Consider the following 274547-nt stretch of genomic DNA (forward strand, 5'->3'; position numbering starts at 1 on the left):
TTTCTATTGGTCCGTTCATCAAGAAATTTTGACACAGTGTAAGGGACAGTTTGTCTGTTCACATTATGTAGTAAACTAAAAACAGACAAAAATGGAGATACGTGGACAGCGACGATATGCATATGTGTATTAAATAGGTATGTACACATATACAGTACAGGCCAAAGGTTTGGACACACCTTCTCTTTTTCAATGCGTTTTCTTTATTTTCATGACTATTTACAATGTAGATTCTCACTGAAGGCATCAAAACTATGAATGAACACATGTAGAGTTTTATGTACTTAACAAAAAAAGGTGAAATAACTAAAAAAAAAAAAAAAAATAATAATAATAATAATTATTATTATAGTTTCTTCAAAATAGCCCCCCCTTTGCTCTGATCACTGCTTTGCACATTTTGGCATCATTCTCTCAATGAGCTTCAAGAGGTGGCCACCTGAAATGGTTTTCCAACAGTCTTGAAGGAAGGAGTTCCCAGAGGTGTTTAGCACTTGTTGCCCCTTTGCCCTCTTCACTCTGTGCTCCAGCTCACCCCAAACCATCTGGATTGGGTTCAGGTCCGGTGACTGTGGAGGCCAGCTAATTTTTTTATTAAGTACATAAAACTCTACATGTGTTCATTCATAGTTTTGATGCCTTCAGTGAGAATCTACAATGTAAATAGTCATGAAAACAAAGTAAACGCATTGAATGAGAAGCGGTGTCCAAACTTTTGGCCTGTACTGTGTACAGTATGTATAATAAAGCACTCCACACACTGCAGGTTCAGATTTCCCATGGCAGGCTTCTGATTTTAATGGCATTCTTTCGTTCACACGTCGCGCCAAAAACCTCAACCAAAGGTTCTGGAGCCGCCGGACCCCCGGCCGGAGATCGCTCGCCAACCGGAGATCAGCGGACGTACACAATTCACAGGGCTAACAGTGTTCACAACAGGAGAGTGGCATGGGCAGGGACACAAACACACACACTCACTCACACTCGCATACACTCGCAAAGCAGTGATAAAGGGCTACAGATGAGGAGACGAGTGAGGAAGAGGTTACAACCACGCGATTCGGCAAATAATGTGGAACAACTTCACTGTACGGCGCCACAGACACAAACTCACACGCCCCCAAACCCCGCCCCCATCAATTAGTGTTAATTAAAGAGTCCCTACAGAGATCCAGAGTCCTTTAGAGAGAACACACTAAGTAAATGTCACCTGGAGACCAGTAGGCTAATTATCAGCGACTCATCGAGGGGGAAGGGAACGAGGGGGAGGGAGGAGGGAGCAGGGAGGAGGATGGAGGGAGGATGGGAACAGCACACAGAAAACAGATCAGGGGGGAGGAGAGAAAGAGAGGAAAACAGAGAAAGAGAGTGAAAGACTGACATTGAGTCAAATTATATAAAAAAACAACAACAACAAAACAAAGAAAGGCTGCCAGGGTCCATAAGGCAATGGCAACCCTGGGTGTGGTGAAGAGAAGATTGGAGAATATTTGAGAAAAGAAGAGAGAAACAAAAAAAAAAGCAGAAACAAAAGATTTGAGAAGATTTGCAAAGATCTGAGATTAGAAGATTTGATCAAAAGGATCAAAGGAGAGAAAGGAGAAGATTCAAGAAGATTTGAGAAAAGAAGAGAAGATTTGAGAAGATTTGAAACAGATTCGAGAAGATTTGAGAAAATGTGAGAAGATTCGAGAGAAGAGAAGAAGGGGTAAGACTGGAGAAGATTTGAGAAGATTTAAGAAGGGAAGAGAAGAGAAGAAGAGATAAGATTGGAGAAGGTTTGAGAAGAAAAGATTTGAGCAGATTTGAGAGAAGAAGAGAGAATTAGAAAAAAAGAGAGAGAAGATTTAAGAAGATCCAAGAAGATCTGAGATTAGAAGAGAAGATTTGAGAAGATTTAAGAAGATTTGAGAAAATTTGAGAAGATTAAAAAAAAAGATAATTTGAGAAGATTTGAGAAAAAAGTGAAGATTTGAGAAAAGAAGAGAAGATCTGAGAAGATTCGAGAAGAGAAGATCTGAGAAAAGAAGAGAAGATTTGAGAAAAGAAGAGAAGATCTGAGAAGAGAAGATCTGAGAAAAGAAGAGAAGATCTGAGAAGATTCGAGAAGAGAAGATCTGAGAAAAGAAGAGAAGATTTGAGAAAAGAAGAGAAGACTTGAGAAAAGAAGAGAAGATCTGGGAAGAGAAGATCTGAGAAAAGAAGAGAAGATTTGAGAAAAGAAGAGAAGATCTGAGAAGAGAAGATCTGAGAAGAGAAGAGACTTATCAGGAGGACTATGGGGGGCTACTACAGCTAGCTAGATTGCAGGAGAGTAGAGTTAAGGGTTCAGTTATTGGGGTCTCCTCCTTCATTGTCCTGCTGGTCGCTGGTCCAGAGGGTCAGGTTGTCCCTCAGCAGCTGCATGATGAGCGTCGAGTCCTTGTAGGAATCCTCATTCAGATTGTCCAGGTGACCGATGGCCTCATCGAAGGCCTCCTTGGCCAGCTGGCAGGCCTGCTCCGGCGCGTTCTGGATCTCGTAGTAGAAGACGGAGAAGTTGAGCGCCAGGCCCAGGCGGATGGGGTGCGTGGCCGCCATGCTCTTGCTGATGTCGAAGGCCTCCTTGTAGGCCGCCTCCGAGGACTCCACGGCGGAGCCGCGCTTCTCTCCGGTCGCCACTTCGGCCAGGTAGCGGTAGTAGTCTCCCTTCATCTTCAGGTAGAAGACCTTGCTCTCCAGCTGGCTCTCGTCACAGTTTTTGATCAGGAACTGGTCGAGCAGGGTCAGCACGTCCTGGCACACAGACTCCAGCTCCTTCTCGATGGTCTCGCGGTACCCCCGCACCAGCTCCAGCTTCTTCTCGCTGCCGTCCGCCGCCGTCTTCTGCTCGATGCTGGAGGTCACGCGCCAGGAGGAGCGCCGCGCCCCCACCACGTTCTTGTAGGCCACGGACAGCAGGTTACGGTCTTCGTTGGAGAGCGGCTCGTTGAGTTCCGTCACCTGGAGAGAAAAAAGACATTGGAAAAGTTTGTCCATGGGTTCCATTTTGGTTCTACATATGGACGCCAATGATTGGCCCCATCAGGATCAGTGATGGGGCCATGAAGGGGTGAATATGGCCACATTGTCTGGGTTCTATACTACACTATATGAGGCCTAGAAGAGACCCATTTGAAATGAAGGTATTTTGGGATATCCAAATGGGTCCCAATGACAACACGTATAAACGCACTCAGATCTGATGTCTGGAACCCACCTAGCCCACGTTCCACCCATATGAGCTCCCATATGAGGTACAGCAAAATATGGAAAACTGAAAAAAATATGTTAATTATTAAGATTTATATAGAAATGTATGTATTTAATTAATGCTATTCAATTATGTTGTTGGTCCATTCACTCTAAAACACATAATTGCCAAAGTACATAACATTTACACAAGAGATGTTGCTATTTTTCTATTTTAAAATGGTCACAAAACAAAAGACAATAAAAACTGAGTTTTAAAAATAAAGCTTTTTAAGAATATTAAGCAATATGAAATATCTGAAACAAACATATCTAGATAGCACACTTGCCTTAGGCTAACACGCTGCTCACAAAAGAAATCAATAATACAATGCGATTCTATTAGAGCTGCTACAAGAATGAACTGAACAAGAAAGATAATTAAATGGTATTGGTAAAAACTGGATTTAACAAAAAAGTCACTAGTCACGCTCTAAAAAGAATTTATTTATTTAATCTAGATATTATTAGCAATAATATTATATTAGTATTTGTTCGGATAATATATCGTCACAAAAAACAATTATGATTTACAATTTTATTGCACACTTTTAAAGCATAATGAGTTTTTTTAGACTTTGTAATTAAAATTAAAACTATTTTTTTGTTAAATATTCTAACAAATAATACATTTTAAAAAGTCAATATATATACAGTATATATCATGCTAAAATAAACAATAGGCAAAATTTAATACTGAGGTCAGCAAAAATTATTATGATCATGTACATATCACTGGCCAGTCCAGTAAAAAACATGTATCTCCAGTTTTTGTCTTTTTTTTTTTTAGTTTTCTGCATCATCACTATTGTAATAATACATTGTTTAAATAATCCAATAATGTAACTATCATATCAGGCCTAGCAGCAGTCTTATAAAATTACATAATCAAGCAGAGCAACTGCTCAGAACATCTGCAGGACGTGCTGCCTGGGACGTCCTTCCTTCACTTGCTTCCGCTTTAACGTAGCTGTGCAGAACGACTGAACCCATAAATACATAATATATAAATAATATATAAAGCACCGCAGCATGCAGAGGATGCACACAGCAGAAAACCAAGATGCTCAACCACAATTTAATCTAATTTAATCTAATCTAACAGCGTCTGGTTCATCCTTCTCCCTCCTTCTCTCCGTCTGCTCCTCATTTTCTCCTGACCTTGCATACCTCTGTGCAATGTCAGTGGAGGGACAGCAGCGTGGTGCATCACTCAGTTACATCATCTACACGGACAAGACAATGTCAATCAAAGATCAAACATAGAATCTAGTAAATAAATACAAGATTATTATTAATAATATTAAAGCAGATCAGGCCGCTGCATGCAGAGGTCAGTCTGGACCTGACAGCCCTTTGTGCTCTACTGATGCTCATATGGATGGAAGTGATGCTGATGCTGCATTTGCATCTGCATTGCAGATAATCACATTTTCCCACCAGAAAAGCTTTAAAAATAAACTAAAGGTGGATTTCTATGGGTTTTAGAGCATCTAAAAACATCTGACTGCAGAATTTATCATTTAAAAGGGGGTTTTAGTGCACAATAGGTGGGCTTACTGTATAATGGCTGAGAGGGTCTATGTAAAAGATAGGCAGCAGCGCCCCTAGTGGAGGAAGGATGAAATGGAAGTGCAGCTATTCTTCTGTAATGTAAATCTGCATTACGAAGAAATATGGCGTTATGGTATATGATAAATGTATATATATATATATATATATATATATATATACATGACCTTCTCAATAATTGTTGCTGGTCACAATGTTGTTTATTTAAAGGGAATAATAAAAAAAGTGACAAAAATAGGTTTTACAGTGGTTTTTACCTTTTTTATGTTCCATTTATTTAAGATATTTTAAAAAAATGTTTAAATTCAGATAAAAATATATTAATAATTCTGCTAAATTATCGTTATATCGCAATGGTCGTAAAATGGTTTTAAAATGGCAATAATTTAGTTTATTGAAATAATTTCTGGGACAGTATATCGTCCTAATCAGAGCAGGCCTCATATCAGATACTGAAAAAATTCTGATATAGACTGATTCTTTTTTTATAGATTTAGAAGATTTATTTTCTGTCACAAAAGTGTATCATCCTCATTATCATTCTATTCATTCTCATCACCTCATCCTCACTATTAGAATCATTATCCTCGCCATCTTTATCTCCCTCATCATCCTCATTATCACCATAAACCTCATTTACATCATTCTCATCTTCATTCTCATCATTATTCTTATCACCCCATCCGCATTACCATTATCTTCATAACCATCACATTCATCCTTATCTTCTTTGTCATTACCATCTTCACCAGCTCATTCACTAGCTTCATGGCCGAGGCCATTATTACCTCACTGTTCTTCATCATCCTCATCTTCATTATCTGTCATCATCTTTCTCCTTATCACTCTCATCATTCTCATTATAATCCTTATTCTCATCATCTTTATCCTCATCATTGTCTCCATTACCATTATGTTCTACATTATCATCCTCATCCTCATCACTCACCAGCTTCCTGGCAGAGGCCATGTTATCAAAGAGCTCTATGCTGGACCATCCTAACCATCATCATCATCATCCTCAACCCCCATCATCATTTTAATAATCTTCATTATCATCATTATCCATTATCATACTCCTTATCTTCCTCATCCACATTGTAATCATCCTCATCCTCATCATCCTTAACACTCACCAGCTTCCTGGCAGATGCCATGTCATCAAAGATCTCTGCACTGGACCATCCTAGCCATCATTCTCATCATACTCTTCCTCACTTTTACCCTTATGCTCATTCTCATCGTCATTATCATACTCATCATTTTAATAATCTTCATTATCATTATTATCCATTATCATCCTCATCCTCATCATCCTCAACACTCACTAGCTTCCTGGCTGAGGCCATATCATCAAAGAGCTCTGTGCTGGACCATCCTAACCATCATCATCCTCATTATCATACTCATCATTTTAATAATCTTCATTATCATCATCCATTATCATACTTTGCATCTTCCTCATCCACATAGTAATCATCCTCATCACTTTTCCTGGCTGAGGCCATGTCATCAAAAAGCTCTGTGCTAGACCATCCTAACCATCATCATCATCATCCTCATTCTAAACCTCTTCATCCTCACTTTCACCCTCATGCTCATTCTTATCGTCATTATCATTATCATCATTATCCATTATCATACGGTCATCATCACGGTCACCCTTATGATAATACTCATCATTTTAATAATCTTCATTATCATAATTATCTATTATCATACTTCTCATCTTCCTCATCCACATAGTCTCAGCACTCACCAGCTTCATGGCTGAGGCCATGTCATCGTAGCGCTCCGCTTGCTCGGCCAGCCTGGCTCTCTGGATGAGCTGCTCCCTGTCCGCCATCCTCTTTCTCTCTCTCTCACCTCTTTCTCCTTCTATCTCTCCCTCGCTCTTCCTTTCTTTCTCCCCTCTCTCTTTCCTCTCTCCCGTGCGTTCAGCTGCTGGCGGTGGTTGATAGTGGTGTTCTTCTTCTTCCTCTTCTCCCTCCTCTTCCTCTCTGTGTGTGGGTGCAGCAGCTGGGTGCAGTGATGGAGGAGATGAAGGAAGGTGATGGTGGTGGTGGTTGGTGGTGCTGATGCTGCTGAGGATGATGTTGGGTGGAGGGGCTGAGGGAGGAAGAGGATGCGCAGGCGCGTGCGGTCAGAGGGTGGGTGCGGGGGTGGAGTAGGTGCAGTAGGTGAAGGATGGATAAGGGGGTCCTCCCCGGTTTAGGGGGTCCAGTAAAGGCAGGAGATAAAGAGCGAGATAAGAGCGGAGTGAAGATGGGCTCGGTGCTCGCGGTGCTCGCGCTCCTCGGCGTTCCAGCAGCGACCAGGGCGGAAGAAAGGCAGGACAGAAGGGGGAGGGGCGGTGGCGGGGGGCTGCGTTGTATTTAATGGTGACGTCACTTTCTAAAAATAGACCACTCCCCCCTCCATTGCACACATAGGCGAGCGCGCCTGCGCAATGCACACTGCTGCATTCCTCGTTGCAGCGGCTCCAGCGCGCATGCGCAGCCCTCGCTGGAGCAGCGGATTTCCTTTTTTTTGTTCATTTATTCACGTGTTTTTACGTGTTTAAGCGTTTTAAGCACTGAATTCTGTGTGTTAAACTGTAATAAAGAGCGGGGGAACATCATTCCTGCTGGGTTTAAGAGGTTAGATTGAGGCGGTTAGAACAGGAAAAATAAAAAAGAATAAAATGAAATAAAAAGGGCCTAAATAATTTAACACCCATTCATTCTGTAGGGTATCCCCTCTGAAAAGAGCTGCAGAGAACTACATCCTTTAAATAATTTTAAATGTCTTGAATCTTCTGCCTTTTGAATAGCCATTTTACATTTCATCAGTATAAAAAGAAAAAAATAACTGTTAGACGGAGGGATGAAAAAGTGTTTTTATTCCATTTGCAGTAACTGCTTTTAAATTTGGCACCAATTTTTAATCATACCTTTATTTATGTTCATGTTCTATTTGTTTTAGTGTTTTTGAGATCAGATGTTCAGTAATCAGATTGGTAGTGATGAGTAACATTCTTTATACTCAGATTTACTGCAGTGATGTAAGTTTACTGTTAACACTTTGTTAACCATAGGATTTTTTACTTTTGATGATCTATGGTTTATTAAAGGTTATACCAACCTTATCATTGTTGATTCACTTTTCAAAATCAAAACCAAAACCAACATTGATTTAACCATAACATGAAATGCCAGACTATGAAGCATTTAGGTGCTCCTACCTGAGGTGCTGTTAGCTTGTGTTTTTCTTCCTTTCCTGGGGCAATCCTGATGAGGGCCAGTTTCATCATAATGTTTTTGATGGTCTTTGCAGTAACTGCACTTGAGGACACTTTCAGAGTTTTTTGTAATATTTCAAATTGACCGACCTTCATTCCTTAAATTAATTTGAGTAATTGCCATTATATGAATTACAACACTACTCAAATAGCCATTACCCATATAATATAATATCTAGCGGGGATCTGTAAGTATGTGAAAATTCCATTTGAGTGTCGACTGCCCCTATAAACACTCCAAACACCAAAAAATCCATCCGTTTTCTGTGAATCAGCAAAAAAGACTTTGGTATCAGCAACCATTTGCATCTATGAGTCGTTTGGATGCTCATCTCTTATTGTGATGTCAAAATAAGGAAACCTGCATAGAATCACCCTGGCTCCACCCCTCATCCGTCAACCCCCCAACCAAAGCTCCACCCACTAGATCAGTAGAAGAAACAACATTTTGATCTGCTGGTTGAGAACTTCAGACAGTACACAGCAGGATTAGCCAGCAGACTTCGTCTGAGGGAGGGATCTGTACCTACTGTCTATGGCAAGTCAGCAGATAAGGGGGAGATGTAAATACTTTAAAATAATAAAGACTTTTGTGTTTCTATCGCAGTAAAGCATTTAGAACAAGCTAACACTAAAGTGTGGCAAACGCTCAGCATAAACATGGGGCGTGGCCAGCAACAGCTTATTTATTTGCATTAAAGTGTCAGAGCCCTTAAATGGATTGTTCTGAACGGGGCTGAAACTGGTAAGAATAGAATAGAGCTGGTGAGATCTCTTTATCTGTATGCGAGGATGAACTTCAAAAACACGTTTTGTATAGAACATAGACTTATTTCTAGACTTATGCGTATGGAAAAATAACATGATTCAATTATTAAGCTTTCAGGATTTATAGTAAACTTGTAATTTCTATATTTTTAATATTAACCAGTATTTCAAACAAACATATTTTAACCCTTTCAGACCTGAATTATCTCCAGTGATGTGAACAAATAAAACTAAAATATTTGAGTTTTTTTTCATTCAGTTGTGTGTAATATGTTATTTTTTATATTGACATTTTTTATTTCATCATTAAAAAAAAAAAAAAGGTATTCCTAATCACATTAAATTAGTAAAAATGAGCTGTTACTTTGCCTCAATGACTCTAGTACTACTGTTTTTCAGTGCAGTTAATGAGATCTAAAGCCGAAGCTACTGATCCAATAATGTTATGTGCCACAAAACAATTAAAAATAAAGAAAATACATGATGCTCATTGTAATGGACACAGGGCCTGAAAGGGTTAATGCGCACTGTCTCTATATATGACGTAATATACTGTACATTATGTAATAATAATGCACTGCAGATGCTTCTGCTGACACTGTGAGTCAGAAGACGTTGGTTTAGTCAGATTTATTATTTATTTCCTGTCTGCGTTCAGGCAGAACATTAGGTATTAGTCAGGCACAGATCAGGAATTGACGCAGGTCATATATTCCCAGCAGCAGTTCTCAGTCAGAGTCTCTCTTTCTCTCGGTCTCTCTGTCCCTCAGGGGGCGCTAGAGTTCATTTTGTCCACACAGCTGTCCCAGAAGGCCACCAGCCGGTTGTCCTTGTTGGAGCAGAAGTCGGTGAAGTCTCGGAGGAGACGGTCGGCGAGTTTCTCGTCCCCCAGCACGCCGGTTCTCCAGGCTTTGGTCAGCATGGTGTTGTACGCCCAGTTGTAACCGACTCGCTCCTCGCAGCCGAACAGACTCTGACTTGCCGAGGAGGCGGAGTTACGCCGCCGCCGCTGCTGACCGCATGAGTACTTCCTCTTAGAGTACGGCAGCTGCATGAACACTGTACCTGGATGGATAAACCAAAAAAGAAAGAGTTAAATAAGAAATGCTGTAATTCTCTAATATATCTAATATCATGATTAAATGTAGATAAAGGTGTTAAAATCATTTTGAGTGAGTTTGGTTCGAAATGGTCTCTTCGAGAAAAACTGTTTCTGACTTAAAATATATTTAAAATATATTAACATAAATGTAAGGAGGATGGACACATACTAAGGACTGCAACATAAAATGCGGAAAAATATACCGTATTTTTCACACTATAAAATGCAACAGATCATAAGGCAATCAAAAACCGTTGATTTTCGGGCCTATTTTTACCGGATTATAAGGTGCAGTATGCGACAGTAGCAAGGAACAGGGGTGTGGCCATGTTTTCCTTTTAATTCAACAGGTCTTTCCATTAGTTGGCGAATCCTGTAAAGCTAAGCTAAGCTAAGTAAACAAAACTGTAATTCTTAAAAAACGAAGAAACGTCTCAAACGAGCACTGGATGTTAATGTACACAGATTTCTTTCCTGAAAACTGTTTATTTGAGTGATTTAAGTGCTTCCGATTATTTACAGTAAGCTTAGATTTCCAAATTTCTCCCGCACTAAAGGCTGGAGCATTAGCATTAGCCATTAAACGCTAGCGATTAGCACTATACTGAGGAACCCTGAGTGTTTTACAGTAAGCCAGGGCGTTATTAGCAAGTGGTTCGCCCCACGTAGCTTTTTTAACACAGTAAACATGCAGACTACAGTCCGATATACTCGCCTCTGAACAGTAAAAAAACTAGCTCTGCGGTTAGCGGCTAATGCTAATACTGCTCCAGCAGTGCTAGCCGGGGTCAGCAGCAGGCTACAGACTGATATTACTCACCTCTGGATGGCCAAAGAGCCAGCGCTTAGCATGGTTAGCAGCTAATGCTAATACTACTGGAGAAACTTCACTGAAACCCCTGTATAACGCTGAACAGCGGAGTGGCTTTACTGTTGCTTAATACCTGACTGGTAACATTCAGCACTGATGATTTTTGGGAAAATTAAAGTATTTTAAGTGCGCCTTACAGTGCGAAAAATATGGTAGTCCTATGGTTGTAGTTTGAACTTTGGCCTTTACCATTTTACATAATAGATTTCCTGTAATGTAAAAATTCCCAGAAATGTACTGGGTCAATAACAGACTAATATTGACTGACAGTTAAAGCAGTAATATGTTACTAATAATGGAATAACTCTGTACATCATACAGGTGCTGTAAAGTCTACACTGTGATTAAACTAAATTATTAAATAACTGCATTAATGGTTAAAGTACACATTTGTATACACTGCTGAAATGTGCGTGTGTGTGTGTGTGTTTTATTATGACTTTACTGAAATTATTTCTTCAATGACAAAACCACAGCATCTACCCAGTAACTACCTGTGACGTGGATATACTGGGGCTTGTTTTCAGCAGGGAAGTTGAAAGCTGAGGCAGAAAATTTATCCTGAACAAATCCGAACCTGAGAAACAGAGGCAGAGATTTCTGATATATGTATAATACAGACGATTTTATACAACTATAAATCATGGTTTAAAGCCTGTAGATACCTGTAGAGAATGGCCTCCTGGAAGAGCTGCATCCTGTCCCAGTATGTTTCCGGCTCAAACCCTAAATACAGACGCAATATCACTTTTATTCAAGAAATAAGTACTGCCAATAGAATAGGACTTTTTGGAGCAGATATACAAAGTTAAACCTAATGGCACCATGAATAATAATATTAGACATTGGTTATATAGAAAGGTATAAAGGCCCCTTCAGGACTGAGCTGTGGAACAGGAAAAAAGTTTTTGACATAATGTGAATTATATTATTAATTATTATTAAATTGTGTTTTTTCATTATTTAAAATTTAAACAAACTGGTTAAACAAGCCAGAATATGATTCATACTTTAGATTCTTTAAAATAGCACCTCTTGCTTAGATATAGACAGATTTACACATCTCTGCTGGATTTTCTCAGTCAGCTTTATGAGGTAGAGTCATCTGGAATTCAGGCTTTCAGTTAACAGCTCTGTTAACCTCGTCAAGAGTTAATTACTTGAATTTCTTGACTGTTTTTGAGAGCATCAGTTGTAAAGTTGTAGAGTTGGTGTACAGTGAATATCTTTATTTGAGGTATGTTCTAATGTTCTACTCAACTAAGTCAAGAAAAAATAAAATTATCATCAAAAGCGTTATTATGATAGAACCGGCACTCATCAGGACCGGCCCAGGAAAGGAAGAGCAAGAGTGTCCCTCTGTTGTACATGATAAGTTCATCAGAGTTACCAGCCTCAGAAACCACAAGTTAACAAACAGCTCCCCGGATAAGAGAACCTACACTTGGTTTGTTTAACACTTTTAAGTTACTACATGATTCCTTATGTGTTCCTTCATTTAACTATTGAAAATCAATGTTAATGTAATAAAGTGATATAAGGGTAATTAGGTGTTATAATGTAATTAAGCATGTATAAAGTGTATAACTGCAGCGCTGGCTGTAGCTGACCGTCGAACAGGCTGTCGCTGGAGTCCCTCAGCAGGCTCTGGATGTTGAGGGGGATGAAGAGCTGGGCTCTGAGAGGATCTCCGTACAGATACGACGGCAGAGCGAACGGCACCTCCAGAACCGGAACCAGCAGGAACCCGCACGACGCCGCCTTCCTGTGCCAGCCCTGCACCTGCATCACAACCACACACCAACTGATTATTACAACTTCATTCCTGCATTAGAACCTCCCTCTTCGTCACACAGTTATTTCTATCTCAGAAATGCGTTAATGTAGTATTAGGAGTATAGGAGTAACACAGAAAACAGTTACCCAGACCAGGAATTGAACCCCAGTCTCCCACATGACATGGTAGCTCACTGACAATGTTATTAGTTCAGGATGTTCATCAACTTTGTCAATATATACATATATACTGACCATCTCGAACAGCACGGCGGCAGTGACGGCCATCCAGTGCAGCTTGATCTCGAAGGCGGAGTTTAGAGAGAAGTTTCCCTGATAGTAACAACTGCACCACTCAGCCCGATCACTGCGGTTATTCACATCCACATCCAGAGTCACCGTCTTCTGCTCCGGCACCGTCGCAGCTGAGAGAGAGAGAGAGAGAGAGAGAGAGATACAGAGAGAGAGAGAGAGAGATACAGAGAGAGATACAGAGAGAGAGAGAGAGAGAGAGATACAGAGAGAGAGATACAGAGAGAGATACAGAGAGAGATACAGAGAGAGAAAGAAAGAGAGATACAGAGAGAGAGATACAGAGAGAGAAAGAAAGAGAGATACAGAGAGAGAGATACAGAGAGAGAAAGAAAGAGAGATACAGAGAGAGATACAGAGAGAGATACAGAGAGAGAGAGAGAGATACAGAGAGAGGGAGAGAGAGAGAGAGAGATGCAGAGAGAGAGAGAGAGATGCAGAGAGAGAGATACAAAGAGAGAGACAGATACAGAGAGAGATACAGAGAGAGAGATACAGAGAGAGAGAGATGCAGAGAGAGATGCAGAGAGAGAAAGATACAGAGAGAGATACAGAGAGAGATACAGAGACAGAGAGAGAGAGAGAGCGAGAGAGAGAGAGATACAAAGAGAGATACAGAGAGAGAAAGATACAGAGAGAAAGATACAGAGAGAAAGATACAGAGAGAGATACAGAGAGATACAGAGAAAGAGAGAGTGAGAGATACAGAGACAGAGAGAGAGACAGATACAGAGAGAGAGAGATACAGAGATATACAGAGAGAGAGAAAGAGAGAGATACAGAGATATACAGAGAGAGAGTGATGGACGAGTGGATGGATGATCATAGAAATTAAATGATAAGGAAGAGATGGAGTGAATTAAAAAGATATGAATGTTGGAAAAATTATGACATAGATGATGATGGTGATGGTGTTTTTTTAGTTTTAGTTAGTATGTGAATCTTTCTCAGTGGAAAGTAAAGTTAGCTGAATTCCGAATTAAAACTGGTGTTAATTTTAGTTTCAGTTCACACTCAGGTTCATCATATATATATATATATATATATATATATATATATATATATATATATATATATCAAAGCACAACCAAAATGCTGGAAATCTAAAAATACACATCAGTGCAGTAAATACATACAAATACAAGCAGAAATTGCATTTACACAAAAATACAAAAAGCAAAAGCGAGGAAGACGCGGATGAAGCAGAGAAGCTGGTCAGTTTTGGTGGTCAGTTCTGGGCGCACTGAGGGAAAGTTAGGGCGAGAGCGACAAGCTGGAGGACACTGCCGGATCACAGCATGCTACACACCACACCACAGCCAAATGTATCACTTTCCACACAGTATACTGTACAATTATTATTTATTTATTTTTTTTGCTGTTTTAACACTAGAAGAGTATCTGTTATTTAGTGCTTCTTTTTCTTCTTTTGTTGTTGTTGTTTAATGGGTGATGATGGTCTGCTTTAACTTCATGTAATTGGTCTAAAAGTCTGAACCATCAAAAGAAGTGTTTTCACACTGCAAACAAACCAAACCATGATTCAGTTGATCTAAACCAAGACTACCTCTTTTGGTCAGATCAAATTTGGCTGCTTTGGTCCACTTTTGTCCACATTGTTGACTGAATTTAGCTTTTTATATGAAATTAGCTTTTTTTTACTGAACTTATTGTGTTAGGGATCGTGGTAAAGTTACCAGACTAAATCTGAACGTAAACTTATATTATATTTACCTATTTCTTTATATCTTTGTATTTAACTATTAGTTTGACACCATGAGTTCATTACAGATTCACTACGGATTCATGCATTATTCGTTTTGCTCGGTAATTTTGCTACGGTCCCTAACAGTGCAGTGAAAACTCTCATAACTGAGTGCTTTTACAGGTGCAGATAGTGTTTCATTATCAGTGCGTTCTGGTGAAAGTGGGTGGGGCCGGAGGCGGAGGGATATGAACTCAAGAAGAATGAAGGTGTGCTGCGCACTGCATGATAACGCCATTATTACAGCTTTATCACTTTATTACGTTACGTGATGATAATAAAAATAAAATCTTTGATACAAAATTTTGATACGAGTTCTGCCTACATGGTAAAACTCCTGTACCGAACTATTTCCATTCACAGACCACGCTACATGACAATGACCACGCTCTGCTCAGGACACACTAGCTTGGCCCACTTTCTGCTGGTGTGAGTTGGGCATCATCCTATGCTGGGAACAAATGCTTGGAAAAAACTACTTATTTGATCCTGCCCTGTAACAAATATTACAAATTTTAAGACTTTTAAGGCAGATTTAATTTTTTTTTTTTTTACATTTTATTAGTGCAAATAAAATTATTTCAGGTTTAACTAACATACATCAGCTAAATTGCACCCATTGCTGATTTACACAGATTGTCTAGACTCTAGAATAAGACTCTCTGGAGCAGATCTATTGGTACCATGCCTACCATGCCAGTTCTTGACTATACAGAGGGGCATGAATCCCCCAGTACTGAGACGACTGTGGAGCAGTGGAACTGTGATTTTTGGAATTATGGCGATGCTCTTTCAAACAAAATAATGATAAACTCTTTTTTAATACACGTGAATTCAGATCCATATAGTGTATTTACCTATAAATATTTATGAATTATGTTTTTAAAAGATATTAATATTACAGTACATATTATAGTGAATGTATTTTTTAAAATATAGGTAAGACAATACCCACAACATTTTAGAATGAAAATGAGTGATTTAGTAATATACTTTCGTACCAATTGAGAAACAAATCCATAATATACTACCATTTAGGGTTAGTGTTCGAAAATATTGATGTCGATAATGATACTGTATGGTATTGTGATATTTTGTTTTGCAATACTGCATCAATTTTTAATTATTAGCAATTGCCAATAGAATAGGATCCTCTGGAACAGATAAACTAGGTTAACCTATTGGCACCCCATTTCAGATCCATATAGTTTATTTAATTATTAATCTTTATTCATTCCTTATTTTAATATCTTGTCCTTTGATCTTCATGATCAAAGTCTTTACTGAAAGTAGTACAGTTTCTTTTTAATTTGATTTATTTATTATTTTTGGCTTTTTATATATTTTATGGCCTCAGCACCTCAGCTAAGTCTTGATACCAGGTGAGCTGTGGTATTTTTAAAAGAGATTTATATTTTTATTATATTATATTATATTATTTTATATATTAGAATTAATGAATTTTACAAATATGGACATGCCAATGCCCACAACATCTCAGAATAAAAATGAGTGATTCAGTAATATAATATAATTTAGTACTGGTAATATAATTCTTACCATTTGAGAAACAGATCTATTATATATTATTGATATTGATAATGATGCTGTATCATATCATGATGTTTTGTTTTTCAATACTGTATCGGTTTTTAATTATAAGTATTATAAAAAGAATAGGATCCTCTTGGGCAGATAAACTAGATTAACCAATTGGTAGCCCTTATTTTAGTTCCATATAGTTTATATAACTATGAATTATTAATTCCTTATTTTAATATCTTGTCCTTTAGTCAAACCACTTAACCAATAGTAGTACAGTGTGTTTAATTAATTGATTTATTTATTATAGGCTTCAGCACCTCAGTTAAGTCTTGATACCAGATCTTTTTAAAAAGATATTTATATTGTATATTTTATTATAATAAATGCATTTTAGAAAGATGGGTAAGCCAATACTCAACAATACTATAATAAAAAATATTGATTTTTGGATGCAACAGTATTATATAATTTTTACCAAATAAGAAATGTATTCATAATATACTACCATTTAGGGGTGTTCTAAAAATATTGATATCAATAATGATACTGTGTCGTGTTGTGATATTTTATTTTGCAATACTGTATTTATTTTTAATTATTAGTATTGCCAATAGAATAGGACCCCCTGGAGCAGATAAACAAGATAAACCATTAATTAATCTTTATTGATTCTTTATTTTAATATCTTGTAAATTAATCTTCATGACCAAAGCTTTCACTGAAATAGTACTGTTTCTTTTTTATTTAATTTATTTATTATTTTTTGACGTTTTTGGCTTCAGCACCTTAGCTGAGCTGTGTTTGAAGAAAAAAAAAATTGATAGATTTATCGATATTGATAATGATAATATTGATATTGATAATGACTGTATCGTGTCAAGATATTTTATTTTGCAATACTGTATATATTTTTAATTATTAGTATTGCCAATAGAATAGGACCCTCTGAAGCAGATAAACTAGATTAACCTATTGGTACCATGCCTAACATGCCAGTTCTGGACTATACACAGGAATATAAAGCCCCCAGGATTGAAACGACGTCAGATTTATTTAATATAATTTTTATATAATATATGATTTTTTTTTCTTTTAATATCCTGTCCTTTAATCTTCATGATCAAAACCCTGCACTGATAGTAGTACAGTGGTATGTTAATGTGATTAGATTTAAAGAGCTTAAATAGTTGATATTTGACAGAGTTGACATTTTAAATATTTCATATCAGATAAAACGCAGATAAAGAAAGATATCAGAAAAGAAGAGGTGATTTTTTTGGCTGTCACATAACTGTAGCACAAATCAGAGCGTAATTATGATTATGTAATATTATAAAAGGACCAGCGGTGTTCTTATTTTATCGAGTTTCTTGAAGGTCACAGTGTACGAGATGATGCCAATAAAGTCTGCTGCCAAATCCGGTACAGCACGATCGCTGCATGCAGATTTCATAACCCGAACTCCAACCAGAAGACTGCTCCAAACGTGGCTCAGAAGAGGAGTGGATAGGGTGAGGGGTCTTTAATTGATCATACAGGATCTCATCTGATCAGATATTTTCTCTTTGTGCTGATCAGAACCCTGAATTTGGGTTTATTACACAATATTATTACACAAGTATTCGCTTGTCTGCCCTTTACATCAATCATCATATGAAATTGTGTGGTATTTATTTATTAAAAGGTCTCATTTGTTTTAGTTTTTTATTCATTTTAAAATGTTGTGGTCTAGTTGTGGTCTCTAGTATGAATGAATACCATGTGAGCTGTTTTTTTGTGAGAAAAAAAAAAAAAAAAAAAGTGCTCCGGTGATCTGGTATAACACTGCTTTAGTCTCGTAGAGGAGTTGGGTAACAGGAGTTGGGTAACTCTGATTGGCTAACAGCACTGTGACCCCAACGAGACGGACAACAGTTAGAAACATTTTAAAATAAAGATATTTTTACACTAATAAGTCTTTGCAATATTATATGTTACTTTACAACATGTGTAATAATGCACTGCTAAGTGCAGTTCAGTCACTGATCTAGTCTTAGAGTCTCTGTAAAACGCCAAATCCACCAGAGATCCTATGTAAACCAAACATTACATTTGCCACAATTCAGTTAGACAAGAACATCCTGGGTTTCCTTGCAACCACTAAACACAGACTAGTCCACTGGATTTCCAGACAGAGAAGCGTGATTGGTGACTCCAGAGCATCCGATGTTTTGCAAAGTGTTTGGTGATAAGAATTGGATGCAGCTGCTCAATCACGAAAACACAGTTTTGTACAGTATATTAATACCAAAAACGTGATTTGTAGTTTTAAACTGAATTCTCCTGGAACTCTTTCTTTTTTAGGTGTTTTATCATTTAGCATTTACTAATGCTGATGTGCCAAAAGTCACGGGACATCCGCATGATGATAAAGCTCCCTCTCATAGGCTCTTACGGGTCTGAATGCAAATCAGTTGTGAGTTGTGAGTGAGGTTGAAAACTGAGCAGTTTGCTCATGCATTTTTTTTTCAAAATTTATAATACAGTACAAAAGGTCTTGGTTAATTTCTATCGAAATACTAAGACTAAGATTTTACACATTATCATGATTTTTTTTGTTATATTTAAATAAAAAATGTTTACCGCTAATACCACTCGATACTATACTTTCAGTGTAAGGTTATTAAAAGGTCACAGTGTACAAGATAATGACAGTAAAGTCTGCTGCCATTCTATTCTGTGGTGTCAGTGACAGATTATACAACCAAAACTGATCTGAATGTGGATCGGAGGAGGGGTCAGTGAGGGGCGGGGCTATTCTACAGACTACAGATACTACTGAACTACAGCTACTCACAGCATGCAGCCCTAGAGGACAGGAGGAGGAGGAGGAGAAGGCAGACCTATTACACAAAGTCCCAGTGATTATGATGAAGATGAGGATGATGATGAAGCAGATGTTAGCTTTAGTGAAAAAAGTTAAGTTTATCTATTGATAAAACCAAATAATTCTGCTTATAAACTCTGCTGGTATGATGAAACGAATTCCAATTTTCTTGTTCGTTCTGTTTTAAAGCCACAGCCAGATACTTCATACTAACAGAAATGTTGAATTCTATATACAGAATATAGCAAAAGTTGAGAGTTAAATATGACGTAGTGTATCAATATCACAATTGTTCAAAATCACCTCAAAAGATAAATTTTGGTAAAAAATAGTTTTTAGGCATATTTAAATGGTCAAGTTCAATCACATTTCATGAAAAAATAAGAATTTAAGGAACGGTCCAAAATCTTTCCAAAAGATAAAAAGGTAGCCTTATGTAATTTTTTCGATTTTGCTTAATTTAATGATTAATTATTCAATTAAATTAATGATTGATGGATTTAATTAACTACCCAGTGTCTTTAATAAAAGTGTAATTACACAATAACAATCCATTAATGTAATAACAGTGTAACTATTAGTAAAATACACATTGTTACACATTAATTACAGTTGTACAGATTATATAATTATAAATTACACACATATCAGCATACATTTTGACTTGTGTTTAATAAGGCATAGTGTGTGTGACACTATTCTCACATGTAATTGTGTAATAGTGTGTCTAGAATAAGCTGTGTATAAATTTATATTCCTAAAAAAGCTCTTGTCTGGTATGTTATTAGGGCTGAAATTGTTTTTTTGAATACTAAAAAATAATTATTCTGATTTCATTATGGTAAGATATAAAATAAAAAAATATTCTGCTATGTATAACTGACCTTTATACACATGTAATTAGAGAACCTGTACAACTGTAATTAATCTGTACCATTTGTGTACTTCACCATTAGTTATTGTTAGTATTATATAGATTGTTGATGTTTAATTATACAGTTATTAGAGACACTTATTATGTGAAATGTCAAATTTAGAATTTTGACTGTTGCTAAAAAAAAAAAAAGTAAAAAACTGCGATTTCACAAGATTACACCAGTTGGAGGTTTTGAATGTTAATTTTCTTTATTTTTCTTTATTGAATTTTATTTATCCGGCTTTTCTCCCCAATTTTATCTAGATGCCTGTGCTGGGAAAGAGCGCCATCTTCTGTACCCACCCAGAAAGAGCAAGACCAATTGTGCTCTCTCCGACTCCGGCTGCTGATGGCAAGGAGCATGACTGGGATTCGAACAAGCAATCTCCTGATCTCCTCTGAATGTTGATTTTCATTACATTTTATTAATTAAAAACAATTGTCCAGCCCTATCAGGAAGATATTTCTACTACGTTTAAATAATTTGTGGTAGTCTACTAATAATGTATACGTATATATAATATATATATATACGTGTTGGGACACCTACACATTACACCTACATGTATAAAGTATATCTGTTTTTATTTGAATAAAGGTAGGATCAATCATTATTATTATTAAAAAAACAGTATTGTGAGTCTCTGTATGTGGCTTTAATAACATTACACTCTTCCTGCAGTTAGAGATGGGTAATGGTATAGAGTGTTAAAGCAGTTATACTGCAGTAAAGACGGGTCTGTGTGTAACGGACAGTTTGGCTCCTCCTCTCCAGAACCTCCACAGCCTCTTTTCCACTGCTGCTCCGGATCTTTCTCTCCATCTGCTGCTGCTGCTAAATCAGGACTGGAGGAAGAACAGGAGAAACTACACAGAGGACTGGAAGTACCAAAGACACTGTTGATGTTGCTGCCCAGTCTGTTTTCTGACTGATCTTTAAGTGAAAGAGGAAAACGCATCAGAAAAGTGATGGAGATGTAATTCTAGGAACACTAAGACAGTTAACTATAATAATATACTTTATTATATTACTGTATAAATATAAATATAAGTATGGTATATAAGTACAGTGGTGTGAAAAAGTATTTGCCCCTTACAGATTTCTTTTTATTTTGCATTTTTGTCATACTTTCATTTTTCAGATTATCAAACAAACTTTAATATCACACAAACACTACCTGAGTAAATATAAAACACACTTTTTACATGATTATTCCATTTATTCTTCATTAACAGTGATTAATCACACTTTTTGGAAAGCTGAATTTAATTTAAATACTATCCACAACCAGATCTGATTACTGCCAGATCTGTAGAATCAAGAAATCACTTAAATAGAACCTGTCTGACAATATGAAGCAGCAAAAAGATCTCAAAAATCAGCCCCAGACCATCACAGTTATCAGTAAAGCTTGATGCTTGATTGCAGTTGTTGCCGCTAAGGGTGACAAAACCCAAGTTTTAGGGGGCAAACACTTTTTCACACATGGCTAGATTGGTTTGAATTGTTTTTTTCCTTTAATACATAAAATTATCATTTAAAAAGTGCTTTTTATATTTACTCAGATTATATTTGTCTGATATTAAAGTTTGCTTGACATTCAGAAAAATATTATTATCACGAAAAGCAAAAACAAAAGAAATGTGTAGGGGCAAATACTTTTTCACACCACTGTATGTAGATAAGTAAAATTATAGGTAATATATAAGTATGCAATATGCATACTTATTTTTTTTGTACAAGTATTTGTATGAACAATGTCCATGTACTATATGTCGGATCATGTTATTAGTTTTAATTAATTTATTTTACTGCCACTACTGGGATTTTATACAGTTTTTTGCTTGTTCTTGTGTTAGGAGCACATATAAATTACAGCTCTTTAAAAAAAATTATAACAATTAAAAAATATCAGATTTATTGATTCTACTAGGATTTTAAAGGTCTATGTTTGAGTAAAAAGAACATTAACTGCTGACCCCATTAAAACCCTTTTAAAAAACTCTGGAATATCTCCAGAATATAATCAAGTGGAAGATAGATGATCACAAGCCATCAAACAAACAAAGCTAAACTGCTTGAATTTTTGCACCAGGAGTAAAGGCATAAGGTCACCCAAAAGCAGTGTGTAAGACTGATGGAGAACATGATGCCAAGATGCATAAAAACTGTGATTAAAAACCAGGGTTATTCCACCAAATATTAATTTCAGAACTCTTTTAGTATTGTTTTTTATACAGTGCCCTCCATAATTATTGGCACCCCTGGTTAAGATGTGTTCTTTAGCTTCTCATAAATTGAGTTTTGTTCAAAATAATATAGGACCTTGATGGAAAAAAAAGTAAAATACAACCTTTAACTGTGGGAAAAAAATCCCACATTAAGAAATAATTATTTAACATCAAATCATGTGTGCCACAATTATTAGCACCCCTGATGTTAATACTTTGTACAACCCCCTTTTGCCAACAAAACAGCACCTAATCTTCTCCTGTAATGTTTCACAAGATGGGAGAGTACAGAAAGAGGGATCTTTGACCATTCCTCTTTGCACATTCTCTCTAAATCATCCAACGACCTGGGTCCTCTCCTCTGCACTCTCCTCTTCAGCTCACCCCACAGGTTTTCAATGGGGTTGAGGTCTGGGGACTGAGATGGCCATGGGAGGAGCTTGATTCTGTGTGGGGTGAACCATTTCTGTGTAGATTTGGCCACATGTTTAGGGTCATTATCTTGCTGAAAGACCCAGTGACGACCCATCTTCAGCTTTCGGGCAGAAGCCACCAGATTTTGTTTTAAAATGTCCTGGTATTTTAGAGCATTCATGATGCCATGCACCCTAACAAGGTTCCCAGGGCCTTTAGAAGAGAAACAGGCCCACAGCATCACTGATCCCCCGCCGTATTTCACAGTGGGCATGAGGTGCTTTTCTGCATACTCAGCTCTTGTGTTACGCCAGACCCACTTAGAGCATTTGTTGCCAAAAAGCTCTATCTTTGTTTCATCTGACCAAAGCACACAGTCCCAGTTGAAGTCCCAGTACCGCTTAGCAAACTCCAAACGTTTGCGTTTATGATTGTGAGTGAGAAATGGTTTCTTCCGTGCATGCCTCCCAAACAGCTTGTTGGCATGTAGATAGCGCCTGATGGTTATTTTGGAGACTTTGTGACCCCAAGAAGCTACCATTTGTTGCAATTCTGTAACAGTGAGCTTTGGAGAACTTTTTATTTCTCTTATCATCCTCCTCACTGTGCGTGGTGGCAAAATAAACTTGCATCCTCGTCCAGGCTTGTTTACCACTGTTCCAGTTGTTTTAAACTTGTTAATAATTCCTCTGACAGTAGATATGGACAGGTGTAGGCGAGTAGCGATTTTCTTGTAGCCATTGCCTGAATTGTGAAGGTCAACACATCTGCCTCACTTGAATGGTATGTTCCTTTGTCTTTCCCATGTTGAAGATAAATGGCCTCTGTGTCACGTCATATTTATACCCCAGGGAAACAGGAAGTTGTGAATTACTAATTAAATGTTCCTACATACTCTGATCAACTTCGTAAACTACTGTAGAAGTGACAGAAATACTTTTATTAAATTTATTTCCTAAGAATTGTTAGGGGTGCCAATAATTGTGGAACAGGTGATTTTATGAAGAATAATTATTTCTTAGTCAGGGATTTTATTTCCCCCTTAAAATTTACTTGAGTTAAAGGTTGGACTTTACTTTTTTTTCCCATCGTGGTCCTATATTATTTTGAACAAAACTCAATTTATGAGAAGCTAAAGAACACATGTTAACCAGGGGTGCCAATAATTATGGAGGGCACTGTAAATACATATGAACTGGTTCTCTTTGCGTTGTTTGAGCTCTTAAAGTCCCAGGTTTCGTGATAATAAGATAAAATGAAAGAAATATTATATACTGTAAAATGATTCTGTGATACATTTTTTGGCCATACTGCCCAGACCTACAGTATATAAACTGAATGCAGCTTATCTATTTTTTTTTAAATAGACAATTTATACACTAAAAAGGAAATATTATATACAAGTATAAAAATTTAAATATAATAAAATCTATGTATGATGCTTTTACAAATGTGCATTTTTACAGTATATCACTGTTGCCACACAAAAACCTTTTCAATACTATTTTTCACTCTTTGACATAATAAGAATATGATGCATAATAATATATTTATATATATATATATTTTTTTTTTTCTCATTTTTTTCCATTCATTAGAAAAATAAGTTAATAAGATAAATTGCAAAATGCCATTTTTGGAGATACAAGGTTGTGTTTTTATGTGAGAGTGACAATTGGTACTTCCAGTCATCTGTGTATTTCAGTGTATAAATGAAATTAAATGTAATTAAACTGTGGTGATCGTTCGTACTCGCAGTGGAAAAGAGCCTCATGACTCTAAAGGGGGCGTGTCATGCTGGCAGGCTAAGGGTGGGGCTTGTGCAGCTCTGTGGGCGGGGCAGGCTGTGTGTACCTAGCAGGGCGGCGGCCTGGCTGCGTCCTCCGAAGCTGCGGCTGAAGGAGCTGTGCCTACTTGCGTACGACGCCGGGCGGCTGGGCAGCCAGGGCAGCAGGAACGCGGGCAGGTCGCACGGCCGCCTCTCCTCCAGCACAAACGCCACCTCGAACCACTTCCTCTGAAACAGCGCAAAGTCCTCCACCGCCGCTGTCGACCACACGCCAGCCGGAGGCAGCTGATTGGTGGGTACTGGGGGAGGAGACATGGCCAGTGTTAGCGTGAGGAACGCTGTAATTGTTAAAAGTATTACTGCTTTAATGTTGTAGAAGATGCATCTCACCCTTATCGCTCTCCTTATCCACGATCTTGTAGAAGTAGAAGCCATAGATAAAGGTGCGCATTGCATCTCCAGATGCGTGAGCTACCAAACCATCATCCAGCATTTTCTAAACAAACACAGAAAGATGCTTTTAACTATAATACACAAACAAACACTCTAATGAAATCGTAAAGACTTTAAGGGAACACATAAGGAACCATGAAGTTACTTAAAAGTATTAAACAAACAAAATACTCTGTGAAGAAGCATTTAGATGCTCTTATCTGGGAAGCTGTTTGTTTGTTGAGGCTGGTAACTCTGATGAACTTATCCTGTACAACTCTTCTTTTGCTGGGGCAGTCCTGATGAGTGCCAGTTTCATTATCAAAGTTTTTGATGGTCTTTGCGGTGACTGCACTTAAGGACACTTTCAAAGTTCATTTTTCAGTTTTCTTAAAGTACAATAAAGAGGTTTATTGTACACCTCAGGCGACTCTGTTTGTGGCGTGCTTGCAGAAATGGCTTCTTTCGCATCACTCTCCCATACAGCTTCTCCTTGTGCAAAGTGCGCTGTATTGTTGACCGATGCACAGTGACACCATCTGCAGCAAGATGATGCTGCAGCTCTTTGGAGGTGGTCTGTGGATTGTCCTTGACTGTTCTCACCATTCTTCTTCTCTGCCTTTCTGATATTTTTCTTGGCCTGCCACTTCTGGGCTTAACAAAAACTGTCCCTGTGGTCGTCCATTTCCTTACTGTGTTCCTCACAGTGGAAACTGACAGGTTAAATCTCTGAGACAACTTTTTGTATCCTTCCCCTGAACAACTATGTTGAACAATCTTTGTTTTTAGATCATTTGAGAGTTGTTTTGATGAGCCCATGATGCCACTCTTCAGAGGAGATTCAAATAGGAGAACAACTTGCAATTGGCCACCTTAAATACATTTTCTCATGCATGATTGGATGCACCTGGCTATGAAGATCAAAGCTCAATGAGGTTACCAAACCAATTTCAGTAAAAAGTAGTTAGGAGTATTCAAATCAATAAAATGATAAGCCCATACTTTTGCACCAGTCAAATTTTGGTTTAATGCATATAGCACATTTTCTGTTAGTACAATAAACCTCATTTCAATCCTGAAATATTACTGTGTCCATCAGTCATATATCAAACTGAAATGGCTGTTGCAACATTTAAATATTTAGAACTAAAAATGATTAGGATTAATAGGGGTGCCCAAACTTTTTCATATGACTGTATATAATTAGGCCAGTACAGGATAAACTAGCAGACTATATTTTGTCAGCTGTGCTGTGATTGGCTGCTGCTGTTTACCTGCATGATCTCTACGGCGATGCCCTGAGTGGCCACGTTCTCCACCGTGTTCATCAGCCAATGAACCACCTCAGCACTGATGAAGCAGTTCGGAGGAAGGCCCTTCTGCTCCGGGAGCAGCTGCACACCAGTACTGAACACACACACACACAATTCTAGAATCTAGTATTAAAGAATTGTTATTTTCCTCTCCAGAGCTCCCCCTACTGGTGAAACTGTTATTTACTTTCACTCCACTGCAGTAAATACAAATCGCATAATAAACACCCTTTAAAACATGCTTTACACATTCATTTCTGGACAAGCTGAGAGACCCAGAAGCATGTGTGTGATTTTACCATAATATAACTTACAGGATTACACAATAAAAAGAAATGTGTTACAACCAAACTCAGCCTCTTACGTCGGGTGTTTGATAGCCTCCAGGATCTCCAGCAGTGTGGAGGAGGACGACAGACTCAGACTGCCCTGCTGACTCCTGCAGGACGATTATTAATAATGATCCATTACAACATATTACATATATATGTACACATAATTAAATAAACTATTATAATAACTAATTTGGAACCTATTAATATTTACAATAGAGGAAAGATTTGCTATTTTTTCAGCATTTTTACAATAATTGAATCAGAACATAGGAGACATACAGTGCAGATGGTGGAATATATTGTGGCTGCCATGCAAAAACCTTGTATCTCTGAAAAAGCAATAAATTTGATTTATTTTCATGATTTCATCTTAGAGTATTCCTACTGATCCTTATAATGTGAGGCTGAACTTATCCTGTGCAACAGAAATAACTCTTGCTCTTCCTTTCCTAGGGCGGTCCTGATGAGAGCCAGTTTCATCATAACATATTTGAGGATACTTTTAAAGTTTTCCTAAATTAAGTAGTCCTTGCCATAATATGGATTAGAACATTATATAAAGTGTCAAAAAAGTGAACAAACAGAAAGAAACAAGGTAATTGCACAACAGCTATAAGATGTAGCATCCCTGTGTAATAGTCCTCTATGTATATTACATGATAATAATGTGTCCATGTACATAACACTTAGATAAATATCAATATGTGTAATAATAGGTAATGTTTGGATTTTACAGCTCTGGAAAAAATTAAGAAAGTACTTCAGTTTCTGAATCAGTATCTCTGATTTCGCTATTTATAGGTTTATGTTTGAGTAAAATGAACATTGCTGTTTTATTCTATAAACTACAGACAACATTTCTCCCAAATTTCAAATAAAAATATTGTCATTGAGAGCATTTATTTGCAGAAATTGAGAAATGGCTGAAAAAACTGTCATAACAAATCAGATGCAGAGCATTCAGACCTCAAATAATGCAAAGAAAACAAGTTCATATTCATAAAGTTTTAAGAGTTCAGAAATCAATATTTGGTGGAATAACCCTGGTTTTTAATCACAGTTTTCATGCATCTTGGCATCATGTACTCCTCCACCAGTCTTACACACTGCTTTTGTATAACTTTATGCTCGGTTTGATGGCTTGTGATCATCCATCTTCCTCTTGATTATATTTTAGAGGTTTTCAATTTAGTAAAATCAAAGAAACGCATAATTTTATTTTTTCCCAGAGCTGTATATCTAATAAACAAACAACAACAAAACAAAACAACAAAAACTTGTATCTCCAAAACGACTACTTGAAAGGAGAATAAAAACAACCTTATCTTTCAATGGTAATGGAAATGGAAATTCTGATTCAATAAAAAGAACAACTGGCAGATTCACATTATGAGAAAAAGTAAAAATGGCAAAAATGGAGCTACAATGTTTGTGCATGTTTGTTAGCTACATTAGCATTATATTGGCTTCAGTGTAAAACTGAACTAGAGTTTTGGTGTTATTTGAAGCAGGATTGTGTTATAAGTCCTGTAATTTACCCAGAGTCAGAGGCAGTGCCCGAGGCTGGCTCTCCTGTGCCCGTAGCGCCCCCCGCTGGCCGATCACTCAGCTGACTTCCTCCTCGCTCTGATACTGCAGAGTCTGCAGGGACGGCTGCAGGAGGCTCAGCAGGAATCTTCAAACCCGGTTACAGAATTAATTCAGCATTTAATTTCATACAGCTGTGTTACTAAACACACACACTCATACAGAGCAGCGTTCTCTTATCACTACATTAGTGCACCATGCAGATAACTTGTTACAGAGATATACAAACACGAGGGTCAAAGGAAAACATGAGTACATTACTGATCATCTGCTGCATAACTGCTGTATAGCTGCTGTATACTGTGAACTACACATTTACACACCACCCTGCTGTGAGAATATAAATATGTGTGCTGTTTTAGTGCCTATGGTTTTAGAACATCTGCTCCCCTTTAGACAGTGTCTTTTTCAGGACAGGGTTCTTGCACCATTTTAAAAGTCAAATTTAATGCTTTTTAGGACTTTTTTCAGAACACAAAAAATATAATTTAATACCCAAAAATGTAGTCATATTTTCTTTGGTATAAAATAATTTGTTGTATTGGAAATCAAAACTTACTGTAGCTAACTCTTCGCTAACTTTACTTTGTTGGCAAGCTCTCCGCTAACCTTAATTCTCTCCCTAGTAATGTAGCTAACTCGCTGCTAATGTTATTATGATAGCATGTTAGCTAGCTTGCCGCTAATGTTACTACATTAGTATGTAGCTGCTAACCTTCATTCTCTCCACAATAATGTAGCTAACTCACTGCTAATGTTATTGTGTTAGCATATCAGCTAGCTTGCCACTAATATTACTATATTAGCTAGCTCTCTGCTCACCTTAGTTCTCTCTCCGGTAACGTAGCTAACTCGCTGCTAATGCTATTAGGTTAGCCTGTTAGCTAGCTTGCCGCTAATGTTATTATGTTAGCTAGGTCTCCACTAACCTTTGTTCTCTCCTCAGTAACGTAGCTAACTCGCCGCTATTGTTATTATGTTAGCTAGCTTGCGCTGACGTTACTATGTTAGTTAGCTCTCCGCTAACCTTAGTTCTCGCCCCAGTAATGTAGCTAATTTGCTGCTTATGTTGTAATGTTAACATGTTAGTCAACTCGCCGCTAACGTTACTATGTTAGCTAGCTCTCCACCAACTTTAGTTCTCTCCCCAGTAACATGGCTAACTCACTGCTAATGTTATGTTAGCTAGCTTGTGCTAATGTTACTAAGTAAGCTAGCTCTTCGCTAACCTTAGATCTCTCCCAGTAACATAGCTAACTCGTTGCTACTGTTATTGTGTTAGCATGTTAGCTAGCTTGCCGCTAAAGTTACTATGTTAGCTAGCTCCTTACTAACCTAAGTAATGTTATTATGTTAGCATTTTAGCAAGCTTGCCCCTAATGTTACTATGTTAGCTAGCTCTCTTCTAACCCTAGTTCTCTCCCCAGTAAAGTAGCTAACTCGCTGCTAATATTATTTTAGCATGTTAGCTAGCTTGCCTCTAATGTTACTATGTTAGCTAGCTCCCTGCTAACCTAAGTAATGTTATTATGTTAGCATTTTAGCTAGCTTGCCGCTAATGTTTCTATGTTAGCTAGCTCTCTACTAACCTTAGTTCTCTCCCCAGTAACGTAGCTAACTCGCTGCTAATATTATTATGTTAGCATTTTAGCTAGCTTGCCGCTAATGTTTCTATGTTAGCTAGCTCTCTACTAACCTTAGTTCTCTCCCCAGTAATGTAGCTAACGTAAGAGAACGGTATATCGTACACTTCAGTATTCCGTACAGTTGAGCATTTAAACAATAAAATACTTAATAATAAACTATTGTTATGTTTGAAATAATGTCTGGGGTCATTGTCAAGCCTTCCTCTTTCCATTAAAACAGGTCAGTGACCATCCACGTTGTGTTTTCTCTTGAAATCCCGGTAGGTAGGGAGGAACCGCCCTCGTCGCCGAAAACGGGTGGGTGGGGAAGGGTTAACAACACTGAGGCTAAGGGGTGTTAACAACGCAATTCACCCAAAATGCAACGTTAAGCATCCAACTAACAGCATTTGTTGTAATATTTGATTGAGGAATTAATAATCATAGTTTATAACTTACTTTAAAAACGAGCTAACTCCAGCTCCACTTCACCACTCATAGACAGCTGAGATTTTGTGCTGCAGCTTCAGCACAATTTATTTTCAATTCATAGACAACTTATCAAATCCATTTGACAAACACTTTACTAAGCTTCTATGTCAGTCTAAGATCATATGTTAAAGGTGGTGAAGTTTTGTAAAATACAGCCACCACGAGCGGAAATCTGAGGTGTACGGAACACCGTTGCCTGTTTGTTTGCAGGTGTACGGAATACTGATGCACACTGGTGACAGGACTGAGGTCAGTTTTTGGGGTTTTCTTTAAAACTATTGGTCCAAAAGTAACCAATCAAAATTTATTTTGGTTACTAGGCAGATATTCCATAGTTTAGCCAATCACTGCAGCCTATTTGAACTCGGGTATTTTCGTAATATCCACTCAAACGTGGAAAATACCGAAAATGTGTACGGAATACCGTTCTCTTACGTTAGATAAGTCGCTGTTAACAGTAGTATGTTATCTAGCTCCTGGCTAACATTAGCTATCTCTCCGCTAAACAAACTCGACAGCATGGCTTTACTAAACAAAAGTCTTATGGTGGTCTCAGGACTGTTTATAGACTGTTGGTTCGAATCCTGGTCATGCAGCTCGTCATCAGCTGCCGGAGCCCTGAGAGAGCACTGAAAGAGGTCTTGCTCTCTCTGGATGGGTACAGTAGATGGCACTCTTTCCCCTCATCACTCCTAGGGTGATGTTGATCAGGCACAAGGCTGCACCTGTGAGCTGATTTATCAGAACTAAGTTGCTGCGCCAAGTTGCTGCGCTTATTGGGGGTGTACACTCTAAAAAACAGAGGTACGATATGAGTACTTTTTTGTACTCGAAGGTACATTCTTTATAATTGTACCCTCAAAGGTACAATATTGGTCTTTATAGGGTCAGATTTGTTCCCTCTGAAGTACAAAGTCATTTCTAACAGCAATAAGTACAGATTTGTACCATTTAACCAGCCAAAAGGTACATTCAGTATTCTGCATCACTGTACTAATGAACAGTATATATTTAAATTGCACATTTTTTATTTGAAAGCCAGACAATTTTGTATCATCAAGTTTTTGAGCCATTTTTAGTTGATGACAATGTTTATAATCTTTATAATCTATACTGGCACAAAAACCATGGGTACAAAAAAGTACTTTCACTGAAAGGTACTTTTTTGAACCTTAATATAAGGTACAGCCCCAGCGACAAGCTTTGTACTCTTTTAAGTGCAAATCTGTACTTATATTTCTTAGAGTGTACAGACCAGAGTTCTTTAACAAGTTTACAGCACTACTAAGTGAGAGGACCAGATCATGCAGAAACACACACACATAGACAGAGACAAGACATGCACTAACACACATTACTACACTACATATAAACACTCCACACACACTACAAACTAGCAAGAGGGATGGTGAGAAGAAGGAAGGAAGAAAGAGAGAGAAAGAAAGATACTGACCTGAGAGTGAGAGAGATAGGAGGAGCGAGGGCTACGAATAAAATCCAACATGAAGCCAGCGTCCTGTCAGCATACAGAGAAACACCAGAGCAGAGAGAGAGAGAGAAAGAGAGAGAAAGAAAAAGAGACCCCAGAAAGTTGAACGTAGCTGCAGAGTACTGAAAAAGACGTCTCCTCACACATTCAGTGCTTTTTCACCAAATGAGCTCTGGTCCAGTTTCATTTGGGCTTATAAGAACCGCAGCACTTTTCAGCAAACCAGTCCCCATTTCCACCAGTTTTAGTAAAATTGTGAAAACACCACATTATGTCTATAATCATGCTAGCCAGTGTTTAACCTCACTCACAAGATATCACCTCACCACTTATACTTGTGTGGGCGTTCCCGAGCTTGTACAATAGCAATCGATGTAATCACTGTAATTACACAATCTCTTCTGGTAAATCAAATCAAGCTGTAACAAGGTTCTGTATATTCGAACGTATATATGCAGGGACAGTGCAGTTCAGGGGTGGGACAATATATCAAAATATCAATATTGCGATACATTGTTCGAATTTGTTGGCGATACATTATTATCGATATGTGGTGTCGATATGTGGTAGCTACGATATATTTATGAAAACATAAAAACCTAAGGTGAAGAACATTGGTTTTTAAATTGTGCATTTTATCCTCTTCAGTAACGCAGATGGCGTAACTTATCATAGAGAATTATATTGTGATATATCGGAGATCCCAGAATCACAATATCGTAATATAATATTGTATCATATTGTATTGTAATTTGCCTCTAGTGCAGTTTTGTGGTGGTTTGTAAGGTCCTCAACCAGAGAGTGAACACTCACACACACACAAAGCACTCCAACACACACACACACACACACACACACACACACACACACAAAAACACTCCAACACAGACATAATCGCCTCCAAAAGCAAGACTGCAGATAACAGAACACACAGAGACAAGGTATCAAATATTTAATACACACACACACACAGCCTCTCTCAACCTATTTTCTTTTTTTTTTTTTTCAAGGGTTCTCACCTTCCGGGGACTGTCTACGTAAGTGGTTGCCATGACAACAGAGGCAGCCTCACTGAAGGGCGCCGTTACTTTCCCCACAGCAGCAGCATGCTGAGATACAATCTGCTCATCCTGAGATCTTCAGAGAGACAGAGAGAGAGAGAGAAAGAGAGAAAGAGAGAGAGATGATTCATACGACTGTAGAATACTATCTCAGCAGGTATCACACAGCAACTCCCCCTCTTAGTCTAGTATACATCACATGGCAGTATATATATATACAGTGCCCTCCATAATTATTGGCACCCCTGGTTAAGATGTGTTCTTTAGCTTCTCATAAATTGAGTTTTGTTCAAAATAATATAGGACCACGATGGAAAAAAAGAGTAAAATACAACCTTTAACTCAAGTAAATTTATTCAGTAGGAAAAAAATCCCACATTAAGAAATAATTATTTAACATCAAATCATGTGTGCCACAATTATTAGCACCCCTGATGTTAATACTTTGTACAACCCCCTTTTGTCAACAAAACAGCACCTAATCTTCTCCTGTAATGTTTCACAAGATGGGAGAATACAGAAAGAGGGATCTTTGACCATTCCTCTTTGCACATTCTCTCTAAATCATCCAACGACCTGGGTCCTCTCCTCTGCACTCTCCTCTTCAGCTCACCCCACAGGTTTTCAATGGGGTTGAGGTCTGGGGACTGAGATGGCCATGGGAGGAGCTTGATTCTGTGTGCGGTGAACCATTTCTGTGTAGATTTGGCCACATGTTTAGGGTCATTATCTTGCTGAAAGACCCAGTGACGACCCATCTTCAGCTTTCGGGCAGAAGCCACCAGATTTTGTTTTAAAATGTCCTGGTATTTTAGAGCATTCATGATGCCATGCACCCTAACAAGGTTCCCAGGGCCTTTAGAAGAGAAACAGGCCCACAGCATCACTGATCCCCCGCCGTATTTCACAGTGGGCATGAGGTGCTTTTCTGCATACTCAGCTCTTGTGTTACGCCAGACCCACTTAGAGCATTTGTTGCCAAAAAGCTCTATCTTTGTTTCATCTGACCAAAGCACACGGTCCCAGTTGAAGTCATAGTACCGCTTAGCAAACTCCAAACGTTTGCGTTTATGATTGTGAGTGAGAAATGGTTTCTTCCATGCATGCCTCCCAAACAGCTTGTTGGCATGTAGATAGCGCCTGATGGTTGTTTTGGAGACTTTGTGACCCCAAGAAGCTACCATTTGTTGCAATTCTGTAACAGTGAGCTTTGGAGAACTTTTTATTTCTCTTATCATCCTCCTTACTGTGCGTGGTGGCAAAATAAACTTGCGTCCTCGTCCAGGCTTGTTTACCACTGTTCCAGTTGTTTTAAACTTCTTAATAATTCCTCTGACAGTAGATATGGACAGGTGTAGGCGAGTAGCGATTTTCTTGTAGCCATTACCTGACTTGTGAAGGTCAACACACATCTGCCTCACTTGAATGGTATGTTCCTTTGTCTTTCCCATGTTGAAGATAAATGGCCTCTGTGTCACGTCATATTTATACCCCAGGGAAACAGGAAGTTGTGAATTACTAATTAAATGTTCCTACATACTCTGATCAACTTTGTAAACTACTGTAGAAGTGACAGAAATACTTTTATTAAATTTATTTCCTAAGAATTGTTAGGGGTGCCAATAATTGTGGAACAGGTGATTTTATGAAGAATAATTATTTCTTAGTCAGGGATTTTATTTCCCCCTTAAAATTTACTTGAGTTAAAGGTTGGACTTTACTTTTTTTTCCCATCGTGGTCCTATATTATTTTGAACAAAACTCAATTTATGAGAAGCTAAAGAACACATCTTAACCAGGGGTGCCAATAATTATGGAGGGCACTGTATATATATATATATATAAAGCTCTGGAAAAACGTTAATTTCATTTTACCAAATTGAAAAGCTCTGGAATATAATCAAGAGGAAGATGGATGATCACAAGCCACCAAACTAAGCTGAACTGCTTGAATTTTTGCACTAGGAATGATAAAGTTATCCAAAAGCAGTGTGTAAGACTGGTGGATGAGAACATGATGCCAAGATGCATGAAAACTGTGATTAAAAACCAGGGTATTTATTTCTGAACTCCTAAAACTTTAAAATTATGAACTTGTTTTCTTTGCTATATTTGTGCTCTGACTTTGGCAGGTTGCTATTTTAATGGTGCAGCTACCTGGACATGTCCAACGCTTCCCAGTAGAGGAAACTGACCTGCTCATTCATGTTGTGAAGGAGCTCCAGCAGCTCATTTACGGAAAAAGCAATGCTATTTTTTTTTTATACTGTTTATTGTTGATGTAAAAGTAGGGTTAGTGCACTCCTGTGTGTTCATGTGTGTAATAAGTGGGGTGTATCCTCAGCATGCCTATGTTACCAAGATATCAATTAACGTCTGTCAATGATTGTTGAAGTCTCTCTAGGTTTTATTCAGTCAGTGGTGCACCTGTGTTTTCCATTGCCAAGATAGCAATACACAAAGAGCCTTGTGCAGGGTCTAAAATAGTGTAACGCTGCAATATCTTCACCTTAAGTCTAATTACAGGCCCTAACCTTTCTGAACACACACACTCTGTTGAACTATTTGAACACTTCAGGTGGAGTTTCAGGCTTACTTGTGTGTCTGGTCCAGCTCCAGAAGGGTGGAGAGGGCTGAAGCTCCTTTCTTGCCCAGAGGGGGCGCTATAGGCTCTGGAGTATAGGCAGACAGAGGGCTGGTCACTTGAAGACCCTTTATAGCAGCACCTTTCTAAAAAAAATACAAATAAAAACAGCAAAGAGGATTAGACTGAGGTAATTCTTGCTCTTCCTCTCTTGGGGAGACCCTGATGAGTGCCAGTTTTATCATTATAATGTTTTTGATGGTCTTTGTGGTGACTGCGATTGAGGACACTTTCACATCACTGGAAATTCTCACCAAGAATATCATTAGCGCAAAAAAATACTTTAAATATCGCGCTATTATTATTTTGGGGCGATATCATTCACTTCTAATATCAATGTATGTTTTTTTTTTGTTTGTTTGTTATGTTTCTTAATTTTTAAAGCAATAAACAATATTATTGTCATTTTATGATCATTCCATGCCACTGATGTAATCATGTTTATAGATTACTATTAATGTTTATACACAGAATTTGACATGTAAAAAATATTTTTAATTACTAAATAAATAAAACATTATAACATTTATTATAAAAAAATGTCCTATTAACACAATATGGGAGTAAGGTTTATTTAATTTCCATGCATTTCTCCATAAAAGAAACTAAAAGCTATTTCTATTATTATCTGCTCTAATAACAGAACGTAAAGAACTCCAACAACCAAGCTGAAATTGAATTCTAAATTAAACGAAAAAAAAGAAGTGAATTAACTGAAAGACACGTCTCCATCAAACCAAGCTGAACTACTTGAATTTTTGCAACAGGAGTAAAGCAGCATAAAGTTATCCAAAAGCAGTGTGTAAGACTGGTGGAGGAGAACATGATGCCAAGATGCATGAAAACTGTGATAAAAACCAGGGTTATTCCACCAAATATTGATTTCTGAACTCTTAAAACTTTATGAATATGAACTTGTTTTCTTTGCATTATTTAAGGTCTGAAATCCAGCCATTTCTCATTTTCTGCAAATGAATGCTCTAAATGACAGTATTTGTATTTGGATTTTGGGAGAAATGCTGTCTGTAGTTTATGGAATAAAACAACAATGTTCATTTTACTCAAACATAAACCTATAAATAGCAAAATCACGACTGTCTTACACACATCCCACACTCTGATCTCTGGAGGGTTCTACCGGATGTAGCCGGACTCACCCGGATGATGCGGTCGGATCGATGGCGGCGCCGGATCCTGTTCAGTCCCTCCAGGAAGCGGATAAATCCGTCCAACAGAGCCCAGTCCCCAGAGGCCCCGGAGCCGTCCCGCCCAGCCCCCGGCCCGTCCCCGTAAACGTCCCAGTGTCCCTCGCCGTCCGCCACGCGCCTGGCTCCCCCCGCAGGCAGCAGGAGGAAGCGCGTCCGCCAGAACTTCAGAGAGTCGATGAGGCTGCAGAGAGATGAGTAGATATGGTTAAACAGAGATAAAGTGTGTGAATGTATGTGGAACTGAACAACATCTACGAGTATATAATATGCACTAGTTTCTCTTTTACTGAGACTCTGCTGCCAAGTCCAATCATGTTAATCTGAGCTAAAGGCTAAAGCTGTTGTTTCCATGTGGGTCAGCCAGATGTCTTCCTGTAGCAGGTTTTTGAAGGTGTAGGAAACAGTACTCACCGCTCTTTGGCTTCATCTGTAATTTCTCTAAAGGAAAGACTTCTACTTTTAATAGTTACAGAGTTCTCTGTGTTTCTGTGTCTTTTTCTTGATGATTCTTATTATGATGATGAAAGTGTGAATGTGATGTATGTAAGTGTGTAAATGCTGCAGTAGAAAGTTTCCTTTTTATTTTTTTTTTTAAACAATATACCTTTGTATTGTTTAGTTCATTACTTTCCCTTAGGCTCTGGCAGTTTACTGCAGTGCAATGTTGTACACTGGATTTTGTATAATTTCAGGTTATTTACTGAACCTAAATATAAGGGAAATATGAGACTGTGTAGTGAGTGTAGTTTATATCGGGCAAGTCACAATGCTAGAAATTTTGATATCTGGTACACTGCAATTATTTGATTCTTAAAACCAATTTTGATGCTCTGACCAAAATGACTAAAACTTATACACCTGGTCTATATCTATACAGCTCTATAATAAAAGATCTTTTTTTTTAACCAAATTAAAAACCTCTGGAATATAATCAAGAGGAAGATGGATGATCACAAGCCATCAAACCAAGCTGAACTGCTTGAATTTTTGCACCAGGAGTAAAGGCATAAAGTTATCCAAAAGCAGTGTGTAAGACTGGTGGAGGAGAACATGCGCTGTATGTGTGCATGTTGCTGTCCTGTAGTGAACAATTCAGCAGATGTTTTGCAGTGGTCATAGACATGTCTGGCGTACCTGAAGTCCTCAGAGCCAGCAGAGCAGATGTACTGATCTAGATAGTTCCACTTATACTCCTCCAGCCGCTCGTGACCGAACTCCACCCAGCAGGGAACAAAATGACCCTCAGCATGAGGAGGACACAGACTGTAGCTGTACTGGATCTGTGTAGACTCGTACGGATACCTGCCATACACACACACACACACACACACACACAGATAAATCACAAATAAAATATCTCACCTACACACACACTGCACACAATACAGCCCAGAAACACAATATTGTGTTAATATTGTATCATGAGCTGCCATGTTATTCCCAAACCTAATTATGCAGTCATGCTAGAAACCATGGTAACATTAGAAGCAGTAAAAATCAGAAAGATGTTGTAGGACTGTTTAAATGGTTGAGTTTCTCTAAAGTGTACTGGTGCAGGTAGTGTGTTAGCAGTTGAAGTGTGCGAGACTGACTTGGGAAGGTAACGGGTGACAGTGATGATTTTGTCTTTCAGGCAGACTTTATGGAAGGTTCTGCCCATACTGAGCCAAAACAGGCTCTCCTCCTCCTCCGCCTTCCTCCGAGAGACCAGCCCTGAGAGACAGAATGAAAGAGAGAGAGAGAGAGAGAGAGAGAGAGAGAGAGAAAACACGTCAATACAATCTAAGGGCCCTATTTTAGGGATCTAGGGTCGTCAACTGTGCACCGTGCACGTGCTTGATTTAAGGCAGTGTTTCAGTGTGTCTTTGCTATCGTAATGACAAGAAAAGTACATCTTATGCGTCTCGAAACTCACAAAAGTCATGTACTAACTCTCTTAATGAATCATGGGTGTGGTTAATTTTAGGCGTAACGTGAAATAATCCAATTAGCTAACTAAATCAAGTAAAGCTAAGCTAAGCTAAGTAAACAAAACTGTGATTAAAAACGACTTTCTTTTAAATTTAAACAAGTGCTAGATGTTAATCTACACAGATTTCTCTCCTGAAAACTGTTTATTTGGGTGAGTAAAGCAGTTCCCTTTATTTACAGTAAGCTTAGATTCCCGAATTAGCATTAGCGGCTAACCCACATAGCCTGTTTTAACAAGGTAGACAAGAAGGCTGCAGTCCCATATACTCGTCTCTAAACTGCGAAAGAGTTAGCGCAGTTAGTGGCTAATGCTAATACTGCTCCAGCAGTGCTAGCCGGGGTTAGCAGCAGGCTACAGGACAATAATACTCACTTCTGAACAGGGAAATAGCGGTTAGCGGTTAATGCTAATGCTGCTCCAGCCACGGTACTGGAGGACTAAACTGATGATTTTTGGGAAAATTAAAGGATTTTAGTGCGCCTTATAGCGCAAAAAATACAGTAACATGTTAGTGGGTTTACCTCTGGAGTAGAGGGGGCTGCTGCTGAGGGGCGGGACCACAGTGGGCGGGGCTTTTCTGCTATTGGGCTGGACGATGATCTGGTAGCCCTGCATCAGTCTCTGACAGATAAACTCCTCAAACACACGAGGAGCCGTCATTATAGGAGCCTCGTCATCACGCCTAACACAAACACACACACACACACACACACAAACGTGCATTTTATCAGTTTACACTACATTTCATGAATATACTGAAAAACAAGGTTATACAATAAATTGATTTGTTAAGGTGCATTCAAAGCTAAAGACGGTCCAATCAAATATTAGAGTGTGATCTTTTTTTTGTCCAGGCAGAATGTATAATTAATCATACAAATGAAACATAAATGAATAAATACCCCTTCTGTTTTGTCTGTGAATAAACAGTAAAATCAGGGCAGCAGAAACAGAGAGAACACAGACAGTGGTGTGAGTGTTCAGAGCTGTGAGCTCGTGTTCAGCTGAGTCACAGTGAAACCCAGTAAATGGAACAGAAGGTCCTGTAAAGTCAATATGATGAAAGACTGGATTTTGGTGAATGTATTCTATTATATGCATGTGTGTGTGTGTGTCCAAAAAGTGGGTTTAAATACAGCTCAGTGCCAGGTTTTATCACAGAGTGAAATTTGAGAAACCAGTGTGTTTTTGGTGTGAGAGTGTGTGTGTGTGTGTGTGTGTGGGGGGGGGGGTTATCTCATTCATTTTTCTAGTCTGTCAGATCCTAGTTTGACCTGTTAATTGTAATTTCATTATAATGGATCCTGAATGGCTAAATGGTTGGATGAATGAGTGGATAGATGGTTGATTATGTATATGGATAAATCTTTGGATAGATGGATGTGTGCATGGATGGAATTAATATATGAATTGATTAATCTATGAATGGATGGGTATATGGATGGGTAACAGATTAATAGATTAATGACTGTACAGCTGGATGGACAGATGTATCTACGGTTTAGTGGATGGATTAATGCATGGATGGAAGGGTGAATAGTTTAGAAATAACTGAATGAATATATAGATGGATCTATGGGTGGCTGGGTGTTTGGACGGGTGGATTTGTTTGTTTGGGTTTTGTGCCATATCAGCAACATGTTGGCTATTTTATGGCATCAACAGTGTTCATAACTTGAGCATCAGAGACTTAAATCAGTGTCTTCAAATAAAGGACTTCTAGAAAATTAAGTATTTTAGTTGGTGGAATTTTTTCAAACTGTTCTTTCACATTTGTAACCCTATAAAGTTATTTCTGGTGGTTAAAAGCGCAGGGCAGTCTACTAAGATGTGTTTAATAGTTTGAGGAGTATCACAAAACTGGCAGGCTGGAGTCTCTTCACCAACCAGGAGGTGGCGGTGGGTAAGAGCAGTATGTCCAATTCGGCACCTAGTCATTATTGTCTGATCTTGTCTATTAATGAAGTCCATATTGCATTTAATATTAATGATTGGGGATATTTCATACAGTTTATTTTGTGGATTGCTGGACCATTCATCTTGCCATTTTCTTCTACAGTGAACTTCAACTAGATAGTAGGCATCCGTATTTGGGACACAGTTCCAAGTGAATACCTGGTGTCTTGCGTTCCTTGCTAAAATGTCCGCTTTTTCATTGCCCCCAATGCCACTATGTCCAGGAACCCAGCAATAGAGAATGTAAAATCCCTGGCTGTAGAGGTCTCTGTCTGAGGCTAGTAGTTCTTGGATGGACGGGTGGATTAACAGATGGATGAGGTGAATCACTGGAATGAATACAGGGATGGATAGACAAATCTATGGGTAGAGGAATGGGCCTATAAATGAATGGATCAATGGATGGATGAATGGATTAATAGGTTGGTTGTAGAGCTGGATAGCTGGATTTACGGACTAGATTGAGGCATGGATGAATTATTGTATGCAAACTTCACGCAGTGTGTGTACCTGTGTAGGTGTGTGTACCTGCGTAGGTGTGTGTGTACCTGTCGAGGTCGGTGTGGGGCAGCAGGTCGTAGCAGCCCTCGGTGTAGTCGTTCTGCAGGGTCTGGCGGTCGGGGAAGTAGTCGGTGGTCAGGGGGAGGCAGGCGGGCGTGGTCAAAGACTTCCAGTCCACCCCCACCGTACAGCAGAAACTAGGCACTGTCGGGGGTGCAGACAGCAGCAGGGCTTCAGGGGCACACACACACACACACACACACACATACACACACACACACACACACACACACACAGTACCCCAAAGCAAACATACACACACCCCACAACGGACCAGCACAAAAATCATACATTCACACACAATGCCCAATAGGAAGGCAGAGAGGAAGAAAAAGAAAAAGAAAGAGAGAAAGAAAGAGAGAGAAAGAGAGGAAGAGAGAGATAAATAGAAGGATACAGCGAAAGGGGGTGAGAAAGACAAAAAAAAAGAGAAATAAAAGAGAAAGAGAGTAACAGTAATAAAGAGAGTTACAGTAAAAGGGAGTACAGAAAAGAGAAAACAAGAGAGAGAGAGAGAGGGAGAGAGAGGGAGAGAGAGAGTGACAGTTAAATGGATTTACACCAAAGAGAGGAAGAAAGAGAAAGTGAAATACAGAAAGCAAGAGAGAGAGAAAAAGAAAGATGAAAGGGGGTGAAAAGGAGAGAAGGCCAAAAGAGAGCGAAAGAGAGTGACAGAAAGAGAAAGAGGGGAGAGACAGGTTCAAGAAAACAAAAGAAAGAAATAGAAAGAGAGATTAAAAGAGAAAGGGGGTGTGTGAGCGAAATACAGATAGAGAAAGGTGAGAGACCGAGAGAAGGAAAGAGAGAAAGACAGAGGGATAAGAGGGATCAGATATACACAGAAAAAGAGAAATTGAAGCATATACAAAGGTAAGACAGAAAAACACAAAGAAAAAAACGCAGAGAAAGGGGGGGGGGAGAATAAGTGACCGAGGCAAAAAGAGAGAGAGGGGAAGAGAGAGAGGAAGAGAGAGAGGAAGAGAGAGAGAGAGAAGAGAAAGAAGGTTACTGTCATTGTCTTCATTGTATCTGATGCTGCTGTTGATGTGAGTGCAGTGCAGAGCGTGCTCAATTAATCATGCAGTCCTTTAGGATTAGAGGAAATCTGTGAGTTACAGGGTGCAGAGTGAACAGGTGAATTACACTCTCGCGCACTCTCACACACACTCGCTCACACACACTCTCGTGCACTCTCTCACACACACACTCTTGCTCACACTCTTGCAAATACTCTTGCACACTCTCATGCACTCTCTCACACACACTCTCGCCCATTCACTCAGCAGAGATCAGAAATTCTGTCCATGTGTGGCATGCAGAGAAAACACCGATCTGTGACATTAACTACTAATTACTAGTGATTAACTGGTGATTAACTAGTAATTAACTGGTGATCAATAAGAAATATTGGGGAAGTGAGATTAAACATTAAAGAAAAGGATCAATCCTTACAAAATCACCAAAGATCTCCCGGCTGACCATCTCAGATTAGGCTTCATCCTTACAGATATAATGTCAGGTTAGCAACCCTATAACAACCAATCAGCATCTACATAGGAAATACCTGCGATACCACAACAACCAATTTGCAACACCATACTGAAAAATTATGGCAACCACTTATCCTCACTACATAGCAATCACATTGATGACAAACATTAAGCAATCACTTAGCAGCCACAACCACAACCACTGCAACCACCAAGAAACCACTTAGCAGCAGCATAGTAACCACCTATAATACCACAGAAACCACCAAGCAACCACTTAACATCAGAATGGCAAGCACCTATAACACCATAGCATAGAAACCACCAAGCAATCACCTAACACCACTGCAGCACATGCCTTGCAACCACCTTACTGGGATACCATATCAACCACTCAAAAACAGAATGGCAATTACCTGGGATACTATAGCAATCAGTTAACAACCCCTTGTAATACCATATCAACCACTTAGAAACAGAATGGCAATTACCTGAGATACCATAGAAACCAGTTAGCAATTACCTGTGAAAGCACAGGAACCATCTAGAAACTACCTAGCAACAGAATGGAAATCAGTTAGCAACCACCTGCGACATCATAGCAACCACTTAAAGACAGAATGACAATTGTCTGGGATACTACAGCAATCAGTTAACAACCACATGTAATACCATATCAACTACTTAAAACCATAATGGCAATTATGGTACAATAGATACAATAGAAATTAGTTAGCAACCACCTGTGATAGCATAAGAACTACCAGGCAACTAGCAATTACCTGGGATATAATAGCAACCGGTTAGCAACCACCACTGATAGTATAGTAACCATCTAGCAACCACTTAGCACCAAAATGGCAATGACCCTGGATACCACAGCAATGAGTTTAGCAACCACCTGTGATAACACAGCAACTTCTTAGCAACACAATTGCAATGATCTGGGAAACCATAGCAACCCACCTGTGTTACCATATTAACCACTCAAAAACAAAATGGCAATCACATGGGATTCCATAGCAACCAGTCAGCACCACCTGTGATAGCATAGGAACCACCTAGCAACCACTTAGCAACAGAATGGCAATGGCCCTGGACACCAAGCAATCAGTTAATAACCACCTGTGACAACATACCAAGGTCTTAGCAAACACCTGTGATAGCATAGGAACCACTTAGCAACTACTTAGCAACAGAATGGCAATTACCTGGGATACATTAGCAATCAATTAACAACCACTTGCAATACCATATCAACCACTCAGAAACAGAATGGCAACCAGTTAGCAACCACCTGTGATAGCATAGGAACCACCCAGCACCTACTTAGCGACAGAATGGCAATTACCTTGAATACCACCGCAATCAGTTAACAACCACCTGTGATACCATACTAACCACTTAGAAACAGAATGGCAATTAACTAGGATACCATTGCAACAACTCAGAAACAGAATGTCAATTACCTAAGATAACATAGCAACAAGTTAGCAACCAACTGTGATAGCATAGGGACCACCTAGCAACAACTTAGCAATAGAATGGCAATTACTTGGTATACTATATCAACCATTTAGAAACAGAATGGCAATTACTGGGGATACAATAGCAACCAGTTAGCAACCACCTGCGATAGCACAGGAACAATCTAGAAATCACCTAGCAACAGAATGGAAATCAGTTAACAACCACCTGTGATACCATAAGAACCACTTAGCAACACCATAGCTACCACCTCAGCTGCAAACTATTCTGAATTCTGAGCCACTGAAAACACAGAAGAACACCACAACACAAGCAGAATAAAAACTGTGAAGTAAAAAGTGCAGATATTAAATAATCCTAAAATATACAGTACACATTATATCTTCAAAGTATTCAGCAAATCTGAGATGGTCAGTCGTGAACTTGTTCTGAAGTCTGGTGATTTGAGGAGAAGTGTCCGGTGAGAAATCAGGGGAGCATGAGGAAGACTGAATCTGAAACGACCAGAAAGACAGAAAAATCCCAAAAGAAGACTAAAGCCAGACATAGAGTGAGAGCCAAACAGAGAGTGGCTGAATTTGAGGGTGAAAGTAACTTTTACTCAACAAGCTTTCACCCTAGACTCCACCAACAACACCAGGAGAACCTGCCAGAGGTTCCTGAAGAACCCTGCAAGAACCGTCTAGAACCTTCTGAACAGAAACAAAGAAGAGCTGTTTCCTTTCCAACAGCCCTGATTACAATCAGAAGCCTGAGAGAATGCTGAGGCTATACCAGACCACACACACACACACACACTTACACACTTACACACACACATACAAAGTTTCTGCTCCCCCAGGACAAGATACTCATGCATACACCCATCGAAGAGCATGTGATGTGTCACAGTGTGTGTGTGAAGACGTGAACATGTGTATACAAAAAAAGACACATATAATATCATCTGCAGTTGTGTGTATATATGTATATATGTGTATGTATGTATGTATCTATATATGTGTGTGTGCCAGCTTAACACTCACTTGGGTCTGGGCTGCTGGAATACTCTTCGAATGAGCCACGGTTCACAGGTGTTCCTGCACCAATAAACCATGATTTAAAAAAAATACACTGACATGCCAAAATTCAAGGGGCAGCAGTGATTGTGACCGGCGGTGTCTGGTTAGAACTATCCGTGTGAAAAGTGAAAAAAAAAACAAGCAACTCCAATCAGGTCCATATTCAATGCAGGAGTCCCCGGCATATATCATACAGGTCAGTGAAGCATTCTTTAGCGTCCATGGGGTACCGAAAAAAAGTCATGGGACACAATACTAGACCCTTACTAGACCTTTGGTATCTGTGTGTGCATTCTAGTGCATCTCCAAAAACTTGAACATCATCGAAAAGTGACTTTATTTCAGTAATTCATAAAAATGTATAACTCACATATTATATAGATGTATTAAACACGGGGCGTGATGTATTTTAAGCTTTATTTATAATTTTATTGTTGATGATTATGGCGTACAGCCAATGAAAACCCAAAAATCAGTGTTTTAGAAAACTAGAATATTATATAAGATCAATTGGTACGTTTGGCAGTGTGCCAAGTCCTGCTGGAAAATAAAATCCACATCTCCATAAAAGTTGTCAGCAGAGAGAAGCTATATGAAGCTAAGATATGAAGTGCTGTAAGATTTTGTGGGAAAACAAAACTGCACTGACTTTAGACTTGATAACAAAACACAGTGGATCAACACCAGCAGATGACAGACATGTCTCTCCAAACCATCACTAATCATCAGTAAATGTTACATATTATTTGTATTATTATCAAGGGAGCAGAGTCTGGTGGAAGAGTGGAGAGACACACAGTCCAAACTGCTCGAGGTCTAGTGTGAAGTTTCCACCAATCAGTGATGGTTTGGAATCTTACAGCACTTCATGCTTCCCTCTGCTGACAACTTTTATGGAGATGAGGATTTCATTTTCCAGCAGGACTGCCACACTGCCAAAAGTACCAATTGGTCTTGTATAATATTTTAATTTTCTGAGACATTGATTTTTCATTGGCTGTAAGTCATAATCATCAACAATAAAAGACATAAACGCTTAAAATAGATCACTCTGTGTTTAATACATCTATTTAATATATGAGTGTCACATTTTAACTATTAAATTATTGAAATTGCAAACTAGATGCACTAGTATATAGCTGTAGATATTAATGTTAGTAAAAGTAGAATCCATTCTGCTGAATGAAAGAGTACCTGTGCTATTGCTGCTAGCAGGACTACCAGAGTAATCATCAATCCCTCCACTGATATACAGCCCGTTCTCTCCAGTCTGACGAGAAACTGTTCTCCTGTAACACACACACACACACACACACTCACTTTATCATTTTAGCTTTTTAAACATAAGCAAACACTATTAAAGGGCATCTGCAGGTATAGACAGATCAAAAGATTTTTTAAGACTGATATTGTCCAATCAGTATTCTGTTCAAGCTCTCATTCTATTCCAATATAAACACAATCAACACAGGAATGAACTGCATGCTGTTCCTAGCGCTGTTAGCTCCTATCTGATGAGGCGGAAGCGCTGCCCGGCTTCAACTCTGCCTGTGGGCGGTTGCGAGCCGAGGTGGGCGGGGCCATGAAGTCACGGGTTGATGTAGACACGGTGCTTTTCCTGATCGACTCGTTTTTCTGAATATTTACTTTTACTAGCTGCTACGGACAATGGAGGATGAGGAAGAGTTTCATGTGCATCATAAACAACTAGAGAGAGATCTACTGTATTTCCCAAAGAACAAGAAACGTGGATTTTAGCAAAAAGAGACATTTAAATTGACACTTTCCCATGTCTACAGTGCAATTTTTGCAAGATAAAAGCAAGTGATGAACATACTTGACAATAGCACCCCCTCTTGGTCATTAATAATAGCATAGGAACCACCTAGTTGTCTAATAATAACAGCTTTCAGTAATCTAGACAACATATGAAATTTGTATATTATTAAATACAGTGAGCAAACATTTAACAAACCTATAAACTCACTAATACCCTGTATTATGTAGTATGTCCTGAATTCCTCCGAGGTGGAAAAAGTAGGAAAAAAGGATGGAGAGGAGAATGAAAAGTGAGTGTAAGTGGACAGGAAAATGGACAGCAGCAGTTATTGAGAGTTTCCGTGGCGAGTAAAACTAAATAACAGAGCTTTAAAATATCGCAGCCACATGGTGTTCTTAATGAAATGGAAGGATTAAAGGGAAATTTAACGTGAAGCACAGCTCTGTTGCATGTGCCATGCATATCACTTAGAGAGCGAGAACCGTTCAGACAAAACGATTCTCAGTTTACAGTATATATTGTAAAGGTCTGACCTGCCCGTGGCCTCGTGATAGGCCAGCTCCAGCAGCTCGGCGGAGGTGTGGGCGGGGTCTCGTTGCTCGCTGCCCTGCAGCTCAGCCATGTTCTGCCGCGTCTGATGGTGAATCTGAATGGCCTCGCCGGTCGGACCTGACACACAGATAACACACACCGGATCACGATACACACAATTACTGATTTATTTAGCTTTGTTTATCAATATTATTGATTATTTCTCAATCAGGGTGTAAAACCACAGGTGTAAAAACGCAATTCTGAAAAAGAACAGCGATTCCAGGTTACTCTCCCTCATGAAGACACTGAGATTAAAATACCAAGAGTGTGCAGATCTGTCCTCAAAGATAAATGTGCTACTTAGAAGAATCTGAAGTATAAAACATATTCTGGTTTGTTTATAGCTTTAATATAGTTTTCAAATATTAAATTTACAATGTAAAAAAAAAAAAAATTAAAAGCGAGAAACACACTGAATGAGAAGAGGTGTATCTAAACATTTGACTGGTACTGTATGGTACTATTTATGAACATTATGTAATATATAATATTATGTATGTATGTATGTATGTATGCATGCATGTATGTACAGTGCCCTCCATAATTATTGGCACCCCTGGTTAAGATGTGTTCTTTAGCTTCTCATAAATTGAGTTTTGTTCAAAATAATATAGGACCACGATGGAAAAAAAGAGTAAAATACAACCTTTAACTCAAGTGAATTTATTCAGTAGGAAAAAAATCCCACATTAAGAAATAATTATTTAACATCAAATCATGTGTGCCACAATTATTAGCACCCCTGATGTTAATACTTTGTACAACCCCCTTTTGCCAACAAAACAGCACCTAATCTTCTCCTGTAATGTTTCACAAGATGGTAGAATACAGAAAGAGGGATCTTTGACCATTCCTCTTTGCACATTCTCTCTAAATCATCCAACGACCTGGGTCCTCTCCTCTGCACTCTCCTCTTCAGCTCACCCCACAGGTTTTCAATGGGGTTGAGGTCTGGGGACTGAGATGGCCATGGGAGGAGCTTGATTCTGTGTGCAGTGAACCATTTCTGTGTAGATTTGGCCACATGTTTAGGGTCATTATCTTGCTGAAAGACCCAGTGACGACCCATCTTCAGCTTTCGGGCAGAAGCCACCAGATTTTGTTTTAAAATGTCCTGGTATTTTAGAGCATTCATGATGCCATGCACCCTAACAAGGTTCCCAGGGCCTTTAGAAGAGAAACAGGCCCACAGCATCACTGATCCCCCGCCGTATTTCACAGTGGGCATGAGGTGCTTTTCTGCATACTCAGCTCTTGTGTTACGCCAGACCCACTTAGAGCATTTGTTGCCAAAAAGCTCTATCTTTGTTTCATCTGACCAAAGCACACGGTCCCAGTTGAAGTCCCAGTACCGCTTAGCAAACTCCAAACGTTTGCGTTTATGATTGTGAGTGAGAAATGGTTTCTTCCGTGCATGCCTCCCAAACAGCTTGTTGGCATGTAGATAGCGCCTGATGGTTGTTTTGGAGACTTTGTGACCCCAAGAAGCTACCATTTGTTGCAATTCTGTAACAGTGAGCTTTGGAGAACTTTTTATTTCTCTTATCATCCTCCTTACTGTGCGTGGTGGCAAAATAAACTTGCGTCCTCGTCCAGGCTTGTTTACCACTGTTCCAGTTGTTTTAAACTTCTTAATAATTCCTCTGACAGTAGATATGGACAGGTGTAGGCGAGTAGCGATTTTCTTGTAGCCATTGCCTGAATTGTGAAGGTCAACACACATCTGCCTCACTTGAATGGTATGTTCCTTTGTCTTTCCCATGTTGAAGATAAATGGCCTCTGTGTCACGTCATATTTATACCCCAGGGAAACAGGAAGTTGTGAATTACTAATTAAATGTTCCTACATACTCTGATCAACTTCGTAAACTACTGTAGAAGTGACAGAAATACTTTTATTAAATTTATTTCCTAAGAATTGTTAGGGGTGCCAATAATTGTGGAACAGGTGATTTTATGAAGAATAATTATTTCTTAGTCAGGGATTTTATTTCCCCCTTAAAATTTACTTGAGTTAAAGGTTGGACTTTACTTTTTTTTCCCATCGTGGTCCTATATTATTTTGAACAAAACTCAATTTATGAGAAGCTAAAGAACACATCCTAACCAGGGGTGCCAATAATTATGGAGGGCACTGTATGTACATGTGTGTTTGTGTATGTGTGTTTTACTGACCCACAGGGAAAGTGTGCATCCAGCGTCTGCGGTTGGAGGTGAGCTTCATGGGCATGCGTGAGGGGGCGAAGGGGTTGATGAGGGCTCGCTGGGGGGTATACCCGCCCGGCCGGATGTGCAGCGTGGACTCTGCGCTGCCCACAGTGAACCGACCCGGAGCGCTGGAGTCCCGCTGAGACTCCACCATCTTCTCCAACAGCTCTAACAGAGATACACAACAACACAACACAGAGATTAAACTAGACCCAACAACACAACACAGAGATTAAACAGAGACACAACAACACAACACAGAGATTAAACAGAGACCCAACAACACAACACAGAGATTAAACAGAGACCCAACAACACAACACAGAGATTAAACAGAGACACCATAACACAACACAACACAGAGATTAAAAAGAGACACAACAACACAGAGATTAAACAGAGACCCAACAACACAACACAGAGATTAAACAGAGACACAACAACACAACACAGAGATTAAACAGAGACACCACAACACAACACAGAGATTAAACAGAGACACCACAACACAACACAACACAGAGATCAAACAGAGACACAACAACACAACACAGAGATTAAACAGAGACACCACAACACAACACAACACAGAGATTAAACAGAGACACAACAACACAACACAACACAACACAGAGATTAAACAGACACCACAACACAACACAGAGATTAAACAGACACACCACAACACAACACAGAGATTAAACAGAGACACCACAACACAAAACAGAGATTAAACAGAGACACAACAACACAACACAACACAGAGATTAAACAGAGACACAACAACACAACACAACACAGAGATTAAACAGAGACACAACAACACAACACAGGGATTAAACAGAGACACCACAACACAACACAGAGATTAAACAGAGACAACACAACACAGAGATTAAACAGAGACCCAACAACACAACACAGAGATTAAACAGAGACCCAACAACACAACACAGAGATTAAACAGAGACACAACAACACAACACAGAGATTAAACAGAGACACCACAACACAACACAGAGATTAAACAGAGACACCACAACACAACACAACACAGAGATTAAACAGAGACACCACAACACAACCCAACACAGAGATCAAACAGAGACACAACAACACAACACAGAGATTAAACAGAGACACTACAACACAACACAACACAACACAGAGATTAAACAGACACCACAACACAAAACAGAGATTAAACAGAGACACCACAACACAACACAGAGATTAAACAGAGACACCACAACACAAAACAGAGATTAAACAGAGACACAACAACACAACACAACACAGAGATTAAACAGAGACACAACAACACAACACAACACAGAGATTAAACAGAGACACAACAACACAACACAGGGATTAAACAGAGACACCACAACACAACACAGAGATTAAACAGAGACAACACAACACAGAGATTAAACAGAGACACCACAACACAACACAGAGATTAAACATAGACACAACAACACAACACAGAGATTAAACAGAGACACAACAACACAACACAGAGATTAAACAGAGACACAACAACACAACACAGAGATTAAACAGACATAACAACACAACACAGAGATCAAACTGAGATAAATCCACACTGTATTAATAATCCAGATCACTGATATCAGGAGTTTTAATCACTTTTTTTAAACATGAGAGATTTATACATTTGCTAAGAATGAGAACCCAAGACCCAACTAATCGATTACTAAATCAGTAGAAACTATTTTATTACTCCATTTTATCAATTTATATGATTGGTTATTGCAGCACTATTTTTTTATGTTACATTATTTACTTTCTTACATTATTTTTATTTTATACAATGGGAGTCTCTTGGTAAGTTACTTTTCTTCACAAAATTATTGTTTTCCTACTGAATGTTATCTGTAAAACTTCAGCATTATTTTGTTGTAATAGTCTAATAATAAATTAAAATACAATTAATAAAATGTATTTAAATCATTACAATATGTTTCAGTCTTAATTCATATCAAGAGTATTACTACTGCAAAAATATCCTGCAATACTGTGGTATTTTATTTTAGGGCCAGATCACCCACCCTTGCTGTACAGATTTGGATCTGTATCTGGATTTTAATCTGGATTTGGATAACGATGTGGATTCGGATCTGGAACTAGATTTGGATCTGGATTTGGATTTGGATTAGGATCTGTATCTGAATCTTTATCTGTATCTGTATCTGTATTTAGATCTGCATCTGCATTTCAATCTGGATTTGGATCGGCATTCGGATCTGGATTTGGATTTCAATCTGGATTTTGATCTGCATTTGGACCTGGTTTTCGATCTGGATTTCGATGTGGATGTGAATTTGGATCTGGATTTGGATCTGAATTTGGATGTGGATGGTACCTCTGGTGCAGCTGGTGTATCCGAGCGAGCTGCTGACCTCGTACTGGCCGTGGACCTGCCGGGGGATGAGCAGCATGTTGGAGATGTGTCCCAGACTGTCGTCTGAAGCCAGGCTGCGCTGCTCGTCCGGACCCCCTGCTGGACGCACCGGGGGGGAGCAGCCAGTACCGATGCTCAGCTCCGCCGGACCCCAGCTCTTCCTACTGGACTCTCTGTCCCTGTTGGACCTGAAACACCACAGCAAAACATAGTTCAGAATATTTAATAACAAATAAAGTGGATCCAATTTAATAACAATCTAAACCCATACATCACCCATTGCCCTGCCAAACTACCCCTTATATTTTTTTTAGTCTTTATCAATTTTGAGCTTAGAGTGGAGTCTAAAATCTAAAATCAGGGGGTTTAGTGCCCCTTTAAAACAGTTTTTAATACAGTGTTTCTTTAAGGAAACCTGAAGTTGGTGCTCCTCTGAGCTCTGGAGGGTCCAGGCAGTCTGAACACCTGAGCATCATGGGCATCGTAGTCCACCTGTATGGGCAGACTGTTCTCCGAGTCCTTCTGAGCTCCTAGAGCTGAAAAGAAACCCCCCCAAAAAATGAATCCAGGTTTTACTAAATTAATAATGAATTAATATTAAAAAAGGCAAAAATCAAAACATTAATAAATTACAATAGAACAGAACTTACAGTGATCTTTACTGCTCTTGGATTTTTCAGCATGAAGCTTCAATCCCAGAACAAAACACAAACAATAAGAATATTTACAAGATTTTTATTCTGAACACACAGACACAATTTCATAATCCTTTATTACATAAAGTATAAACAGAATTTAAATGATAACAAGAAATAGTTAAAATCAATGTGTTTTTTTTTTTTGATATTTCATTTTTTTAAAATAAGAAATTAATATATCATGAACTCTATTCTACATATTAGAATGTTATGCTAATTAGTAATGTTATTACTGTCAGTCTGCCAGTTCAGGACACTGAATTTTATAACAAAGACAGCATGCACTCACTCCAGACTTGCCTTACTCTCCTGATCACATGGCACTACAGCAATCCCGCTCGTTGAGCTTCTGATTGCTCACACCTGGACTGCCTTGTATAAATACCCTCTTGTTTCTTTTATTATTACCTCGCCAGGTATTGAATCAAGCTTGCTAGCTCTTCTTATAAGCGTTTCTTCTGATTGTTTTTCGGTGTTACCGATTTTTTTTTGCTTTTTAGTATTTTTTGACTACTCTTTTGCCTTGCCTTTGCTCTAACCCTACCGTTTGTTTTTCGTTTCCAAACCCTTTTGCCCTGGCCCCTTTTTATTAGACTGAATTATCTTTAACTTCACCAAAAAAGCCTTACACTGAATTTTAATATAATTGTTTTTTTTTTATGAATTTCATTATGGACAGCAATTTTAATTGTATTAATTAATTATTTGGAATATAAGTACTTAATGTATGATGTTTACCTTCATTAGAATATCAATTTTAATAATAATAATAATAATAATAATAATAATAATAATAATAATAATAACAATAATATCAGTTATGATCTTTTACTAGAATCCTATCCTACAAAAATATTTTGTATTTAAGTTTACTATGATATTTGGGATATGAATTTTATTATAACTTTTTTTTAAAGATGCTAACCTAATAAGAACCTCTTCAACTACACTGGGGATATGTTATTTGTATGATTTTTAATAGAATTTGGATATTTTATTAGATTTATTTACAGTTACCTTGCGTCCGGCAAGTTTAATCCTTGGTGTGAAACAGCTGGACGAGCCCTGACTCTTCGAGGTGTAGAAGCTGCAAAAAACACACATGCACACGTATTTAATATATTAATATAATATGTACTTTTTACGCCCTTAACAATACCAAAGACACACCCACATGCTCTGAATCCAGATAGATCGCAAAAATGATCTATAAATGTTTAATACTTTAAATATATTATCAATTCTCTTCCAGGTTTTATGAGAACACTGATCACTGAGGATAATGATGGCTCACCTCTCCATCTCTGTCTCCATCTACAGGAGGTTCAGTTCAATAAATAAATACAGCTCTAGACAAAATAAGAGACCACTTAAAAATGATGAGTTACTCTGAGTTTACCAAATTAAAAACCTCTGGAATATAATCAATAGGAAGCTGGATGATCACAAGCCATCAAACCAAACTGAACTGCTTGAATTTTTGCACCAGGAGTAAAGACATAAAGTTATCCAAAAGCAGTGTGTAAGACTGGTGGAGGAGAACATGATTCCAAGATGCATGAAAACTGTGATTAAAAACCAGGTGATTTTGGAAAACTTGATGAATATGAACTTGATTTCTTTGCATTGTTTGAATGTTCATTTTACTCAAACATATATCTATAAATAGCAAAATCAGAGAAACTAATTTAGAAACTGAAATGGTCTCTTCATTTTTTCCAGAGCTGTATACACAGCAGACTTACCTGTGATTAATCCAGTGGGGCAGATTGTAGTCATCCAGTCTCGAGTCGCCGGGTACCGTGCGGTTGTGTAACTGAGAGAAAGAAAGAGAATATAAACTAGGAACATCACATCTCACCATTATAGTATACTGAAGAGCTCAAAACGTATAAACACAAGGTAAAACTACAGCAAAGCTTTAGAAAATTTACAGAAAGTTTCAGCACTTTTTAAAGGACCTTTTAGCTTCGGGATTTATTAATAGCAAAAGGGGGAAATCTAAGTAATTAATGCTAATCAATTTAAAATTAGAGAGGGCAATATGACAATATTTTAATCGAACTGTGATTAACAGCTCTAGAAACTGAAAACCTCTGGAATATAATGAAGAGGAAGATGGATGATCACAAGCCATCAAACCAAACTAAACTGAATTTTTGCACCAGGAGTGTAAAGCATAAAGTTATACAAATCAGTGTGTAAGACTGGTGGAGGAGAACATGATTCCAAGATGCATGAAAACTATGATAAAAACCAGGGGAATTCCACCAAATATTGATTACTAAACTCTTAAACTTTATGAATATGAACTTGTTTTCTTTGCATTATTTGAGGTCTGAAAGCTCTGCATCTTTTTTGTTATTTTAGCCATTTCTCAATTTCTGCAAATAAATGCTCTAAATGACAATATTTTTATTTGGAATTTGGGAGAAATGTTGTCCATAGTTTATAGAATAAAACAACATGTTCATTTTACTCAAATATATACCTATAAATAACAAAATCAGAGAAACTGATTCAGAAACTGAAGAAGTCTCAAATTTTTTTAGAGATGTATTTGCATGTGTAATATCGATAACTGTGTAATATCTGTCCAGAATTTCCCCACCAATTATCCCTATACAAGAGTATTTAATAACAGATTTTAAGATTATAGCTACAAACCTTAAACAGTGGAACAGCATGGAGGGGCTGTTCTCCCATACACACCAGATCCACACCAATACCTGCCAATCAAAATACACCATCATTACTCTAATATGACTGAGAGTAAACATGAAGCTGATCTTCTATGGGCTGAACAGATTTTAAAATAATGACCGAAACAGCAAAAGGTATTGATCCATCACCTCATAATCATAATTCTAAAAACCATTCAAAAGATAAAACAGTCAAAAGAGTCACTATTTAAAGCTCCACTAGGTAGGATTGAGATTTTGTACTCGCGGGCTCCCCCTACAGTTGCCGAGTGTGATAAATGTTTCAGGCGGATTTATTTATTTATTTATTTACTTACTGGATCCCCATTAGCTTGGGCAGATGCCCTGGATTAGTTTCTCTTTCTCGTTTTCTGGCTTTCACAGACATATTTGCTCTCTTTCCGGCTTCTGCCAGAGTGTCTGTATGTTAGTTTGTAAAGAATGAACCAGTAGTCCTTGTAGAACTGTTAGAACTAAAGGTCGGAAAGCAGGTCGCAGTTCTCGCGAGCATTGGTCGCGGCCGCCTAGGAAAAGTTACAGAGTCTGGTTTGAGCTCAGAGGAGCTCCGGCACGGACACGAGAGCACCGCTATTCCTCCTATTACACCTCAATGCAGCGCTGCAGTGAGTTTCAAGCTGTATACCTAGTGCTGCTTTAAATGGTCACTCACTATATATGCACTCCTGTACTTCACTCACTCCCAGCTAAGTATTAGATTTGGTTCCGTTCGTCTATACAATACATTTACTTTACCGTTGTATTGTTTATTGTTTATTAATATGCTGTGTTAATTTAATAAGACACTTTTATTGTGTGCAGGTTGGTCTCATCACTGCATAGCCCTGATATATACAATAAAACACTGCCAGGCCCCTCTACGCACTTTTTCTGAGAGAAAAAACAATGATCTGGCTATTTTTAAACATAAAATATATTATGTTTTTATTGTTCTATTTTTACTGTCTACAGTACTTTTAATTAGGCCAAACTGATAACTGATAAGGCGCAGTTTATGTAGATTTATTAGCCAAATAATATACTGCTGTCTCTGCTGCTCCATGCTGTTTACACACATGGCCTTCAGTACAATCAATTATACACCAATCAACCATAACATTATGACCACTGCCTTTTTTGTACACCTTTATCAATCCCACCAATCAAATAATAATAATAATCATAATAATAATAATACTAATAACAATAATAGTAATAATAGCTGCTCTGTGGTGGTTTTCTCTCCTGTGGGTTCTTTGGGAGTATTGAAGAACAGGCAGAAATGAGGGGAATAATAAAGAATACAGAGAACAGATTCAGGACCCACCGTTGTCGATCATGCGCTGTTTGGTGAGGATCATCAGGAGCCGGTCAACTTCGAACACGCCCACTCCCGGAGTGATGACCACAGACATCTGACCAGTGCGGTCAAAGTTACGGTTGATGTAATGCTTATCAAACACTGCAACACAAACAACACCGTAATTAAACAACATTACGCACTATCAAAATCAAAGGAAAAGCATTGACTGGTACAATACGTATGTAAAGAGTCTTAAAAATTATGCAGATACCGTTGAAGGAGAGGTTTATCGCTTCTAGATAATTCCCCTGAGCAGCAGTAGAGTTCTGACCACAGGGAAACCCGTCTGCAAAAAAAGACAGAAAGAAAGTTCTTCTCATACAAATTCTATAGAGGGAGAGAGAGAGTTTCCATCCTCAGTGCAAAACTTTTCAATAAGCTATTAGTATGGTGGCCCTGAAGTGCAAAACAAATGAACATGTCAGAAAACAAAATTACAACAAATAAAACAAATCAACATACAAAAAATAATTACATTCAAGAAAACAAAATTACCAAAGGAAAAAAAATATTTTACATGGACAAAAAAAATTACATTTCAGAAAAACAAAAATTAAAACAAATTTACAAGACGCGAAACACTTTTACCAGCATTGAAACACTTTTACAAACTGCGATTTTAAACAGAAAGGGAGGGTCTAACACACAGTAAGTGCTTGTTGCGGACCCTCCTTTTTTAAGTTTGCATTTACTGCTGCTGCTAAAATACGTGCCACAAAACATAGTTGAATGTCCATAACTCCACTCTCTTATCGTAAAGCAGCTTGACTAAAAAAAGGAGGGTCCGCAACAAGCACTTCCTGTGTGTTAGACCCTCCCTTTCCGTTTGAAAACCCAGTTTGTAAAAGTGTTTCAGTGCTGGTAAAATTGTTTCGCATCTTGTAAATTTGTTTAAATTTTTGTAAATTTGTTTTTCTGAAATGTAATTTTTTTTTTGTCCATTTAAAATATATTTTTTCTTTGGCAATTTTGTTTTCTTGAATTTTATTATTTTTTTAATGTAAATTTGTTTTATTTTTTTTTGTAATTTTGTTTTCTGACATGATAATTTGTTTTGCTCTTCAGGGCCACCGTATATTAGAGATTCGAGAAAAGACAATATCTAAGTTTATTGACACATTTTGAAACGAGGCCAATAACCTCATTGAAGACTTACAATGTGCCAACACCCCGGCTGCTGAGTATAATACGAGAACTGGCCCAAGCTGCTTTTGCCAACACTACATTTTCCAAGTGTAATATAAAAATCAGCCCATGCCATGTGTGCCAACACCCCGGCTGCTGAGTATAATACAAGAATCAGCCTGAGTTGCGTGTGCGAACACAATGAATGTCTCTGTAATGTTTAATGTCTCTGCAGATATAAAGTTATTATACATCTTTAAATGCATCTAAACTAATTTAATGCATAAATTGCATAAATGCAATGCTTTCTGCACTGGGTACATTTCTATGGTAACTGTATTTCATCTTGAAATAACTGAAATAAACCTAAACATAATCTGAACAGGTAAGTTGGGAAGTTTGTACAGGTGAATCAATGAATGGAGTTTCTAGACACCTGAGGATGCTTATAATTTTTATCTTTTGCTTTTATCAATTTTGCACTCAAAAGAAGTGGCAACCAATCACACATAGCATACTCTCAACCGGAAACCTCCAGCCACCATCTGGAGAAATGCATCGGGCACTGAGCAGTATTTAATTTTTCTGAACAGTATTTAGAGTATCCAATTTACCTGATCTCTATGTTTTTGGGCTGTGGGAGGAAAACCAAGCAAATACAGGTAGAAAATGAGAACTCCATCCAGATAGGGACTTGAACTCGAGACCCCAACACTGGGAAGTGAACATTTTTTCCACTAAGCCACCATGCCACACCTAAAGTGTGTTATGTAATGTATAAATCTAAATGTATGCTCCTAACTGCTACCTGACCAGGTGTGCAAGTGTACACCTCTTTCTTAACATGACCTGTGCAGGTGTATAAGAGCGTACCTGCTCCTTTAAGGCGAACCAGGACAGGGTACTGGATGAAGAGCTTCTTAATAGTGATCAGCAGAGACGTCCACTCGTCCCTCCTCTCGTTCTGAGCCACCACTCTAAAACACAGAGCAGTGTTTTACATATGATTACGGCTGAATTCAGTTCATTTGCACTGTCACTGCTGTACGTTATTAACTCACTGCTCATCACTGCCACATATTGGATTTAATCTGAACTGAGGGGGTAAAAACTAGGAAAGATTATAATTACAAGAAGTATAATTAAAAGAAGTAAAATTACAGCTTGAAACTCACTGCAGCGCTGCATTGAGGTGTAATAGGAGGAATAGTGGTGCTCTCGTGTCTGTGCCGGAGCTCCTCTGAGCTCAAACCAGACTCAAAAAACAGAAGTTTTCCGAGGCGGCCGCGACCAACGCTCGCGAGAACTGCGACCTGTTTTCCGACCTTTAGTTCTAACAGTTCTACAAGGACTACTGGTTCATTCTTTACAAACTAACATACAGACACTCTGGCAGAAGCTGGAAAGAGACCGAATATGTCTGTGAAAGCCAGAAAACGAGAAAGAGAAACTAATCCGCCTGAAACATTTATTACACTCTACAACTGTAGGGGGAGCCCACGAGCACAAAATCTCAATCCTACCTAGTGGAGCTTTATAATCTGGTTCGTTGCAACAAGGCAAGCACACCAACCGATTACCTAGGGCCCCCAGGCAATGACTGGTTATAAACTGAATGCAACGATAATCTGTGTGTGGGTCAAGGCAGGAAGGTACAAAGACTCTGCTATCAGAATCCCCATTAAGGAGGCTCCTCCCACTAGTTACAGACAGTAGCCAGTAAGCCAGGTTCGTCATTCTTGCAGTCTGCAAAATATGAACCTTCAGCAATCATGAATTAATGGAGTTATCCATCAGGAATCCAATGTGACTTATTTTTATGGGCCCCCCAAATGCTTAGAAACAGCGTTATTTAAAATTATTGGATTATTACACATTTAATACAAATATTGTTAGTGTTTTGAGAACTCTAGCACCAGGACACGTCTATAAATAATAATAATGTTATCAGTGCAATGTATGATTTGTCGACAGACCTGTAGAAATCTTCATAAAAGCGTCCTTCATGATCCTGCCTGATAGATCCTCTCTGGCTCTCAGGAAACTCATCTGATGGAACACAGACAAGTTCAGTACTACTAGTAGTTACTTCAGATACAAATACAGTATTTAGAACTGAAAATAGAACTGACCGAGAGATTTAGCAGCATAAAAGGTACGTGAGAAAAGAACCACCGTCACCTCATGGCTGCAGTTCTTCTCCTAAAAACAAACAAATAATATATATATATTAGATCGAAATTTTGTCACGGTTTCGAGCCTCGAAGTCAAAAAGAGGATCGACGATCCCTCCCTCTAAGCTACGCAAATGGCGCAGCACACTGTAGCCGACGCCGCGGACATTGTGACTGCTCAAAGAGCAGCACTTTCTCCAGAGAATGTGGACATTCTCATCTCCTTAAAGAAAAACTTGAAAATATAAAAATAACAGTTGTTTTGTCTAGCCTCAAATATGTTAATTGTTTTGGTACCTTAAGGAGCATCTTTCTCTCAGATAAAGTTAATAATATATCTTTGTTAAAGAAAAAAACTTGTCATTCTCAGGGACAGAAAAAGTCTTAAGGTCTTGTTTTTCATGTTTAACTGTTATAGTAGGATAGAGTTCAGTTTGTTAAGCCTCTAATTGTTCTATTATTTTGTACATGACTGTTCCTGTATTTTTTATTATTTATTTTGTTATGTTGCACATTGCTGTTTTAATAGTGCACACTGCTGCTACCAAAAAAAAGCCACTAGATTTACATTACATATATATCTTAATTGAATTATTTAAACTTGACCATTAGTGCCTAATGTGGTGTTTTACAGATCACTTGTATCACTTTGCATCACTTATATCAAGCCCACCTTTTGAAATAAGATATTGTAAATTTGATTAATCAAACCAATGACTGATCATAGACTAATCTAAAACTGACATAGGCCTCTCTGCTGTAAAAAAAAAGAAAAAAAAAAAGAAAACCGAGAATCGAATCGTGACCCTAAAATCGGAAATAAAATCAAATCGAGGATTTAGAAAATCGTGACACCCCTGCTTTTGTTTGAGTAACTGTCTCTACTGTCCAAGAAACATTTTCTTCTAGATCTTCTAGAACATTTCTGTAAGCATTTGATTGCATTCAGCCACACAGAGTCCTATTCTATTGGCAGTATTTCTCTACAGGGCTTAAACGAGCTGTGTGTCTGCATTTGCACGTCTGTGTCAGTTACAGGAGAAAATAAAATAAAAGACTCACTTTCCACTTGGCGAACAGATCAGAGAGGAAGCCATTCACAGCCTTTTCAAAATAGAGATCACCTGAAACACACACATACATGTTTTAAGAGATATCCCCAGACCAGTCTAACCACTATAATAGTATTAATAATAAGGATTATTATTATTATGATTATTTTAATATTACGCCGCCGGGGCTGTGAGCGTACCATAGATATCAAAGTCCCACATCTCACAGCTCATCTGGATGAAGATGTACACCATCGCTGAGGTGGAGCGAAACACCACCTACAGGACAGAAATGAACAACATCATCATCATCATCCTCATCCACTGATATTCATGTATGTATCAGTTTATTATCCGTTATTTCCCATCAATAGTCAACAAAAAGCACACACAGATAACAGATCATCATATCTGATCTGTGGAATCTACATGAGTTAACAGAAGCTGAGGGTTTGGGTTCTGAGTGCTGTAGGGAGGGACACGTACCCGCGTGTCCTCACTGATGTATCCACACGTGACCTTCTCCCCCTTCACCCACAGCTCACTCGCCTGAGCCCTGCAGAGAACAGAGAACAGCGTGAGACACACACGCAGAAATATACACATATATACACACATATATACACACACACACAGAAATACACACACAAACACACACACAGAAATGTACACATATATACATACACACAGAAATATACATATACATACACACACAGAAATATACACACACAGAAATATACACTTATACACACACACAAATATATACACACACACATACACAAACAAACACACACACACACAATACAAACACACAAACAGACAGAAACACAGACAGAAACACACACACATATACACACAGAAACATACACAGACACACATAGAAACATACATAGACACAGACACACACACAAATATACACAGAAACATACACACAAACATACACACAAACATACACACACAGAACTATACAAAGAAATATACACTTATACATACAGAAATATATACACACACATACACAAACAAACACACACACACACACACACACACACAAACGAGCAGAAACACACACACACACACACACAGAAACACACACACAAATATACACGCACACACAGACAGAAACACACACACACACACACACACAAAAACACACACACAAAATAGACACACAGACACACACACAAATATACACAGAAACACACACACAGACAGAAACACACAGAAACACACACATACAGACACAAAAATATATACACATACACACAAACACACAAACAAATATACATAGAAATACACAGCGAAACAAACACAAACACACATAAACACACAAATCTGCACAGAAATGTACACACAGAAATATATATACACACACACACACACACACACACACACACACACACACACAAACACACTGAATGCTAATGTGATTTTACCTGATTCCAGCAAACTCCACTTTCTGGGTCACATACGCGCACGTGCTCACCTGCAGCAACACACACACACACACACACACACACACACACACACACACACACACACACACAGCTTACCTGAAATACACACTGACCCAATTACATTATTATTTATCATGGAGATAAGCAAGATGCCATCCAAAAATGTGTCGCTAAACAGTCTTTCTCTTCTAGCTGATGCATGTTCATATTGCGGCTTGGTGTGTTAAGAAAAACTCTGCGTAAAGTTTTATACTGAATACTGAGAACATCCTACCAGACTCTTCTTGAGTCTCCACATGTCTCCTCGGCCGATGTACTGATCTTTAAAGGTCAGTTCCACCAGATCCAGAGTCACATCCTAATAAACAGAGAGCAGAATTATTATTTACAGCAATGATAAAAGCATTCAACAGTCAGTGCTCCTTATAATTCGTTATGCCTTATGTATAAAAAAAAAGAAAATAGTCCAAAAAATTAGCATTCATTGATAGTGCTATAATAATAATAATCCGAATAAGTGTATGTGAAAACACGGTGAGTGTATGTGAGCACCTTGGGGTCCACGATGTTTATAATGACGTCCTGATACGCTCGCAGCTTGAAGGCCTGAGCCACAGTCTGGTCCACACTGATCGTCTCTATAAATACAGACCAAACTTCTCAATACAGAAAAACCTCAATACAGAAATACAGACAAATAAACCAATTAAAGGTGCTTATCATCAGCTGATCAGCAAGTTCAAATAAAAACTGTACCTTTCTGCAGATCTTCTTTCAGGCTTTTCACCTGTAGCAAGAGAGGACTAGACAAGAAACACAGCAATACAATCAATACAATTTGGTGAATATAAAAAAAATACTGTTTACTATTAATCAAGTCTGGTTTAATTCATTTATTATCTAAATTAAGGCCCAGTAGCCCCTGTACCAAACCCACAACCTTCTTTTAACCCCTGAGCCTCCACTGTTTAATAAAAAAAACATAGTAAATCACAGTAAAAATTGTATAAATAATAATGTATAAATAATAAATAAATTGTTGATGAGAATTAAGTTTTTATGGTAGTTTTAAAGGGGTTTACTGAGATTTTATGATTCTGAATAATTTGTTACAGTGTATCAAATCATTTAAATTATTGTCATTGAATATTATTGCTAAATTGAAAATACATAAAAAGCCATATTTAAGCGTTCTATAGGTGAGCCATAAACCATGCATGTGCAGCTTGTTTCAGGGTGTCAGTGTGTCTTTGCTATCATAACGACTGGAAAAGTACACCTTTGAACTACTTCTATTAATTAATTATGGGTGTGGTTAATTTTGGGCATAACGAGAAATAAATCAATCAGTGTGTAACTTGCCATTCCCTTTAAGAGCCAGGTACGCTCTGACTTTGGCGGATTGCTTTTTTTTATTAAATAGGTATATAATGACCTATAATTGTGTTAATGTACAATAAATGTTATTTTAATTTGTAATCTGTTTATTGTTGATGTAAAAGTTGGGTTTGTGCACTGCAGTGTGTTCATGTGCAAGTAACAAGTGAAGGTGTACATGCATTGAGGACAAGATAGCAATGAACATCTGACTGTTGACGTCTGTCTAGGTTGTATTCAGTCAGTGGAGCACCTGTGTTTTCTGTTCCCAAGATAAACAAGCAATACTCCAGAAATTTACCTGAACACACCTCATGTCCAGACCACCACACCCATCAGTGTAGATATATATATTCAGAAACACTGTTGCTATTTAAACGATGCAGGGCGAAGGTGTGAAAATAGACAGTTGGTGGGGTGTAAGATAGCAATGAGCATCACAATGCGCCTTGTGCTGAGTAAAATATAGGGCTCTAAAACTCTAAAACATTATTATTTCAAAGCATCACCTGTACTCATCGTTTGGATGCGCGATCTCCACAATGTCCCCCAGTTTAACCTGAGGGAACACCTTCGGGTTCATCATCAGCTCATCATCTGAGGATAAAAGCAGTAACAAAAAAGTACATTTAATTTATATAAAAGTGTCTTTACATGGATAAAATATATACAGCTCAGGAACAAAAATAGACCACTTAAAAATAATGAGTTTCTTTGATTTTACCAAATTGAAAACCTCTAGAATAATAATCAAGAGGAAGATGCATGATCACAAGCCATCAAACCAAACTGAACTGCTTAAATTTTTGCACCAGGAGTAAAAGCATAAAGTTATCCAAAAGCAGTATGTAAGACTGGTGGAGGACAACATGATGCCAGGATGCATGAAAACTGTGATTAAAAAAACAGGGCTATTCCACCAAATATTGATTTCTGAACTCTTAAAACTTTATGAATATGAACTTGTTTTCTTTGCATTATTTGAGGTCTGAAAGCTCTGCATCTTTTTTTTTTGTTATTTCAGCCATTTCTCATTTTCTGTAAATAAATGCTCTAAAAGACACTATTTTTATTTGGAATTTGGGAGAAATGTTGTCTGTAGTTTATAGATCAAGGTTTCTTTATAGATGTACTATATTATATCTTTGCAATAACAAGTCAAATGCCAACAGAAGCTTTGTATGTTGATGTTGATGCTATTATAACTCACCGCTCCCTCCGAAGCCCTTCTTGTGGACCACCAGCTTGTAGGTCTTGGTCTTGGTGGTGACGGTCATTGTAGCTGCAGGATGGGTCAGTGTGAAGCAGCAGGACAGCAGATCACCCACCAGCACTCATCAGCTTCAGGACTGACCACACCAGTCCAGACTCCTTACTATAATACTGATATTAATATAATCAAAATCAGAATTAGGGATCAGTCACTGAATCAATAATGTACAGTACTAGTCAAAAGATTGGACACCCCTCTTCTCATTCAGCGTGTTATCTTTCTTTTTATAATTCTTTACATTGTAAATTTAACATTAAAGTCTTTATTAAAGCTATACAGGAACACATGCACAGTGTCTTCTTAAGAAATTAAAAAAAACATTGTCCAGCTGCATGTTTTACTACAAACTATAAAAGTACAAATAATAGTCTAATAATTTTGGGTTGTCTGCCAACTAGGTATGGGTGTTTTATTACAGCCAACCTTAAATAAAAGAGCTGAAACTGAATGTACTCGATAATGTATAGGTAATGTATTATAATCTAACTCAATTAAGACAGCAAAAACTGTACTGTAGTGAAAATATAGGTGCTGTTTCCCAATTTACCTCAATTAAAACAGCAGAAAAATGTACTATAGTGTAAGTATGGGTACTATATAACAATCTAACTCAATTATAGGAGCTGCAACTGTACCATAGCGAAAGTATGGATGTAGTTTCCCAATCTAATTCAAATAAAATAGTAGAAACTGTACTGTAGTGAAAGTATAAGAACAATGTCGCAGTCTAACTCAATTACAAGATCTAAAAACAGTAATATAGTGAAAGTATGGGTGCTGTATCTCAATTTATCTAAATGAAAACAGCAGAAACTGTACTATTAGTAAAGGTATGAGTGCTAAATCAAATTCTAACTCAATTTATAGAGCAGAAACCTTACTATAGAAAAAGTGCAGATACACAATCTAACACAATGTAGCACAATTTATAGAGCAGAAACCTTACTATAGAAAAAGTGCAGATACACAATCTAACACAGTGTAATTAGGGGTGAAACGATTACTCGAGTAAATCGATTCAAAAAATTTATCGATTAATTTTCTGTGCCTCGAGTAATCGTTTATTTAATTAATAAACTCAGCGCGCGGTATTTCCTCGACTTTTATTTTGACAACGCGCTCAGCGTTACGTCACTCTCGCCCGGGAAGAAGGAGACGGAGGTTTGAGCAGCGGCAAAAATGGAAGCGGCGAGAGAAAACAGCGGTTTTAAAGGAATAAAAGCATTTTAGGTTGGAACGGTGACATGTATTCAGTGCAGCGCGTCCTTGCCTCCCAAAACAGCGCGTTTTAATGCTGCACCATCTGAGCTGAGGACAGCCGAGAGAGCAGGTAAACATAACTTATAATAAATCAATGAGATTAACATTAATATGCCTTAATAACATAACAGCAGCGCCGTGGAGTGCTTATTAATAGAAACACTGTCTATTACTTATAGTTTATTAGAACAGAGACAAGTTTTCGAATGAATACATGCTTTATCGAAACAGTAAACACAGCGCTGTGGAGTTCAGAATATAAACAATAATAATGTTAAAGTTAGCTACACTGAACTTACTTTGGCTGAAAACTAAATGCATGATTTCTTCATCTAAGAGTACATTTGACCGGTGAGACAGAAACTGTGTATGAACACTGTGTTGTTCATATAAGGAAGTGTGTGTCTCTTTATTGGATAAAATATTATTGGATAAAATATGAATTACTACTAGTGCCTAATGTGCCCCAATGCGTTCATAAATGCACGGCCATGACTTTATTATTAGACTTATTAGTATTAGTGATGTAATTAGACCCAAGTAGTCCAACATATAAATAAAGAAAAAACCCACATTTGTAATACTTCTGTTTCACAATTATTCCACAGGTCCTGATATATTTTGGAGAAGTGGCTTGGTGGTAAAAGAATGCAGCACACTGATCCAACACTGGCAGAACTGACAACGTCTCTGCTGTTCAGAAGCTAAGATGCACAACACAAAGACGATGTTTATGCCTTTTTTTATTGATTAATACCCTATATTTGATACTTACAAGAAATCCAAAATTGAAAGTAATGTAATTAAATGTATTTTTGTAATTGTGGTATTGATTTCTTTATTGTGGTTTATTTATTTGTATTTGCAATTTGGAAATGTATGTTGTGATTTTAAAAATATAACTTATCTAAACAAGGAAACCAATTGGTCATTCATTATTAAGTGAAATGCCTTTTTAATTGCTCTTTAACAAAAAAAAGGTTTTATCCGATTACTCAATTAATCGAATCGATTTTTCAGTAGAGTACTCGATTACAAAAAGGATCGATAGCTGCAGCCCTAAATGTAATACAATCTAACTCAATGCTGATGCTGTATCTCAATTTAACCCAACTAAAGGACCTCAGGGTTTCCCCCAGGATTTCCTTGAAGGTGCGGTGGCAGGACCCCCCGGTTGGGAACCGATAATTTATATCACGTTAATGATATCACGATATAACACAATTACACATGTTTCCAGTTATTTTCTTTATTTCCAACTGTCACTGACAAATGCCCACTTAAAACAAAAAGTTGCAAAAAGTAGGTTTCTTTAAAATAATTCCATTTTGTCTCATTTTTCAGATACGGTAAACGTAAAAGTGTGCAACACAAAATGTTAAATTATACATAACAGAGGAGAAAGGGCACAACAGACATGTTATCTATACAGTATATCACCCAGCCACATTCAGTGGCACATCTGGCAGGCTGGCTCAGAGCATTTAATCCTCCTGGATTTTTTAAAGAACAGCTCAAAGGCCTTCTGGTATGGGAACTCAAGGACTGAAGGTCCATTAATACTGATGCGCATGCACGCAGCCAGGTGCTCCCCCTGTAGCCTGTTTCTCAGGTCTGTTTTCACCTATTATGAATACATACATGAAGGCTACATCAATGAAATGACTTTTTAATACCCTTTTCCAAAGAAAATTAAGACCAACTCGCAAGATCATATACGTTAAAATAAAAAAACTATTAATTGTTTACGTTTAATCTAGCTGCTTGAAAACTTCAAATGTGAATGCACAAGACACAATACGAGACACAAACATTACAATTTTCTCACTGTACAGTATACACAATTAAACTTTATACAAAACCAAATTCAATTTAATATATTTAATATATATGTATTATTTATTCGCTCTTATCTGTATTAGGTATTTTAAATGTGAGAATGAGTAAATAAAATAAAAAATATTATTGAATTTAATTAAAAATTGTGCTTATTAAAACAGACAAATAATATCTTTAATCTTTAATTTAATTACAATAAAATGTTTACTGGACCGTGAAAACAAATGCATCACAGAGCTGTTCTAGGGTGCCTCTATTCTAGGGCCCTACATCCTTGCTTTATGACAGCTCCAGAAACAGAAACATAGCGTGATTTTCACTCCACCAGGTGAGTGAGCCTGAGTGGACACCTGCGTAAGTTGAAGCTGTTTAATCACTGTTTAATTCATCTCTCTCTCTCGCGCGCGCATTATGTTTCAGTCTCTCTCTCTCTCTCTCTCTCTCTCTCTCTCTCGCATTATGTTTCAGTCTCTCTCTCTCGCTATTTACAGGCGCGCTCTCGCTCTCTCTCTCTCTCTCGCGTTATGTTTCAGTCTCTCTCTCTCGCTGTGTCCTATACTCACACTCTCTCTCTCGCGCGCGCGTTATGTTGGCACTGCATGACTAACTACCGATTTCCACCCCCGAAGTTCAACACATGGCTGACGGAATTATTCCCCCCTAAATTTAGCTCCGGCAAATTTAAGACATTTTGGTTGAAATTTTAAGACAAAATAAGACTTTTCAAGGCCTTATTTGACAAAAATGAAATTTAATACCATTTAAGACTTTTTAAGGACCCGCGGCCACCCTGCTACATGTGCAGGACTGGAACACAGCTGTGCGTTTAGGAATTACGGCTAGAGAAGCCCTCACCTGTAGCCTCCCGAAATAGATGCAACATGCGAAACCAGCCGTGTTGTGTAGGCTACGTCTACAACATATTACCGATATAACCCTTGAACAATGTTCAACAACTTGTTCACAAATATAAAAAAACATCATTTCAGCGCCACATACCTCGGATTCAGTTGTCCAGTTTGACAGCCGGTGTCCTGTCGAGATGATCAAATTCCAGTGTCAGAAACGAGAGAGGGCGGGGCAACGCTGATCAAGCGCGGGAAAAACGCCGGGCTCCGAATTTTCACGAAGGGTGGCGGGGAAGAACGAAGGCGTGGCGGACCGCCGCACTGAAATGAACGTGGCGGAAACCCTGGACCTTAAAACTATCCTTAAGTGAAAGTATGAGTACAATATCACAGTCTAATTCAGTTTAAGCACTGAGCTGTTCTTTAGTGAATATCATATCAGGTATCATATTATAGCTATGGAACAACTAAAGAACCAGTTTAAATAAGAGTATCAGCGCTTTACTCAACGCAGTGGTAGTTAAACATCATTATCTGTGGGGCTTAATTGTGTAAATAAGCTCGAAAATACAACATTTTCAGCTCTGATCTGACAGTGTAAACAGTATAAACAGGAGCTGTGGAGTCTTAGAGTGTTAGAGAGAGTGATACAGGCTGTTCACTCCGCTCTGTAACTCACCCACACTGCAGCTCACTGTCTCACTCTGTAACACCAACATCTTCTTAGTTCTCAGGTTCTCCGGTTTTAAAGGTTCTAAATGTTCTCTGTCCTGCTCGTTCCCCCATCACAACAACACACCCCGCTCTTCTTCTTCTTCTGCTGCTGCTGCTGTAGCTGCTGGAGAGCAGCGCTTCTGTAGAGCACAGCGCCCCCTACACACACCACCCAGCTATAGCAATATAACCACCTCCTTCATTCCACACACATCAGACGTCCCAAGTTGCAAAAGTTGATTTTAGGGAGGTTACACCCCCCGCCAAAAAAAAAAAAAAAAAAAAAAAAAAAAAAACTTGCACACACACCAAAGGATAACGAAACTTTACTTTTATGTTAATTAATTTTACATTAATTTTGAGTATTCAGAGGTGAAATTAGTTTTATCTTTTTTTCTTTTTGGAAGGCCCTGCCTCTGCTTTCCTTTTTTTTTTGGACAAAAATTGACAGTTACAATATCAAAAAAATTGCACAACATCAAAAACATTTCATATCATATTACAATAATTATTCATTTTTCCGGGAGGTGGGAAAAACACTGCCAGCCCACACTAAAAACTGATTGGCTGTCTCACAGACTCTTTGCAGAGAACAGGCCAATCAGAACCCTCTATGTTTTCTCTATCTCCTTCCCACACGCGATTAGAGAAAAAAAGTCTGTCGCCTGTGTGCGCGTTTGGGGCACTCGTTCTGAATTCCGGGAGATTATATGTGACTCGCGGCATCAGGGAGCCACTACCGAAATGCGGGAGACTCCCGCAGCTTCAGGGTTTGTCTGCACACATTATCATTATATTATCACCTCATCCAAACTCTGACAAAAAAAAACCATATGGATTTTTTTACTGAACGAAAAAAGTGTGTAATATGTTTTATATTTTATATTCTTTAGTTAACAGCTGTGCTGAACTCGTCAAGTTAATTACTTGAAATTTTTGTCTGAAATTGTATGCCCTTATACACAAAATGAGTGATAAAAAACAAGTAAAATTCATCTAGTAGTTATTTTACCTAAATGTATTTTTTTTCCATTCATACACAGCTTCCTTCAAATGTCTGTGATAAATGTAAGACTTTGGGCTAGGTCTGTATAATGTATGTAGCATCTGGGCAAAAAAAAATAATAATATAATTCCTTGTAAATCTTTGTTACATTCACATTTTTACTATGCAAACATGAATATGAACGCTTTAAAAAGTTATTGTAGATGATGTAAATGTAATTTTTTTTCCCTTGGGTCTGTAACTGTGCAGTATATGTTTTTATATTTACCAAGGCATTAGGGCTGGCCCGAATAGCGTTTTTTGAGCTCCGGATATTTGGCACTGATTCTAAGCGAATATTCGAATATTTGTTTTTTAAAAAAGAGGTAAAAAAAAAAAAAAAAAAAGCAAATCACGGCCCCTTTAATCCACTGAAAAATGTTCAATTTGCTCTGACCGACGAGACATATTCACCCCGGATTTTTGGTGTTTTTATCCTGGATTTTTGTGTTTTCACCCCATATTTTTTCTGTGTTTTTAGCCCAGATTTCTTTGTGTTTTCATCCCGGAATTTCTGCTGCCCCACATCGAGGCTGCTGCTGCACGGTTTCTCCGCTGCGCAAGCCAGCCCAGTAAATTGCTGTTTGTGTTTTCACACTTAGGCTATTTGCTTAAAAAAACAAACAAAAAAAAACGTTTGTTCAGGAAGTATTTTATATTCTTAAACATTGTTAATTATATTAGAGGACAGTCATTGTAAACTGTACTTGGTCTATTTCGGTTAAAGGATTGTGCAGGGCATATTACTGATTTTGTATTTTTGCACTTGGGCTATAAGCTCAATATTAAATATTTCGTTTGTTTAGAAATTATTTTATATTTTTAAACCATGTTAAATTATATTAGAGTAGAGGAAAGTCATTGTTAATGACGTTATTGTACTTGGTCTATTTCGGTTTAAGCATTGTGCAGGGCATAGCCGTATTACTGATTTTGTATTTTTGCACTAGGGCTATAAGCTCAATATTAAATATTTCGTTTGTTTAGAAATTATTTTATATTTTTAAACCATGTTAAATTATATTAGAGTAGAGGAAAGTCATTGTTAATGACGTTATTGTACTTGGTCTATTTCGGTTTAAGGAGGGCATAGCCGTATTACTGATTTTGTATTTTTGCACTTGGGCTATAAGCTCAATATTAAATATTTCGTTTGCTTAGAAATTATTTTACATTTTTAAACCATTTTAAATTATATTAGATAAGAGGAAATTCGTTCAGACATCATTTTTGTAGGCCAGGCTTTTGTAACCGATTTAGCCCCTACTGTTGCCACATTACCCCTTACGTTTTATTATATAAATCAGTTTCGAAGAGCCTGCATTTTTTTTTATCATGTATAATAGAGGTCTGCGCGAGACTGATTTTTAAACCCACTCTTCCACGCTCCCGCGTTTCTGTCTCGTTACCGCTCCGCAAAAAAATAGCTTCTTTTAATCCCGCGCCCGCCCGCCACATACACATTTCTGCCGCTCCCGCCCCACGTTCCTAATATAAATTAAATAAACTACATTTAATGCTTCAAATTTACTTATATATTTATTAAAACAGCAGCGCTGAATAGTGTGGTCCCGTTCCTTACCCCAGTCCAAACACCATCGGTGTGTGCGTGTGTGTGTCGGTCCATCCTGTGCGTTGAGAGTTTTCTTTAGGTTTTTTTTTTTACAATTATTACAGTTTTCTTAACTATTTATTAATTTGCTCCCGCATCGTCTGGATTAAACTCCCGCTCCAGCCAATAACAGTTCAGTTCTGTCCCGCGCGCAAGATATTCTGACGGGACCCGCGAGAACAGAAGTGGTTAGAGTGAGGTGGAACTCTGGAAAGGAGAAAAAAAACGAATATCCGAATACCAAAATTAAAAACCGAATACCTACTCAACGAACGAATATCCGAATACCCGAATATTCGGGTCCAGCCCTACAAGGCATACATGGTCCATGCATATATTGCCCTATATTAAACAATATATTTACTTTTTTCCATATATAAAAATGTATTATTTAATATATTGCACTATATTTTCCAATATATTGCCATATGTTATTGTTTCATAAGGGGGTAGAGTTGGTATACAGTGAAGTATTTAAGTAATGTTCTAATCTATAATAAAGAGCCACTAAACCCTACACCCTATTTTTTCATCAGTTGCTGAAATGTCAGACCTTCCAAGTCTCCTGGAAGTTGCGTGAGTAACACAAAAGTAACGCAATAGTTACTTTTACTGGTAACTAGTTACATTATAGTGGAGTAACTCAGTTAGTAACTCAGTGCCCTCAAGTCAGGCTGCACAGATTGTTTTTCCCCAATCGCATGTGTGAAAGAGAGGGAGAGGAAGAGACAGGTGCTTCCCTCATGTGCATATTCATGAAGCGCATGCGAAACAGAGAGGATTCTGATTGGTCTGATCTCTGGGGGGGTTGTCCAAGTCCGAGGGCATCTCCCTGATATTAGTTTTTGCAACTTGGGATGTCTGAAATGTGTTCCTTTAAAGTAATGATACATACCAGTCCTCTTGAAAAAAAAAGGTTTTATTGTGGTAATTTCTGCCTTTGCAGCGCCCTCTCAGGTTTAACTGTGCTATAGGTGTGGATGATGTCTCTGTGTACTGTGCAGATCAGTCTATCAAATATACCGTTCCCCTGATGATGACGTCCAACCATCTGCGTCCCACTGCTATCAGAGGCACACTGCTGCTGCTGCTGCAGCTCAGCCAATCGGCTTTCCCTCCAATCACAGCCCCTAAACCCATACATCACCCAGTGCCCCTTCCATTTATTAGCATTTTTCAAATTTAAGCTGAGGGCGGAGGCTAGAACTACTCAAATAAGTAAAATAAACAAATTACTTGAAAACAATTAAGGTCAGTCAATCCAAAAAAAAAAAAAAGAACTTTAAAAGTAGCTTCACTGCTATGATGAAACTGGCACTAATCATGACCGCACCAGGAAGTGATAGATAAGCAAGAGTTCCTTCTTTTGTACAGAAAAAGTTCATCAGAGCCTCAGAAACCGCAAGTTTACAAACAGCTCCCCAGATAAGAGCACCCAAATTCTTCACAGAGTATATTTTGGTTTGCTTAACACTTTTAAGATTCTACATGATTCCTTATGTAAGTTATGATAATGAACTGATTCATAATATTGATCCATATATACATACAGGTCCACATTTTTTGCACATTAATTCCAACAAAAACAACACAATAACCCAGATATGAAATTACAACACATATTTTAATGAATAATAATAATAAAAGTTTGTTTTAGAAAATTATAAAAACAAATCTGAATTATAAATGCAACTTGTACACATAGTAACTCATTTACAATTTGTTTCAGATAAAGGTTTAAAAAATACTGAATTTAATTTAAATTCCATTTGAGTTCTATTTTATCATTCGATTTTTTGATGCAGAGTCAGTTTCATACAATCCACTCAATCAGTTGTACCTTAAACATCATCATATTTATTAATTATTATAAAAAAACACTGACACCACAAAAATGTATATTTATATACATATATGGCATGTATATGTTAGTGGCAGTGATTAGAGAAGATCAATACTGAGGCAGTGAAACACCATCATCGTTCTTATTCAGTCTGTGGTCATTCTGGGCGGAGTCTCGGGTATCTTTCCTTTAATAAACTGCAGATAAAACACAGTTCTGACTCTTAAACACTGAAGCATATAAACCTTTCTTCTGTGGAACTTCTTCATGTTCTCCTCTGCTTCCTCCTCCTCTCACTGCGGGTTAATGCTTTGGATCAGCAGCTCTGGATCAGCAGCTCTGGATCAGCAGCTCTGGATCAGCAGCTCTGGATCAGCAGCAGGACGGTTTCCTGGCTGCTCTGTCCTGCTGATCTCCTGCGTCAACTTCTGCACACAAAACCAGCAGAGTGTTATCATTCAGAATATTATACACATCTGCAGATCAGGGTCAATGTAGCATTTATTAAGTTAATTATCTAATTATTTAATTATTAATTGAAATAATAGAAAGAAAATTTAAATTGGGTGTAAAACATTATTTTACTGTTTTCTATTTAGTATATTGAAGAAGAAATTGATTTTCTTCCTTTTTTTGTTCTTTATTTCTGCACTTCTCAAACTGAATTTCAAATTTCAGGAAAAGTGAAACAATTTAATCTTTACTTAATTTTCAGATTTTGTTTTTCTTGCAACAAAAATCTGATGGTATAATCCAAACTACTACGGAAAGTTGACTTTTTTAATGTAGTAAAACATGATAAAAAGTACTTAACTTTGTTGAATAGCCCACCGTTCTCCCGCAGCTTTCTTAGATACAGTAATTTTTTGTGCTTTTTGCCCACCACCAGTACAATAGCCATATGGTGGCATATTTTGCCCCAATAAATTGCGTTTTCCACCGTTCTTCAGACTCAAAGTAGCTTCACACCTCATTGGTAGAATCCGGAGAGCTCTAACATTTATATTGAGGCATTAATAACTAAAAAAGATGCACAAGAATTAAAAAAAAAAAACACTGTTTACATCCCATAATGCTAGCTTCAGCTCCGAGCGCCGCCATCACTGTACTGATATACAAATAATTAGTTCTTAATGCCTGGTTTTAAATGTCAGGGCTCTCAGGATTTTACCAAGGAGGTGTGGAGCTATTTTGAGCTGGATAACGGTGTAAAAAGCGATTTATCAGGGGCAAAATATACCCCGATGCGGCCGTTGTACAGAGCACTGGGCAAAAAGCACAAAATCTCTGGATCTCAGAAGACTGTGATAGAGGGGAAGAGGGCAATTCAACAAAGGTAAGTACTTTTTATCATGTGTTACTACAACAAAATCAATTTTGCCTGGACCCCTCAAGACCTTTGAAGCTATTAGCAGCAGATCTTTTCTGTAAGCTCTGTACGGTTAAGGATTTATTTAGGGCCAATCACTTCACCTGGCTCTTAAACAGAATAGATTGTTTATGTTATGCCCAAAATACACCAATGATTAATTAAGAGAATTAGTTCATGGCCTTTATGCATTTAGAGCTGCGTAAGGTTTACTTTTCCTGTCATTAAGATAGCAAAGACACACTGACACATGATTGGAGGCTCATCTATAGATCACTAAGATAAGGCCCGAAATGCCATTAACCAATCACCTACTGAGGATTTCTCCGTCTCCTATCCGAACAGCGCTGCTGCTGCTCAGCTCAATTTCCTGCAGGATGGCGTCCTCGAAGGACAGAGCGGCCACTCGGAAAAAGAACTCCTGCACATTCTGCCCTGTAACACACACACACACACACACACACACACATTATTATACATTATACACTATCATTATACAACTATAGAAAGTGTCCTACATGATCAGTAGAGCTGATGAGATAGATAATGAGTGTATGAAGCTTTTTAACGACATTAAAGGGTTAAAAATAAAGGTAAAATAAAAAGTAAATAAATGTACCTGTTTTGGACGAGACGGACCAGAACTCAGCGTTCATCTCTGACGCTATCTTTACTGCGTCTCTCTCTGTCCGCTGGCATTCCTCTGCAGACTGAAGAATAACAGCAATATAAGATTCTTAAAACTGTGTCTATATATATATACACTGCTCAAAAAAATAAAGGGAACACTCAAATAACACAATATAACTCCAAGTAAATCAAACTTCTGTGAAATTAAACTGTCCACTTAGGAAGCAACACTGATTGACAATCAATTTCACCTGCTGTTGTGCAAATGGAATAGACAACAGGTGGAAATTATTGGCAATTAGCAAGACACACTCAATAAAGGAGTGGTTCTGCAGGTGGGGACCACAGACCACTTCTCAGAACCTATGCTGTCTGGCTGATGTTTTGGTCAGTTTTGAATGTTGGTGGTGCTTTCACACTCGTGGTAGCATGAGACGGACTCTACAACCCACACAAGTGGCTCAGGTAGTGCAGCTCATCCAGGATGGCACATCAATGCGAGCTGTGGCAAGAAGGTTTGCTGTGTCTGTCAGCGTAGTGTCCAGAGGCTGGAGGCGCTACCAGGGGACAGGCCAGTACACCAAGAGACGTGGAGGAGGCCGTAGGAGGGCAACAACCCAGCAGCAGGACCGCTACCTCCGCCTTTGTGCAAGAAGGAACAGGAGGAGCACTGCCAGAGCCCTGCAAAATGACCTCCAGCAGGCCACAAATGTGCATGTGTCTGCACAAACGGTTAGAAACCGACTCCATGAGGATGGTATGAGGGCCCGACGTCCACAGATGGGGGTTGTGCTCACAGCCCAACACCGTGCAGGACGCTTGGCATTTGCCAGAGAACACCAGGATTGGCAAATTCGCCACTGGCGCCTTGTGCTCTTCACAGATGAAAGCAGGTTCACACTGAGCACATGACAGACGTGACAGAGTCTGGAGACGCCGTGGAGAGCGGTCTGCTGCCTGCAACATCCTTCAGCATGACCGGTTTGGCAGTGGGTCAGTAATGGTGTGGGGTGGCATTTCTTTGGAGGGCCGCTCCATGTGCTCACCAGAGGTAGCCTGACTGCCATTAGGTACCGAGATGAGATCCTCAGACCCCTTGTGAGACCATATGCTGGTGCGGTTGGCCCTGGGTTCCTCCTAATGCAGGACAATGCTAGAACTCATGTGGCTGGAGTGTGTCAGCAGTTCCTGCAAGATGAAGGCATTGAAGCTATGGACTGGCCCGCCCGTTCCCCAGACCTGAATCCGATTGAGCACATCTGGGACATCATGTCTCGCTCCATCCACCAACGTCACGTTGCACCACAGACTGTCCAGGAGTTGGCGGATGCTTTAGTCCAGGTCTGGGAGGAGATCCCTCAGGAGACCATCCGCCACCTCATCAGGAGCATGCCCAGGCGTTGTAGGGAGGTCATACAGGCACGTGTAGGCCACACACAATACTGAGCCTCATTTTGACTTGTTTTAAGGACATTACATTAAAGTTGGATCAGCCTGTAGTGTGTTTTTTCACTTTAATTTTGTGTGTGGCTCCAAATCCAGGCCTCCATTGGTTAATAAATTTGATTTCCATTGATGATTTTTGTGTGATTTTGTTGTCAGCACATTCAACTTTGTACAGAACAAAGTATTCAATGAGAATATTTCATTCATTCAGATCTAGGATGTGTTATTTGAGTGTTCCCTTTATTTTTTTTAGCAGTGTATATATATATATGTGTGTGTGTGTGTTCACTCTTACCAGTAGGTCTCTCTTGGTACCAACCAAGAAGATGAAGCAGGCGTTTGGTTCATTCTCTCTCAGAGCCTCCACCAGCCACTGCCTAAACACACACAAACACACACACAGATGTTAAGTGTGCTATTTGTAGGGATGCACCCATGTAGGAATACTGGTCCAATGCTTATATACACATATATAAGTTACAGACTAAATATAATAAGCAGATTCTGACATTACATTTTAGCTTTCAACCAAACTGTATACAAACAATAAAATGAAAATAAAATGAAAATAATGAAATAAATATTTCAAATTAACAGGTTAAATTAAAAAATAGATATAATTAAACTAATTAATGGATTTTAAAGTAGCATGGCCTGTGTTGTTCCATCTTAGTAGTGCAATCAGCACTGCTTGGTCTGGCATACAATAAATAGTTCAGCAAGTACACTGTAAGACCGGATAAGTTGAATTTATTTTTAAAAAATGGAGGAAACTGGTTTCCTTAAAAAGGTTAAGTAATGGGTGATGAAAACGTAAGTTAGCATAACTTAGAACATTAAGTTATTATAACTAAAGGGGAAGTTGATTTAACTTTTTTATTATTGTTAAACTGTAAGACCGAATAAGTTGAGTTTACTTAACTTTTTTAAGGCAGCCGGTTTTCTTACATTTTTTAAGTAATGGGGAATAAAAACTTGAGTTAGCATAAATTAAAACATCAAGTTATTACAACTAAAGGGGAAGTTGATTTATTTCTAAGGTAGCCCAGGGGAAATCACTGCACACTGATGGTGAGTGTTAGTCAGAAACTGTTGGACACACCCAGTATGCAAATAGATTGTGACAGAAGCCAATGGAAAAGAAGCTGTTAATGGCAACAGACTAGACTCAGTTATTATAAGTTGGTTCAACTTAAAGATCTCAGTTTAAATGTATATATGTGCCCACAAATATTTGAGTAATGTTTAGAAATATCCAATTCTATGTTAAACAGACTAAAATCATTTAAGTTCAAACAACTTCTGGGTTTACAGTGTATTAATTGATGTTTAAAGGTTTAAAGGTTAATCTACAGTAGAAAATGTCCATCTATGTCTGATTTTTAAATGTTTAAATCATTTTCAATAAACTCTAATGATCTCCACTCACCGTGTGTGCTCCAGAGTCTTAATATCTGCCATGTCAAAGACTGTGATAATCACTGTAATAAAAACACACACATAGAAATAATAAGCTCCTTACTTTATTATAGTATTTCAATCCCTAATAAAATAGCCAGTATAAAATACAGTATAACATAAAGTGTATTATATATTATAACATACAGTATAATATACAGTATAATACATACTAGAATACACAGGGATTCAGTGATCAGGATCTTACCCTGAGCTCCTCTGTAATACGCTGAAGCAATGCACTTAAACTTCTCCTGACCAGCCGTGTCCCATCTATAACACACACACACACATTTGCATTTACTACTGCAGAACATTACACTAAATGAACAAAATTCTGGATATATATTTTATTATAACTTAATTTAAGATGCAATTTTTTTTTAAGTTATTTTTATTAGAACCTCATTCTGGATCATATATATTTTTTTAACTTTCTTATCTGCAGGTTCTTAGGCAGTTTAGTTCTGTTCATTGTTTAAACTCATTGCAATACTCATCACACATTTTCATCACAAAAATCACACATTTATCTGTAACTACATAAAATACTGTCTATTTTGCTGAAAAAAAAATAAAAGTTGCTTTCAAATCTCTGAACTTCTGAACTTAAACAGTGAAAAAAAAAGCAAAACTCACATCTGAAGAGAGTACGGAAGCCCAGAGAGCTCAAATCTCTCGATCTCAAAATCAACACCGATTGTGGCCTTATAGTCCCGATCAAAAGCATCTTTACAGAACCTAAAACAGCAGAAGAAAACAAACCGATTAAAGCTCCAATACACAGCCATATCACACACACATATACACACACACAGACACACACACATACACAGAACATCCCAGCCTCAGATATTACAGCTATATTAGTAAAATTCATTCAGATTAAAGCTGGTGTTTACTGTGTAGTTTATTACCTGTTAATTAAGCAGGTCTTCCCCACGTTAAGATCTCCAACTACTACTGCTTTAGACATCTTCAGCCTGTCCATCCTAAATAAAGAAAATCAGAACACATAATAACTATCAAACCAGATCAAACACAGTTAAACTAATACAGTTTGATACAATCTAAAGAAGTCAGGGTACAACTTGTGTAAAGCTTCCCCCTTCTTTTTGAGGATGCCCCACAGATGACAAATCCTGCTGGAAAATGAAATCTGCATCTGCATAAACATTGTCAGCAGAGGGAAGTATGAAGTGTAAGAACTGTAAGATTTTGTGGGAAAACACTGCACTGACTTTAGACTTGATAATAAAACACAGTGGATCAACACCAGCAGATGACATGTCTCTCCAAACCATCACTGATCGTCAGTAAATTTTACATTTCATTTGTAAATCAAGGGAGCAGAGTCTGGAGGAAGAGTGGAGAGACACACAGTCCAAACTGCTTGAGGTCTAGTGTGAATGGTTTGATGGTTTGATGGTTTGGAGAGACATGTCATCTGCTGGTGTTGATTCACTGTGTTTTATTGTCAAGTCTAAAGTCAGTTCAGTTTTGTTTTCCCACAAAATCTTACAGTTCTTACATTTCATGCTTCTCTCTGCTGACAACTTTTATTGAGATGCGGATTTCCTTTTCCAGCAGGACTTGGCACACTGCCCACACTGCCAAACATGCCAATTGATCTTATATAATATTCTAATTTTCTGAGACACTGATTTTTGGATTTTCATTGGCTGTAAGCCATAATCATCAATAATAAAATAAACAAACACTTAACATAAATCACTCTGTGTGTAATACATCTATATAATATATGTGTTTCACATTTTGAACTGAATTACAGAAATAAAGTCACTTTTCAATGATGTTGTAGGTTTTTGAGTATTTAGCATATAAACACTGCAGTCTGTAGTTAACTCAGAATGATACTCATACGCAACACAAGTAACACAAGCCTGCTCTTAAACACTGATTAAATCAGTTTATTTAATTCAACATAAAAACTCCATCAGCTCAGACACACACTGACCCGTGCTGCCGGGCGGCTCGGTCCAGACACGCCGACTTAGCCTTCTCATTCCAGTCCTCCTTCATCTGCAGGCAGGCCTGAGGATTATAGCACTGAACACACACACACACACACACACACACCAGAACCAAAGAGAGAAACTTTAACTTCTTTAACATAATTTAGCCTCATTTAGACTCCAGAAAGTCCCCTCAGTCTCAGTCTTAATTTCTTAGTTAAATGAAGTGTATAGTTGTAATATAGTTAAATAAAATGTACTAATCAAAGCTATATATAAGAGTTCTTCAATTCACAACTCATCAAATCAATTTATAAATAAGGGTTAATCTACAGTTACAGTAGATATAGGAAATGTGGGGTATACAATAGATACAATACTATATCTACTGGTGTGCCCCAATAATTCTGTCAATATAGTGTATTTTCCTATTATAGTTTCTTTGATTATTGATTCTATTGATCTCTACACATCTCACTGAAATGCTGAAATAATGAAATACTGATTGTGTACATATTTTTTTTTTTTTTTTGTTCTCAGATCTGAAAGGTGTAAACGGAGGAATTTTCTCTGAGCAGAACATTTTAATCTGTGCAGAATTAGGCCAGATCCTGTGACCTGTTCTTCATAATCAGCCTGTCTGAGTCTCTCTGTGGAGATCACAAGATTTCAATCAGAAACCTGCAGCTCACTGCAAACAACATCCACCCAGCAGCAGCTTCACAACAGCAGAGAGGAGAAAAGAAGAGCAGGATGACTGACAGGGCTGTTGTAGTTTAGATGTAGTTAAACAAATGATTAATTACATGAATACCCTCCTTTTATTAGGAATACACTAAATTATTTTTTCTTTGATTGACACTGTATACCTAATTACAAACCAACTTAAAACAGGTGAAACTGAATCCTATACAGAATCGTATATTGAAAATTGCATTAAAACCAAATCCTAATTAAATCAAAACTGAATCATATACTAAAAACCGAACTGAAACCTAAACAAAACTTGATCCTGTAATGAAAACCACATCAAAACTAAATCAAAACCGAATCATATACTGAAAACCGAATCAAGACTGAATCGAAACCAAACTAAAACCGAATCATATACTGAAAAGTGAATCACAAGCAGATCGAAATTAAATAAAAACTGGATCATATACTGAAAACCGAATCGAGACTGAATCGAAACCTAAATAAAACTGAATCGTATACTGAAAAGTGAATAGCAAATGGATCGAAATTAAATCAAAACTGGATTATATACTAAAAAAACAAATTAAACTGAATCGAAACTTAAACAAAACTTAATCGTATACAGAAATCAAAGCAAAACTGGATTGAAACCAAATTGTAACTGAATTGTATACTGAAAAAAAACGCAACGAAACTGAATTGAAACCAAATCTAAACACATAAGCAGACTAAAAACTGCATCAAACCCAAATTGCTACAGAATTGAGACTGAATCATATTAAACAACGAATTGAAATCTAATTACAACTGAATCAAATACTGAATTCCATTGTTTTTACAGGTTTTTATTATTTTGCCAATTTTTCTTAAGTAGTCTAAAAGTGTTTAGCTTTTCGTCACACCAGGAGTGGGCATTTCCCTGAGGTCACAAATCATGGTCTGTTTATTGGTATCCCATGATTTGTGGCCATGCGAGTGTTATATATGTTATTATTTATAGAAGAATTTGTGCATAAACAGTATAAATAAGTCACTAAACACGTTACACTCATCACTGATTTTATTACCTTGGGGAATTTGGATATGATCCTGTTTTTGCTGACAGGTGGAATGAAATGCATTTTCCCAGCAGGCCGTGCGTCCAGGTAAGATCTCACCTGAGGGGACAGATATACAGTGAGCTCAGCAGCCTGACGTTAGTTATCTACTGTCTCAGAAATAAATGCCTACTGCACAAGAAATAAATGCTCTAGTGAAGTATAACCTCAGATAGAGCATTATATAGATAAAAAAAATATCTCATTCTAGTTCAATGTATTTATTCATGTAATTTTTCTACATAGCAAACATGCTCTTGTCTGGGGAGCTGTTGATGAACTCTTGCTCTTCGTTTCCTGAAGTGAGTGCCAGTTTCATCATCATAATGTTTTTTAATGATCTTTGCTGTGACTGCACTTCAGGATACTTTTAAAGTTCTTAAAATTCTTCTTTTCCGATTGACTGATCTTCATTTCTTCTTAAAGTATGTTTTATTTACTTAGTTGAGCATTTCTTGCTTCTCATAATCTGGGTTAGAACATTACTCAAATAGAGCTATTCACTGTATAGCAACTCTACATCTACTCTTCACTACTTTACAACTGATGCTCTCAAACACTTTATTAAGAGGCAAGACATTCAAGTAATTAACTATTGATGAGTTCAGCACAGCTGTTAACTGAAAGCCTGAATTCCAGGTATCTCTACCTCATAAAGCTGATTGAGAAAATCCAGCAGAGATGTGTAAAACTGTCATCAAAGCAAAATGTGTTGCTTAAAAGAATGTAAAATATAAAACATATTCTGGATTGTTTAAAACTTTTTTGGTTACTAAATAATAAAAAACGTTTTTTTCTTTATAATGTGGATGAGTGTAGTATTAATCTACAATGCAGGACATTTTAAAATAACAAAAGAAACACTGAACTTTTTATAAGTTTCTATTGGAAAGCAGCAGTCGGGTCTAAGGGGTTTGGATTTGCATGAACAAAATGTTATATAAAGGATCAAATACATAATTATTACTTACTATTAGTGTTCAGTACTATATCTTGTCCTGTCTTATGTGCATATATGTTTACAATGCATGAAATACATACAGACATTAAAATCTATACTCTGATGTATTCTAAATCAATAGGAAGCCAAATAAATCACTACATAATGTCTTAAAAGGAACAGGTGCTAAACTGCAGTAAATAAAAAATACAGTAAATACTCAAAATGATTCAAACATTTCACAAAGATAATAAGCTAGCTAAGTCACTTGTTAGCAGTACCAATATAAACCTTAAATTCGGGTCCACAGAGGTTACATCTCTCTCTAATCAGGATCTAACAGCTATAGTTTGATTAAAAACAGGATTGAAATTTAATAACCTGCGGCTATAGGTAGTTTATTTACTAACCTCCAGTGGATGGAGCTGTAAAGCTGGCTGCTTATCCAGCAGCTGCTAAACTAAACACTCGGTTTCCGCCTCCTCGTGCTGATCCTGCTGCTTAAATATCCTTATAATGAATAGTAACATCGTTATGAAAGGTTTATCTGTGTAATTTCAGTAGATTAAGTCTATTTTAGCATGTTTTTCCCTGTTTTTCTGCGCTGATGTGTTGAACTTACCTGATAACCCGAGCCTCTCCGCCTCTGTGCGTCCAGCTCAGCGCAAATCTCCCATAGCAACCGCCGCAGATCTCGCGAGATTACAAAGCGAAGAACCGCGATAACTGAGAGAGTAGCGTTAGATCAGTACATGATTCAAACCGATAGAAGGAGCCCACGAGGGAGTCCTAAATGAATGGCAGTGAATTTAGCTAAAAGCTAAAAACTCAAATTAAACGTAGTTACCAGCTATTTATCCGTGATATTCCTTTAGTTATAGAAATAAAAACAAATTACTTCGTTAAATTAGTAAAGAAAACTTAACTAGATGTTTCTGTTTTGCTTTCACAAATGGTTTTATTCAGAAAATTCGCTAGCATTACTGCTAATGATGCTGAAGTTACACCCAGAACATATAGCTGCTCAACAGTTTCATTAAAAACAGAGGTGATGTGTTTTTAGCTATTTTATTTTGCTGTATTTGTAATAAATGTCTAAACATTTCAGGTCATTACAAAATATTCTAAAAGGTGAAACCGATGTCATGGCTTTGGCTTTATGTATATGATTTTTTCTCAGTAAGGTGATTATTAATTTTATATCTTTAATGTATGTGAGTTAGTATCATAGTGTGGGGACGATAATCAACAATCTATATCAATATATAGAATTTGTGCAGAGGGAAAAAAAAATAATTCCTTTAAAAGAGAGCCCAGGTACATAATCAATCATCCTTTATTTTTACTCGGTAAAAAAAAAAAAATGAGGGTGACCCTTATTTACAATGTCGCCATACATTTACAGGCATTATAGAGAAAGAAAACATTTAATAATAAATTAGAAATAATAAGGAATAAAATAGTAAAAAAAACTACTAACACTAATTTTAAATCAACATTTAATATATATTAATAATAATAAAAAAATATATATATAGATATATAGATATATAGATATATATATGTAAAACAGGAAATTCTAAAATACCATTAAAAAAAAAACAAATTGATACCTAAAAAGTAAAGAATTTATAAAATATAAAATAAATAAAAAGATAATAGTAAAAGTAAAGTAAAATGTTAAGAAAGATAAGAAATTATGAATTGAATAATATAACTAAAAACATAAGAATTAAAATATAAAACATTAGAATAAAAAATAAAAATAAATAAATAAAATTAAATAAAAAATTTAAATAAGAAAAAGATAAACTAATAAAAAATAGTGATAGTTTCTAAAAAGCGAGTGTCAAAAAACATATACGTTAACGTATAAAATATACATTTTAAAATAAATAAATTGGACATGTTGAATAGTGTTTTTAAATTTTTTTTAAATTCTCTAGCCACTAGAATGAGTATTGTTCTCATTTTCTCTCTTATTTTACTATTTCGGTTTTACAAATTTGAGTAAAATGAACATTTTTGTTTTAATCTGTAAACTACCCACAAAATCCCTCCTCATTTATTTGCAGAAAATAAGAAAAGGTCAAAATAACGTAAAAATGCAGAGCTTTCAGACCTCAAAAACTGCCAAGAAAACAAGTTAGTTCATATTAATTTTTTAAATCACAGCTTTCATGCATCTTGGTATCATGCTCTCCTCCACCAGTCTTACACACTGCTTTTGCTTTTGGGTGTCCTTGCCGTTTCTGGTATGAATATTCAAGCAGTTCAGTTTAGTTTGATGGCTTGTGATCATCTATCTTCCTCTTGATTACCAGATGTCCCAAGTCTCCTGGAAGTTGTAGGAGTCTACTGCATATCAATAACAGCTCCCTGATGCCCACAAGATAAAATCTAAACCAGAGAGGGTTCTAATTGGCCTATTCTCTACAAAGTTTTTAGTGTCAGTGGGCTTTTTTGGGGGAGCTGTTTTTTTTTTTCAGTCAAAGAAGGAGCATCATGGCTCCCATCAAAATTCATTTCATCTCTCACTACTCTAAAGTATATCCATGTCTTGTAAAAGTAGAAAACAATGAAAGTCTTGCCTGCTGTACAGTTTATAATAGTGGCTTTAGCATTGCCCACAGGTGACTATATTAATGCAAAAGGCATAATGAGGTGAGTTAATGTAACATATATATATATATATATATATATATATATATATATATATATATATATATATATATATATATATATATATATATATGGAGGTCCAGAGGTCTGGAACATACTGTTACTATGGAGATAATCTTAGCAGCATGTATTGATTGAGCAATTAACATAGTTATATAACAGAATTATAATTATTATTACAATCTAGCTTGATTAAAAACTCAAATAATAAACTTTTACATCAAAATCTGCAGCTCATTTCCACCAGCAGATGTCGCTGTAGCTTTAGAGTAAATACAGATCCCTTGGCAACAACTCGACAACCTGCCATCTACCATACTCTTCACAAGCCTGGGTTTAATATAATTATATATGCAGCTTTGCCCTTATTTGGCACAACCCCAATCAATACGTTTAAAAGGTTTATATGATTTTATGGTGTTTTGACTGTGTTGTTGGCTCGTGATTACACCAGTAGGTGGGGGAAGATGTTCCTCACACATCTACTGACACACACCACACACATGCTGTGTCATGCTAAGCATGCTAAGCTAGATGCTAGATGTGCTCCTTTAGCTCATCTTTCTATGTTGCTTTAGTTTCAGTGAGATGGCCTTCACACCCACAGGTCTGTAGAAAGCACTGCACTGTTGTAAAAGAAAGTGGTGATGGATAGTGGCAAAATCATCAGACACTGTTTTTTTTTATTATTTAAAAAATATTAATATTTTCAGTTTTGTAATTAATGATACACCTTTAAAGCCTGTTTGATCTGGGTAGTCTCAAATGTGTCTGTGTTTAGGTACTGCATCACAATCTAACTCAAATTAAAGGGCTAAAACTGTAATATAGTGACATTTAAGGTGTTGTATCACAGTCTAACTCAATTACAAGCGGTAAAACTGTACTGTATTGAATAATGGGTGTTTTATCACAGTCTAACTCAATTACAAATTCTAAAAACTGTACTATAGTGAAAATATGGCTGTTCTATCACAGGCTAATTTAATTTAATTTAATTACTATAATGAGATTATGGGTGTTGTATCACAGTCTAACTCAATTTCAAGCGCTAAAACTGTATTATATTGAAAGTATGGATGCTGAATTACAGTCTAACTCAATTACAAGCGCTAAAAACTGTACTATAGTGAAATTATGGGTGTTGTGTCACAATCTAACTCAATTACAAGTGTTAAAACTGAACTATAGTGTAATTATGGGTGTTGTATCACAATCTAAATACATTAAATAAGCTAAAAACTGTATTATGGTAAAATTAGTGTTATATTACAATCTAACTCAATTCCGAGTGCTAAAACTGTACTATATTGAAATGATGGGTGCTGTATCACAATCTAACTCAACTACAAATGCTAAAAACTGTACTATAGTGAAATTATAGGTTTTGTATCACAATCTAACTCAACTACAAATGCTAAAAACTGTACTATAGTGAAATTATAGGTTTTGTATCACAATCTAACTCAACTACAAATGCTAAAAACTGTATTATAGTGAAATTATGGGTGTTATGTCACAGTCTAACTCAATTACAAGCACTAAAACTGTATTATATTGAAAGTATGGATGCTGAATTACAGTCTAACTCAATTACAAGCGCTAAAAACTGTACTATAGTGAAATTATGGGTGTTGTGTCACAATCTAACTAAATTACAAGTGTTAAAACTGAACTATAGTGTAATTATGGGTGTTGTATCACAATCTAACTCAACTACAAACGCTAAAAACTGTACTATTGTGAAATGATGGTGTTGTGTCACAGTCTAACTCAACTACAAGTGCTAAAAACTGTACTATAGTGACTTATGGGTGTTGTATCACAATCTAAATACATTAAATAAGCTAAAAACTGTATTATGGTAAAATTAGTGTTATATTACAATCTAACTCAATTCCAAGTGCTAAAACTGTACTATATTGAACTGATGGGCGCTGTATCACAATCTAACTCAACTACAAATGCTAAAAACTGTACTATAGTGAAATTATAGGTTTTGTATCACAATCTAACTCAACTACAAATGCTAAAACTGTACTATAGTGAAATTATAGGTTTTGTATCACAATCTAACTCAACTACAAATGCTAAAAACTGTATTATAGTGAAATTATGGGTGTTATATCACAGTCTAACTCAATTACAAGCGCTAAAACTGTATTATAGTGAAATTATGGGTGTTATATTACAGTCTAACTCAATTACAAATGCTAAAAACTGTACTATAGTGAAATGATGGGTGCTGTATCACAATCTAATTCAATTAACTGGCGTAAAAGCTATACTATAGTGAAAGTATGGATGCTGTATCTTAATTGAACTCAAATAAAAGAGCTAAAACTGTAATCAATAAAGTACAAATACTGTATTACAATTTAACCCAATTACAAGAGATAAACTCAATTAAATTAGCTGAAAACTGTACTATAGAAAATGTATGGATGCTGTATACCAGTATAACTACAAGTGCTAAAAACTGTACTATAGTGAAACTATGGGTATTGTATCACAAACAAACTCAATTACAAACACTAAAAACTGTACGATTATGAAATTATAGGTGCTGTATCACAGTCTAACTCAATTAAACAAGCTATAGTAAAAGTATAGGTGTTGAATTACAATCTAACTCAACTACAAGCACTAAACACTGTACTATAGTAAAATGATGGGTGTTTTAAGGCCAGTTTGGCCTGAATAGGCCTATAATAATAGGGGTGTGTTTTGCATACAGCTGTGCTAAACACTGCTCTGTTCATGGGTGCTGAAGCCAACCGTGAGATAATCACCCTGGGTGTATTTCCATTGACTTTAAGATCAATATCGATAGGCTGAGAGGCCTAACGAGGGTCGGATTGATTCCTATGGAAGTTTACTCTGTTGCTGTGGGCTGTAGCTGCAGCAGCTAAATGCTAAGATAGAAGTAGGTTGAAATGGATGGACTGATTTGTAGTTAAAATGTGCCTCAGATAAAGTGTATTAATATAGAGTTTACACATATTTAACAATATCAGCCTCTAGTCTTCTGGGAAAGCTTTACAGTAGCTGTTGGAACATTGCTGTAAAGAGGTTTGATTGCATAAAACACACAAAACAATGCTGTTTATGATTTATTAAAGCTCTAATTGGTGTTATATCTTGGGCTCTATGTTTCTGTGATGAGTAGAACAAAGATAAAACAACTGAATTAGGACTTAAAATAAGACAAAAATATGACCTTAAAATCTAAAAACATTGAGAATCAGAAATTTTGAAACAGGGAAAAATCATGTCTGTCATACCACAGGTAACAATATGGTAACAAAAACGATTACCAAAGGTAACAAAAATGATTATAATCAGTTACTGTTAGGATTATTTATCAGTGCGAATGATAAAAAGCTGAATGGGTCATTCAGCTTCTTAACTTCTCACCATGGTTCAAAGATCGTCCGTTTCATTACCAGGCCGTGCCGCAGCCGCCAGAGTCTGAGAGAGAGAGTACAGTAGGTCATGCTGCTTCTCCATCAGCAGCCGAAGTCTGAGAGAGAGAGTACAGTAGGTCATGCTGTTTCTCTCTGGGTGAGTACAGTAAGGGGTGTTCTCTCCCCTCATTACTCTTATAGTAATGCTTTGGTGAAAATGTGTACTCTGCTGAAAGAAAATCAAGTTCTGAAGATTTATGTTTCCTTTACTGTATTGCATTGTGATAAATATACTCTGTGTGTGCATGTGTGTGTGTGTGTGTGTGTGTGTTTTGGCTGTCTCTCCTTCATCACTGCTCATGACAGTCACAAGGTCCTGCACCAGCCGGCCCTGCTGCTCGGCCCTGTGTGGGATTTTCCTTCATTTGTTTTTATTGTCACTGAAAACACAACTCGCACCCCCCCACCCCCCGACCCGCCCACTTTCCCACAGTACTTCCGAGTCAAAAAATAATATTATACCAAGAAGTTCATAGTTAAAAAGTAGTGAATCTTTATCTGTCTGGATTCAATGATGACATAATAAAGTAACATTACATTAATTAAAGGATAAGTTTATTGGGGAAACTGTACTGTAATCGAAAGGAGTCTCTATATAGTTCCCTGTTGGATCCTCTATCCTGGATGTAAGATAATATAAGATTGAGACGGTTGGGTATGATGGAGGTTCTACAGGTTTTGTATGGATCCTGCAGCACATTTACGCACAGGTAATGTTGCTACAGCTGGGCCTGTAGATCCTGCTCTGCACTCGTTGGTTGAAAATGAAGCTGCTCCAATAAATGCTGGTTTGGTGATAAAATCTAGATATCTGGTGGAGATGTTCCTACATCCCTGGGAAACCCTTGCTGTGTGTACGTTCTCATTTTTCCGCCTGTTCTTGGGCTCTCTATGTCCTTATAAGGGCGTTTTTCTCTGCCGTGTCCCAACTCAGTATCCGGGGCAGCGGTAGTGTATTAGACCACGACCCTGACACAGGTTTTATCCCGTGTGAGAAGCGGTGTGTTTATTTATTTATTTTTTCCTTTTTTTTCGAGTTTACCTGCTTTGAGATCAACTGTTCTGCAATTGGGTTCAACAACCCTCTGGGCTGGAAAGCAACTAGTATGTAGCACTCCATCCCATTACTCTTCATTTTACAAAACACGCAGCCAAACTTAATTGCCGACACCTGTTGTAGCAGTATGTCTAACAGTTCACAAGCTCTCACCAGGAGGTACACCACCCAAAGATACTCTAAGTATCTTTTTATTCACCCCCTAGTGACAATATCCAGTGTCTAATCACACCACATCTGACAGGTTCTATGTTTTGCAGCAATCTGAGTTGCATGATATGCCCTTGAAACCCTTGACAGATGGCACTAAACCCAAGTAATCAATGTTTTTTACTCTGGCAGTGGTTTTAATGTAATGGCTGTACTGTAACGAGAGATGAGCACGTATCTTGTCTCCAGCAGATTCTCAGATTCGCTTCTTTTCCAAGAGTGAAACAATAAAGCTCTGTAAACAGCGACAGGGGTCAGCCCGGGTTTGGGCACTAATTGGCATGGAATGTGTGACCGTCCCAACTCCCTCCTCTAACACACACACACACACACACAAATACATTCACACTCCTATAGACACACACAGCTTTTTACATCACAGGCTCAAAGTCTCTGCAGACACAAATCAATTTCAGAATAATTTAATTGCACTTAATTAATTAAGTGTTGATTGTGTGGTGCTGGTGCCAGGGCAATCAGACTCAAGAGTGTCCAGGAGTGGACTGCTGCATGTGTGTGTATATGTGTGTGTGTGTGTGTGTGAGTGTGTGTTATGGGAATGCAGCAGAGAATGCTGGGACTTCCCAGAGTTATGTAAAGAGTGGCAGCAGCAGGAAAACCATTTTCTCATGTTCCGCAGCTCAACATGCCTCCACTCACTGGACACTTTATTGGAAACCTCTTCAACCTTGTGCCTCTAATCACTCTAAACTGTGCCACTTTATTGGAAACACCCACTTTGTGCTTATTCACTGGCCACTTAATTAGAAACACCTGCTTTAAAGTTCCATTCATTGAGCTAAGAGAGACAGAGAGGTTTCCGATAAAGTGTCCACTCAGCGTAAATGATTGTAGCACACCCAACCCACCCGACCCCACACAAACCACCCGACCCCACCCGAAACCCACCCAATCCACCCGACCCCACCCGAAACCCACCCGACCCCACCCGAAACCCACCCAATCCACCCGACCCCACCCGAAACCCACCCAATCCACCCGAAACCCACCCAATCCACCCGACCCCACCCGAAACCCACCCGATCCACCCGAAACCCACCCGATCCACCCGACCCACCACCTGACAAAAACACCTCCAACCACAAAGGAAACATTTGCATAATCCTTTTTATTCACTATTATTGTTCTTTTATACGTCTTTTTAAATATTTTTCTCTGTTTGTTTTCAGTGGACATCATGTAAAGTCAAGCCTGAAGCCCTTAGCTCGGGATGGTCGCACATCATTATAATCATCATCATTAACATTATCATCATCATTATCGCCACCATCATCATCGTTATCGTCATCATCATCATCGTAGCTGAGGAGGAGGAGGAGAAGGAGGAGGAGATAAAGAAAAGGGGGCGGGGCCTTTTCTCTCTGCCAATCACCCCTACGTTTGAGAACGTGAATTTTAATTTTTTTATTATTAATCTTTTCTCACAAAGAATGCACCTCACATACTATTTACACATCATACCGAGAACAAAGTCCACTCAAAATGACGGCAGATTAAAAAAGGAAACGTTTCTCGTTTTTCTTCTTCGAGAATTTATTTCTTTTTTTTTTCTTTTTTTTTTTTTGCTCATATACGTTTTTGTTTGTTTTGTTTTTTTTTTCCTCTTTTTTTGTCGTTGATGCAAAACGCCAGCATATTCTTGGCTAATATTCTCATGCTGGGTTTGGGGTTTGAGCTGGATATGAGTTACTGACTCTCTGCTTTACACCTCTGTCTCCTCTTCAATAATAAATACCTCTCAGAAAACAGCTGTACAAGTGTACACAGTGTTCGACTTTGTTTTATATATATATATATATATATATATATATATATATATATATATATATATATATATATATAGATAGATAGATAGATATATATAGATTTATATTTATATATATATATTTTCGTATGAATTTATTTATATATATATTTATATATAGGTATTTGGGAGTATATTAGTAAAATAAAAAAAATATAAGAAAACAAATCAAACTATAATTTATCAAAAATTCCAAAGTAACAAAATCATGCATATTTGAATTTCAGTTTTTCAGCATTTTCTTGTGGTTGTTTTTTTTTGTTTGTTTTGTTTGCTTTTCAGTAAAAACCAAAAAGGTTTGGTGGACGGGTCTGTTCTTTATTTACATTTTTTTTTTTTAAATTGGCACTATTTACGCTTCTGTTTTTGGAAAGTGGAATGAATGTGTTTATTTTTACGAAACATTTAATGCTCAATTCAGTGTAACACTCTCGGTTGGAAAATCAGGCGTTTTTGCTCTAAAACTCTGGACCTAAGGTAGATCCGGAACATCCGTACATCCTGTTTTAGACAAAAAACTAACAAAAAAGACAAAAAAAGAGCAAAAAAAAGAGAAAATAGAGCATTTTTCTTTCTAAGGGTCGGACAGCGATAAATAAAATACAGTGTGAACGAGTGTAAAAAGAAAAGCCGCTTTATCTCAGCGTTGCATGGTGGCAGTTTTCACCTTTGGATAGGGAGCCAAAGTGCTATCATCGTCAGTCACGGCTGTCGTCTGTCGTCTGATTGGCTCCTGGGGTTTGATGTCACATTCTAAAAGTGTCCCAACCTTTTATTCTTTTTTTTTTTAATCTTCTCCCAAAGCAGCATTATTCAAATTGGGCAAAATTGATGGGACACCTCTACAGAATGTGCCTGGTTCTGGAGCTGGAAGTGAATGGTGTGAACATCTGCCAGAAGCTACCAGTGTGTCCACGTCAAACATGTGCCGGACAATCAATTCCATTGGTCAACGGAGTCACAACTGAGTCGTTTGTGAGTGACAAAAACAAATAAAGGTGTGTGTGTGTGTGTGTGTGTGTTATGTGAGTTTGAGTTCGTCTACATACTCATGAATTCAGTGCAAACACATTTAAACTGACGTTCAGACATTGTTCGTTACTGTAACTGTAACTTCAGCAAGGTGGGTGGCAGCAGGTGGGTGGCAGCAGCAGGTGGGTGGCAGCATCCGCCCTGCTGCCATTGGCCATCGTCTCGCTCTGGTTCCTGCTGCAACCGGCAAGCAACGGAGGCTCCATATACAGCACGGACAGGCGTATCCTCAGGCATCCGGCGTGTCTCGTCTCGCTGTCCGCCCCCCCGCCTCCGTTTCCACTTCTCTCCAAAAGCCACGCCCTCGTCCCGCCCCCCGCCCGCCGGTCCTAGCACAGCCCAATGTACTTGAGGTTATTCTGGATAATCACGTCCGTCACGGCGTCGAACACAAACTGGATGTTGCTGGTGTCGGTGGCGCAGGTGAAGTGCGAGTAGATCTCCTTGGTCTCCTTGTTGCGGTTCAGGTCCTCGAACTGCCGCTGGACGTAAACCGCCGCCTCCTCGTAGGTGTTCTGACCCTTGTAGTCGGCGAAGCAGACGGTCAGCGGGATGCGCTTGATCTTCTCGGCCAGCAGGTCCTTCTTGTTGAGGAAGAGGATGAGCGAGGTGTTGGTGAACCAGTTGTTGTTGCAGATGGAGTCGAACAGACGCAAGCTCTCTGCCATACGACTCTGTTACAGAGAGAAAAGAGAGAGAAAAGATGAGAAAACTGCTGAAATATCTAAAAAAAAATATAGTAATAGTAGTAATAATAATAATAGTAGTAATAATAATAATAATAATTGTTTCTGTGATTGACAACCTCAATTAACTTAAAAATAATCAGATAAATACATAATAAGGCTATGATACATTGGCATAAAGACAGATGAATAGACAGAGACAGACAGATGGATGGATAGAAAGAAAGGATTAAATAGATATTAAATAGAGATTGGAGTACATTGAAAGATAGACAGACATGGATAGATAGACAGACAGACAGACAGCAAGACAGACGTATAGATAGAAATATTGGAGTACATAGTGAGACAGACCGACCTAGATAGACAGACAGACAGAGAGACAGACAGATATATAGAAAATAGGAGTACATAGAAAGACAGACAGACATAGATAGACAGACAGACAGAGAGACGGATGGATAGACAGAATAATAGAAGTACATAAAAAGACAGACAGACAGATAGAGAGGTATGGGTGCATAGAGAGACATACACACATAGATAGACAGACAGAGACAGACGGATGGATAGAAAGATTGGAGTACATTGAAAGATAGACATGGATAGATAGACAGACAGACAGACATATAGATAGAAATATTGGAGTACATAGTGAGACAGACAGGCATAGATAGACAGACAGACTGAGAGACAGACGGATAGATAGATATAAAGACTGGAGTACATAGGGAGACAGACAGATAGATAGATACACAGATGGGAAGACAGACAGATAGATAGAAAGAAAGGAGTACATAAAGAGACAGACAGACAGATAGATAGAAAAATTGGAGTACATAGATACATAGACAGAGAGACAGACAGATATGTAGAACAACATGAGTACATAGAAAGACAGACAGACAGACAGACATAGATATACAAACAGACAGAGAGACAGATTGATAGACAGAAATATAGGAGTACATACAGACAGATAGAGAGAGAGACAGATTATAGAAAGATTGGAGTACATAGACAGATAGACAGATATGGATAGATAGGCAGGCAGACAGACAGAGAGACAGACAAATAGGTAGAAATACAGAAGTACATAGACAGACAGACAGATTGATTGATTGAATAGCAATTAGTTTGTCTCAACCAATTGAATTGCTGCTGCTGTTTTTATTTCTTCTGTATCGTCAACTCTGCCTACTGTAGTAAGTAGTGGACGCTCTCACTTAATTAATCACACAGCTCTTAATCATTAATCACTACAGTAAATTGATCACGATACGGTCAGATATCGTCCCACCGCTCAGCTCTACTTCAGACCACCAGCTTAAACCGTACAGCAGGGAACTGCAGCCACCCAGCCGGAGCCAGCTGATCCACTGCCCTGAAATTCTGCTGAATTTTGGCTGAGCTGTCACTTTAAGTGGCACAGGCTGGCACAGTGTGAACAGACAGAGCGCTGCCAGCTCCTTCTCCTCCTGCCCGTCTGTGCCAGTGGCGCAGTGTTATTTACACCGCAGGACAAAACCCTGCCCTAGAGCTACACCATCAATATCCATTGAAAATGAATGTATTTTAGTACAATGTAAATACAGCTCTGGAAAAAAATTAAGAGAGGACTTCAGTTTTTGAACCAGTTTCTCTGATTTAGCTATTTATAGGCTTATGTTTGAGTAAAATGAACATTGTTGTTTTATTCTATAAACTACGGACAACATTTCTCCCAAATTCCAAATAAAAATATTGCCATTTAGAGCATTTGTTTGCAGAAAATGAGAAATGTCTGAAATAGCAAAAAAAAAAAAGATGCAGAGCTTTCAGACCTCAAATAATGCAAAGAAAACAAGTTCATATTTATAAAGTTTAAAGAGATCAGAAATAATTATTTGGTGTAATAACTCTGGTTTTTAATCACAGTTTTCATGCATCTTGGCATCATGTTCTCCTCCACCAGTCCTCCACACTGCTTTTGGATAACTTTATGCTGCTTTACTCCTGGTGCAGAAATTCAAGCAGTTCAGTTTGGTTTGATGGCTTGTGATCATCCATCTTCCTCTTGATTATATTCCAGAGGTTTTCAATTTGATAAAAGTTTAAAAGTACAATATAGTGTATTTAAAAATAAATATGACTACTATGAAGTACTCTTTTAGTTTAATGTTATTAAATATATTTCTAAAATACTTATTTTAAAATATACTTTTGCACATTTTTAGCAAAGTGTGTTAAAAACAAAAGTTACAGTAGTTACAGCACTTAAAGTACAATATATCATTTAACTTTTTTAGAACGTAAATTAAATTACTACATTGGTAAAATGGTTTTAAAAATATGTATATTTAGGTATTACATTGATATAACAGTTCAAATGTATTTCAATGCTATAATGAAATTATAATTATTAAAAAATATAAGTTAAAGGATACAGTGTTAAATAACACATTTAAATATCAAATAAAAAGTAAATTTGTTACACACTGTAGTACAGTATATTAAAATATATTTGTATACCCAACAAAGTAAATGCTAGAAGTGTGCTACTTACAAAAGACAGATAAAAACAGCATATTTGTCCTCATATTTGTTTATATATTATATTATTTAACACCAATTGTTACTACATTCCTAATATAATATAATAAATAGTAATACAGTTGTAATACTCTAATAATTAAATGTATTATAATTTTACTGTAAGCATATTTAAAATATGGGGTTACATACATGAAGTAGTTTAAATGTTTAAATGTTACTTAAGAACTATATATTTTAAATAGTTCAATTTTAGTACAGTTAAGTACACTTAGCACTATTTAAGTTTGTACAATTTTTTTTATACAATTAAAGTAGAATAGGTACAAATAAAAATCAATTTTAGCACTCTTTAAATATACTGATTAATATTGTGGCTACAAGAACACTTTAGTGCACTATAGCATAATAATGCTTATTATAATTTAATCTACTTTTTATTCACTAAGGATATTAAATCGATGTTAATAAAAACAGTCTCTTTTCAAATATTCATCAGGATTGATCTCCAGCCGACTCGACGGTACAGGCCGGGCCTCGTTCTCTGTGATAAAGCATCCCGACAGCAAAGCGAAGGAGAGGAAGAAAATGGTATAAATTGACGTAGCATGTCTAATGAGGGTAATTTACCCACTGAATCGTTCAGATGTCAACAAGCACTGGATCTTCAATCAAGGTATTAACCTCTGTTTCTGCAAACCTGCTCTGCGCTCTATCTAATTCAATTAGTCACCTGCAAGCGTGCAATTACCTCGCTGCACTTCAATCAATAATGCCCATAATAACAATAATAATAATAATAATAATAATAATAATATCTGAGAGATAATAATAATAATCTGTGGAAATGTCTGTAGACTTCCTTCAAGCTTTTCTGAACCTCAAAAGCATAAAAAACTCACTAAAAAGTGCAATTCAGCATCAGTGGAACCCTAAACCAAGCTTTAGTTAAATAATATTTGTCAAACATAATTTTTGTTTGCAAATTAATCGCACAATTTGCTGCAAATAATCATGATTAATCACAAAGTGGGGAAGCAGGATTTTTTTTATGCTCCAAAAAAAATGGAACAGCTTACCAGTTAAAATCAGACAAGCAAACATATTTTTATAGACTTTGTTTTAATAATTGAGCCATTTGCATTATTATACATCAATATATGTATCATTTTACATTTTTATGTTTTCTTTTTTTATGTTTTCTTTTTTAATTTATTTTAATATTTATTTTAATATGCCACAATTAGAATCTTTTGTCATTTTAATTCATATAATTATTTTATGTGACCTTTTTTACAGTTTTACTATTTTTATTATTTTATCTCATTTTCTATTGACTTATCTTATTAGTAATTTTTAATGTAACTACTTTTACTGCGTTTTTTTTCTTTTTCTTTTTTATTCTGATTTTATTCTCTCTGTATGTACAGCACTTTGAGCTGCATTTTAATGTATGAAAGGTGCTTTATAAATGTAAAGTTTTTTATGATGATGATGATGATTATTATTATAATTTTCTCTTTTTGAACACTGTAACTTTTTAATAATGGTTATTTAATAAAGATCATCACTGTTGGATTTTATTTAGATTTAAATATCTTTGTTTAATTGTATCTGTTTAATTTTATAATATCACATACTGATTGTGGGGGGGGGGGGATACAGAGAGTATCCATATTTTAACATAGATCTAAATCTAATCTACCTTTTGAACTTCTGGGCACTGTTTAACTCTAAAAACAATAAAAAATACACTGTTTTTACAGGCTCTGTAAAATTTCCACACCCCGGGCTGCCAGGTATAGAACCCAACAGCAGCGAACAGTGTGCTGTAGCCATGGAAACAAAGGAGCTGGCTTTTTTTGCTGAACAGGTAATCATTGAGCTTCAGTAAGGTTTTCTAACCACTACTTCTAGCACTTTTGCCCCATCCCAAGCAATGATTTCTATGACATACAGTATTCCTGGTACACACCTTACAACACTTACTTATGTTCAGAAATGGAATATCCCATCCATCTGCACCCACTATCAGACTCCAACTCCCATAATTCATTTGGGCTTACTAAGGGCACACTGACCAACTGCGTTCAGCCGTTTTGAAATGATAACACCTCACAACTTACACTTATACAGGTGTGGCTGTTCTAAATTCATCAACTGAGGTGACATGATGATCTTCATGATCAATATACTGTGCATACTGCTGTCCCATGACTTCCCCTTTACTCTTAAAGGACTTTTATTTTGTATATTGTATATATTTTATTAAATCAAATCTCTGCGGTTGTGTCCTGTGCTGTGTTTATTTATCATATTCTGTATTGCCCATTTCATCACTGCCTTAACTAGACCTTCCATCAGCAGAACAGTAACAGGATAATGGAAAATGTTCTCCACTTTAATATAAGATAATGTAATGAGATTTTATTCCCACTGATTCTGATTCAGATCTTAACCTAATAAAAGTCCCTCTCATTATGCAGCCGCATTACGCTTTCAGCTCCCCTGCTGTTTCCTGCAGGTCTGTACTGGAATGGGCTCAAACGCAACACACTGCTTTATTATGTGTGCCGACCGTACCCAATATAATCTTCCACTGACCAGCCATTAATTAATTTAAAAACACTGTAATCAAACTTAATCAAATGACTGAACTGAGTTACTGTTTCTGATAAAAAAGTGTCAAGAGAGTGGAAATACTGCATAATAGGTGTTCCTAAAAAACTGACCAGTGAGTGGAAGCATGAGGTTGTAGGTGTTTCCAATAAATTGGCCAGTGAGTGGATGCACAGTAAAGAAGGTGTTCCTAATAAAGTGCAAAATGAGTAAACATCATATATGATGGGTGTTCCTAATAACTTGACCAGTGAGTGGACACACTACACCATAGGTGTTTCTAATAAATTGGCCAGTAAGTGGCCTTAATACAAAATAGGTATTTCTAATATTGTGGCCAGTGAATGGACAAAGAACATAATAGGTGTTTCTAATAAAGTGGCAAATAGTGGCCTTAGTACACACTAAGTGTTTTTAATATAGTGGCAAATGAGGGGATGAATGTGAGTGTTTTTTTAATATAATTCTAATATAATAAAGTGGTCAGTGATTGGACACACCACGTTATTTGCGGCCTGTTTCCTTTTTTGGAGCGGCCCACGAGGTATTTTAAAAAGTTGTCCCCACTGTTAAGCAGGTTTTTATAATGTAAGATTCAAAGTTTGAACGCTAGGTGTCAGAAATGGGCCAAAGAGTCTAAAAAGTAGAGAGAGTGCGCATTTCTAGCGCAGAAAAACGGGGCAAAGAGTCTAAAAGCGGAGAGAGTGCACATTTCTAGCGCAGAAAAACGGGCCAAAGAGTCTAAAAGCGGAGAGAGTGCACATTTCTAACGCAGAAAAACGGGCCAAAGAGTCTAAAAGCAGAGAGAGTGCACATTTCTAGCGCAGAAAAACGGGCCAAAGAGTCTAAAAGCGGAGAGAGTGCGCATTTCTAGTGCAGAAAAACGGGCCAAAGAGTCTAAAAGCGGAGGGAGTGCACATTTCTAGCGAAGAAAAACGGGCCAAAGAGTCTAAAACCGGAGAGAGTGCGCATTTCTAGTGTAGAAAAACGGGCCAAAGAGTCTAAAAGCGGAGAGAGTGCGCATTTATGGCGCAGAAAAACGGGCCAAAGAGTCTAAAAGCGGAGAGGGTGCGCATTTCTAGCGCAGAAAAACAGGGCAAAGAGTCTAAAAGCGGAGAGAGTGTGCATTTCTAGCGCAGAAAAACAGGCCAAAGAGTCTAAAAGTGGAGAGAGTGCGCATTTCTAGCGCAGAAAAACGGGCCAAAGAGTCTAAAAGCAGAGAGAGTGCACATTTCTAGCTCAGAAAAACGGGCAAAAGAGTCTAAAAGCGGAGGGAGTGCACATTTCTAGCGAAGAAAAACGGGCCAAAGAGTCTAAAAGTGGAGAGGGTGCGCATTTCTAGCGCAGAAAAACGGGTCAAAGAGTCTAAAAGCGGAGACAGTGCACGTTTCTAGCGCAGAAAAACGGGCCAAAGAGTCTAAAAGCGGAGAGAGTGCACATTTCTAGAGCAGAAAAACGGGCCAAATGGTCTAAAAGCGGAGAGAGTGCGCATTTATGGCGCAGAAAAACGGGCCAAAGAGTCTAATAGCGAAGAGAGTGCGCATTTCTAGCGCAGAAAAACGGGCCAAAGAGTCTAAAAGCGGAGAGGGTGCGCATTTCTAGTGCAGAAAAACTAGGCAAAGAGTCTAAAAGCGGAGAGAGTGCGCATTTCTAGTGCAGAAAAACGGGCCAAAGAGTCTAAAAGCGGAGGGAGTGCACATTTCTAGCGAAGAAAAAGGGGCCAAAGAGTCTAAAACCGGAGAGAGTGCGCATTTCTAGTGTAGAAAAACGGGCCAAAGAGTCTAAAAGTGGAGAGGGTGCGCATTTCTAGGGCAGAAAAACGGGTCAAAGAGTCTAAAAGCGGAGAGAGTGCACATTTCTAGCGCAGAAAAACGGGCCAAAGAGTCTAAAAGCGGAGAGAGTGCACATTTCTAGCGCAGAAAAACGGGCCAAAGAGTCTAAAAGCGGAGGGAGTGCAAATTTCTAGCGCAGAAAAACGGGCCAAAGAGTCTAAAAGCGGAGAGAGTGCACATTTCTAGAGCAGAAAAACGGGCCAAATGGTCTAAAAGCGGAGAGAGTGCGCATTTATGGCGCAGAAAAACGGGCCAAAGAGTCTAAAAGAGGAGAGGGTGCGCATTTCTAGCGCAGAAAAACAGGGCAAAGAGTCTAAAAGCGGAGAGAGTGTGCATTTCTACACAACACTTTCAAAGATAAAGGTAGTAAGTCAAGTAAAATGGTGTGTAAATGAAATAATCAGGAAAAAAGTATTATTTAAAGTGGTATGTTTCATTATTTGTTTTATTACGGAGTCTGTGGCCCGTGACTTCAAATAAATTTCTTCTGGCCCCCAAAAAAAAAAGTTTGGACACCCCTGCACTACACAATAGGTGTTCCTAATAAATTGGCCAGCGAGTAGCCAGCGAGTAGTCACACTTCATGGTAGGTCTTTCTAAGTCTGAGGTTGTAGGTGTTTCCAATAAATAGGCCAGTAAGTGGAAGCACAATAAAGCAGGTGTTCCTAATAAAGTGGATACACTATAGGGTAGGTGTTTCCACTAAAGTGGCAGGTGATTGAACACATCACATGGTAGGTGTTTCTAATAAAGTGGCCAGTGAGAGGCCACACAACATGGTAGATGTTTCTAATAAAGTGGCCAGTAAGTGGAAGTACAATAAAGTAGGTGTTTCTAATAAAGTGGCCAGTGAATGGAAGTACAATAAAGTAGGTGTTCCTAATAAAGTGGCAAACAAGTGGACACACTACAGGGCAGGTGTTTCCAATAATGTGGCCAGTGAGTCTATGCACTCTTACTACACTCTAAAAAACAGAGGTACGATATGAGTACTTTTTTGTACTCGAAGGTACACTCTTTATAATTGTACCCTCAAAGGTACAATATTGGTCTTTACGGGGTCAGATTTGTTCCCTCTGAAGTACAAAGTCATTTCTTACAGCAATAAGTACAAATTTGTACCATTTAACCAGCCAAAGGGTACATTCAGTATTCTGTATCACTGTACTAATGAACAACATATATTTTAATTGCACATTTTTTATTTGAAAGCCAGACAATTTTGTATCATCAAGTTTTTGAGCCATATTTAGTTGATGATAATGTTTATAATCTTTATAAACTTTACTGCCACAAAAACCATGGGTACAAAAAAGTACTTTCACTGAAAGGTACTTTTTTGTGCCTCAATATAAGGTACAGCCCCAGCGACAAGCTTTGTACTCTTTTAAGTACAAATCTGTACTTATATTTCTTAGAGTGTAAGGTGTTTCTAATAAAGAGATAAAATGAATGGACTTAGTACATGGAAGGTGTTTCTAATAAATTGAGAAGTAAGTGGCTCTAATTCACAATAGGTATTTCTAATAAATTGGTCAGTGAGTGGAAGAATGAGGTTGTAAGTGTTTCCAACAAATTGGCCAATGAGTGGACATACTACATGGTAGGTGTTTATAATAAAGTGGCCAGTGAGTGGATAGACTACACCATAGGTGTTTTTAATAAAGATATAAAATTAGTGGATGTACTACATGATAGGCGTTTCTATTAAATTGGCCTGTGAGTGGACATATTACACATTAATTGTTTCTAATGTAGTGGCAAATACGTAGATGCACAGGGTACTGAGTGTTTCTAATAAAGTGGCCACTGAGTCTATACACTACACCAAAGGTATTTCTAATAAAGAGATAAAATGAGTGGACTTACTACATGGTAGGTGTTCCTAATATATCGGCAACTGAGAGGATGCACAAGATAGGGAGTGTTTCTAATAAAGTGTCCAGTGAATGGACAAAGTATTCATGTTTAGTGTTTCCAGTATAATGGCCAGGGAGCTGAAGTACAACACTTCAGCGTACAAGAAGTATGTGTTTCTGTATTTCTTTATCAGTCTTACTACATATACTATGTAGACAAGAATATTGAAGAGTTTATCCTGCTTTTGTTGGAGTAACTGTCTCTAATATCCAGGGAAGGATTTATCCAGAATTTGGAACGTTGCTGTGAGGATTTGATCAGGTCAGGATGTTATATAATGATAATCAATCCCAGCACAGTGCACAGATCCACAGCTCAATACTGAGCTCAGTTCTATCGGCAGAGCTTCTCCACAGGGACCAGACAAGTCCACACATATTTGGATGCGTGAGTTTCTACAGTATTTCTTCTACAGTAACTCTAGATTCTCCTAAAAGCCGGGTTTCTCTCGATCACTGACCGGTCCTGGATCTGGGGATTTGTCTGGAATGCTGCTGGAGTCTTGTGGTCTTGACACTGCAGATTTAATTACGGCATGACTGAGCCATATCTGTTTACGGGACTTTTTGGAGACATCAGCTGTGGATTACTCTTCCCCTCGGGAAACATTTTCCCCTCCAAATAACTCTCGCGAGCCATCAATACAGCCCGACTATCAGCGCATCAGAACGTCTTCGAGAAACTTTAGCTCTGAATCCGCAGACTTCACCTCTCTGAGCTCAGATCGGAACATCTGCACCGGCCGCTCCAGCCTTTTTTAGCCATGCACAGAGAATTTCTATTCAAATGTCAGAATTATTGATCCACTGAAATCACAGAATGGCCCAATTCTGGCTTAAATTCTCCAAAAGAGTGCTGCAGGTGCCAACACCTTGGGTGCGGAGTAAAATGTTGGAATCATCATGTGTCAACACTCTGGTTGCTGAGTATAATATGGGAACTGGGCCACTACAATTTTGCCAACACCCATATTGGCAAGTTTAATATTTTAACTGGCCTGTGACACTTTAGACAACACCCCAGTTGCTGAGTATAATATAGGAATCACCCTGAGCTGCTTGTGCCAAACTCCAATTGCTGAGCATAATATGGAAATCGACCCGAGGTGCTTGTGCCAACACCCCGGTTGCTGAGTATAATAGGAGAATTGATCCACAAACCCACTTACCAAGACCCTGGTTGCCTGAGCCACTTGTACCAACACCCCGGCTGCTGAGTATAAACCATATTCGACCCAATTTGTATTACAGTCTCTGGGCAATTCTGCTTGTGCTACTTGTACAAGCAACATCCTGATTCCCAGGTATAATTCAACAATCACCCCGAGTCGCATGTGCCAACAGGTTGGTTGCTGAGAATAATGTGGCAAATTCACCTAAGCCAATTGTGCCAACACTCTGGTTGCCGAGCATAATATGGAAATCCACCTGAGGTGCTTTTACCAACATCCTGATTGCAAAGTATAATTCAACAGTTGGCGTGAGTAGCATGTGCCAACAGGTTGGTTGCTAGTATAATGTGGCAAATTCGCCTGAGCCAATTGTGCCAACACCTTGATTGCTGGATATAATACCCCAATCAGCTTAAGCTGCATGTGCCAACACCCCGGTTGCTGAGTATAACAGGAGAATCCATCCACAAACCTATTTGCCAACACCCTGGTTGCCTGAGCCACTTGTACCAACACCCCGGCTGCTGAGTATAAACCACATTCAACCCAATTCGTATCACAGTCTCTGGGCAATTCTGCTTGTGCCACTTGTACAAGCAACATCCTGATTCCCAGGTATAATTCAACAATCGCCCGGAGTCGCATGTGCCAACAGGTTGGTTGCTGAGAATAATGTGGCAAATTCACCTCAGCCAATTGTGCCAACACTCCGGTTGCCGAGCATAATATGGAAATCATCCCGAGCTGCTTCTGTCAACACCCTGGTTGCCAAGTATAACTCAACAATTGGCCTAAGTCGCATGTGCCAACAGGTTGGTTGCTAGTATAATGTGGCAAATTCGCCTGAGCCAATTGTGCCAACACCTTGGTTGCTGGATATAATACCACAATCAGCTTAAGCTGCATGTGCCAACACCCCGGTTGCTGAGTATAATAGGAGAATCCATCCACAAACCTATTTGCCAACACCCTGGTTGCCTGAGCCACTTGTACCAACACCCCGGCTGCTGAGTATAAACCACATTTGTCCAAATCCTGCATCACATATGGCGAATCTCAGGGCCGGACTGACCCTGATCGGAACATGCTATCTATGGAGTTAACCACGGGTCAGTGAAAAACATGCCGATTCATTGACAAGGATAAACAACATTCTCAACAAAAACAGCATATGACCACATAATAACTGGTACTGCATGAAAGCAGCAGCGGCGGTGAAGGGCTGCAGCACATCCTCACGCAGAAAGAAGAAAGAAGGATATTCATTACAGCAGATGCTTGAATGAGCGGACACAGCCGGTCGTACACGTTTGTGATCAGTGATCTGCAGTGTATAAGTACATTTTTCAATATGTCTTTACTTGCATTACACAATATACAGTCTGTGCGGGCCTGTGTTCCTGGCCCGAGGCTCAGAGAAGACCAGAACTATTGAGAATGAGGAATAATCACCTCAGTTATTTCCTCACGGCCTGATGGATGTGTGTATCCCAGCTGCTGAGTTCGTGGCAGGGCTACGTAAAACTCCCCCTCGCACATTTACCACTACTGCCACACAACTGCTGGGTGTAGCTATTAGGGTACGCTGTGTATTGCCAAGAACTTGATCGGTGATACGATTCATATGATTACAATATACACCAATCAAACACTGATTAAACCCCTCAGTGTCACTGCTGGACTGAGAACAGACCATCTACAGCACATGTGTCAAACACAAGGCCCGCGGGCCAGATGTGGCCCGCCACGTCCTTTTATGTGGCCCGCGAGACCTTGTAAGATCTTAGTGTCTATAATAAATAGGTCAGGAGCGTTCTTTGACCAAAAACTACATTTCCCACAATGCTTGTCGATTGTATTACCCGCAAAGTTACGGCTCTCTCTATGGCTCTGACTGCCACTACACGGCAGTGTAGTCATTGATGTGGAAACCCTGCCGGAGGGAAGGCGTAACTTCGCGGATGGAATTGAGACATACAAATGTTTATCCCATAATGTCCAGAAAAAGAAAAGTTGATGCAGACGGACGGCTGTGCTTCAAGGCGAAAGACCGGTATGCCTTTTGTGTTACGAAGAGTGTTACTGACCAAAATAAACGCTTTTTAGGAGAGATATAAGTTCTGTGTAAATATTTATAAGACAATACCTGACAAAATCTGTTTTAATGACAATAAACATCACTGTGACAGCGCTAGTCGCAGTTTCACCTCAGCAAAGGACGAGGACGTGAATCACTTATCTAACCAGCCTTTACTGATTTCTGCCCCCAATAACCCTTTCAATAACCTCCAATAAAAAAATATGAGGTTAGCAGCGCGCTAACTGACCTGTTTTTAATGTAATTCGAGCAGTGATTCCGTGACGCTGCTCTAAACTGCTGCTGTTAGCTGCTTGGGCTGAAAGATGAACTGTAGAGAGCTGAATTATCCGGTTAGTGGGGTTAAAAATCTTTATTTCATACACAGAAGAACTTAAACATTTTAAAAACGCTCCAGACTGGCTCAGCTGAGCTCTGTAGCCCGTGGCTGGCCTGTAGCTCTGACTTAGTAAAGACTGCGGGCTTGTGCTGCTGCTGCAGCTCCGACTAGTGGTTGGATGAGGAACTGCTATATTTATTAAGCCTTATTTCAGTATCAAACGTTTTGATCAAAGTTAATATAACTTGATGTCATTTCTATTCACTTGAATAGTTTGGTTCTTGATTGATGGAGTTTTTGGATTTCATAACATGACAAATTAAAAGGATTTATGTTAATAGAGCAACAAGCAAACATTTTTTTCCATGCAACTGTAATATTTGATTGAATAAATAATATATTGAGAGTTATTTAACATTAAGGAGTAATTACATTCATTTAATATTACATTTGGTTCCATTTTATTACATTTATAAGTTACATCTGGCCCTCAGAGGACAGCCAATATGCCAATGTGGCCCTCGGCCAAAATTAGTTTGACACCCCTGATCTACAGCATCCTGTGGGCAGCATCTTGTGTATTGGAGAACAGGGTAAAAAAAGGTAATAATAAAGTATACAGAGAAACACATGCAGAACTACAGTCTTAAATTAAGCAATAATACACTCAAGGTTCTTGCTATAAGGTGTAATATTGGCACTGCAGGCTGAGTATAGCGTAGATCAGCACAGCAGTGCCAATATTACACCTTATAGCACGAACCTAGTGTGTATTTTTGCGATTATATCACAGTTCCAATATCGCTGTTTATTAAAAGATTTCAGGTTAAAGAGAAATAAATACGATCCAAGGTTTACTTTTTATCCAATCAGAACAGCAGGATCTAATGACTAACACCAAATAAACCACTTCTGACACCAATCTTTACATGTAAAGCGTATATCACTAACAGGCTAACTTTATCTGTATTTATTTGAGGTCTGAAAGCTCTGCATCTTCTTCTTCTTTCTCATTTTCTGCAAATAAATGCTCTAAATGACAATATTTTATTTGGAATTTGGGAGAAATGTTGTCCGTAGTTTATAGAATAAAACAACAATGTTCCTTTTACTTAAACCTAAACCTATGAATAGCAAAATCAGAGAAACTTATTCAGAAACTAAAGTGTCTCTTAATTTTTTCCAAAGCTGTATATTACCTGAGTAACACTTCATAATCAGTTTTTACACACTGCTGTCCCATGACTTTTGGCACTCCATTGTAAAGTTACTACTATGTCCTCACTGATGCTCTAATGTTACTGAATGCAGTAAAATAAAACAGTAGAGACAGTTATTTCAACACGAGCAGGTGCCCCAATACTATGTTATTAAATATTTATTTAATTTTGTAATTAAACAGGCATAATGATGTAACTCTATTTGACAGTATGTAGGCTGTGAGGTTGCAGTTTGTAAGATTGATGTGTGCCGTGCAGAAGGTGCATCCATGCATGTAGACCTATACGTCTTTGCTCTGTGCGTGTGTGTGTGTGTGTGTGTGTGTGTGTGTGTGTGTGATGCAATGGCTGGGGGCACGTGGTGGGCAGCAGCAGCGTGTGACTGGAGGAGGGGTTTAATGAAGACTGAGCCGCTGTTCGAAAGGTTAAACAACACATCACGCTCTGAGCAAATCACAAGATCTGAGAGAGAGAGAGAAGGAGAGAGAGAAATAATAGTAAGAGAGTTTGAGAATTAAAAAAAATTCAGAGAGAGTAAGAGGGAAAGACAAAAGGACAGAGGTAGAGAAAGAGAGAAAGAAAAAGAGAGGAAAACGAGTCCAGAACGATGAACTGGTCTGTAGATGATCATACAGAGAAGGTGAAGCTTCTAGAATATCAATGTCCATCTACACTCCCAGCTCCTCCTGCTGCCTTCATCAAATCCTCACTTCCCAACTATATTTCCCATAATTCACTTGCTCAATATGTCACAGAAACAAGTTCTCAATTAATAAATTTAACGTTTTAAAGAAACATTTTTAAAAAAATTTCTATGGGGAAGGAAAAGAGAGAAATTGGCCAAAATCCACAGTAAAACAGACATCCCACTTTTCCTGTGACACGCGGGATTTTCCCACATATTGATCGTGGCTTCCTTACATTTTAAACAAAATACAATATATACTGCAGAAATCAAGACCTTCAAGAGTGACAGAGCGAGTGAGAGACAAAGACATCATCCTGATTGGTTTGTATTTGTGCTTAGTAGACCTATCAGTGTTCTCTGTGGGCGGGACCTAGTTCTCCTAATATCTAGCCTAAAACACTTTTTAATAACCTTGAATTTAGAAGAAACAATGAATGTCTATATAGGCAGAATCCCCTTTCAAACACACAAATCAACGGGAAGATGGCAGCACAAGCAACCAAAATCACCTACAAATATTTTTTTATATATTTTTTACTTTAAGGTGGAAAGGAAAAATAGAATAAAATAAAAGCTATTAAAAGCTGATTGCAGCTCCCCATCACAAAGAGAGAGAGAGTGAGAGAGAGAGATACAGAAAGAGATAGATAGACAGAGAGAGAGAAAGAGAGAGATACAGAGAGAGATACAGAAAAAGATAGATAGACAGAGAGAGAGAGAGAGATACAGAGAGAGATACAGAGAGAGAAATACAGAAAAAGATAAATAGATAGAGAGAGATAGAGAGACAGACAGAGAGAGAGACAGACAGACAGAAACATAGACAGAGAGAAAGACATATATAGAGAGAGAGAGAGAGAGAGAGAGAGAGGGAGTTGTGGAGAAGGAAAGTAGGGGATACCTCACCCCCTCCATCCCCGTTTCCCCCCTCATGCACTGAGCAAAACAACACAGCATGACCCCCCAGGAGCTCTGTCCCCCGCTGCTCCACACACACACACACATACACACACACACACACACACACAGGTCTTAATTAAACCTCAGAAATAATGAGCAGGTTGGAGTGCGGGTGCTGATGTTTTTCATTTTGTTTCCAGTAAATAAAAATATATAGAGACCCACCGACCCACAAACACCTCAATCAACAGACAATGAGAGAGAGAGAGAGTAAAGATAGAAAAGAGGAGAGTAAAAGAGGGAGATTAAGGTGAGTATAGGTGGTGAGGTGTTATCTCCGTGTTAAATAGGGCATATAGGTTGTGTTATTTATAGTACGGGGCTGTTTGAGTTGGTTAGTAGTCACTGTGGACGAGGCTCGCCATGCCCATCAGTGTTGATTGAGGTGTTTGTATATATGTATATATATATATATATATATATTCAAAAACTCTGACGCTATTTTAACAGTGCAGGCACAAGACACAGGTGAAAATAGACAAAAAAACAAGATAAAACTATTTCAAATACCATTGATTCTGGAACGAATACTAATGAAGAATGTGTCCCAATACTTTTGTCCATATACACAGTAGTTATTACTGATGCGGATGCGTCAAGTGAATGTCTATAATAATTAGGTGTGGGGCAAAAATATCGTTTATGATGCATTACCAATACATGAGGTCAAATATGGATATATTTACTTGAACACAGGGGCTCTAAACTCTTTTAAACTCTTGCTTCACCACATCATAATCATTGTGCATCAAATATTTCTGTAGAAGTTGAAGTATCAACTCAAGCTTTTTACTCTTTTAGTAAAAGTGTTTAAAAAAGTACTGGATTCAAAACTACTTAAAGTATAAAAGTAAAAGTAATTTAAGGGGAAAAAATAAAGAACAATTTTAAGAACAAAAGCTCAGGCTGCACCACAAAGTCCTATAGTACACTCCCCACCCACCCACCCCCCCCCCCGCCGCCTCCGACATTTTTTTATAAAGTATAAAGTATAGAGTATATAAAGTATAGATAACCAACATTTCTACTTAAGTAAAGCGTTTTTTAGTTCAGATTTCTGCCACTTTTCTGTTTCAGTTCAGGCTTCAGGCCTCTAGAAACCCACAGTCTGCTGTATGATTTTCTGCACCTGATCTAACCTCTGATTTCTGAACTCAGTAAACGGTCAGAGTCATCATTTTCTGCCTCTGCAGTCAATTCGTCACCGCTGTACAGATTCCACTGATACGGGCTGAGCTGACGGCTGGCCTTTCTAACAGCTGCCTCCACACAGAGAACAGCGCTCAGCAAGACACACTGTAATTGATAATTATCATGTGACCCTACAGTGAGGATTATTCCCACTACTCTCACTCCTACTCTCTACCTGTCTCTCTCTAAAACTGTCTCTCTCTCTCCCTCTGTAACCTTTTTTCTCTCCCTAAACCTGTCTCTCCCTCTAAACCTTTCTCTCTCTCACTGTCTAAACCTGTCTCTCTCTGTAACAGTTTTCTCTCTCTCTAAACCTGTCTCTCTCTCTCTGTAATCTTTTTTTCTCTCCCTAAACCTGTCTCTCCCTCTAAACCTTTCTCTCTCTCTCTCTCTCTCTAAACCTGTCTCTATCTGTAACAGTTTTTCGCTCTCTAAACCTCTCTCACACTTTCTCTCTAAACCTATCTTGCTTTCTCAACCTGTCTCTCTATCTCTAAACCTCTCTCCCACTCTTTAAACCTCTCTCTTCTCTCTCCCTATAACCCCTTTTCTCTCTCTCTAAACCTCCCTTGTCTTTCTCTCTGTAACCCTTTTTTTCTCTAAACTTGTCTTTTTCTCTCTAAACCTGTCTCTCTCTTTAAACCTCTCATTAAACCTGTCTCTCTACTCTAAACATGTCTCTCTATCTTTAAACCTGTCTCTCTCTCTAAAACTGTCCATCTATCTCTAAACCTTTTTCTCTCTCTCTGTAAACCTCTCTCTATCTCTCTACACTTGTCTCTCTCTCTAAACCTGTCTTTCTCTAAGCATCTCTCTCTCTCTAAACATCTCTCTTTGCGCGCTTAACCTATCTTTCTTTCTAAACCTGTATCTGTCTTTGTAACCCTTTTCTCTCTCTCTCCAAACCTGTCTTTCTCTCTCTAAACCTGTCTTTCTGTCTCTAAACCTGTCTATCTTTCTCTATGCTCATAATAACAATAATTTCACAACACTGTGATGCTGCAATACTCAATATATAACCACACCCTTGATTAATTAATAGATTTAATACATATCTCTTACACGTTTTAAGCTGTGCAAGCTGTACTTTTCCCGTTGTTACGATAGCAAAGACACAGTCACATACCCTAATTCAAGCTGTGCGGTGCACAGTTGATGGCTCGCCTTTTGATTGCTACAATAGGGGCTTTTGTCTTTAAAAATTGTCGATCTAGTATAAAGCATATTCTCTCTAAACAGTAGAGACAGTTACTCCAACAAAAGCAGGATAAGTGTGCATTCCTTTCCTCGCTGATAAGTGAAGTAAAAGTTTTGGAGTAAATGTTTTTATATTTAGCTCTTGAATAATGAATCTATATACTGTACTATATACATGCTGTTCCTTTAAAAAGTCAGTTTATGACAAATTGTCCAATTTCGCTGGATATGCAGTGAAAACGATGACACTGCGAATCTTTACCTTAAAAGGCCAGAGAGCCATAAGCAGTCTGCTGGACCAGTGCAGAATCCCGTTATAGCCCTCGCTGCACTGCCTCGCCTGCTATTGTTTGTTTTATTGACATCCGTGTAAAATATTGGAGGCCTGGAGTGTGTGTGTGTGTGTGTGTAAGTGTGTGTGTGTGTATGTGTGTGTGTGTGTGTGTGTGTGTGTGTGTGTAAGTGTGTGTGCTGTTCAGTAAGTAATACACAACCTTTTTCACTTACAGTACACTGTAAACAGTACAGTAGCTCCAAACACAGTGTGTATATATATATTTATATGTGTGTGAGAGAGTGTGAGTGTGTGTGTGTGAGTGTGTTTTCTTAGTTTAACAGCTTTATGTGACCCTCAGCTCCGTGCTGAAATAAATCAGGACCCGCTCGTCACTCCAGCTCAGCAGAACTAAACGTTGAGGGGAGTAAAAGCGTCTGTTTCCTCTCCCACTAATAACAGTGGAGCTGCTCTATAAACAGGGGTACGATACAAGTACTTTTTTGTACTCAAAGGTACATTCTTTATAATTGTACCCTCAAAGGTACAATATTGGTCTTTACAGGGTCAGATTTGTTCCCTCTGAAGTACAAAGTAATTTCTAACAGCAATAAGTACAAATTTGTACCATTTAACCAGCCAAAGGGTACATTTAGTATTCTGTATCACTGTACTAATAAACAATATATATTTTAATTGCATATTTTTTATTTGAAAGCCAGACAATTTTCGATCATCAAGTTTTTGAGCCATATTTACTTGATGATAATTCAAACATTTTTATAATCTTTACTGGCATAAAAACCATGGGTACAAAAAAGGACTTTCACTGAAAGGTACTTTTTTGTACCTCAATATAAGGTACAGCCCCAGCGACAAGCTTTGTACCCTTTTAAGTACAAATCTGTACTTTCTTTTTTTAGTGTGTATACACACACTCACACGACTCTAAAGTACATCACATCCATCCAACGTTCATTTTGTAACCTAAATTTAACATCTGTACAATGTTGAGTTATCATTAATGCAATGTTTGTCTAACACTGGAGCTTGATAACATCCAAATATTGGATGTTAACTTTGTTTTGCAATGAAAAGTGAACATCTGGCAAACGATATGTTTTAACATCTGTACAACTTTTGTGATGTATGACTTTCATTTCCAACAAAAATCCAATGTCAGTTTAATGTTGGGTTTTGACTTTATTCAGATTTATATATTTAACCAAAATTCAACATCTGTCTCACGTTGGACCTTCATTTCAATACATTGTTGTTGTTGTTGTTTTTTTTTTTTGTTGTTTTTTTACCAAATGACCTTGACCTTGTCAATCAAATACTGAATTTTTACATCATTACATCATTCTGATTCTTATTTTCATTTATAACCAAAATTCAACATCTGTCCAAAGTTGGATTTTGATGGCTGGACATTTGCATTTGCCCAAAGGTGCCTTTGAATTCCTAGATGTAGACTAAAATGTAAAATGTAATGTTTGTCTAACATTGAAGCTTAATATCATCCAAAAGGTTTTTTTTTGTCAAATAAGTGTCATCTGTCGAACAGTGTGTTTTGACGTAAAGACGATTCTCATCTTTTACCAAAATGTAACATCTGTATGACATTAGTTCTTGATGTAATGGCAAAGTTTTTATGAAGGGGATGTATGCGATTTTTATTTCCAACCAACATTCAATGTCAGTCAAACGTTTTTGATGTCAGCAAGTTTTTTATTTTCAACCAAAATTCAACATCTCTACAACATTAGTACTTGATGTCAATGTTTTTTTTTTGTTTTTTTTTGACAGACAAGTAACTTTGATTTCCAAGCACAATTTAATGTCAAACCAACGTAATGTTTTTTAATGTCAACCAAATGTTGGGTTTTGACGTCAACTAAATTTTCATTTTCAACCAAAATTCAATGTCTGTACAACATTAGTACTTGATGTCAACCCAATGTTTTTGCTTTTGAAAAATCAGTTTAGACATCAATGTTAGATCTTTTGCACTGCTAAATTTAAATTTTAATTTATATAACTGTATTTGCACTTTGTGTATGGCTGACATCAGTTATCCTCACTATCCTCATATCTATCTATCTATCTATATATCTATCTATTTATCTATCTATCTATCTATCTATCTATCAACATGATTTTTTATATGTCTAACATTGGAGCTTGATATCAAGTCTTCCTATTGTTTGATTTTCAATCTAAATTCATATTCAACCAAAATTCAACAACAACAACTTTTGACAAATATCTTGCAACTTGAACCTATTGTGAAGTTTGATGTCAAATTTTTATCTTTAATTAAAATTCCTATTTTCTTTTCTGGTATAGTGATACACTGGTGCAGGACGAGTCACGTCTGGCTGACCCACATGGCAACAGCCAACAGCTTTAGCCTTTAGCTTGTTTTTAACATGATTGGACATCTGTGAAAAATATTTCACACTTCTACTCTTCTAGTGATAAAACTCCTGCATCTGGACTGCAATAGAAAAAAAAATAAACAGGAGGACCAGTGAGGTTTTTTTTTTTTAGGCTTTCTCGGTCACATGACATCATGTTCAGTAGCTCCTCCATTTCCACTCATTGTTGTGTTTTTTTTACGTGGATCTCCATGGAAACGGCCACCCAAAGTGTAACTACGGTGCGCAGCAGTGGACGAATAGCTATTTTATTAAACATGAGGAGACAAAACTCAGAGATGTGCGTCCGGACGGGACTAAAATTACGGGAGAACCACAGAGTTCAGAGAATAACAGTAGATAATTCAGCCTGTAATTTTCTCAGAGGAAGTCTGAGACAAAAAAACACGTACATGGTCGTTCTGGACAGGAATAAAATCACAAAAGACCCTCTATAAAAATACTAATCCATAATTCCAAAATTCTACTGTTCTATACCAACCCTATTGCTGTTTATCTGATAGATACATGGCTTCACCCTCTCTCTGATGTTTTTGAGGAGGGTGGAGAAGTGAAGCTGGTGTAGATGTGGGTCAGCAGTGTGAGGATGGTTATCGGTTGGGGGCGGAGCTCCAGCAGCAGCAGCTGTGGTTTATTAGGTAAGAATAAAAGATGCCTTGTGGCCGATGGTCTTCCGTGACTGAGGCGGCTGCCAGAGCCAAACGCGGCCTCCTGAGATGCGTGTGCATTTTTCTCCCATGACCCACATCTCCACCCTCCCAGCTACACACACACACACACACACACACACACACACATACCCATTCACCACAGTGTGTGTCCTCTCTCTCTTTCTCTCTCTCTCGCACTGTACTGCTCACTTCAGCGGGCCACGTTGCGCAATGCAGTTCCCTCTCTACCCTGCCCAGCTCTACACGGGCACACACACACACACACTTACACAGAGACATACACACTCTCTATCTCTCTAGAGTGTTGTACAAACCGCCAGCCCCGCCCCCTCTAACCCAACACACACACGCACACACAGATACACACCCCACCCCAACCCGTCACAGCTCATTGTCAACAGTGCGGGATTAGGAGCGTTGGACCTGCTCTGTTGCTAGGCAATGGTTGCCCTGACAACCGGTTCTCTCATTTTTTTTAAAGAGAAGGATGGGTCAAAAAAAGAGGATTGAAAAAAGGGATGTTACAGCAGAGGGGTGTGTACATGTGCGAAAACCGCGTGCGCGCGCGAGAGAGAGAGAGAGAGAGAGAGAGAGAGAGAGAAAGGAAATTCAACATCTATCTTATGTTTAAGCATAATGTCAACCCAACCTTGTTTTCAACATCTGTCCAAGGCCTAAGATCTAAAATTTCATTTGTAACTAAAATTCAATGTCTGTCTAATGTTTTTCTGATGTCACACTAAACATCTGTCTAATGTTGCATCTTAACATCAGGCCAATGTTGGCTTTTTGATGGAGATGTGACTATGAATTCTAATCTCTCTAATGTTCAAGCTTGATGTCAACCCAATGTTGTTTTCAACATCTGTCTAAGACATAAGGTCTAATACAATGGCTGTCTTACGTTTTTTTCTGATGTCACACTGAACATCTGTCTAATGTTGCAGCCTAAAATCAGGCCAATGTTGAATTTTTGATTAAGATGTGACTTAAATTTCTTTTTTTTATTTGTAACAAAAATTCAACGTCTGTCTAATGTTTTTCTGATGTCACACTAAACATCTGTCTAATGTTGCATCTTAACATCAGGCCAATGTTGGCTTTTTGATGGAGATGTGACTTTGAATTCTAATCTGACTATTGTTCAAGCTTGATGTCAACCCAATGTTGTTTTCAACATCTGTCTAGGCCTTAGGTCTAATACAATGGCTGTCTAACGTTTTTTTCTGATGTCACACTGAACATCTGTTTAATGTTGCAGCCTAAAATCAGGCCAATTTTGAATTTTTGATTAAGATGTGATTTAAATTTCTTTTTTTTTATTTGTAAATAAAATGTGCAGGCAGCAGAGTGCATATAATAGTCAACATTCACATTTGATAAAAATGTAAAAATGTGACTTAAAGTTAAACATCAGGACAATGTTGTTTTTTTGATGGACACCATGTTGGGGGTTGATGTCAGTCTACAGTTGTATTATAATGAACATGTGTCTAATGCGACATATATTTTATGTTAAGTTTGGCATCGACCAAATTGTTATTTTCAACCAATATATTTCAACCAATGTTCGAGTGTGATGTTAACCTGGTGTTGTTTTATTACATAGTTGTAACACTGTAACTAAATTTGCTGTACAAATGCTCAAGCTACATGCTAAGAGTGTTAGCTTCCTAGTCTCAGTTTCGTACAGAAAAGTTAATTAAAGAAAAAAACACAAACAGTTAAGCAACCAGTTAAGTAAATATGCTAAACTAGAATATAGTTTTATACTATGTACAGTTTGCTAGATGCTAATCACACAAACTTGCTAGCGCTAGTAGAGATGTTCAAGAGATGTTACACCTAACACACCTTTATAACTATCTTTCTTTTAAAGTTCTACAACAAGATCTTAGCTTGCAACCCAAAGAACATTGTCCAAATGTTTGTGGACACCACTTGTCATAAACACAGCATTCAGCTATTTGGTAATACTGCATACAGCATTTAGTTAGTGGTGAGTGATATGGCCCTAAAATAATATCACAATATTTCATGTTATTTTCACTATAAATATACTCTTGGCCACATGACAAAACACTGAATAAAAAATATATTTCAAGAATACGCTACTGCAACAAAATGAAAATTAAATTCTACTATTTTATACGAAATAATATAGGCTAACTGAGATATAAAAAATACAAGAATTTTATCAGATTTGTAATAGAAGTCAATGATCCAAAATCATGTCATGATTCTAATAATAATGCACTCCAAATATCTCTGTATATCCAGGATTAAAGTAAAATAAATAATACTGGACAGATATAATCTGTCTCTAGTAGATATATAATGGGAAATGAGAACATTGTAATTTTTTTCTTTTGATAAAAAGTGGTGGGAGATATTTTGATAATTATACGATTTTTTATGAGTATAGTATCGTTCACAATATTCCAAAATATATTGTTGCGTACGATACGATATAGCACACCCCTAGCATTCAGCTCCGATTGTTAACACAGATTTACAAATGCAAACACCTGTCATTGTAGTGTAGGAGTTTCATGGCTAAATTGGAGCAGCCTGGTGGCTAATCTTCATTAATTGCACATTGCACCAGTAAGAGCAGAGTGTGAAGGTTCAATTAGCAGGGTAAGAGCACAGTTCTGCTCAAAATATTCCAATGCACACAACATTATGGGTGACATACCAGAGTTCAAAATAGGACAAATTGTTGATGCATGTCTTGCTGGTGCATCTGTGACCAAGACAGCAAGTCTTAGTGATGTATCAAGAGCCATGCTATCCAGGGTAATGTCAGCATACCACCAAGAAGGACCAACCACATCCAACAGGATTAACTGTGGACGCTGTAAGAGGAAGCTGTCTGAAAGGGATGTTCGGGTGCTAAACCTAATTGTGTCCAAAAAACATAAAACCACGGCTGATCAAATCACGACAGAATTCAATGTGCACCTCAACTCTCCTGTTTCCACCAGAACTGTCCGTCACCACAATAAATTATTGTGCTCTAAAACCAGGTGTTAATTTACTTCCCGTGTCTGTGTTCTCTGTGTGCTTCCTCACTACCGGGTCACAGTGGCCACGCCCCTAACCCCAGGGGCCGGTCACAACACACACAGCTTATTTAGTCCCTAGTGCAGAGTAGAATTGCTAAAATAACATGATGAATGATGTTTATTACCAGCATTATACCTTAATGTTCAAAACTGCTCAACCCCCTTTCCCATCAAACGCTACATAAACACATACAGGACACCATGAAACGCTGAGTAAGACGTGAGATATGTGCAGTTTAAAGCTGAAATACTGAGGGCTGTTTTTAAGATAATGATTTTACTGAAGGATTTTAAATGTAAAGTCAATATTAACAGAGTTACAGTCAGACGTGCAGCTCAGCTCAGCTCTTTAGTATCCAGATGTGAGCAGATTTGTTGCTGCGTGATCTTTTCCTGGAAGGCCTGATGACCTTGGCCTGTAGCCAGTTAGTGCCCGGTTGGAGCGGGGCCATGCTACAATACGTCAACCCCTCTCTCAGCCCAGCAGTACACACTCACACACTCATTCGGTACACAGTAAACACTAGCTTGGCTGCCCTCCTTCAACAGCCCAATCGCACTGTATATCATAACAGGAAGCAAGTTTAGACACACCTCTTCTTACTGGTGGAAGAGGAAGCTTCCTCTTGCGTCCACAGTTAATCCTGTTGGATGTGTTTGGTCCTTCTTGGTGGTATGCTGACATTACCCTGGATACCGTGGCTCTTCATACATCACAAAAACTTGCTGTCTTGGTCACAGATGCTCCAGCAAGACATGCACCAACAATCTGTCCTATTTTGTTCTCTTATGTCACCCATAGCGTTGTATGCATTGCAATATTTTGAGCAAACTGTGCTCTTACCCTGCTAATTGAACCTTTACACTCTTACTGCTCTTACTAGTGCAATGTGCAATTAATGAAGAGTGGCCACCAGGCTGCTCCAATTTAGCCATAAAACCTCCCACACTAAAATAACAGGTGTTTCAGTTTTATTGTCCAATCTCTGTATATATATATATATATATACATATATATAGTACTGTGCCAAAGTTTTAGGGACCAAAGCAAATTACACTAATCCATTTATCTCATCAATATGAGTGTTTCTAACTGAAAAAAGCACCACATATGATTTGATGATTTGAACAGATGCTAATAAACATACATACAGTAAAACGCAACAAGGAATTCTCATTTTTAACTAAGTATGTTATATCCTGTGAGCCTGAAGCTGAAGAACAAAGCGTTCTTCAGTTCCAGATTTCTCCTGGATGCTCCTCAGCCAGCATGTGTATATTATGTTCAGTTCCGTCAGCAGCTCACCTGACTTACCAAATTTACCAGTAATTTACCAAACCAGGTGTTGATTAATATGATGAGAAATAACTCTATTAAACTCAGATGAGGAGGAGAGATTAGGAGATGTTTTTAGGAAAACAGGGCTGTAAAAGCTCTGCTTTTTGTAAAATTGCTGTTTGTATTTATTGTAATGCTGTAATGTATTTTACTGAGATAATAAACACTTACCACACAGATAAGAAGCTTTTTCTTTTGCACAATACTGTACATATTATACCAGATATGATGTATGGTTGTACAGCGGGCTCCTTCATATATAGAATGCCACCTGCTAGCATTAATGCTATTTAGTAGTTTGTGTGTGTGTGTGTGTGTGTGTGTGTAGAATATATTCTGCATTATCTGCAGCGAGTTAATGACCTTGTTGTTATGGTGTGTTAAACACACTGCGCTTCACCATTATCACTCTGCATATGCTGTTTATCCTTTCCAAGCACTGCCCTTTGACCCTGCCATCAGATCATCCTCTCTCTCTCTCTCTCTTTCTCTCATACACACAAACACACACACACACACAGCCATGGTCCTACTTTAAGCCCACCAGCCACATAAGAGACAAGACAGTGACCGCACACAATGCACAATCATGTGCACTCAACCATCCACATCCAGCACAAGTCTAAAGAGTGGACGGGTTTCAGACTATGAAGAAATCCTCATGGAATTATTTAGTAAACAAAAAAAGTGTTAAACACACCACAATATGTTTTATATTTTACATTCTTCAAAGTGTCGTGGTATACTTTGGATTTTTTCAGTCAGGGTAATGAGGTAGATTCACCTTGAATTTAGGCTTTCAGTTAACAGCTGTGCTGAACTCGTCAAGAGTTAATTGATTACTTGAATTTCTTGTCTCTTAATAAAGTGTTTGAGAGCATCAGTTGTAAAGTAGTGAAGAGGTAGAGTTACAGCTATACAGTAAATAGCACTATTTGAGTAATTTTCTAATAATTTTCTAATTTAGATTATGAGAAGCAAGACCTACTCAACTTAATAAAGAAACAAAATAAAGGTCATTTCTAAAAAAAAAAAGAATTTTAAGAACTTTGAAAGTATACTCAAGTGCATACACTGCAAACACCATTAAATACATTATAATGATGGAACTGGCACTCATCAGGACCACCCCACAGAGTTACCAGCCTTAAAATAAAATAAAAAGTTAACAGCTCCCCAGATAAGAGCACCTAAATGCTTTACAGTGTATGGTTTGTTGGTTTGTTTAAGACGTTTAAGTTACTTCATGATTCATTATGTGTTCCTTCATAGTCTGAATCACTTCACTATTCATTTACTATGCAGGTAAAAATAAAAACATTGAATAAGAAGGTGTGTCCAACATTTTGATTGGTACAATATATTGATGCAATACACTGTTTGGAAGTTTTGGAAGTTTGAAAACGGAAAAAACTGTGTGTGTGAGTGCCTATTGTTGTGTGCAGTAATGCTGCATGTGTGTGTGGTGTGTGTGTGAGTGTGTGTGTTCATGCAGTGAGTAAGTGTTACTGGGTTGAGCTCATGCTGAGTTTTATTGCTGCTCTAATTAGATCCACTTGATTCCCTGGTTTAGTAGCTCTAGAAGCTCCAGAAGCTCTTGATCTGCACAGCCAGGTGTGTTAAATTAACAATGTGGTAAGAATTAGGACAAAGGTCACGTTTACACCTGATGACACAATCTGAATAGTTTCCACATGTACATTTATATAGATATACTGTATAGTGTAAAGCCAATGTGTGGTTTTTTTTCGGTAGAGTGGGCTTGGTTTAGGCTAAAGCAGCTAGCCAAGCATAAAGCTAGCGTTAGCTAACTGCAGATAAAGTTATATATGGTTTATAACATTGCCTGTCATGGTAGAAGTTACTGAACCCATCTTGCCCTCATTCTTGTAGGTTCAGTGTCCTTAACCTGGCAACCCGAATGAGCTTCGGATCTGTGGAAGGGAAGATGGGGAGAAAACTCTGCTGGTTAGCGTTGCTAACTTAACACCACAGAGGCTCAGCATTGGGTCTTGGTGAAATAAGCCTCTCTCTCACAATGCTGACTTTAATTTCCTACCGTCTTTCAACTTCCTCCCCTCGCCACATCCTTATCCCCCCATCGCTCATCAGTCGTCTCTTAGTCACGCCACACACCCTCTTACCACAACAGCTCGTTCCACGACCCAGCCTCACATCAGCTCACATTTCCCCTGGTGCCTGAGCCGCTAATTCTTGCAGGTACACCCTAACACCTTGCACTGTGAACTCAATTAACACTCCTGTGCTCATGCTCATGATCTCCCCCTCCCTGCCCTCCACCATCCCCGCCACCAGGACTCGCTGAACACTTTTATTTTTAACTCCCCTTCGCTAATTGATATTCTAGGCTAACGCACCACTTAAATTTCCGCGTTGTTCCAAGTCTGGCGGCGGCGCTGTGTGCGGTTCCAAAACATCTGATCAGCAATCAACCCTTTATTACAGAGCAAGAACGAGAGTAGCAATGAGAGTAGCAACAATGAGAAAAGAACAAGAGCAGGAACAAGAGAAAAACAAGAGCAGGAATAAGAGAAGAACGAGAGCAGGAATATGAGAAGAAAGAGAGCAGAACAAGAGAGGAATGAGAGCAGGAATAAGAGAAGAACGAGAGCAGAAACAAGAGCAGGAATAAGAGAAGAACGAGAAAAGGAATGAGAGCAGAGTGAGAGCAGGAATAAGAGCAGAAACAAGAGCAGGAACGAGAAGAATGAGAGCAGGAATAAGAGCAGGAACGAGAGCAGGAACAAGAAGAATGAGAGCAGGAATAAGAGCAGGAACAAGAGCAGGAACAAGAAGAATGAGAGCAGGAATAAGAGAAGAAAGAGAGCAGAAAAAGAGCAGCAATAAAAGCAGAGAGAGCAGAACAAGAGAGGAATGAAAGTAGATACAAGAGAAGAACGAGAGCAGGAAAAAGAGAAGAACGAGAGCAGAACAAGAGCAGAACGAGAGCAGGAAAAAGACCAGAATGAGAGCAGGAACGAGAGCAGGAATAAAAGAAGAACGAGAGCAGGAATAAGAGAAGAACGAGAGCAGGAAGAATAGTAGAATGAGAGCAGGAATAAAACTAGAACGAGAGCAGGAATAAGAAAAAAAAGAGAGCAGGAATAAGAGAAGAAGAAGAGCATGAAGAATAGTAGAAAGAGAGCAGGAATAAGACCAAAACGAGAGCAGGAATAAGAGAAGAACGAGAGCAGGAAGAATAGTAGAATGAGAGCAGGAATAAAACTAGAACGAGAGCAGGAATAAGAAAAGAAAGCGATCAGGAATAAGAGAAGAATGAGAGCAGGAAGAATAGTATAATGAGAGCAGGAATAAGACTAGAATGAGAGCAGGAATAAGAGAAGAACGATAGCAGGAAAAAGAGAAGAAAGAGAGCAGGAACAAGACTAGAACGAGACCAGGAATAAGAGAAGAAAGAGAACAGGAATAAGAGAAGAACGAGAGCAGGAATAAGAGAAGAAAGAGAACAGGAATAAGAGAAGAACGAGAGCAGGAATAAGAGAAGAAAGAGAGCAGGAATAAGAGAAGAACGAGAGCAGGAATACGAGAAGAAAGAGAGCATGAATAAGAGAAGAACGAGAGCAGGAAGAAGAGAAGAGTGAGAGCAGGAACCAGAGAAGAATTTGAGCAGAAACAAGAGCAGAATGGGAGCAGAAAAAGAGCAGAACAGGAGCAGGAAAAAGACCAGAATGAGAGCAGGAACAAGACTAGAACGAGAGCAGGAATAAGAGAAGAAAGAGAACAGGAATAAGAGAAGAACGAGAGCAGGAATAAGAGAAGAAAGAGAGCAGGAATAAGAGAAGAACGAGAGCAGGAATACGAGAAGAAAGAGAGCAGGAATAAGAGAAGAACGAGAGCAGGAAGAAGAGAAGAACGAGAGCAGGAATACGAGAAGAAAGAGAGCAGGAATAAGAGAAGAACGAGAGCAGGAAGAAGAGAAGAGTGAGAGCAGGAACCAGAGAAGAATTTGAGCAGAAACAAGAGCAGAATGGGAGCAGAAAAAGAGCAGAACAGGAGCAGGAAAAAGACCAGAATGAGAGCAGGAACAAGAGCAAGGAATAAGAGAAGAGCGAGAGCAGGAACAAGAGAAGAGCAAGAGCAGAACAAGAGAAGAACGAAAGCAGGAATAAGAGCAGAACGAGAGCAGAAATGAGAGCAGAACCCAGATAAGAGCAAGAGCAGGAACAAGAGCAGGTTTAGAGCAGGAACAAGAGAAGAACGAGAGAAAAACGAGAGCAGCGCGAGTGCAGAACGAGAGTAGGGACAAGAGAAGAATGAGAAATGAACAAAAGCAGGAACAAGAGAATAGCTAGAGCAAAGTGAGAGCATGAATGAAAGATAAACGAAGGCAGGAACGATAGCAGAATGAGTCGAAACTGAAGAAAGGAAATCAGCTCCTTATCAAACACGCGTTTGTTTACCCGCCGAGCGCCCAGGCACATCGCGTCAGGTCAGCCAAAGTAAATATCATCCTCTAAAATTATTTGCGTAGACCAGGCGTAACACTGCCAGCTCTACCCACAGCGGAAATGCGGAGAGGCACGAGAGGCACACGCAGTCTGATGGCGGGATGGCACATGGGAAATGTGTAATGGCGAGATAAAGAAATGGGAGCACCAGAGGCCGGCGTTCGGATGGATTTACGGCGAGGATGACACAGTATAGCAGCGATAACGTCAGGCTTGTTGTGACACTGTTTGCATTATCTGGTCACCTCGATTGCCAGAAAACACAGCTGCACTCGTCTGGCCATCTTTCGGCCGTTTCCATGTGGTTTCATCCAAGTTACAAGGCTTGAGACAGGAGTTCAAACATGACACTGATTAAACCTGTTCGCATAGGCCTGGACGTTTGGCCCTACCAGTTAACCCTACCCTGCCTTAGAGTGTCTCAATCCTTGTTAGGCTCAAAAAGCATCAAAAAATCACTAGTAGTTTGTCTCAGTAGCTAGCTAGCTAGATAGCTAGATAACCCCACATAGTCCAACAGTTAAAAACTAAGCTAAAAAGCTAAAATGTGTACTTTGTGGAGGTTCCTCTTAACTTTAAACATATGTACAAAAATTGCATTAAGAACAATCGTATATTTAAAGGTTTTTGGAAACCAGTGTGGTTCTTCTCTGGCATCACGTAAAGAACATTTATTGGTAATTTTCTTTTGCAGTGATTCGATTACAGTAACTACAAGAACTTTTGGCAGCCAATGTCTTTATAGTCCAATAAAATTATAGAAGGCATGTCGCCCCCTTTGCTTCCTGTAGAGAATTGCAATTTGTCAGAATAATAATGTACCACAATATGATCACTATCAAGATTTCTTGATGATTACTGACATCATGGACTAATCTCAAATATAATCAAATATAATCCAAGGTGCCAAGGTTCTACCAACCTCAAGCGATAAATGATAAGCAAAGCTATTGCTTTTATCCTTACCGTCTGGTTGTCTTCGTAAAGCTTGAGGTCGTAGCCACTCAGCTCCACGCAGAAGATGATAGCGGTCACGCCCTCGAAACAGTGGATCCACTTCTTCCTCTCAGAGCGCTGCCCCCCCACGTCCACCATCTTAAATGTAAGCTCCTTGAAGGTGAACTTGTTCTCCACGATGCCGGTGGTCATGTCTCGGGAGCGTAGGATGTCCTCCACGGTAGGGATGTATTCAGGCGCAGAGATCCGGTCCAGGTCGTTCAGGTAGTAGGCCGTGTTGTCCTCCAGGTGGTACTCGTTGGAGCGTTGGAAACACTCCTGCACCCCGGAGTCGGCCCAGAGGCGCTTCATCACCCCGAGAAGCTCGGGCGTGATCTCGCCTTTGCTCTCGGCCGGACCGGTGAGGGCGAAGAGCTGAACGGCGTCGTAGGCACGGTCCGGATTGTGGAAGTCGATCTTGAGGGTTGCCAAGGCCCGGATGATGCGGGTGAGCGAGTCGATTGCATTGTAGAGGATCAGCGGCTTGTACTCCTTGCAAGCTTCCAAATTGAAGCCGCCACTATGAATGATCTTCATCTGCTTGACGATGGTGCTCTTTCCAGAGTTGCTGGTGCCCAAGAGAAGGAGCTTGATCTCGCGCCGTTGGCGTTGGCTCTCCGACCGAAGGTGCCGGTCGATACGCCTTGAGCGCCTGGCGGCTTCCTTCTCCTCCGAACTCTGCCGGCAACCCATGGTCAAGGAAAACAGATTTTGGAGACAGAGGTACTCCAAAACAGCTCTGGGAAGGTAGAGAGTCAAACCACAAATAATGAAAAGAGGAACAGTGAATCGATGCCAAAGTAAGGTCTAGTTCTAGGTCAACAGTGCGAAAAGGGAAGTGCAAATAGGAAGAGCATCAGTACAGAGAACAATAGAACAGAATGTCACGAATAACAAATATGGCCACTCCCTAGTCCACAGAAGAATGGAGAAGAGGCTGAGGGGTTTAGATTATGGGCATTGCCTAAATTCTGCAATCCTTGAATATTTCCTTACAGATCATCAAAGATAATCAAGAATTTGGCAATCGGTGCTTCTTTTCGATGGAACATACTGGAACATATCGAAGATGTCCACTTCAGTCCTGGTTTGGCAGCCTGGCCTCCTTCCTAGAACCTTCCTAGATTCTTTCTAGATCCTTCTAAGATCCCAATCGCTGGGGGGGTCATAGTAGGGGACACCCCCCCAAAAAAGTGAAGGCCAAAAAGAGCCGGTCAGCATCGAGAGAGCAAGTGCAGATAAGGCCAAATCTCCTCTACGTCCTCGCTCATGTTATAGAGTGACTGCTTCGTTGCATCCGACAAAAGAAGTAGGGGACAATCAAACAAGTTCCAACTCCAACTCTACAATCCTCGGTTTTCTATAGTCCTTCCTCCTTCTCTGCCTATTCCTACAGACGCTCAGACCTCATGCTCTCCAGGTGGCTTCTCTGCTTCAGACTTCTGGGCACCAGATTGTCTCGCTGCTGCTTCGTCGTACAAGCCAGTGCTTCTCAGACAGCCAAAGGCATGGGTTCCTGCGGGGTGAAAAAGAGGCAGAGATTAACTTTCGCAAGAAGCAATGAGATGTGAGCAGCAGAAAATAGGCAGCTGAGGTGGCACTTATGGACCTGCTGTGGAGGAGAGGCTGTCCAAGCAGGTTTAGTACAGTAGAAATTGTGGAAAAACGTACTGTTGGTCAGGTCAAAATAAGTATGAACTCAAATAAACGAAGTCAGTTGTAAAAAGAGAATGCAAATCTGGATGTTCCTAAACTTTGCTTCTGCTTGTCGTATCTTTCTACATTCAAATTGGATCTTTGAGTCTTTTTTTGAATATACTGCTATCATATATTTGCATACTGGTGTGTCTATTACTCACTGAAGCTCACCGTCTGTATGTAGTCACTCCCCCTTCAGGTTGGATAACTGAAGAAATAAAACTAGCTTTAGATTTACTCAATGGTTTACTCAACAACAGGTAAAAAAGTATTTGAGTTAAAATCTAAAATCTAAAACTATCTACAAATCAATTGTATTTCAAAGCAGATTTTTTATGCTTTGCAATTGATAGCAGAAGAAAATATTAGTTAAATAATCAATTTATTTAGGTATAATAACTTTTCTAGGTAATAATTTTCAGGTTTATTCATTAATTAACACTTTAAATATTTTACTGCAACCAGTTGTCTCAAACAATTGACTAAATAAAAAACTCCTCCAGGTTTACAGTGTTGTGCAAATTCGCCTTCCAGGATTGAATCTGATTCTGATTATCTCCCCAAAGATAATCAATCTGATTATCTCCCCAACGTTTTCTCCAACTACCACAGCCACAGGATTTTCTAATTGTTGCTTTCATTTTCAGCTCAAATGCCTAAAAAGCTCCAATGCTACAACTCTCAGTTAATATTTACTAGCAGCCCTCCTCCCATCCGATCCTGTCTGATCATATCAGCCGTGTTCGCCGGGCCACATGACAGCAGCCTGAGCCAAATCCTCAGTTTGGAGCTCGCTGGGTCTTCTGTCTAAATAAATATGTGAGAACTTTATTATTGTTTTTAAACTGAACGGATTTTGAGGAAGAATTACATAAATGGACAAAAATACACTCATTTTTCACTGTTTCTTCTGAAATCAAGGGAATTAAGAGTATGAGGATCAATATAGTTGTTTAAAGTTTCATACAAAGAATTTGTAACAATATTTATTTCGAGATTTATTTGTTATTATATTATTGCACATAAAAATTATTCTTTTAAAACTTTTTCCACATTTTATAAAGTTTTTTTTTTTTTTTGCATGGCGGTGGATTTATTGCCTGCATGTCTGCAATGCACCCTGGTATCATTGATTAAATCTTTTAAGTTGTTAAATAACACATTCATCTTTTCATAATATTAATTTTGACACATATTTCTCAAAATGTCTCTATATGTAGTTTAAACTTATCAATTACAATAAATAAAATAATATGAATGAAGAATTTAAGTCTTCAAGTTTGGGTCAACCATGTTTCCATCAAATGCCAGTTTTCAGCATAATTGACACATGCATGAAAGGACATAAAGAGAAAAGAGAAAATAAAAAGCAATAAAGCTGGAAAATATGACAAAATCTTACATTATTTTGATCTTTTGAGGACCAGTATTTGAAAATTAACATAGCTTTTTAGGCCTTCTTAAGATTTCTAGCATTGCTGTAAGGACTTGATTGCATTTCACCACATTAGACTGTTAGTGATGTTCTTTTTATCTGATCTTTTGATGATTTGAATGCTTTTGATTGCACTAATCCTTAACAAAGTGCTGGATTAGGCTCCATCATTCCAAATAACACAGTTTCTTTATTGCTCTAAAGCTCAATACTGTAGAAAACGTTCTACTAGCTGTTTGGATGTATTCATATTTATTAAAGATCTATATTAAAGGAACGAGCAAGCAGCTCAAAAAACATTAACTTACAAGTTATTATAGCCAATATTGTAAAGATATAACAGACAGTTATTCAGCCTAGAATGACTACATACAGATAGTGAACTTTATTGACCAATGAACAAGCCAGTATGCAAATATAAAAAATAAACTCAAACTAAATAAAAGTGTTCTAAGAACATGCCTGCCCATAACCCAAGCCTAGCAAAAGACATGGTACCAGTAGGTCATTTTCTTTTAGCAACCCTAGAGAAAAAAAAAATAGATTATTATTATGCTATTGTGCACTAAAGTGTTCTTGTAGCCACATTATTATTATTAATCAGTATATTTAAAAGGTGCTAAAATGAAACAACTTTTTTTGTACTTATTATACTTTAATTGTATAAAAAACACAAAAGTCAAAAGTCCTACTTAAATTGTGTTAAGTGTACTTATTTGTACTAAAATGGAACTATTTTAAATATACTTAAGTAACATTTTAACATTTAAACTACTTCATGTACAAAAAAACATTTTTTTAAATATATATGCTTACAGTAAAATTATAATACATTTAATTATTAGAGTTTTACAACTGTATCACTATTTATTATACAACAGATATATGAGGAATGTACTAAGAATTGATGTTAAATATATGTGATCTATTTACATTAGAGTACAAATATATATGCTTCTTGTTCCTGTCTTTTGTAAGTAGCACACTTCTAGTATATTTAGTATATTTTGTTGGGTATAAAAATATTTTTTAATATACTGTACTACACTTTTTTGCGTGTTACAAATTTACTTTAGAATTTTATAAATGTAGTAATTCAACTTACTTTCTAAATAGTAACATGATACATTGATATAAAAATGATTCTTTTAAAATTCGCTTTAAATAACTTTTTTTTCAACATTTTATAGAGTTATCTTTTTTTTTTACATGGCGGAGGTTTTATTTCCTGCATGTCTGCAATGCTCCCTGGTATCATTGATTAGATCACACTTACATGTTACAAATTTACTTTAGAATTGTATATACTTATTTTCTAAAAAGTAACACGAGATATTGTACTTTAAGTAAACTATTTTTAACACACTTTGCTAAAGATGTACAAATGTATATGTGGAAATAAGTATTTTAGAAGTATACTGAAATACATTAAACTAAAAAATTGTACTTCATAGTAGTCTATTATATTTTATAAATGCACTATATTGCACTTTTTAAAAAGTATGATCAAAGTTTACTTTCAAACATTTGATGAAAGCATAAGTAAGTACATAAATCTATTAGTATATTTACAGCATACTTAGACATTTCTCAACATGTTTTAGGTACAATTAAGTATATTTTTTTTCACCAGGAAATACTTCTGATTCTACAGGAACTACTCAAATCAGTGTGTGCATTTATTTGCACATCTGTGTCAGCAACAGAGGCATTTCATATAGAAACGATCCAAAATAAATACAATACACACACAGTGCATTCTCATTATCACGGCCAGCTAAAGCATGATAAAGGCTGGAAAAAAGTGTGCTGTGAACCTGAACACAGACGTGATTAGCATGCCTGATGAAACTGCTTGATATGAGCACCCACAAACACACACACACTCTCTCACACACACACACTCTGCTCGAGTGTACTTCCTTAGCAAACAATGACACTTGAATTACACAAGTAGAATAAACAGACAGATACTAAATGGTTTGTGCATGCGCAAGCTCGCCATACAAATCCAAAGTAGTCAAACATACACACACTCACACACACACACACACACACATCACACAAACACACGCACACACTGAGAGAGACGAGAAACACTCCACTGTTCTCATTCAGGCCTGGCCTTCAGCTTCGTCTATGTCTATTCTCTCTCTCTGCTTGTCTTTCTATTGTTCCAGCGGCCTGCGTTTCTGAGTTACCCTAGAGTAAACCAGTGCACACCCACTCACACTCACACACACATCGATAGCCTGCATACAAAACAAAACACACACACACACACACACAGCGAGAGGCAGATAGGGTGTGAAATGAAAACAGATGTGAGATGAATGTCCTTGCCCATAGCTTGCTCTACCAAAATCCATCCCACCCTTCCTGACGACCCAATAAATAATTCAAGAGCTGCCACTGTGATCAGGAGATCACTGCTTCGAATCCCGGTCATGCAGCTTGCCATCAGCTGCCAGAGCCCTGAGAGAGCACAATCTGCCTTCCTTGCTCTCTCTGGGAGGGTACAGTAGATGGCGCTCTTTCCTCTCATCACTCCTAGGGTGATGTGGATCAGCACAAGGCTGCGTCTGTGAGCTGATGTATCAGAAACGAGTCGCCCCACTTTCCTCCGAGCGTTAGCGCTGTGATGCTACTCAGCAATGCTTAAGCATCATTAGCAGTTCAAAAAGAAGAGGAGTCTGATTTCACATGTATCGGAGGAGGCATGTGCTAGTCTTCACCCTCCTGGTGTGTTGGGGCATCACTAGTGATAGAGAAAGTCCTAATAAGTGGGTTGGGTAATTGGCCTTGTAAATTGGGGAGAAAATGGGATAAAAAAACAATAAACATATAATATTGGTCTTTAGAGGCTCAGATGTGTTCCCTCTGTAAAACACACTAAAAACAGCTCTGATTCGGTGACAGGTTAGTGGACATTTAGTCTTGAAGGGAAAACATTATTATTTTAATACATTCGAAGCTCGTGCTATAATGTGTAATATTGGCACTGCTTTTATAAAATATTTCACCTGGTTTAAACTTGTAATCCCCTCTAGCACCCCCTTTAGGCAGGTACATAAATATTTACAACATCTCAGAACTGTCGAAAACAAATAAAAAAACCCTAAATAAAAGCCCCTTCTTTTTTAAGCGTGTGCTTTTATTCACCGGTTTGAGCTTTGCTGGCATTTTCCCTCACTCCCGCTTCCCGTCACTTATCCTCAATTACGTAAGCAACTGTAATCTAGCGGTGGAACAGTCTGACGCTGTTTCGGTTCTCTCGGGAATAAAAAATGGGAGATAATGTTGATTAAGGTAGAGCTCATGCTGGTGCGTCTCGCTGAAAAGGCACCTGCTTTTCAGAGGCTATTATTTTCCGCTGCGACAGTAAACAAGCAGCCCACCTGCTATGAGCTAGCGGAGTTAGCACACTTAGCTCAGCTGTGCGCCGGCTTTGTTGGCTCAATAAGGCTGGTGAGCTTGCGTGAGTATCTTCTTTATCTTCTGCAGGATCTTTTAGATCAGTTAGCTTAGCACAGATGTTATAATACAGTGGAATTAGCATTTGAAGTTAAAATTTACCTTTGTTAGCTCAGGTCAGTTAGCCTCGTTAGCTCTGCAGACACATTGAGCTCATTAAAGGGTCCATAGTAGCCTACACACTAAGTAAAATAAGTACAGATTTGTAGTGAATATGCCTCAAGAACTTGACGATCCAAAATTGTCTGGCTTCCAAATGAAAAATATATAATTAAAATATCTATTGTTTATTAGTACAGTGATACAGAATACCGAATGTACATTTTGGCTGGTTAACTGGTACAAATACTTCCTGCTGTTAGGAAAGACTTTGTACAGGGTATACAATACTAGGCAGGCGGTTTTAATGTTAAGGCTGATCAATGTGCAATCTTCAGCAGTCGAGCCACATAAAAGTGCTAAAAACAAGCCCAAAAGCTAGAAAAATGCAAAGTATTGTTCCTTTAAAAGCTCACACACATGACTAGCGAGTCGGGTAGCTTGTTAGCCTTTAGCTAGCTAATGTAAACAAGCTGTAAAACATATGTAAACACTGGAAGCCTGAGCTGGTACGTTTCTTTTAAGAATAGCAGCGCAGTGTAATTCAACACTCTGAAAGCTCAGAGAAACAAGTGAGCAGAACGGATTGTGTTTCTAAACAAGCTTGGGTGGCTCGGTCCTCACTGGCCTGGGGTTACAGGAATTCTGCGAGCGCTGAGGCCAGCTAGCTGTGTGCACACAGCCGCCAGATACGCTTTACTGTCATCCAAACACAGAAATCTAATTCTGAATATACTGATATACTCATAAACTCCCTAGTGAAAAAAGGTAGATTAAAGTATGCTAAGCATTATTATGCTATAGTGCACTAAAGTGTTCTTATAGCCACATTATTAATCAGTGTATTTTAAGACTGCTAAAATAGAACAACTTTTTTGTACTTTTTGTACTTTAATTACAGTATAAAAATAGTACAAAAGTCTTACTTAAATTGCTAAGTGCTAAGTGTACTTAACTGTACTAATATATTATATAATATAATATATATTTTAAATAAACGTAAGTAACATTTAAACATTTAAACTACTTCATGTATGTCGCCCTATATTTTTAAACATGCTTACAGTAAAATTATAATACCTTTAATTATTAGAGTATTAAAACTGTATCACTATTATACACATTAATTATATTAGGAGTACAAATATGATTTTTGTTCCTGTCTTTTGTAAGCAGCACACTTCTAGTATACTGTACTTTGTTGGGTATAAAAATATATTTTAATATGCTTTACTACAAATTGTAGCGTGTTACCAATTTACTTATTTTTTTTAATTAGTATTATTATTTTTTTTATTAATTTTATGCTTTCATCAAATATATGAAAGTAAACTTTGATCATACTTTAAAAAAGGCAATATAGTGTATTTAAAAAAATAAACTACTATGAAGTACACTTTTAGTTTAATGTAATTTAATATATTTCTAGAATACTTTTTTCCAAATATACTTTTGTACATTTTTAGCAAAGTGTGTTAAAAAATAACTGTTACGGTAGTTCACTTAAAGTACAATGTTATAAAGTAAATAAAATATACTATAATATATTTATGAAATTTGAAGTAAATTTGTAACACACTAAAAATTGTAGTACAGTACAGTAAAATATATTGTTATACCCAACAAAGTATACTAGAAGTGTGCTATTTACAAAAGACAGGAACAAGAAGCATATAAATTTGTACTCTAAAGTAAATAGATCACATATATTTAACATCAATTCTTAGTACATTTCTAATATACTTGGTGTATAATAAATAGTAATACTGTTGTAATACTCTAATAATTAAATGTATTATCATTTTACTGTAAGCATATATAAAAAATATAGGGTTACATACATGAAGTAGTATGTTTAAATGTTACTTAAGTATATTTAAAATATTTTAGCACTTTATTTTTTTACAATTAAAGTATAATAAGTACAAAATAGCACTCTTTAAAAATACTGATTAATAATGTGGCTACAGTATTTTTTAGTTCATATTTATGTAATAATTTACTCCTCGGCCCGACTACGTTAGAATCCATTAAACTGTGGCCTTGAAAAATGAGCCAAAACAATAAACTGATGAATGATTTAAAGCTCCTGCTCCTGTTGGGAGTCGGGCTGCTGCTGGCAGAGCTGGGGTCGGAGGATGAGCACGCTGGAGTGGAATGGATGAATGTTGAAGGCGATCTGTTAGGAGAGCTGCGTGTGCCCGGAGGGTGGGGACGAGGACGGGGACGAGGACAAGGGGAGGGGGGGTTAAATGGATGCTCTTTGTGACAGGTCGTATGCTATTGGCTGTGTAAATTAATAAATGTGAAATCGTGCCGTGGCCTACTTTCAGCTTTCAGTGGGGAGATTACATTCCACAGAACCTGGCAAACAGTCCCAGACTCAGCGCTGCTCCTGGAAGGAATGGAGACCGAAGGGAGGGGGGTATGAAGTGTTGTAGCGATGGGGGGTGAACTGGAACAATGGAACAACAAAGCAAAACAGTAGCAACCAAAACGAAGGTGCTTAAGAATGAAGCTGCCAAAATGTGTGCTTTGCAGTGATGCCACAGAACAAGGGCACTAGATTTTTGTAGGCCAAAAGCCTGATACAGAAAGTAAAGGCCTCAAATAGAGTTAAACTACAATAACTCAACTGCAAAACGTCAGTTTGATCAACAATACACATTAAGCTGGGCTTCAAGATCAGTATGAAATGATCTTTGAAAGATTACATTACATTACATTACATTTGGCAGATGCTTTTGTCCAAAGCGACAATATTGAAGTGCAAATAATAGAAGCACAAATCAGTACTAAACTGCACTGTATCCAGCAGGTAATTTTCTATTTCACAGGATTGTTATACCATGTCAACTAAAAGCACAGGAGAGGGGAGAAAAATAAATTAGGGGTAAAGAATTACAGTGCCTTTCATAGTTAGTTTCATTACGTGTTAAAAAAATGAAAAAAGCAACCTTAAACTATCATGAAATGACCTGTTCCACAATTATTGGCACCCTTAACAATTTTTTGGGAATGAATGTATTTGAACCATTTATGTAATTTCTACTGTAGTTTATAAAGTGGATCAAAGTATTTTACATTACAAAAATACTTTGATATCAAAGATATCATGGTTTGTAGTGTTGATAAGCTTCAAGTTGAGGATCTCTTCTTAACAAGCAGGCAGTTAGACAGTCACTCCACCCTAGAGCTGTAAAGCTGTGTACAATCATCTAATGTCCAATGTCCTATACAGAACTGTGTTTTTACGTACCATAATTTACCAAAAAATATAAAATGGGAATACAGTTCTGGAAAAAAAATAAGATTTGATTTTACCAAGTTGAAAATCTCTGGAATATGATCAAGAGGAAGACGGATGATCACAAGCCATCAAACCTAAAAAGCCGAACTGCTTAAATTTTAGCACCAGGAGTAAAGGCATGAAGTTATCCAAAAGCAGTGTGCAAGACTAGTGGAGGAGAACATGGCAAGATGCATGAAAACTCTGATTAACTGATTAAATACCAGTGTGAAAGAATGGCAAATAATAATGCATATGCAGTGGCAATAATTTTTTATTATGTAAATATTCTACATGTTATTATTTTATATTTAGTACAGCATATAGTTTATACCTTTTTTTATTAATGTGCAGTAATTGTAGCACAATTGGAACACAGCCATTATTTTATAAATGTTTGAAAATGGGCATGTCTATTAACATCTACAAGTTCTTCCCATTCTCAATGAAGTTATAATCAGTGTTTCAGATCATTCTGCTTTTTAAATAAGTGTAAATAAGAGCCTGTTTTAAAAGAAAAAGAAAAGTGAAAGTAAAGGCTGTAAAATGTTCATGTAAAAAATTGAATTTATTCATTACTCTGTTGCACTGGATTTTTTTTTGGTCAAAACCAAACAAAATTAAGTAAAATTAAGCAAAACTGAACCAAAGCTGAAGTCCAAACAACAAATATGCCACTGCATTTTTGCATATTTACTACAATTTTAAAACAACATCCAAGAAAGCTGCAATTTGATCATGTATCTAAATACTGTATTTGCCTTTTTTTTTCTTTTTTTTTTTACCATTTTTCATCACTTTTCATTGGTAGATGGCTTTAAAGGGCTCATATGTTACCTATGTTTCTTTTGTGTGTTTTGTAATGTTCTCTTTTCTACAACAAAATCAGTTGTAGGACAAAAGACACTGACTATTAGGCAACAAAAATTATTTTGGACAAAAAAGCCCTCTTTTATCCCTCTTTTCTTATAAGGAAAAACATGTAAAAAGTAGAATAGGGGCCCTTTAAAGCCATCTGCTACTGGAATGAAATCCTTCTCATCAATAAAACGACGTGAACCAAGTAAATCTCTGGAAATCTAGCAGAATCTAAGCCTAACAGCAGCTTCATAATGAGAAATATTCCATTATATTGACTCAGTTTAAGACAGCACTGGTTCAGATCCTCTTTTTTTGTGGTTTATTTACAGAGCTGATCCAGGACTGAGGGTTTTGTTCTGCTGTGGAGACAGAAATCAAAGGGCAGCTGAGGAAAAACCAACACCTATCCAAACACTGCCGTGATCCTGACAGGCCACAATAACTGAAACGCCAGCTCGTATCAGCCAGGCCCATTCAGCGCTCCGTTACTCAGCACACCAGCCATTTTACAGCCGGTGATAATGACCCGGGAGAGATTAGGGCTGGTTTCTGAGCGATGGTTATCAGAGCCGTATCGGCTCTCGGGCCGGCGTTCGGGTTTTTACTCTAAATGGTGAGGGATGTTTTGGAGTGCTGGACCCTGACTGCTCTTATTACAGCCCGTCCTGCGGTGTGACCTCTTTCTCTGAGGCTAAAACCCTTTAATAAATGAAATAAGACGGAGCTGCAGTGACCCATCAGTGACATAAACACGGTATAGAACAGAAACTCTGAGATTATCCTCAATACAGGAGTTACGTTACACTGGGGTGGTTGCTTTAAGCGACTGTATAAACAAGCATGAATGGCCACAGTGTGTGTGTGTGTGTGTGTGTGTGTGTGTGTGTGTGTGTGCGTGCGTGCTATAAGGTGTAATATAACCCTAGTTTCTTTACGTCAGTCATTAATCACTGTATCGCACACAATACAATATGTTCATTCATACAGTCGCTTTATACAGTGTAGACACGGCCTCTACTGAAAAAACCCTTATAACTCCCCTAATAAATCCATCTGTCTGTGTATCTTTCTGTCTGTCTGTCTCTATATCTTTCTATCTTTTCTATCTATCCATCATGCTATCTGTCTGTCTGTCTCTCAATCTGTCTGTTGCTATGTATCTATGTATCTACCTAGTCATAGATCCGTCTGTCTGTTCATCTGTCTGCTTATCCATGTATGGACAAATCTATTTAACTCTATATATATTTAGATATGCCTGCCTGTCTATCTGTCTGTCTATATCTCTGTCTGTCTGTCCATCTGTCTATCTGTGTCAATGTCTACATATACATTTGTATGTCTGCCTATCTATCTGTCTGCCTATCGCTATCTGTTTACCTACCTAGCCATAGATCTATATGCCTGATTCTATATGCCTGCCTGTCTGTCTGTCTATATATTTATATACATATATATATATATAACTATAACTATACATAACTATCTATGTATCTGCCTGCCTGTCTCAATGTCTATCTATACATTTTTCTGTCTGTCTGTCTGTCTGTCTGTATATCTATCTGTCAGCCCAACTTCTGTATATCTTTCTATCTGTCTGTCTATTTTTATAAATGAACAAATATACTTAACTATATATATATATATATATATATATATATATATATATATATATATATATATATATATATATATATCCAGGTATGCATGTCTGTCTATCTGTCTGTCTGTGTGTTTTTCTTTTTATTTGCCTGCCTGCCATCCATCCATCTACCCATCTTTCAATCCATCAATCTCCAGAAATAATTGATGGTTAACTCCAGCACTGATTATAATATTAAAACTGATCACAGCTCAGCCAATCAACTACAGAACCGGCTATATTAATACATGCCGGGATCCAGCCACACCCGTCCCACTTCCCCCCCACTGAACCCCTCAGCAGCTCTGAGTGATAAATATATAGTTATATAATTCTCTGAGAGAAGAGTAATAGCTCAGTAATAGTCTTACTGATGATGGTCTGAGTTATATAAAGCTGAGATATGGCCCCACAGATCACACACTGGACCGTCCCCTGCGTCTGCGTATCTAATGTAATGAAGGAGTGTCTGCCTCTGCAGGAAATCAGGAGCGTGGAGCCGGGGTTCGGAGATGATACACAGGTCCTACAGCTAACAGAGAACGTTATAAGAATGTTTAATAATGTTTAGAAAAGGTTCCAGGAAGGTTATACCCTATACATTTACAGAAATAATGTCCCATAAACATTACAATGATTTACATAAGTTATTAGAACGTTTCTCAAATGACGTTCCCAGTTAGACAAATATGGAATATGGAACATTATGGAAATGTTAAACGAAACATTCCCAATACTAAACATTTAAATATATCCATCTATTAATTCGTCCATTCATTATCTGTCAATCCTTCAATCTTCCAAAAAAATTAACTTCACACATGTAGACGTTACAGTATGTAAACATTTACACAAATAACTTTGTAGCCACGTTACCAGAACATTTAAAATGGTCAATAAAAATTTTACCTCCAACCCTACAGAACCTAGCTGTTAGCATCACAGTTAACCAGCACCAACCATTGGGGAACCTAGCTGTTAGCATCACAGATAACCAGCACTAATCCTGAAGAACCTAGCTGTTAGCATAACAGCTAACCAGCTCCAAGTCTTCCAAGCAAAGCTGCTGTGTCTGTTAGCATCACAGCTAACCAGCTCCAATCCTGGAAAACCTAGCTGTTTGCATCACAGCTAACCAGCACCAATCCTGGAGAACCTAGCTGTTTGCATTGCAGCTAACCAGCTTCAACCCTGCGGAACCTAGCTGTTAGTATCACAGCTAACCAGAACCAATCCTGGAGAATCTAGCTGTTAGCATAATAGCTAATCAGCACCAATCCTGGAGAACCTAGCTGTTAGGGTAACAGCTAACCAGCACCAACCCTGGAGTATCTTGCTGATAGCATCACAGCCAACCACCTCCAGTTCTGGAGAACCTAGCTGTTAGCATCACAGCTAACCAGCTCCAATCCTTGACAAACTAGCTGTTAGCATCCCAGCTAACAAGCACCAACCCTTCCAAGCAAAGCTGCTGTGTCTGTTAGCATCATAAATATTCTGGAGTATTCATGAATATTCTCCAAAAGGAGACACAGGAGAAGTAGAGGCAAAAATCTCTATTTTCAAAAAATCTCCGGATATGTGTGGACAGACTGAGGTAAATTTCAGTCCCACAGTCCAAAAGCACAAAAACACAGCGGATAAAAATCATCTAATTCACCTTTCATTTCCCCTTCGTTCAGGTAAACCTTTCATTTCCCTTAATTCACAAACGCTGCACTCATCATGAGAACAGCAGTTTAGCTGGAAATGAATGAACAGTTCCTCTAATACACACACACACCCATACACACACACACACACACACACACACAAACCAATACACACGCACATCAGCCACTTCTTTTGTTACTTGGAGAGACTATGTAAAAAATGTTTGAAAAAAAGTATTTTCCCACAAATTCTTACAGCACTTCATGCTTCCCTCTGCTGACAACTTTTATGGAGATGTGGATTTCATTTTACTATTCTAATTTTCTAAAACACAGATTTTTGGGTTTTTATTGGCTGCCATAATCATCAACAATAAAAGAAATAAACAATTAAACATTTTGCTCTGAATTACTGAAACAAAATTGCTTTTCAATAATATTCTAATATTCTGAGATGCACCTGTAGATAGATAGATAGATAGATAGATAGATAGATAGATAGATAGATAGATAGATAGATAGATAGATAGATAGATAGATAGATAGATAGATAGATAGATAGATAGACAGACAGACAGACAGATAGATACTTAGATGGATAGATAGACATATCTTCATAGTGATGCAATGATTATACTGTCTCTCTCTCTTTCTCAGTTGGAGATCTCAGAATGTCTGAAAAAAACCCTCGTTGAGCAGCAGTTGAGTGTCACACAGTTAAATATGACGTAGGCTGTAATTACTGTGATCTAAATAGACAGTCTAACATAAACACAGCGTACGTCAACTGGTTCCAGGCCAAAACAAGCATTATATTGTCATTTTCAGCCGTCTGGGGTCTTTCAGATGTTTGTTTTATCAGTAAAGCCCATAAGATCCCAGTTACACCACTGTCTGACATCCCAGTATGCTGCGCCCGTCTCCCAGTCTCAGGGTGAAGCCTGACCTTCAGACTGACCTTCAATCTCTGGCATTTCCATCCTGCATTCAACCCACATTCCAGGCCAATATCCATCATACAGACAATACAAACACACTGGCATGCCAAATGTCATGGGACTGGAACCAATACAGTGTCCCATGACTTTTGCCATGTCCTACAGAACACTGCTCTGTCCACTGTGGGTGGTAATATTAGCCTTTTATGGCATTTTATGACCTTTCAATAAATCCTGCATTGTAGATTAACACTAAACTCATCCAAACTATGAAGACAAACATATGGCAACCAAGCTGAACTGCTTGAGTTTTTGCACCAAGAGTGAAATAAATTTATCCAAAAGCAGTGTGTAAGACTGGTGGAGGACAACATGATGCCAAGATGCATGAAAACTGTGATTAAAAACCAGGGTTATTCCACCAAATATTAATTTCTGATCTCTTAAAACTTTATGAATATGAACTTATTCAGACATTTCTCATTTTCTGCAAATAAATACTCTAAATGACAATATTTTTATTTGGAATTTTGGTGAGATGTTGTCTGTAGTTTATAGAATAAAACAAAAAATGTTTATTTTACTCAAACATAAACCTATAAATAGCAAAATCAGAGAAACTGATTCAGAAACTGAAGTGGTCTCTTGTTTTTTTTCCCAGATCTGCTCTATATTTGTCCAATATTATTTATTTCACTCTAAACTTTCACTGCAATATCATGCAGCTCTAAGCCAATATCTAATTATTCAGATTTTAAAAATCCATCAGATCATCCAAACTACGCAAACCACGCCCTCCTCCGAACTCTGCCGCACCCCCTCGGTGAGTTCTGGCCGCCCAGCTGAAAGCACATCCGAAGCCAAGTTCTAAGTTCATTTGGAGTTTAGGCTTTTCCATCTGTAGCGTTTATACTGCGAGGACCTGGCGTCCCTCCCCGTCTCCTCGTCCCCCCGTCCCTCAGGCCTTAATATTCTGGCAAATTATTGGTCTGGGGTACAGCAGGGTGGTCCATATCACCATCACATCACTGCACAGTACACACACCCACCCCCTCCATCCCCACCCCCTCTACTCCAGTCTAACTCATGCCCCAGAAAGCAGAAAATGCTGGTAATTGATTAGTGAGAGTCATTAACCCGACCTCACACTGAATCAGACACGCCCACAAATCACACACATGTTTACTGTGGACCATTCCGGGTCATTTCCCACCTATTGTCACACCAGCAGGGGGGCATTAGCTAAAATACCCCCCTTTAGAATATAAGTGTTATTACTGGTAATCTGATATGCTACTTATATGTACTAGTAATGTAGTTAAGGTTAATGGTGTCCTTCCACTAAAATCCTCTTTTTCTTGTGAATTCTTCCTCGTGAAATACAGCACAACTCAGTCTCTCAGTCTCCATGAAACTCTTCCTCAACCTCCATTGTCTGCAGCAGCTAGTAAAAAAAAAAATCAGAAAAACAAGTTGATCAGGTATTCAACCCATGAACTAGTATTCATGGCCCCGCCCACCTCACATGGCTCGCCCACAGGCAGAACTGAAGCCGGGCAGCAATGCTGTCTCGTCAGATAGTAGCTAACAGCGATAGAAACAGCATGCAGTTCATTCCTGTGTTATTTGTGCGAATAACACATCAGTGTTCTATGCTTTACCCAGTATTTCAGAGCTAAGTAACAAATGGTTTGTCTATGGAGGAACAACACCAGCCAAGTACAATTGAGATAGGTAGGTTTATGTTTAAAACAGTTCTGTATTACAGTAGTTAAAAGTAAAAATCCACCCCGGTTTTGTTCCAACTGCCTGGGCGTGTGTTTTTTACATTTTTCTGGACCTGGACTACCCACCTCTGGTGGATTTGGCATTTTACAGAGACAGTGAGATCTAGCCAGGCTGAAATAGAACCTCTAAACATGGTGGAGGTAGTTTCATCAACAACTCACAGTGAGAGCTAGCCAGGATAAAATACAGTTTCTAAACATGGTGGAGGTAGCTTCAACTAAAACACACCATGATGGCTAGACAGGATAAAATACACCTTACAAAGTTTCATTTAAAACTCACCATAAAAGATAGCCAGGATTAAATACATCTTTCAAACATGGTGGAGGTAGTTTAATCTATACCTCACAGTGACAGCTAGCCAGGATGAATAAAGTGCAACCTCCAAACATGGTGGAGGTAGTTTCATCTAAAACACACCATGATAGCTAGACAGGATAAAATACAGTTTCCAAACTTGGTGGAGGTGGTTTCATCTAAAACTCACCATAAGAGTTAGCCAGGATGAATAAAGTGCAACCTCCAAAATGGTGGAGGTAGTTTTATCTAAAACTCACAGTGGGAGCTAGCCAAGATGAATAAAGTCCAACTTCTAAACATGGTGGAGGTAGTTTTATCTGATACTCACAGTGGGAGCTAGCCAAGATGAATAAACTGCAACTTCTAAACATGGTGGAGGTAACCCTGTGAACCTGACTCAAAAAGAGGATAAGATAAGTAGATAGATGGATGGATGGATGGATGGATGGATGGATGGATACTTGTCTCCCACTATCTCTTTTGAGTTTTGAATCACTTTGTAAAACATTCATTTTCTGTTTAAACATTTTTACTAATTAAAATTTTAATGCACAGAGTTGAGAGTTGATTAAAAGCATTAACTTATTTACGTAAATTAGCAGTTTGCCTGTGCAGAAGGGAACGCAGGCAGCAGACTTTGAGGAGGTTTCCTGGCAGGATCTGGAGAAAGCGTTGGAGTTATAAAAATATCCTCAGTAATAAAGTTAGTCTTTAAATGGGCGTAAAAGGCAGAGGGTTTCTCTGTGTATGAGTTTAAACATGAAAACCCTCTCTGCCTCCTGAATGATTACTAAAGCTCCTTCATACCTGCAGCTCGGACGCTAAGGAGCACTGTACGGTTACAGGTTGGGGTCAGGCCAGGTCACGGGGTTGTAGATTCTCTGAATGCTAATGCTAATGCTAAAGGTAATGTGTCCCAAAACTTGTGCCAGGTCTTTTCTACAGAATGATGCATTTGCACTGCGGAATGTATGAAACCCCTATGCTGAGTTCACTTCCAGGCTGAGTGCTGAATGTACCAACACCCCGGCTGCTGAGTATAATATAGGTATCAGCCCAGGACTCCTGGGCCAACACCATGGTTGTTAAATATAATATCAGAATCAAGCTGAGTTTAGCTGATTGCTGAGTATAGTACGTAAATCGGCCTAGGCCACTGCTGCCAACACCTCGGCTGCCGAGTATAATATGGAATTTGGCATATTCAACCTAAATTAACATGGCTGCTGATGCAGAGTCTCAGCCAATGCTGCCATACATCAGATTTTCTTAGATTTTTGCTATCTGTTCGTGTTTTGGATTAGCTTCATCAAACTACTGTAGTTTCAAGCTAATTGGCCAGCATGAATACAATTACTAAGCTGTTGACCAACATGACCAGGGTGCTGACTTGCAATAAATGATGGGAATTAATGTTTTTGTCAGCTTTTTATCTGAATGTATTTCACAACTTAACGTAATGTGGACACATTCAGCCCAATTCCACGTGGCTGATGCTGAGTTTTAGCTGATGCTACCAGTTTTTTTAACTTCTCCAACAAAGATCAGCTTAAATTTCATATATTGTTGATTGCAGATGTACAAACTCATACACAAAGTTTGTCTAGTCCTTAAAGAAGTACTGCCAATAGAATAGGACTCTCTGGACCAGATAAAAAGGTGTGGGATCTGAAATGATGAAGCTCCACCATACATATTTACAGATTGACAGACTGACAGGTATGAGTGTTCTTGATAGTTTTTCATTAGAAAGCATTTCACAGCTTATCCCCCAGTTGTAATTAATGAGCGACGTGACAAAACCCTGGCTGCTGAGTATAATGTGAAGTTGGACACATTCAGCCTTTTTAACCAACTTTTCCAACAAAGATAAGTTTAAATTTCACATATTGTTGAGTGCAGATATACAAACAGACAAACACGCTGTTTGTTTAGTCCTTAGAGAAGTACTGCCAATAGAATAGGACTCTATGGACCAGATAAAAAGTTGTGGGATCTCGAATGATGAGCCCACATGAGGTTTGTGGGTTCTTGTCAGCTTAAGTCCCAAATTATGCCTTTATTTATTATCATGCAGTTTTACAGATTGACAGATTGACAGGTATGAGTGTTCTTAAAAGCTTTTTATCTGACAGTATTTCACAAGGTATTCTTCTGCTGTAACTAATGAACCACATGTACCAAACTCCGGCTGCTGAGTATAATGTGGAGTTGGACACATTCAGCCCAATTCCACATGGCTGATGCCAAGTTTTAACTGATGCTGCCAGCTTTTTAACCAACTTTACAACTTATTTCTCTGTTGTAACTAAAAAACGAAGCACCATATCACCAGCTCATCAGGTCGGACCCAGCCTGAGCTGTTGGGGTTGAGGATGGAGAAGGAAAGCTGGAGGATTGTGGGAATGTTTGGCCAAGGACACAGAGCAGACAGCCCGCCAGCATGTGCTCAGCCCCTTTGATCACTCCTACAGCCATAAAATTCAATAAATAATCTGTAATCGAATAGAGCGCCCCTTTGTTTCCCGTCTAAAGTTCGGTCCAGAAATCAAAGGACGGCCAACGTTTTGGAAACAGGGCCGGACCGGACGAGGGAGGCGGGAGGGGAACTGACCAGCACCGAAAAAAACCCTCAAAGAGTAAAAATACTGTCTGCATGTCATCACATTTAGCCTGGATAATAAAGCGTAGCATGGAATCGCCTGTTTTATCGCAGGTCTCTCTTTTTTTCGGTATCGGAGACACGAGTTTTCAATCTGTCCGACGAGCCGAGCCAAGAGCTCAACAGCTCAACAGCACTGTGACGTCAGCAAATTTAATGGAACACACATGACTCAAACCAGCCATTTAATTGTTCTAGTGAATTCCAGCAGGATCTTCAGTCCCTTTGGCAGGCAGAGACTGAGCGAGCGAGAGCGCGAGAGAGTACATAAGAGATCGAGAAAGAAAGAGAGAGAAAGAGAGCGAGAGAAAAGAGGGAGAAAGAAAGAGAGAGAAAGAGAGGAGGGGGAGCTGGCTTTGCTTTCAGCAGATCAAGAAGACTCTAAACAGGCAGACTAGCCTAGCTTAGCATGCTGAGCCATCCAAGCTGTTAGCTTTTCCTAAAGATGTAGCTTCAACCAGGTCATACCTGTATGTAAATCTAATATATTGATATGATGTTATCTCATATAATCTCATTTCAAAATAAAAATGTCTGGCAAAAGTGGCATGTGGCATATCAGTGTATATCATAAAGAATAGGGTATATACAAGCTTTAACTAGGTCACATCAGTCTGGAAAGAAGATATCTGGCCATACATGCACATTTATCATATGTAAAGATTTATTTTATTCAAAATTAAAATATACATCTCTGCAAAACATCTAAGAGAGCACTTCAGTTTCTGAATCAGTTTCTCTGATTTTGCTATATATAGGTTTATGTTTGAGTAAATTTAACACTGTTGTTTTATTCTATAAACTACAGACAGCATTTCTCCCAAATTCCAAATATAAATATTGTCATTTAGAGCATTTATTTGCAGAAAATGAGAAATGGCTGAAATAACAAAAAAGATGCAGAGCTTTCAGACCTCAAATAATGCAAAGAAAACAAGTTCATATTTATGAAGTAAGTTTTAAGAGTTCAAAAATCAATTAATCAATCAATTTGGTGGAACAATTCAGGTTTTTAATCACAGTTTTCATGCATTTTGTCATGTTCTCCTCCACCAGTCTTACACACTGCTTTTGGATAACTTCAAGCTAAAATCCAAGCAGTTCAGAGGTTTTCACTTTGGTAAAATTAAAGAAACGAATCATTTTAAAGTGGTCTCTTATTTTCCGGTTCCCTCAAATTTTTTAGGTTAATTTAATTCAAACATTGAGCAAACTGGCTGCCTTAAAAAAAGTTAAGTAAACTCAACTTATCTGGTCTTACAGTATAACAAAAATAAAAAATGTTAAATTAACTTCCCCTTTAGTTGTAATAACTTGATGTTCTAAGTTATGCTAACTTAAGTTTTCAACCCATTACTTAACTTTTTTAAGGCAACCGGATTCCTCATTTTTTTTAAAGTAAATTCAACTTATCCGGGCTTTCTTTTGTGTGCAACTACTGTATTTTTTTTGGATGATATTTATGTCACTTTTCTCCCTTTTCTTTGTCAAAAAAGTGAGAAAACACTTATTTAACTAACAGAAATGCTAAGAATTTTTGCCGATTCGAGTTTAGTCTACATCTAACATACCAGCCCCCTCCTCATCCAGCACTAATGCTCTGGATCCAGCGAATCAAAGCCTCCTGTGGACGGTAATTAGCCGGGGCAGGTGTGGCGGATTATGGTGTGAACTAAACTCTCCAGCTGCAGGGTTGGGGACCCGGCCTGTTCTCCACGCTCCCGCTGTAATCCTGACGACAGCTACCATACCGAACACACCCGCCGACACAGGACACGAACCGCGGCCCACGGTACAGCCGCACAGCGCTCGGACTCAGCACTGCCGGCACAATGAAAAACAGCACGTCGGCCAACACAAAAAGCCCTTTATGTGCAAACTCACGCCACTGTTACACCACTGCACACTGCGGCAAGCACAGTTCACTGAAGCCCAACTGTTCCAGCTTACAGAGCAGCACAGAACCGTCACTTCCACCAACAAACAGCATGTTAGGGATGTTTCTACTTCTTACATTTTAAAAATAGCCTTAAAACTTATATTTAATTTCAGCTCCTTCTCATAAGAAAACCCCTATACAGATAAATCTCTCCATTGAGACAGAGTGAATCTGATTGTGAATGGATGTAGAGAAGTATAAACATATACCATTCCGACTCTCTATTGGTTTATACTGTGATCCATCACACCTGCACACGCCCCCCCTCCCACACACACACACACACTCCAGCAAGAACATAGCAGACGTATGTAGCCTAGTATGAAGATGATCCATGCAGAGACTCAAGAGAACTCCAGACAAACTCCAGTCCAACTAAGCTTAAAGATCTTTAATATATTTACATTGTTCTGTATGTAAAATGAGATCATTTTTAATATAAAAGCATATATGCAGCTGAAACACTAGGGAGCCTAGTGCATCTCAAATTATATTATCAACATTAACATAATATTACAACATTAATAATAGAACATTATATTCTTTATGGCACAACATTTCACCCAAATTCCTAATAAAAATATTGTCATTTAGAGCATTTATTTGCAGAAAATGAGAAATGGCTGAAATAACAAAAAAAGATGCAGAGCTTTCAGACCTCAAATAATACAAAGAAAACAAGTTCATATTCATAAAGAAGTTTTAAGAGTTCAGAAATCAATATTTGGTGGAATAACCCTGGTTTTTAATCACAGTTTTTTCATGCATCTTGGCATCATATTCTCCTCCACCTCCTCCAGTCTTACACACTGCTTTTGGATAACTTTATGCAGGTTTTCAATTTGGTAAAATCAAAGAAACTCTTTACAAGATTTTTTTTTTTTTTTCAGAGTTGTAGATACCAAAAGTCATGTACAAGCTGTTAGCTGCCCTAAAGATGTAGCGTCAGATAGGTCATACCTGTAGGGAAATCTGATTTACAATTATACGTAAACATATATCATATATAAAGGCATTATGGCTTTTAGTAAAATGTGTTTTGGGGAGGAGGGGGACTGAGTGCACTATAGGCGTGGCCTAAACTTTTGTTTTTAAGGGCTTTATTTTTTCCCCTTACATTACTTTTACCTTTAAGTACTTTTGAATCCAGTGTTTTTACACTTTTACTTAAAGAGTAAAAAGCTTGAGCTGTTTCTTTAACTAAAATACATAAGTATTTTAAATACCCTAGCATATATACTTCTATCTACAGAATAATAAATAGAGATACTTTTGACACTTTTCATACGTTTATGTAGTTTATATGCATGCAGTAAATATTATTTTAGCACTGTAATAGGTAGTTGCATATTACACAATTTATATGTTGCATTTTTGTTTTCTAACATTATTTTTATTATTATTATTATTATTATTATTATTATTATTATTATTATTATTATTCCAGCAAATCAGAAAAAATACACACCTTCTCATTCAATGTTTTTATAGTTTTTTTTCCCTACATATCAAATAATTAGTCAAGTAATCCAGACTATGAATGAACTCATAAGGAATCATGTAGTAACTTAAAAGAGGTAAACAAACGAAAATACTCTGTGAAGAAGCTCTAAGGTGCTCTTATCTGGGGAGCTGTTAACTCTGATGAACTTATTCTGTACAACAGGCCAAACTGGGGCGTTCCTGATGAGTGCCCGTTTCATCATATTGTTTTTTGATGGTCTTTAAACAGGGAATTTATGACTCCTTTAGTTTTATGAATCGCAGATCCTTGTTAAATCATTCCAATGAATGAAATAAAGTGTTCCTGTGAAGCCGATTGATTTCAGCCTCACAATAAAGTGCACTTTCTGAATCCAGACCATTGATTCTGATACGATTAGCAACGCTAGCCTGTTAGCCTGCCGGACTAAGTGAAATCAAACCTCGCTCCTTCCTCCCCAAACATCCTCTACAGCATCCTGTTTGGTGAAGATCCAAAGCAGAACAGAGAAACCAAACTGAGCTCGGTTTCAGAAAACCTCACTGAATGAAGATCCTGAGATTACAGAGCCAGTGTCGGCTATTTAGAGATGAAACAAAAAAAACACAGAAAAATGTTCGTTAATTCCGTTAGCTTGATTACCATGTACAAAAAAACAACAAACCGTTTACGATGATACTTAGAAATGCAGTGATGAATCAAAATGAGCTTCAGAAATCAGTGCTAAATGCTTCGTCTTTGCTACTTGGTTGCTATATTAATCTCTGTGGTTTCAGTGGTGTTACAGTATTGTCAGGTTGCTATGGTGTTGCTAAGGGATTTCTTGGTGCTTAGTGTCAGCTATTTAGAGATGAAAAAAACATGGAAAATGTTTGTTAATACCGTTAGCTTGATTACCATCTATGAAAATCGTCAAACTGTTTACGATGATATCTAGAAATGCAGTAATGATTCAAAATGAGCTTCAGAAAACAATGCTAAATGACACTACTCTAATTTTATGAACAACAACTTTCTTTGCTGCCTGGTTGCTATGGTATTCTCGTGGTTTCAGTGGTGTTACTATGTGGTTGCTATGGTGTTGCTAAGGGATTGCTTGATGCTTGAAATCACAGGTGGCATCAAGGTAGTGTGGGCTATTTAGAGCTAAAAAAAACATGCAGATTATTTGTTAATACCATTAACCTGATTACCATTTACGAAAACCTACAAACCATTTACGATGATACTTAGAAATGCAGTGATGATTCAAAATGAGCTTCAGAAAACAGTGATAAATGATTTCCCCTTGTTCGTTAATACTGTTAGCTTGATTACCATCTACTAAAACCGACAAACCGTTTCCGATGATATTTAAAAATTATTCTGAGCAACAACTTTCTTGGCAAACTTGGTTGCTATGGTATTCTCAGTGTTTTTTACTGTGTTGATATCTGGTTGCTATGGTGTTGCTAAGGGTTTTCATGGTGGTTGACATCCCATGTGGTCCCTGCGGTGGTGTCTAGTGGTTGGTAGGGTGTGTTTCTAGGCTGTTGAATCCTTTGAAGGATACAGGACCTGAATTGGGATACACTGGAAGCAAATATGTCAAAATGTTGGTGCTACTCATTCAGCTACTTTATTCAGCAACTTTCGTGTAGTTACCCATTGCTGACAGAGGTATGCAAATACACACTTACACCTTGTCTTGCCACCTGTAGTACAGAGGAAAAATTGCCAATTGTTTGGAGGAAGCAGATTATCAGGAACCTAGTATTGGCACCAACTGTCTAATTGGGCTGCAACCAAATCCACACAGCATTGGCATGCTCCAAAATCTAGTAGAAGTCTACTTTTCTTTGGACAGTAGAGACAATTGTTCCAACAAAAGCAGAATAAACTATTTTTTAATACCTTTAATTTCTGAAGAAACAATAAGGCAAAAACAAAGCATCCCAACACTTTTTCCTATTGTTTTTATTTGTAACCTCTCAGTCAGCCAAATTACCCTATTAAATACAAAAAATATGCAACAACAACTCAGTTCTAAAGCCTATAGCTGGCTTTCATTGGTGTTTGTCTACTTCTAGCACTTCTAGCACTTCTAGAGTTAGTTTGGTTATAAAATGTTGCAAAAGTTTGTGGTTAAAGGCAAAGCGAACGACCAAGACTGTGTGGAGAAATATTTCACTGGATGTGTCACAATAGTACCATAGGAAATAAAACATTAGCAACTTCCTTTAATTTACACTAACTGTATAAATCTACCTTGTGTGTGTGTGTGTGTGTGTGTGTGTGTGTGTGTGTGTGTGTGTGTGTGTGTGTGTGTGTGTGTGTGTGTGTGTGTGTGTGTGTGTGTGTGTTTGTGTGTGTTTGTGTGTGTGTCACTGGTTTTATACAACAGCATTGATTTTTACATTCACAGCACTAATAGGTAACAAAGTCCAAAGAGAAATCTGTTCCATCAGCAGCAGTCATGAATCCAAGGTACTAAAATACTCTCTTATATTTACAGTAATCATCCATAACTTTAACACCACTTGCCTAATACTGTATAATTACCTCTGGTGCTACCAAAACACTCTGGGGACCCATAACCCAACACTCTGGGCACCAATGACCCTGTACCATGGGCACCCATAACCTAAAACAAGGGGCACCCATGACCCTGCACTATGGGCACCCATAACTTAAAACAAGGGGCACCCATGACTCTGTCGCTTTGGACACCCATAAAGTAACACGCTGGGCATCAATGACCCTACAGTCTGGGCACCAAAGACCCCAAACTTAGGGCATCCATGACACCAAAGCCTGGGCATTTATGACCACACTCTGGCACCCCATTCTCCTGTCTCTCTGGACACCCATAACCTAACAATCTGGGCACCAATGACCCCAAACTTTGGGCATCCATAAAACCAAACTATTCAAACTATGGGCACCCATGACCCTGTCACTCTGAGAATCCATTACCCCAAACTTTGGGCACTCATGGCCATTGAAACTATGGACACCCATGACCCTGTCACTCTAAAAATACTTGACCCCATGACATGACACCAAACCCTGGGTAGGTAAGACCATTCAAACTTTGGGCATCCATGACATCAAACCCTAGGCATCCATGACCATCCAATCTATGGGCACCCATGACCCTGTCACTCTGGACACCCACAACACATTGGGCACCAATGACCCCAAACTTTTGGCATCTATGACACCAAACCCGAAGCACCCATGACACTTTTATTAGTTTTTTAACGGTTTTCCTTCTTTAGACACTTAGAGGTACAGGTACAGTAGGTACTGACCACTGCACACCAAGAACACAATAAGTGCCTGACATTCTGGAGATGTTCTGACCCAGTTATCTACAACAGCACAGTTTGGTTCCTGTCAAAGCTTAAGGTTCTTCATGTAATTATTTCAGTGCGTACAATTACTTTTGAGCCTTGAGGCACCATGTAGAAAATGGTTGTAATTCCTAAAAGATTACTGAAATAAAAAAAGAAAATCTGCACTTTAATCACATCTTGAATGCTTCTTTTTAAATGCGTTGAGGTGCTGTACAAATCTTAAATCTGCAAAACTTGTGTCAATGTACAACCTGGGCACCCATGACCCCCACAACCTGGGCACCAATGACACAAAACCCTGAGCATCCATAACCATCCAAACCCTGGGCATCCATGACCATTCAAATTATGGACATCCATGACCATTCAAACCCTGGTCATCCATGACCATCAAAAATAATGGACATCCATACCCCCACACTCTGGGCACCCATGGCCATCCAAATTATGGGCACCCATGACCCCACTTTTTGGGCACCTATTACCAGGCACTCTGGGCACCCGTAACCCCACACTCTGGGCACCAATGACACCAAACCATGAGCATCCATGACCATCCAAACTATGGGTACCCATGACCCTATACCCTGGGCAACCATAACCCCACATTCTGAGCATCCATGACCATCCAAACTATGGGTACCCATGACCCTATACCTGGGCAACCATAACCCCACTTTCTGAGCATCCATGACCATCCAAACTATGGGCACCCATGACCCAAAACTCTGGGCACCCATGACCCCACACTCTGGGCACCAATGACAGCAAACCCTGGGCATCCATAACCATCTAAATTATGGGCACCCATGGCCCCACACCCTGGGCATTTTTTTAAAATTGTGTCAATGTATAAATACTTCAAGAAGATCAAAATAATGACTACAGTACAGTATAATCATGGTTTAAACGCACAAAAAACGCATACCAATACCAGTAAAAAGGTGATAATATTGAAAAATATCAGTATATTAAATTTGAGCTCTACCTCTCAGCACCACAGTCAACCTAACGCTGCCAGCTCAGATCTTCAGGACCCGTTTAGCGCCCATCATCTGTAATGAACGCTGCGGATGGCCAGTTAAAGCCCATTTGCACCTCCATTACCTCTGATTTCATTTAGCGTCCATTTAAAAGCCGCGACAGTCTGATCTCTCCGGCGCCGCCGGCCCGTCCACATAACCACACCTTCGGCGTCTGGAGCTGAACACTGAGTGAAAACGAAAGGTGGAGAAAAGGATGTGAGAGACAGAGTCTGTGGCTTTACTCAGAACTATGATTTGTGTCGCAGATTAGCAGCTCGGGACTTTCACACCATCACACACACAGCCAAAGAGCACCAGGCCTAAAGTAAAATTACTAATAAAACACAGCCAAAAAATACCACAGAAACTGAACCCGGACAGCCCTGCCTTCCCTTTACTGACGCACAGCAGTTATGAGAAGTGAAGTACGCAAAGACAATGAGCAAAAAAAACACAAAAACAACACAGCATTACTGTAAAATAACCCCCATAATGGAGCCGAGCCAAAGTCCAATACCATATTACAGTCAGTATTCATCAAATCAATGTGCTGGAAGCCACAGGGTCAATCAAAATCAGTCAATCAATCAACCAATCAATCCGGCTTTATTTACGCTTGACATTATATACAGTAGAGGGTAACCCTTATTTTCAATGCAGCCAAGCATTAACAAATTAAACTAAAATTGAGTTTAATTAATCAGGTTAAAACAAAAAGGAAAAATATATGAGGTCAGGTCTATAACAGCCGAGTCTGATAGTCTTTTACAACCCATTTTTTAAAGCAAAGTATTGCCACCATTTTATCTTTGTGTTAAGCAGCAAAAAAGCTTTCAAATGTGTAATATGACATTGCGACATTGCACAAAACACTGCCGATTCGAGGATTACGTTTGTGCACACTACGATGATAAATTAGTGCAGCCCTACTTTAACACCAAATTCCAGTAATATTTCTGAAATTTTCCTCTGAATTTCCGCCACAGAACAAAACTATGCCGTTACATTCCCAAATTTGCCTTAAATGAGCTCGTGGCCTTAATTGGAGAAAGATGAAACGATGTATTTTTTTCCAAAATATACTCATCATTATGTCTTTTACGATAGCAATTTGTTTTAAATTATATACATCATAGATATATATAATTGTGAGAAAGGATGTTTCACGCTTTCTTGTTGTCTTATTTCACAACTGTTGACCGACTCAATCACAATTCCCAAAAATGCCCAAACATGTCTTCAAGAACTGTGTCCCACACTACAGTGCTGTGATTCATTAGTTCGGTTCCCTTCACATGTCTGATGGTCATGCTCTTGGCGAAGTATTGCCACCTTTTTTCTTTGTATTAAGCAGCAAAAAAGCTTTAAAACTTAAACTTACATATGACATTGTGACATTGCACAAAACAAAACACTGTACATGTGAGTATTGCGTTTGTGCACACTGTAACGATGGTAAAATTAGTGCATCCCTATTTTAAAAATTCCTGAAATTCCCCTCTAAATTTTGGCCACAGACATCATGAAACGAGCGAAACTACGTCGTTGCATTCACAAATTTGGCTTAAATGAGCTCATGGCTTAATTGGAAAGGGATAAGCCTGTGTATTTTTCCAAAATATACTCATTATTAGGCCTTTTACGAAAGCAATTTGTTTTAAATGATATATATCATCCCAGACACTATTGTGAGAAATGATGTTTCATGCTTTCTTGTTTTTATTCAACCACTGTTGACCTACTCAATCACAATTCCCAAAAATGCCCAAACATTTCTTCAGGAACTGTGTCCCACACTACAGTGCTGTGATTCATAGGTTCGATTCCCTTCACATGTCTGATAGTCATGCTCTTGGCAAAGTATTGCCACCTTTTTTCTTTGTATTAAGCAGCAAAAAAGCTTTAAAACTTAAACTTACATATGACATTGTGACATTGCACAAAACAAAACACTGTACATGCGAGTATTGTGTTTGTTCACACTGTAATTATGGTAAAATTAGTGCATCCCTACTTTTAACACCAAAATCCATTAATATTTCTGAAATTCCCCCCTAAATGTTGGCCACAGACATCATGAAACGAGTGAAACGAGCCAAAATACACTCATTATTAGGCCTTTGATGATAGCAATTTGTTGTGTACAATATATCATAAAATGATGTTTCACACTTTCTTGTTCTTCCTCCACCACTGTTGACCCACTCCAATACAATTCCCAAAAAACCCATGTCTTCAGGAGCTGTGTCCCACACTACAGTGCTGTGATTCATTAATACGATTTACTTCACATGTCTGATGGTCATGCTCTTGGCGAAGTATTGCCACCTTTTTTACATTTTGTGATATGACATTGTGACATTGCACAAAACCCTGCAAATGCGAGTATTGCGTATGTGCACACTGTAATGATAAATTAGTGCATCCCTACTTTTAACATCAAAATCCATTAATATTTCTAAAATTCTGCTTTAATATTTGACCACAGACGTCATGAAACAAGCAAAACTATGCTGCTACATTCGCAAATTTGGCTTAAATGAGCTCGTGGCCTTAATTGGAAAGAGATAAACCTGATCCTGCATCAGCGTGCTGGCTGTGAGAGTGTGAGAGTGTCAGTTTAAGCTGCTAAATCATACAGAGAAAGGTACATGGGCAGCGTCAGGATCCGCTTTCTGCTGTTGAGTCACTGATGTTGCGCTGGGGCCGCTGTGTACGTCAGGAACGAGGAGAGAGAGAGAGAGAGAGAGAGAGAGAGATGTAGGTCGCAGACTGAGAGATAGCCAGTGCTGGCCGTTCACGCCATTGCATTATGCAAGAGGCCCAGTGTGGCCCAAATAGAGCGATTTCAATATCCAGAGTGCTGCCCTGCTGAGCTCGGCCTCCGCCGCCCAGCCAGCAGTTACACAGCGGCGTTTGTAGCTCCGCCACTTCAGGCTTTCAGAATAATCAGCTCTAACCAGAAAGCAGAAACACCCAGCGCACGCTTTCCACGCAGAGGCTGTTTTTAGGCCTTCACACTTCAACTGCAAATGGAGCCGGAGTGGGAGGTGTCTGAGCGTGGTGGAGGATAACACGTGCTGAGACTGGAAAACCTGCCAGTTCTTAAAGCTAACGTCCTGCAGATAAGAAGATTTACACTGTTTCTGCTTCATTTTACGCAGTTTTTACCCACTTTTTTCCAAAATACACTCATCATTTGGCCTTTCACTATAGCGATTTGTGGTAATCGATATACCATCTCAGAAACTATTTTGAATCAAATACAATTCCCAAAAGAAAAACCCTTTTTTTATGAACTGTGCGAAGTATTGCCAACATCACCTGTTGCATACTTAGCATTTTTACTGGCCTGCTTTGATTACTTTTATTACTACTGTTTTATTAACACCTCTTCAGGTACTGACACAATAATTTTGTTTTTGTGACCGATATATCCTCCCAGGAATTATTGAGAAAAACAATGTTTCACGTTTCCTTGTTCTCCGTCCACCACTGTTGACCCACTTAAATACAACCCCCCCCCCCCCCCCCCAAAAAACACTTTTTCCAAAGGCCTCGTATGTCATATGTCACTACTCTATGAGAAACAATGTTTCACGCTTCCCTGTTCTCCGTCCACCACTGATGACCCAATCAAATACAATCCATAAAGCCCCTCCCCTGTATTGCCAACATTGCTTATTGCGAACTAAGCATTTCTTTCCTGCCTGCTTTTGTTTATAATCTCATTTATTTATTTTTTTTTAATCTCTGTTCATTTATAAGACTATTAAATTCCACTGACGCAATTATAACAGAATGGCATAACAAAGCAATTATACCCTTTTAAATTTTGGCGGCACGGTGCCTTAGTGGTTAGCACGTTCGCCTCCCAGCACTGGGGACTTGGGTTCAGGTCCCTATCTGGGTGGAGTTTCCATGTTCTCCCCGTGTCTGCGTGGGTTTCCTCCGGGGACTCCGGTTTCCTCCCACAGTCCAAAAACATGGAGATCAGGTAAATTGGATACTCTAAATTGCCCAGAAAAATTAAATACTCTAAAATTGTGTGGTGTGTATGTGTAAAGTGTGTGTGTGTGTGTGTGTGTGTAAATGTGTGTGTATGACTGTGCCAGATATGGATTGGCACTCTGTCCTGGGTAATTGCTGTAGTGTCCGATGCAGTCCTCCAGGTGGACAGTCGTTTCCAGTTGAGAGTTTCCAGTTGGCTGCCGCGTCTCACTGGTGTGTGGATGAGTGTTGATGTGTAATGTGCTCGTGTGTAAAACGTGTTAATTGTAAAGCGTCCTTGGGTTTCTAGAAAGGCGCTATATAAGTTGAACTTCGTTCGTAAAGGTCAAGAATTTTTTTTTATTTCTTATAGGAAAAATATTCTTTTTTCTTCACCTACTGCAGTTGGTCATCACTTGACTTTCTAAAATACTATTCGCTGTTTTATAACGTAAAAAAAAAACATACACATGAACACAATAGATGCTGTCATGGTCATCAAATATTATTAAGGTCAAATGTGTGTATTGGCCTACTCATTATCAAAGAAACATATAATATGTAGTAGTAGTTGAACACGTGCTGGATTGCAATGCTATTCAGAAGAAGCTATGTATTAAAAGTTACCAGAAACAACAAATGATCAAAAAATTATACTGATATTGGAACTCTTGGTCATATTTACTGAGCTGCACATACAGAAATGTACAGAAGTGCAGTTAATAGTGCATCCAATTGCACCACACACATTTTCATTCAGGAATAGGTCTGGCGATGCAGCTGGCCTAGTATCTGTAGTGTCTTCAATGTAAGCTCTTGAGATGGCAGCAGTATGTGGAAGTGCATTGTCCTGCTGTATCAGCGTACCAGAGATAATGTCTGTAATCAAGTCCAAAGGTGATTAGAACAGGTAACTAAACCTGTTCTGAATGATTCACTATGTTTAAAGTAAGAAAGAGGAAGCTGATGAAAATTAGATCCTGAAATGTTTTGAAAAGTTTTGTCGCTGAGCTTCAACAATAGTGTTTTTAAAGTGAGAACATAGAGAAACCATTACAACCTCACAACAGAGAGAGAGAGAGAGAGAGAGAGAGAGAGAGAGAGGGCGAGAGTCTTTTCGTTAGCATTCTATTCTTCTTAACAGTCTATTTTCACGCCTTGAGTCTGCGCTGTTAAAATAGCATCAGAGTTTAGCAATAAATCTACACTGTTGGTTTGGCGTGGAGGTCAGGAAGTGATTTGTGTTCAGGTAAATTAGTGCCATGTTTCTATCTTAGTGTCAGGAAATACAGGTACGCCACTGACTGATTAAAACCCTGACAACAGTCAACAGTCAGCCGCCCAATCTTACCTATCTTAGCCATCCAGAAGCGCCGTCAGCGTGTGTACACTACCATTCTGCACAAACCCGACTTTTAACTCTACAATAAACAGAATAAAGAATAAAATATCATTGCTGTTCCATTTGATGAACTGCTGGTGTATCTTCAAAGCGTGAACGTGCAGGTCAGTATCTGTCTCTGCTTAGATGTGCAAAAGCACCACGCTGTTAAGATTCAAACTTGCCAAAGTCAGAGCTCACCCGACTCTTAGTTAAAGGGAACGATAAGGGACACTCTGATTGGTTTGTTTCATTTTATGCCCAAAACTAAACACACACCCATGATTAATTAATAGAATAAGCATATGCATTTTGAGTGTTTTAAGTCATGTAAGGTGTATATTTTGTGCCCTCACGATACCTAAGACACACGGACACAGTAATTGTAATTGAGTGATGCACTATCGATCACTAAAATAGGGCCCCAAGAGTCTTTATATAAAGAAAACATTCAGTTTTCAGTATCATAAATCCACAAAGCTTAAACTTTTAGACATGGACAATACAACAAACTGCATACACACTACTGTGCTCTTTTATGAAGGGGGGGGGGGTCCTCTGTGATTTTATTCTTGTCAAGAACGACCATGTATGTGTTTTTCTCAGACGTCCTCTGAGTAAATTACGGGCTGAATTAACTACTGTTATTTTCTGAACTCTGTGATCCTCCGGTAATTTTAGTCCTGTCCAGATCCACATCTCTGAGTTTCATCTCCTCGTGTTTAATAAAATAGCTATTTATCCACTGCTGCGTATCGTAATTACACTTTGGGTGTGTGTTTCCATGGAGATACACGTAAAAAAAACACAACAGCGAGTGGAACTGGAGGAGCTACTGAATGCAATGTCATGTGACCGAGAAAGCCTAAAAACTCACTGGTCCTCCAGTTTTTTCAATTGCAGTCCGGATGCATGAGTGTTATCACTAAGTAGAAGAGTAAAATATTTTTCACAGACGCCCCCCTGAGAAACTAATCCCTTCCGGATAGAGCTTAAGTCATTCAATGGTTGCTTGGTCAAATGTTTTGCAAACCACGCCCAGAAGAACTGGGCAAAGATGACAAAGTGATGACAATGGAAATAAAAATATTCACGTGTTGCACCCTCACAGTTAAAGCTACACCCTTTTTTGCTTTTAAAATAATAAATCCTATCCGATTTTCATTTTCATGCACAGCACTCGCAACGGGAGTGAGTGCAGTTAAACAGGGAGGTCAGGCCTCTCCTGCTAATATCACTACAAACTTTGCACATTGCCATTATTTTACTTTAAAGTTTAAAAGTAGTTAAAAGTACTAAAAGTAGGTAAAAGTACGTAAAAGAACACTTCATTTCAGTGCATATCACTATCTCTACTGTACAGGTGTCCCAATACTTTTGTACCTACAGTGTATCTCAATGAACTCATTGTTGCACCTTTATTTTTGGGAGTATGTCGCTACGTACAGTAAGTAAGTAGCTCACTTAACGTCTAATAACAGAACAATGATCTGTCTGTGTGTACGTTTGAGTTAAATCAATTTAATGCATGCGTTTATTCAGTGTGCGTGTGTGTGTGTGTGTGTGTGTGTGTGTGTGTGTGTGTGTGTGTGTGTGTGTAAGTTTGCTTGGGTGGAGAACGTTCACTAAAGACTGCAATACACACATTTCTTAATCATTTCTTAATACATTTCATAATCACTGGTTCTGCATTAGTCATACTGGTGTGAGGTGAAACACTTTAATACAACATACTGTGATACACAGCACTGTTGCCATGACAAACCTTTTGTCTCCATAGTGAAACTACAAAAGAAGAGAAAATAAGTGTTCTTTACCATGAAGGTGAATTAAAGATGCTAAATTTGACATTTTTAAAATGTGTGTGTGTGTGTGTGTGTTCTCTGTTCTTTGTGTTCATAGTCAGTACAGCATAACAAGTATGCATGTTGGCCCCACCCTGTGGAAACGTAGCCTATGCCCTAGTGACAAAGCAGACAAAAAACGCCCACACTGCACTGTGCATGCAAGATGGTGGAGTGCAGATCTTAAATGCATTAAATATATTACTCTCCAAGTCTGTTTCAATGATGAAATAATACAATACACCTTTTGAAGTTCTGTAAGTTTAAAGCATAATAGCCGCAATGCTAAAAGCCAGGCTCAGCAGACTTATACTAGCCACAATGCTAACATACACAGAACTTGGGCTTTACAAGGATGAGTGGGTAAAACATGATGCTACAAGTCAGTCTCAGCAGGGTTTTAGTTACAATGCTAACAGACCCAGCAACCAGGCTCTGCAGAAAGAAGTCAAACTAGTTAGCCGTGATGCTAACAGACACAGCAACCAGTTCAGTAGAATTCGAGCAGGTTAGCTGTGATGCTAACAAACCCAGCAGCCCAGTTCAGAGGAAACAGGTTAGCCATGATTCTAACAGACGCTAACAGACTCAGCAACTTGGCTCAGAAGAATTAAGGCAGGTTAGCCTTGATGCTAACAGACAGCAGCCAGTCTCACCAGAATTCAAGCAGGTTAGCTGTAATGCTAACAGACACAGCAGCTGGGTTAAAGTGAATCAAACAGGTTAGCTGTGATGCTAACATACAGCTTTGGTAAAAAAAAAAAAAGTAATAAGAGACCGCTTAAAAATTATGAGTTCCTTTGAGTTTACCAAATTGAAAACCTCTGAACTATAAACAAGAAGAAACTGGATGATCACAAGCCATCAAACCAAGCTGAACTGCTTGAATTTTTGCACCAGGAGTAAAGGCATAAAGTTATCCAAAAGCAGTGTGTAAGACTGGTGGAGGAGAACATGATGCCAAGATGCATAAAAACTGTGATTAAAAACCAGGGTTATTCCACCAAATATTGTTTTTCTTTGCATTATTTGAGGTCTGAAAGCTCTGCATCTTTTGTTATTTCAGCCATTTCTCATTTGCTGCAAATAAATGCTCTAAATGGCAATATTTTTATTTGGAATTTTGAAGAAATGTTGTCTGTAGTTTATAGAATAAAACAACAAAGTTCATTTTACTCAAACATAAACCTATAAATAGCAAAATCAGAGGAACTGATCAGAGCCTTGATGCTAACAGACACACCAGCTAGGCTTGGAAGAAGTAGACTAGGAAACCATCCTCATTACAACGTACAGTGGGTTGCAGAAGTATTTGGACAGCGAGAAAAAAAAGTTCGCTGCTTAATAGTTTCCTTTTATAGATTCAAAGATTTAAACAGTTTTATAGCCAGACGTGGCCTATTATTACTTTTTTTAATGCAAGTGATGAAACTCACGAGGCTAAACTATCCTGTGCTACATAATAACACAAATATTATATCAAATTACAATTGAAACCCTTCTTTTAGATCAGAATGCCCCTTAAAAATCATAAATCTACCTGTTCCTGTTCTTTACCGCTCTTTTATAAGCACCGCCGAACTGTCCGGAACTCTTAAATTGAGTTAAATCAAAAATATATCATGTAATTTTATAAAACAAACCTGATTTTGACTTTTATAACAATAAACACTCCTTCCCTGATAAAACTGCATACTCGAAATATTCGGACAGACCATGAGGGCATCAAATGACGAGCGGCGAACAATCACATTTGTCCAAGATGTTGTCCTGAGGGCTCAGGCCCGACCCCGGCTGTCTCAGTGAAAGGCCACCGCGCCGCGGTTCTGCCCGAACAATGGGCCCCAGTGTTCGGCCCTCCGAGGCCCCGAAACAGAGGTGGTGGTGGGCGGACTCATACTGGCTCTTTCTTGCTGGAGCGATGGGCCAGAGCCAGACCCCTTTGGCCTTCGGATCCCACGAGAATTTGGGAGTGGCTCACTGGCAGCGCCGGTCACATTTAGTCACATGGAGCTGCCATGACAATGGCATGACTGTGTGTAAGTGTGTGTTACGGAGTAAGAGTGTGTATACGTGTGTGTGTGCGCGCGAGTGTGTGGAAACACAAATAGGCCAGGGGTGGATGGTTGGCTGAATGCACGCTGCATAATTTATCTGAGAGTCCCAATTGGGCGGCGAATTAAAAAACAACAACAACAGCGAGAGCGAAGGTGCTACAATGCTCCTGTGTACTGTACCACACAATAAACGCATTTACACTGAATCCACTGAACTCAAGCTGTGTTAGTGTGTCAGTGCTTGCGGTGGTGAGCGGTGCTTTTAGACTCTGATTGGTGGAGCTGTTGTAGTAAATATTTGTTACGATAGTGAAGATCACCTGACTATTGTACTCATGTACTGTTAAAAAACGCAGTCCACAGTGCCATGTGTATAGTGTTTACCAGCCTTCAATACGTAATAGAACGCTAATATTACCACCCACAGTTGAAAGTGTACTCATCGCCTTAATAACTGCTTAAATCCATAGTAACTGCTTTGCAACAATGTAGTGACCACCCAGCAACACTAGGGTGACCATATTTTCATTTGGGTAAACCAGGACACCGGAAGGGGTGGAGGGAGGTCTCCATGCTGACAGTCACGCTGTCTACTGCTCTCTGGTCCAATGAAGGTAATTTAAAAACCAGGACATTTCCTCACTTTCTGAAGAAAAACCCGGGATGGCCGGGACAGGACGTGAAATAGGGACATGTCCCGGGAAATACGGACGTTTGGTCACCCTAAGCAACACATCAACAATCAAATTATTAGTACAGTAACCATTTAGCAGCAACACCTTAGCAAGCGTTGTGAATACCTTATCAAAAAGAAGCACCTTAGTAACTAAAGCAATGGCATAACAACAGCTAACCTACCACCTAGAAACACTTTAGCTAACACTGTGAATACCATAGCAACACCTTAGTAAAAAGCAAGAAGCATCTTAGCAACAAAAACATCTATAGCGTATCAACATCTTAGCTACCACTTAGAAACACATTAGCAAACACTGTGTATACTATAGAAACACCTTAGTATACATTGTGAATACCGTAGCAACACCATATTGCGAATACCATACAAACAATATAGTAAACATTGTGCAAAAAGCAAAAAGAAAGAAACACCTTAGCACCTAGCTATAGCTATAGCATAATAACATCTTAGCTACCACCTAGAAACACCATTGCAACTAACACCTTGTTATATATGTAATTACTACAGCATATAAAACCAGTGTCAGTGTTGTATCTTTACGAGTAGCATAAATATGAACAATAAGATTGTGTTTATTATCATTTTTCAGTGCTAATAACCTATAAACTACTCTCTAATGTTCTGTCTGTGGATCTATGTTCTGTTTCTGGTTGGGGTCTTTGCTGCATTTGGGTCGGGTTCATTTGGGCTCCGGCGCTTAGCATCACACTCGGCTGGGGGTGCGATTTCATTATTCGCCTCAGAGCCGGAGTGTTAGAACAACAGCGGCCCGTCTGGAGCCAAGACCAACTCAGGGGGGAAAGGGGGCCAAGAGTTACTGCTGACCACAGACTGGAACCAGTGTGGAGCTGAACTCAATGCATACTGAATATATATATATATATATATATATATATATATATATATATATATGATAGTTAGTTACTGTATACAATGGTTAATTACTCTATATGATGGTTAGTAACTGTATGCAATCGTTGGTTCCTGTATATTATGGTTAAATAATGTAAATGATGATTAGTAACAGTATACAGTGGTTAGTTACTCTGTATACAATGGTTAGTTACTGTATAAGATGGTTAGTTACTCTGTATACAATGGTTAGGTCCTGTATGTGACGTTTAGGAAAAGTATAAGATGGTTAGTTACTGTATATAACAGTTAATCACAAAATATACAATGGTTATATACTCTGTTTACAGTGGTTAGTTACTGTATACGGTAGTTAAAAACAGTATACAATAGTTATTTACTCTGTATACAATGGTTAATTACTGTATACGATGGTTTGCAAAAGTATAAGACTACTGTAATAATACATATATAACAGTTAATAAAAGTATACAATGGTTATTACCTCCGTATACGATGGTTCGTTACAATATACAGTGGTTTGTTACAGTATAAGATGATTTCTTATCACTGTATACAATAGTTATTAATAGTATATAATGGTTAGTTACTGTATACAATAGTTGATAGCAATATACGATGGTTAGTTACTGTACACGATAGTTAGTAACAGAATACGATGGTTAGTTACTCTGTATTTGATAGTTATTTACTGTATATGAAGGTAAGTAACTGTATTTGATGGTTAAAAACAGTATACGATGGTTAGTTACTGTATACGATAGTTACTAACAGTATACAAAGGTTAGTTACTCTGTATTTGATAGTTATTTAGTGTATACGAAGGTAAGTAACTGTATATGATGGTTAATAACAGTATAAGATGGTTAGTTACTGTATACGATAGTTAATAACAGTATAAGATGGTTAGTTACTGTATATGATAGTTAATAGCAGTATAAGATGGTTAGTTACTGTATACGATAGTTAATAACAGTATAAGATGGTTAGTTACTGTATATGATAGTTAATAGCAGTATAAGATGGTTAGTTACTGTATACGATAGTTAATAACAGTATACGATGCTTAGTTACTCTGTATTTGATGGTTATTTACTGTATACGAAGGTAAGTAACTGTACACTGTCACAGGTTAGGGTTTAACAGCTCAGCCAGAACACTAGCCAGGCTTACAACACGAAGAATGAGAAATGGGAGAGTGCTCACAAACAAGCACAACACACACACCACACACACACACCACACACACAAACACCACACACACACACACACAGCCCCCCGTCCTCTGTCATATGACCGCTGGTGGAGTCGTGGAGAAGAATACAAAGATTCTCTGTGTGCCTGTGGATACTGAGTACAGGGACGAGAGCGGCGTCCACTCATTCTCTCTCTCTCTCTCTCTCTCCCACACACACACACACACACACACATTGTGTATACCATATCAATACCTTATTTCAGTAGTTTCAGAAATCTCTTTAGATGTTTAGATGTTGCTTATTGCATGAAGCCAATAATTTAAGAAGCTACTCCCTGCATCAGTTAGGGTTAAATAACTTGTTGCCAGTTAAAACATATAAAATCACCCTTGCAAAATTATTATTATCCAATAGGAGGCTCTTAACCACACAGTATTTGTTTAGTCCAGGTGGTGAGCTTCTTTAGGCCGTACAATGTACGTATTTACTACATATACACTCAAAAGAATAGTTGCAAAAGTATTTGCACCCAGTAAGTAAGGAAGAGTGGATTTGCGGTATGTGGATAAGTATTGTCCTGCTGACAAGGTACACTACACTAAATTACACTATGACTTACTTCTATTACTCAAGAGTCCAATCTTCAAGCCCTCTAACTAGTTAAAGCAGTTTTTTTGCTGGTTATCCTCATTAATAAGTGATTTTCTTATGATTTCACAGCTGTTTAGTCCCTTTAATTCTTTGAGTTCCTTTCACTGCATTGTGTGGGATGAGTGGGAAAGTTCTTACTTTCACTATTAACCATATCTCTGAGTTTTAGTGTGGTTTTTCTACCATTGGTACGATTTCACCAATTCAAATTTAGGAAAGTAGACTTTTTTTTATGACCACATTACCTCAGTTGTTTAATACATGAGAAGCTACTCCCTGCATCAGTTAGGGTTAAATAACTTGTTGCCACTTGAAACATGTAAAATCACCCATGCAGTAATTATTATTATCCAATAGAAGGATCTCCCCTACAGTATTTGCTTAGTTAAATCCAGGTGGTGACCTCTTTTAGGCCTTACAGTGTACGTATTTACTATTGTTATACTCTTTAAATAATAGTTGCAAAAGTAGTTGCACCCAGTAAGTAAGGAAGAGTGGGATTGTGGTATGTGGATGGGCATTGTCATATAGCTCAATAATTATTGCCTATATCATTAAACAAAAAACAGAGCTTACTTTCAAATATTTCAACATAAACAGAGGTATGTTGCTACACACACATATGCAGCCACACACACACACACTTGTGCAGGATGGTTGTCGCAGCAGTTGGCCAGATTAGTGAAGGGGAGGAACAGAGACGCTGCAGATCAAAACAAGATTGAAAAAATCAGATAATCCGCAGTGTATGAAAATACCTCCCCATCCCTCCGTCTCTGTCTCCTCCATCTCCCACAGACCTCATCCATCACTCACACAGAGAGAGAAAGAGAGAGAGAGATCATCTCTCAGCTCATCCTAAACGACACCACACACACGCCCCTGAAGGCCCACCGCTCCGACATAAAGCCCACCCAACACCTACCTCACGCCGCACAGCAAACACTGCATTAACGCATGCACACTTTAATCAATTAAAAAACACACACACACTTTCATTTAACACTGCTACATGCACTCCAATACACACACACACGTCTGTCTCTATCCCCTACCTGCTGACCTACATAGAGCTCCTCTCAATTCTCCTGCCAACAGCAGAAACACAGAGAGAGAGAGAGAGAGAGAGAGAGAGGGTCGAGAAGGTAAAGCAGAAAAAGGAGAGAATGAAAAGTGATCTACACTCATTGACAAAAATACCCCAAACCCAGATTCCTGCTAAATTCATGCAACATGCATTTATGTTACTAGTTAAAGCTGTTTTTTGCTGATTAGCCTCACTAATAAGTGATTTTCTTGTGGTTTCCCTTTTGTGAGTTCCCTTTACTGCACTGTGTGAGAGTGGGAAAGCTCTTACTTTCACTATTAACCATATCTCTAGTTCTAGTGTGTTTTTTCTACCATTTGTACGATTTCATCAATTCACATTTAGGAAAGTAGATTTTTTTCAGTGTGTATGTGTCTTTGTGTGTGGCTGCATATGTGTGTGTAGCAACATACCTCTGTATGAGTTGAAATATTTGAAAGGAAGATCTTTTTTTTAATGGTTTAGACTGATATAGGCAATAATCATTGAGCTACACAACAATGCTCATCCACATACCACAATTCCACTCTTCCTTACTTACTGGGTGCAAATACTTTTGCAACAGTTTTTTTTCGAGTGTATAACAATAGTAAATACGTACATTCTACGGCCTAAAAAAAGGTCACCATCTGGATTTAACTAAGCAAATACTGTAGGGGAGATCCTTCTATTGGATAATAATAATTACTGCATGGGTGATTTTATATGTTTTCAACTGGCAACCAGTTATTTAACCCTAACTGATGCAGGGAGTAGCTTCTCATTTATAAATAACTGAGGTAATGTGGTCAGAAAAAAATCTACTTTCCAAAATTCGATTGATGAAATCGTACAAATGGTAGACAAATCACACTAGAACTCAGAGATATGGTTAATAGTGAAAGTAAAAGCTTTCCCACTCTCACACAGTGCAGTGAAGGGAACTCAAAAGGATTAAAGGGACTAAACAGCTGTGAAAACACAAGAAAATCACTTATTACTGAGGCTAACCAGCAAAAAAACAGCTTTAACTAGTAACATAAATGCACGTTGCATGAATTTAGCAGGGATCCCTGCTAAATTCCCTGCTAAATTCATGCAACGTGCATTTATGTTTCAGGCAGATATGCAAATGATAACAGGTTCTGAGACCCTATTTTAGTAATCTATAAGCGAGCTGAACATTTCTATTGGTCCATTTATTACAACATTCTGATACAACATAAAGGACAACTGCCAGATACACACTATGTCAAAAAGTCAAAACAGACTAAATGAAGATAAAAGAATGTTGAATTAAATTGACAATAAACTGACAAGCCCAAAAAAAAGCCATGGGACAGCAGTGTGTGTACAGATATCAACACGCCTGTGTAAGCTGTGAGGTGTTATCTTGTGAGTGGGGCTGATTGAATACTGTGCAACACAGGTACTGTAACTCTTGGTCTTCCTTTCCTGGGGTGGTCCTGATCTGATAAGTGCCAGTTTCATCATTATAACAATACTTTTAAAATATCTTGAAATTTTGTCTGAACACTGGCCAGTGCGCTCATGGTGGTAAGACCAGGTGAATTATGGGGGTTGTAGTGAGGTCTGATAGTGGGTGCAGATGGATGGTATGCTCAATTTCTGAAGTTCTGAAGTTGCACAGGTATTTAACGTTCCAACATTATTATCGTTAAGAAAAGAGTACAACAGATTCAAATCAAGATAAAATGTAATCCTGTGTTTTGGTCCTGACCTCGCCATCCCTAAAACAGACTCAAACAAGCTCGATCTTTGTCTGATTATTTGAACTTTTGTTCAAAGTGAGAAAAAACTGCAGAGCTGTGCCCTTCCTCAACTCCAGCTCTACACCTCCGATCTAAACAAAGACTAACGCTGAGTCGACAGAAGAGAGAAATCTAATCCGGGGAGCGGCGTGATCAGATCTCTTCACTCCGGCTGAAACTCGGCTCTCCCGCTGCAGAGACACTTTCAGATCAGTGAAGATCCCAACAGCCAACCAAAGACGAGCAAGGTGAAGGCTTTAATCATTCAGAGCACACTGTCCTGAGGGAAGACGAGAGGAGAACGGCGGGTCGGCGGGAGATGTTCTGGACCGCCAGGGTTCAGTTTCCTCCTGCTAACATCTACAGAAACAATTTAGACTGAGATCAGCACTTAAATTTTTCCTTTATACTGACTATACAGGGGTCGGACAATGAAACTGAAACACCTGGTTTTAGACAACAATAATGTATTGTGGTGACGGACAGTTCTGGTGGAAACAGGAGAGTTGAGGTGCACATTGAATTCTGCCGTGATTTGATCAGCCGTGGTTTTATGTTTTTTGGATACAATCCACGTTAGCACCCGAACATCCCTTTCAGACAGCTTCTTCTTACAGCGTCCACAGTTAATCCTGTTGGATGTGGTTGGTCCTTCTTGGTGGTATGCTGACATTACCCTGGATACCGTGGCTCTTGATGCATCACAAAGACTTGCTCTCTTGGGCTTTAATTTAGCTATGAAACCTCCCACACTAAAATGACAGGTGTTTCAGTTTCATTGTCCAACCCCTGTATTCACTCTACTTACTCAACAAATCAAACATATCTACAATACCACCCGAATGTAGCATTTTGGTGCTCTTATCTTTTATCTTTAGCTTATGACTTTGGCGGTTTCTGAGGCTGGTAACTCTAATTAACTCCTGCTCTTCCTTTCCTGAAGCGGTCCTGATGAGTACCAGTTTCATCATGATAATGTTTTTGATGGGGTTTGCAGTGACTGCACTGAAGAATACTGAATAACTGTTTCTTTAATTAGTTGAGTAGTTTTTGCTTCTCATAATATAGATTAGAACATTACTCAAATAAATCTATTCACTGTATACCAACTTTACCTCTTCACAACTTTACAACTGATGCTCTCAAACACTTTATTAAGAGGCAAGAAATTCAAGTAGTTCTTTAATTAACTCTTGACGACTTCAGCACAGCTGTTAACTGAAAGCCTGAATTCCAGGTGACTCTAATTTATAAAGCTATCTGAGAAAATCTTCATAGTTTGGATGACTTTAGTATTAATCCACAATGGCAAACAAAATGTAAAAATAATTAACATTCATTCAATTTTTGAACATTACAAAGAGTGAATGTTGCACAACTGCGCTTTCTGTATGTTTCTGTATATTTCAATTGAATTCTAATGTATGCAATTACTTTTGTTGCTAACCACCCCCCCTCTCTCCCTTCTTTCTCTGCAATAAAAATGTTAATCACAAAAAATAATGAAAAAAACACTGAATATAAGGGATTTCCAATATTTTAACACTGATTGAACACATTCAGGAACACAGTGAAAAGGTGTCGAGGTAAATGAGGTGTTGGATGAAAACTGGAAATACAGGCATTACCCTCATGAGCTCTAAACCCTAAGAAGGAAGTGAGCTGCGTAGCATCAGGGAGGGAGGAACTTTACTGTGTGAAGTTTTTATCTTTCTGCGCTGATGTTTACAGTACTGTCACACCTTTAGGTTCCATGTCTCCCTGCAGCCCTGTTCTCTAAAGTGCTAAAGAGAAGTCCAGCGCTGAGCAGACAGCAAGTGAGGGCAGTTCTGGACCATTCAGTGCAGAATCCTTCTACAGGCATCGCCACAGATCTGACACAGACCTACCATTTAGACAGGAAAGGCGCCAGAGCCTGGATTCAGGTTTTCAAACGTAACAGGATCAGATTTTACCTTCTGAATTGCAATAAATCCTCAAATCAGCCAAAACAGCCAGACTGCAGCATCTAATCCAGCCATCGAGCTAAAGACTGATCAGATATTCACCAAAAAAAAAACTTTAGACACCTTTAAAAAGGCGGAGATAGCTAAACGCTGATCTGGGACTGATATGGGAACTCTTGGGGTAGCTCAGCTTGATTTAGGGCATGTCTTTCAGTGTGTCTTTGCTATCGTAACTACGGGAAAAGTACACCTCGTGTGGGTCAAAATGCACAAAAGGCACATACAAATCCTAATTTAAACTGATTAAACACGTGTGTGTTTTGGGCGTAATGTGAAATAAAACAATCAGTGTGTCACTTGCCACTCCCTTTAAGAGCCAGGTGCACTCTATAACTTTGCTAATTGGCAAATTGCTATTTTAACAGTGCAGCTACCTGGATGTATCCAACACTTCTCAGCAGAGAAAACCGATCTTCTCTCTCACACTTGTTCATTCTGTTTATTGTTAACAAGTGAGTGTTGACAATTCACTGCCAACAGAGCAATGAACGTCTGACTGTTGACATCTGTCTAGATTGTTTTCAGTCATTGGTGCACCTGTGTTTTCCGTTACCAAGATAGCAATACACCCATCGGCATACATATATTCACACGAACTGTTGCTATTTAAACCATGCAGGCGAAAGGTGTGACAATAGATTGTTGGTGGGGTGTAACATAGCAATAAGCATCACGGCAAGCCTTGCACAGGGTGTAAAATAAGGCCCCTGGTCATATTTATTGAGTTAAACATACAGAAGTAGTGTGTGACACGTGTAAAGCATGCGTCACGCTGCAACATGCCAGACATCTCAACATGAAAAGAGTGGTAGAGGTTCCTAATGGAGTCCTGTGATAATCCATCGGATCCATGCAGCTCCAATGGTGGAGTGGTAATGTGGCTGGCAATGGAATAGTATCTGTAGTGTCTTTAAGCCAATTCCTTAGGAGGACAGCAGTATGTGGACGAGCATTGTCCTGTTTTAATAATGCACTGAAGTTTGTGTTCTCAATAATTAGGGTTACTGGTTGCAGGACCTCATTGATAATTTAATATTGGGCTGTCAGAGTCTTTGTGGGTGCAACTATTTTTAAAACAAGTGTATTTAGGAAGTTAAAAAAGCTAAAAATCACGTAGGTAAAATGCTAAAAACTAACCAAATACATATATTTGAGGCATATAAACCTAAACTTGTCAGATATAACTTGGAAAACAAATATTACAGACTGATTTTGGAAAAAGCTGCATACAGCTGAAATATACTCTGTAAAAAGGCTCAGAAAAGGCTAACAATGACCAGATGTGTTTTGGAAAACATGGGAAAAAGCTCAATACTGATCAAATACATTGAATAACTGGACTCTGGTCTGTGACTGACCTCCAGAGCCAAGCTCTCCAATTATCAGTACAGAGACTGTATTCTTCCAGAACCTGTGAGCAGATCCGAACACTGTTAGCTTTTCAGGCTGTAGTCTAAACGCTCAGCTTTAACCTCTCTCAGGAGACCGGTTTGGTTGGCGTCCAATCTAATGGTACGCTCTGTAGACCCGCGGACTCTCTCGTGCTGCTCTCGCGCGCGCGCGCGTGTGTGAGAGTGTGTGCCGCTCTCGGGAGAGGCCGCTTGATTACTGATAATGATTTGTTTGGGATTGATGTCCATTAGCTGCACAGGAGCCAGCTCTCTCGGCGGGCCCCTGCTGACCCCCAACCTGTCAGAATGTGGGATTTTTCCGTGCTCTCTGTGAGATCCAACATCATTAGACTCAGGAAACCCAACTGAGCTCTGAACTGAGGTTATATGACACACACATAAACACACTATATGACCACGCCCCTTATAATTGATGCATTTTCTCTTGTTGATCACTGAAAGCAATCAAATCCTCACAGCAATTATATGCTCCAAAATCTAGCAGAAGGTCATCCTCACACAGTAGAGACAGTTACTTCAACAAAAGCAGGATAAAAAAAGACATTGTATGTACAGAATGGGAATGGCTATCCACACATGTGAGGTAAATAACTTGTGAGGTGTTTTAGCTCAGGCCGACCTCCATATTATACTCAGCATCCGGAGCGTTTCCACAAGCTTCTCAGGCAAGTTTCCATAATATATTTGAAATACAACCCAGGCTTAGCATGTGGTGTTCAGCCCAAAAATGGCCAAAGTAATTTTTGATATCTGTCGTATTTGGCCAGGGTGTTGCCACATTGTTGCATTATACTTGACAAACCATTTTGGCATGCAATGCCTGGCCAATTGCCACATTATACTCAGTATCTGGGGTTTAGCACATGTGGCTCTGGCTGATTGTCGTATTATACTTGGCAACAAGTTGCTGGGCACTTGTTGGCACAAGTGGCTGGGGCAGATTTCCATATTATACTCAGCAAAGAGGGTGTTACCACAAATGGCTTGGGCCAACTGCTGTATTATACTAGACAACCATAGTGTGGCCAAATACGGTTTAGGCTGATTGTTGCATTATACTCGACAACCCATTTTGGCGCATGATGCCTGGGCCAATTGTCACATTATACTTGGCAACTGGGGTGTTGACACATGCAGCTCAGGCTGAATGTCATATTAAACTTGGCAACCGAGGTGTTGGCACAAGTGTTTTCATGCTATACTCAGCAAACTGATTTTAGCGCATACAGATTGGGCCAACTGTTGTTTTATACTCTGCAACCTGTGTTTGCACATGGTGCTCAGGCTTGGGCCAACTGCTGTATTATGCTTGGCAACCAGAGTGTTGGCACATGCAGCTCAGGCCAATTTTTGCATTATGGTCGACAACCCATTTTGGCGCATGATGCCCGGGCTAATTGGCACATTATACTCAGCAACCGGGGTGTTGACACATTCGGCTCAGGCTGATTGTTGCATTATACCCAACAACCCAATTTGGTGCATGATGCCTGGGCCAATTGTCACATTATACTTGGCAACTGGGGTGTTGACACATGCAGCTCAGGCTGAATGTCATATTAAACTTGGCAGCCGAGGTGTTGGCACAAGTGTTTCCATACTATATTCAGCAAACGTATTTTAGCGCATAGAGATTGGGCCAACTGTTGTTTTATACTCTGCAACCTGTGTTTGCACATGGTGCTCAGTCTTGTGCCAACTGCTGTATTATACTTGGCAACCAGAGTGTTGGCACATGCAGCTCAGGCCAATTTTTGCATTATGGTCGACAACCCATTTTGATGCCTGGGCTAATTGGCACATTATACTCAGCAACCGGGGTGTTGACACATGTGGCTCAAGCTGATTGTCATGTTATACTTGGCAACCGAGGTGTTGGCACGAGTGGCCCAGGCAGATTTCCATACTATATTCCATACAGATTTTAGCACACACAGATTGGGCCAGTTGTTTATTATATTCTCTGTTTATACTGTGTTTGCACATGGTGCTTGGGCCAATTGTTGCATTATACTCAGCAGCCGGGGTGTTGCAACAAACGTCTTGAGATGATTTCCATACTTTATTTAGAATCCAACTCAGGCTTGGCGTAAGGTACTCCCAAGGTACTGCCCAAATCTAGGTAGTTCCTAAGACCCAGTCATGATCTGCAGTCTCGTCCATATGATCTCACTTAAGACCTGCCGAAAAAGTGTTACAGGAAGTGAATGAACCCAGTGCTCGGCGGCTGATGTGGGCTCTGGCTCCATGGCCGGATTTCTCGAGGATCGTAATGAGGTGTTTGGCCAAAGCAGGCTTTCGTGTGGAGCCAGAAGCACTCGAGAGCTGCCCCGGTAATAAGAGTGGCTAAATGTTGCCATTTCCCGGCGCGAGAAGAACCTTCCCATTACCCAGTCTGATATAAGCCGTTCATTTCCGAACGTGCTGAAGTGTGTCGCACTTTCTCCTTCTCCAAATGGCGCTCTGAGGATGGATCGTATTAATGACCATCAGAGTCCCATTGATTTACAAATCCAATACCCCTCGAGTGAGCGCAGACGAGGGCCTGCACGCGTACGTACGACTACAACCGCGCTGACGCAATTATACTCAGAGGAATTAGCATTTGAATGCTGGAGAAAACAATAACGATAGCGATATGTCTCGTTGGAGTGCTTATGGACTAACCTTCTAATAATTCTAATGCATTTAGATACTTTGGAGCAGCGAAACTGCGTTTTCTAGTACTGTTCTCTCTTGCTAGCAGAATTAAATGGCTCTGGATTTATGTTATTAGCATTATGCTAATGGCCTCACTCAGCATAACCACAAAAACACTAGAATCTGCATTAGCATCCTCACTGTGGTGTTAGCACTTGCAACCACACAGTGAGCATTGTCGCTTCACCCATAGCATCACCGCCATGACATCAGCTTTGCTACTGTGCCAGCTACTGGCTTCAGTCAGCATCACTTCTGTGGTTTTAGCATTGCTATTGCTATGTATTATTAGCAAGCCACCAGCATTGCCTAGTAGGACTGTCACGATAAAACATTTTGAAAACATTTTGCGATAAACAATATTGTTGCCATTTTTAGACCACTAATTAGGAATTAGGCACTAATAAAATAATAACATAATATTGTAAACAATTTATTAACCCTTTTAAAGACAATAAACATTCCATTCCTGTTTACGCACCTAATTTTGGAAACGTAAAGTTCCATATTGAACAAAAGTAGGTTGTAGTAGGTTCTTCTGTAAGTACTATATATATATATATATATGTAGGGGAACCATGTGTCTGACTCACACCATGACCCTGCACCTCAGCTTTTACTCGAGAGATACACTGATGGGTGAATGAAAGCCTGAGGCAACATGAACCTAAGACACTAAAGGTAAGCAACTAGAGCTGCACTGAGCCATTACTATGTTTCTTTAAGTTTGTTTTGGGTGTTAATAGAGGGCATTTTTACTAATAAAGGTGCAGCCATTCCCACAGTTACAATATAAGTGCATTTTGTAAGTTCAAACACAAAGGACGAGATCACGATTATTAATATAATTGAGGTCATGTCCATTTATTGACTGATAAGTCGATAATAAAGTTATTGTGAAAGGTCTAATGCCTAGCATAAACACTGTGCCCCTAGCATCACCATTACCTTCATCCCCCGAACATTAGCATTGCTGCCAAACTAGCTTTGCTTAGCATTGCTGTTGTTTGCATTAGCATTGTCATTGCGCATTTAGTATAGTGGAAAAATACTGAAAACCAAACATCAGATTACCATTTCAGAAGGATTTCACATTACTGATAAAATTTAGCAAAAAAAATATGAACAGTTTGTAGCTTTCGTCTCAATAATGCACAATAAAAAAAAATCTATTTATAAGCTTGTTATGGCTACTGCGCCTGCACAGATCTCCACACTCAATGCACAATGATGCACAATCTACCTTTATAAAGAGTTTATAAATAGTTTACAATTAGTTTATTAATAGTTACTTATTAATAATTAACAATTAATAATAATTAATAATCAGTTATAACACATACACAGAAGTGCCAACAGTATATATGGCTGTGGGTTCACTATTTGGCAAGCAACAGATCATTGTTGCCCTTTATACGTATGTGTTATAACTGATTATTAAATACTCTTAAGGCATTTACAACCTAACTAGTAACCATTAATACATTATTCGTAAACAAAAACATTTATAAACCCTTTATAAAGGTAGTCTTATTTTAAAGTAGTACCGAACATTTTTTTTGTTAAAATGCCATAAAACAATCTATGCAGCTAATATTGGTCCTGCAAAACTAGCCTAGCCTGATTTTCTATATTCAGCGTTACAGTAACTGGTGTTAGTGTGAGGAAAAGTGTGTATGATGATTATCAGCACGCCTGCCATCCACCCAGCTGTGCCATCGGAGCCAGACACGATGCCCACGACACTCAGAGTAAACACACAGCCGCTGATCTGGCACTAATACTGCCAACCCAGCACCTTCATCTGACTGGCACAACACAACTGGCATCTCGGAGGCCCTGCTGAAAGAACGGGTGCAGAAAGGGTGTGTATGCATTGTGCCAACATCCCTGTATGTTGGGTTCAATTAAATTTCAATTCTTATTTAATTCTTTTTTATTCTGTTCATGCTTATGCTGTGTTTTGCAACAGCATTATTGCAATATAGTTCATTTCATACAGTTAAATGTAGTTCTTTTTTTCTAATGTCGGTTCAACTTCATTCTGTTCAGTTTATTTCAATGTAATTCAATTCAGCTTAGTGAAGCTCAGTTAAGTTTAGTCAAAATTTATATAAAATTTAATACAGATCAGTTGAACTAAATTCAGTTAAATTCAGTTCATAAATTCAGTCCAAATTGTCACAACTCAGTTTAATTAAGTTTAGTTTAGACCAGATTAATTCAATTCAGTTCAATTCAATTAAGCTAAATTCAGCTTTAATTCAGTTACATTTGGTCCCATTTAATTCAAGTCAATACAGTTTAACTCAGTTCAGTCTAATTTATTTATTTATTTAAAAGAATATAACAGAAATACCATTTAACAGCTTTAGCTTGACAGCAGAAATGAAACCGACAAAGTTCAGTTTAATTCAGATTAGTTTAATTTTGTTTAATTTCATTCTAATTAATTCGATTCAGATCAGTATAGTTCAATTGAGTTGAGTTGAATTTGGTTCAGTTCACTTTAATTCCATTGATTTCAGTTCAGTTTAAAATGAATCTTTTTTCCTTGTCTTATTCTCTCTTTCCCTGCCTGTTCTCTCTCTTTTAGCTCTCTCTCCCTCTTTCTGTCTTTCATCTCTCGCTCTGTTCTCACTTTCTCTCTCTCTCTCTCTCTCTCTCACTTACACTCTCTCTCTTTGTCTCTCACTCTCTCCACCACCCCCACCTCCTCCTCCTCCTCCTGCCTCTCTGTTTCCACTAAACCCCCCGAGCAGCCAACCCCTCCTCACACAGGTCCACACACACACACACACACACACACACAAACACACACACACACATGAACAGAGGGCTCTGTCACTAGGCCGCTCTGTTAACAGTCCCAGGAATTTTCGTTTCTGAAAAATGTCTGTAACGAGAGGCTTACTGTAGCAGACGAGGGGGTGGGGTCTGGAGGGGGTGGAGTCTGGAGGGGGCGGAGTCTCACACTTGTCAATAGACTGACAGATCAATACTGAGGTGGTGAACGTTACTGTTACAGAAAGTGTGATTTAGAGAGAGAGAGAAAGCAGAACTCGCTTGACCACATTTACACTCATTAGCCAGCAAAGTGTCGCACTGAGCATGCTCCACCCTAAGTCATGTGACTATACTCTAATACTCTCTTGTGTTTTTCTACCATTAGAATTTGTTTACACACAAATACGAGAAATGCTGCCCAAGGGTGTCACCACTAACACCAACAAACAACACGAACAAAACCATCCACTAATAACTAACACCATCAACACTGCCAATAACTAACACCATCAACACTCCCAATAACTAACACCATCAAACACCATTAAGGCTGCCAATAATTAACACCATCAAACACCATCAAGGCTGCCAATAGCTAATGGCATCAAACACCATCAACACTGCCAATAACTAACACCGTCAAACACAGTCAAAGCTGCCAATAACTAATGGCATCGAACACCATCAACACTGCCAATAACTAACACCATCAAACACCATCAACACTGCCAATAACTAATACCATCAAACACCATCATGGCTGCCAATAGCTAATGGCATCAAACACCATCAACACTGCCAATAACTAACACCATCAAACACCATCAATGCCGCTAATAACTAATGGCATCAAAGACCATTTGTGCTGCCAACAACTGATGTCATAAAACACCTGCCAGTAACTGAAGCCATCAAACACCATCAACACTGCCAAAAGCAGTATCAACACTGCCAAATATTAACACTATTAACACTGCCAAAATATAACAAAAAGGCCGTAAACTCTGTCAATAATTATCAGCATCAAACACCATCAACAATGCTAAAACCACCATCAAAAACGTCAATGAAAATTATCAAACACCATCAATACTGCCCATAACTAACACCATCAAACACCATCAAGGCTGACAATAACTAATGGCATCAAACCCCATCAATGCTGCCAATAACTAATGGCATCAAACACCATCAAGGCTGCCAATAACTAATGGCATCAAACACCATCAATGCTGCCAATAACTAACAACATCAAACACCATCAATGCTGCCAATAACTAACACCATCAAACACCAACAAGGCTGCCATTAACTAATGCCATCAAACACCATTAATGCTGCCAATAACTAATGGCATCAAACACCATCAGTGCTGCCAGTAACTGAAGCCATCATACACCATCAACACTGCCAAAAGCAGTATCAACACTGCCAAATATTAACACTATTAACACTGCCAAAATATAACAAAAAGGCCATAAACTCTGTCAATAATTACCAGCATCAAACACCATCAATGCTAAAAACACCATCAAAAAACTTCAATAAAAACTATCAAACACTATCAATACTGCCACTAACTAACACCATCAAACACTATTAACCCACCAATACCTAATACTGTTAATTACACATTAACTAATGCCATCAATACCATTAATACCTATTAACACCATTAATGTCACATTACCTAACACCATTAATATCACCACTACCTAACACCATCAATACCATTAATCCTTATCACTATAAATACCTGCATCAACTAAAAACATAATTTCTACAGTACCTTACATTATTAACACCACCAACAATTATAACACTTTAAATACCTAATAGCACTGATCCCATCAATATCCAACACCATTAATATCACCACTACCTAACACCATCAATACAATTAATACCTACCACTATAAATACCTGCATCAACTTACACCATCATTATTACTGTACCTTACCTTATTAAGACCACCAACAATTATAACACTTTAAATACCTTATAACACTGATCCCACCAATACCTAACACCATTAACATCACCACTGTCTAACACCATCAATTCCATTAATACCTACTACTATACCTGCAATACCTGCATCAACTAACACCATCATTACATTATTACTACAGTACCTTTCATTATTAATCCATCCAACAATTATAACACTGTTATAACACAATTATTATTATAACACCACTACCTAACACCATCGATACCATTAATACCTACTATCAACACTATTAAAACCTGCATTAACCAACACCCTCACTACATAATTACTACAGTACCTTACATCAATAATCCAATCAGCAATTATAACACTGTTATAACACAGTTATAGTACCTAATATCACTGAACCCACCAATACCTAATACCATTAATATCACCACCACCTAACACCATCAATACCATTAATACCTACCACTATCAAAACCTGCATCAACCTACACCCTCATTACATAATTACTACATAATTACTACTACCTTACATTATTAATGTAATCAGCAATTATAAAACTGTTATAACACAATTACAATACCTAATAACACTAATCCCACCAGTACCTAACACCATTAATATCACCACTACCTAACACCATCAATACCATTAATACCTACCACTACCAAAACCTGCGTCAACCTACACCCTCATTACAAAATTACTCATTATAACACTGTTATAACACAATTATAATACCTAATAACACTGATCCCACCAATACCTAACACCATTAATATCACCACTACCTAACACCATCAATACCATTAATACCTACCACTATCAAAACCTGCATCAACTAACACCATCATTACATAATTACTACAGTACCTTACATTATTTATCTAATCAGCAATTATAACACTGTTATAACACAATTATAATACCTAACAACAATAATCCCACCACTAGCTAACACCATTAATATCACCACTACCTAACACCATCAATACCATTAATACCTACCACTATAAATACCTGCATCAACCTACACCCTCATTACATAATTACTACACAATTACTACTACCTTACATTATTAATGTAATCAGCAATTATAAAACTGTTATAACACAATTACAATACCTAACAACACTGATTCCACCAATACCTAACACCATTAATATCACCACTACCTAACACCATCAATACCATTAATACCTACCACTATTAAAACCTGTATCAACTAACACCATCATAATTACAGTACCATACATTATTAACACCACCAACAATTATAACACTTTAAATACCGAATAACACTGATCCCACCACTACCTAACACCATTAATATCACCACTACCTAACACCATCACCACCACCATCCCAGTCAGGCCCATGTCTGAACACCTCCTCCTCCTCCTTCGCCATGGAGGAAAACAGCATCCCTGCTCTCCAGATGCTGAACAGCAGCAAATCCTCCACCATCCTCGGCCTGGAGCGCACCAAGGACAACCTAACGCCATGTAACCTCACACACACGACGAGCAGAGCGCTGTGTGTGCAAATTATGCACGGCTATATGTGCAAATATGTGTGTGTGTTTCTGTGTGTGTGTATAAACAGAGGAAAAGAGGGAAAAACAAAGGGCGGCCTCACCGTTTCAGCGTTCAGCGTTCTGTCCATTCAGCGGCAGCACCGCAACTCAGCCTTCAGCCAGAGGGGAGGACTGAGCGAGCCTCGAATCACCAACATCCTCATATCTGCCTCTCTCTCTCCCTCACACACACTCACACACACTCGCACACACACCAACACACTCATTCACAAAGCGCTCTCACTGCGCGAGTGTTTCTCAGCGCCTCCTGTTTCTGTGGCTGCTCTATTTCCTCTCCGCTCAGCTCCGAGGCAGCTCAGAGACACTGCAGCGGCGGGGGGAGGAGGAGAAGAGAGAGAGAGAGCGAGAGAGAGAGAGAGAGAGGGAGGGAGAGAGTGAGAGAGAGAGAGCGTGTGCGCGTGCGTGGTGTTGCGAATGTGTGTGTGTATGCTTGAGACTGTCAGCAAGGGAGAGAGAGAGAAAAAAGAGAGAGAAAGGGAGAGAGAGAAGCAGAGGGCGTGCAGAAGAGAAAACGAGGGAGGAGTCAGTCCAGGATAGAGAGAGAGGAGAAAGAGGAGGGGGACAGTCAGGATTAAACCATGAGAAAAACAGAGAGAGAGAGAGAGAGGTAAAGAGAGTGTGTGTGAAAGAGAGAGAGAGAGAGAGCGAGAGAGAGAGAGAATTGAATGGAGAGAGATTTTGAGAGAGAAAGGAATGAAAGATCATAGAGAGAGATGTAGAAAGAATGGAATTGAGAATGTTGAAAGAAGGAATGGAGAAAGAGAACCACAGCAGTAGAGAGAGCATGGAGAAAGATGAAGAGGTCGAGAGTGAGAGAGAGACAGGTAGAGAGAGAACAGAATGGATAATGATGCTAAAGGAAAAAGGACAGAAAGATAATGGAGAAAGAGAGAGGTAGAGAGAGAATGGAATGGAGAGATGAGGGAACAGATTGAGGGAATAGATTGGAGACAGAGAAAGAGAATGGAGAGAGATGTTGAGAGAGAAATGAAATAAAGACAATGAAGATAGAGGAGGTATCGATTGGAGACAGAGAGATGGAGAGAGAGAAAGAGAGCAGCGGAGCGGGAATGGAGAGAGATAAGGAGGTAGAGAGTGAAAAAGAGACAGGCAGAAGGAGGGAATAAAATTGAGAGAGAGAGATGTTGAAAGAGAAAGGAAAGAAAGGAAGGGAGAGAGATGAAAAGGTAGAAAGTAAGAGAGAGACAGGTAGAGAGGGAGAATAGACAGTGATGTTGAGAGAGAAAGGAAGAAAGAGAACAGAGAGGGGATAGACTGGAGACAGAGAAAGAGAATAGAGAGAGAGAGAGACAGGTAGAGACAGAGATAATGGAATGGAGAGACAGATGAGAGAGGTAGATAGAGAATGGAGAGAAATATAAAGGGAGAATAGAGAGAGAAAAGAGAGAGAGTGTGTGTGTGTAATAAAGTGATAGAGAGAGTGTTAGAGGGAATAAGAGAAAGAGATAGACAGAGAGAAATAGATACACAGAGCAAGAGAAATTAAGTGATAGAGTGAGAGTGATAGAGGGAATAAGACAGATAAATAATCAAATAAAGTGATAGACAGAAAGAGAGGGATATACGGAACAAAAGAATAAGAGAGGTGGGAGAAATAGAGATACATCCAGAGAGAAATAAGGTGCTAGACAGAGAGAGAGTGAAAGAGGGAATAAAAGAGAGAGAGGGATAAATAAAGTGACAGACAGAGAGAGAATGAACGAGGGAATAAAAGAGAGAGGGATAAATAAAGTGATAGACTGAGAGAGAGTGATAGAGGGAATAAGAGAATAAGAGAGAGAGGGAGAAATAAAGTCATAGAGAGGGGGATAGAGAGAATAAGAAAAAGAGGGAGACAGAGGAAGTGGTACAGAGAGAGGTATAGAGTGATAGAATAAGAGAGAGAGGTAGAAAGAGAGAGAGAAAGTGGGAGAGATAGAGGTGGGGCGGGCGAGTGGAGGATGGCAGCAGGATGAGGGTATTGGTGTAATTCGCTGTTTCCGTGCCAACTGCTCTGCGTCTGAGGAGCACTTCCTGTACAGCCACTGGTTCCTCTTCCTCCTTCTGCTCTCAATAAAATACACACATCTCCTCCTTTACTCCTGTAACAGCAGAACACACACACACACACACACACACAGACCCCCAACACACATACACACCCAACACACACACCCAACACACACACACACAGACCCCCAACACACACATACACACCCAACACACACACCAACACACACACACACACACACACACAACACACACACACAACACACAGCCAACACACACACAGCCAACACACACACACACACACACACACACACACACACACACACACACACACAAACACACACACACACACACAAACACACACACACACAAACACACAGCCAGCACACAAACAAACACACACAGCCAACACACACAGACCCCCAACACACACACACACACCCAACACACACATACACAGCCAGCACACAAACAAATACACACAGCCAAGACACACACACACACACCCAACACACAAGCACACAGCCAACACACAAACATACACACACACAGGGGCGTAGCAGCAAATTCGGGGCCCTGTACACTCAGTGTCAGTGACAGTGGACCCCTATCCATGCCAGTACACAAGGAACGTGAGCAAAAATTTTCATGGGCCCCTCTCTCTACTTGGGCCCTGGGTGGTCAGGTCCACTTTTCCCCCCACTACCACGCCCATGCACACACAGCCAACACACACAGACCCCCAACATACACACACACCCAACACACAAGCACACAGCCAGCACACAAACAAACACACACAGCCAACACACACAAACACCCAACACACAAGCACACAGCCAACACACAAACAAACACACACAGCCAACACTCACACACACCCAACACACAAGCACACAGCCAACACAAAAACAAACACACACAGCCAACACACACACACACCCAACACACAAGCACACAGCCAACACACAAACAAACACACACAGCCAACACTCACACACACCCAACACACAAGCACACAGCCAACACACAAACAAACACACACAGCCAACACACACACACACCCAACACACAAGCACACAGCCAACACACAAACAAACACACACAGCCAACACACACAAACACCCAACACACAAGCACACAGCCAACACACAAACATACACACACACAGCCAACACAGACAGACCCCCAACACACACACAAACACACAGCCAACACACACACACACACACACAACACACCCAACACACACACAGCCAACACACAAACACACACACACCCAACACACACACACACACAGCCAACACACACAGACCCCCAACACACACACACACCCAACACACAAACACACAGCCAACACACACGCACACACTCACACACCCAACAAACACACACACACACACACACACACCCTGCCAGGGGCTCTAACAGTTCCTCTATGGCTAACTGTTTACTGTAAAACATGGATGTTGAAATGAAATGGAATGCTGCCACATTAATAAAGATTCTTCTCTGGACGGTAGAGAACAGGTGTCCCATCACTTTTGTCCATATCTTGTATTATTTCAGCTGTGTAAAACCAAAATTACCCCGCCAGCAACTGATTACCAGGACTTCTAGCCCAGGCTGCGGGGTCATGTGACCCTGTGATCTGAATTTGAGTGTTTTATTATTGTAGCGGCACATGCTTTCCATTCCGCCATCCTTCAGCGTTAGCGTGGCAGCGGCGCTTAACTTGGAATTACTGCCAATAAACGCTGTGAAAGCAATAATGCAGCGGACCTTCTCTCACCTTCAGCTCGCACTAATAGTGAACAGCTGACGTGGTTCAGGGCGATTCGTCTCCATGACTATGGCTGGGTGTAAAAGCGTGAGGTTCAGTAAATTTGCATTATTATTATGAATTGATTTGGATGTTTTGATCAGTGTTTAAATGCACACCAATAAGCTCTATGCGTGTCTGTCTTCTGGGTTATCATATTATATTCTCTCATTTATTAATAGTGAAAAGAATCACAGGGCATCTCAGGATACGATACAGTTCTCTGCTAATTCCAAGGTAAGCCTTGCTGCCACGCAAAAATAATATAAGGATCATTTTTTGCTGAATGACGATACACAATACATACAGCTCTGGAAAAAACAAGAGAGGACTTAAAAATGTTGAGTTTCTTTGATTTGATCAAATTGAAAACCTCTGGAATATAATCAAGAGGAAGATGGATGATCACAAGCCATCAAACCAAACTGAACTGCTTGATTTTTTGCACCAGGAGTGTAAAGCATAAAGTTTTCCAAAAGCAGTGTGTAAGACTGGTGGACGAGAACATGATGCCAAGATGCATGAAAACTGTGATTAAAAAACAGGGTTATTCCACCAAATATTGATTTCTGAACTATTAAAACTTTATGAATTTGAGCTTGTTTTCTTTGCATTATTTGAGGTCTGAAAGCTCTGGATATTTTTTGTTAATTCAGACATTTCTCATTTTCTGCAAATAAATGCTCCAATTAACAATATTTTTATTTGGAATTTGGGAGAAATACGGTCATCTACAGACAAATAAATGTCTAAATGCAACATTTTTCTTAATGCATGATGCTCAAATATGGAGACCTCATAAAAAAAATCTGATTTGATTAGTTTTAGCAAGCTTTAATAAGCATCCTGGGCGATAACACAATAAGTTTTCTGCACTGAAAAGTACAAGTGTGAATGGGATACAGTGCATCTTAAGAAGTATCATAGTAATGGCCTATGAAGTCAAGCATGTATTTCTTTCTTTCTTTATTTATTTATTTATTGGCAAAATGGCATAATTAATAAAAAAAATAGCTATATGTGAGCAGCACATTAAACAATAAAACTGTAATCTGTATTTGGTCATATTAATTGTATAAGTTTAAAATAAGGCTAATTTATAAAGGGTTTATAAATAGTTCATAAAGGAGTTTATTAATGGGCATAAATTAAGTTATATAAATACTTAAAAAACATTAACGAACATTAAAACAGTGACTATCACTTTTTTAACATATCTAATAAAATAATATAGAAAGTCAGTTTAGTCATTTAATATGTTATTATAGTTAAAGTGGCAGTCAAATTATTTTGTTTTTAAACTGCAAGCAGAAGCATTTCTGAGTGCGGAAAGGACAAAATATTGTGTTTAATGGTACCAGTTTGCTGGAAAGCCCATCCCTGCTAAGCCTAACATATTCGTTCTAAAAATGAATGCAGGCTTGGGTCGCTTTTCGCGGGAGTTCTTCTTCTTCTGGCCACGTCACACGTCTTTACGTACTTACGTCACACGTACAGCCTCTAAAAGAGGATCTGGCTCAGTTTTATTGAATTCGAGCGGCTGGTGGAGCAATGGAGACTTCAGAAGAGGAAACTCAGAGCTCAGTAGCTCATTCACCCAGAGTAAAAACAAAGAAACGAAGAAGTGAGGTTTCTGACTGAGCGCTCTCTCTCTCTCTCTCTCTCTCTCTCTGACTGAACATAACCTGGAATCGGATTCATCCACTCTGGAAGAAGACCGAAGAAACGAAGAAGTGAGGTTTCTGACTGAGCGCTCTCTCTCTCTCTCTCTCTGACTGAACATAACCTGGAATCGGATTCATCCACTCTGGAAGAAGACCGCATCAGAAAAAAAAGAAATAAAGTTTACTACCTGACTGAAGTTCAGTTCACTTATTTACTCTATGTAATTTTTAAGTCTTAAAACCGAGTCGAAGTTACTTAAATCTATCTGAAATTAAATTTACTTAAAAAAAAACAAATGCAGAAAGTTGTGAAACTTTTTTAAGTAAGTTTCACTCATCATTTTTTTTCAGTGTATAACAAGGTATATAAATGAATGTAGAATCACTATTTGATACACAATACACTTTTGCTCTTTCTATTTAGGTGTTCTTCTTATTATTGGTTTATAACCTAATGTTTGACATTAATGAACTTCTTTATATACTATGTATATATCCTTTTTAAAGGAGCCTTATTTAAAAGTGGTACAATATATGTAATATTTCAGGCTGGTATTAATGTGAATTTCAGCTTTGTTCTGATATATTCTGATATATTCTGATCGAGAGGAACGGCTGTAAAACTGAACCAGATTCCTCCTGTTTATCCAAGTTTTCTCTCCAAATTAGATTTTGGTCTTTAGTTCATATACTATGAGAAGTCTATAAAGAAGCTCTTCCAAGCTCTTGTTTGTGTGTGTGTGTGTGTGTGTGTGTGCCATCTGTGCTGTGTTTGTGTGTGATACACTCTGGGTAAGCCAGTGTTCTCTAAGCTCGGAGCCTCAAAATCTCGGAAAGGTACACTTGAGCTCTGAGAGCAGCAGTAACTGCATCAGAAATGCAGGAGATCCAAAAACTTACTTCAGTAAAAACATTTAACCAAAAAACTAAACTAAACAGTAAAAACGGATGATGTTGCTTCTGCATCAGCAGCCGGAGTCTGAGAGAGAGAGCATAATTGGTCATAATTGGCATAATTGGGTGGAGCTCTCTTCCCTTAGCCAAAGAATCAGAGCTGGAGATCTGATGCTTTTCTCTTAGTGCACTTTATAATGATGCTCCATTGATTGGCAGCAGTTGAAAAAGAGGCGGAGTCTATTCTCACATGTATCAGAGGAAGCATGCGCTTGTCCTGAATCTGCTACACTTATTCTGCTGTGGGATGCACCTGGACTTGAAGGATTGAGGCAGATTCTGGCTTTAAGGTAGAATTCAGCTCAACAACTAGAAAGACAAGCAATTCGGCGAACTGACAACATTGTATAAACCAATCAATGTAAAGTATAGGGAGACTCCGCCCACATAGGTGAAGATGATGATGATGACAGATTATAGTAAAGTTGTTTAGTGAGCTCAGTCACTAAACTACAATGTAAAACTAATTAAAACTTACCAAACTAAATACAGTAATACAGAATATATTATGTAACACACACATCAACCTTGGTCGGTGTAATGTTTATCAATTTAATTTTCTGATTGTTTTTTGAGGCTAAACAAAAATATAAAACTGGATTATTATTTTATTTATTTCAATTTGTATGTAGTACAATAAATACATTTTTTATCAATTTTTCCAATTTTCTTTTTTTTCATCTCTGCCTCTCACAATCAGAATTTCAGGAAAGCAATAAAAATATATACATTTTTAAATAATTTCTGATTTTTTTTTTGTATTTTGCAAGTTAATAGGATAATACCATCAGATTTGTGTTGCAAGATACAAAAATTGACAAATCTAAAAAAAATCAAGGGAAAAGTTCAATTGTTTTTTTTTTGTACCACTTTAAATTAAGACTACCTTTATGAAGGGTTTATAAATAGTTTATAATAAGTTTATTAATAATAATAATCAGTTATGGCACATATGTAGAAAGGGCAACAGTATAGAGGGCTGTGGGTTCACTATTTGGCAAAAACAGGTCATTGTTGCCCTTTCAACGTATGTGTTATAACTGATTATTAATTATTTTTAAGGCATTTACAACCTAATTAGTAACCATTAATAAACTAATTGTAAACCATTTATAAACTCTTTATAGAGGTAGTCTTATTTTAAAGTGGTACCTTTTTTATACTGTTTGAGAAAAGCTGAATGAAAACACATTTCTTCTTTACTATACTGATTGGGGAAAAAAAAGAATAATTAGGTTTGTACCTACTTTTCTATTTTCTAATTTAGATTGATACAGTCAGAAAATGTAACTGCTACACGTTACACTGACCAACCATGGTTCAGACTTTGGTCCAGACTTTCAGGTGTAAAAAAAAACACCTGCCCTCGCTTGGTAATATGTGAACATGGAAATGTTCCAGACATTAGTGAACCGCAGTCCTTCAGGACCGAAACCATTTAGCGATGCAGCTGGAATTATTCCAAGTTAGGGGCTTAGTATAAAAGCAGCTGCACTGCTATCAGCAGGTTGTAATCTTCTCATTTTCCATGTTTTCTCAGAGACAGGTGCTCCACACCACTTACTTCTGCCAAGGGCGCACCAATCTCCTTCTGGACCATCCGTGTGCTGCATGTGAAGGTCAGGCCTAACGCTTTTTAAATAAGTCTAATGCAGGTGTTCAGTGGTGTGAACTTGCTGACTCAAACCCATCACAGTCTTGGTAGAGAACTGCTAAAAACTTTACAATAATGGAACATCAAAGAGATATATTATACATATTATTATAGTTAGAATAGAACATTTTCATGAAGTTCTTAGCACAAAAAAAAATCTCATCAGCTCTATTCTTACCAGTTTCAGTCCCTTTCAGAACCCTTTCAGAACCCTTTCAGAACGAGCCGTTTAAGGGCTCTGCCACTTTTATGCAAATGAGCTGTTGCTAGCCAAGCCCCAATAATCACATTTATATGCTGTGTATTTACCACATGTTAGAACAAGCTAATTCATGCTTAACTGATCATGCTTACTTGAAAGTACTTACATCTTGCCACAGACAGTAGGTACAGATCCCTCCCTCAGACAAAGTCTGCTGGCTAATCCTGTTGTGTACTGCCTGATGTTCTTAACCAGCGACCAAAATGTCAAAATGTCGTTACTTCAACTAATCTAGTGGGTGGGGATAAAATGTATATACAACACTGCCAGGTTTTCAACAATCATTCATGCATGGTTGAATCAATGTCATCATCGACTTTACAACATTATTTTGTTTTATCATCTTACTTTTTACCATTGAAAAAAAAAATGTTTACATTGTACACTCTTTATGGTAACATTACCAAAGTCCATCAAAAATCCATCTGCAGCTAAAAACAAGCTTCTTTAGATTGAAGCAGAGTAAAACAAGTCAAAAGTCTGTTCATTAACATTTTTAATTTTTAGCTTTTTTGTTGTTTTCCTATTTCAACACATATTTTAAGATAAATATAAATATAAAATGTGGTCTCATAATTAAATTTATAATTCCATTTCAAATAAAAAAATAATCAACATCATGACTTTTGTCATGTCCCATTGAAGCTAAACGCCACTGCACTGACCTGTGGAAAGCCAGAGTCACTTTAAAGTCTCTGTACGCATGGACAATTCTAGCCAGACGCCGGCGGTTACCATTATTACCACTGTCCATGGTCCACTGTCCAGTGCTTTGTATGTCTTCTATGACATTCACAGTACAGTAAAAAAAACACTAGTAAAGAACAGGCTTGTCTGGGTTCCTCCGGCCTCTTGGAGGACAGACGGTCGTGACCACATTCGGGCCAGTGCTGGACCACCGCTCTGGACACCAGGGTCATCATGCTGACCGGCACAGATGGTGACATGCAAGGTAGACTCAGACGAGCTCCAGACAGCGAGGGTGATGAATTCAGCCGCTGAGATGCTGAGAAGATCTGTGTCAGTGGCTTCAGTCCAGACTGGACTCAGCGGAGGAGAGGGCTCACCCTTGAGGACGACCTGTCTCAGGCTGAGATCCAGAATCTCCCTGCCATCAGGAGGAGTCTGATCCTCACTCAGGCCTGGCTGAGAGGACTGGATCTGGGTGGAGGAAGCCAAGTTTGGTTCTGAGCTTGAAACCTGAAACTCAAACATTTCCATCTTATGCCATGGGGGCTTAGTGGTTAGCAAGAGCTGGGGTCCTCGGTTCAAGTCTCTATCTGGGTGGAGTTTCCATGTTCTCCCTGTATCTGCCTGGGTTTCCTTCCACAGTCTAAAAACATGGAGATCAGATCAAGTAAATACTGTAAATTGCCAAGAAACATTTTTACTTCTGGTTGAGAGTATGCTGTGTGCAATTGGCTGTTTTGAGTGCTGAGTGTCAGTGGTTGTGTGTAAAACATATATAGGCACTATATAAGTGACACATGTGAAGTCAGACTCCGCCTCCGCCTCTAAAACTGCTGCTGATGCTTTAGCATTGCTGAGTAGCATCACAGCGCTAACACTCGGAGGAAAGCGCAGCGACTTGGTTCTGATACATCAGCCCACAGACGCAGCCTTGTGCTGATCCACATCACTCAAGGAGTGATGAGGAGAAAGAGCGCCATCTACTGTACCCACCTAGAGAGAGAAAGCAAGGCCAATTGTGCTCTCTCAGGGCTCCGGCAGCTGGTGGCAAGCTGCATGACCGGGATTCGAAGGAGTGGAACTCTTTTAATAACTTTATTGTTCATTCATTTATTTGGTTTTGCTAGTTTATTTATTATTATTATTATTATTCTTTATTATTGTGCAGCTTAGACCAGTCCTAGAAACATGAAACATGAAACTTGGGAGGTAGTTGTAGATTTAGTGAATCTCAGAGGACAACAAAAACTACACTGATTGGTCAAAGCAAGCCTCTGTAAACAAGGAAAGAACATTTTGCTTGATAAATTCTTTTTTTGCTCGATAGATTGGGTCAATCACAACAAATTTGCGATCGATTCATACATTCATCCCCACTTGTTCAAAACTATAAAGCAAGACCAAAAAATATTTTCATGTTTATTTGTTTAGTCATTTTTATTTCTTAAGTACTGACATTGATTTGATTAAGATATATAGACTCTGCAACAGCTTCATCCACCAGGCAGTCAGACTCCTCAACACACAGAGACAGAGCTGAACCCCACCCCACCCACCACACACCCAACACACTTACACAGAACTGAACTGAACCCCCCCACCACCCTTTACACACACAAAGACTGAACTTTACCAACACACACCCACTCAGCACACAGAGACTGAAATGTGTTTATTCCTATCAGCAATATTTGCTGCTACTCTTAAAAACTATAAACTCTCTACCTCAGTAACTGCTGTGATTATATATGTTCTATATGTTACAGTATGTTACACATCTCTGCACCTTATCCTCACTGTACACATTATTATACCTTATCGGTACTGCACTGTCCTGTATTTGCATTGTCTCGTCTTTTGTATTTATTGTATTTATTGTTATATAGTGTTAGTTGTATGTTGCACTGTCATCACTCTTGCACTTTATGTTGTCTATTGCTTGTTGTTCCATGTTGCACCATGGTTCCGGAGGAACGTAATTTCATGACACTGTGTACCTGTACTCAGATGTAATGACAATAAAAGCCTCTTGACTTGACTTGATATACTGCAAATCAAAAACTTATCCTGCTTTTGTTGGAGTAACTGTCTCTACTGTCTAGTAAAAAAAAAACTTCTATTAGATTCTATTCTGGAGCATTGCTGTGAGCATTTGAGCATTAGTTTTTGTTTTTTACATTCAAAAAATATGATTAGCTTGAAAACTGCAGTATTGATCTGACAGGTTGGTTGTCTGATAAGCACTGATTAAAAGGTCAGTAAACATAACACAGATTCATATTGTGGCTGAAATCTTGGTTCTAACATACACATCTTTTTTGGATTTTGCATTTCGTCAGCACAGGTTGACTCATCTAGCACAGCAAGCACAGCAGCAGCTTCCACAGCACAAAAACCGTCAGCGTTAGCTTTGATCAAACTGGGTTAACGGGACATTTCTGTTCCTGACTCCAGATTCTTTACCATCTAATGCAGTCAGTGTCATCAGAGCAGAGGTGTGTGTGTGTGTGTGTGTGTGTGTGTGTGTGTGTGTGTGTAGTTATTGTGCTGGTAAGCAGCGAGTGCATTTTTGATGCGTGGGAGAGAAACGCAGAAAATCAAAAACGAAAAAACAAAGTGAATCACAAAATGAGTCAGAGGCGCGTCGCTATCAGACTATCAGATCAGATTAGATCAGACACAGCAGAGCTGCAGGACGTCTGTTAAACCCTCTGAGACATTTTCATAATGGAACCTCAGATTAACATTTATTTAAGATTTTAACAAAAAACAACAGCGATTTGCTGTAAACTATAAGTCTGTGTTCACATTACCAAGCTGAAGGGATTCAAATCGGATTTTTTGCACCATGTGGCTCAGATAAGATTTTTTTTATTGGCTGTGTGAACATGCCAAATTAGATTTTTTTAAATCAGATTTGAGTTACGTTCATATGTGGACCTAAATCACATACGTATTCAATCCACGGACATGCAACATGAATGTGAACGGTCGAATGCTTTTACGCATTAGCATTAGCATTAGCGATACATACTTCTCTTTCGTACCCACACATCTCTCTCTGGTGCAGCTGTGCAGCTATAGCTGCAAAAAAACAGCAAAAGCTAACCGCCTGTCCTTTTTTCTCTTCCTCGACCTGAGAATGAACTTCAGACCAGCTGTTTCCTGTTTCTCCACTCCAGCAAAAGATGCTCCACATATGAGCTGCTAACAAACGCATCCATTTCCCTTTATAAAGCTACAAGTCTCGCGTCTCTCTAATATGATTTTTTTGTTGTTGTTGGTGAAGAATGAGACGGTTATATAGGTATCAATGTGCAGCATGTGAGGCGGTGTTTCAGGAACAGATTCGTTCACATTACACACAGATACAGATCACTTACATTTGTAAATGTGAACGTGTGGGGTGTTTCCCGTGTGCAGTGGTCAGTATCTACCAAAAGCGCCCAATAAACGACAACCAGTAAACCAGTAAAATGATACTCCTGAAGGCTCCACCCACTTCACAACTTACAGACCTTTTTTAAAGGATCTTCTGGCAATGGTCTTGGAGCCAGACACCACAGAACACCTTCCGATGTCTCGTGGAGTCCATGTCTCAACAGGTCACAGCTGTTTTATCAGGCCAATACAAAATCAAAAGCAAGTGGTTTTAATAATTTGGCCGACCAACATTCAGCCAGTGTTTTCATGCTGATTACAGCGTAACCCCAAAAGCACATCCTGTATCTGTCAGCACTCTGGAAAGATCTGCAGGTGATGCATCATCACTAACTCAGCACTGAGGCATGCTGGGATTTTCTGACCAGACAGGAAACAAGAAGTAGATTTGATGCTTCAGATCCGACTGAAAATCCCGTTATCAAACCATTCAGCTTTCTTCATTTCACTCAACAGTGCTAACACTTCCTCTTCGTCACTCTTTTATTTCTTCCTTTTTCTCTCTCTTCTCCACTATACATTTATATATATATGTTTGAGTAAAATGAACATTGTTGTTTTATTCTATAAACTACAGACAACATTTCTCCCAAATTCCAAATAATAATAATATTGTCATTTAGAGCATTTTTTTTGCGGAAAATGAGAAATGGCTGAAATAACAAAAAAGATGCAGAGCTTTCCTCAAATAATGCAAAGAAAACAAGTTAATATTCATAAAGTTTTAAGAGTTCAGAAATCAATATTTGGTGGAATAACCCTGGTTTTTAATTACAGTTTTCATGCATCTTGGCATCATGTTCTCCTCCACCAGTCTTACACACTGCTTTTGGATAACTTTACATCACTCCTGGTGCAAAAATTCAAGCAGTTCAGTTTGGTTTGATGGCTTGTGATCATCCCTCTTCCTCTTGATTATATTCCAAAGGTTTTCAATTTGGTAAAATCAAAGAAACCCATCATTTTTAAGTGGTCTCATATGTTTTTCTGAAAAATTAGTTTATTACATTGTATACATTTGTATTCTTTCTCTCTGTCTTAATATTGAATGATTTCCATCTTCTCTAGCTTCTTTTCTCTCTCTCTCTTTCTTTCTCTCTAATTATACTTCTCTTCCCTCAACTGTTTCTCTGTATGTCATTCTTGGATTTTTTCCATTTAGCTTTCTTTTTCTCTCTCACTTATGCTGGGTATTTTGCTGTATGTCTCTCTGGGTCTTATTCTCTCTCTCTCTCTCTCTCTCTCTCTCTCTCTCTCTTTCTTTCTCTCTCTCTCTCTCTCTAATCCGTAATCCTGTGGAAATCTCTCTGGTGGAGCGGAGCGGCTTTGATCAGCTCTTGCCGGGTGCTGAGTGCCACACCCGGATCTCAGCGTCGCACACAGCCTGCCAGAACCCCACCAACCCCGGCCACGCCGCGCCCACCCCACGCCCCCATGTAGCACCTTCTTCTTCTGATCATCTATAGTAATTAACCTGCACACAGGCCCCGCCCACAAACACCTGCTTTCATCATAGTTACTGTTGCTAGGTTGGACAAGCTTTACCCAACAATTGAGTGTTTTAACCCAAATGGGCCCATGGTGACATATACAACTCTGGAAAAAATAAGAGAGCACTTAAAAATGATGCGTTTCTTTGATTTTACCTAATTAAAAACCTCTGGAATATAATCAAGAGGAAGCTGGATGATCACAAGCCATCAAAACAAACTGAACTGCTTGATTTTTTGCACCAGGAGTGAGTAGCAAAAAGTTATCCAAAAGCAGTGTGTAAAACTGGTGGAGGAGAGCATTATGACAAGATGCATGAAAACTGTGATTAAAAAACAGGGTTATTCCACCAAATATTAATTTCTGAACTTTATGAAAATGAACTTGTTTTCTTTTGACACAAATTCAAGAACAAAATTTTAAAAATGTTATTCAGATAATTAACTTGTTATATCAGGATTTTATCCTTAAAATATTTACAGTCATGTTACAATATTAAGAAACTTTCTGATTTTTTTTTCTGATTCAATTTTAAATTTGGTATCTTATTAATATTAAGAAAAGTCTTTTTTGTTATCAGCAGGGTGCAAATCTTCTTCTTATTACAGATTATTAAAGACTGTCACTATAGACAGTAAAATAAAGCGTATTTTAAGGATGCTATCATTCAGGCATTTAACTCAGTAGAGTTTCTTATTGAACTTATAAAGTATTTCCACATTTACAGTCAGTGGCACCCTGTGGTGTTGAGTAGCACACCCTGGGGACGGCCAGTTTCCACTTCCTGCACAGGGCTGTCACTGAACCCTCGCCTCGCCGGCAACCGGAGAACTTCACCCGACGCTCACAGAAACTCTAGACGCCAGACAGGCGGTCCCCCAAGCCCGGAGCTGTGTTAGGGCTTGTTGAGAGACTCTGAGGTGTCGGCTATACCAGACACAGGTCTCTCCGAGGTCACCGGCGTCTCCCGCGCCGTTCTCATTACCACAACCAAACCCTGGAGGTTCAGTCATTACTGAATATAACAACAAAAACACAACTGTTGAATTATCACAATTACCTTTGATCTGTAGTTTCATCAAATAAACAGAAAAAATGGGTTTTAAAGGCAGATTCTACATTTTTTAACCATACAAACAGAAGAAGGTACAATTTATTATGTATTTAATCTGATTACATTAAAACCAGAAGTGTAAAATCAAACCTGATATTGATGTCCGCACCCAGAACTGATTCTGGACTCGTTTGGGGGAGGAGCTTATTATTTCTGGTTTGTTTTGACACCCAGGAACTTTTTTGAACTGTGGATTGATTGTGCAATGCGATACATAACTTTTCTGAGTGTGTTTTTAACCCTTTGAGACGCTGCATTCATTACAATGGACATCATAAATTTTCTTTATTTGTATATGTTCTGTTGCACATAACACTATGTGAGAGCTTTTGTTTATCAGAATAGACCATGAACAAGTTTGTAAGCCAATGAAACAGGAACTTGGCTCCGCCCACTGCGATGTAAAAACAGTATTATTATTTGCACTAGTACTAGTCATTGAGGCAAAGTAATTTTTTACTAACTTAATGTAATTTAGAATCCTTTTTAATTGTGTATTTTTTTACTGTTTAGGGAAGGTTTATACAATTAAAAGTCAATATAAAATATTAAATCTTACACACAGGCTTTCAATGGAATGGAAAAAAATAACTTCTAAATTTGACTGGATTTATTGCTGTACACATTTTATAGTAGAATATTAGAGTCTTCTTTTCTGTGCATTACAGACAGAAAACAGCATTCTTAATTCTTTTTCACATCACAATAAACACTTAAACACTTTAGCTTGTTGTTGCTTTTTATTATTTTTATTAGATTTTTTTTTTTTTTTAAATGCTCATATGGTGAGTAACAGTGCTTCAGGCATGCACAATGTTCCACCGTGAATCGCCTCCAAACCAGGCAGCAGTTTAAGAAGCCGCATGAGAAGACTATTATCATGCAGGGCAGCGAGAGACAATAGATAGCGTTTATGCTATCAGTTAACTCACTCACTCCCCAGAGGCAATATTATTACTGTACTCTAACTCCTGTCTTGTTAAAGTGTGGATTTATTAGATATTAAATATGGTTAACCGATGGAAAGGGAAATATAAGGGTGATAAGTTAAAGCACCATGTTGCAAAATGATCCAATCACTCGAGCTCCCATGTGGACCTGGGCTTGTATAGCTTTCAAAACTTCCACAATTAAAATGTAACACTACCAGTGTTGATTTTAACACTGGTGAATTACTGCCACAACTGAGTCAGAATCTTTTTTTTTCTTTTGCCTCATTTTCTCCCAATATACACAGCAAATTACCAAACCCACTCATGATACTCCAACACCAGGAGGGTAAAGACTAGCACACACCTCCTCCGACACATGTGAAGTCAGACTCCGCCTCTTTTTGAACTGCTGCTGATGCAGCATTGCCGAGTAGTATCACAGTGCTAAAGCTCGGAGGAAAGCGCAGCGACTCGGTTCTGATACATCAGCTCACAGACGTAGCCTTGTGCTGATTCACATCACCCTAGGAGTGATGAGGGGAAAGAGCGCCATCTACTGTACTGTACCCACCCAGAGAGAGCAAGGCCAATTGTGCTCTCTCAGGGCTCCGGTAGCCGATGGCAAGCTACATAAACTGGATTCAAACCGGCAATCTCCTGATCACAGTGGCAGCTCTTAGTCCACTGGACCACTCAGAGCCACAAATGAGTCCACTTGAAGCAAACTGCAATCCACAGATTACAAAAGGAGCAGCTTTTATGTTTAACCCTTATGTGGTGTTCGGGTCTGTGGGACCCATTTTCATTTTTCATCAAATGATACTAAAAAAATATATTTTATAATTCAAACTCATTGGCATTGGCGCATTTTTTGTGAAAAACATATATCAAAACATATTTTCGATAAACACACACTGCACACACCCCCCCCCCCCCCCCCAACTATTTATATTACATACAGTATATTTGGCCAAGAGCTAATAAACATTGCTTCATTTGTAAATTTGAAACTAAACAAATTTTCTACTCATATCTTGAGTTTAATTCATTTTCTTTTACATTTAAAAAAAAAAACTAATAAAAAAAAGAGGAGCACTTTTTGAAAGAAAAGTAACATAAGAAAGGTAAAGGACAAATATTAACCATGTAAGCTGTTTATATTGCTTGCAATTTAGGTGAAGCAAGCATGTGTAAAGCATTTTAATGTAAAATTGCTTAATTTTGCTGAATTAAATACAAGTAACAAAGTAAACGAGTAACAAAAATATGAACAACACACAAGGGTTAAACAAAGTGTACCGAATCTGCAGAGAAAGTGCACCCGTCCAAATAAAAAAGGCTAGTGTAAAACCCCCCTAATATTCTGCTACTGCAAACATAATTGTTTACATACAGTACTGTAAAACATGGTGGCGGTTGTGTTAAATCCCACACAATCTCAAACAATACATGTACTCCTGGTACGCCAAAAAGATGAAGTGTAAATTTTCCAGTACAGTGCATACAGTGCCCACTTAAGTAAGAACTTGATTTTTTTACATGGCCTATTCCCAAATTCCCAACTGAATCCTGCATTACATGCATGTCCTCAAAACATGCCTGAGCTGAGGTTGTTCTGCAAGAAGGACAGAGTCAGAAACCATCAACAACACTGCAAGACAATAATCAACAGCTACAGCAAGTGTTTAATTGCAGCTACAGCTGTTAATAATGGTGTAAACTGATTTTGAAAGGAAGGAAAACACACATTTAACGCACGGGAATTAGGTGTTTATCATGTCTTAATAAATATATATATATATATATATATTTGTGATGCAATTAAGTCTACATGCTGAGGGCTCCAAGTGGTCCAGTGGTCTAAAGCGCTGCCACTATGATGAGGAGATCGCTGGTTCGAATCCTGTTCATGTAGCTTGTCATCAGCTGCCGGAGCCCTGAGAGAGCACAATTGGTCTTGCTCTCTTTGGGTGGGAATTTCACTCTTAAAATGTTCCATTTTCAATTAGATATATATATGAAAACATTTGGAATCTATAACTTTTGTGATGTCACAAACTTCTATACAAATACATACAGTATAGCCAGCAGTGATTAAACCCCAGAAATATCTATTTTGTTTAGTAATAACTATAACGTGTGTTTTAGTCTGCTTTCTAAAAACAAAGAAGCCAATCAGAGCAGAGCTTACTTACACACATGTAGAATATCTTTTTATGCTCTTTTATTTATTGTAAACTTACTTGTTTGAAAACATTTAACATGCATTTTGTGCATTTTGTGGTGTCCTACTTGGTTCTATTCTAGGGTCTATAAGGATCTATAGATTAAAGCAATGAAAGATTGTGCAGTAACTGCTCGTTTCGCTCTAAAACGTGATTTATGGCTGTTATTGGTTAAACTGGGCCACATTCAGCCTGTGAACCGGAGTCTGCTGGTGGAAAAACACTAAAATTGCCTGAAGGTCGAGAGGATGTGGCCGCCACACTTTTCCCCAATGAACCAAATCAGATCAGGATTGAGTGTTTAAACTGGAAATGCGATGCAGAACCCTTCGTGTCGGGCAGATGATCCCCACACTTCAGAAACAAATGCATCTTGGCTAATGACGCAGATCCGAAGGGGCCACCCGGAGGTCAGCACATGGAAATAATGTAGCTAATCACACAAACATACGACTGCGTGTTCGACCCTGGCACCAAACACAAAGCTCATCTATATCAGCCCACATAACTGCGGACTGCAGCTCAACCCAAGCCTATCCCAGCCAAGCTGTGTTGATGATCAGGTGCTTCAAATCAGCACCCGGCTGTTTATTTGATACATGAGGTCATTCTGACAGCGAGCAATAAACAACAGCTAGCAGAGGGGTTGATATGGCTTCTACCATCCCATTAAAACGCGATATATATTTTAATTATGACAGATTGTAACACTGTACACTACAAGTTACGTTATCGAAAACCTGCAATTAGTTGCGTGGTCTTTTATATTATTTTATTTATAATTTTTTCCAATGTCTATCCGATTGAGCTCTCTCGGGGCTCAGTCAGCTAAGGGGGAAGCTGCCTGACCAGGATTCGGACCAATGATCTCCCAATTATAGTGGGAGTGCTTTCGACCCAATGCATTTAATGCACGCTGATATCCATGCAGCTCCAATATTCACACACAGTAATTGCAGATCGTGTGGTTGGGGAGTGTAGCAATGCAGCTGGACATGGCATAGTATTGCTCTCTCTGGGTGGGTACAGTACAGTAGATGGCGCTCTTTCCCCTCATCACTCCTAGGGTGATGTGGATCAGCACAAGGCTGCGTCTATGAGCTGATGTATCAGAACCGAGTCGCTGCGCTTTCCTCCAAGCGTTAGCGCTGTGATGCTCCTCGGCAACGCTGCATCAGCAGCAGTTCAAAAGAGGCGGCGTCTGACTTCACATGTGTCGGAGGAGGCGTGTGTTATTCTTCACCCTCCTTGAGTTGTGGCATCACCATGGGTGATGGGGGAGAAACAGCTGAAAGCAGTTGAATAATTCTACACCAATGAAAGTGGTCTGGAAGTGAGGTGTGTTCAGGTAAATTTCTAAACCACTGACAGGTGCACCACTGACCGGTTATAACCCTGACAACAGTCAACCCCCTCTTATTACACACACAAAAAACACACTGCCTTGCAAATATAGCATTTACATATACAATAAACAGAATACTGATTGGTTTATTTCAAGTTCCACCCCAAAACATGCTCTTGCTTAATTAAGACAATTAGTTCACGCCTTTTGCGTGTCTTGAGCTGCGCAAGAAGAATTTTTCACGCTCTCACGATAACAAAAACATACCGACACGCCCGAAATCAAAGCTACGCAATGTGCAATTAACAAGTGTGTTATCCCAGCTGGCATTTCAACGTTGAATCGGCATTGATCAACAATGTTGTTTCAACATCATACGTTCAACCCTTAATAAACCATAGCTCACTAAAATTAGATAATCCTCTGGTTAACAAAGTGTTAACAATAAACTTACATCACTGTAGTAAATCTGAGTATAAAGAAAGTTACCCACCACTACCAATCTGATTACTGAACATTTAGAGTGCTTTCACACCTGAAAGTCCGGACTGTGGTCCGAACCAAGGTTCATGTGTTTGCTACATTGTAAATATTTGATTTGCTTATTTTTGTTTTCACACTGCAGTTTAGGGAGCACACCAAAGACCTTTGTGTGATACTCCTACATCCTTTCATCATCACTTACGCATCGATGCGTTTTCCTTAACTTGACAATGATTGGTTTTTGAAGGAAATGCCTCTGACGTTGGCTTGTTGACAATTCAGCGGGTGGTTCATTCAGTGGAAAACTTTTCCAGGATAAGGATAAAATAAATGAACAGATTAATTTTATCTCCATAGTAATGCTGATATTGTGTTTTTATACCAGCAGCAGCTTCAGGCACAGTACTCCAGGTTAGTTCAAGTTCGCCAAACGAACTTGCTTGTCCTGAAGCAACTGTATCCACGGCTCATTTTTCCTGCTTTTCCGGTTATTTTGAGAGGGTACTGACTGCAGCCTGCAGGAAGGCAGAGTTGGACGTCCAGTGTGTCCAGCTCCGCCCACTTTGTTAGCGTCATGCCGTCCACTCCCGACCCCTTTGTCAGCATCATGTCTTAGCTCCGCCTCTGAACGGAAGTAAACAATGTACAGGGCAGTTAGCGGACTTTAAATATAATGTGCCACGTCCTGCGGCTTAAATACTGTGTATAGGCTACACTACAAGCTTGCGAGACTGGCAAGGCGTGGCGTGGACAAAGTGGGTGGGACTGGACACGCTGGACGTCCAACTCCGCCTTCCCGCAGGCTGCAGTCAGTAGTAGTTGGTTATTTTCCTTCTTCTGCTGCCGTTGTTGAGGAACGCCTGCTCAGCTTCCTGTAATTGGTCCGAAAGTTCAAACCATCCAGAAAAGCGCTTTCACACTGCAGGCAAACCGGATCATGGTTCAGAAGATCCGGGCCGAGATCACCTCTCTTGGTCAGACCAAAATTTTGGTCCGGACCGTGGTTTTGCGGCCCCTTTCACACCTGGTTCGGACCAAACTGAAAAGTCAGAAACTCCGGACCAAACGAGGCAGGTGTAAAAGCACCCTTACTCTTAAAAACACTAAAACAGTCAAACTAACATGAACATAAACCCAGGTACAGTGAAGAATTGGTGTTAAATTACAAAGCAGTTACTGCAATAAAAGTAAAACACTTTTTTATTCCTCCATCCAACCGTTTTTAGAAATTCTATGGTGATGAAACGTAAAATGCTGATTCAAAAGGCAGAAGGTTGAGGACATTAGGTGGATTCAATTTCAACATTTGCACAACTATTTACCATTAAATGTTGATTCAACGTTGAAACAATAACAGACATTACTTTAATCACATTTCAACCACGTTTCAACGTTGAAGGTTGGTTGTGTGCTAGCTGAGATAGATCCCCAAAATAGGACCAAAGATCTCATACTTTCACAATCATGGAAATGGGCTTCTATAGTATTTCAAGAAATCTAAAAAAAAAATACATGTTTATGAAATAAATCACATGCTCAAGCTTTAGAAAGCACAGCAAAATGTCAATAAAAATCCACCTTTCCAGGGTTTAAAAGCTGGAGAAGTCTTATATCATGAGCAGTCGAGGGGTCTGTAGATAACACAAGTCCACCCATATTCTTTTTAACTGGAGGAAGTAAAGCATCCCTGTGAGTCAGAGCAGAGCACGCTTACTCATTTTACTGATACAGGGCTATAGCTCCTAGTCTACTTACTCATCCCTGATTTGGAATGAATTAGGCTCGGATAAGACAGCGAGCACTCCCCCTGTTTTTGACCTAGATAGCATTCAACAGTGAACACGTTGCCCTCTTTCCCTCTATCTCTCCCTCTCTTTCATTCCATCCCTTCCCTCAGTCTTCTCGCTCCTTTTATCCTTCCACTGTTTCTTCTCTACCCATCTTTCTCTCTGTTAAACCCACATATGCAGAATGCATGAATGTGCTCAGTGTCTAAATGCCAGGGGAACACATTACAGTGACACTGAGCTTTACAGCAATTAAAACATGCAGAAATCACACACGCAGGCTGTTTCTGGTTAATGTTTTTGTGTTTTGAAATTAATATTCCCTTTTCTATGTGGGAAATGTGTAAAATTTGGACGTTTAAATGTTTATTTTACGATAAACGCTTCATTATAATGATCTCCTATACATACATATACATACATGCAGACATAGCAGCATGTGCGCTTTTCCTGGGCAAGCCTGACACCCAGCGGTGAGGGCCGGTACTGCAACTATGTTTTTAGTGCTGAGCGTTCTGAGCATTCTGAGATAAATTACCATATAAGGGTGCGTTCATTAACAGTTATTGATTAACAGAACGTCTTAATTAATTACTAATTAACACAAGTTAATACATTATTAATCATTACAATTTACATTTTGACTGGTGGGTTTTCATCCAACATATTCATAATATTCTCAATTTCATTCAGGAATTGTAGATAGATGGATGGATGGATGGATGGATAGATAGATAAGGGTTGTTTGCCTAGCCAACGTGTTGTGGGCTATAAGAGCAAAATAGCATCATCTGTACTATAAATGGTGAGTAAGTGTTGGTTATGCACCGAAAACTGCAATGCAGAATTTAAATCCCACACAATGGACAAAAATACACAGGTAGGACATAAGCAGGGGTGTTTTTTCCTGTATTAATTAGGAGCCAAAAACATAAACTAACCTCCCACAAATAATAATTCCATAATAAATATCATATTTATAGTCAAATTAGTAGAACTCTTCTACATTGTTTTTTTTTGTAAATCTTTTTAGTGTTTAGAGAAACAATTAAGGTAGTTAAACAAATAGTTAAATGTTTAACTATTTTGAAAGTGTTGATTTAACTTTAAGTTAAGGATTGTGGAGCTACTTTATATAAACCCTGGGAAAGAGTTAAAATTAACTTTGTAGGAGTTAACTTAACACTTGACTTTTTACTGTGTAAGAAACAACTGTGCTGTAACAAAATCTAAAATAAATTGAAATAAATATATTAAACCAATTCAGCAACGTAAGAGAAATGTGGCAACATAAAACAGGCATTGTTTATGTGTTCAGCATAACAGCAGTAACATTAGCTAGCACCATTAGTTAGAAAATATTATAAGAGCAGGTATAGAGTATAATCACATAAACACCAGAAAGTATGTAAGAAAATATTTAATATTTAATTATTTTCAATTGTGTAAATATTATAAGGATATTATTGTGAATGACACAATGTGGCACACCACTAGTCAACAGGGTAGTAATAACAGCTATTTTTTTTTAGTATGATATTTATAAAATGATGTTATGTAATAACAAAAGTTTGGGAGAAGGACCACGCCCGAACCCTACGTTCTAACTCCACCCCGTATCAATCAACCGTCCTATAAATACCTCCCTCGTGACGAAAGTTCGCATCAGTCGAATCTGCCGCACCCGCCTGCTAGCATTAGCTTGTTCTCCGTCATGAACCTTTAACTCGCCGTCTCCGACGAGGACCTCTTCCCTCCTAGCCAGCCTGTCTCCACTCCTGCTCCACCTCGCCGGGCTCGTCGTCTGAATTCCGTAATCTCCATTCCGGCTACTCCTGGTTCTACTCCGGCTACTGCTTATTCTTCCTCCCGGGTCGGTCGTCCTCACCAGTGCACCCCCGGATCTCGGCACTCCCGCCGTTCTTCTCCCCCTTCCCCTACTCCTCCTGCGCGGGCTCGCCGCTCCGGACGCCCGTCTTCCTCGGCCGGCCTCGCCGGCCCTCGGCCCCTCTCTCCTAGTAAGTCCCAGCCTCCTCGCATGTCCGATTGGACTGTTGTTAAGCTGCAGCGGGTTTTTGAAGGACCGCGGCGTCCCTTTCCCCCGTTCTGCTCCAAAAGCGGAACTTTTCACTGAACCTCTGAACAGCGCACATGAGCCGCACCGGCGTCGCGGCCTGATGACGTCACCCGCTCAACTCGCCGCCGCTGCAGCTCTCGCGCCCCTGGCGCGGCACCAACTTCGCCTCAGCGCCTCGTCTCTCGTCCCTCTCGTCCCTCTTCCCCTCAGTCGTCCAACTCCCCCTCCCTCAGTCGTCCAACTCCCCCTCCCTCAGTCGTCCAAACCCCCTCGCCGCTGCTGCAGCTCTCGCACCCCTGGCGCGGCTCCAACTTCGCCTCAGCGCCTCGTTTCTCTCGTCTCTCTCGTTTCCCTCTTCCCCTCAGTCGTTCAAACCCCCTCTCTCAGTCATCCTCCTTCTCCATTTCTGCATTCCTCCTGCTGTTCTCCAACAGTGTTGCCAACTTGCCAACTTAGTTTTTGTTTGTTATTGAGAGTTTAAATGAACACACATGCTCTTCAGTTTCTCCTCAGCGAGCAGCAGGTGCTGCCGCGAGCCCCGCCCACGACACTCACAGCGCAGTCTCAGTCAGACCACACACTCACACCGCCCTTCAAACACGCTGCAACGAACTGCGCATACCTAAAGCCGCCGCTGACTGTCAAAAAAAAAAAAAAATTAATCATGTAATTTACGTTAAAATGGAGTTATTTTCAGAAGTCTCTGCCTATTTATAAAAGCAACAGACGGAGTTCATTTGTAACATTTCTAACATTTAAGGGGTTTTAATCACAAATTGCAGCCAATGGCTACTTTCCTTACTGAGCAGTTGGCAACACTATTCTCCAACCCGTCCCTTCCAGCCAGCCTTTCTCCTTCTTTTACTCCGTCAATTCTCTCCCCGCCTCCTCTCTCGCCGTTTCTCACCGGGCTGCAGCACCCGCTCAGCTCCTTGCTGGAGCTTCATGACCTTCATTCTCCATCTACAGCGCCGCCCGCTCTCAGCTCGCGCTGCAGTTCATCTCCAACACTGGAATCCTGCTACATTCCAAGACGCCCCGGATCTGGAACTTCATTGACGTGTGTTTGCGGGACGAAGCTCCCCATCCCGCGATGGGCCTGGCTGTCTAAGGCTGACGTGGTTTTGGCTTTCAAAATCCTCCCTCTCCATCCTGACTCCTGGCGCCTTTTCAGAGTCCGTTTTTCAGTTCACCTTGCTTTTGGGTGCAAAGTAACCCCAAGCTTCGACTCCTTTGCTAAGGCGCTCTGCTGGATTTGCTTAACACGGGCCCCAGTTCGTGCTCCACCTCCTGGGTAACTTCGTCGTCGGTCCTCCTTCCTCGCCCCTCTCGATGGGTCTTGAAGCCATGACCAGCGCTTTCACTCGCCTCCGTGCCCCGCCGTCGGAGAACTCTGTCGGTCCCTCCACATCTCTCGAGTTTCTTGGGATCTTTCTGGACTCCGCCTCCTTTCAAGTCTCCCCGCCCGTACCTAGCACCGTCTTTCCCCCTTCGGCCACTTTATTCACAACCCAAAATCGAACCCAGGGTCGTTCTTTCATTTCCCGCCTCCTCCGCTTGGCTTTTTCGTCCGAGCCCTCCGCCATTCGTTATGCTCAACTGATACTGCACATCAGAGCTCCATTTCTGGCTGTGCCTCTGCAATCGAACGGGTTTTTCTTCTACGCCAACGCAGCTTCCAGCTCTTTTGATATTAAGCTATTCACAGATGCCGCTCCTTCCTCTGGTCGCTTCTGCTTGGCCGGAGAACTTCATCTGCTCCGCCGCGCAGCCGCGCGATTCTTCTGCGCTCTCTGGACTTATATGCGGTCCTCGTCGCTGCCCTCCTTTGGGGACATGAATGGTCAAAATCTATTCTACTCCACTCTGATCAATCTCGCCGCAGTCCACATCAAAAAAAAAAAAAAAAAAAAAAAGTTGCTCCAAATCGCTAGAAATCTTGCCTTCTATCCGTCGTCTCACTTGGCACTCCATTAAGCATCAGTTCACCACTAAAGATGTTCACACCTCAGGTCCATTTAATTCTATTCTTTTTCGTTTTCAGTTACAGAAATTCAGATCCTTGGCTCCGCATGCAAATGCAACCCAACCTCGGTACCTTCATTTTCACAAACTACACTTCACCTAACCCCTGTGTAAACGAACTGATCTTCCAAGCTCAACAAACCATCCTTTCAGCCGTCCTTCTACTTAGATTCCTCAGATGCTCAGAATTTACTTCCCTTAAAAATCTCCCACAACTCCTTCTCAGCCCCTAATTTCAGATCTCATCATCCTTGACTCCGATACCCTTACCTTCAAGAATGAAGCAAACTTTTCAAACTTGACTCACCCCTCAGCCCGTACGAACCACTCGTCCACCACTTAATCTCCGCCTCTTTCAACAAGCATCACCTTTAGATTCTCTGTTCACAACGGAATCTAGTAGTATAATCTCAAAGCACTGGTTCCAACACATCTCCGACGCATCCTTTCTCATAGTAGTTACTCACCAGATCAATTCTCCGCCCACTCAGTTTACATCGTGCAGCATCCAACGCCTCCAGACAAGGAATCTCCGAGCACACGATCAAGCTCCCCGGCCGGTGGTCTTCCCAAGCTTATAACCTATACATCTGTTCCCAACCAGACGGTTTGAGACAGGCTCATTCCAAACTAGCTTCCACACAAGCTCCAATTTTGGGGATATAACTGCACGCTTCTTCAAGCACGCAGTTCAGAACTCCAGCCCAAATTTCCCTGAGTTCCCTCCCCTTTTTCCTTCTTCTTTCTCTACTTCTTTAGGCGTGGTCCGCACTTAGCAAAATGATGTTATGTAATAACAAAAGTTTGGGAGAAGGACCACGCCCGAACCCTACGTTCTAACTCCACCCCGTATCAATCAACCGTCCTATAAATACCTCCTCTAACTAACTATCTCTCGTGACGAAAGTTCGCAACCCACCTCCTCCTCAACAACCCCCTTTTTCTACTCTTCCACTTCTCATTAAATAAAAAGGGGGGGATATAACTGCACGCTTCTTCAAGCACGCAGTTCAGAACTCCAGCCCAAATTTCCCTGAGTTCCCTCCCCTTTTTCCTTCTTCTTTCTCTACTTCTTTAGGCGTGGTCCGCACTTAGCAAAATGGTGGTTGGGTGTTGTTCACCGACGTGTGTTTCAGAACTTTCGAATCGGACAGTTCTTCGCGCCTGACACTCTGACTGAAACTCCACCCTCTTTGACTAGGTCTGCTTCACAACAGAGCGATCTATATTCTGATTGGCTCAACGAGCGTACATTATAATATACAGCCAATGGATTGGCAAGCGTGAGAAATACTATGTGTGGCGTGTTAGCGTGTGAACTCGCTGAGGTGCGTGAGACTTGAGAACACTGCATTAATCTCTTTCGAGAACTCACTGGTCACTCCATCGGCAGAAGCGTGAAGCCTTGGTGTAGTAATGGATGCCCAGTTATCATTCTCGAGCCATATTGCAAATCTGACTCGGTCAAGCAGAATTCTCCTGTACAACATCCGAAGAACTCGACTGTTTCTGTCTCAGGAAGCCACTCAGGTGCTTGTGCAGTCTTTGTCTTCAATCTTCCAAAGTTCAGTCATGTGACTCCTTTGCTGCGTTCCCTCCACTGGCTTTCTGTTGCCGCCCGCATCCGATTTAAAACCCAAACTCTGGCCTACAAGGCAAAAAACGGACCAGCTCAAAGCCAGATCTGCACCAAGAGATCTTAGAGCTTCCAGTACGGCTCGCTAAAACCACCATCCCTCAAAACACACAGAAAACAGACATCCAGACTCTGGATTCTCTGTGCTGGAGGACCAAGGTGGTGGAATGAACTTCCACTGGTTGTCAGAACAGCAGAGTCACTCTCGGTTTTCAAACGTCAACTGAAGACTCATCTTTTCAAAGAGTTCCTAAACTAATCCAAAAAAGGTTCCTAGGGCTCTAAACATGATCAAGCTCTGTGTATCTCTTGATCCTAGTCTACAAACTAGCTGTGGATATTTGAAGTAACATCGAAGCACTGTTGTAAGTCGCTCTGGATATAGGCGTCTGCTAAATACTGTAAAAGTAAATGTAAATCTACAATGCAGAACATTTAATAATAATGAAAAAACACTGAATTTAAAGCGTGTCCAAACTTTTAACTGTTACTGTGTATCATTATCATTAACAATTAACAATCGCATTCATTACTTTGATACTCTTACTTTCATCCGGGTGGGCTGAATAATCCGGATTGTAATTCTTTAGAGATTAATTTTTGCTTTAAGTCTGAATTAGGCCTAATGCTGCTTCACCTTATTGAGCAGTTTCAGCCGCTTCCATCTGTTGGTCTCCAGTCGGGAGATAATTGTGACACTGGGATATAAATCCCCCAGTATTGAGATGTGGAGCAGCAGAACTGTGTTCTCTGGAATGATGGAGCTCCATACAATACGTTTGGGTGTGTTAAGTTGAGGAGTGATGCTCATTCAACTAACATCCTCTACTTATATTCAGTATTCAGTACTGTGCTAAAATTCTAATCCACTGTGGAAATTAAAGCTCATTAGTTGGGCAGTAAGTATTTATTTTCTTAATAAAAGTCATTTTAAAATAAGTACAAATAATACATTTTGAGATTCTGACTTTAATTAATTGATTTAATTTATTTTGAAATTCTGGCTTTTCTGATTTTTGTAAACTATTTTTTTTAAATAATTTAACTGGATTCAAATTATGATGCAGTGCACTGTAAACCTGGATATGCTCAGTTTACTTATTTGAAGAAAGTGGTTGCCTTGAACATTAAGCAATGTTCACTAAAAACTGGATTTAATTAAACTTAAAACATTAAGTTATTATATGTAACTTGTATTTTTTTCTACTTTGATTCCATAGATTCAATCTTATTCTCTATTATATGTAACCTTTTTGAACAAACTTTACGATAAATACAAATGAATAGAGTGTCTTTGTGAGCTCAAAATGTCCACTGTAAGCCTGGATATGTTAAACTCTTTTTTTATTTTGCCATTTTTTTTTTATTAAAGTAGCTAAAATATATTTAAAATATTTACAATATGTATTATTTAAAATACTTATATTCTTAAAAATATATATTCTTACAGCCTACAACATAGAAACTAGACAGTTAATTATTATATATACAAATTTACCTATGGTATCCTGGGGGAATGCCTACACACTGATGATGAGAGCGAGAAATTAGATTTAAAGAGAGGTTTATTATAAGAAAATAACTAAAGATCCACCACAAATGATTACTTAATTTAAAACAGCACTTATTTATTTTAGGAATTTCATTTGTGGGGTTTACAGTGTACATATTCCTAAAAAAACATATATAAATACTGGTTTACATTCAGAAAAGCACAATATATATAGAAAAAAGATTCCTCTATATAAAATAAAGTGCTGCACAAGGTTAAAACAGGAAGCTGACTGTGGCCTAAATGCACTAGTATGTAAATAAAAATAGAAGGAATAGTGTGGAGCGTGCAGCTTTCTCCGAACCTGCAGCCGCAGTAACAGATTGGTCCTAATCTTCAGGAGCAGCAGGTCTTAAAGATTTTGGTAATCCTGAGCTGAAGAGTCCTGGAAAGGGATTTTCTGACCCCTGTCTGACCTTTCACACAGCCTGGAACTGCTGCCCGAACTCCGGCAACTTAAAAACATAAACATCATCAGATCTCTTTACAGTATTTTGTAAATAAAATGGATTATTAATCTCAAATAGCCAAAAAATCCTGTTTAAACAAGACTATCTGTAAGAGCAGCTGAAAAAGCTCTCTGACTGAAGCAGAGTTTTATTCCTCTGGACCCAGGTGATGTTCTATTCAGACTTTAAGATAGATTTCCTGTAATACATTTTTTATCCGTATATTTTTTAGGAGTGTCAGGACAAGTACAAGCCTCTTGAGACAAATTTTAAAAGTCCACCTCTTTTCCAGCTGGCAACAAGGACTATCAAATTTGGAGCAATGCCTGATAGTTGGTAGCAGATAGATATTTATATGCACTATATTGCAGAAAGTATTCGCTCATCCATCCAAATATCTGAACTCAGGTATTCTTGAATCACTTCCATGGCCACAAGTGTATAAAAGCAGAAGCTAGTCATGCAGACTGCTTCTACAAACATTAGTGAAAGTGTCTTGGATGTGTCTCGGGTCATTGTCATGCTGGAAGACCCAGCCACGACCCATCTTTATTGCGCTTACTGAGGGAGGTTGTTGGTCAAAACTTGCGATATTCTCCATCTGTCAGGCAGTGGCATGCAGTGAATATAGTGGGTACTTGCCCTTCTGCAATCCAGCATGCCCGCTCCGTTTTACGACTAATTAATGCATGTAGCGTAACCCCTTCATCCGAGCGCAGAGAAGGGGTTAGACAGTCCGCCCCCGGAGTGAAAATCATGAATCTGATTGGTTAGATTGTCTTATGACTTGTCTAATAGATTCATTACTACACCCTTCTCAAAATCAGGAGAAGGGGCAGCAGACACGTGAGCAGAAGCTATTTTAAAAAGCTTTGATTGGTCAGTTTTGCTGTCAGTCATATAAGAGTCCTATAGCAACTGAAAAACACAGACTAATGCTTTGAATTAGTTGCTGTTTTTTTTTTCTTTTAGTTAATTTGTAAAATAAATGCATACACTTAATAATTATATTATATATTTCCTAGTTAAAAATTATGTAGTTATTTACATGCACTTTTTGTCACCCCTTCTCTAAAGGGTTTAGAGGGGCCTCACTGCACACCACTGCTGTCAGGCATATAATGAAAGCAGCTGCTAGTCATGCAGACTGCTTCTACAAACATTAGTGAAAGAGTAGCTATCTTGTGTAAGTAACTATAGGTTTAAATCGGATCTCCGGGTGATTCCATGTTTTACCGAGACCTTAAATATACACTAGGGAAGCACAATTTGACAAGGCTGCACAACTCGACAGAACACCGGTCAAAGCGTGTGCCGATTGGGTCGGATTTTATGATATAGAGCCCACTCTGGGGCTTCAACATGGTGAAACTGCTCAAGCACCAAATCACCATATCTGAGGTCAGAGGTTAGTAGTGTGTAGTCTTTCAGTGATCTAAAGCAGGGCTAAATAGAAAACTAAAAACTACTCATATTACATTCAACCATACTAGAGACCATAACTAGACTGTTTCAAATGATAGAATGAGACCTTTAAGGTTTCTCTTTCAGCTCTGGGAAGGTTTTACATACAAGTGTGGGTCTTTGTTTTGGCTCTATGGATTTCTCTTCTTTTTGTCTGATGTCTGGATTTCTCTAAAGCTGCTTTGTAAAAAAGCTCTATACTAATAATTCTGACTTATTGCCTTTCTAACACAAAGCACATCCCTCCACATTTCCCTACTGTCTAACATGTAGCAGAGCAGCCTTTTTCAGAGATCCAGAGCCTGCTAGAGTCATAAACCTGAATATTAGTGTGGTTAACAAGGCGGCAATTTATGAAAATTACACCACAGTGGGTATTGAGCTATATATTGATTTCTGCGTGTGAATGTGGACACTTCTATTGACACGGTCATTACAGGGCCTATATTGTGCCATTGCTTGTATTATTTTGTAGCTCCTGGGTTGTTTGTGTGGTTTTGTGTATTTAAAACAGTCATTCTTTCTTTATACCTTAGATTTGAAAAGGCTGTGCTTTTTAGTAGTGCTGTAATTCTCAAGAGCAGTCCAAGAACATTAACAAGTGGTCTCAGTCTTGTCTTGGTCTTAACTTTTTGTTCTATATATTATTTAATGTTATATTTGAGAAAATGTTTAATGAAAAGATGTACTTCACTTAAAAAGTCCTAGAGACCTTTCTTACACCCTACACAAGGTGCGTCACGATGCTTATTGCTTCTTACACATCGCATACATTTAATTTTCACGCCTTTAGTCTGTGCTTCTGATTATATCTACACTGAAGAATGTAGTGGTCTGGAAATGAGGTGTGTTCAGGTAAATTTCTGGTGCATTGCTATCTTGGCAGTGAAAAACACAGATGCTCCACTGCCTAAATACAACCTAGACATACGTCTACAGTCAGATGTTAATTGCTATCTTAGCAACACAGGTACGCCACCCGTACTGTTGTTACACACACATAAACAAACAGAAGCACACACCCAACTTTTCCATCTACAATAAACAGAATTCTAAATAAAAAAGCATTGCTGTTCCCATAAATGAGCTGCTGGAGATCCTTCACAGCGTGAACCAGCCGCTCAGTTTCCTCTGCTGAAAAGCGTTGGACACGTCCAGGTAGCTGCGCTGTTAAAATAGCAATCCGAAAATCCAAAGTCAGAGCACACCTGGCCCTTAAAGAGAATGATGAGCAAGTGACATGCCCAAAACATACCCATAATTGTTAGTATTAGTATAATTAGTACATACCTTTTACAGGTTTTAAACCACGCAAAGGTGTACTTTTCCCAATGTTATGATAGCAAAGACACACTGGCACACCTTAAATCAAACTGCACAGTGCACGGTTGATGGCTCAAATTGTTAAAACAGGACCCTTGGTCTTGACTCTGACTCAACCACTAAAAGTCTTAGGGCCCTATTTTACATCCTGTGCAAGATGCGTTGTGTTGCACCCAGCCAACAGTCTGTTTTCACACCTTCTCCACTGATCACACCTGCATATTTTAAATAGCAACAGTGATTCTGAATATATCTATGCCGATGGGTGTGGTGGTCTGGAAATGAGGTGTGTTCAGATAAATTTCTTGCGTATTGCTATCTTGGTTATTACTAACTGAATACATGTAGATCGCTAAAATAGGGCCACTGATCTTGACTCGGACTCGACTACTTAAAGTCTTGGTCTTGACTTGGACTCCACTCTTTTGATGCCTTGCTAACCACACTAATATTCAAGACTATTAGCCAGATATTTTCCAAGCCATTACGTGATGGGCCACAAAAAAAAAGACTAGACTAGTAGCTCTCCAGCCCAGAGGGTTGTTGAACCCAATTGCAGAACAGTTGATTTCAAAGCAGGTAAACCCAAGAAGAAAGGGAAAAAATAAATAAATAAACACACCGCTCCTTACGCGGGATCAAAACCGTGTCGGCAGTATCGTGGGCCAATACACTACCTCTGCCCCGGCTAGCAAATTGGGACACGGCCAGGAAAAAAAACACCCTTATAAGGAGATAGGGAGCCCAAGAATGAGCAGGAAACAAGAACGGGTGGAACCTAAAGTCACGTCGAGCACACATTTAAACAAAAGCTCGCCAGAGAAGCATTTTATGTTCAATTTTTTTATTACTGCCAACCCCTGCACTACTTCCTACCTCTGTATGTAAAGTTCAATAAATATTACCCATATCAGTCTACGTTTATAATTATTGACTGTTCCTGGTAACTTTTATCTTCCTTCAATTAGAATCCCGCACTTTTTTCTGAGTGCCACTATTAATGTGATGAGTGAATGATGAGTGCTGCATAGATTAAGTAGTAAACCATTTTGATGAAGTAAAACACAGCGTTTAAAAAGTAGGTTTGGGTCAAGCATGATCACTAAATGATTTCAGGTCAAGGACACTTTAAAAGAACATTATGTAACAGAGGATCATCTTCCTTACAGAGATAATTAAGTATCTGTTAAAATACATTTCTGTTTGCTTGATAAACAGAAAGCACACACTCTGTCTTTAATTGAGTGTTTACCAAGAGCTTGCAGTGTAATTTATTTTTATGTATTAATATTTCTAAATTAAACACTTGTGCATCCTCCTGAGCTTCCTTGCTTGGCAGGTAAATGTCAAATTATGGTAAACATATCTGGCAAAATAAAATATTTTGTTTGTAAATGTTAAAGGGCAGATCTGAGGAGTAAAATTAGGCCATGTAGAGTTTACAGTCATGGAATAGGTTTCTCACTGAGAACAATACATCCTGGTTTGTTTAAGCTTGTGAGTGATATGTTTTTAAGTCTGCAGGAATGACTAATATCTCATTCATACGACTAAGAAACAAAAGCCGGGGTGAATCAGCCACTGCACATGTTTATCACTATGTGTGAATATGTTTGGAGAGTAATATAGTAGGGGTGGGAATCGATTACTATCTCACGATTCGATTCGATTCCGATTTTGGGGGCCACGATTCGATTCAAAATCGATTTTTGATTCAAAACGATTTGAATTATAAAAATTTCTGCTTCTGGCTTATGAATCTTATTGAAAAAAAACCCCTCCATAATATACACTGGTCCTGGAGCAAGTAATGTGTTACAAAAACAATAAAATGTGCAGGAATGTGGGTCCTCAGTGACAGAGGAATCACTGGGATATCACAATGACGTTAATGTTACACTCCCCGAGCCCAGGGTCAGTGTAAGCAAATTAAATACCTGTAAACAGGGTGAAAAGGATGAGACACGAGGAAACGTGGCTTCTCTGTTCAGCAGCTTCTCAAGTCTCTTTTTATTAAACAACAGCAGTTTCTTACTTCTATAGTCTCTGTCTCGTGTTTTTAATATTAATTACTGGTATCAATAATATGAATTGAACATAAAAGAAAAGAATATAAAATATAGCCGTACATATACAGTTATATAGACACATTCATATATAAAATATACATCTAACACAAAATATATGCATATATAGATACATCTCTTAAACTACATCATGAATTTCATGTATACTAAAGGCTAATGATACTTTATAGCCCAACTGAACATATTCCTTAGTACTAAAGGCTTAATAGGACATTCCTTCCCCACTGTAGCTTACTTAGTGATACAGTGCAATATTTAAACACTTTTAGAGCATAAAGTTAACACATAACACATCAGCAGATACCCTTTTTATGTGTTAAGAGCTTTACAGAAATATATATATGTTGTGTCTGTAAAAATATATTTATAAAGTCACACGAGTAGAGAGATGTTCAGATGCCAACAGGCTAACATGCTTAGGAAAATATCTAGAGGACAAAACACACTAGTAATACAAACTGAGGTAAGTAAGACTAACATACTGCCTTTTAACTGTTATTAGATAAAAAAAATATAATCAAAAACAGGCAAATTGTGCTGCAGTTTCAATTTATACAACCAAAGAACCATAAAAAATAATGAAAATGAAATGCCAAGGAGTACTGCTTTAAAACACGAACACTAACACAGCCACCATTTTCTGATCTCCAACACCATTTTCTAGACAAAGGTCTAACAGATTTATGAACTTCTACTGTGCTCAAACTTAACTCATATGTAAAAAATATGTGTTTATACAGTCTACAGACCGACTGAGTGTAGATTTTGTGTACTTTTACCACATTTCTCACCTGTAAACAGGGTGAAAAGGATGAGACACGAGGAAACGTGGCTTCTCTGTTCAGCAGCTTCTCAAGTCTGAGAAGCAGAGCTGCTAGCTGCAGTAGATATCAAACGCCACAGTGCACCCTACTGGACATCTTAGGCAACAACAACATCTGATTTGAGCTTTCACAGCAGAAGTTCATAAGGTAGCAGAATAAAATAAACAAAAAATGATAACAATAACAAAAAAATAATTACAAATGTGACCATCACTTTGTGGGCGTCACACTCTCCCTGACAAAAGAAAATGATCCTTGGCAGAGATAACTATTTTGACAAAACCCCTTTTTTTTCTGTTTCTTCTAACATCTAACACTGTGCTTCAATTGACATAAGTGGTATAGGGATAAGAAACATATGTAAATGGTACATAAGAGTGTGTTGGGGGAGTCGCAGGTATGAATGGTGGTATGAAGAGCTTTACTGGATTGCATGTGAGTAAATGAGGCCCAGTGTAAGCTGCAATTGTGTTAATTCTTGGGTAAGGCTGAGTGGAGGGTTGGCCTAATGTTTCATATGTGAAAATGTGCTTTGGCTTTCTCTCCCTAGTGGAATGTCTATTTTCAGGTGTTGGCGATAGTTCATGTTCAGTTCCACATTCACTCATCCTCTCAGGTTCAACTAGATCAGGTAATGGCTCATAATCAGGTGACTGAGTTGGTTCATCTTCACTTTGACTAATTTGCTCATTTTGGTTCTGTTCCTCATTTATAGGTCTTGCATGGATGGAACCCTCTTCCTCCTGGGCTGGATCTCTCTGGTAGGTATGTCTTTCTCTCAAGGTAGGTATTTCATGGTAGGTATCTCTTTCTCTCAAGGTAGGTATTTCATGGTAGGTCTCTCTTTCTCTCAAGGTAGGTATTTCATGGTAGGTCTCTCTTTCTCTTGTTTTCTCACGAACAGGTATCCTTAACCAATAGCCTCCCGGACTTCGCTCATCCTCAGACTCAGTTGAGTCACTGGCAGAATTGTGATTTCCTGGATCTCTACTTGCCAGCGGATGTGTTGTTTTGGACTGCGTCTTCACTGGTTGCTTGGCTGATACTGGCGGTGTAAGTACAGGAAGGTCATTAACAAGTAACAGTAGATTGCGGTGCAGCGTTCTTGTTTTGTGAGGGCTACCCATTTCAGGAGCAACCACATACACTGGATTGTCTCCTACTTGCTTTTTCACCACATAGATGACTCTTTCCCAGTAAGATCTTAATTTGCCGGGACCTCCGCGCTCACTGAGATTCCTCACAAGAACTCTGTCTCCAGGCTGCAGGACCACACCCTTTACCTTTCGGTCATAATATGACTTGCCGCGAGCACTGGACCGCCGACTGTTTTCTTTTGCGATCTTGTATGCTTCTACCATTCTTTGAGACCACTGTTCTGCATAGCCTTTTTGTGTGACTCCATCTTCTTCTTCAAGTAACCCAAACAGAATGTCCACAGGCAAACGGGGGTGACGGCCATACAGCAAGAAGTAAGGAGAGTACCCAGTGGCTTCATGCTGGGTACAATTGTACGCGTGAATCACTTGTGGCAGGTGTTCCTTCCAATTCTCTTTCTCTTTGTCTCCTAGTGTACGCAACATCTGCAGTAATGTTCTATTAAATCTCTCGACCGGATTATTTTGGGGGTGATAGGGTGATGTTCTGGAGTGGCCTACCCCTGACAGCCGTCGAAGGTCCTTAAAGAGCTCATTCTCAAACTCCCTGCCTTGGTCATGATGTAACTTGAAGGGGTAACCAAAACGAGGAATGAAATCATTAAAGATACACTGTGCTGCTGTCCGCCCAGACTTGTTCTTTGTGGCATACGCCTGTGAAAATCTAGTGAAGTGGTCAACAAGCACCAAGATGTACTCATATCCTCCTCGGCTTTTCTCTAGATGTAAGAAATCTATACATACAAGCTCAAGGGGTGAACTGGAGGAGATGCTGCCCAGTGGAGCACGAATGTGTGTGGTTGGTTTTTTCTGAGCGATACATGGACACTTGCGTGTGATGTAAGCCTCAATTTCTCTCTTCATGTATGGCCAATAAAATCTATCTCTTGCCAGGTGAAGGACACGCTCAGTACCAACGTGGGCCATGTCATTGTGAAGTTGTTTTAATGCAATGGGTCGGTACTTTGTAGGCAGAACCAGTTGCTTTCGCTGACTAGTTTTTCTGTAAAGGAGTCCATTCTCCAAGTGTAGTCTGCTCCATTCATTCAAAAGCTTTCTTGATGTCCCACTCACTCTCTGTCTCAGGTTGCTTGTGAGGGTTGCCTGTTTCTCTTTAAGTGTTATCACCTCTCCAATGGATTCATCCTCTCTCTGTGCTTTCACTAACTCGTCATGACTAATGGGTGGTAGAATTTTGCAGATCTGAGCATTGTGGTTTTCAGCAGAAATGTGTAGGGCAGCAATCCATGCCACGTCCTTTTGTTCAGCCACTTTACTCCCCTTCCATGCTGCTTGCACCACATCCTGAGGTAGCCCCTCTGTGCACTCCTGGATGTACTTGTCAATGTTGAAGGGCATGCGTGACAATGTATCAGCATCGATGTTTGCCCTCCCAGGTCGATACTTCACATCGAAACAAAAGTCTGCCAATTCTCCTACCCACCGATGGCCAACAGTGTTGAGTTTGGCAGTACTCATGACATAAGTTAGGGGATTGTTATCCGTATACACTGTGAAGTGTGGTGCATAGAATAAATAATCCCTAAACTTTTCGCAAATTGCCCATTTTAGCGCCAAGAACTCAAGCTTGCCACTGTGTAGGTGGTAGTTCCTCTCTGCCTGCGTCAATGTTCTAGACCCATACCCTATCACTCGTAATTTCCCACCCTGACGCTGATACAGGGCGGCACCAAGACCCTCTTCTGATGCATCTGTGTGCAGGGTAAATGGTAAGGTGAAGTCGGGATAGGCCACAACTGGGGGTGTTACCAGCATGTCAATTAGCTGTTCTAGCACCATCTTGTGCTCACCAGTCCACTCTATAGGGGTCTTTGATGGCAGTTGTGGGCCCTTGTTTTTCCGTGTAGCCAGCTGGACTTGTGATGCTCCTTTCTTCATCTGGAGCAGTTGGTATATTGGTCTGGCTATCCGTGAGAAATCCTGTATGAAGGATCGATAATAGCTCAGGAACCCCAAAAGTTTCCTGACCTCGCCAACAGTCTGTGGTGTTTTCTCCTTTAGGCATAGCACAGCCTCCAAATCCTTTGGGTCTATTCTCACTCCCTCACTGGACACCAAGCGGCCCACATATCTTACTTCCTGCTTGAAAAGGTCACATTTTTCGGGTCTTAGCTTTACTCCATGGACTTGGAGCGCTCTGAGTACTTTTCTGACCCCCTCAACATGCTCTTCGAAGGACTTGGCATAGCAAAGTATATCATCAAGGTACGGGACGCAACACTCATCTCTGAGGGTATCCAACATTTCCTCCATGCTTCGCTGGAATGCAGCTGGGGCATTAGATAACCCAAACGGGACCCGTACCCATTCATAGAGTCCCCAGGGCGTGATGAAGGCAGTGTAGTGTCTGGAACCCTCAGCAATAAAGCCTTGATGATATGCCTTTCCTTGGTCCAAAATACTGAACCATGAATATCCACCCAGTGTGTTGATGATATCTCCAATGCGCGGCAAAGGATGTCTGTCTGGTATTGTCTTCTGATTGAGAAGTCGATAGTCGACACAAAGACGAAGCGCCCCATCTTTTTTTCGAACACAGACAATGGGAGCAGAGTATGGGGACTTGGATTTAACTATCCATCCCTTTGCTAAAAGATCCTGGATGTATTCCTTCACTTCTTTAAACAATGGCTTTGGCACTGATGAATATGTCCTCTGCACTGGGAAATTGTCCTTAAGCTGTATGGACATTTGTAGGCTTGGAATGCATCCCACGTCATTGCAGTCCCTTGCAAAGGCAGCTGACTCCTCAAATAACATCTGTTTAACAACATCCTGCTGCCTCTGCTCCAGATGACTAACATCGACTGGTGGATGCCATAGCTGTGGTGGATGAACCTTCTCAGTGGATGCTGTTGTAATTCTTTGAATACTCATGTTGGGTTCTGGATCTTTTGCTGAGCCAGTCTGAATGACTTTGTCAATTGGCTGAATTGAACCAATGAGGGACCTCTGTGGTAATGTTACATCATGGTTTGTATGGTTCCCAACTGGCACCACAACATATTGGTTCTTCACATTTTTTACCTCCAACAGACCCTCACCTACATCCAGCATGTCCAGCAGTGCATTGTTCTCATCAGGCTCGAACAGCATTAAGGAGTTGGCTGTGTTCATGTTGTATGGGATTCTACATTTCACCCATGCTACCTGTCCAGCAGGGACAACAAAATTCTGTTCACTGACGCGAAGACGTCCCGTTAAGATGATGGGTTTTCTTGTCTGTACACAGTTGACTAGTGTCTTGGCCTCACTACTTGGGATTGAGACAGCTCCGCTAAGCAGATTGACAAGTGTTGGCATTACACGCTCTGGCTGACCCCGAATTAATTCCTCTATAACATTAAACCCTAGCAGTGGCCTTTCAAGCGGTAAGTTACTCACTAAGAAAGGGACATTAATAGACAAACTAGGGTCTTCTGTACCAGGAAGATTGACATTAATAGCCACCCAGCCTGTAAATGGTATAAGGTCACCATTAACTGCATATACCTCAAGCTTTTCATCACTGTCAAGGAGTTCAGTGAGGGGTCTTGTGTCATGATTAGGTAGGTATTGGTCTTTCCAACTCTGGTCAATGATGCTTACTTGGGCCCCCGTGTCCAGTAAAGCTGTTACTGCTAACCCATTTAGGTTGCAATGTATAATCGCTTTCTTCCCAATGAGCTTTACGACAGGCTCACTTTTATTGACTGGCAACTCAGGCGTAGATGAAAGGTGAGTCACATTTGGTTTACACTTTCCAGATATTGTCTTTTGTGGACACATGTGCACATGGCTCTGGCCCTCCCTGATAGACTGCAGCACCGGGATATCATTAAAGTGGGACTCATTTGACCCGATCACTGGTGGTCCCTCGCCAATGACCGGCCCTGGTTTCCCGGATGCTCCATTTTCTTGAGGCAGCCAATGGCTCTGTGTCCTCCCTCACCACAGATAAAGCAGTGACTGCAACGGGATAAGCCTCCTTCCACACATTTTGTACATCCATATGTTCTCTCCCTCTTAGCTAAAGGTGGGTTATTCATCTGGCACTTACAGGTGTGTATTGGTTTACCCAGGCCTGCCTGCCGCATGGAGTCAACAACACTGGTAAGAGCATCAATCTTGTCACTAAGCTGTTTCAAAGGGTCTTTCTTACTTTTACTTTCATGAGTATCGTGGCTGAGGTTGCAGGTTTTAGGACTGTCCATTTCAAGCTGAGCACTGTGAGCCACTGTCGGTTTTGCTCGATGCATCATGCCTAATCTGCGCTGCCTTTCGGTTTCGTCACTGGTTATCTTTGTTACTTGTCTCAAGATTGCCTCATCTGTCGCCATGCTGTCTGATAGAAGTGGCTTCAATTCTCGGCGGACATCATTGTATTTATGGCCCAGTCCCTGATATATGGTGTGTAAAAAGACCCCCTGGACTGTTTCTGGACTATACTTTATGTCTGCATTAGCTTGTTTTGATGCAAAGAGGACTTTTTGTTTTAGCCCCATTACTCTGTAGAGGAATTGCTGTGGTGTCTCTGACTCACTCTGTTTTGCACACATTAGATCTTGCAGTAGTTCAGTGCTGCTTTTCTCCCCTAAGTGCGATTGTAGGAATATCTTCAGCTCGTTGATAGTCATATCCTCTTTGTTCATGAGCAAATCCTTGAAATGCCCAGGTTTTACTATTCTCAACACACTCCTGACTATCTCTGCCTCACTAAAGTTCTCTCTGATGCCCTCTTCGATCTGCTTGTGTATATTATTGTAAGTGATGTCTGAGCTATGGTCACCAATTTGACCCCCCTGTACTTTAAACTCCCTGCGATGAAGGTATGAGAGATCTCTTAGGGAGACCAATGTATCACTTGTGTGTGTAGGCTTTTCAGATTGAGAAGTGTGTGGGGTCTTACCAGAGGGTGTAACAGTGTGTACGCTTCCCGATAATGTTGATGGTGGTGTAGACATGGTTGTGTATTGTTGGAGCTCTCTACCTAGCTGTTCGTAACTCGCTAGCATTCTCTGTAAATCTGGGTGAGAGGAGTCATCCATGTTATGGGTAGCTACATTGGGTAAACAAGGAGGTGTCATGGTGTCAGACAGGTGTGTGGTGTCTCCCAGGCCTGGGTTAGCTGGGGAGGCTAGCATATGAGTGTCATGTGAGTCTGTGCCTGCTTGTGTGTGAACTAACTGAGCTGCAGCACCACGGGTTTCAAGGATTTCATTAACCACATCCCTCAACATTAGCAATGAACTCATACCCATGTCTTCTGAGTCAAGTAAAGATTTGCTATACATAAAACAGCTTACATAATCAAAACAACCTTCGGGGTCCGAATCGCGAAGCTCTGAGGAGTCTCTCTCGGGTACAGGGCCGATGGTTTTAGCGATCTGGAAAAGTTCTTCCGCCGACAGCGTGAACAGGCCTTTTCTGATTTCCCACACCAGACTCTTCCTTTCATCGTCTGTCTTGGTACCTTTCTTCTCCATCTAGCTTGTCTGATGCCCAGTTCCCAAGCAGTCTTCCACCGTACGCTCGACGCAGCCGCAACTCTCTTTGGTCCCGGATGTCAGAAATCACTGGATCAGCTTCCCACCACCAGGGGGCGCCAATCCCGGACGAGCCCCCAAGAATCTGTTACACTCCCCGAGCCCAGGGTCAGTGTAAGCAAATTAAATACCTGTAAACAGGGTGAAAAGGATGAGACACGAGGAAACGTGGCTTCTCTGTTCAGCAGCTTCTCAAGTCTCTTTTTATTAAACAACAGCAGTTTCTTACTTCTATAGTCTCTGTCTCGTGTTTTTAATATTAATTACTGGTATCAATAATATGAATTGAACATAAAAGAAAAGAATATAAAATATAGCCGTACATATACAGTTATATAGACACATTCATATATAAAATATACATTTAACACAAAATATATGCATATATAGATACATCTCTTAAACTACATCATGAATTTCATGTATACTAAAGGCTAATGATACTTTATAGCCCAACTGAACATATTCCTTAGTACTAAAGGCTTAATAGGACATTCCTTCCCCACTGTAGCTTACTTAGTGATACAGTGCAATATTTAAACACTTTTAGAGCATAAAGTTAACACATAACACATCAGCAGATACCCTTTTTATGTGTTAAGAGCTTTACAGAAATATATATATGTTGTGTCTGTAAAAATATATTTATAAAGTCACACGAGTAGAGAGATGTTCAGATGCCAACAGGCTAACATGCTTAGGAAAATATCTAGAGGACAAAACACACTAGTAATACAAACTGAGGTAAGTAAGACTAACATACTGCCTTTTAACTGTTATTAGATAAAAAAAATATAATCAAAAACAGGCAAATTGTGCTGCAGTTTCAATTTATACAACCAAAGAACCATAAAAAATAATGAAAATGAAATGCCAAGGAGTACTGCTTTAAAACACGAACACTAACACAGCCACCATTTTCTGATCTCCAACACCATTTTCTAGACAAAGGTCTAACAGATTTATGAACTTCTACTGTGCTCAAACTTAACTCATATGTAAAAAATATGTGTTTATACAGTCTACAGACCGACTGAGTGTAGATTTTGTGTACTTTTACCACATTTCTCACCTGTAAACAGGGTGAAAAGGATGAGACACGAGGAAACGTGGCTTCTCTGTTCAGCAGCTTCTCAAGTCTGAGAAGCAGAGCTGCTAGCTGCAGTAGATATCAAACGCCACAGTGCACCCTACTGGACATCTTAGGCAACAACAACATCTGATTTGAGCTTTCCCAGCAGAAGTTCATAAGGTAGCAGAATAAAATAAACAAAAAATGATAACAATAACAAAAAAATAATTACAAATGTGACCATCACTTTGTGGGCGTCACATTAATGAACAATAAATAAATAATAAATAACACTGCTTTATTACCAGGCTACTAGCGGTGGTGTGTAGGTGACGCTGCTGGGCTGATGTGATGATAGCAGTGGAGCGCTAAAGTTCAGGAGCAGCTGCTGATTAACTAGTTAATTTAAGGTCGTTGTATTTCTTCAGAAAGGGGGCAGGAGGTGGAGAAATTAATTCATATTGTCCATTCCTTAATTCCTCTGTGATGAGGAGCTGAAATGAGCTCTGATTAGCTTATTGTTATTTTTCCGTTCCGCCTTAAATGCTGCAGCCCGCAGCCACCTGTAGCGTTATTTAAGGTGGAACTGGAAAGTTAGCTTGTTAGCTAGCTAACAGTTACTGAAACTAACTACTAGCGATCTTTTTTATGCTTGTTATGAAGCATTCTGCCATAAAACATTAAAACTACACGTTAATCTAAGGTAATATAGTGCTTGTTCTGCCATCTTACCGGTGATTCTCAAACACCTACTACGCTCTGTGTGGGTCTGGAAGACCTCGGTTTGAAGGGACAAGCGGGTTGCCAGGTCCAACAAAAATACCCAGCCCAAAATCAGTCCAAAACCCGCCCCTCAGAATCGATTTTGGGACATTTTAAATCGATTCTGAATCGTAGTAAATGAGAATCAAGATTCTTATGTGAATCGATTTTTTGGCACACCTCTATAATATAGTGTACAGTATAATCAGGCTTTAACATGTTCTCTACAGCTGCCCTTCTTAAAACCTAACCACAGGCAACCACAACAGCCCTCAGTCCTAATAACTGGGTTTATAATAGCGGTTTATGTCATTGCAATGTGAACTCTTGGCAGAAGGCACCACAGGGCACTAACTGTGGCAGAATTTTATACTGTAAATATAAAAAACGAAAGATTTAAAAATTAGCGCATACTCTATTGGATCTAATGGGTCTAATAAGTCTTAAAGCTTGCCAATATAGGTAAAAAACGTTTCTTTAAATGTTCTTTAAAATTCTGCAGTAAAAGTATTGTCTGTGTTTAGAGGGCAGGTTATAATGCGACACACTCAGCTCATCTGTTTGCCTGATTTTATTAAATGGATATTTTGGATACACAAAGCTGCTTCTCTCTCCTGGTTTTCAATGCACTCTTGTGAGTTGAAATACACTCCCACTGACTTACAGCTGCTCTAAAGCAGAACAAAAGGAGGGTTAAGTAACAGTTCCTGATCTAGTACACATTGATGTGATTTTTTTTATTTTAAGTTTTAAATTGGCATGCTTTATTCCATTTGCTTGTTCTAAAAGCTCAGCTTTGACATTAGCCAGCAAGTTCTGCAGTATCCCTGATTGCTGTTACCGCTTTTAAAGCTCCACAGTTGACTGACATTTGTGCAGTTTAACAATCACAATAATTCCCAATATGGTCTTGAATGAATACATGTGGCACATGTGACACCCTCTTGTCAGATAGGAGCTATTTGCACTAGCAACAACTTGGCAGTTTGTTTTTGGGTTATTTGTGCAAATATCAATAGAATATCAATATTACTATCAAATATCAATAGAATTTATCTATGAAAAACCACCAGTGAAGTACAATTGAGATGGGTAGAAGTATGTTTAGAATAGTTATGTTTACACTACTTAAAAGTAAAAAAAAAATACTTTCTGGACCTGGACTACCCACCTCTGTGTGTTTACATAGGATTTCCGGTGGATTTGGCATTTTACAGAGCCTGTAAGACTAGGTCAGTGGCTAAACTGCACTTAGCAGGGCATTACACATGTTGTAAAATAACATATGACATTGCAAAGACTGTTATTAGTGTAAAAATATCTATATTTTATTTTATTTTATTTTAACGTTTCTAAATGTTGTCCGTTTCGCTGTTTTCACAGTACTGTTAGCCAATCAGAGGCGATTTGTTTGCATGTATGAATATTAATGACCAAGATTCGAAATCTTATTGATTTATCCCACCTCCACCAGACTAAAGCAGTGTTATACCGGATCACCAGAGCACCTTTTTTCATGAAAACAAACAGCTCACATGGCATTTTTTTATACTAGAGATCACAACTAGACTAGATTTTAAAATGAGTGAAAAAACGATGGAATGAGACCTTTAAGTATTTATAAGATTTATTTAGGTCTAATTCGTAAATATTATAGTTTTCAACGACAGGCGACGCGCTGCGCGTCCCCGACAGCACCAACCAGCCAGAGGCGCGTTCACGACAGAACGAGCTTGAGCTGCTGCGCGTCCACGAGTCTCTCGCCATAGAAAACAAAGCTATCTGCGCGGCTCCCATTAGGCTCCAGCCAAGTGAACCGAGCGCGGCTGTACCTGCATGTAGACCGAAAACAGCGCTCCCAGACATGGATTTACAGCTCGCCTAATGGCCTTCCACACCGGGGCCTGTCTGTGAGAGGGTTGGAGACGGAGAGCGGGGCGGAACGGGCGGAAATATCCCGGTTTTCTGCTTTACAGCGCGCTTTGTCTCGGCCAGCTTAGCGAAAGCCCGAGCAGCTAGCGTTCGGTTATCACCGTCGTTTTCCAGCGCAGAGCTGCCCGGAGAGAGAGCGAGTCCGCCGGGGAGAGGAAGCCTCGCCATGCCGCTCTCAGACGGGGTTTATTAGAGAACAGGGGGCCGAGAACGAGTGCGGGGATTCTCTACACATTTTTCCAGCGGGTCTCGCCGATTTTCTGCGCTTCAGGGAAACGCACGGACTGGCTGTTCGTCCTCGGAGTCATGGCGGAGCAGAGCTACTCCTGGTGAGTGAACGAGCGAGCGAGTGCGGCATTAGCAGCGTTTAGCTCTGCCTGCGTCCTTATTATCATCGATACGATCATCGATACTCATCGGTAACACCCCGATATCCACTATACTTGGACCCCAGAGTGTTGTCACGATTTTAAACACGATATTTCGCACGATTTCCACACATATACACTCAACAACCGAGCTCCTGTTAAAGCTCCAAGGCGTTGCTTTGGAGGGTGCTGTGTCGAAATTGGGTGCCTGGTCCAATCGTGCTACCTTGTCAAATCGTGCTATCATAGCAAACGTTAGTTAGGTTAGCTAGGCTAACTTGTATCTTTGTGTTTATTCAAAGTAAGGCTGCCTAAATAATAACATATCTAACGATAATAATACATTTAAAAATAAATATAACAACTAGGCATGTTTTTATTTAATTGAGAAACAAAAATAAAGCACAACATACAAGACCATAAAAAATACAAAAAAGAGGAGTTGTGCTTAGAAGTAAAAGTAGGATATTAAAGCTAAATAAAGAAGGTAATAGAGGAGATTTGCTATTATTTATATATTAAATATAAAATTGTCTGTAACGTTATTGCTATTAGTCAATTTGAATTCATTACAAGACGGTGCATATAATTTACACTTGTGTATACTTTGTTTAATCTCACTAAATATAATAAAAACCAAAATATACAATAAATAGCAACATACAAGACCATAGAAAATGCTTAAATTATTTATTTTATTTATGCTCAGAAGTAAATGAAGGATATTTAAGATAAATAAAGAAGGCAAATGAGGAGATTGTTTTAAATTGTATTAATATTATAATTTTTATATTTTATTATATTACCTTTGTCGATTTCAATAATAATAATATAATTGCAGTTATAACGTTACTTTGCTTAAATCTATTTTAAAAATAAGTGATATTAAGTGTATTGGTTTTCAAATAAATAAAAAGCAATACAATTTAAAATTGTATGTGTTTGTGTGGGTCAGCGCATGCGCACAACTCCTAAGTAGCACAACCCGGTGAGTATCGCATTTCGGCACTACACCGGACGTTTGGACGCTGCCTCTGTGCCAATGCGCCTATGCTAAGCTAAGCTAATGTCCATATCGTTGCAAAATGAGTTGAACGCGTCGATTAGACGTTCCAACACGTCTTGATATACAATTCACGTTTTAGTTTAATGTTAATGTAACGTTTTTGTAAGCGTACCCGTCTCCGTATGTTTGGGTTTAGCCCGGCTCTGCTCCAACAAAGGAGAATCACATTAGCTCCAGGGCTAGCTAGCTAAATTAGCAAGCTGAGCTAACTTTGTTATGAAAGCCCGTTCGTTTGAATGGAGCCTGCGTTAGCTAGCTAGCTGACAGAGTTAGCAATTTTGCTAGCGTCCTGTTTCATTTAACATCTAGGTAACGTAGCTTACTAGCTTGGCTAAGATACACACAGAGACTGGGTTAGCTAACCTAAAATATGTAGGTTAATTATGACGATATTGCCAGTGTTGTCTAATGTTCTTTAGACATTTGTCATCTGTTTTGTCTAACAATAAGCAAACATAATAAGAGTGTTATTATTATTTTATCATTTCTTTGTATTTGCAGCTGCGTAACTAGCTGGCTAACTTAGCTTAGCCGTTGTTAGCCTGCTGTAGTAAATATCCTGATAGCAAAGAACATTGAATAAACGTTAGCTAGCTAATGTTTTGTTTGCATCACATCATATTTTAACGCTAATAAAGGGAAAACAGCATTTATTTAGTTAACATTGCATAATAAAAACATTGGCTCAACGTTTATTTAAATGTTGATTTGTTTAAATGGTTGGGGCTGTGAATCTACTCTCACAATTACCAGCTAATGCGTTTTTATGTTAATAGTGGACATTCAAAATCATCATTTAAACAACCTTTATTTAGCAAACACATTTACATCAACACACATTTAAATCAACGTTTATCCAAAGATTTATTTGTTTAAATGGTTGGGCCTCAATATCTCACAATTAACAGCTAATTCATTTTTAATGTTTATAAACGAAATACATATAGCCAACATTGCCAAGTAGATACTTTAAATCAATGTTTTTTTTGACGTTAATATTGGAAAAACAACCTTTATTTATGTAAAATTGCCCAATAAACACATTAAATCATCGTTCATTTAAATGTTTTGAATTGTTTAGGCTCTGAATCTACACTCATTAAAACCTAATACTTTTGGGCAAAAACTGCTCCCCACAAATATTAATAAAAATAATAGCCATTATTGTAATTTAAAATATCCTTTTCTATACTGCAAGAACACAGTACAAGCTATAAGAATAGAATACAACAGAGATATATTTAATGTTTATTGAATGTCAGTGAAGTTCAATACAATCATTGCATATAGCTACAATTATGGTGTTGAGTCAATATTATTCAATCGGTGTAACATCGATGTGCACAAGTAAATCACTTCTGATGTTAGATATTAACGTTGTGTTTTCAATGTCTTAAGAGATGAATAAAAAATTTACATGGATTAAGCATGCTTTTGCTTGCTGGGTAGGCATAAGCAGTGCAGGAATTGTGGATTTAGCTCATTATAAACCAGATGGACCAGACTACACTAATCCTTAATTCTTTAGAGGCGACTGCAAGACATTTAAGAGTTAATTCTACGCTTATTTGTGCGATAAAAGCTACATTTCGAGGTTTAATGCAGAATTATTTTGCCTAATACTGTGCGATATTATGATGTGTATATTTACTGGTGTAGTGTCACATTGTGTTCATTTGTGGTTTACCAATATTATTGGTTGGCAACCTTGTTGAATAATCTGCAGCAAATTTAATCAACCTTTATCTTAATCAATCCTCCAGATGTTCTAGTAGAAGCTATAAGGACACTTGAAATAAATTGAGTTTCTTACTGGATAAGATAATGTATTCTAGAAGTCTTGTCTTAGACTACACTGATTTTTGAATGGACATTTTTTATTGAAAGGAAAAAACAGTCTATAGCCCTATGCGGATGGTATTAGATTCTCAGTGACAAAGCTCCTGCATCCGCACTGCGATTGAAAAAACAGGGGGTCACATGACATGACATCGCGTTCAGTAGCTCCTCCATTTTCATTCACTGTTGTGTTTACGGGGAGCTCCATGGAAACGCGCGCCCAAAGTGTAAATATGGTGCATGGCAGTGGACAAATATCTCTCTTATTAAACACGAGGTGATGAAACTCCGAGATGAACAATAGTTAACAATAGATAAATTTAGCCTGTTATTTTCTCAGAAGATATCTGAGGAAAAACACGTACATGGTTGTTCCAGACAGATATAAAATCACAGGACCCCCTATAAAAGAGAAAATTACCCCAGAACCCCCTGAGAAAACAATCCCTAGGCTTAAACCGTGTGTGAGTAACTAGTGTCACATAGTGTCATAACAGATTATTTGTTAAGGATGAGGATGTTAAGAGAAAAAAAAAATACTGCATAGAGTCTAGATTATTTATTATTTATTATTAACCAGCTTCTCATTTTACATAAACAAAAATATGACATTGTACCAAACTGTACAGAGCCAGCAGACTTATTTTTTATTGTAAGCCACAAGTCCCCAGAAAAAAAAAATGTTGTATTAATTTGTTTTAAATTGAATGTAATAATAAATAATGACTCACTGGCAAGCTGTGCATGATGGCCATAGAACTGCAGAACTGCAGCCTGCTGTCTCTCAGCTTGTCAGCAAATGCACGCGTACAGCTAGCTGTCCATGAGCGATGCTAATGGCATGACTATGACAGTGATGTATAAGTAAATGAGTAACTCTAGGGAGAGCTTAGAAGCAAAGAAAACAACAATTGTTGCAAAACACTGCCTTAAGATGCGTGTATGTAGGCTATTATACTATACAGCTTTATGTGGTATCATGAATGTACAGTTAGGAGTCCTGCCGAAGGACTCTTATTGGTTTATCGCCGTTTACCTATGTGACCAGGGGAAGGAAACCATATCCTGCCACAATAAAGGCAGTTTTGTTAGCTACTATGCTACACCAAGCACATCACACATTTGAATTTACTGGTTGCAGAGTTGGAGCAGCAATTATTGAACTAATACATAGAAATTCAATGAAAATTGAATTTTGGATATTTTAAATTTTAGAGCAGTTAAAGATTTTGGCTGCTGATTAGCTGTTGTCGCTCACTGTGGGATTGAATGTACTTGTGCTTCTCAGCAAATTAGAATATCATTGAAAAGTTATATACTATTGTACACAATTATACGCCAAAATAATTATTCAGTACATAAATATGCTGCACTTCAGGTTTGTGATGGATTTATTGTTGTTAAAAAGTCTTGGTAAGGAAAATACAAACATATATATTTTTAGTTTTTTTTTCTTTCTACTGAATATATGAAACTTCTATATGTATGCTGAATAAAACCAAGAATATCGTTATATAAAATTTCGTTACATTATTTTAGGGTCATATCCTCCATCCCCTTTTCTCACATCTCATAAGTTATAATGAGGCAAAATAGAGCTAGTATTGGCACATATATGTAAAAGTTGATCATAAACAGTGACTACAAAGCTATTTACTGACTGCTTCACACACTGCACTGCTTTAAATCCAATTAACCTGAGCTAATTAGTTAAGCAAAGCTAATTACACTGTCTGTGTAAGGAAACATGCTGTCGGCCAGGTTCTCTGAATACTGACAGTATCCATGGTGCACCTTCAGACAAGCTGGTCATCATTAGACCTGCTGTCACCATAATTATTATTCTGTTGATTTGGGGTGAGGTATATAAACGTGACCTCAGTCTTTTTTTTTTTTTTGATGACCTCAGTATGGCCAATTGTGTGTTTCTATCTTTGTTTTCAGAAAGTTTTAGGCAATCACAGTCAAAATTATGACTTTTGTTATGATATCTGCCTAAATATATCAGTACTCATACTGAAACAATACCACGGCAAAAACTTAAAACATTAGAATTTAATGGAATAATAGAGGATCAAACACGAATGTAGTTTTTTTTTTGTATTAATAATAAAAGTAAAAAAGATGAACAATGTGATGTTTATTCCTTATTTTTAGGTAAGAACATAACTTTCTTTGAGAATAAACTTTGTCTGTAAGCTGCCTAAGGGTAGAGCCACTCCCACACAGAAAATCAAAAAAATATTGGTGTCATCATCAGCCCCACCCCTTCACTTGCTTCCTTTTGGAATCCAAGTTAAAGAAAGTGTCGAGATTTTGTTCAGTGTTTTGATTTACTCAATCCCTGAAAAGCAAGAAAGACATTTTTAAAGCTGGGAAACGTTTAAACTTTTAAATCTGTTGATATTTGGAGACTCGCCACGATTGGTTGAGTGTATTCACTCACTGAGTAAATCAGGTCACAAATCGAGTGCAACTTTGAATCAATGATTCAAAACATTGTTTAAAAGCTAATGTGTTTATCAGGCTTTAAGCTGGTGTAAATACAGCTTCAGGGAAATTCAGGAATATCGTTATTGCAAAAATTCCCTGAAATATCATGATCGTGATGTTAGGGCCATATCACCCACCCCTTATTTACAAAGACACAGGAATCATGTTAATTCATGTTTAAATGAGCTATTTACAGAGTAGATTAGGCTACTAATTGTGCCGTTTTCACCGCATATATAAAGCAATCTCAGCTATTATAGCTAAAACCCATTCATCATAATATGAGCACAATTATTATAAACTCTTAAAATCCACAAAACAAGTGGGAAGTCTTCCCATAAACTGATAAAATCATTGGATTAAGGCACTTATTTGGGGCAGACAAGCATGCTTGCGTTTTTAAGCATCACGCCCCAAAGCGGCCAGTGTGAATGTACAAATATACTACAAACATTTAACATGTAGTATTAATAGCTAAAAAACAAGCATCTCCAAAACTGTTAGTTATTAAACGTTCACTGCATTGTAAAAGAGTGTAATTCCATTATTATCATGTTACAGAAGCAATATATTAGTGTAATAAAATGGTCTAAAAAAAGATAAAATTAGAAAAATACGGTTTTAAAAAGAGTTTATCCTGCTTTTGTTGACGTAAATGTCTCTACTGTCCAGAGAAGACTTGCTGTGAGGATCTGATTGAGGTCTTTATACACCCATATTAGCCCGCTGCCTGGCATTAGGCATAGTGCTAGTAGCTTCGTTGAAAATATTTTCTAAAATTTGCTGAATGTGTTCATTAGAAGTTTTGTGATGTTTGGCCTTTGGTACTTAATATCAGCACCGGCAGCATTAATAGAAGCTGTAGGGTCAGTGGGTGTGTATTTCCAGTTTTCAGGACTGCTGGCCGCCTCCCTCTAACAACTGTAAAGTGTAAAGAGAAGTCCCTCAGGCTCTGCTCAGTAATTCTAAACCTTTAACTGAAGAATATGCTGCTTTTTGCTGTAATAATATGGATTGTTATCGTCTTAAGGAGGCGGAGGACATGCGAACATAACGGTTTTTGTGGCCCAAATATCGTTGGGCCGATCATTGTTTCCTTTAGGGTTTTTTTTTTCTTTCAGCATTGGCAAGCCCACATTTTTGACACGTTTTGTCTTGGCAACCCCAGTATCAGGGTATTTCTGGCAGGGAGCCAAAAAACGGCAGGTTTAAGTTCATTTCTTTCACAATAATTGCGTAAATACGATACAGTAAAGCCAATACAATCGCACTGCGAACAGTTTTACTCAAACTGTTTTCTGTTTTCCAGCTAAAAGATGCAGGGTGTACAGGACTAGGATAGTAATGTTATTTGAAATATCTCAGCAATCACTCGTTCTATGCTATCAATATGTCTTTTTAATGTAGTGCTGCTGCCAAAATTTTGTATGACGCATAAAGAATCTAATTGGTGTCTAGAGTTTGTCCAACAAGTAACATGGGTAGCTTTACGTTACATTTATGTATAGATTAATATACATTTATCACATTTCTCCTCTCACTGTCAGTCTCACTCTTGTGTCCCATGTTTTAAAATTAAAGCCCTCTGCAAAGTTTTGTATTTGTGAATTTGGGACAACAAAAACAATACATATGTTGCCCAAGTAAAGGAAGGTGAAGAACATAAATGTAATGTGTTTTTGTGACTTCATAATTTGCCACGCTCTGATAAACAGTGCGTAGCTTTGCTTGTCGTTAGCGATGTGCGGCAGGGTTATTGATTAGTGGCTGAAGAGTCTGTGTCCCAGACAGATAAATGGTTCATTGAGCTCTCGTTTGTGAATTGGATTGTAACAAATATAACTGATGATTTTATCGACCGTGTCTCCAGAGAAATGCTCTTTGCTTTGACTAGTCATTCTTGTCTTTATAAACGTACAGTACAGTTCAAATTTAACATTTAGCCTTAGCATCTGTTTTTGAGGATCTTTATAGTCTGGAAGTGAGTTCTTGCTAAAGGCTCATTATACTCTGTTTATTATTACAGTATTTTTTATTGATTTTGATTTTTTTTATTATTATTTTTTTATAACATACAGATACATACACAAAGACAAATGAACACCGATATTCTTAATCCCGGAAACACTCCCTGTCTATTCCAGCATGAATATAAAGTATATTTTGCAATTGACCTAAACAAAGAAGGGACAAAAAGAGGAAAAAAGGTAATAAATACAATGATAAAGGATGGGTGCTAAGTTTAGGAAGACTCGAAATATATCATAAATGGATGCCAGCATACTCCCCTTATGTAGGAAAATTAATATCTCTCATTTCAAATAGGGCTTGGGTGACTAGTCATTTAAAACGTTGTTGGGTGTGTCCCAAACCACTCATTACCACACTAAAAAGTAGTGCACAACATTTCATTCTTTCTGAATCCATCTGTTCTAACATCTAGCTAACATCAGTTAGAGTAGTTAACATTTAACATCTAACATAGCGGTTAGTAAATGCTTCTACCTGTAATTAACCTCATACAACATTAAAATAATCCTAAATAAACAGTGGTCAGCAAGAGTGTGTACTTGTAATTAACTCTATAACTTTGTTTGTTTGAAATTGTTTTGTACCATAATATAGAGTAAATTTCAGGTAGCCACTCTCACTGAACTCTGACTGTTTTGTATTTGGGTTTAGTATTCTAAAGTTATATAGGGTTAATTACTGGTAGACACTCTCACTGACCAATGACTTTGTTTGAGTGGCTTGTTTATTATAAAGCCATTTCTTAGAGAGAGTGTCTACCTTTAATTAACTCTATATAACATTAGAATACTGAACCCAAATAAACAAAATCAGTGTTTAGTGAGAGTGTCTACCTGTACATAACTTTATATAACATAAGACTAAAACCAAGGATACTAAACCCAAATAAACATGGTCAGTAATCACCTAAGGGTGTTTGCCTATAATTAACTCTATATAAAATTTGAATACTAAACAAATGAAGTCAGTGATCAGTGAGAGTGTCTTGCTGTAATTAATAAACAAAGTCAGTGGCCAGAGTGTCTACCTGTAATTAACTCTATATAACATTAGAATACTAAACCCAAATAAACATTAAGTCAGTGGTCAGTGAGAGTGTCTACCTGTAAGTAAATCTATAATACATTAGTATACAATTTAAAGTCAGTGTTCAGTGTCTATCTGTACATAACTTTATATAACAGAAAACTAAAACCAAGGATACTAAACCCAAATAAACATAGTCAGTAATCACTGAGGGTGTTTACCTGTAATTGACTCTATATAAAATTAGAATACAAACCCAAATACACATGAAGTCAGTGATCAGTGGGAGTGTCTACCTATATTTAACTCTATATAACATTAGGATGTATTAACACAGATAAACATAAAGTCAGTGATCAGTAAGAGTGTCTACCTGTAATTAACTCTATATAATATTAAAATACTAAACCCAAATAAACAGTCAATAATCTCTGACGGTGTTTACCTGTAATTAATTCTATGTAAAATTAGAATACAAAACCCAATTACACATGAAGTCAGTGATCAGTGGAAGTGTCTACCTAGATTTAACTCTATATAACATTAGAATTTATTAACACAAATAAACAAAGTCAGTGATCAGTGAGAGTGTCTACCTGTAATTAACTCTATATAACATTTAAAATACTAAACCCAAATAAACAAAGTCAGTAATCAGTGAGTGTCTCTATGTGTAATTAACTCTATATAACATTAGAATAAACCCAAATAAACATAAAAGTCAGTAGTCAGTAAGAGCGCTTCCCTGTAATAAACTTTGTCATTAAAAACGTTTTTGAATGGATTTTCTTTTTTTTTTTCCACAGGAAAATTTAGTGTAGTACCAGTCCTTATTCCCAGTCTGGAAAACCACCAGTGATTGTCTCTACCTGTAATTAACTCTTTATAACATTAGAATAAACTCAAACGGTGAGAGTGTCAGTGAGAGTGTCTACCTCTATATAACTCTATATAACATTAGAATAAATCCAGTTAAACTGACCATGTGTAAATTGGTTCAGTTCCTCCAGAAGCTAATCCGATTTACGTTTTATGAATGACTGATTAGATAAGGTGGGTGTTGGATGGAAACTGGAAATACTGGCCTTTACACAGTTATGCAAACACACACTGGCACCCGCACAACCCAACCATCACAATGCAACATTAATATTAGTGTGTGTTTTAAATAATAATACTCTTTTCTGCGCAGATAAAGAGATTTGCATGTTGTCTGTACTGGTAGAATGTGATAGAAGCCTGTGCTCTAGACTGTGTCATAGTTTTAGGTTGAATCATCTCGGTCCTGGTTCTAATTACACCCTGAGTTTGAAACACCACCTGTAGGTGTGCCGTCGTTCCTCATTGTTTAGGAGCCAGCAGTGCTCTGTTTTTATCTCTGCGCTCATCAATTACAGCGTATGGGCATCCCCATTTACTCTGAGACATGCTCGGGCTGTGTATTGGCAAGAGCCTGGTGAACCTGGTGTTATGTATTACAGCACAGGGGTTACAATTCAATATATTGTGATTATATTGCAATACTATAAGCAAGATAATAGGGCTGAAACGAATGATTATTTTGGTAGTCAACTAATCTGACAATTATTTTTCCGATTAGTTGATTAGTCACCGATTATTTCTGCCATGTGGTCCATTTCTGCTTGCTGTGGTTATGGCTCCTTTTTCTAGCTTTCTTTATCTTCGCTTCAAAATGATAGAAACAGCTGAACAAGGGATTTAAATGTCGTTGTAATGTACAGAACATTGTCCTTTAAATGTGAAAAGTGCTGCTATTTAGTGAGTGTTTTGGCGACACCGAGCGAGTTGAGTGTAAATTGTGTGAGTGAGCACATTTACCCTTTTCCTGTTGTTTTTCTCTCCCTAGTATTTTTACATATTGCTACTAATTAATGATAAGTCGACAATGAGCGGTTGGAGTCGACAATTTTTTATAATCGACAGTGTTGATTATATCGACTAATTGTTGCAGCAGCCCTACAAGATGATATATTGTGATTATTGCTAAATAAAATTTTATGCATGTAATTCTGGCACAGCATGCGCCAAGATTAGCCAGCAGACTTCGTCTGAGGGAGGAATCTGTACCTACTCTTTGTGTCAAGTCAGCAAGCAAATAAGGCAGAGTTTGAGTTTCTATTGCAATTAAGCTTGAACTAGCTTGTTTGTGTTTTGTCATTTAGCTCAAGCTAACAGTAATTTATGGTAAACTCTCAGCGTGAACATCGGGCATGGCCAGCAACAGCTTATTTATTTGCATAAAAGTGACAGAGCCCTTAAACGGCTCATTCTGAAAGGAACTGAAACTGGTAATTGATTTTTGTGCATGTTTTATATGGAACATAAAGACCTATTCCTAGACTTAACTTGTGTAAAAGGAGGTATATATCATATATTATGTACCCTTTAATGCTAATAATGCTATGGTCTGAGAACTTTTGTTATGAAGCCTTTAATAGATAGTTTGCATCTGGGTTAAAGCCACTGTTTAAACAGACAGCGGTTTAGTCACTATGCTAACAACCAGTCTGGGCCAATTTGGAGCATGTTAGCCACTATGCTAACAGTTTATATTGCTGCTAGTTAAAAAACAGCTCAAGGTTAATGTGGCAAGTTAAGCTGTTTATAGTGGTCTGTGCATCATGTCTGTACACATATAGCTGCAGCTCAATTTTAAGATTTTTAGTGGTGTTGAAAAATCTAAAGATCATATCATTTATTCATTTTCTACATTGATGTCAAGTAGTTGTCCAGCCTTAGTTTGAACATTGGCTATTTCCTGACCTGTTGGTGAGTTTTTATGAAGTTTTTGCTGCAGTATTATTGCTGTGTTTTGCTGTGTAGAGTAGAAATAATCGTAATGTGTGTCAGTAAAGCACTGGCAGTGAGTTTATCCTCTGAGTTAATGACCTCAGTGTTTGCAGTGTAATCTAGGCTAGTGTTCCTTAGCCTCCTCCAAGGCCACTGCTCCACATCTACACTACAAGGATTAGTTTAACGCAGGAATATGTGCCACTTTACTGCATGCCCTACTGCATAACAGCTGTGCTATACACTGATCTGCCATAACATTAATACCACCTTCATGTTTCTACACTCAGTTTCCATTATTTCAGCTCCACAGACTCTATAATAACAGACTGTATGTGTTTCTCTGTGTACTAGGGATGGACGATGTGGCCTTAAAATAATATCACGATATTTCAGGAGATTTTATTGTCTTTTCACATCATGTGGTACATGAGGTTAAATGAAATTGTATTCCTACTGTCCAGTGTACACCCAAAGAGCAATTTTTAAAATAGATAAATATTAAGACAAAATAAAAAAAGTAAATATACGAAATATAAAGGAATAGGGAAGGAGTAACAATACTCTTGACGATATTACAAAACACTAAATACATTTTTTTTAAGAATACACTACTGCAAAAAAATGAAAATTAAATTATATTATTGCATATGATGATATATGGCACACCCATAACTGAGAGATTAAAAAATACAATAAATTAAAACAAAGATAAACAATAAAGAAAAGAAAGAATTTAATCAGATTTGTAACAGAAATCAATGATCCAGAATGTCATGATACTAAAAATAGTGCACTCCAAAAATCTCCATATATCCAGGATTAAATCAAAATAAATGATACTGAACATATGTAATCTGTCCTTATTAGATATATAATTGGAAATAGGATAAATGTGAATTTGAGCTGTGAGCTGTTGTGTGTCCCGATGCAATATTTTCGCAATGAAAAAAAAAAAAAAGGAATGCATTCAATTTGTCCTTTTTTATTACTATTATTTTTTAATGTAAATGAAACAGAGTCAAAACAAAACATTTTAGCACTAATTAAACAAGTGCTAAATCACCTTTATTAATCATAATTAAGATGATTTTATGTAAAGAACTCCATAAACATGTTTAATAAAGAGCATGGACCTATTCAAACGTGTGTAAAAATAGAGATAGATAATATGTCCCCTTTAATACCATCTAAAGGATGCCAGAGTGTGCTCTGCTAGAACACAGCGGTAAAAACAAAGGATCCGACCTGCGTCAGGCTCAGAATAGCCAACACCCAGTGCATTGTGCTGGACCTAGATCAGCCCAGATCTTTATCTGTCAGATTGAGACGTCCCTGGTAGAATATAATAGTTTTGGTTTGCAAAAGATATTATTATTGTTATTTGGGTGGTGGAGAGAGAAAAAAAAAACACATCCAAGTTGTCCTTTATCTTATTTTACATTTATTTTGTATTTTTTATTATTATTGAAACAACAGAATCAAAACATATCAATTTTAGCACAAATTAAACAAGTGTTATATTACCTCTAAAATGTCAGACAAAAACAATTCTGTAATTAATCATAATTAGGATCATGATTAATTTTTTTTAAATGCTAGTAGTTCTGTGTTTTGGGAGGGAGACAGTAATAATAGTACAGTGTGATGTAAGCCTAGCAGACTAGATTTAGACTAGATTTTTTTTACTGCATTATAATGCCTAAGTTATCATAATATATATATATATATATATATAGGGGTAAAATGATTACTCAAGTAAATCAAGTAACTCGATTTAAAAAAAATTGATCGATTAATTTTCTGTGCCTCGAGGAATCGTTTAATTAATTTTAAAACTCAAAGCGCGGAATTTAGCGCAGACTTTTAATGTGAAAAATCTCTTTTAACTTATTACAGATCAATAAGATTACCATCAATGTAACTTAATAACATAACGACAGCGCTGTGGAGTATTAGAAATACTGTCTAATGTGTGTGTGGTTAGTTTATTACAACAGAGACAAGTTCTAGACTTAATACAGGCTTTATGTAATCAGCAAACACAGCGCTGTGGAAATAACCAAATACATGTTGAAGTTACTGTGGACGCAATACGCAGCCATGAACTAACTGTATTATTGTAATGTAGTCCTCGTTATGTCATTTAATTATATCTGAGTAGTGTAAAAATATTAATAAAAAAATTATTAATAAAAAATTTATTACTTTAGTTGTCACAGTTATTCCATAGGTCCATAAGTATTTCTGAAAACATCCCCTGTCCACTGACTTTGTGGGCGAAGAATGCAGCAAGCTTATCCAATCCATGTTTATGCCTATTATCATCACTATATTTAATACTTACAAGAAATGTAAGTATTATATGTTGAAATAATTTAGTTTAAATTAATTTATTACATTTTAAATTATTCAATTATTACTTGTGGTATTTGTCTTTTGTGTTTTATTTATTCCTATTTGTGTTTGCAATGTGGAAATGTATGTTGTAAATATAAAAATTAAACCAATTGGTCATTCATTATTAAGTAAAATTTCTTGTTTTCTCTTGTGTGTTGTTTAATTGCTTTTTAGGCAAGCAAATATGCTTTATCCGATTACTCGATTAATCGAATCGATTTTTTAGTAGAGTTCTCAATTACTAAAATAATCGATAGCTGCAGCCCTAATAATATATGAAGTTAGAGAGCTTTAATGGAGAAAATATATACTAGTGTAGCTGCATATATTGCTTTTTGTTCTTCTTTTTTTTTTTTTACATATTTCAACTTTCAACATATTCCAAATTAATGTTTCTGTAAACAAACATTGCAGTGTTGTGCCTAATTCAGCACCCCCGCCAAGAAAAGGATTCTTCAGCACAATCACTATATATTGGACATATGAGGGACTTGTGGAGTAACTATATAACATAACTCTCCATATTTAAAAAAAAAAATCAGTGATTCGGATATTTTCTACATGATTCTGATCCTTTGAAAACTATGCTATTGATCCTGATTTCTGATCACGTGATCAAATTGGGAACATCCCCATTTGTGACTCATATTCTGAGAGTTAAAGAGGCTCTCAGGTTAAATCTCAGTTTCTCCAGTTGGCAGATCCAGAGCTGAAGTGCGGCTGTTCTATTTTCTCGTTTGGTCACTCGTTGTAAAATATCATGCCTCCACTGGCTGGACCTGTTCTCAGCGCTGGTTTAGTCTGTTGGAGATAAGAGTTGGTTGTTATTAAGACGTTTGGATTGGCTGCTGGGCTGTACGTTTGCATTCCTGCTCTCTGTGAGGATGGGCTTATCTTTAATGTTGACACCGATGGAAATTAGGCCAAATGCTGAGCTCAGCAGAAGCCTCTTCACATGTCTAAATGAGCCGTCTGCACACCTCGGGTCTGATGCAGCGGATTTTATTGCAGACAGCCATGTGCAGAAGAAGCGTACAGGTCTGGAAAAAATTAAGATCTCACATCAAAATGAGTTTGAGTAAATTCTATAAACTACCTACGTTTCGCCCAAATTCCAAGTGAAAATATTGTCATTTAGAGCATTTATTTGCAAAAAATGAGAAAAAGTCAGTGGAAAATTTTCAGCCTGTCGGTTGAGAACCTTAGAAAGTACAAAGCAGGATTAGCCAGCAGACTTTGTCTGAGGGAGGCATCTGTACCTAGTGTCTTTGCTAAGTCAGCAGATCCTTAAATGTCTCTTTCTAAAAGGGACAGAAGCTGCTAAGAATAGAGCTGGAGAGATCTTTATCTTTATATGATAGACATTTTGTGTAAAGAACTTCATGTACATGTTTTGTTCAGCCCATAGATCTATTCTAACTTGAGTGAATAGAGATATAATATGTCCCCTTTAATACCATCTAAAGGATGCAAGAGTGTGCTCTGCTAGAACACAGCGGTAAAAACAAAGGATCCGACCTGCGTCAGGCTCAGAATAGCCAACACCCAGTGCATTGTGATGGACCTAGATCAGCCCGGATCTTTATCTGTCAGATTGGGACGTCTCTGGTAGAATATAATTGTTTTGGTTTCCTGCTGTATTGGTTTACTGGTTGTCCCTGATACAGGTAATCGCTGCTGTGAGCTGGAAACCCCGCGAGGTCTTCGGTGATTTCTATAGAAGCCGGTTGAAAGCGCTGTGGCATAGGTGGCGAGGACGAGGAGATCCGTGAATGAGCTGCCAGAAAAATGAGCTTCTGTAACCTTTTCACTGTCTGAGGTGTTTAAGGGTCATTTCGCTAAAGACTGAAACCCGAGACGAGTGATCGGATCCTGCATGACGCTACTTTAATAGACGGTGGAGAATGGGTCGCTGTGCGGAGGTGTAAAATACCAGAGTCTACAGGCTGGTAAACCCTGAGGGGGAAATCTTTACTTACCAGTGGATTAAATGCACTACAGAATTCTACAGCGACTAGATAAAATAATTTAAAGGAGGCTAGTGTGTATAAAATTTGGAAAAATATCAAGAATTTAGAATTAAAAAAGCTGCATATCTGGGTAATACATGTTTATTTACTCAGTCATGGTGTTTTTACACTTTTCCTGAATGGATGAGTCTGCAATCAGTACTGATTTTAGGCATGTTTTGGGGGCGGAGCTCATTAATGCTGGTTTGTTTTTACACATAAGAACTCTGTTCGAATTGTGGATAAATTGCACAACTCCATGCATCACATTTCTGCGTATAGTTTCACAAAAGCTTCAGTTTTTATTATTTTTTTTTTTTTTGCTTTTCATTTTTATTATTTTTACTGGACATTACCATGAGAGTTGCCAGGTTCTCGTTTTTTCCACCAAATTGGGCTTGCTTGAAAATCGAGACTGAAAATTCAGGGGTGGCAGAGTGCCTTTTTTTTTGGGCTACTTTTAAAAAGTACTGTGGCCGCCAAAAAAATGAATAAATCACAAAAAAACAACAAAACAAATCACAACTAGAAATCACCAGGCAATTAAAAAAAATATATAGAGGAGAGAATGGAGTTCAGGAAGGGCAAGAACAGAAAAAAGTAAGTAAAAGTTATTTTGCTAATTGTATTAATATTAAATGTTCTTGAATGGGATATAAAACTGTTATTAAATAACTAATAAAACACAAATGTTATGATATTATTAATGGCTGTAAGGAAAAAAGCAATACTGATAATAAATCCCTTATAAACAATTTACTAAGTCATACACTCATAGTTGTTTTGTCATTTGCTTTGAAGGTGAGAGAGACTAGATATAGATGGGCTCGTTTAAGGTTCTGAAGGGTGGGTTTTAGACTGACTTTGAGGTGGATATATTTGTAACCTGGCAACCCTGAGTACCATCACTCCAGTCGTATCACAGTGCGCTTTAATAGTACAGTACCCTCGCTTCTGGTTCAGTAATGAGGGAAAGCGGCCGCAGCAGCCCCTGACCGTCAGCCTGACCCTGAGATGACTTTAATGCGCTTTTGGTTTTGTCAACATGTTGTAGCGTAGTTTAATCAGCTGACACAGCTTTTATTTTCCACAGTCTCTCACATGTCTGTTTAATAACCACAGCACTGATGCTACAGGGCTGACTTAAGTTTCTAAAACTGCATAGGCATTGGATATTCCATCTGAAAATGTTGGAATTATTAGTGGCATTCCACAAGGTTCCGTTTTAGGAACACTTTTTCTGTTGTTATTAATGTTGTTGTGCCTTAATGTGACACAGCTGGTATTTTTTAGGGCTGTGTGAGCATGCCAGAGTTAATATTTCCAAATCAAGTTCAAGTCGCTTTCATATTCAGTCCTAAATAAGATATTTATCAGATTCATGAGCGTGTAGCATGAATGTGATCATTCAGATTGGATTTAATTCACTCAGTGATGTCGTTATCAGCTAATGATGAATTTTACATGCTTCGATATGTTAATGTGCACTTGTATGTAGTGCTGTGCGATATGACGATAAATATCATGGGGGCGATAAAAACGTGTCCCTATCGTTTCTACAGTCATTTAATCTATTGTTCATGCAAATATATAAGGATCTTGGACTGATTTTATGTGGTACATGGCGTTCTGTTGTGTATTTTTACATTTTAATTATTTCTCTAGAACCGTCACGCTGCCGCTGCTCCTTCGTTCTATAGGTGTTGCATCTCATAGCGCTGGTAAAGCTTTATATCCTGTCTTTAAGCTACTGCTTTGAGTGTTCAGTATTTCATTCTGATATTTTAGAATTCGTTAGATTATATTTCTTTTAGCATTTTGAGCTTAGTTTAGTTGGTTATTTTCCTATTTTATATCTATTTTTCTGTTTTTATTAAATGTTATTATTAGCTCATTAGCTTCTAGCTTGTTGCTGCCTTCTATAATATTTAGCATACAGAACTTCTCACTGGTCTTTTCAATGAATGTTGATTTATTCATTTAATAGCTGTATCTATTTATTTTAAGCCAGACAGACACTGTGTGATTTATTTATTTTTTAATCAGGTGTGGAAAGCTCATCCGCATGTTTGAATGGTTTGTTCTGTAGGAAAACGCATGCGATTTATATGCTGATACTGTTGTCTGACTCCAAATCCCTGCGAGTCCGGCACCTATTAATCCACTGCGGAGCTTTAAACGCCCGGATCAGCTGTAACTTTTAGATCAGCACAAAAATCACAGTGTGATTTGTTATATTGAACATAGTTCTATGTCACGTCACAGACCATTTCCTTCAGCTGAACCCGACAGCGCGCCAGGAAAGCAGTGAGAATTCTCGCCGGCCCAAATTCAGGCATCGGGTCGTTCAGGCTCGCGTTCAGGCAGACAATCTAAACTCTAGTATACAGAACTATATTATTATTGTTATTAATTTTCCATTCTTTTAAATAGCAGGATACTTTTATTTCTCTGCCCGGACCCGACCCGAGATTTCCCATCCCTTACCTCAGGCCGGTCGGGCTCCAGGAAATATTCTTACTTGTCCAATACTGAACAAGGGCAATGCAGTTTGATACATTAATGTCTCTATGCAAATTGGATAAAATTCACATAATTTTAACCACCTCTGAACAGACTGGAAATCTGTAAATTGTCTGTTGCTTATTAGGATAATTACATTATCAACTTATCGTACAATTATCGTATAATTTCGTCTATATATATATATATATTTTTTTAACCTACAATTGCACTCACTAATGTGGAAATACACAAACAGAGTCTGTGCTGACTGGTCCAAAGCATTAAAGCGGTGCCTCTATGATAAGGATATCGCCAGTCCGAATCCCTGTCATGCAGCTTGCCATCAGCTGCTGAAGCCCTGAGAGAGAGCACAGTTGGTCTCGCTCTCTCTGGGTGGGTTCAGTAGATTGCTCCCTTTCCCCTCATCACTCCTAGGGTGATGTGGATCAGCACAAGGCTGCGTCTGTGAGCTGATGTATGGAAACAGAGTCGCTGCGCTTTCCTCCGAACGTTAGCGATGTGATGCTATTCGGTAATGCTGCATCAGCAGCAGTTCAAAAAGAGGCGGAGTCTGACTGTGTGTCGAAGGAGGTGTGTGCTAGGCTTCACCCTCCTGGTGTTGTGGAGCTGGTTCTGTTTAGGCTTATAAGAACCTTGGTGCTTTTCAGAGAACCATACCACATTTACACTGTAACCTACTTTAGTTTCAGGTGGGAACGTTTTCTGATTTTTGATGGTGATAATGAGCCAAACGGTTCAAAATTAGGTGCGAAAACCAGAACAGAAAAGGCTAATTGTCTTTAAAAGGCGTTTAATTTCTTTATTTCTGATATTATGTTCTAATTTATATTGGTGGCTTTTAATTAACTTAAAATGATAATAATAATATTATTTTCGCGCAAATTTTGGAATAGAATCTCGTTCTCAAAAAAATACTGATAGTCGTATTGGCTCACCCAATTTTATTGCCCCCCTTTGAACTACAGTGGAGTAATAGTCCACGGTTGGTTGGTTTGACTGGAGGAAGTGAATCTGTGTTAAAACACTGTAGAGGAATGCGGTGTATTTAAATAAGGTACCATAGGGGCCGTCCCACACAGAGAGCATCACAATACCCGGATATCTGATCATGCTTACGTTTGCGTTAGTGGACTTAATGAACCTGTGTTGTGTCTGATAACAGCTCACTTTTACAAACCGGTGCATCTGCTCAGAGTTGGACTGGTTAGTCCTGTTTCTTTTTTTTTCTTATTGAATGAAGGTGTAAGATCTGTACTTTGGTGCTGATATGTTTGTCATTTAAACACATACAGTATTTTTTTTTTCTTTTGTACAAGAAAAAATCATGAAAGATAGGGCTGGGCCAAATATTGAGAAATACCAATATATATATTTTTATATGTGATATAAGATGAGACAATATCGTTTATATGGACATAGATGCTCTCCCTCACACACAACCGAATGTGACTTTTCAGTGAAAAACAGACAGTTTACATCTCCAATGTTCTGAGATCACAGCTATAACACTGATTTATAGAGCAGACACGCCCACTCTAACCTAAATGGACCAATCATCTCCTCCACATAGGTATTAGAATAGACCTGACACTGTTTTAGCTCAGATTTACAGTAAACCCAAACTACATTTCGTATTTTCTTATGAAGGCACTTTATTTTACTGTTAAAAAATGTCACACTTTTACGCAGTGTACCATCCGGACTGCAATTGAAAAAACAGAAGGACCAGTGAGTTTTTAGGCTTTCTTGGTCATGTGACATCACGTTCAGTAGCTCCTCCATTTCCACTCGCTGTTGTGTTTATGTGGATCTCTATGGAAAGGCGTGAACAAAGTGTAATTATGGTGCGCGGCAGTGGACAAATAGCTATTTTATTAAACGTGACGAGACGAAACTCAGAGATGTTGATCCGGACGGCACTAAAATTATAGGAGGACCACGGAGTTCAGAAAAAAACAGTAGATAATTGAGCCTGTAATTTTTTTTTAGAGGACGTCTCAGAAAAATATGCACAAGGTCGTTCCGGACGGGAATAAAATCACAGACCCCCCCATAAAAAAGAAAATCACCCCAGAACCCCTGAGAAACTAATCCCATCTGGATAAGGCTTATTATGTATTTGTTGTTTTTAGGCTACTTGAAATGGGTAAAAAAAAAAACATGTAATTTAAAGAATCTGTTGTTTATAATAATTTAATTAGTGTAATTTGAATTGCCTTTCAGTTGGCCATGACTATTTTTTAGGCTACTCTAATATACAGGATATGTCACTAAATGATAAAAGTGCCTGTATTAAAATTGGTAACCTGTAGTTTTGTCTTAGAAGTGTCTTTTTAATATTACTTTACGAGATAACAAATTATCGAGAGATATGTTGTACATCACTATTGTGTGTACTTCTCTTACACATCAGGTGGAATAAATAGAATCGGGAGTATAGTCACACACAGCAGCTGCTGGCTTTTGTTTGTAACGACCAGGACAATGTACTAATGTACTGCTGCGCTACTGAAAATCATTAAATAATAACACATTCGAAAAAAAATATGTAGAAATATAGAAAAAAAATAGTTGGGGTAGGATCGACTTATAATAAAATAAATGGGGGAGTGCCTAGTGGTCTAGTGGTCTAAAGCTCTGCCACTATGTTCAGGAGATCGCTGGTTTAAATCCCGGTCATACAGCTTGCCATCAGCTGCAGGAGCCTTGAGAGAGCACAGTTGGTCTTGCTCTCTCTGGGTGGGTACAGTAGATGATGCTCTTTCCTCTTATCACTCCTAGGGTGATGTGGATCAGCACAAGGCATCTGTAAGCTGATGTATCGAAACCCGACTCGCTGCGCTTTCCTCCGAGCATAAGCGCTGTGATGCTACTCAGCAACGCTGCATCAGCAGCAGTTCAAAAAGAGGCGGAGTCTTTATCACTCTTTCACAATTACAGCCCCATGAATCCTGGAATTGTCATCTTGGAATATGGCAGTGCCATTAGGGAAAACTATTGATGGAATAACCTGGTCTGTAATTAGTATATTCAGGTAGTTAGCTTTTTTTTTTTTTTTTTGGCCAGGCAGTGTAGTTGTGTAGTAATGTTTGGAAATATCCTATGCCGGAATAATAACCAGAATCATAGCTTTTACCCAAACAGATGTATTAAAGATGTATTACACACAGAGTGATCTATTGTAAGCGTTTATTTCTTCTTTTATTGTTGAGGATTATGGCTTACAGCCAATGAAATCCCAAGAATCGGTGTCTTAGAACATTTGAATATTATATAAGACCATTTGGTACTTTTGGCAGTGTGGGCAGTGTGCCAAGTCCTGCTAGAAAATGAAATCTACAGTCTGCATCTCCATAAAAGTTGTCAGCAGAGGGAAGAAGCATGAAGTGCTGTAAGAAGTGCTTTCTGGGAAAACAAAACTGCACTGACTTTGGACTTGATAATAAAACACAGTGGATCAACACCAGCAGATGACATGTCTCTCCAAACCATCACTGATCATCAGTAAATTTTACATTTCATTTGTAAATCAAGGGACCAGAGTCTGGAGGAAGAGTGAAGAGACACGCAGTCCAAGCTGCTTGAGGTCTAGTGTGAAGTTTCCACCAATCAGTGATGGTTTGGAGCACATTGTGGAGCTCTTGTTAAATGTTGAAAAATGTAGAGAAAGCTTTGAAATTGACAAAGTAGATCATCAGCATGCCTTTATTGACTCTCCCTTTTTTCTTCGCTGGTTGAAAGAGAAGAGGCTGGAGTTCAGGCTCAGGTTTCATGGGCAGTGCTAAGCCTCTCTTAGCTGCTGTCCAAAATTTTATGATTGAGAGGCCAGTCGGCCGGCGGGAGAGCCCCGGCCCGCTCCCCACACAATAGCTGAGCATTGTGGATTCTGGTTATTAGTTTAAAGCAGGACTGTAAGTCCAGTGTGCTGGAAATGCCCTCAAATGCAAATTACCATTGGAATGGTTAGTGCGGTGGTTAAAGTGCATCATTGAGAGTGTGTACAATGGACCCATACACACTGCGCTGCTGTCGCGCCTGTTTACAAACGTTCCGGCGGAGTCTGGACCAGGCCGAGGCGTTTCCTCGTATCTCACAGAGACACTGAGCTAATATCTGCGTGGACTAGCAGCACCACAACCCAGGCTGAAGATCTGATGCCGGTTTCTTAGAAACTGTTGTCCGTGTCCAGTTGCAGGGTGGAACTGTACCTGTTGGGTGACCCTCGGTGGACGACTGCAGTTATTTATTAATGACCACTGGGTGCAGCTTTAACTGGGAGGACTGGGGTTGGGAGAATTTAAAGCTGACCCCGTGTCTTTACTTTCATTGGGTTCATTGGGTGCATGATGTTGATGTTAAGGCCTTAAGTGTTAAACATTTATATTTCAGATTCTTCTAAGTAGCTCCGCTTGCTTAGATGATCAGTTTTGCACATCTTGACTGCATTTTCTCAGTCAACTTTATGAGGTAGAGTCAACTGGAATTCAGGCTTTCAGTTAACAGCTGTGCTGAACTCGTCAAGAGTTAATTGATTACTTGAGTTTCTTGCATCTTAATAAAGTGTTTGAGAGCATCAGTTGTAAAGTTGTGAAGAGGTAAAATTACAGATATACAGTAAATAACTCTGTTTGAGTAAGGTTCTAATCCAGATTTTGAAAAGCAAGAACTACTCAACTAAGTAAAGAAAAAAATACTTTCTGAAAAAATTGAGGTTAGTCAATCCAAAAAGAAGAATTTCAAGAACTTTGAAAGTATCTTCAAGGGCAGTCACCGCAAAGACCTTTAAAATGGCTATAATGATGGAACTGGCTCTCATTAGGAAGAGCAAGAGTTTATCAAGCAAGAGTTACCAGCCTCAGAAATGATATCTGTCAATGCTGATATTTATAGCATACAGAGAGACTAGACCCTCCTGTATAACTTTATAACTTTAAAACTAAATAAAAATAAATAGAATTGAGCTTAAGTCAATTAATATTAAAGTGGTGTGGTCAGTTTGGGCCAATTGTAGTACTGTAGGCAGCATTGCTTGGTCATTTTCCTGGCATACAATAAATACATCAGCAAGTGTAAATTTGAAATAACGGCCAAATCAGATGATACCGATGTGACTAAGAATTAAAAAAGCTTTTATCATCCGATTATGATGTAATTCTAATATCATATCATCCCTAATTTCAACAACGTTGGTAAGATGTTTCAGTATTGCATTATTTACAGCATATATATTTTTCAGAAGTTGGTAGAGACAGACAAACCCTGTCTAAGGTTGTCACAATACCAGAATTTTGACTTTTGTCATAACAGTATCAAATTTGTATTGTATGAACAAAAATGATAAAATATCTTATTTTGTAAGTATTTTGCCATATCTAAACCTGAAGTGGTGACAGATCTTTACTAAAGGAAACAGTAGGAATCAGTGAGTTGGGAGTTGAGAGTAGTGTGACCCTCACAGCCGCCGCACACATTCCTCACCCGCGGGCTGTGTGCGGTGTGTTTGATTGCAGGCTGGAGGTCAGGAGCCGGGGTCAGTCCCTCACGCCTGGGCTGAGTGCTGGAGCATCAGTAAACACTGTTCTCTTTCTGCAGTGTTTTATCTTTACTGTGTTCACTGTGCACTCTTAGGGCTGGACCTGCTGCAGCTCCGCAGATCATCCCTATCATTACAACATTTAACTTCGCACTTTGTTTTTTTTGGGTGATCCTTGCTATTCTTACTATTGATAATTAAAACTATCTGATATAAAAAAAAATTATGGCTTGTTATTATTTGCAGCTTTTTTTTTAGCTTGTGCAGGCACTGTGCTTCTATATGTTAATGTAATATATAGCTTTTTTTTTTGTTTACTAGCTCTTCGGAAGCTGGCTGTGTTTTCCAGCTAAAGATACGTGCTGTACAGGACTAGGGTTGTAACGTTACGTAAGGTATATTAGCCTTAGCATTTGTTTGTTTAACAAAAGATGTGACTTGAGTAGCACCACTGATGTACATCTATGATTTAAAATAGCAATACACAGTAAAACATATGATTAGAATAGCACTGCTGTGGTTTATTCACAAATAGAAGAGCACTGCAGAATAAATAAATAGGCCTTTTGTTTCTTTGTATATGTTTAGATCAGCACTGCTGTGGTAAATCTGTTAATAGAATAGCGCTGCTAAGGTAAATGTACGAATGGAACAGCACTGCTGAGGTAAATGGCGAGAATTTGAGTAGTATAGCACTGCTGCAGTAAATCTGTGAATAGAATAGGACTGCTGAGGTTAATGTATGAATAGAACAGCATTGCTAAGGTAAATTTATGAATAGAACAGCAATCTGAGGTAAATTTGTTATTAGAGCAGTACTGCTTAGGTAAATTTATGAATAGAACAACACTGCTAAGGTAAATCTATGAATAGAACAGTACTGCTGAGGTAAATTTATGAGTAGAATAGGGCTGTTAACTAAATAGATTGTGACTTGTTTGGAATACTTAAATGTTAATTGTTCAATTAATGTTTTTCAATTGTAGTTTTATTAGTATTTTCTTTTAATTTAGGCTTTTTTTCAGTGGTGAGGAAAAAAATGGGGGAAAAAGTTTATTTTGTTAGTTTTCAGTGCACATCTTAAAGTGTTTGATGATCTAAATGTCCTGTACTGTCTGTCAGGTGGTTGTGAGGTTCTCTCAGAGCGTGCTGAGAACCTTGGAGAAGCTGTAATTCCATGGTTGAGCAGGATGGGGTTTATGTAAATCCTGTAATGTCATATACTCAACACACAGACAGCTATAGACCTAATTAAAGCTGCAGTTTATCTGCAGACACGGCAAGCAGCAACACGAAGCAGCCGAGCTTTTACCAGCCTGCGTACGAGAACCATCATCCTAAAGCTCACAAACCTGATTCACTACTACTGCTGTGCTTTAAGACTGCTTAACATCCCCCTTCATAATGAACATCACGATGAAGTTCACCTGAATTAACGGACTAACCACCAGAACAGAGATGGAGATGATATTGTGATGGATTAGAACTTTTTTTAGCTTTATTTGCCTGAATTGTGTTTTATTTTTCCATTCCACCTTAAATACTAAAGCATTTGCCATTTGTTGCACCATTTAAGGTGGAATGGCAAAGTTGGCTAGCTACTACTAGTGATTTTTTTTTTAAATGCTTGTGAATAAAATGACCGTAAAATATTGAAACTACACATTAAACTATGGTAATATATATAGTGGTTATTGCCATTTTTAACAAGGAAAGTATTCTGTGATTAACTGCGATTAATCACACTTGTTTTTCTTAAGACGCAAGTTTTTATAGTGGATATTTAAATGTAAATGAAAGAATAAAAATTAAATTATATTAATGGTAGTGGTGTCAATGAAAATATTAATATATACTTGTATGTTTTTAGATTGATTGTAAGGATTTCTGAATTAGAACTTTAGAAATTTGCTGAGTATAAAAGTGCGTTTTCACACCTGTAGTTATGAAAGTTTCTATGGTCCAGATCACTTGATGAATTTGTTTATTATGAGCGTTTCTCTCTCTAATTGGTTTGGTTTCACACAGGTATAAACTTAAAGGCACAAAAATTTGCACCAATAAACCACACAAGCACATCGTCTCCTCTGATTGGTCAGAGGTGTCTGCTATGGGTGCAAGAAACTTTTAAAAACACATTGTTTTCTATGGGACGTGCAGTGAGTGCTGCACATACCTTGCTCAGTGTTTAAACAGCATGGAGCAGCTGACACAACTGTATATTATCTGGCTTCTATATCAGATTTAACTGCGCTTTATCAGCAGTTTAGCTTAATAAAAAAGGATATTTGATAGCTGGGTCAGATCAACACCAGATCATGGTCTTACCACAAGCAAACTGCTCCAAAAAAAAATCTGTGTGTTGGGGCGGGGCAGATTAAGCCTGAAGTTGTAATTAACTTGCTTTAATGTTGGCAGCTCTAACTAATACACTACACACATCCTTTCTGTAGTGTGTTTTGCTGATGTTTAGGCCTGTAGATCATTGTTTGCATTTTTGGTGTTTTGATCATTTGATTTCTTTCTTAATAAATGTATTTTAGCTAATAGGTCTATGCTTCTTCAGTGTTGCGCTGTTCATTCTAAACAGATTTCACTCATTCAAACAGCTCAGAATTGTATTTTAAAAGCTTTTAACAGAAAAATAATGTGTGGTTTAAATCAGGCTCAGGGTCATAATGACTCTGGGCTTTATGTGGGCTAGATTTCTTTGGGCCCAATTTAAGCTCTTTATAGCGCTTTTCCACCGGCATAAAACTAAGAATTTTCTGGTTTGCGACCCTAATTTTGAACCGATTCACCACGTTTACACCAACAAAAGTAGATTTTGGAACCAGGAACATTCGTTCACAGAGGAAAACTGGAAAATACTAGGTTCTACAGCACAAACCATGAGGACATCTGTTCACCGCCGCTGTGTAACACCCTCTGTTAATGACGTGTGATGTGACATTTTTAAGGGTTCCACTGAAACTCTTAAAAACCTGAACAAAAATGGTTCAAGAACCAGAGTTCTTTTGGTGGAAAAGCGCTTTTACAGTCTTTCCAGTTAAAAAAACGCCATATCGACAGATTTTTTATTTATATGCTTTTTCCTGATTGTTTTTCCTTTTTCTCTCTTCTTCTTCAGGGCGTACTCCCTCGTCGACTCCAGCCAGGTGTCCACCTTCCTCATCTCCATCCTCCTCATTGTCTATGGCAGCTTCAGGTGAGTTTCTACAGCTTCTTCTCTACCTGAGATAAAATCAATCATGCATATCGTTGCTGTCCAATAAAAAACTCATCTCCAAAACAGCAGCTTTACAGGAGAGAGAAAAAACCTTGCAAACTTTCAATGGAAGTCAATGTAAAACGAGTTTATTTCAGGTCATTTTAAAGAGTTTCTATTGGTCCGTTCATCAAAAAATATTGGCACAGTGTAAGGGACAGTTTGTCTGTCCAAATTATGCAGTAAACTAAAAATCGACAAAAATGGAGATAAGTGTTTTTCATCAGACAGTGACGATATAAACCTGACCTCCAGCATGTAGCTAAAACATAACACTAAATAAATATGTAAAGTCTGAACAGTTGAGAGAGATTCATATTAGATTTACCTTGGATCCTTTTTTAAAAACAGAAACAGACAGAAAACCACTACAATCTAAACTCTGCTAACTTCCTCTCACCACTTCCACTTTAGAAACCCCCGTCTTGTGAGGGTGAGGAGATTAGCTGTGTGTTTTAAAGTAAATTACCTGCTAATGCTCAGTGGCCACATTACACTTAATGCATTTGCTAATGTACATTCTGTATGTTGTAGTGCCTCATAATCGCTGTGCTTTATAGCCTTTATAATGCTGATATCGCAAAAGTAATCTTATTTAAATAAGACTCCCTCGGTCACTAAGGGCCAGTTTCCTGGCCAGGGATTAGGAAAGGGATTAAGACGGGGCCTAGATGTGGTCTAATGTTTCCTTTCAGTGGAAAATCTGTATTTAAATGCTGTGTATTCCTGGACTAGACTTAATCCTGGGCTGATAAACCTGCCCTGAATGCTCATATTGGCAGGAGTCAGTGCCTTCTTAGCAATGCTCTTAAATTAAATATCATTTATGGAAAATTGCTTTCTTCCATAATATCTTTCACACAATTGACCAACAGGTTAATCAGGTCTATTAGAAAATGATGTTTTCCTATTATTATAACATTTTAGTCACATTTATAGTATTTGGTGAACAAAAGAATAGGGAAATGTCAAAGAATTCTAGATTAATACTAAAATCATCCAAACTATGAAGACGAAAAACATATTAATTGTTTAGTAAACAAAGTGTTAAACAAATCAGATTATGATTTATATTTTACATTCTTCATAGTATCACCTCTTACTTAGATGACATCTTTGTACATCTCTGCTGGATTTTCTCAGTCAGCTTTATGAGGTAGAGTCACCTGGAATTTAGGCTTTCAGTTAACAGCTGTTCTAAACTCATCAAGAGTTAATTACTTGCATTCCTTGCCTCTTAAAGCAGCACTAGGTAGGATTTCCTTGATTTTTGATCTTTTTAAAGAGGTAAAATTACAGCTTGAAACTCACGGAGCGCTGCATTGAGGTGTAATAGGAGGAATAGCGGTGCTCTCGTGTCTCTGCCAGAGCTCCACTGAGCTCAAACCAGACTCTGTATATTTTCAGAGGCGGCCGCGATCAACGCTCGCGAGAACTGCGACCTGCTTTCCGACCTTTAGTTCTAACAGTTCTACAAGGACTACCGGTTCATTCTTTACAAACTAACATACAGACACTCTGGCAGAAGCTGGAAAGAGACCGAATATGTCTGTGAAAGCCAGAAAACGAGAAAGAGAAACTAATCCGCCTGAAACATTTATTACACTCTACAACTGTAGGGGGAGCCCATGAGCACAAAATCTCAATCCTACCTAGTGGAGCTATAATAAATTGTTTGAGAGCATCAGTTTTAAAGCTGTGAAGAGGTAGAGTTGGTATACAGTGAATAGCTCTATTTGAGTATATTCTAATCTAGATTATAGCAAGAACTTTATGATTATAATGATGAAACTGGCACTTATCAGGACCACCTCAGCATTTTTGTTTGTTTAACACTACCTTCACACCGAACTCACTCTAAATGACTGTTCAAATCCTAACCATTTATTAATGCAGGAAATCAGTGTCATTAAAAGAACATTCCTCTTTATTATATTGCAAGTCATTCTGCTGTTGCAGTTTGTAGCAGTGCAATTCTGATGTTGAAGTCTACAGTAATGCATTACGAAATCTTACTGTTGTGTTTTGGTTCTATATGTGTCTTATAGATACTGTATCATTGGGTATGATCGAAATTAAGAAATATATTGTTAAATCTTGTGAGATTTTTACCATATTTGTCTGTGCTGGTGTAGTTTAGTCTTGGTCTTTTGATTTAAATGGTTGTCAAATGAGATGAATTATCTTGAAAAAGGTTTGGTTCAGGGAAAATGTGTTTAATGTAAAGCCTGACTGGCAGTTTTGAAACTCACACCTGTTTTAGAAGCTGGAAACGAGTCATTTCCTGCTTTACACTGCTTCAGCAGTTTTAGTTGAACAGCACTTTACTACTGATGTGATTGACATGTAACATTATACTACTAAAAAAAATAACTTTTGGTTTATTCCATCCAGCTTTCTAATCGGGACATTATGCAACTTAAATAATTTAATTATTCTGTCTGGTGTGTAAGTTACCTATTGTTTTAATAATTTTGATTTACAGATGATTTGCAGAACGGTTTAATGTGTTTGGTGAAGTCAGTGGCTCAGTGTTTGTGTGTTTCCTCAGATCGTTAAACATGGACTGTGAGAATCAGGAGAAGGACAAGGATGGAAATCCCACTGCCAACGGCTCCTTTAACAGCAACTCAAACAACAGTAAGTCCAACACACACACACACATATATATATGTACACACAGTACAGGCCAAAACATCTCCCCTTTTTCAATGCGTTTTCTTTATTTTCATGACTATGTACATTGTAGATTCTCACTAAAGGCATCAAAATTATAAATGAACACATGTGGAGTTTTATGTAGTTAACAAAAAAGGGTTAAATAACTTAAAACATGTTTTATATTCTAGTTTCTTTAAAATAGGCACCCTTTGCTCTGATTACTGTTTTGCACACACTTGCCATCATTCTCTCAATGAGCTTCAAGAGGTGGCCACCTGAAATGGTTTTCCTACAGTCTTGAAGGAAGGAGTTCCCAGAGGTGTTTTTTAGCACTTGTTGCCCCTTTGCCTTCTTCACTCTGTGCTCCAGCTCACCCCAAACCATCTGGATTGGGTTCAGGTCCGGTGACTGTGGAGGCCAGGTCATTTTTTGTTAAGTACATAAAACTCCACATGTGTTCATTCATAGTTTTGATGCCTTCAGTGAGAATCTACAATGTGAATAGTCATGAAAATAAAGAAAACCCATTGAAAAAGAGAAGCTGTGTCCAAACTTTTGTCCTGTACTGTATATATATAGAAATACACACACATACACTGTATTACCGAAAGTATTTGCTCATGTTGTTGAGACTGGAATAGCACAGAAGTCAACGGAATTTCTCACAAACATAACTTTCTGTTTCTGTGTGTTTGTGTGCTCTAAAGGTATTCAGACCATAGACTCGACGCAGGCTCTTTTCCTCCCCATCGGAGCCTCCGTCTCTCTGCTTGTCATGTTCTTCTTCTTCGACTCAGTCCAGGTGGTCTTTACCATCTGTACTGCAGGTATGTCTCTCTCTCTCTCTCTCTCTCTCTCTCTGTATATATTTCTCTCTCTATTTATGTATCTCTCTTTTTTTGATTTTACGTTTTTACTCACAGTTCTGGCGACCATTGCGTTTGCATTCCTGCTGTTGCCGATGTGCCAGTACCTGACCAGGCCCTGCTCCTCACAGAACAAGTAAGACTCTTTGCATATGTCCAAATGTTTGTGGACACCACTCCTAATAAATGCATTGCTGACACACAAACACACAGCTTGTCTAGTTCCTGAGAAGAACTTGCAATAGACAAAAGCTTATGCTTAAGCTTTTTGGGATGCTTTTAGGACAATGTTATTGTGTGCATTAAAACTCTTAAAAGTGATTTGTAATTGAGGAGACGGCTAACTGGTAAAAAGGGCGTTTTTACACCTTTTGTTCGTTTTCCTGGTCTGAATCTGTTAATAAGTTTGTTTACTTGGAGCGTTTTCCCCCTCGGTTTGGTTTGTTTTCACACGGGCACACACCTAAATAGTGCTGGGCGATATGGGAAAAATCATATATCGCGATCGCGATTTCATGAGTTTAATAACGTAAAGCATGTCTCAAAACGGCGTGTCCACACGTGACCGTCAAATAACCTAAAGCAGCGAAGATTACTTTATCATCACTTATATAAACAGAGTTTTTGCAAAGTAACCACGCCAATACATTTCATCCTAGCCTACTTTATATATTTGCATGAATAATTGATGAAATTACTGTAGAAACGATAGGGACGATAGAAAATAAGTAGCGCGATAGACACTTTTCTATCGTCCCCATGATATTTATCGTCATATCACACGGCACTACACCTAAACGCACCAATATGCCCCTTTAACAAACCACTCAAGCACGCAGTCTCCTCTGATTGGTCAGAGCTGTCTGGCACGGTAACAAAAAATAAGTAAATACAACAAAAAGGTCCTGTGTTTCAGACAAGCGTATATTTGTGTTTAATGTATAGAACATGGAGCAGCAGCAGAGAGGCATTAGCTAATACCTATAGTAACTATCTGGGTAATAAAGCAGGTTAAACTGCACCTGAACAGCCGTTCAGCTCATATAAAAGGAGTATGTTTAATAGCTGAATGGGTCGAGGTTGAATCTTGCGCTGTGGAGATGGTTTGGAACCAGGCCGAGACCACCACCTTGAGCAGGTATTGGTGTGGTTCGTTTGGGCCGAACCCAAGTGTGATTGATTACTGTATTCGTACCTGCTCAAATGAACAACCCCAACAAGGGTGCAAACAAAACAGAGTCTGGTTTAACTGGACCAAGTAGTTCTGCTGTGAAAATGCCCTTAATGGAAGTTCTCAAATTAGGGATACCCCATAATTAAAGTAAATTGGAAGGTTTAAAGGAAGCCTGTATATTAAATAATGTATAAAATATATGGCTTTTGGTGATATTTTCGGCTAAAAAATTTGGGCTTAACAAAATCCAGGGTTGTTAAGGTCTTAAATTGTGTTAAATTTACTTTAAATTTGCTGTAGGTATTACATTTTCAGCCATTGGCAAAGCACATGCTAACTTTAGCGGTGAGTTAGCTAATGTTAAAAGAAAGAGAAATAAGGTTAATGGAGAGCTAGCTAATGTTAGCAGTGGTCTAGCTAATATACTGACATTAGCAGCGAGTTATCTAGCTACATTACTGGGGAGAGAACTAAGGTTAGTGGAGTGCTAGCTAACATAGTAACATTAGCGGTGAGCTAGCTAACACGCTAACATAATAACATTAGCGGCAAAGTTAGCTTCATTACCGAGGAAAGAACTAAAGTTAGCGGAGAGCTAGCTAACATAATAACATTAGCTATGTTGTGTTTTGATTTCCAATAAAACAAATTAAGAAAATATAACAAAATCTTTGGGTCTTAAATTAGATTCATTGCAGTCTGAAAAAGGTCTTAAAAAGCATTAAATTTGACTTTTTAAATAGTGCAAGAACCTTGCTATACTTTTTGGGAAGAGTTCTGTAGTTAGGAATGAGGTGGGGTGATGATCATCCAATCTTGCCCTCATTTTCTGATGCTCTTGATGCTGAATGCAATCAAATCCTCACAGCAGTGCTAAAGAATTGAGTAGAAAGTCTTCTCTGGGTATTCCCACAGAAGCAGGATAAACTCGTAGGATAGACAATACCTTTGTTTTTAAAGGGATATTTAAGGGGACGTGTCCCAATACTTTTGTCCGTGTTGTGTGTGTATATATGAAGCATTGCTCTTTATGCATCTCTATGCATCATGGAACAGTATTGATTTCTGACTGTATATGATGTGTGTGTGTGTGTAGGATATCGTTCGGATGCTGTGGGCGCTTCACTCTGGCAGAGCTTCTCTCCTTCTCGCTCTCTGTGATGCTCGTCCTCATCTGGGTGCTCACAGGACACTGGCTGCTCATGGACGGTAGGTCATCACATGTGATTTAGCAGATGTTCTCCTGTAGTAATTAGGGGTGTCACGATTGCGATATTTCATCAAAATTATGTCATGGTCAAAATGGTCTAAAAGAGGATCGACGATCCCTCCCTCTAAGCTATGCAAGCATGCGCGATACGCAAATGGCGCAGCACACTGTAGCCGACCCCACGGACATTGTGACTGCTCAAAGAGCAGCACTTTCTCCAGTGAATGGACATTTTCATCTTCTTAAAGAAAAACATGAAAATATAAAAAAATAACTGTTGTTTTGTCTAGCCTCAAATATGTTAATAGTTTTGGTACCTTAAGGAGCATCTTTCTCTCAGATAAAGTTAATAATATATCTTTATTAAAGAAAAAAAACAAGTCTTATTTTTCATGTTTAACTGTTATAGTAGGATAGAGTTCAGTTTGTTAAGCCTCTAATTGTTCTATTATTTTGTACATGACTGTTCCTGTATTTTTTTATTATTTATTTTGTTATGTTGCACATTGCTGTTTTAATAGTGCACACTGCTGCTACCAAAAAAGCCACTAGATTTACATTACATATATATCTTAATTAAATGATTTAAATTTGACCATTAGTGCCTAATGTGGTGTTTTACAGATCACTTGTATCATTTTGCATCACTTATATCAAGCCCACCTTTTGAAATAAGATATTGTAAATTTGATGAATCAAACCAATGCCTGGCCATAGACTAATCTAAAACTAGCATAGGCCTCTCTGCTGTAAAAAAAAGAAAATCGAGAATCGAACCGAATTGTGACCCTAAAATCAGCAATAAAATCTAATCGAGAATTTAGAGAATTGTGACACCCCTAGTAGTAATGTTACGTTATCCTTCACTGCTGTAAGTCTTAGTTTAAGCTCAGATACTGCCAGAACCAGAGTCAGAGCTGGTACTGACAGTGTGCTTCACTCTAAGTGTGATTTACACTCCTCTTAATATGTGTAAGAGCTGGAACATACCTCTGCATATCGGCACTTTGTCCTCAGAGTCCTCAGAGACTTTCAGGCAGTCCAGCTTTTCTACAGTCCAGTGTTCTCTTTAACACACCTGTTACAGTAGATGTTTTTGGAGGCTCATTATTTTTTTAGATGACACTTTTGCACATCTTGGCATTATTTTCTCAGCTTCATAATGTAGAGTCTCCTGAAATTCAGACTTTCAGTTAACAGCTGTGCTGAACTCATCAATAGTTAATTACTTGAATTTCTTGCCTCTTAATAAAGTGTTTGAGAGCATCAGTTGTAAAGTAGTAAAGAGGTAGAGTTACAGGTACACAGTGAATAGCTCTATTTGAGCGATGTTCCAATTACTCAACAAAGAAATTAATGCCAGTCCATCCAAAAGTCATTTTCAAGAACTTCCTCATTTGTAGTTGCAAAAACAACCATCAAGCAACAACCAACAGGATCGCCTCAAAAACGACCATCAAAAATGTAAACAACTAGATAAGTGCATTTTATGAAGCTAAAATGGCTTCCACTGGTCGCTATGGAATCCCAGGTAAGGGTATGATGTTGCTAAGTGGTTGCTATGGTTTAGCTTAGTGGTTGCAAGGTAGTATTATGAGTAGTATTAATGGTGGTTGCTATGGTGTTACCAAAGGTTGCATAGTAATAATAATATTATTATTATTATTATTATTATTATTATCTAAAAATTATTTAAGAAGAAAATCATTTAGTTGTGAAGTGTGGGACTGTGGGCGGGACTGGGCCAAAATATCTATGCTGCGCCTAATGAGTTGTTTAAGAAGTTAAATTCAGTATAATGTTTTATTAGGGGTGAAATAACCTGTGATGCCCTGTAAGATCTAAACTGTGTTGTAATGCTGGTCTGTCCTGCAGCGCTGGCCATGGGTCTGTGTGTGGCTATGATTGCCTTCGTGCGTCTGCCCAGCCTGAAGGTGTCCTGCCTGCTGCTGTCCGGCCTCCTCATCTACGATGTGTTCTGGGTAAGGAGACACACACACACACCACACACACACTGTAACAGTGTCTGTTTAGATAACATACAGGGGTTGGACAATGAAAGTGTAGGAGGTTTCATGGCTAAATTGGAGCAGCAGGGTAAGAGCACAGTTTTGCTTAAAATATTGCAATGCACACAACATTATGGGTGACATACCAGAGTTCAAAAGAGGACAAATTGTTGTTGCACGTCTTGCTGGTGCATCTGTGACCAAGACAGCAAGTCTTTATGATGGATCAAGAGCCACGGTATCCAGGGTAATGTATAAAGCATACCACCAAGAAGAACCAACCACATCCAACAGGATTAACTGTGGACGCTGTAAGAGGAAGCTGTCTGAAAGGGATGTTCGGGTGCTAACTCGGATTATATCCAAAAACATAAAACCGCGGCTGCCCAAATCACGGCAGAATTCAATGTGCACCTCAACTCTCCTGTTTCCACCAGAACTGTCCGTCACCACAATAAATTATTGTGGTCTAAAACCAGGTGTTTCAGTTTCATTGTCCAACCCCTGTACATTATTCCAAACATTATTGTGATTGACAATACAATTCTTATTTATAGATTTTTTAAATCGATACTTGGTTACATATGTATTGTATGCTGAAAAAGGACCTAGACGTGCTGGCCATTATACTGTAATTAGCCACCATTGTTTTTGCTACTTTAAAATTCACAGATTTACTCTCTCTCTCTCTTTTATTTATTCCTGTTTAAATAAAAATAAATGCATAGATCTATTGTTTTATGTAACTTGTTAATTTAAAACAGAGGGTTTAAAGCTGTGAACATTCTGTGTAGGAATCAGTAGTGTCCTCAGGAGAAACTTTTAATTTTATTGTTTGTTTACAGCTGGTTGAAAGCTAAAATGTAAAGTATATGTAACCCAAGTATATTTATATAAATGTTACATTTGTTATACAAGTTATTCCAGCATGTGTAGTCCCTATGTATGTTATAAATATGTATATCCGCACCTATAAAATAGTATAAAACCATAATAATGAAAATACAACCTTTTCAACAGCAGTTTTTTTTTAATGATTAAGGTTTTTTTAGACATTGGAATTGAAATATATATAAATGTTCATTTTAATATTTTAAAGAGTTTGAGACTCTCCCATATGTCACTATGGTCTCTTTTTTTGTTAGTGAGCTGCTTTTGCTAATGAAAGCATAATAAGCAATATTGAGATCAGTAAAATGGTTGTGATCCTGTGCATTTATAATTTTAATAGAGGTAAATTTTTAAATTTGCCATTTGCTTTTGGATTTTTAAAGAAAATGTTATTCAGTGTGGTGAATTGTGAGGATTTACTACAGGAAACATCTCAGTCCGCCAAGCGTCATGACATTCCCACCATATTCATCATAATACTGCAGTTATTTTCACATTTTTTTCGTCGACATTTGTGGAAATGTCAAGGTTTCGATTGATGGCCTGAGAGAACTAGAGCTTTTTTCTTCTTCAGCTCAAAAACACTGCTTTAAACTGTGAGCTGTGTGTGAGTCTGGATGTGTATGTGTATGTGTGTGGTTTGAGTGTGTGTGTGTATATGTGGTTTGAATGTGTGTGTGTGTGTGTGTGTGTGTGTGGTTTAGTGAACACAGTGCAGCAGTGTTGTGACTCTATACTACGTATACTAACAGCACTGAACCGGTGATGTAATGTGCTTTACTGATTGACCTACATTAGTCTGATGTTTCTTTTACTTCTGTTTATTTGAATAAAAGTCACGTGACAAAATGTCAACATCAAAACACCCACAGAAACTCAACCGGAACCTCTGTGGTTGAGGGAAATGTGATTTGCACAGCTCTCTACTGTAGTAATAATGATGAGCTTACCTTCTGTGCACTGTAGGGGTCGCTGTTTCGCACAGTGCAAACTAGAGGTGATAAATGAATATGAAAGGGTGTCTTTTAATCTAGCAGGCTCAGATATCAATAGATCACAGATTTTTGGATTATGTATTTAATATGACATTTTTTTGTTATTGGGATACATTTTCTTATTGTATGGACATGATTTGGACAGTGCATACAGGGCCCTGATACAAATATACATTTCATTACAGACAGTAGTGATAGTCTATTTTCATCCATCCATTCCTAATGTATAGATAATAAGATGAAGGGACATATATAGGGATATTCAAGGTAAGGATGATGGATGGATAAAGATATAAATGGGGAGATTGATGATCGGATGGATTATAGACATATAGTGAGATATGGAGATGAATGGATGGATGGATAAAGACGCATATAGTGAGATATAGAGATGGATGGATTATAGACATATAGTGAGATGAATAGATGTAGCTGTATATAGGGAGATGGATGGATGTCAATGTATATGGTGAGATAGGGGATGGATGAATGGATGGGTAAAGATGTATATAGTAAGAGGGGGGTGGATGGATGGATGGCTGGATGGATGGATATAGTAAGGGGGATGGGTGGACATATAGTGAGAGGGAGATTGATGTATGAATGGATATAGACGTATATAGTAGGATAGGGGGATGGATGGATATAGACATATATAGGGAGATGGTTGAATAGATAGATGTATATAGGGAGATGGATGGATGTCAATGTATATGGTGAGATGAATGAAGGGATGGATTTAGATGTATATAGTAAGAGGGGGTGGATTGATGGATGTATGTACTAAGAGGGGGATGGATGGACATATAGTGAGATAGGGAGATGGATGGATGAATGGATATAGACATATATAGGGAGATGGATGGATGTCAATGTATATGGTAAGATAGGGGATGGATGGATGGATGGTGGGGTGGATGGATGGATGGATGGATGGATGGATATATATACAGGGGATTTCCAGCCCTAATTTCTAACACATGTCTCTTTCTGTCCTCTCCAGGTCTTCTTCTCAGCCTACATCTTTAACAGTAACGTGATGGTGAAGGTGGCCACGCAGCCGGCCGATAACCCGCTGGACGTGATCTCGCGTAAGCTGCACCTGGGCCCGGGGATGGGCCGGGACGTGCCCCGCCTCTCTCTGCCGGGTAAGCTGGTGTTCCCCAGCTCCACGGGCAGCCACTTCTCCATGCTGGGCATCGGGGACATCGTCATGCCTGGCCTGCTGCTGTGCTTCGTGCTGCGCTACGATAACTACAAGAAACAAGCCAGTGGAGAGGCGCCCGGACCCGCCAACATGTCTGGCCGCATGCAGCGAGTCTCCTACTTCCACTGCACCCTCATCGGATACTTCGTGGGTAAGCATTATATACAGAATCACTCATTAATATCTGCAGCTGTAGAGCTGGAACTGACACGAATCTGCTGCAGTGAAAATAACATTGACCATTATATTAGGTTCTTACATACACATATAAGATACTGGTCATGATGGATGGATAGTAGGGTGGATACAGTTGTGGTCAAAAGTTTACATACACTTGTAAAAAAACATAATGTTATGGCTGTCTTGAGTTTTCAATAAGTTCTACAACTCTTATTTTTCTGTGATAGAGTGATCGGAACACATACATGTTTGTCACAAAAAACAGTCATAAAATTTGGTTCTTTCATAAATTTATTATGGGTCTGCTGAAAATGTCACCAAATCTGCTGGGTCAAAAATATACATACAGCAACAAAATTTGTCAATTTTGGTGATGTAGCGAGTTGTGTCAATCAAATTAGCTTCATGTCATGGCCTCTTCACTTCTTGTAAGTGATTCTGATTGACTACAGCTGTTGACTTCTCATGAGCCCATTTAAATAGGGCTCATTTGACCCAGTGATTAGACTCAGCTACAAAAGCTACAATGGGAAAGTCAAAGGAACTCAGTGTGGATCTGAAAAAGCGAATTATTGACTTGAACAAGTCAGGGAAATCACTTGGAGCCATTTCAAAGCAGCTACAGGTCCCAAGAGCAACTGTGCAGACAATTATACGCAAGTATAAAGTGCATGGAACAGTTGTGTCACTGCCACGATCAGGAAGAAAACGCAAGCTATCACATGCTGCCGAGAGGAGATTGGTCAGGATGGTCAAGAGTCAACCAAGAATCACCAAGAAGCAGGTCTGCAAGGATTTGGAAGCTGATGGAACACAGGTGTCAGTCTCCACAGTCAAGCGTGTTTTACATCGCCATGGACTGAGAGGCTGCCGTGCAAGAAAGAAGCCCTTGCTCCAGAAAAGGCACCTTAAGACTCGGCTGAAGTTTGCTGCTGATAACATGGACAAAGATAAAACCTTCTGGAGGAAAGTTCTCTGGTCAGACGAAACAAAAATTGAGCTGTTTGGCCACAACACCCAGCAATATGTTTGGAGGAGAAAAGGTGAGGCCTTTAATCCCAGGAACACCATGCCTACTGTCAAGCATGGTGGTGGTAGTATTATGCTCTGGGGATGTTTTGCTGCCAGTGGAACTGGTTCTTTGCAGAAAGTAAATGGGATAATGAAGAAGGAGGATTACCTCCAAATTCTGCAGGAAAACTTAAAACCATCAGCCCGAAGGTTGGGTCTTGGGCGCAGTTGGGTGTTCCAACAAGACAATGACCCAAAACACACATCAAAAGTGGTAAAGGAATGGCTAAACCAGGCTAGAATTAAGGTTTTAGAATGGCCTTCCCAAAGTCCTGACTTAAACCCTATTGAGAACATGTGGACAGTGCTAAAGAAACGGGTTCATGCAAGAAAACCATCACATTTAGCTGAACTGCACCAATTCTGTCAAGAAGAGTGGTCAAACATTCGACCTGAAGCTTGCCAGGAGCTTGTGGATGGCTACCAAAAGCGCCTAGTTGCCGTGAAAATGGCCAAGGGACATGTAACCAAATACTAATGTTGCTGTATGTATATTTTTGACCCAGCAGATTTGGTGACATTTTCAGCAGACCCATAATAAATTTATGAAAGAACCAAATTTTATGACTGTTTTTTGTGACAAACATGTATGTGTTCCGATCACTCTATCACAGAAAAATAAGAGTTGTAGAACTTATTGAAAACTCAAGACAGCCATAACATTATGTTTTTTTACAAGTGTATGTAAACTTTTGACCACAACTGTATATACAGATAGGGGTGTATGGATGAAGAGATTTATATAGGGATTGCGGTAGATAGGAATAAATAGATGGATGAAAAGAGGTAAGGGTAGGGATGGATGGTTGGATGGGTATAGAAAGATGGGTACGGGAGGGATGGATGCATGGGTTAAAATAGAGGTGGGGATGAATGGATGGACAGATGGATAGAGCAATAGGACTATGCATTGATATATATATATATTGAACATCCCTGACTCTTACACAACCAATTGTTCATGAAAATAAAGATGATTTAGAGGAGATAATAAATAAATTTCTATTCTAAACATTCAGTACGCTCACGCTGCTGGTTGTTCATGGTTGCTGTATGTATGTCAGTGGTTGTGAGACTGTGAGCTGTGTAGGGGTTAGTGGGTTGTGAGCTGAGCTCGGGTTTGTGGCTCTTTCAGAAACTCATGTTAGTAATGTGGTTTATTATATAGCCAGATCTGCCTAATGCTCACTTATACAGGAAGCGTTTAGTTTTTCATTGCAGTAGTGTGTTCTATATGTTTAATGGACGTTTTCTCTCTCAGGTCTGCTGACGGCGACCGTGGCCTCTCGGATTCACCGCGCGGCTCAGCCGGCTCTGCTGTACCTGGTGCCCTTTACCCTGTTGCCTCTGCTCACTATGGCCTATCTGAAGGTACGTTAGATCTGAAGACTACCTTTATTCACAACCGTCCCAGAGCCATCCCAAAGATTTCGGATTTCGGTGTACTTGTGTATTTTCGTACTTTCATAATCTTAAGTCCAAACAACTGAAGAATATATATATATATATATATATATATATATATATATATATATATATATATATATATATATATATATAATATATATTATATATAATTGTTTAGCCTTGATTGCAGCAACACAATTACACTTTTTCAATTATAACATTTATGTTTACCAGTGTTATTATACTTAAAAGTAAAAAAAAATAAAAAATAGAACTAAACTGTAAAGTAAATAAAACCCAATATAGGTTATGACAATACACATTCTTTATATATAATTTAAAATTCTGCAGTAAAAGTACTGTTTGTGTTTAGCAGACAGGTCATAATGTGACACACTCTTTTTGCCTGGTTTTGTTAAAGGGCCCTTTTTAGTACATAGCTACTTCTCTCTACTGGTTTTCAATACGCTCTTGTAAGTTAATATAGACTGCCACTGACTCACAGCTGCTCTAAAGTGGGACCAAAGGAGAGTTAAGTAACATTTCCTGATGTAGTACACAGTGATGTGATTGTTCATTTTATTTTACATTTTATTACAAGACCTTTTGCTCCTCTTTAAAGCGCTGTACTGCCATTAATCAGGGAGTTTCAGACTTTCCCTGTTGCTACTTTTGAAGTTCATGTGGTTCACCAATCACAATAATTTCCTGTGGGGCCTTTCCCCACTAGCACCACCATCTTCCTCTCACAGTGTTCCTAGCAAGCCCTGTATGTCTGCGTCTGTTCTAAATTTATTTATTTATTTTTTTTTTTTTTTTTTTTATTATTATACAAAAAATCACTCTCTTATTTCTGTGAGCGTTGCGCTATGCCCAGATCTTTCTAATACTTTTGATTTTAAAAGAATATCTGTTTTTTTCCCCATACACTGTAATTGTATATGCAGATGTCCTCCAGTCTCAGATGTATAATTAGTCAAATGTAATCAAATCTGGATGAAATCTGATATTTGATTATTTAAAAATCACTGCAGTTCTTTTTTCTGAGCTGTAATTGATTCAAACGCTTGAGGTCAAACCGTTTTACATGTTTGATAATCATCAGTGGGATCTTCTTCTATTACATACCTTGAGGAGTTTCTAGTGTTTCTCTCGTGTTCCTCTTAGTGTTTGTTAAGGAGAAAGGAAACTAGAACAGGGTGTGGATTTTTTTTCTTTATAAAATTACTTAACCTTTCTTGCAACTTATTCACCTCCTCCTTCTTCTTCTTCTTCTTCTTCTTCTATCTTTCTTTTTGTGTCTTGTCTCAGGGGGACCTGCGGCGCATGTGGTCCGAGCCCTTCCACACCAAGTCCAGCAGCTCCAGGTTCCTAGAGGTATGATGCCCCCCGGCCCCGCACCTTCCAGAGCAACCTTCTCCAGGTCAGCGACAGGCAGCCTTCAGCCTCCCCCCATCCCAACCCAACTCTGAGAAACAACGAGAGAGCACGAGAGAGAGAGCATAATAAAAAGAGGGGACCCTTTTACACTCGTCCTCTTCTCTTCTTTTTTTCCCCATCTCTTTTTCTTCTTTTTTTGCTTCATCCGTTCTGATAAGGAAGGATATCATCGTCGTACTGATGAGGAAGAGCGAAGGAAGAGCTAGTTTTTGTGGACTTCACTGCCAGATGGATTCTACTTACTCATCCTCACCTCGTCAACCTCTTCAACACTTTGATCCCGCCTTCTTTGATCCTCCTCCTCGTTCATTCATCTGTTCATTCGTTTTCTTTCTCTCTTTTTCTATTTCTCTTTAACGATCTCTCATTTCTTCTGTTTACTGAACTCTTACTGAACTGCGCTCTCTTTTCTTCTCTACCTCGTTTTCATTCCACATCTAATTCTTTTCTTTCTCCATCTCTCTCTCTCTTTCTCTCTCTCTTGTGTTTCACTTAACCTACATCCTCTCTCTCTTTCTCTCTCTCTTTTTTTTCTCTCTCTCTCTCTCTCTCTCTCTCTCTCCAATCCCTCCCCCCGAAATCCTCTCATTGCATCATTTCCTCATCGGACTGAAAGGCCACTCCTTACTTGGACGTGTTTATTATTGGACAAAACCTGAGCTCTTTGAGCTTTTCGGTGATCTTTTTTCCCCCCAGTTTTCCCGTATTTGGCATCGTTATGGATCTACGGACTACGAGAATTATGTTTGTGTGTTTTGTTTTTTTCTCTCGAACCATGAACGCTGAACACGAACGCTGAGAATTTCCCAGCACAGAACAGTGATGACCCCAATCGGGACCAGCACAGGCGTCGTCGTGACAGTGACAGTGTGACAATGACTATGATGATGATGACGTCGTCAACGTAGACGGCGACAGTGACGACGACAAGGCCACAGACGCTCCTTCTCACTTTTTTCCTGTCTTTTCTTCTTCTTCCTCTTCCTCCTCCTCTTCCTCTTCTCTTTGCTCCTCCTCTTGCTCTTGTCTGTAACACCCTCCTCAAAACTCATTGGCTCCTAGGCCTCTTTTCCCAATCGAAAAAAGAAAAAAAACAACGCAGCCCCTCCCCTCCTTTCACCTTTCAATCTTCCCGCCCCTTTTCCCCTGTTTCTCCCTCTTTGCAGATACGTGTATTTTATTTAGAAAGATTTTATTCTTGGCATATACAGAAATGATGATACGTTATAAAATTCGAGTGTGCCCTCGCCTTTCGGACGGGCACTTAGCTCTATGTATATATGTGTACACATGTATTAGGGTTATCATGTTGGGGTTGCGCAAGTGTGTATGCTTTCGTATGTATGTATAAATGTGTGTGTGTGTATGAATGAGTGCGTATGTAGTATGAATAGGTGTGTATGATGTATGAAATAGAGTGTGAGTGTGTGTTTGTGTGTTTTTGTATGTTTTTGGGCTGGTTTTGGTTTTGTTTTTTGTGGAGGACGACGAATACATTATTCTGGGTTCAAATCCTCTCCCCAAGCCCCGCCCCCTTTTTTTTTTTTGTTCTTTTTTTCTTTTCTTTTTTTTTCCCCCATTTTAAAAACATGGGATTGTAGTCTGGTGGAATGTGTTTTCTGTGTGTCAGGCTGGCAAAAGTGATGTCAACCCCACACACTCTGAATCACTCACACCCGTTTGGGTTTGTACACGGCCCGGTTGGGTCGCGAACCGTTGCTCAGTGACTCCAGAAGTCAGTCTGTGGCACTTTTTTTTTCCAGCTCTGGATTTGCTATATTGGCACAGGTTACCCAAAACAAGCAAGGGAACGACTAAAGGGTGGCACACCTGTAAGGTGCCAGTCTTGAGACGGAGGTTTTAGGGCTACTGAAGAGAGAAGTGTGTAAGTATTTGTGTATAAGTGTGTGTGAGTACGTGAGACCGTGTGAGTGAGGGTGTTTTCACATCTGAAGGTCCAGATCAAAGACTGATCCAAGCTTTGTGTGTTTGTTACATTGTAAAGTCTTAATTTAGTGACTGTTCAGCGCATTAAAGGACTTCACTACATCCCGTCACTTCGTCATTATTTATGGGGACGTCGTTCCTCTATACTCTATTCACTCTGGCTGGTTTGGAGCTAGAATGTTGTCAATTCGGCGAGTTGTTTTTCATTTTCCATGGTGTTGTGCTGAATTCTGCCTCCCTACCAGAATCCGACTCCTGCCTTCGAATGCAGGTGCTTTTCGTAGCAAAATAAGTCTAACGGATTCCTTTTATTTCTTCTTATAAAGGGTTAAAAGGGTTAATCTACAGTTACAATAGATACAGAATCACCAGCACTGTAATCTGTTGTACTCATGCTGAGTACTGAGAGAGATTTCAGCGCTACACCTGTTCTTTTTCTTCTTCTATTGTTTATTGGGTGATGGCATACGTTTAATATGTCATATTTTTCACACTATAAGGCACACTATCAGTAAACATCTATTTTCATACATAAACCACACCGGATTATAAAGCGCATTTTAAGAGACACTATAAAGAATTTCTAATCCAGCAGGTCTCGCCACTGGGTGGTGGACAATTTAAGTAAAGCTAAGATATGTAAACAAAACTGTAATAAAAAAACTTTCTTTTAAAGTCAAAAACTGTTTATATGGGTGAGTAAATCGCTTCCGTTTGTTTGCAGTAAGCTTAGATTCCCGAATTTCTCCAGCACTCAGGCCGAAGCATTAGAATTAGTAGCTAGCCGCTAGCGGTTAGCGGATAATGCTGCCCAATAGCGCTACACGGAGGAATCTGAGTGTTCCGGTAAGCCAGGGCAATATTACCTAGCATTTTGTCCAACGCAACTTGTTTTAACACGGTAAACACACAAACTACAGTCCAATAAAACACACCTGAGCAGCTAAAGAGCTCAGTTCGGTTATCGGGTAATGCTAATGCTGCTCCAGCAGTGCTAGCTAGGGTTAGCAGCAGGTTACAAGCTGATAATAATCCCCTCTGAACGGCAAAAGAGCTAGCGTCGTTAGCAGGTAATGCAGTGCTAGCCAAGGTTAGCAGCACTTTACAGGCCCATAATACGGGAAAATAGCGGTTTGCAACTAATGCTAATACTGCTCCAGTCTCTGTGCTGGAGAACTAAACTGAAACTCCTGTACAACTCTGTACTTCAGTGGAGTGGCTTTACTGCTCTTTAATACCTGACTGGTAGAATTCATACATAAGGCGAACTGGATTAAAACTGGATTACTGACAATTTTTTGGGAAAATTAAAGGTTTTTAAATGCGTCTTTTAGTGCCAAAAATACGGTAATAAGGCTGAAAGTCTGAATAGTATAAGAATAGTGTTTTTACACTGTAGTCAAACCGAATCACGAGACCACCTGATTTGTTTGGATTAAGATTTGGACCTTTGCTCCGTTCCATGGTTTGCGGCACCAAACTTTAAGGTAGGTGTGAAAACACCCTAAATGCGTGTGCGTATATATATGTAAGTGAGTGTGTATGTGTGTGCTTTAATGTGTGGCATTACCTCGAGGTCTGTTTAAAGCATTTAATTTTACAGAATTATTTTTTTACAACCGCTTAGAGAAACACTCCAGCCTGCTCTTCACTGTTTAACTCAACCCTCTCTTATAACACAAGCCAGTGTAGTTTTTCGTGTTTTAGGAGTGTTTTGGCTTCTAAGGAGAGAAAAACGTGTTGAAAACGTGTTGAGGTGATCGTCTGCTGTAATCGACCATGTGCTGCAGACATGGTGATGCTGTAGCATTCCTTTAAGACCACTGTCCAACTTTCGCAATATCAGCAAGCCTCCAAGCTTGTCGATGTGCTTGGTCCACTTTTCCACATTTTTATAGTTATTATTTTTCCACACTCTTAAAAAACTGAAAATACCGGAGCATTGAATGATCCACTGCCAGAGAAATAACATTTTGGTTTCATTAAGAGGCAAATTTAGATAAAGATGTGAGTTTGAATATCTTTAGAAGGTACCTCGCATGTCTCATAGGTACTGAAGGTGGCGCTCTTAATTTTCATCACTCCTATATTGTGATGTTTGTCTCCACAGGCTTTTGTTAGCTGATGTATCAGAGCTGGGGATCCGGCGCTTTTCTCCAAATGTGTTGCATTATCTGCCTAGTGATGCTACATTGGTTGATGTAAAAAAATAAAATAAAAACACTGATCAGTCCATCTCTACAACCACAAGCATTGTGTAATTACGTAATGATGCGAAGGATGTGAAGAACATGTACATTGGTGGAAAACATTTACAGCCATTAATGACCACCTTTGAAAGCTTCCTCTTATATCTAGCATTATGGAGTCCTGTAATAGCCTTCTTTAGACCATTTGAAGGTTATTCACACTCATATCTCTCTACTTTATACCTCATTTAATACAGATAAGGCTTTAGATTGGTAGAAGAACCCAAACATCAAGTGAACATCACCACCTTTAGACCTTTTAAAAGGCTTTTTTACAGTAATCTACTAACAGAA

At 38.7% G+C, this 274547-nt stretch overlaps 5 protein-coding genes and 2 long non-coding RNA genes across 18 annotated transcripts; 3 read left to right on the forward strand and 4 right to left on the reverse strand.

Moving 5' to 3' along the window:
- Positions 1–767: 767 nt before the first annotated feature.
- Positions 768–7186, reverse strand: ywhah (tyrosine 3-monooxygenase/tryptophan 5-monooxygenase activation protein, eta polypeptide). 5 transcript variants are annotated; one of them, XR_007427335.1, is made up of 3 exons: positions 6602–7186; positions 2158–2982; positions 768–2057 (listed from the first exon to the last, which is right to left on the reverse strand). XR_007427335.1 is itself a non-coding variant. In XM_007231980.4 (2 exons), exons 1-2 carry the CDS (start codon positions 6686–6688, stop codon positions 2329–2331), a joined length of 741 nt encoding a protein of 246 aa, XP_007232042.1. In that variant the 5' UTR covers positions 6689–7186; the 3' UTR covers positions 768–2328. The 5 variants fall into 5 exon arrangements, 1 of the variants encoding a protein (XP_007232042.1); XR_007427334.1 differs by having other exon boundaries at positions 768–2072; XR_007427333.1 differs by having other exon boundaries at positions 768–2092.
- A 2319-nt stretch (positions 7187–9505) lies between these two features.
- Positions 9506–70205, reverse strand: depdc5 (DEP domain containing 5, GATOR1 subcomplex subunit). Of its 4 annotated transcripts, none has more exons than XM_049468322.1 (43): positions 70044–70205; positions 65355–65527; positions 64654–64741; positions 63524–63570; positions 63320–63405; positions 63042–63125; positions 62747–62796; positions 61800–61869; positions 61514–61592; positions 61324–61385; positions 60220–60289; positions 60064–60136; positions 58961–59064; positions 57174–57248; positions 56927–57061; positions 55568–55629; positions 54646–54716; positions 53918–53987; positions 52853–52889; positions 52618–52738; positions 52164–52390; positions 49742–49942; positions 47506–47641; positions 46387–46481; positions 45157–45210; positions 41141–41297; positions 39158–39318; positions 38257–38377; positions 37799–37966; positions 36614–36845; positions 35409–35542; positions 32771–32888; positions 31716–31778; positions 28097–28233; positions 26588–26662; positions 26185–26317; positions 24869–24974; positions 24544–24777; positions 12895–13064; positions 12474–12645; positions 11529–11589; positions 11358–11440; positions 9506–9955 (listed from the first exon to the last, which is right to left on the reverse strand). In XM_049468322.1, exons 2-43 carry the CDS (start codon positions 65419–65421, stop codon positions 9657–9659), a joined length of 4788 nt encoding a protein of 1595 aa, XP_049324279.1. In that variant the 5' UTR covers positions 65422–65527; positions 70044–70205; the 3' UTR covers positions 9506–9656. The 4 variants fall into 4 exon arrangements, with proteins under 4 accessions (XP_049324279.1, XP_049324281.1, XP_022536846.2 ...); XM_049468324.1 differs by having other exon boundaries at positions 24604–24777; positions 41141–41324; XM_022681125.2 differs by having other exon boundaries at positions 41141–41324.
- On the forward strand, positions 66410–67597 carry LOC125784787 (uncharacterized). The gene is made up of 2 exons (XR_007427336.1): positions 66410–66747; positions 67286–67597. It is a non-coding gene; the product is annotated as an uncharacterized LOC125784787 (long non-coding RNA).
- Positions 70206–74340: 4135 nt separating the features above from the next.
- Positions 74341–84872, reverse strand: rab36 (RAB36, member RAS oncogene family). Of its 4 annotated transcripts, none has more exons than XM_015600954.3 (12): positions 84813–84865; positions 84601–84700; positions 83221–83310; positions 81460–81551; positions 80399–80473; positions 80121–80222; positions 79690–79754; positions 79453–79504; positions 78319–78400; positions 76567–76657; positions 76263–76382; positions 74341–75006 (listed from the first exon to the last, which is right to left on the reverse strand). In XM_015600954.3, exons 3-12 carry the CDS (start codon positions 83272–83274, stop codon positions 74951–74953), a joined length of 789 nt encoding a protein of 262 aa, XP_015456440.1. In that variant the 5' UTR covers positions 83275–83310; positions 84601–84700; positions 84813–84865; the 3' UTR covers positions 74341–74950. The 4 variants fall into 4 exon arrangements, with proteins under 4 accessions (XP_015456440.1, XP_022536849.1, XP_022536848.1 ...); XM_022681128.2 differs by having other exon boundaries at positions 74341–75003; positions 76259–76382; XM_022681127.2 differs by having other exon boundaries at positions 76259–76382.
- Positions 84873–92716: 7844 nt separating this feature from the next.
- gnaz (guanine nucleotide binding protein (G protein), alpha z polypeptide) lies at positions 92717–182396 on the reverse strand. 2 transcript variants are annotated; one of them, XM_049468334.1, is made up of 4 exons: positions 181838–182396; positions 153881–153983; positions 126146–127691; positions 92717–95137 (listed from the first exon to the last, which is right to left on the reverse strand). In XM_049468334.1, the coding sequence occupies exons 3-4, from the start codon at positions 126866–126868 to the stop codon at positions 94793–94795; spliced, it is 1068 nt and encodes a 355-aa protein (XP_049324291.1). In that variant the 5' UTR covers positions 126869–127691; positions 153881–153983; positions 181838–182396; the 3' UTR covers positions 92717–94792. The 2 variants fall into 2 exon arrangements, with proteins under 2 accessions (XP_049324291.1, XP_049324290.1); XM_049468333.1 differs by lacking the exon at positions 153881–153983 and having other exon boundaries at positions 181838–182392.
- LOC111195056 (uncharacterized) lies at positions 131936–137754 on the forward strand. The gene is made up of 2 exons (XR_002651446.2): positions 131936–132786; positions 137361–137754. It is a non-coding gene; the product is annotated as an uncharacterized LOC111195056 (long non-coding RNA).
- Positions 182397–227367: 44971 nt separating the features above from the next.
- sppl3 (signal peptide peptidase 3) lies at positions 227368–272106 on the forward strand. Its single transcript, XM_022681131.2, has 10 exons — positions 227368–227905; positions 254809–254886; positions 257498–257586; positions 258315–258434; positions 258531–258609; positions 260744–260856; positions 262733–262839; positions 265756–266110; positions 268472–268581; positions 269929–272106. The coding sequence occupies exons 1-10, from the start codon at positions 227883–227885 to the stop codon at positions 269998–270000; spliced, it is 1146 nt and encodes a 381-aa protein (XP_022536852.1). The 5' UTR covers positions 227368–227882; the 3' UTR covers positions 270001–272106.
- The last annotated feature ends 2441 nt before the right edge of the window (positions 272107–274547 follow it).

Source organism: Astyanax mexicanus, chromosome 20 (genome assembly GCF_023375975.1).
Source record: "Astyanax mexicanus isolate ESR-SI-001 chromosome 20, AstMex3_surface, whole genome shotgun sequence".
Lineage (NCBI taxonomy): Eukaryota > Metazoa > Chordata > Actinopteri > Characiformes > Acestrorhamphidae > Astyanax > Astyanax mexicanus.

Coding starts and splice junctions, on each gene's coding strand:
- ywhah (XM_007231980.4), bottom strand. CDS start 6,688: ATGGCGGACAGGGAGCAGCTCATCCAGAGAGCCAGGCTGGCCGAGCAA. Junction 2,983..6,601: donor TGGCCTCAGCCATGAAGCTG/GTGAGTGCTGAG, acceptor TTTTCTCTCCAG/GTGACGGAACTCAACGAGCC.
- depdc5 (XM_022681125.2), bottom strand. CDS start 65,421: ATGACCGTCACCACCAAGACCAAGACCTACAAGCTGGTGGTCCACAAG. Junction 47,642..49,741: donor GATGCACACTTTCCCTGTGG/GTCAGTAAAACA, acceptor TCTGTGTGTCAG/GTCCGACCGGCGAGGCCATT. Junction 13,065..24,543: donor CCAGGCCGCCGCCCTGCTAG/GTACACACAGCC, acceptor TCTCTCTCTCAG/CTGCGACGGTGCCGGAGCAG.
- rab36 (XM_007231979.3), bottom strand. CDS start 83,274: ATGCATTTCATTCCACCTGTCAGCAAAAACAGGATCATATCCAAATTC. Junction 79,755..80,120: donor CTTCCGTACTCTCTTCAGAT/GTGAGTTTTGCT, acceptor TGTGTGTTATAG/ATGGGACACGGCTGGTCAGG. Junction 75,007..76,262: donor AGGAGACGGAGAAATCCTCA/GTAGGTGATTGG, acceptor TTTTGTGTGCAG/AAGTTGACGCAGGAGATCAG.
- gnaz (XM_049468334.1), bottom strand. CDS start 126,868: ATGGGTTGCCGGCAGAGTTCGGAGGAGAAGGAAGCCGCCAGGCGCTCA. Junction 95,138..126,145: donor TTTACGAAGACAACCAGACG/GTAAGGATAAAA, acceptor TCTCTGTAACAG/AGTCGTATGGCAGAGAGCTT.
- sppl3 (XM_022681131.2), top strand. CDS start 227,883: ATGGCGGAGCAGAGCTACTCCTG. Junction 258,435..258,530: donor CTTTACCATCTGTACTGCAG/GTATGTCTCTCT, acceptor TTTTACTCACAG/TTCTGGCGACCATTGCGTTT. Junction 258,610..260,743: donor CCCTGCTCCTCACAGAACAA/GTAAGACTCTTT, acceptor GTGTGTGTGTAG/GATATCGTTCGGATGCTGTG.